Source organism: Harmonia axyridis, chromosome 3 (genome assembly GCF_914767665.1).
Source record: "Harmonia axyridis chromosome 3, icHarAxyr1.1, whole genome shotgun sequence".
NCBI lineage: Eukaryota > Metazoa > Arthropoda > Insecta > Coleoptera > Coccinellidae > Harmonia > Harmonia axyridis.
The window spans coordinates 19,231,002-19,484,392 of NC_059503.1; the positions used below are offsets into that span (position 1 = coordinate 19,231,002).

General features: G+C 34.3%; 3 protein-coding genes and 1 long non-coding RNA gene across 7 annotated transcripts; 1 reads left to right on the forward strand and 3 right to left on the reverse strand.

Moving 5' to 3' along the window:
* Positions 1 to 1,137: 1,137 nt before the first annotated feature.
* On the reverse strand, positions 1,138 to 116,478 carry LOC123674631 (lachesin-like). Of its 3 annotated transcripts, none has more exons than XM_045609569.1 (11): positions 116,271 to 116,478; positions 114,327 to 114,430; positions 85,998 to 86,134; positions 79,091 to 79,301; positions 71,303 to 71,473; positions 42,048 to 42,176; positions 34,244 to 34,382; positions 21,159 to 21,307; positions 16,119 to 16,205; positions 13,157 to 13,207; positions 1,138 to 1,476 (listed from the first exon to the last, which is right to left on the reverse strand). In XM_045609569.1, the coding sequence occupies exons 2-11, from the start codon at positions 114,388 to 114,390 to the stop codon at positions 1,316 to 1,318; spliced, it is 1,299 nt and encodes a 432-aa protein (XP_045465525.1). In that variant the 5' UTR covers positions 114,391 to 114,430; positions 116,271 to 116,478; the 3' UTR covers positions 1,138 to 1,315. The 3 variants fall into 3 exon arrangements, with proteins under 3 accessions (XP_045465525.1, XP_045465524.1, XP_045465523.1); XM_045609568.1 differs by having other exon boundaries at positions 114,327 to 114,497; XM_045609567.1 differs by having other exon boundaries at positions 114,327 to 114,503.
* A 48,656-nt stretch (positions 116,479 to 165,134) lies between these two features.
* Positions 165,135 to 171,771, reverse strand: LOC123674633 (lipase 3-like). 2 transcript variants are annotated; one of them, XM_045609570.1, is made up of 6 exons: positions 171,615 to 171,771; positions 169,266 to 169,567; positions 168,475 to 168,721; positions 167,133 to 167,288; positions 166,536 to 166,620; positions 165,135 to 165,454 (listed from the first exon to the last, which is right to left on the reverse strand). In XM_045609570.1, the coding sequence occupies exons 1-6, from the start codon at positions 171,714 to 171,716 to the stop codon at positions 165,162 to 165,164; spliced, it is 1,185 nt and encodes a 394-aa protein (XP_045465526.1). In that variant the 5' UTR covers positions 171,717 to 171,771; the 3' UTR covers positions 165,135 to 165,161. The 2 variants fall into 2 exon arrangements, with proteins under 2 accessions (XP_045465526.1, XP_045465527.1); XM_045609571.1 differs by lacking the exon at positions 169,266 to 169,567 and having other exon boundaries at positions 171,615 to 171,769.
* Positions 171,772 to 184,122: 12,351 nt separating this feature from the next.
* Positions 184,123 to 195,221, forward strand: LOC123674634. The gene is made up of 2 exons (XR_006746681.1): positions 184,123 to 184,270; positions 195,013 to 195,221. It is a non-coding gene; the product is annotated as an uncharacterized LOC123674634 (long non-coding RNA).
* A 14,462-nt stretch (positions 195,222 to 209,683) lies between these two features.
* On the reverse strand, positions 209,684 to 223,988 carry LOC123674635 (ejaculatory bulb-specific protein 3-like). Its single transcript, XM_045609572.1, has 3 exons — positions 223,833 to 223,988; positions 213,554 to 213,719; positions 209,684 to 210,167 (listed from the first exon to the last, which is right to left on the reverse strand). The coding sequence occupies exons 1-3, from the start codon at positions 223,851 to 223,853 to the stop codon at positions 210,028 to 210,030; spliced, it is 327 nt and encodes a 108-aa protein (XP_045465528.1). The 5' UTR covers positions 223,854 to 223,988; the 3' UTR covers positions 209,684 to 210,027.
* Between the last annotated feature and the right edge of the window lie 29,403 nt (positions 223,989 to 253,391).

Genomic DNA, 253,391 nt, shown 5'->3' on the forward strand with positions numbered 1-253,391 from the left:
CTCGCTTGTTATTTAAGATAGAGCCTTGCGGTTTTCACGTTCCTGTCCTACTTTTTCGTGAAACTGAAGTTGGTCTAATCAGATTGTGCATAACTGTTTCCGTTCAAAAGATACAGGGTGATTTTGGAAATTGATACTTTTCGGACCCCTTCTTTATCGCCGAAGTTATTAGAAATAATGCTGAGGTAAAAACTACGTCTGAATCAGAATTCTGCGTAGAATCCAGTGGCGTACTCAATATTTTTTTTCGGGGTATGGTTTTGAAGATTCAACACAAACTTATGTTTTTTTTAATGGAACACCATGTGTATCATTACTTCGTTGAATTCGTTATTTTTTTCCCTTCAAAATGATATATGACACTACGTAGGTAGGATGTTCATAAATGTTAAAAAAACACTAAAACATCAAATAATGATGATTTTTTGTTAATGGGCAATGGATTTCCTATAGAAAAGAAGAATCAATAATAATAACAATAATTTATAGCGATGACAGCTAGATCAGATTGGTTTTTTCCCTCCAATGCCTACTTGATAAAACAATGCTCCCAAATGCATAGTAGCCATAATAACAACAAGGATGTTGGTGTCATCAATGACCTACTACTTTTAAAAATCGAAAGTAATAATCCTCTTATTGAAACATAGAAAATTCATGGTCCATTTACAAAAAAACATCATTTTTTGACGTTTTAGTGTTTTTTTAACATTTCTGAACATCATACCTACATAGTTTCATATATCATTTTGAAGGGAAAAAAATAACGAATTCAACGAAGTAATGATATATAGGGTGTTCCATTAAAAAAAATATAGGTTTGTGTTGAATCTTCAAAACCATACCCCGAAAAAAAATATTGAGTACGCCACTGGATTCTACGCGGAATTCTGATTCAGACGTAGTTTTCAGCTCAGTATTATTTCCAATAATTTCGTAGATAAAGGAGGGGTCCGAAAAGTATCAATTTCCAAAATCACCCTGTATCTTTTGAACGGAAACAGTTATGCAGAATCTGATTAGACCAACTTGAGTTTCACGAAAAAGTAGGGCAGGAACGTGAAAACCGCAAGGCTCTATCTTAAAAAACAAGCGAGAAACCTGGCTGTCTCACCCAAAATGGGATGCACTGTACATTCCCTCATCGACGAATATCGAAATTCATGACCATTCCACTTCTCAATGATATGAACGTCACAGATATAAATGGGATCATATTCGACTCATTTATAAAACTCGTAACTAATCTTAAGGACAGGGGGGTGCATTAGCGATATTAAGGGTTTGATGAATCGGCGTACCATTACCAGATATGTCACCTGAGAGCGAACAATATCGAGAGCGTTATGATATGATAATGAGAAGTAATTTCAAGTGGAGCACTCATTCCAGAAATGGTTTCCAATTCTAATGGCTCCGGGGCAATGCTGGGGTAAAACCAGTCCGGGTGCCTGACATCCTCAGCATTTGGACCACCTGAAAATTGAAAACTTTTGTTATTATGGAATATAATGCTTAAATTTTATTATAGGTCATTCTTGGTTATTGGGTATGTGCATTAACATTAAATATTTTCAGATAATAATCGGTAGGGTAAATGCACTGGTTCTCGACCAGTTAACAGAAACATCGATTTCAAGCACGATTTTTTCACAGATAAACTTATCAAATTTTAATGGTGTTGGTGTTCATCGATTCTTTGGCGACTTTTAAATGATTTGTCATATAATTTTAAGCGTTCTTTCCGCATTTAACCTTTGAAATGTGAAAACATATAGAAAATCTCATTAACCTTTGGTTTTCGACCACGCCGCAGAGTTCTCGACCATTTTTGTGTTAGTTTTCGACCTCTAATGATAGAGGCCGCTCCACTTAAAAATTTTATAAGAAACTTTAGAGCGAGATGAGTGATTAGTACTTATTTTCGTACCGTTCCATCGACATCAGTACCTATCACTCAGATGGGGTAATCAAGTAAGTAACACTCGGAACGTAAAAAAAATTATTTTCCAAAGTTTCCACTTTCTATAAATATTTAAAAATAGCAACTCATACGACATTATTTGGTTATTTTGCTCTTAATATCTATTTAGAAACTAATGAGTAAATAAAATATAAAACACCGACCACCAGTGGTCGAGAATTAAGTACAATCAAATTTGTTCTCGACCGCGAATAAATAAAGGGTAGAAATAAGTGTTTCAACGATAATTCGGTGGTCGCAAACTAATATTCAGAAAGTAGATATATAAATGAATCAGGGCATCGAAAAAAAAAGAAAATGATTCAACAGAAATATATCTGTTGAAATAAACAATTATTGAAGTAACATATTGGTTCTCGACCACTTTGGTCGAGAAATAAAAGATACAAATTTTCCAATACCAGTTCGGGACCGCCGAATATTGAACAAAAAAATATACATTTATTTGCTTCTTGATTGAAATACACTCAAAAATATATCTTATAGTTGATATGGAACAAAATATACACACATAATTCATTCAAAATTAGAAATAATTACTATTTTCTGGTCATATATCACAAAGCACTTTTCTAAGAGAGGACGAGAAAGAACCCTTTTCTATGATAGACGATTATAAACTAATTTTTAGCTCGAAAACTTTGACCTATACCACTGCTATGCAAACTATCTTGGAAAGGTAGAATGGTCGAGAACACGTATCGCGAAAATATTTTGCACTACATGATATATTTTTATTATAATTTTATCTCAAATCACGGAATGGTCGAGAACCTGTGCCGGTCGGCTAACCAGTGCATTTACCCTACCTAACATTAATTGACTGGAATGGAAGGAAATAATTATAGGACCGTATTAGTTGACTTTCCATTACGAGCTTGTCAAATCTAAATTGAAGATTTGAACTTGTCTACCGACAAGACCATCGCTAGGGGAGAGGCAGGGTAGGCGGTCGCCTAGGGTGGTAAAACTCAAAGGCAGCTTTTCAAGCTTGATAAACACAAAACACATGTGTAGAATTTCAAACTACTGAATAAGGTTCAATTCGGTCAGCAACAACAAAAAGTAATACCGACAAATGTGATTATCATCAAAAACTATCAAAGGTGACCCATTATGCATTATACTCATAAATATCCAGATGTCAAGTAATCCCCTCATAGTGCTGTATACGAGTTATTGACGCTAAAAGAAACACATACACTTTTTAGGCTTGTCGATGTTCGCTTTGCTTAACGTTGCCGAATTTTAGTGCCACTTGGGAACAGGGGCGGGGCCATGGGGGCCATGGACCCCCCTCGCGGACCTTATAAATATGAAAGTGCATCCTGAATTACCGAAAAATACGCACTCATTTAGTTTTTAATATTTTTTTCCAACAGATAGCTTTAATTATCTGCATTTCGCGTTCAAAAAGTCCGATCGGGTTCCATTAAATGGCGTTAGAAAGATGAGATTTCGTACTACATAATCTTTTGCGACAGTTTTGTTATTAGTTTACTCAGTTCAGTTCGAGCGCGCGTTAAAGATGGGCATTATAACAAAAATAAGTTATATTTGAGTTTTTCTTCGATAAAGGCGACAATGCGAGCCAAGCGGCTGAAAATTTAAAAAGTGTTCATGGTCTTCATACTGTAATAGTCAATTACGCGCAATTTTGGTTCCGTCGATTCCGTTCCGGTAATTTCTATGTCAAAGATGCATCACGCGCAGGGGACCAATTGTCGAAAATATAGACAAAATCATGGACATTTTCGGGTCCTGTTTTCATTGCTCAAGATTTGAAGCTTGCACAAAAAACCGTTTGGAACCATTTGCATAAGGCTGGTCTCAAGAAGAAGCAAGATGTATGGGTACCACACGAGTTGCCGCAAAAAACCTCTTGGTCCGAATTTTCATCTGCGAATCGCTGCTGAATCGCAACAAAATAACCCCATTTTGAAAACGGTTGGTGGCTGGTGATGAAAAGTGGATGACTTACGACAACGTCAAGCGAAAACGGCCCTAGTAAAAAAGCGGTGAGCCGTCGGAAAGTGTCAGGAAGGTTTTGCTGTGTATTTGGTGGGATTGGCAGGGAATTATCTACATAAGCAGCTCCCCTAAGGCACAAATATTGACTCGGAACTATATTGTCAACATTTGGACCTTCTGAAGGAAGCAATCGCCCAGAAGCAACTAATAGGAGAGGAATTGTGTTCCATGGGGGACAACGTAAGGCCACACACATCCATAGTGACTCGCCAGAGGTTCTTATGCATCCACCTTATAGTCCGGACCTGGCCCCAAGTGATAACCATCTCTTGCTGACCATGGCAAACAATTTGCCATGCCTGGTGGAAAATTTGTTTCAACAGGGGCTTGTGAAATTCAACTGTCTCAATTTTTTGCCAATAGCGACTAGGGCTTCTATGATGAGTCATACACAAACATTCAAAATAGCAACAAGTTATAGAACAAAACGGCGCATATTCGACCTAAATCGGATCATTCTAACAGTGGTAATTGAAGTCTTGATTTTTATGCAAAAATAATGATTTTTGTCTATACCTCATACTTTCTTGTGCCTGTGTTTTCTCATGGAATAAATCTACATATATTCATGAAATTGTTTGAACTTGTTTTTGTACTACAAAAATTTTGGAAACTGAATATGATATGATTCACTAAAATACATCTTTCTACAAAAAAACACTTGTCTCGATAGGCTCCAACAAAAAATTCCTCTATTTTGCCGTGACTTTCTATGGCCCCCCCCCCTCAGACATCGCCTGGATCCGCCCCTGCTTGGGAAACGATTACATTCCACCATTTTCAACTTATCCCCAAGGAATAGAAAAAGTTTTATCATTTCAAATCACGTTATTTGATTATATTAGAATATTTTTCATTTTTATATCAAATAAACTAGTGTTGGGCGTAGGCGCATTCGATTCCGAAATAATGGTTCATCCGCATAATCCGATTGTTTCACTAGATAATCTTGAAGAAAAAAACAAGATGTTCAAGGTTTTTATAAAGTCAAAACCGAAGTCAAAACTGAAAAGAAGTACCGAAAATCACAAGGTTCGCTCTAGAGGGGCAGCAAATAATGGAGGCGACATTATCTACTTTTTCTGAGAAATATGGATTCCTGGAAGAATGAACTAAATATTTTTTTTCGGCAACCGTCCGGGAAGTGCTCACTAGCAACCGAGATAACGGCTGACAGTTCATCATATGAAATTAGTTGTCAAAATTTCGCATGTGTTTTGACCGCAATCGCAATAAAATATGAAAAGCAGCAGCGATAGTGTTATTCTACACGGTTGCCGAAAAAATATTGTACGCAACACGCCCGAAAATGGTTTTTTTGGACTCGCAGACTTCCAGGACGAGCGTAAGCGAGTCTATTTGTCTATTCGTCCAAAAAAACCCTATTTTCCGGACTTGTTACGTAATAGTAATTTACGTAACAAGTCCGGAAAATAGGGTTTTTTTGGACGAATAGACAAAATTCCAGGACGAGCGTAAGCGAGTCCTGGAAGTCTGTGAGTCCAAAAAAACCATTTTCGGGCGTGTTGCGTACAATATAAATATAAAAAAAATATAAAAATATAATAAAAAACATGCAAATTTTTGACAACTAATTTCATATGAACTGTCAGCCGTTATCTCGGTTGCTATGGATTCTATGATTCTTTTCCGGCCTAGTCCGGGAAGTACTTACTTTCCGGACTAGGCCGGGAAATGCTACTTTCTCAGAGAGAAAGCGTCCGGGAAGTGAGCACTTCCCGGACGGTTGCCGAAAAATTACTATTTTTTCAATTTGAACGAATTCCACAAATGCTTCTTTCATCGAATTCACTAATCTTAAACCTCTTTGCATAGAGAATATCATCTATTTGAATTAAAAATAATAGTTCATCCGCATTCGGTTGTTTTATGCTCAGTGCGACTCATGCGCACCATATATTCGGAAAAGCTGAAATTCTATAGAATCAATTCGTCTTATTGCGAATATCAATTTCCAATTGAAATCGTAGAATAGGAGAACTATTGAAGTTCCGGTGTTAATTTGACGCTAGCGTATGATCAAAGATATGCAGGTGGAAGTACCCTCAATTCAACCCCCTAAGAAAATACTCCTGTGAAATTGAATCTACCAGACTCCAGTCTTGTTAATATTGCAGATATCTCACAAAAAAGGCTTAAAACTAGTCGGGTAAAACCTCTTCGACTCGGAGCCATTCACATTGGAAGAATGTATTCCTAATTTATGAATGAGAGATGTTCTTTTCTCTTTACACTATTCCGTTTCATTGTAGATGTGTGAAGATGATAGGGAATAAAGATAGAAGAACCAAATTAGTAGATCGATCAGGTCAATTTTGGCTACTTTTTTCCTATTTTAAACCAAAAGGTCTCCAAAATTAGATCATGCATAATATTCATTATTTAAGGAAAAAATATTTATTCTTATTCTCAGTTCACCTCAAGTATCTTAAGGATGCGAAAAATAATTTATCTTGAAATTTCTTGTTCTGGAGAGTACAAATTGGATCATAAAATGATGTAAAAATAATTACAAACAAAAACACGTGCTTTTGATTATACGTCTTCTGACTGAGTTGAAACCAGTCATGAGTGAATACAATGTTGACAGTTTTATCTAATAATATTTGTGTTGTGCTCTCAAAATATTATCCAGAAGCTGAAACTCGTCTATAAAATATAGTCAGCGCTTCATGTTTACTTCGAGAGAGCAAATTAATCGAAAAAAACTAAATGAACAATCATCATATTTATATCTCTCTGCAAAACTCAATTTTTAGTTCGGACAGCCATTTTAAATCGATTGATGACCTAAAATAGAATCATATGCGCTTACAAATAGATTTTGGATTATCCGTACATAAAATGTTTTGATGATTCAATTTTTTTTGCGTTTGAGCGGGAAGGCCCACGTTTGTTTGAAAACAACATATTTCGCGTTTCATTCCAGTTTATATATGGGGGAGAGTGAACACTTAATCTTTTCTGAATCTCACCCTGTGTATCGAAGTGAGAGCTTACTTCTGAGAAGGTCCTAATGTGTTTAGGAAAATATGCAAGATCACGCCAAACAGATTTATATACTTGGGAGCATAGTGTGGGGGAGTTTGTATTTGAATTATCGAAATCCCCGGAGCTCGAATGAAAACAACCCTTATAATGCGAAGAGAAAATTCAATGAATTATAATTCTTCTGATTCTAGGATTCGTCCCAAAATTTTTCCTTCTGCTAGGAAATAATGCAAATGCAGGAATATATAAAACTGACGAAATTTTCATGCAGTACCGATACAATGGAAATACATGATCTAATCTTTAATAGTTACAAAATGTTATGTAATTATTATAAAAAATTTCCTAAATTAATTGACTTTTTTGTAGAGTGCATTTTTGTACTTGACAAATTGCAAACATCGATTTAATAGGAAATCGCATAAGCATATTAATAACCGAGCAACATTAGCAAAATGTTGATTACTATTAATATGAAAGTATTACGTAATTCTGTTCATGACATGTTTCTGTGCCGGTTATTCGAGTAACTGAATTCGTTCATCCGAAATTTCATGAAAAAAATTGCTTGAATACGAATTTTAACAAGCGCCCTAAAGCTCCAGCTTTTCTCTTCTGTTTTATTCAATTCAGGTTGTTCCGTCGTAACAGAGAGAGGAATTTTTAAAAGCCAGGGACATTTTTCTCGATATTAATACAGGAATTTCACAGGAAGCGGAATCCATTTTATGGTTTTCGTCATTAATTCTAAACCACAGACATGCTTTAACTACAGTGGGCCATTTAAAATCCCCGGTGATGGTGTATAATATATTATAATCTCGGGCACGTGAGGTTGTGGAGTTTGGTCGACCGCAACAACGCCATCAAATAAAGTATCGGGATTTACCGTTCATTACTCTCCTATTTATTCGCTATCATTGCAGCATGAGGAAGAAATATGTATGTATACATCTTGGTTACGATATTTTGATGGCTTTATCGGAAAATATTTTTTTTCTACATTCATGCAAAAAGCAAAACTTTATTGAACTATATTTAGTGGAAAAAAAAATTCTTTATTGCACTCATCTGTCATTCTACTTCAAACAAACTCAGTGTTGCATAACAAATATTTCAGCCTGAAGGAAATAACGATGTACAGTTACCAAGTACTAGTACGTTTATAGCAGTAACAAATCAAGAAGTGGATTTACTTCACTACGAAATATTCATATTGAAAATTGCACCATTGTTCACTCACTTTCAACATTGAGGGTAAAAATAAAGTTTGAGTAGAATTGTTCGTAACGTATTAGTTCCTGTTTCAATGCAAATCGATATTACCTATAATAATAAAGTATTCAAGTTGCGCTTTTCATTTTCCTACACCTAGTGCCGCACCTCAATAAATCATTTTTTGCTTTTTGCATGAACGTAGAAAAAATGTTGTATGCAACTCGTGCAAAAATTGTTTATTGCACTCGACGTGTGGTCAATTTCACGTCGAGTGCAATAAACATTCAATTTTTGCACTTGTTGCATAAATAACTATTTTCGCATCTCAGAATGTTATGGATTTAGGTTAATGAGAATTGAAGGGTTGGAAATATAATCGAAAAAAAAGTATTAATTTATTTTAGATTTGACTATACAGGGTCATGGCTCATTAGGTTGTTATGGAAAACTAAACATAATTTTGTTCTGAAAATTCGCATATTGGTTTTGAAATAATTATCTTTCTCTCTAAAATATTTTCAGATCCCTACAACTTCCGGTTATAACGGAAACCGATTACATTTCTCTTATTTCAAATGACACATCCAGTATTTTGTTGCAACTTATTTGATGACAATATCAGCAATATCTCATAATTTTGCTACAAACTCAACTCACTCTAATGTTGCAGTACATTCCTCTCTCTCTCTCTCTAAGCGCTTTCAATAAATCATTGAGCCAATATAATTTATTTGTTAATACACTGTGTCCTTAAAGTATGGAACAAATTCATTTTTAGCTAAATAAACCATTTTAAGAAATAATCCTGAAACACGTCGGTTTTTAATTTTAAATTAACGGATTTTAAAATGATGATCTAATATACAGAATGAATTATTTTCGAGTAATGACGTCACCGTATTTTTTTTTGAATGGAACACTCCCATTGTATCTAAATTTACCGATTACTCTAGCTGAGCTGATTACAAAAATGTATCACATTTTGATTCCAATTGGTACAGGGTTTTGTGTGTGCTCATAAAGTAACACGTAACATTCTTTATTAGTTGAATTAACAATATTATCAAAAATACTTATTGTCTATCGGCAATTGGTTTGAATGTAACACCCTGTAGTTTGTTACATTTTTAGATTAATAAAAATGAGCTGTTCCAAACATTTTTGGTATTCGTGGTCTAGCTGACAGAATATGAAAGAAATTATTTCTTATCAATTTAGAAAAAAACATAGTCGTCTAGTTTTTAGTGAAATGTCATTATTCGTTTATTGTCGCTAGACAATAAGTATTTTTAATAATATTGTTAATTTAACTAATGAAGAATGGTACGCCTTACTTTATGAGCACACACAAAACTATTGTATTTTTGTCCACCCTATACCAATTGGAATCAACATGTGATACATTTTTGGAATCAGCTCAGCTAGAGTAATCGGAAAATTGAGACGAAATGGGGGTGTTCCATTTAAAAAAATGACGGTGACGTCATTACTCGAAAGTTATTCACCCTGTATATCAGATAATCACTTTAAAATACGGTAAATTAAATTCAAAAGTCGACTTTTTTCAGGATTATTACTCAAAATGGTCTGTTTAGCTAAAAATGAATTTGTTCCATACTTTACGGACACAGTCTGTAAGGTATTCTGTGAGAGTTTTGATGGAACCCAATGATATTCTCTCAAGGTACCCTCTTCTCCATTTTTTATAATACATATTCATTGGCAATCAAATGTCGAACTACCGGTAATGAAATATATCCAGCATATCCAGGGCAATGAAAATTCGAACATTGTAGCTTTCAATTTAATTCACCTTTCGTTCTGAACTGTGTGTCAAGTATTTATAACTGAGTTTCGCAATAAGAGAAGTTGCTTATTTGTTTTGAGAGTATATTTTCCTAATCAAATAAGTTCTTTTTCATTTCAATATTTCCTTTACAAGTTCTGTATTCAACAGAACGTCAGAAAATGATGAATTATTTCAAGTTTTTGCATGTCGAAAATACAAATAGAAGAAATAACTATTATTCGAATGATAAATAGAAATACGTTTGCAGCTTTTGACTTGCCCGCTCAACTTGTAAAATTGCTGAAATAATTCGCTGTCAAATATGATAACTACTGAAGTCCAGACAGAGATAAGGCAATTCTATTATCATTATAGCCTTGGAGAAGATAGGTGATGCAGCTGTTACCTCTACAAGCGTATGTTTCCTCAGTTGACATAAATTTTTGGGAATTTGAAAAATTATTCTTATTCTATGGTTAATTTTTTTTTTGAGGGATGGCGTTTCATTGTATAAATGTATCAAAATCTCATAAATTATTTTTTTTTCGGTTGTAGTGAACATTCTGAATGAGTTCCAATTTTTGTTGAGTCACAAATAACTCAGATGATCATTTCAGAATTCATTCAATATCGTTCAAAAGCGAAGGGTTTAACGATCGGCAAATTGTTTTTTACTACTGAATATTTTTTTGAATGTGATATACAACATCATTTCACGATCATTTACTTTCATCTCCCGTGAACTCCAACAGTAAATTTCATCAAAATTTTCTCAGTCGTTATTGAGGTGCTGTACTTGAAGCTTGCACTAGCTGTGTAATCCAATTTCTTGATCCTCATGTATTCTGATACGGAATGACGCCTAGAATCTTATTAATTCCTTGGTGTTTGTTCCATCCCACTTCTCGGGACCTATTTGCTTTCACACAGCATCTCTACTATCTTTAAACATGAAAACTAAATGGAACTCGGAGAACAAATTGCTTATTACTTTATTCATATGACTAAACTATTTTCTCGACAAAAAACAATTATCTCATATCTCATACATCTTAACTCTAAATATTGTGAATGTGGAAATTAAACATCTAACGGCCAATCGAAAAGTCCCCGATCGACCATAGTAAAACACTTTATTTTAGCAAAATTCGATTTTATTATTCAACATAGTTGCCTTCGAGGGCGAAACAGCGGTTAAAGCGAGCTTCCATCTTTTCGATACCATTTTTGAAGCATGATTTGTCTTTCGCTTCGCAATAGGCCTCAGTTTCGGCGATTACTTCTTCATTGAAGCTGAATTTTTTTCCAGCGAGGCTTCTTTGGAGGTCTGAGAACAGGAAAAAGTCGCTGGAGGCCAGATCTGGCGACACGGCGAATGGTCTTGATGGAACAGCACTTTTTTTTCTTCGAATGGTGTCGTTTTTTAACGATTTCATCCAATACGATCCAATAACGCTGTTGATGGTCTGGCCCTTTTGGAGGTATTCAATGAATATTATACCTAGTACATCCCAGAATACTGATGCAATAACCTTGCGAGCTGAATGTTGTGTTTTTTCTCGTTTTGGATACGGTTCATCGTGTGCAGTCCGCTCAGCTGACTGTCGATTGGACTCCGGAGTAAAATGATGGAACCAAGTTTTATCCATTGTCACATATCGACGCAAAAATTCAGGTTTATTGCACTTGAACAGCTTCAAACACTGCTTAGAATCATTAACACGTTGTTCCTTTTGATCGATTGTGAGCTCGCGCGGCACCCATTCTGCACACAGCTTTCTCATGTAGGTACAAATATTCGTGAAGGATATGATGTACAGGTTCGGATGATATCTTCAAAATGTCTGCCATATTGATCAACTTGACTTTACGGTTAATCAAAATTATTTTTTGAAAATTTTTGGTTTTGTCGTCGGTGACAGCCTCTTTTGTGCGTCTAGTGCGTTCACCTTCTTCAGTGCTCATTTCACCAGGTTTTAACTTAGCATACCAATCAATGATGGTTGAATTTCCAGGTGTAGACCCCGGAAACTCTTCATCAAGCCAATATTTTGCTCCAATTGTATTTTTTTCCTTCAAAAAGCAATATTTTATCAGCACACGATATTTTTTTGTTTCCATCTTTTTTTCAAATAAAAAAAGCAGTTGCACTCACAACTCGATATCTCACGAACTAATGTTCGGACTGCTGTCAATTTTGACACGTATCGTTTGAAGGTTGGTACTAACTAAAAGTCATATGGATTCAATACTACCACCGCCATCTGTGCATCAGACCGGGGACTTTTCAATTGGCCTACTATATAGTGTGGCTAATATACTAGACGTATACTCAAAATTCCCTGGACAGCACACAACACAAATGAAGAAGTGTTAAGAAGAGCCAACAATAGTAGAGAATTGCTTAATGTCGAGCGATTTTCCACATTTTTATTTCAAAGCCTTAATATCGAGGTGTTAAGTTTTCGTTGGACCACACTGTATATTATTCTTCTTGAAAATGTTTCGAGAAATATCGAAAACGAAAAGTGAATGTATTATTTCCAAAATTTAGGAAATATTGTTTTTCAGTCCTGAGATGTAACTTTTTCGGATTTCAAAGGGTTATTACAAATCCTTTTGTCTTATTTCGAAACATAAGAGTTTCATTTATTATCATATTTGAATCATATTCAAATGGTTACGTAATAATTTGACTTTCAAATTTTTCATTGTGAATATCGAACACAAACTCAATTCAACACTACTCATCGCAAACAATTTTGATCCTTTATGGTGATTTCCATTCAAGGGCTATGAAGAGCATTCACACCGTGTAAAATAATTAGTCCAATTGTGATAAATTCAATCTATTCAATTGAGTCACATCATGTTGAAAAACTGTCACAACTACATATCATCATCCGGGGGAATTCGTATCAAACCTGAATGCGTTCGATGATGGTCACAAAAGAGTATCAAATGAAGCATGGGCTGTAATTAGTCGGATCCAATTGAGCGTTCATCAGGAATTCATTGCAAACAAAGAAAATACAGTCCTGGCTTTCATTCAACATATGTGAGGATCATTTGGCAATGCATAGCGGTTGCTTGATTGATTGGTTCATTTATGTGAGACTTACCAATGAAATTCGACATGGAATTCGATGGCCGTTCGCTACTTCTTGTTATTTCTGTGAAAAAAAAATGTCATTGTTGAATATGTGGAAACTTGTTGGATTCAATTATATTTTGTTCGAATTTTTTATTATTCCGATAACCCAATTCACAAAAAAATTTCATAAATGTTGAAATTGTTATCATATTTTAAATTTACTTGCACAGTTTTTTCTTTCATATTCTACTTGATATAATTATAGTTATGAGAACGCTATCAACAATAAATTTTGCAAGCTGGTCGATATTTTCATTTTGAGGGGGGATTCCACTACCAGTTCAAAACAAATTTTTCCCCTTACTACCACCGATTTTTATTGGGTTTTCAAATAATTTCTTCAATCTACTAATTTACAACGTGGAATGATAATATTTTTAATTTGCAAATGAAAAAAAATGTAAGCTCATTGAATAAAAATCAGAATTATTGAAAACAAATCAGAAACTCATTAAAATTTATCACAATGTCATCAAAAACAAATTAAAAGCTCATTGAAACGGATCAGAATGTCATAAAAAACTAATCTGAAACACATTAATAACCAATCAAAAGGTCATTAAAAACATTCGAAAAGCTCATAAAAACGAATCAAATTGTCATTTCAAACAAAAAAGAAACTCATTAAAAACAAATCAAAAGGTCAAGAAATACAAATTGAAAACTAATCACAATGTAATCAAAATGAAATCGAATGCTCATTAAAAACGAATTAGAATGTCATCAAGAACAAATCGAATGCTCATTAAAAACGAATTAGAATGTCATTAAGAACAAATCGAATGCTCATTAAAAATGAGCCTTTTTCCGTTTTCCTCAAAAGAATTGATGATATACAAACCACTGATATATTTTAGGATATTCGTGAAAAAAAAAACAGAATCGAAAACCATTAAAAAAGTATTTCAACTATAATATGATTTGGTGAACAATATAGTCCACCGTCGCCCTCTCCTTATATGCTCCGTAAAGAGGAAGAAGTGAATGTACAACTTTGTACACCGTATAAAGTTCGGTCATCACCCAAGCGCCAGAGTGAAAATGAATGTGTACTTAATGTTTCACTGATACGCGGAAAGCCACGTGGTGTTAATCCCTCTTAATTATTTATAAGCTCAAAATCTCCTGTATGACAAAAATAGTGGTTTTTTCTTTCCTGATTTCTTAAATTGTTCATGGTTATTTTACACGATGTGTGAAATGGATATTTTATCAACACTAGAAATCTTAACCCTGTGTGTTACTTTTGTAACGGATTTTGGAAAATTGACTACTATTGGATTTGTATATTCGTAGAAATATTGGAACAAAGTAATTTCCGCAAATATATTTGTAGAAATTACTCTTTTAAATTCTCTTCTCTTCAACGAATTCAATGATGGCCTTTACTATTATTATTTTTTTTTGCGATATACATTTCGCTATCAAAATTGAATTTTGCAAGAAGCTCAAAATTGTTGTTGTTAGCTTTCCCAGCTAAAATTCGAAAAATATAGACATCGTGAGGAGATTTTACAGGGTGTCCCGGGATCAAGTCATCAAGGAGGACCCGTATCAAGAGGTTTCAATCGCCTGAGCGCCTTCGTTTGGGATATAGAGGGTGATGTTCATCTTATGAGTGAAATTTCACTGTTGAATAACTCTTTAACTAATCGACCGATAGGCGATAGGAAAGGGTTACAAAACCTCAAAATTTGAAATTATTCGGTCGATTAGTTAAAGAGTTATTGAACTGTAAAATTTCACTCATAAGATGAACATCACCCTGTATATCCCCAACGAAGGCACCAAGGCGATTGAAACATCTTTATACGGGTCCTCCATGATGACTTTAATTTATGGTATTCGCTTGTCGCATTCTTCCCGGGACACCCTGTATAGTGATTGTTCAGGAGAACGAGAGCTCGAGAAATTTATCTGGGTTTCTGATGGGTTCGACATATTGATTAACGAAATTACCACATCCAAACACATTCTACGTAAACCTAAAGCTGTTTTTGTTCGCCACTACTCACGAATGTAGTTAATGTTTATTTGCTAGAAATGTTGATTTTCCTGAGTAATCCCTGTTGATGATTGGCAATTTGAATGTAATTTTCGACACATGGTATCCGCAAGACGAATATATTTAGTTTCCTATTTAGAAAACAATATGAATGAATATTTTGATTAGATGATCATTAGTTAGGAGAGCAGTGGGATATTGTCTGGCCCAAAATATTTGTAATTTTTCAATTTTGAGACAAAAATGTTCCTTGACTCCCTGATGATATAAATCAAAATGAATTCTCTACGTCCGCGGAAAACTCGCAATGATAACTGAATGGTGAGAAATGAACCGCTGGAAAATTGCAAAGTTATTCTGATCTATCTGAACCACACAATAACATTCGCAGAATGATTGGATTTGTTCCGAATTTTTTTGGCGGAAAAGAATTACAAAGAATATGACATAAAAATCAAAATGCTCAAAAATCGTGTATATTTCAACTCAAATGTCTGTTACGTCCGAAATAGGCAAATTAGATTTTAAAAATGCCCTGTTACTGAAAATCTCATACATTCAATTTTTGTTTTATTTCCTTCGAATTATAGTACAGATTAATCAAAATATTACAATATTTCTGCTAGAATGACTTAAGATAGAACATATTAGCCTAGGAATGATTACCTGTCTGCCATGTGTCCGATCAGAGAAATTTCAAGTTAAGTGTACATTCATTCGATATTTTGATAAAATAAACGAGAAAATCTTACAAAATAGCACCTGGTTATCAGATTTCTGATAATGTGTAATTCAACCAACGGGAGTGTAACACAGAGGAGTAAATGCCAAACTATTTTATAAATGGGTATTTCTCAAACGGACATTTCTTCACTATAAATTCAACATGCGTTGATTTATCAATATTGTTCAAAGTTCAACTCACCAAGAATAAGATTAGTTATAGTAGTTGATGGAGTAGTCGTGGTTGTAGTTGTGGTAGTAGTTGTTGTAGTAGTCGTCAGCACAATCTCTGAAAAAAAAAGGTATTGTGAATAACTAGTCTTGAAAAATATTGGAACGATAATCAATCAAACATGATTAATCAAACATACTTCTGTGAGGTGAAGACTATTTGTAAGAAAATTTTCGTATAATTGAAAATAAGTAGTTAGATCAAACTTCGTATGTATTCGAAAATTGGTGGTTTCGAAAAAAAAATCCTACTATATTGAAATTCATCAAGTATACAATGAATGGATTCCGTGGTCCAGATGAATGAACTGAATGGTTAATGTTTCCTGTTTCGTTTTAATTTTTTGTAAATACCTGCAGGAATTATTCAGTTCTCAGAAATGGTATTCAAATTCAAAATAATTTCGTTTCATTTGCATAAATTGGCCTTAGCGCCTAGTAGAAGTATAACTAGAATAATATTTCATTCTGTGGAATTACACATATTATTTGGTATGATCTAATATTACTGATCATTAAATCATTGATATAACCAACCATTATGGTTGATATGACAGATATAGGAAGTCGATTCTTTTATTTTTCTACCCCTTGCTGGTTTGCTCCTTCCCTACCCTGATCAAAGTATATAGCTATCTTTTTTACCTCATCAACGTCATAGATTTGATGTCTTTTTCAATTCATGTAACTTGCAGTGGATGTGGACAATGGAAACGAATCACTTTAAATTTTTGAAACTCATATTTATTTTTTCTTTTTTTTAACATCAGGAAATATATTCAGTGATATTAGGAGGGTGGCACCCAGAAAGAATAACTTCGTGAACTTGATTTTTTTCGCAATGTGATACCTAGTCTTACATAAATAATGATTCGGTAACATTTTCAGGAGATGTTATTGATATTTAATTAAAACAAATTAATAATGTCTGATTAATGATGGTCCTCTAGTTGGATACACTATTCTACACCTCAAGCCATCGGTGAAAGTAGATAGTTGATATCTGCTTGTGACAATTCGATCCAAGCAACGAAGCAACTCGAACTTCGTGAAATAAATGTGTCAGAGTCTATGGGAGTTGATGTAATTTGGACTGTCCATCATATTCCACACATGTTCAATGGGATTCTTATTAGATGAATAGGGTGGCTACAGCAAAACGTGAGCGTTAGCTACTTTGAGGAAGTCCATAATTCGCGAGCAATATGGGGATGTCGTTGCCTTGCTCAGAAAGGACTTCTAGTGCCCATTTGAATAAACCAGTTTTGCAGGACATCTTCATCATAACGTACAACCTCGTATAGAAGGAAGTAGTGATTCGGTTAATATAGAAAATAGCTCCACAAACATCCCAAACCATTGCACCAAGAGTCCTTTCAACAACAATATGACGTCTCTCTTTGACAACGCCTTACCCATCTGCGGCCATCTTCCATACCAAGACAGAATCGTGATTCGTCGCTGAATACGACATTATTTTCCATTGATGCCGAGCGATCCGCTGTTCAAAGCAGCACCAATCGTGAACAGTATTAGATAGATATGATGTACATTCAGTACAAGGTCTATCTTTTTTCTCGAAGCATTGTTCAGCGATTTGACAGCTAGAAGCAAAACGATCTCGTAGAGCTAGCTGCCTGAAGTGACTGTATCATGACGTACTGTGCCACGCCTCGGTTGACCAGTTGATCTTCTTCGTGTTTCTCTACCTTCATAACAAAAGCTCATTGCACTCTTTCCAGTACAATTAACATGACGAACAATTTCACCAAAGGTTAAACCAACATCTCGATAGGCAACATTTTTACCCCTGTCAAAATTGGCTTGTATGATTACAATTCAACGTCTTCGAACTCGAGGTATTTTGTAACGTTCAACTAAGGTTCAATATAAGTCCTGTCGTTCAATATAAGTCCTGTACCAATCAGGTTTCATGAGCCACTTTGTTCGCAAACAAAATGACAAAAAAAATTTGTTCATGCAAACTTAAACGATATCGTATCGTGAATATCTTCAAATATGGCCATTCTGTTCGCAAAATTATTCCTTCAGGATGAAACGATCACTGAGTATGTCAATACCCATCATAGTTGCAAAACTCTATACATCAAATTTTCATTTTATTGTGAGTAGCTAAAAGCCATAATGTCAGAGCGAATTTCAATGAATTCATCTCGAGCAAGCCTTCACTCAGTAAATTTCCGTAAGATGTAATTCGGAATACGTGCATAAAACGAAAAATCCGTGAAGATTTGAGTCAACTCCATAACCCCAAAGAGCATTGCAGGGATTTTCCGGTGATGCTCATAAATTAAATGGAATCGCCTTCTTCACATACGAATTGAACAATTTATAATCTTTTACGAATGACTGGAGGGTAGAGCAAGTCGGGTTAGATAGAATTCATGCTTGATTTCCATTTTTATTAATGCATAGCTGTTCTGATGAGTTTTCCGGAATGGTTTCATGGAAAATGAGGGGAATTTCGAGAGTCGAAGGAGTTTCGTATGTTATTATTCAGGAAACTCTGATATCCTGGCCGCATAAAACTTGTTGAAACTGATGAGATTTCTTATATGATAATGAAATTTAGCTTGAGCAAAATGTTTCAACATATATATTCGAATATTTCAGGGAAATATTCGTCATACTCGTCAACTCGAAGAATAGTAATTTACGTAACAAGTCCGGAAAATAGGGTTTTTTTGGACGAATAGACAAAATTCCAGGACGAGCGTAAGCGAGTCCTGGAAGTCTGTGAGTCCAAAAAAACCATTTTCGGGCGTGTTGCGTACAATATTTTTTCGGCAACCATGTAAAATAACACTATCGCTGCTGCTTTCCATATTTTATTACGATTGCGATCAAAAAACATGCAAATTTTTGACAACTAATTTCATATGAACTGTCAGCCGTTATCTCGGTTGTTATGGATTCTATGATTCTTTTCCGGCCTAGTCCGGGAAGTACGTACTTTCCGGACTAGGCCGGGAAATGCTACTTTCTCAGAGAAAAAGCGTCCGGGAAGTGAGCACTTCCTGGACGGTTGCCGAAAAAATTATATAAGGCATTCGTTACTGAAAATTTGTTACATACGCTTCACTTACATCATATATCATTTCGTTAAAATGCTTGTATTTCTCCGGTTTTCCCTAAACTTTGAGCTTTGGGTAAACTCTATTCCTCAATCCGCAAATAGTGACCGCAGCCTCGAACGAAAAAACATAAAAAAATTTGAGTTGGTTCGAATCTCAAATATTCTTAGTTAAAGTATTATTTACATTGGTGTAATTAGTAGTAGAGTTCAGTGGTAGTGCTTATGCCCGCCACTCACGAGGCATTTTCTCGAGCATCTGGAAGCCAGGCACCCAAGAGATTCCAGTCGGGCAGTCAAGTTCATTCTCTGATTTACAGTCGTGCGTCCGTGTCCCGAGCTGCCCGACTGTAAAATGATCCGAACGTTCGACCATGGGTGCCTCGTGAGTGACCGTCTTTATTCCTCTACTAGAATCAAGTAAGGTTGTGCTAGTGACAATAGTAGAGTACTACAGATAATGCAGAGGAGAGTGAAGTGGATAGCACGTATGGAATAGTTCACTCGACTATCCCACCCCCACTTCCATAATCTTACTTTACCAGTTTGTTTGTTGATTTTATAGCAGACGCACATTTGATTTCATCTGAGGGTAATTTGTCTTTTTAGCCGCTTGTGGACTTCAGGTACTTGCTGGTATCGCATCCCTGATTGATTTTCTAAACATTCGACTCAATTGAATTCAGAAGTGTTTCAAAACATCTTGGTCGTCTAAAGCCAGTTCTCTTAAAATATTTCACGTCTCTTAATCCTATCCTTTACCAAAATTTTATTCATCTAGTTTCTTCCTCTATAACTTCATCAAATTCATTTAATAAGAAATCTGCAGCCCGCACCTGAAATGTTCAATAACTTTTCGGAATTTTTGCCTTATCTGCTTGTTCATTAAGACGCACGTTAAATCGAACTTTTTTCAAATTACTAACAAACGTGAGAACAGTTACTCTTCGAAATCTTCGAAAATGAGCAGAGTAAAGTATTTCAGAAAAAGTATGCTGGTGAACTCTACTACTACTTATTATACTAATATAAACCAGGCTTAATTGATGAAATTCCAGAAGGAATTTCGTAATATGACCGCAAGAATAACAATTTCCTGTTTCAAACGGAATTTTGTATTTATCGCTTAACGAGAATCAGATAAAATTCGAGAAGAATATCGCAAAAACAATAAATGTTTCATTTCTGGCGAAGGTTAGATTCTGCGCGTCGATGTCAAAAGAAATTTCAAAAATGCAAGAAAATTCAGCCAATAGGTTGAACTTAAGTTGGTGTATTTAGAAATATTTTAATCATTTCATTTTCTATTTGAAATCAATCATACATATCTGAAGAGGAAATAATATAGTTTTTCACATGCTTTCTCGTTGATGAACTCTTTCAATTAAGATTCGAGTTTATCAATAACTGCAAGGATCCTCTTGCGAAAATTATGCTATCAAAGTTATAAATCCTCTGAAACAATAGTTTCGAACTGAGAATTGGGTAAGAGGAAATTGAATCCGAAAAGTTCAGCTTCATTAGCGAATTCTTTTCAACACTTCCGAGAGTACCCATCAACATTTCATCTTTGGAATTCACCGAAAATTCTTGTATTTTAATGTAGCTCAATTTATCACGAACAAGTTTTCATCTTCAGAATTCATTTCAACTCCTTTTGTTCTGCCTAAAAACCCAACGATAAATCAGTCTACGTTATGCAGAAAAGGAGAGATTTCTGCGATAATTAATTATTCAATTAAGCTTGCTCGGAACAAACCTCCTGTTAGATAAGGAACAACACAAACCTTCGTTTCGACCATTCTGTTCCAACATTAATTATTTATTGTTCCTTTAAGATAAACATGGTTGATATGAGAGAGTAAGTCAACCGTAGAAATGTTTGTTTAATATAGAAGTGGAAAAGTTCTCACTCACCGTAGAGACGAATGGTCGCGTCTGATTTTCCTTTGATGTTTGCAGCTACGCAGCTGTAACTTGCAAAGTCTTCGTGGGACACGTTGTGGATCGTGAGAATCATGGCACACTTGGTTCCACTCCTCTTTTCAACTATTGAATATTTTCCTCTGAAAATAAAACAATTTATTTCATACACAATACAATACAGCAATGAGGTGATTAATGAATTCAACCAACTGGCTCTCTGGCTTAGTGGTTACTGCTGCTGATATTATTATGTCCCGCCTATTGAGGTCTGTAGTACGAACCCCTAGTTCAAAAAAAGTGGTTTCATTGAAATTTTAGATGAATTAGAAACATCACTCATCCATATACACTGTGTCCGTAAAGTATGAAACAAATTCATTTTTAGCTGAACAGACCATTTTTTGAAATCATCCTGAAATACGTCGATTTCTTATTTTATATACCGTATTTTAAAATAATGATCTTATTACTTTCGAGTCATGACGTCACCGTCATTTGTTTTGAATAGAACACCCCCATTTTGTCTCAATTTTCCGATTACTCTAGCTGAGCTGATTCCAAAAATGTATCACATGTTGATTCCAATTGGTACAGGGTGGACAAGAATACAATAGTTTTGTGTGTGCTCATGAAGTAACGCGTAACATTCTTGATTAGTTGAATTAACAATATTATCAAAAATACTTATTGACTAGCGGCAATTGGTTTGAATGTAACACCCTGTAGTTTGTTACATTTTTAGATTAATAAAAATGTATAAAAATAAGAAATAATTTCTTTCATATTCTGGCTGCTAGATCACAAGTACTTAAAATATTTGGAAACAGCTCATTTTTATTAATCTAAAAATATAACAAACTACAGGGTATCTCCGCCAATACTGTTGATAGAGCTCTGAAATTAAAACATTATACAAGCACGCCACCGGATTCTGCGTAAAAAAGTGCCTGTATAATGTTTTTATTTCAGAGCTCTAGCATCAGTATTAGAGGATATATAAATATTTTTCGATATCGCCATTTTTCCAATTTTCGTTTATAACTCTACAACAAAAGAAGGTAGCCAAAAATGAATACTACTCTTGTTAGTTTCTCAGAAAAAGAGACCGAGAATAGGGTATCAGATTTTGGCCATAACTTCAGAACACCTGAAACTATCGCTTTGCGACCTGCAGGTTTTTTCTTGCAAATTTGATGGAATTTCTATTGATAAAATCCTATCATTATATTCGAAATTTCGGAGTAAAATGAACAAAACAATAAACTTCTGACCTAGTGCCCCCTATAGAAAGCAGCAAAATCAAATTTATCATGAATATATTTTGTCCTCAATCAACAAGATATTATCTCTCAGACGAGATCTACTTTGCTCAAAAATGTTGAGTCAAACTGAAGTTACAGGCATTTCAATCAGACAGATTTCTCCCTTCCCCCTGCCCTTATTTGATGTCGCAAAATTGAAAGTGACTATTCAAAAATATAGAGAATTTTCCAAGGATTACAGTGATGATATTTTTTCTTCAACTTCATATGAAACATTTTCGAGTAAAATTCATTTTCCTACACGACGATGGCTATTACGCCCCCTAGCGGTACAGGTATGAACTTCTAAATAATTTCCAGAGTGTTTTCTTGTACACTTTATAAGTAAAATTTTGTACCGCAAGTCTCTACGATTAGAGGATCCTGAGATATAGCCGCTTACCTCGCTTATTTGCCTACCCTGTACAAGCTGAATAAATATGATTCATTACTATTTTCTTCAGTGACAAATGAGGCAGCCAGGTGAACCAGTTATTGTAGTATCGTATAAAATATTCAATAAATTATGCAAAATTACTGTTTCCATACATAGTAGATACTCGACGTTGGATGCATTAAGTATCGTATTCAATCCTTTCGCTTCACACGATTTCAATTTCATTGGCTTCTATGTACAAATTTCAATTCAACCGTGATATGTTGGTTTCTCTGTAAACCTGAAGCTTTCTCGGAAATCTCCTACAACTGGATGAGTCGTGAGCTTTCCGCTTTTATTGAATTAATCCCGAAATGGCACTACGCTTGGCACAAGCCCATCCACCACCATCCATCTCACCTTTGTACCCTCTACTCTCAATTTCTTACCCGCATTCTACTGTTCATGTTTCTTGGAGCATCACCTGATCCTGTGGGAAAAGTGAGCCATGGCAATTTAATTCTTGTCGAATATATATCAGGACGACACTGAGGGCACGTAATCGGCCTTTTTAACAGGCCAGTAGGTTGGGAAGATACCCTCATTCTTTTTGCATTGAAAAATGCTGGCCCCCGTTCCATCTTAGCTTTCATTTCGGTGAAAATTTGAAATTACTTTTCCCGACCAACAGCCTCACCGAAGATCGATCTCTTTCATTGGTTTTCGTACTGATTGGCATCTGATTGGTTTTAAACGAACGATTTCATGGAAAATTCAATGGAGTAAAGAAGATGAGATTTCATTTTCATCTTGCTTTTTGAAGGTCGTACGATAAAATGACAACAAAGACATTTGTCGTTTGTATTTGAAAATTATGCTTAGATGGAAACAAAATCTATGATACACTGGATGGTGTATTATACAGGGTTAGAACTATTTAGAGAGACACTACAGGTATATCAAAAACCGTTAGAAAAACAGGGTGGCTGAAATATCGAAAAAGTTGCGTTATTGTGTGTTGGTGTGAACATATCCTAAATATCTCAAATGGTTCCCCAGATATCACGGAAAAACTGAAAATCGAGATATCTTTTTTGTATAATTCATTTGTTTCTGGAGATAACTCCACGAATTTCGGTTTGCAGCTATTATCCAATATAGAGATTTTAACGGTGTCGTTAGATTTTTTCTGTTTTCCATTGTTTCAGAGATGCGATACTCATTTTTTTCTTATGGACGCCATATTGGTTCTCCTTATGAGGTGATGAGGAAAAAATTATGAATTCAACACTTTACAGGAATATCGACAAAAAATAGAAGTTTGGAAAATTTTACGAAAATTTTTGAACAAAAAAATTTTCCAGGTACGATCGAAATTCGGCTAATCAGAGATAGTGAATTATGGCACCACTCATCGATTTTTCGTAAAGCTCCCGGTTTCGAGGAAATTTGAACTCGAAATTTGGGAAAAAATTGAATTTCCCTCTAAAAATCGTTACATTTTCCTGAACTATTCGTCACAGCCCCTCAAATGAAATGGTTTTCAAACTTCAAGTTACGCTCTGAAACATAGTGAGGTTTCAAGTGCGTAGCCCACGTCCAGAAGAAGTGGCAGCATCGGGAAAATTATGAATTTTTTCTTCGAGAATTTCAGATATTATTATTATTATTATTATTATTACAAAATGGATAAGAGAGGAGGCATACAAGCCTATAACTCTCAGGAAAAAAATACAGAAAAATTTGCCTATAGTTTATGAAACAATTTACTGATCGCCCAACTGTAAGCATTTTCGTGATCTACATAGTCTAATCAATCTATAAAATGATACAATATTCCCATGAAGGATTTTTATTTTTTTGAAAATGTAAGAGGTTCAAAAATAGCAAATTTGAAATTCCTCTTATTTTTTTCGTTTGAGTTGTAGTCTAGACTGTAATTGTAAAATAACTTGTTACTTTATTCAGTTGTTGCGTAGAATCTTTTCTTGAATTTTGTGAAAACCTGATTCAAGTTTTTCTGAAGAATAAAATCTTAAAAAATACTTCCTGATTATCACAATTCCTTTTTCCTTCTTTTATTCACAAAATGATTTATGGAGTGCTCGAAAAATAAGAAATTATGGAGCTTAGTTTCAATTCCTCAATTTGAAGTCCTCAAATTCAAAGGAAAATTGCAAAAGTAAGAAAATGATAACACTTGCATTGCATAAAATTTGAACGATTAAATTATTATAATTGGTTGCGTTAAGAAATGAAAACACCCTTTAAGATGGAAAAGGTGAAATTGAATCGTAAAATAGAAGTTAATTGGAAAAATACACAAGTATTTCGCAATTTTACATCCCTCTTAGGAATCAACATTTTGATTGAAGAATTGTAAATGGAAAGTTTTCCTGAAACATCAAGAAGCAGTCCCAGAGGGCATGAAAGTCGGCAAAGTTTATCAAAGAGAACGCCGACAAGTGAGATGAGTGCATGAGTTTTAACGCCTAATATAAGTCTTAAAAAAGTAATAAGTATGAGGGGGATATTTATTACATAGGCGTACAACTTGGCTTTCGCCGTTTTTTTTTTCCGAAATTCTTGCTTTATTGTGAAAAACCTGGTTATATATATAGATATATGATCCAAATTATTGTCCACCGCTGGCTACTACTTTCAGGCAGCGTACGAATCCCGCGTTAAAAAAACTGGTCATCTTTTGATGCGATGCACGAATGGATCCATTTTTTGTTCCAATTTACAATTTCCGTCTTTTGTCACAATGCAATGCTGAAATTTCTTCTGTCTTTGCTTTGCAAGCAGCTGTTCACAAGCAAACAAACTCCGTTCAACATATTTCGGCTTCAACTCATATGGCACCCAATTTCCTTCTTTCTGAATCCTTCTCATGACTTTCAGGAGTTCTGAAATGGCTTGTTGCATCACTCCCAATGATCCTGTCAAACCTTGTTGCGTTTGACACGAGTCTTGATCAAGTAATGCCTCCAATTCTGCTTCTTTGAAAACCTTATCTTCTGGTTTACGACGTCAAAATCACCGTTCTTGAAGTGTTGAACCACGCTCGGCACGTTCTTTTACTTAGAGCGGCCTCACCATAGGTATTTGAGAGCCTTCAATGAGCCTCAGCCGCAGATTTCTTCATAGTAAAGCAAAAAATTGAAACGTCTCGCAAATGATGAGAATTTGGCTCGTGAGCTGATGTGTTTAATCGAGAAATACTTTATGATGCAGAGACGAATCGACTAATATTTCGATGGCGTTATGTTTACGAACACCTAAGCTTATTGTATAACATCTACGATCTATTTATTTCTACTTCCACTTACCGTTATATATTGCAAAACGGCGGAAGCAAAGTTGTACACCTAATACTATCATGCTGAATGTGACAACTTTAATAGTGTTTGGAACCCTAGACCACCGACTTCCCAACCTATCTGTGACTGCAATGAAAATAATACTATTATCAATCTATTCTGGACCCCACTCCTTGAATATATGCTATTATCTGTGAACCTCCTATGTCAATAAACATGTTGAATTTCTGTTCGGCATAAGAAATACGACTGAATTCGTTTCCGTACGTACGACTTTCGACATCCATAAATATCCCGCCAAAACTCGAAGAAACGGAATTTTATCTCGAAAAATTACACACTTTCAGAATCCATCGACGCTCCTCCGATAAATAACCGAGAAAACCAATTTCCACATCCTGCAGAAGTTTCAACAGTTCTGAAGTGTTTAAATCACCGTAACGTCGATATCACTTCCGCCAGTTGAGCAGGGATTGCGCGCCCCCTATCACTAAAATTGCGAAATTGTCCTCCATAAGAATTCATTTTTATTGACCAAGTATGAGCTGACGTGGAGTGATGAAACTTTGTTGGCCAATCCCAACTTCCGGCCCATTAATTCTTCTTCCGCCCCATCATCGAAGTCCCTCCAGTTGGAATTAACACTGCGAAGAACTTAGTAGACTAGAAAATCTTCGAGAGCGCTTCACACACCACGCTTGATAGCAGTGAATAAATCACTAGAAAGCGAATTCATGCGGTTTTTACCTCCTCTAGTGCATTCGAAGACGTTGGGAGTTGAACTTGAGAGCGATCCAGACGAAATTGCTAGCTGAGCAATTCCAGCAAGCGGAGTGACAATGGATGTTTCCATTCTGAGTCGGAATACTGTGGGGGAACTTTTGTCCCATGGGGCAATATTGAGGTTGCATATTTTTGAGGCAGGAAATTTCATTATGCATCCTTCGTTTAACCTGTTTTCAGACTCTTCGTGTACCGCATTGCTTTCAATGAACTTTGTGAAGTTGTTGGAGTAGAAAGGGTTTTGGGACGATGAATTTGACTGGGTATTAGACGTATCGATTCGAACTCGATTAAGAAGTAAGTAAAGGGTGTTTTTTTAGAGCTATAGAACCTTAAATTGCAATAAAACAACGATGGATTATTCGATTGACATAAATTTTATTTATTCGCAAGATAATCTTGTGGCATTACATTTTAAATATAATTTCTGGCATATGACAGCCACGGCTGGCTCAGATGTAGTCCAATCTGGACGTCCAATTTTCGATGACTTTTTCCAACATTTGTGGACGTTTATCGGCAATAACACGGCGAATGTTGTCTTCGAAATGGTCAAGGGTTTGTGGCTTATCCGCATAGACCAATGACTTCACATAGCCCAACAGAAAGTAGTCTAGCGGTGTTAAATCACAAGATCTTGGGGGCCAATTCACAGGTCCAAAACGTGAAATTAGGCGGTCACCAAACGTGTCTTTCAATAAATCGATTGTGGCACGAGCTGTGTGACATGTTGCGCCGTCTTGTTGGAACCATAGCTCCTGGGCATAATGGTTGTTCAATTCAGGAATGAAAAAGTTAGTAATCATGGCTCTATACCGATCACCATTGACTGTAACGTTCTGGCCATCATCGTTTTTGAAGAAGTACGGACCAATGATTCCACCAGCCCATAAAGCGCACCAAACAGTCAGTTTTTCTGGATGTAACGGTGTTTCGACATACACGTGAGGATTAGCTCCACTCCAAATGCGGCAGTTTTGTTTGTTGACGTAGCCATTCAACCAGAAGTGCGCTTCATCGCTAAACAAAATAAAATGGACGTAGTGCGCGATACGTATTCCGCACAGAACCATTACTTCGAAATTAAATTGCACTACTTGCAATCGTTGTTCAGGCGTGAGTCTATTCATGATGAATTGCCAAATCAAATTGACAATAAATCACTTGACAGCTGTTAAATTGGTCGCCATCTTGAACAGTAATGCCAAATTAAAGTTTTATACCACGAAAAAAAAACACCCGTTACATGTAAACAATTGAGTGATGAAAATTTTCAATTACCAGTTCACTTGCTACGTCTTGTCTCGGTCCAAAAATTCGAGAGATTTTCCTGCATGACTAAATCATTTTGTTTACTCATAAAAATAATAATTGGAAATAATACAATAAAGATTCATTCAATTGATTGTTTTTATATGATTACCAGTTTTTTCTTGAAGTCAGTTGGAGGAAGCCAGAATATTTCGATTATACAAGTGTTATCCAAGTTTCTAGCAATTCATCTGGAGTCAGGGAATGTACTGCCTAACAGTATTTTCAAATTTAAAATGGAAAGGTTCAAAACGTTTTAACGTTAGTATTTTTAATATAAGCTGATATTTAGCGGATCGTCTCTGTAATTAGAATGAGTTGATTTGGTTGTTTCTATTGGCTGAAATAGTCCACGTTTCGGCTGTGTACCGATTTGGTTACTTTTATTGACTGCTGCTACGCACATCTATCACGTCTTTATTATTCTTCTTATGATTCGCATAGAGTATATATCAGTGCGGTCAGTAGGGGAATTAATGAAATGAGTATATTGCTAGTATATTACAAGTCGGCAATATAGAATAATCAAATCATAAGATAGTAGCATGATGTGATATCAAAAAGCTATTGACGTCGTGAATTTTCCAATCTGAAAGAATCAATACAATTATAGGGTTTAAAAAGCGTGTGCTCCTGGATTGTGGCGGTTGCGGCTTGAAATTAAACGAACATTTAGACAACTTTTTTCATGCAGTAGTTCAAGTATGATTGAAAGAACTATAGCGAATGTTAACTCCAGAATGTTCACAGCAAACATATGTAGATACCTCCTTAAAAAAATCACGGGAGGTTTTTTATTCAGAAGAATTAACTGAAAATGCTTCCAGCCAAGAAATGATTATAATATTGTTCAATGACTTTTTATTGAAAAAAAATTATTTCTACCTCGATTTCAATGTAGTTGAAATCAACATTGAATTCGAGACAGGTTAATGTAGCATCGAGTTAACAACTTAATTCAGCCATTTCGAAATGAAATCCTCAATTGCCGAAACACCAGTTCACTGGTTGAACAATTCCATAATTCAATTGAAACATGGCATGCAGCAGATGTTTCATACGAACGCTCCCTTCTGTACCTTTGACCAGAAATTCCCGTGAATAATTTTTCCAGAGCTCATTATTCAATCCGAAATGAACTCATCAACGAAATGAATTCAATTCTCACAATTTGCCTCATGGCTGAAGCAGACAAATATTAGGAATTGAAAGAATCAATCATAAATTCATTGATGCATAAATTATGTTTAATAACCCTTTCATATCACTAATATAGCGGACAGGAAATTCAAGCAATATTATATGAATTGACCAAAAGGTAATACGTCTGGATAAGATATTGTTTCTGTTCTCTATCCCGACTCTTCCAGGCTTTTGTGAGACCTCCCAAAAGCTTAGAGCTTGAACGAGGAGAACCGGAATTTTACTGTGAAGGCTTTGTCGAAGTGTTCCATAGCTACTTTAGGCTCAGTAATCTTATTTTTTTCCCCAACAGCGAATGGTTATACGTTCAACCGTAACTAGAAAATATTTTTCCTGGCTGAAGGTTGGAAATCTAGACTCAAGACCTTTGGTGTTTTTAAAAAATTCAATTGTTAAATAATAGTCATAAGCTTAGTTATAAAATGTTCAAATTAATTGATTCAGAAAAAAAATCATTTCAGGTGTTTCTCAAAATTATACTTAGTCAATTTTTTCCAATGTGTATGTAAAAAAGGGAAGTGATATGTAGGCAGGCTGTTGGTGAGGATGAATGTCGACATCAATTCTGTCCGTCAGGTTGTTCACAATAACTCTCGAAAGTAATGACCTAGGAAATTGAAATTCTGCAGGGTAGTGTCGGATCTTCAGCCCCGTATTCATATAGCCGTTCAGAATTTCCTCTGAAACTACGTATTAGATGCAGATGAAAATTTCACACACTATGAAAAATTTTATAATGATAGAGTGACTGGAATCATATAAAATTTAAGAAGGGGATTTTAATGAAATCTAATGAAGTAGGTGGGACAAATTAAAGATATCTTCAAAACAAAATATGATGAATTCATTCTGCTACCCAGTAGTCTCTTGGCAAATCTGACACACTTCACCTCACGTCTTTCAAGTAACGAGAATATTTCCATATTATCCATGCTGTCAGACAAATCAGCTCCACGTTATGGATTTCTACCAGTCAGCTTGAATAATATGTACTTGATAAATTTTGTAATACATTTCAGAGCGACCAGAGACAGATAAATAGGGAACAATATTAAACTTGCATCTCCCATCATACTAATGACAAGATAGAAGTATGAACCTCTGAGCACCGACAGGTCACCAAATTATTGATTGCTAACCAATTATCTTGTACTCCTGAGTACAAAAGCTAAAGTTTCACTGTTTTATGCACACAACTTCTGGACATGGGGATTGAAGGTGATGCCAGAGTCGAATAACAATCGAACATCACATATTTTATTTGTATTGACATTACAATTGCTTACATTATGAAAAATATACTAACTGACAAAGAAACTGACAAAGAAACACCCAGAAAGAGCTTTTCAAATTCTGGATTTTTTTTTGTGAAACATAAATACACACATCGGAAAAGTCTAAGGATATTTCAGTATATCTCGCATGGTAAATCGCATATTGCTTTTATCTCAAGTTTTTTGCAGACTATCAATCGAAATCATCATGCGGAATGAATTTTGGTTGTATACATATGCTAGCCAAGAAAATATGGAAGATATGATAAAAATAAAAAAAATGAATGTCGCAGTTGAAATTTCTGTATTTGATTTTAATCATTTCATGCATTCGTTAGATCGATTTTGGGTTATAACATCGACAATATTTTTCTATCAACTTCTTTTTATTATGGAACGACATCATTTAACTTTGGAAGAGATGAATCGAGTGGTTGGTTTACTTGAAGGGGGCATGAGACAAGTCGATGCAGCTGAGCGAATGGGTGTTTCACAAAGTGTTATAAGTCGTTTGTGGAGGCGTTTCAGAACAACTGGAAATCCTGCCGAAAATCATCCAGGACGTGGACGTTGTACAACTGCTATTCAAGACAGATTTTTGGTTTTGACCGCCCGAAGGCAACCCACTATAACGGCTCCTGAGTTGGTTATGGAATTTCAACGGGCTCATAATTTGACCATTGGGCGAGATACTGTGAGGAATCGTCTTCATGAAGCCGATCTTCATTCCCGACGGCCCATTAGGTGTCCACCACTTTCCAGAGGAAATCGCGCCGCAAGATTGGATTAGTGTCGCGAGTTTCAAAATTGGGGTGTCAATGAGTGGTCCACAGTTTTATTCACAGATGAATCAAGATTCGGATATCATCCAGATTCTCGTCGAATAAGACTATGGAGACGATCTGGTAATTTAGAACGCTTGAGACACGTCCAGGAAGTACACCGTTATAGAGGTGGTACAATTATGGTGTGGGGAGGAATTTCCATTGGACGTAGAACAGAGCTCGTTTTTCCTGATGGTTTTCTAAGAGCTCAGCAATATTTGGAAAATATTCTGCAACCAATTGTACAACCTTATGCAGAAGCTGTTGGTGAAAACTTCCATTTGATGCATGACAATGCTCGTCCCCATACCGCTCGTATTGTGACACAATGGTTGGATAATGAGGGAATTGATGTTTTGCCATGGCCAGCACAATCTCCGGACCTGAATCCGATAGAACATGTATGGGACATGCTTCAAAGAAGGATTACGCCAAATATGGGAACCGTCCAAAATGTTTTAGAATTCAGAGAGCTTCTGACAGCTGAATGGACAAATTTAAATCAGGAAGACCTAAACAATCTGATTTTGTCTATGAATCGTAGGTGTAGAGCCGTAATTAATCAACGAGGAGGCCACACATTGTATTAAATGCCAAACTTGAATTGATTTTCGATAAAAAATCACTAAGAATAATTACTATGTTTTTCGCAATTTAGAGACTTCGATTTTTTTCAGTTTTTCACTTTTTCATTATGAGAATTTCGGTTTATTTGAAGTATATAAACAATTATTGAATACTTCTATACATAATTTCCTCGAATTTTCTTTCATTTAACTCAAAACCAATCATTTCGAAGAATATCCTTAGACTTTTCCGATGTGTGTAGTATAGGAAGGAGTATCACTGTCGTCGTTGCCGGCGATGCTCAACCGTCAGAGGTAACACAAAATGGGGTCGATAATGCTGCAGTCCAGAAGACCTTATCTGGAGGAAAACCGATCGGATAGTTACAGGATGGCCTAGTTCTCCTCACCATTTATCAGACAAAGATCGAGTTGTCGCAAATCGTCTTAAACGTTGATCTTGAACTTCATTGGTGCCCCTTCGACGTCCGGTGCCTACTCTTCCAATAATTCGACCTCTTTCAAATTCACTAAGCTGGCGATAAATTCGGCGTACACGCGCTCTAGGCATTTAAACAACATCGACTTTGGATCTCCTCGAACAGCTGGTTTGATGTTCAATTTGAAGAACTTGCAAAAAACTACAATATTCAAGTTACAAAAATTGTTTACATGAAAAAACCTTCACGATTTTTTACTCCAAATTCAATCATTTACTCCTTGATATACGTACTGTTTTACCAAAAAAAATTAATGTTGTGGTTTCTTTGTCAGTTTATTATTATTATTTGAACTGGGGTCGTTTTGCTTCGGTAAGCCTTCCGGGAACTGCGACCATGCAGATCTTTTGTTCACTACCCTACTCATTCATAGAAACCCAGGGAGGTCGTCAACGACGTTAATAAAATTGACAACCTCCCTAGGGGCCTTGGCCATTACCTCTCTGGTATCCAGGACCGGCTTGCCCATGTGAATGGTTCTTAGGCCAGCCAGCTCCGGACACTTGCATATCAAGTGTTCAGCCGTTTCTACGTCCGATCCACAAAGCCTGCAAATTTCGTCTGCTGACTTACCCGTACGGTACAAATGATGTTTGTACCGACAGTGTCCCGTCAGCAGTCCCACCATCACCCGAAGCTCTGCTCGCGACAGCTTCAGGAGCTTTCTGGTGTAAGTAGGTGAAAACTTCACGAATTTCTTTGCCTGAGCAAGTCTATGAGTGTTAGTCCAGTGGATTGTCCTACTGTTCAACTTCCATAGCTGGACCACAGCTTTGTATTGGTCTTTTCCTATCCCACAGAAAGGCTCAGGTCCAGCAGGTCTCAACCTTGATGCACTTTTTGCAAGCTCATCCGCTCTCTCATTTCCTTCAACCCCACAGTGCCCTGGTACCCATAGTAGAGTCACCTTATTTCCTCTGGCCAGTTGCTTTATGGTGTTACGGCACTCCCAAGTCAGCAGAGACCCCTGACAGCACGATTCCAGGGATCTCAGCGTGGTTTGGCTATCCGTGTTCTTTGTCAGTTAGTATCTATATTAAATAATTCTGTAGACTTTTTGTATGTACATGACCTTGAAATCTTTTTTCACATCAACGTTAGTTCGTTGAAGAAACATCTATCGCAGACATACTGCAGGTTTGACTGGAGCAACATCAAATCTGAAGCATAACGTATCATCAAGTAGATCTACACATCATCAGCATATGCCAGAGCTAGACAGAGTAAGACCAGGAGATCATTAATATAAATAATGAATAAAAATGGTATCCAATTTGAACCTTATGGTACTCCACATAAGAGCTTATACTCAACTAATATGAAGACGTTAAGGAACATTCAATTAGTCTATGCTGAGAATATAATTTTATGAAAAATATATAATATCATTATATCAATGTTATTCTATGAAACAGAACAAACCTTCCAAAGACCACGTAAAGCCTTAATAACTGAACAGCGCCATACATAAGCCATGATTCTATCTAAAAGATATACTCAGCTAATTATAGTCTGTCAAACTTTTCGCGGAGAAATGAAAAAAAAAATTCAACCAGAGGCCGATTTCGACAAGCATGTTCATTCCCAACTAATAGATTTAAAGAAGTGAACTCACCCTTCCAGCAAGATCTCATCACGTTCTTTCATCCAGTAATTATGAGAGGGTGGGAATGATTCAACTTCGCATCTCAGCTTCATGTTGAAAGTTCGTGGGCTTCCCACTAATGGCTTTGCAACTTGGATAATCGGGGGAACTGTAAGTTATTCGAAATATTAATTGTCATACGTGACTCAGTTAATTCGACGATGTCATTTTGATGGCTTAGGGTTGATCCATGAGATTTCGCTTGGATTCGCATTGTTTTTGACGAAATTTTTTATTATTTCGTCTTATCATAAAACTACACATTGAAAATAATGTAACCTAAAACGTGCTAATGAAAAATTTTTCTATGATATATGCTTTTTGATTATAGTTATTTTATTTGGATATTATAACATCCGTTTGGCTGATCTTCGTAAGTTGAAAATTTTGTAAACCTTGAAAAAGGAAGAGTTTTGTTTCCGAAACAAAACTTAGCTTGAGGGAGTTTGTAGAGGATAGAAAGATATAGTCTTATTCCTGACATTTTCCTTTTTTATTATTATGGATATAATGGACGAAGAAAACCCTAATGATGAAATATGCTTCAAATAATTCAGATATACATATGTCATTAGAATAATTACCCGATACTTTATGTAAAAAAAATGAAATATCAAATTGAAAATATGTATTAAACAGAGCTGTGACGGGTACTGAAAAATAGTGCTTCGAGCACTAAGCACCTATTTTCACAAAAAACTCACGAATACTAAGCACTTTGTAAAAGCAATGCTATATTTCGATCACTAAGCACTTTAGTAGGAACAGTTGAGAGAGAAGTTTTTCAATCGGAATAAATATTGTTCCTATAAACATATATAAGAATATGGATGGCTATAAGAAGAAGTACAGCGAACTGTTTCAAAATAGTAAATTTTTGCGAATAATAAAAGGTTATTATTTCTCAAAGTTGACAATATAAACAGAATTACCCAAATTGAAAATTAATTCAGATACATAATGAAACTAATCTGAACTGCGCACTATAAATTCACAGAAAAGTGCCAGCGTCAGATATTTGTCACTGTATTGAATTTCAAGACGATCAAAGACTAATCAGATCATGTAAAGCGATCAAAGGGTACCAAAGCGTCGATGCATATTCATGTTATGACAAAAATTCGAAAGTGCTTAGTAATCCCCAAAAGTGCTCGCGGCATTTCAGTGCTCGGGAGCACATTTGGGATTACTAAGCTTCGATAACTAAGCACTGCTTTTAAAAAGTGCTCGGGAGCACAAAAAGGCTTTAAGTGCTTTCGAAAGCACTAAGCATAATGCTTTGGCACAGCTCTGGTATTAAATAATGAAATTGAGGAATGTTCTTTTTTCGATATTCGAGAATATACATAAATTTTATATATCTGACAATACTCAATATTTTCTTCTCCAACCCATTAGAGTCAGTTCTATGATCTATCTTCAGAATGAATCATTTACTCAATAAAAAATGAATTGTATAATTATCTCCAAAGGTTTTCAAGATATGTTCTGCAGTTAAAACCATTATAAACATGAAATATTTCGAAAAAAGTGAATACGTCAAAAACTACAACAGGTAAATTATGAGAATTTCGAAATCAGACTTTCATGGATATGCTTAAGTTATAAGAATGTGGCATTCCCAATTAGAAAAACTGGACAGTATCGTGCTTCGCCACTTTCGAACCAGCCTTTAAATTCTAAATTATTTTAAGATTACTTATAATGAAGTGAATATAGATCATGTCTCAGAGATTAAATATCTGGGTGTTGTATTGGTTCCGCAGTTGAGTTTTTCTCTGCAGGAAATTAGGGAAGAAGAATTCATTTTTTGCTCGTATTTCTGCCTTTTTGTCGGAGTGGACCAGGAGACAAGTCTTCAATACAATCATTAAGCTCCATTTTAATTATTGTTCTGCACTGCTGATATCATGTACACAAGGAGATATAAGTAGAAGATCAACAGAATAAATCCATGACAATAATCCTAAGATGTAGTAAGCGCACACCTGTAGTAGTCATGCATAATGAATTGAACTGGTTACCTGTGGAAAAAATATCAAGAAGGCCAATCTAACCCTAATTTATAAGATAGAGCATGATCTTGTACCACGATATCTGAAAGATTTCTTTGAAAGAAGAGGAAATTTTTATGACTACAATATTAGGTCAGCAAAAAACTTCAATATCTGCACAGTGAGAACAACTTCTTTACAGAAGTCCTTGTTCTATAAGGGTGTTCGTTTGTATAATGGTCTCCCAGAGGAAATTATGACGACACCATCTTTGAGTGCTTTCTGCGGAAGATTGAATGGCCACTTCAGAGAAATGTGAATGATTATATTATTGTTGTGTTGATTTTCTATTTTTTGTAAGCCGGGTGCTAAATAAATTTTATTATTATTATTATTATCATGTCCTGAGTACTGCTGATTCCGTCCAAATTTGAATCATTTTCCTAGCCCAAAATTTGAAAGTGTTATCGACCGATCGAGCACTATTGGCTGAATACCTTTCAAATCTCATATGTTATGTTTTTACCATCAATGTCTACAAAAATAGTTTGCACAATTTTTCCGTAATAACAACAAAACTCAAAAACGAAACGAGATATACAATATCATAGACAGAATGAAAAATTTTACTACGTATGTGACTCGATTCGATTGGTGTACCTACCAGATAACATGGCCGTTTGCTGTTTTTCGTTTTATTGATAATCTTATTGATTACTATATCTGATTTAAACAGTGAAAAGTTTTTGAATTATCTCAACATAGGTTGTTCTATGATACCATTATAGTTCTCGTATTCTTTAATGTTCTCATCCCTTCTATTTGTACCGTAAAGTTTTTACAAGTGTTTCCAAGGAGGCAGCATTATGCTCAGTCGTTGATGTAAAGAAAATTCACTCCCTCTGAATATAGCGAATTGTAGTGTGATGTCGTTTTACTGGAAGAGAGCGACAGCGACAGCGACGGGTGAATTACCATATAACGTTGATGGCCACCTTCTCGGTAGGGTGACAGAATATAAAGACCTGGGGGTTTTGTTCGACCAGAAACTTAATTTTACACCTCATGTGCGCACTGTTGTCTCGAGTGGCTTTCAAAAACACGGTTCTATTGTGAGGAATCCAAAGTGGATGAAAAATAGCAGGATACTTTTCTTTTATTCAATGCTCTTGTGAACTCAACATTTGATTATGGATGCGGAAACTTTGGGAAGAATGAGTTCACAATTTATTGATATTTGATTTGGTACCTTCCTGAAATAAACAATTTGTAAAAACCTGGGTAGGAATTTTGTTGCCAAATAAGCCAAAGCACTCCTAGAAATCAGTCTTAGAATCTAATGGGCAATTGTAACGTTACAAATTTCTCACCTTACTTTATTTTTCTAGGTTTACCAAGTTTCATAGGACTTTTGTATTATTTTCATAAGAGAAGGATATGATACGTATGGAAAAGCAAAACTATGCTGTATCAGATGTCGAATAAAAATTAGTATAATTTGAAATCTGGTATATTGAGAACAAAATGTGAATTTCTGATATGAATTCTCCTGCAACTTTCGAATCTCGCAATTCAATTGTGACAAAGTTATTTTAAGAACTTGCAAGCAGGCACTAGCATTGTTTCAGCAGAATTGGATTTGAAAGGAGAAAGAAGTTGAAAGGGAAAGTTATGTATCAAATATCTTCTTATTGCAATTAAACTCAAAATTTCAGTAGAAAACGTATTCATAAACTATGTTTGAAATGACTCCACCATTCTCCATCTTAGCATTCGCCTGAAATATACTCTCAATATTCTCGCTGCCTCGTCTATTCTAACGGAGTTAGTTCCAGACTTCTTGCTGGCTACGAAAATAATCCAAAATTGTAATGCAATTTGGTCGACGTAGAAAAATTTGACGAAAAATGGAGTTAGGTGAGAAATCTTTTAAAAAACACAAGAATTCAATATTTCGAAAACTGTTGATGAGCCATACTAACACGTCTTCCAAGGTTAACGTCCAATTTCGAAACACCCTGTATAAAGTTCTGTTTTTTCAAAAAACTCAATAAGCGCATGATTGCATGAGTGTACAAAAAATCCTATTTCCATGTCAGAATTTCGAGTCAACCGCTTTCAGACAACAAAAGATATTGAAGGAAATTCTCGAAAACTATGGATTATATGAAAAGGTTATTTGCAGTGGATTCATAACGAAAAATATCTCCATTCTATCTTCCGAATTTCATATGTTGGTTGAAGAATATTTCCAGGAATCGAATATTGTTCGGGAAAATCAATTAGGTTCGACGTGGATAAAATTGGACACGCAATCTTATCCAGAGTCTAGAATGAAAGCCCACTTCGAACTGGAAACGACGCTTATATAGCCAAGTAACGTTCAGGGGTGCAAGCTGCTCTATTGCTCATTCATTAATGAATCAGTGAAAAAGTAATTAGGAACTTCAACGGGTTTCTTCGAGTATCCTCAAGAGTGCCAGTCGAGAACTGAGGGGGTCCTCTACTACTTCTCAAGTAGATAATTCATTCTGCTCTCTGCATTAATGTGTACTCGCAGATTATAGAGAGTAACAAAGTGCTATCGACTACAACTAGCAATCTCGGATGAGATGATTCTCTTCAAAAAGCTTATAAAGATTTCATTAGTGTACTACAATCGAGAAAATGGATTTTGATATTCTTATCCAGAGATCTGAGAGTAAAGAACTGAAAAAAACTATGAAATTGTGACTTCTTTTCTGCTTTTGAGAATAAGGAAGACTGACTTCGAAATGACCTTCTGAAAAAATCAGAATAAAATAAGTGCTATATTATTATTATGACACGACTGACTATCAGATACCAGGAAACCAATGTAGAATGAACTGGATGAATAAATCCACAGTAATTCAAATCACATAAAGGAATTAGGGCTTAAAGCTCCTGATGTCAAGGCATTCCTAATTTATTTCGATATTCTGCTCTCATTTTCTATGATATTTTGGACCCCATCAAGACAAAATTTTGCATGAAGCATTTTTCATGATATATACTTACATAATCTCATTTTAGTATGTTTTGATGCTGTGAAAAGAGATCGGTCAATTATTGTTGAAGTAGCGAAAGATTCAGCTGAAGTGTTGAAAGAGAGCTATATATCTTTTAGTGATGATATTCTGGTATACACCTAACAGCTCACTTATTTTTTACAAATTTCCAGAAAATTTGTAGAAATAACCAAGAACCAATTCGTTGTGAAGTGTCCATATTCAATACTAAAAGCTCTGTGATTATATGTTTATACCCTGTAGCTTACAGAATAAACCATATTGTTGTAGGATCCAGTTATTGTTCCTGTAAATAATTGCGATGATCAACCGGATGCTTAGAGACCTATTAGTTTCTTCTAGTTTCGAGGGCATGACAGTTTCAATGAATTTACAGGGAACGAATTGTTATTGTACATATAATGTAAAAAGGATGTGTAATTCTTCGGGGTGTCGAAAATGTGTCATGTCGGTTGTAAAACTTAAGAGATTTACTGGGGTTGGGAAAGTTCGAGAACAAGACGGTTGTACCAGATGTGTTAGATCTGTGTATCAGGTAGTAGTCCTTCGAGAATATTCGATTTCCAGGAATACGCGAAGATCTTTGTGGGCGGTACGGCAAAATTCTTATTGGACTAGGGGATGCTACTTTCCTTAAGGATGTGGTCAAGCCGAAAGAAGGAAGGTCGATATTCGAGACAGGGTACTTACCCTGTCTCGATCCAATTTCTCGATTCCAATCGGCAGAGAGACAGTTCAAATTAAGCCGAAGACGGGTACAGTTCAACTTAAGCCGAAGACGAGTCAAGTTCGGTCGGTCAACTTAAGACGCAAGACGAAAAGACGGTTCGCGGTCTAAATTAAGACGAGTTAGAGACGAGACGACCGAAAACTTGGAGTAAGACGAAGACGTGATAAACGAAGACGTTTCGAGTAATCAACAAACGAGTTAAAGACGAAATTCAGTACCGTAGTGAGAAACTTGTAATTACGAGGTAATTAGGATCTTCTCAATACTGAGTTTGTACTGTATAAGTGTGGCTTTCTAAATAGATGTAAATAATTGAAAAGAGTTTGATTATTACAAATCCAACAAAGTCACGGAGAAAAAGACGAAAGGCCAGGTAATCGAATCGTACCTCTAGACGATCGATTAACCAAGCCTACATTATTATTATATTATTATTATTATTTTGATAAAATGGCGAATGCGCCAACATACGATTTCTTTGAGACCTTTATTTTTTTGGGATGTCGAAAACTTTCTTCAAGGTGCAATCTATCACATTAAGTTAATTAAGGGTGCACTGATATATGGGGCACAATCAGTTTGTGTACAGGTATTGTACAATTATTCAAGGTATAGATTAAAACATATATCTTTTATGTATATTAATGTTTCCTAAAAAATTATAAATGACGTAATGGAGTCAGCAGAGTTTTTTGAAAAAATGAATTAATTTTGAAAATGTTATAATGATTCGATTGCTAAAATTCAAATTTGAATTTTCCAATTTAAAACTCTGTGACGGTGGTAACAACACGAAGCCTGTCTCTTTTGAAGGCTTCGCACGATACTTCTGTGATAGCAGCAGACAGTTTCACCCAAGAAACAAACATAATAGAATATTCGCGCAAAAAATATGCGCACCTTTAGAGTTGAACAGTTACTGAACAAAAATATCCAATTTCAAAGTGAAGCAAATATTTTTTTTTCCTATCGAATCCTTGATATGACATAATTTTTTTTTGCAATATGATAGATACTTTATCATATTGCACAATGCAATGAGGAAACCCATACTTATATCAGATGATTATCCATATTATTGGTTTTACTTAGCACTGTGCACCTTTAAAGGTCCAAATGGAAAATTATGCTTTGGACGGATAATAACAGTGTTCGATCCTGTCCTTTATTTGTTCTTTCTGTAAAGTTTTAAATTATCTATCAAAAGAAGTTTTCAATTATTAGTAGTTCTGAAAGATATTGTCCGGTTAAGAGGGATTACCACCATGTGGCTTTCCGCGTATCAGCAAAATTTCCTTAAAGAGTTCTCGTTAGAATGCAAGCACTTGTTTTGTTGCATCAAATTTTGAATGGGGAAGAAGCAAAGAATTAAAGTGTTGAATTGAGTATTTTTCATTGCGACTCAAAATTTCAGGAGAAAATATATTCATAAATTATGTTTGAAATTCCTTGTTTAAGCAGGTGTACTCTTTCTTACTTCTCCAGTTGTTATTTTCCGCCTGAAATTTACTCTCAATCCTCTCACTGCTTCGCATCTTCTAACCACTAAAATAATCCAAAATTTTAATCATATTTGGTCAACGTGGAAAAAATTGAAGAAAAATGAAGTCAGGTGAGAGATCTTTAAAAAAAGAGGAAGAACTCAAATATCTCGTAAACTGTTTAATTTTGGTTATCACTAAATATGGCTCACACGACAGACAATGAGTCATACTAACACGTCTTTCAAGATTCACGTCTAATTTGGAAACACCCTGTATAAGTTGGTTCACTAGGTCTTTTTGGTATCCGTGAAAATATAACCTGAATACACTGTTTTGGGAAACAATTGTCATTAAAATTAAAATATTTGTGAGAATTCATGTATTTCATTTAATTTATAATTGATTGATTTTCAATTCTGGGAAATCAGTAGATCAATAATCCTGGGAAATTCAATAGTCCGTAAATTTCCGTATTGATATTTATCAATAAAAAGGTCGAATCGAAGTGATACTCACAGTTCACAAAAAGGGTGACCCTCTTGCTGACTGCTGGCGGCACATCATTGCTGGCAATACAAAGATAGGAACCCATTTGGTAGCGATCGATGTGCACCAGATTCAAAACGGATCCGCTGTATGTGTCCACTGAAAGCATAAAAAATAGGGTTGATAGTCATTCCAATAAGGGTAATAGAAGTTCCATCTGGGGATGAAGGGTTTGGGTGTATTCAAAGTGGCGATATTCTGGTCGATAAATCTTTCCTTTTTTGCCAGCTTTTAAGACCTGGCCGGCCCAGAAATAGCCGAATTTTGCCCGTTTTATGTCTAATTCAGCCCAACCGGATAAGAAAATGGATTCCGCTTTTTGTTTGAGAATTATTGTATTAATATAATCCATCTTCCAAGGTCAGTTTATCTTCATTTTACTTTCTGATGGTATTTTTCGAACAATTCCACAATAATACCTAAATATGGAAAGTATTCGACTGAGGGTATTTCATTCATTGGTATTTAATTCATAGACGTACAACTTTGCTTCCGCCGTTTTTACCGAAATTCGAAGCTTCATTGTAAAAAACCAGTTATACATTAATGATTGAGTATTGTTCATCGCTGGCCACTACTTTTGGGCAGCGTAATAGTCATTTGTATCATTTGAAGTTTCTTCAGTCTCCGATGATGAATATGAATTTAATTCGAAACTGCCAGGTTGCACAATTTAATCCGCATATTGTTTACAGAAATTCTGGATATATTTTAAATCACCTCTTATCGAACTGTGGAAAACTACCTCAAAACTTCTAGAAAAAAAAAGGAATTGGAATTTTCAAAGAAAAAAGTATAGAATTGCTTTCCTCTTGTATATCTGGGAGTATTCAATATCTAATGAATACACAATACACGAAAATATATTTCCAAAAATCGATCATACGACAAAAAATCTCATCTTGATCATACTACTATTTAATTTTTACATTAGAAGGTCATTCAGGTTATCACAGATAAGTAAGCTTGCCAAATGCCAACAAAATCAGCCGAAGTATAAATTCAAATTCTATAAATGCTCCTTAAAACAAATAATATAACCTAGAAAATGAATCTTAAAGCTTCAACGGTTTAACCACGTCGAGATCTGAAAAATCTCGCTAGGAAAAAATACACCAATTCATTGTTGTGTTGCTTAAGCATAACGAATATATTACCGATATCCAAAGAGGAAGGATTATATGGACGGGCCAGGATTTCGTAAACAAAAGCATATTGAAAGAGGGAATCCAGCAAACGGAAGAGATTCACCGAGGTTTTGCTCTGGTATTAATAAAGGCTGGTTAATGTGAAAATCAAATATGATGATGCATACAGAAAAAGTTTATTGTTTCAACAGCGCGAAGAGGGAAACTAATCAAATCGAATCACGTATCCGGATCCGTGGTGGTTTATCCGAATTGGCGTTGGAAATTAGATTCCTCCACTTTTCTGCTATCCAAGCGATGGTTCTTCCCGCAATACTTTTAGTATTGGCAGTCATGGCCCGAGTTGGTAGTTTTAATATATGACTCTCGTTCAGGATACTTGATATTCAATTCGTATGTTACGTTGTTTCCTAGAGTTTTCTGCTTATAAAATCGTAGTTCTCTTGTACATGAATTCAATCTATTTTCTGTCGGAAAAAGAAATTTAACAAATGATGGTGAGATATAAATGCAGAATTGTGTAATATTCAATTTTTATTTCTTGCAATGTTGGCATGAAAATAGAAAAATGCAATGAATATCTCCAAAGCATCAAAAATACTGAATGATATGACTTGATTCTTCTCCTTCCTTTTCTTTATCTAATATAGTGTATTATTAGCAACGAATGAACAACACATATGCATCATAGCACAAATAACTTTATTTTCCATTGTTTTAGAAGATTTCACCTTTTACCTTCAAATTCAATGTATCCAGAATGATATAAAACAGTAAAGAAATTTTTGTTCGATTTATGAAAAATTTTTCTCATAGCAAAAAATCTCGATCGTTTCAGGTTTTCCGTCATTTCGTATAAATGTCATAAGGTAAAAATGATTCTCCAGGTGTCATCTACCCGACTATACATATAAGTTTGTCCAGTTTATAATGGAGCAACTTGTATATACGGCTAAGTGATTTATATTCACTTGTATTGTTGTCCTTTTATGAAAGGAATAATGAATTTATTTGGATTTCTGATACTGTACTTATGGTGAAAACAGTTTCTAAAGAAGTCCTCTTTGTGTTCATGAACTTCGTCGATAATTTTTTTGATTTTGAAGGTTATATTTTTAGGTCCTTGTCCCTACTGGCAAAAAATTGAGCCTGTCAGTTTTCACAAGCCTCTGTTGAAGCGAATTTTTCACTATCAAAATTGGTCTCCATGGACAGGAACAGATGGTAAACACTTGGTCCGGACTATAAAATGAATTCATATGAACCTCCTAACCAAGCTCCCGGAGCTTCTGGGGAGTCACTATCGAGGTGTGTGGCCTGATGGAACACAATTCCCCTCCTATTTGCCAAAGCTGTCCGCTTTTGGGCGATAGTTTGCTTCAGAATTCCAATGTTCAATTGTTGACAGAAAAATTCCGAGTTGACAGTTGTGCCGTATGGGAGTAGCTCATAGTTGATAATCTCCTGCCAATCCCACCAAATACTCAGCAAAATCTTCTTGGCCGTTAATCCTACCTTGGCGACCGTTTCCGCCGGCTCACCGCGTTTCGTCCCCGACCGTTTTCGCTTGACGTTGTCGTAAGTGATCCTCTTTCCATCACCAGTCATCAACCGTCTCAAAAAAACAATTCGTAGATGGAAGTTCATTCCATGAGGTTTTTTTACGGTAACTAATATGGTTCCCATACGACATAGCTTTTTCCTGAGACCTGCCTTATACCAATGGTTCAAAACGATGTTTTGTGGGTTCTTTAGATATTGGGCAATGGAAACAGTGCTAACATGATGGAAGGAATCAAAAATTTCCATATCGACATTTTCGATGATTGGCCTTTCAGTGTGTGGTGCATCTTTGACATCTTAATTATCGAATAGAGGAAACCAAAATTTCGCGAGATTGTCTATTACAATATGAGGGCCATGAAGAATATTCTCATTTTCAGCCGCCACAATTTCATTTCTGCAATCTGTTAAATGGAGCGTATTTTTTCTTTGCTAGTTCCATCATTGACGCGCGCTCAAACTTAACTGGGTCAACTAATCACAAGACTGTCAGGAAAGTTTTTGTAGTACGAAATCACACCGAATGTCATCTACTGAAAACCGATTGGACTTATACAAAGCTAGATACCGATAACTGAAGCCTATCGGAAAAATAATGGATTTCTTTTTACTACAGCTAAAAATACGAAACTCAAGAAGGTACTGAACGGACTACTACTGAGGATTCTGCAGAGAGGTAAACGCGGTTCGGCCCAAAAGCGAATTTCATGGTTGAAAAACCACATCGCACATCGCTTTTTGGATCGATTAAAAAAGCAATGATGACGTCAACGTCCGTACCGGATAGGAAGAGGAAGATCTTGGTTGGTGATCATAAAACAGAGTGGGATTACAATTGGACCAGAAATATTGTTCGGCGTTGAAAAAAGGGAAGTTATAAATTCGAATGCCATTCTTCGCTTCCAAAATCGAAAAATCTTTATCAATAGAATTCAATATTCAACTGGATTGGAATGGACGGACATAATCAAAATTCATCATCAGGCAGACCAACCAACTCGTTTGTTCCCATTATCAGCTCAAAACCTGAACTAAAAAAGAGCACGACAACCGTTGAAAAATCAGCGTATAGTTCGATGCAAGTGCAACTCCAACAACTTTACGATCAGCGTATTGGAAAGAACCGCATACCTGGATTATTGTTTCTCGATGCTGCGCTCCATTCTGGATGACTGATCCCGAACTAACGTCGAGGAGACAGACCGTAACGTCAAAACAAAAACCGAAACGAACAATCGAAAAACGTTCAGGTTTCCCGAGATATATCGAACGTCAGACTCCTCCGGATTGTAAGAACACGAGACTCGCAGCTCGCAGATCTAACCATATTCGAAATCGCTTTAGACGTCGAATTACACAAAGATGCCTACATCGCGTGCGGTAAGCATATTGTAAATTTCGATTTACCGGAAGGAAAGTTCCTGTTCCCCTTTATTTTTCCGGGCCACCCAAACTGGAAATAAATTCGATATCCCATTTCACTTGTGGGTTACGTTAACCCTCCTTGATAACTGGGGATTTTTCAGGACTTATCGTCGGAGAATTCAATCAGCCGGGTTTGTGAAGAAAGCAAAAGGTACAATGATAAAATCGGTTCGAGGGGAAAGGACCTGGACAAATGCCTCTCAAGTGGAACTCCTGTTGTGGTTTTTTTAACAATTCCCTTTCATTTCAGTTCTTTCATTCGCGTCTTTGTTAATTCAAATACAATTCGAACGAAGGAACAGCCAATGATTGGGGACTTTAAACTCATTATTTTGTAATTGATTCAGTCGGTGTTCACTGAGCTGAAATTAATTACGAATGAAATAATGATAACTTGGCAGGGCGACAAGCGTTACAGAAACACTGAACTGAATACTCAGATTTAGTTCCAAACAGAGAATAGATCATATTACAACTGAAACGATATTATACAATATACCTAGTGAGTATGAAAAAAACGTTATAGTCTCCTTGAGTTTGGTCCCAGTGCAATCTAAGACAAAGCAATATTTATTGTTAACTCATGATTGAATGGTTTTAAACCGATAACCATAAAATTGTTTCCTGGTCCAGGTATCACATTCTTGGACCGTATTGTTTTTATAATTCATCGAATCACGGTTTTTGCGGCTTTGTTAGCCTTCCAGGAACTTCTACCAAATTGATCCTTTGTTCTCAACCCTACTCAAGGAGGACGTTAATAAGGTTAACGGAACCGATGACATCCTTTGGAGCCTTGGCTATTACTTCGTGAGTATCCAGAACTGACTTTCACAAGTGAGTGGTTCTTAGGCCCGTCAGCCCTGGACATTTGCACACTATGTGTTCGGCTGTATCTCCCTACTTTCTCTACAAAAAGTATTTGCACCAAAAGTGTCCTGTCAGCAGTCCCACCATTACCCAAAGTTCAGCTCGTTATTTGCCTGAAGTATTTTTCCAGAGAGTTTGTCTATTGTTTCATTCGCATTGTTGTTATATTAGTATTTCCCAAGCCCACAGAAGGGCTCAGGATCAAACTTGATGCCATTTTTGCAAGTTCATCGGCTTTTTCATTTCCTTCAATATCACAATGCTCTGGTTGGTAGAGTTGCTTCATTCCCTCTGGCCAGTTGCTTCATGGTATCACGACACTCCTATGTTAGTAGAGACTCCTGGCTATGACATTCCAAGGATCTCAGCGTGACTTGGTTGTTCGTAGTGATGTAAATACGCACCCCTTCGAGGTTCAAGTATATACAGCTAGGGTCTTGGTATGCAAGATAGAGGGCTCACTTTCCAGGTTTCAGAGATTCTCGTTTAATATACCCCAATGCCGGAGCCTCCTTCTGATTTTGATCCATCTGTATACCACATGAAAGAGATTTTGTTCGAGCAATTAACGAAGTTCATTGCAGTAGGACTGTCATCAATGACCGTTTCAAGGTGTACTTCGAAATCAAATTTAGTTGAAATCACATCCGAGGGTTTTGCCAAGAGATGTGTTTCTAAATGATGCAATATCCCCATATGACCAATTCAGTTTCCCGGACGAAGATTCACACTACGGGAGTTCTTAGACTTTGCAAACATAAGATTGGGAGAATAGAGGGTTACTCTCTAAGCCAAATATTCACAGGTATGAGAACCCACCGCACCGATGTGGAAATGATTTGCATCTTTGTACAGATTCCTATTAAAATTAGCTTACAAATTAAGCAGGCAGTATATCAGAAATGAATTTAGTAGTGTTAGTAACTGCATTTTATTATCGATGGGTATATTATTTTTCTTTCTTGAGACCTGAACTGGTCTGATTAACTACCATTTTCCTGGGAAGTGGACTGTCAGCTATCTTTCTATATTTTTGGTGATGTTCCTAAAGGACTTCTATCTGGTGATTTACCGTGCTCTACTCTACATACCACTCTTTCCATATATTCGTCCCATAAACTTCTTTTCTTCTATACCTCACTCTATCCTCAAATTTGTAAGTTCTTCGTAATGAGTAGTTTTTCTCCCTGTCTCTGATAGGCATACCATCTATTGACCTAAGTGTTCTCAATTGTGGTTTGCGATATAAAAATGGTTAAAAAATGAACAATTTGTTTTTGATTTTGCATTACAGATGCAATTTTATATGCAAAAGCGCTGTATGGATTGATAATTTGTGAGATTTGTTCTGATTATTTTGGAAGGAGCCTTCTTTTGTGAATTCATTATTGAAATGAATGAATAATATTCATCAGCTAATATTTTATAGTTCTCTACTTCGTAAAATTGAGTATTAAGATTTTATCATCTTCTTGCATGAAGCTTAATTATTCAATTGAAATAAAGCAGATATAGCAAGCAGAAAATTGCTTGTCCTAATTTCGCTCTTATCACCTCTGCTCACTCTCCTATGTTTGAGGAACTAATGAAGTATAGGAAGTGCTGCAGAATCAATCATGCAGAATTTTCTCAAAAAAGATGGAGTCATACGTCAAAGATGATGAATCATTGATAAATGTTGTCTCCAATTTATCTCAATCCAGATGAAACATGCCGCAATCAAAACACCACTCAGCAGCACAGATATCCGATATCTTTCCACTGCCTCTGTTAGGAACTGAGAAATAGCTCAAGAACATTAGGTTAATTGTCATTCACTCCATCGGAAACGGGTAGACATCTTCAGTTTAATGATGGAATATCTCGAGGGTTTAGTTTGTTCGGAATGCATTCCATTCAGGGCACAATTCTATTATTGCGTTCCTTCCCTTACTTGCCTTTATTCAACAGAATCCCAAGGGTTGTCGTTCTACTTTTCCCATTAGAGTAAGAAAACGCAGGAGGGCTGGCATTCCAATAAAATTTAAAACTTGCTAATCTCCTCTCTCAAAGTAGTTGTAATCTTGCAACTCGTGAAATTCCCAGCATAATTTCGATTTTAATCTTCGTGAGACAGAGGAGATTATGTTGCGCGAGCGATCATTTTCTAGTGTATGATACGAGTTATTTAGGTACTAGGGATTCTGGGGTATTAACTATCAATTCCAAACATTTTTGGAATTATGAGACGTACTGTGAACGGTTCTACGAAATTATGGTATGATATGAATGGAAAAGTTTTGTGGAAATTCCTCTCGCATTTGTCTGATTTCATATTCTATTCTATCTATCTATCTATTCTGCTTATTTGTGAGTTTAATTTACAGGGTGGTCCTACAGAAACATTACACCTCGATTTTTCGACTTGAAAATGAAAATATAGAAAATCGCTTGGACCTATCAATTTCTTATTCGAGGGAGAACAACTTTTCCACTTTCTCAATCCCCGTAACTTCAACCCCCTGACGGGGATTAGCACAACCTTTTGACCCCTTTCGAATAGGAATGATTACTAATTTTGAAGATAGTATCAAGTACTACCCGATCCTTAAATTTCGCCTCAAAATATCAATCGATAATGAAATAGTGAATAGTGAAAGAGGCAAGGTAAAATATTATTCGTTTCCGACACATTTCGAAGATATTTAGTAGTTACGTCCAAAAAAAGTATTGATTTATTGACCGAAAATGTAGACGGACCATGCTTTTACCTCAGTATATCGTGAATTTTTCAGGACGTTACAAGTGTATTAAAGCTCTTGTAATTTTGTAGTGAAAATTAAATGGTGTATTCCATAGAAGAAAGGGCAAAAATGATAAAAAAAATTTTTTGGAATAACGACCACTTATTTTGGTATCCTTCTCATTATTATTCGTATAATATCTCATCATCGTTTTGATATGCTTCACTATCTCAATTTTTTCCTAATTAATTTTTATCGATTCAACTCTACTCGTGTTTATTTAGACATTGATATTGAGAGTTAATTTGAATAAATTGATATTTACTGATATTCCTATATACAGTTTCAAAACCTAGGGGACTGTTCCTGAAAAACAAGACTTTTGAAAGTTCTGTTCTATCATAGAAGTACTAACTTGATGAGAGAATGTGTAAGGATGTCATACGGTGAAATAAACTTATAGAAATTCAATATACCGGTGAACTGTGATCACGTGTACTTTATACCTATAGAAAAAGAAGAATCAATACTTACGCATATGATTTTTGTTTACGTTACATCTGTATGGGTCATAAATAAAATGGAATTCCATTATTCAAAACAAAATGACAAAGTTAATTTCATTTCGCTATCGTTGTATATAACAAGGTGATATTATTTCAATGAAATGCATATTATTTAGGCATTCAGAGCGGAAAACGATTTGGTGAAATTTGTTTGTGAACATACCTCATAATAGAGCATATATGGGTAATTATTCAGGTGTACGTACAATTATTTTCCTGGAATGAAGGTATTCATATTCTGATTAGGGCTTAAAATATTCATAATAGGCTCTCATTTACGATTTGTCACATTTCTCTATAAAGGGTGATCCTGGTTATTCTCGTTTCCTTGCCACAACCTACTTCTGCAGTCACTCAGAGGAACAACACCGACTTATGTCATTCCTTCTAACCACTTAAGTATTTTCGAATAATTCAAATGAATAATTTGGAAATTCTTCTGCGATACATTTTCGAAATTTTCAGTATTCTTTGAATTTTTCAAAAGTAATTGAAATTATAATGACTCAGTAGTGAAAAACAAAGAATAATAATGAGAACATCCAATAATATGTATTTCATTAGTTCTGAGACTTCACCAATACGTCCCAAATATGAATTAGATACTGCATGTTCTGAAATAAAAGTCGAATTTCATATAATTTCGCACGTTTGCTTATATTTAATGGAAGAACCTCTATTACATGAGCTTGGAATTTAAAATTCATATTCAACATTTCCATGTCATCAGTTAGCTAAACAAACTGGCATTGATATTCAATTGTAATATTACAAGAGCATAGGCAATATTCGATTATACACCGAGTCACGAGACGTAGTTCACGAGTGTGCAGCTCGAGTGGAGTTTCGCGAAATACGTCGAGTGAAGAGGTTCGTATAATCGAAATATATTGTCTATGCTCGAGTTTGTATTCGTTACGATCGTATGACGATATATTTCAATAACCAGAACCAAAGCGCTACATTTTCAATGACATTTCACTGAGCTTGAATTTAATTTTTTTGGTGAACGTCCAATAATGTTACTATGGAAATGATCACAATATGGCAGGAGGCGAAACACCTAATCAATTATACCACATCGTCATGTATATATTCACTTATCAATAAGACGTAACTATGGGAAATTTACGGATTCTATTGGTTCATCATAACATGAGTTGTATAATCAGTAATAATATTACAAGAGCATAGACAATATATTTCAATTATACGAACCTTTTCACTCGACGTAGTTCGCGAAACACCACTCGAGCTGCGCTCTCGTGATGTTTCGCGAACTACGTCTCGTGAATCGTTGTATAATCAGTAATAATATTACAAGAGCATAGACAATATTCGATTATACAACGATTCACGAGACGTAGTTCGCGAAACATCACGAGAGCGCAGCTCGAGTGGTGTTTCGCGAACTACGTCGAGTGAAAAGGTTCGTATAATTGAAATATAATGTCTATGCTCGAGTGGTATTCGATACGATTATATAACGAATAGTTTCAATAACTATAACCAAAGCACTGCATTTTGATAATTCAATGTCATTCCACTGAGCTTGACTTTTATTTCTTGGCGAACGTCCAAGAATGTTACTATGGAAATGATCACAATATGGCAGGAGGCGAAACACCAAAACGATTATACCACGTCGTCCAGTAGTATATTCACTTATCAATACGCCGTAACTATGGGACATTTACGAATTCTATTGGTTCATCAGAACATGAGTTGTCTAATCAGTTTTATTTTGTGGAGTGAATTCATTTCTAACTCAATACTACATTGTTGGAGACTTCTTCGTTCTTAGAAAATGTGATAAATATTTGCACAGATTTCATTCATTCTGATAATATCCACTTAACAACCAGATTCAATTTACAGATGAACAAAGTTATAACAGAGCTCGTTCAGAATTTCGGTTAGTTCACAAAACCATGCAAATACAAGCTCATGCCGCAGAATCTGATGAAACTTATTGAAACGGATGAATTTGTTGCTCTGTCATAATTGGAGAATATCTCCAACAACGAGAGAGCCTCCAAGGACCAATAAATTAATTTCCGGTTAGGAGGGACCGATAGCAGAATAAATGTTTGTTGTTTGATGAAAACGAACAGAAACTGAATACAACTTTCTGATGGATTTCCTAGTTTTTGAATAGCAAATCATTCTTTGTAAATATGTATAGTGTTTAGATCAATAATAGCAATTGGAATTGTTTTTTCATAATATATAATTTCTATCATTGGAAAAAAATGTGAAGAGCAATAACGTGAATACAAGAACTTTTGAAAGCTTGTCATTCATGCTTCAATTACACCTTTGGAGACTATACAGAGTGGCCATTTGAAAACGAAACAGACGAAATAAAGTTTTTCGATAGAAATGCTCGGACAGGTCGATTTCTGTTTCGAGGGGGACAACTTAAGATGTAGGTTACGGATGCATAGCGCTTCAACCCTTGCTACTACAACCCTCACCCCCAAATTTTGAATAGGGAAGATGGGGTGAGTGATACCTGATTTGAAAGGTATTTTTATACTGATTTCAGCACAGTAATTGTTTTTTCATTTTCTGCATTAGTTCTCGAAATATTCTTAACTAAGTATTCGAAAATAAAGTGGTGTTTTCATGGCACTTGTAGTGTTTTGTGAAAAATCGACATTTTGAGCATCAAAACAACCATGACTGTGGCTTCCTTCCTAACTAACTAACGCATGAATATTTCGAGAACTAATGCATAAAATGAAAAAATAATTACTGTAAAATCAAATAATTTGACAACTTTGTGTCTAATCCTTCACAATAATATATCTGTATGATATATTCAGTTTATTTTTGTCTTGGAATATATTCCAATTCTAAAAATGACAAATTTAATAATCAACCAAAAGAAAAATTCAAAATGACTAAAACTGTACAAATTGAGCAAACGGTTAATAAATTGAACAACTAAATTAACATAAAGACAGACGTACGTTTCGGAATTTTTGTATTTAATAATACAATTTTTCTCATCAGTGCCCTATAGTTCAACGGAATTATTAAATTTACAAACTTACCACGTGTATATCTATCTCAACAAAATTGCAAATGAGACTACAAACTAACTAAACGTGGTTGCTCTGGAGACGATTCACAGAACAAGCCATTACCTAAAGTAGTCATAGATTTATTCATTGTTATTCTTTTTGAAATACTTATACAAATGGACATTTACAATTGAATAAACAATTTCAGAAATTTTAAATTTATCAATTGGTTGATACTGACTCTCTAATCAATAAATGATCACATCAAATTATAAAAGTTTAATGAGTCTTCTTGATGAAGGATATTTAATATAAATCAAATAATTTGACAACTTTGTGTCTAATCCTTCACAATAATATATCTGTATGATATATTCAGTTTATTTTTGTCTTGGAATATATTCCAATTCTAAAAATGACAAATTTAATAATCAACCAAAAGAAAAATTCAAAATGACTAAAACTGTACAAATTGAGCAAACGGTTAATAAATTGAACAACTAAATTAACATAAAGACAGACGTACGTTTCGGAATTTTTGTATTTAATAATACAATTTTTCCTCATCAGTGCCCTATAGTTCAACGGAATTATTAAATTTACAAACTTACCACGTGTATATCTATCTCAACAAAATTGCAAATGAGACTACAAACTAACTAAACGTGGTTGCTCTGGAGACGATTCACAGAACAAGCCATTACCTAAAGTAGTCATAGATTTATTCATTGTTATTCTTTTTGAAATACTTATACAAATGGACATTTACAATTGAATAAACAATTTCAGAAATTTTAAATTTATCAATTGGTTGATACTGACTCTCTAATCAATAAATGATCACATCAAATTATAAAAGTTTAATGAGTCTTCTTGATGAAGGATATTTAATATAAATCAAATAATTTGACAACTTTGTGTCTAATCCTTCACAATAATATATCTGTATGATATATTCAGTTTATTTTTGTCTTGGAATATATTCCAATTCTAAAAATGACAAATTTAATAATCAACCAAAAGAAAAATTCAAAATGACTAAAACTGTACAAATTGAGCAAACGGTTAATAAATTGAACAACTAAATTAACATAAAGACAGACGTACGTTTCGGAATTTTTGTATTTAATAATACAATTTTTCCTCATCAGTGCCCTATAGTTCAACGGAATTATTAAATTTACAAACTTACCACGTGTATATCTATCTCAACAAAATTGCAAATGAGACTACAAACTAACTAAACGTGGTTGCTCTGGAGACGATTCACAGAACAAGCCATTACCTAAAGTAGTCATAGATTTATTCATTGTTATTCTTTTTGAAATACTTATACAAATGGACATTTACAATTGAATAAACAATTTCAGAAATTTTAAATTTATCAATTGGTTGATACTGACTCTCTAATCAATAAATGATCACATCAAATTATAAAAGTTTAATGAGTCTTCTTGATGAAGGATATTTAATATAAATCAAATAATTTGACAACTTTGTGTCTAATCCTTCACAATAATATATCTGTATGATATATTCAGTTTATTTTTGTCTTGGAATATATTCCAATTCTAAAAATGACAAATTTAATAATCAACCAAAAGAAAAATTCAAAATGACTAAAACTGTACAAATTGAGCAAACGGTTAATAAATTGAACAACTAAATTAACATAAAGACAGACGTACGTTTCGGAATTTTTGTATTTAATAATACAATTTTTCCTCATCAGTGCCCTATAGTTCAACGGAATTATTAAATTTACAAACTTACCACGTGTATATCTATCTCAACAAAATTGCAAATGAGACTACAAACTAACTAAACGTGGTTGCTCTGGAGACGATTCACAGAACAAGCCATTACCTAAAGTAGTCATAGATTTATTCATTGTTATTCTTTTTGAAATACTTATACAAATGGACATTTACAATTGAATAAACAATTTCAGAAATTTTAAATTTATCAATTGGTTGATACTGACTCTCTAATCAATAAATGATCACATCAAATTATAAAAGTTTAATGAGTCTTCTTGATGAAGGATATTTAATATAAATCAAATAATTTGACAACTTTGTGTCTAATCCTTCACAATAATATATCTGTATGATATATTCAGTTTATTTTTGTCTTGTTTTTGTGTTGTTGAGATAGATATACACGTGGTAAGTTTGTAAATTTAATAATTCCGTTGAACTATAGGGCACTGATGAGGAAAAATTGTATTATTAAATACAAAAATTCCGAAACGTACGTCTGTCTTTATGTTAATTTAGTTGTTCAATTTATTAACCGTTTGCTCAATTTGTACAGTTTTAGTCATTTTGAATTTTTCTTTTGGTTGATTATTAAATTTGTCATTTTTAGAATTGGAATATATTCCAAGACAAAAATAAACTGAATATATCATACAGATATATTATTGTGAAGGATTAGACACAAAGTTGTCAAATTATTTGATTTATATTAAATATCCTTCATCAAGAAGACTCATTAAACTTTTATAATTTGATGTGATCATTTATTGATTAGAGAGTCAGTATCAACCAATTGATAAATTTAAAATTTCTGAAATTGTTTATTCAATTGTAAATGTCCATTTGTATAAGTATTTCAAAAAGAATAACAATGAATAAATCTATGACTACTTTAGGTAATGGCTTGTTCTGTGAATCGTCTCCAGAGCAACCACGTTTAGTTAGTTTGTAGTCTCATTTGCAATTTTGTTGAGATAGATATACACGTGGTAAGTTTGTAAATTTAATAATTCCGTTGAACTATAGGGCACTGATGAGGAAAAATTGTATTATTAAATACAAAAATTCCGAAACGTACGTCTGTCTTTATGTTAATTTAGTTGTTCAATTTATTAACCGTTTGCTCAATTTGTACAGTTTTAGTCATTTTGAATTTTTCTTTTGGTTGATTATTAAATTTGTCATTTTTAGAATTGGAATATATTCCAAGACAAAAATAAACTGAATATATCATACAGATATATTATTGTGAAGGATTAGACACAAAGTTGTCAAATTATTTGATTTATATTAAATATCCTTCATCAAGAAGACTCATTAAACTTTTATAATTTGATGTGATCATTTATTGATTAGAGAGTCAGTATCAACCAATTGATAAATTTAAAATTTCTGAAATTGTTTATTCAATTGTAAATGTCCATTTGTATAAGTATTTCAAAAAGAATAACAATGAATAAATCTATGACTACTTTAGGTAATGGCTTGTTCTGTGAATCGTCTCCAGAGCAACCACGTTTAGTTAGTTTGTAGTCTCATTTGCAATTTTGTTGAGATAGATATACACGTGGTAAGTTTGTAAATTTAATAATTCCGTTGAACTATAGGGCACTGATGAGGAAAAATTGTATTATTAAATACAAAAATTCCGAAACGTACGTCTGTCTTTATGTTAATTTAGTTGTTCAATTTATTAACCGTTTGCTCAATTTGTACAGTTTTAGTCATTTTGAATTTTTCTTTTGGTTGATTATTAAATTTGTCATTTTTAGAATTGGAATATATTCCAAGACAAAAATAAACTGAATATATCATACAGATATATTATTGTGAAGGATTAGACACAAAGTTGTCAAATTATTTGATTTATATTAAATATCCTTCATCAAGAAGACTCATTAAACTTTTATAATTTGATGTGATCATTTATTGATTAGAGAGTCAGTATCAACCAATTGATAAATTTAAAATTTCTGAAATTGTTTATTCAATTGTAAATGTCCATTTGTATAAGTATTTCAAAAAGAATAACAATGAATAAATCTATGACTACTTTAGGTAATGGCTTGTTCTGTGAATCGTCTCCAGAGCAACCACGTTTAGTTAGTTTGTAGTCTCATTTGCAATTTTGTTGAGATAGATATACACGTGGTAAGTTTGTAAATTTAATAATTCCGTTGAACTATAGGGCACTGATGAGGAAAAATTGTATTATTAAATACAAAAATTCCGAAACGTACGTCTGTCTTTATGTTAATTTAGTTGTTCAATTTATTAACCGTTTGCTCAATTTGTACAGTTTTAGTCATTTTGAATTTTTCTTTTGGTTGATTATTAAATTTGTCATTTTTAGAATTGGAATATATTCCAAGACAAAAATAAACTGAATATATCATACAGATATATTATTGTGAAGGATTAGACACAAAGTTGTCAAATTATTTGATTTATATTAAATATCCTTCATCAAGAAGACTCATTAAACTTTTATAATTTGATGTGATCATTTATTGATTAGAGAGTCAGTATCAACCAATTGATAAATTTAAAATTTCTGAAATTGTTTATTCAATTGTAAATGTCCATTTGTATAAGTATTTCAAAAAGAATAACAATGAATAAATCTATGACTACTTTAGGTAATGGCTTGTTCTGTGAATCGTCTCCAGAGCAACCACCTTTAGTTAGTTTGTAGTCTCATTTGCAATTTTGTTGAGATAGATATACACGTGGTAAGTTTGTAAATTTAATAATTCCGTTGAACTATAGGGCACTGATGAGGAAAAATTGTATTATTAAATACAAAAATTCCGAAACGTACGTCTGTCTTTATGTTAATTTAGTTGTTCAATTTATTAACCGTTTGCTCAATTTGTACAGTTTTAGTCATTTTGAATTTTTCTTTTGGTTGATTATTAAATTTGTCATTTTTAGAATTGGAATATATTCCAAGACAAAAATAAACTGAATATATCATACAGATATATTATTGTGAAGGATTAGACACAAAGTTGTCAAATTATTTGATTTATATTAAATATCCTTCATCAAGAAGACTCATTAAACTTTTATAATTACTGTGCTGAAATCAGTATAAAAATACCTTTAAATTGAGGTACTACTCACCCCATCTTCCCTATTCAAAAATTGGGGGTGGGGGTTGTAGCAGGAAGGGTTAAAGCGCTATGCGTCCGTAACCTACATCTTAAGTTGTCCCCCTCGAAACAGAAATCGACCTGTCCGAGCATTCCTATCGAAAAACTTTATTTCGTCTGTAATCTCGTCTGTTTCATTTTCAAATGGCCACCCTGTATATGGATTATACATATATGTTCATCTGTTCTCCAAGGGTGCAATTGGCGCATGAAATTGAAATTTTACAAAGCTTAGAATTGTTATTCTTTATATACGCGCAAAAATTCAATGTTAATGCGAAATTTTGTAGAAAGCTTCGAACGGTTATTTTTTAAAGATATACCTACCGGATCTGTAATCACGGAAATATTGGATTTGCTATTGAATTTTCCATGATTTTTATGATGACCAGTTTGAAATTCTGCATAGAGCTTGAAATTTCGAAACTCTCGCATTGATACGAAACCAGTTCGTGGATTTTGTGATCACAGAAATATTCGACTGCCCATAGTTCTAGTTACGTCACAGCATGATTTTTAGCACAAATACGTTGATCTTGGAGAGGTTTTTCAAAGATCATTATTGGATTTTCTGAGCTCCTAATGACCATTGACATAGCCTCCGAGAAAAAAATAATCTTCAGTGAAGATGATTTTTTAGTCTTTATGGAATATACGGTGTTATGTCGTTTGTGGAATGCCTAACTCTCAAGATCCATTAGAAATCGATAAGCCTGGGTTTCCGTGAACACTACGACATATAAAGCACCAATATTCTCAGTTGTTCTTGAGAAACGCACACGATTTCGATGCCCCTTATCACAAACTCATCCCAAGAGCTCGAATTTTTCCACTAGTGTCACTATTGCTTGACATAGTTTGACTGCAAAATTTTTGTTATGAATGTTAACAATTATTTCGATATTGAATTAATTTCGCGGCTCATCAGACAATTTTTCAATTCTGGAGAAGTAACTGCTCTAGCGGGACTTGAACCCGCATCTCCGAATAACTAGTCCAGCGCTCTACCACTAAGCCACCAAAGAAGGTAAATATTCTTCACCATGAGGAACCCAATTGTCTGATAAGCCGTGAAATTTATTTCACATATTAAGACACAGCCGTGAAAACTATTATTTACGTAATTATTTCAATGTGTTGTTGATGCGTGTATCGTTTCATTTTTAGTAATGGTGTATTTTTTTCTTGTCAAATGTTCAAAACTGACAGCTGAAAAACCCTTTGGAGGACTATTTATTACTTCGAATTTCTGTGATGATATAATATCCCCCTACAATGCTTAAGAATCGATTTTGGAATTCTGTGGATGGCTGCTTACATTTGCGTAATTTTTTTGATTGATAGAAGAGTGATCGGTTCACAGTTCAACAGCTTGTTTATCCATCAGGTCATTAATTTCACCACAGAATTCATCCATCCAAATTTTGCAAAGAGAATAAATTGTCTGATACCCTGAAATATTGATCTTCTTTTGTTCATTCACTAAAAATAATATCCCTCATCCGTCAACATCAAAGAACTCATTTGGTGGAAGCTTATCACTCACAGCAGTGCGGGCTATCGATTTTAATTAGCATCAAATCATGTGGAATAAAAATGGATCTGGCTTCAATGTTGTTACTTGGGACCAGAAGGCTGTGATAATGAATTTGAAATATACCGAACAATTTATCCGTGATAATCCCTAGAAACGCGAATGTCGTATCAGAGCGAGTTATGCCGAAAGAATCCATATTTCCCTCGGTATTGAATTGATCACCAGATTACTGGACATGTTTGTCAACATCAATATTTTCTTTTCATTCCGGTGGTAGATTCGCACGGCTTCATAAGAACTAGAGCCAACTGTTATGGAAATGAAATTTACATGAATAATATCGCGTTGAATGTGAACAAAAGAATTTACGTATGATTTATTTTGCTTCTCATGATACAGTTATGCCGATCGTTTCAGATTATCAAAAGTTTCGTTTCGATACTAATGATTTTCTCAAAAAGTCAACCTATATCAAACGATTTTCTTGGAATTGTTCTAATTATTTTATTTGGATCTATTATGTTCCTAATTACAATCAGGTATTCTTACAAACTTGCCGACCACATGAATGGTAGATATTGGCTTCTGCGATTCTTTGCATTAAGGAGTACGGTGAGACTAGACTATAGATGCATTCAAGTCAAACTAGTTTGATTTCACTCACAAACTTGAGTTGACTTGAAAATCAAACTTATTATGTAAAAAACTTTGACTTGACTGGATATTCGTATATTTAGGTTTGGCTTGAAATCAAGCTTTTTAAAACCGTGTGAAGTTTGAATATCACATTGCGCAAAGTGTCTGAACATTTACTCTGCTACTCCACAAGTTAGTTATTGTTCACATTTAGAAGGATACGCTTGGTTTGTTTGGTTTTTTTGAGTGTGTTTGTTGTGCGTTGTGTCGGAACTCAAATTGTCTGCACCTGAGCTTTTTTCATCTTGCTCATGCATCTCGGAAAACGTATCAGAAAAAATTGAGTCTCATTGAGAAGCCCCCCTCCCTTCAAAACTATAAGAAAAAAATCTGTAGGCGAGGCAAAATTAATCAATAAGATAAATAAATACACAGATTTTTTTTTTATGTTGGCGCAAGCGATTTCAAAACAATGGGAAGTGGAAAGTGCAAATTATGTAAAAATGAAGAACAACGGTATGAAATGCCAATAGTGCAACTAGTTTTTCAACAACATTTGATGAAGAGTCACAAAAAATTGAATGAAGTAGAATCTTCGTAGGAAGCAACACCTTCTGGATCAAGTATTATTTGTGGTAGTAACAACATAAAACGTTGGATCCAAATTGTCAAAATAGTTTATGGACGGCAGCTCCTTTATTCTTAAAGTAAAAAATATGCGGTTTGTTTTATTGTATTTGCAATTTTTATTAGCAGGAGTCTCTAGTGCCAGATTTCTTGTTCACAGCATTCAATTAATTTGTAAGAAGTACTGAAGTAAGAACTAAACTTCTCACGAAGAATTTCAAGGTGACAAGTTGGAATTGCAAAGTTTAAAATAATGTTTGTTTTGTTTTAAATTAATGTGGGTATTTGATGTACCTACTCACTATATTCAACATGAATATTGCACCCATCTGAAGATATCCACTAGATAAATTATTTCACAAACTAGTTTGACAAACAGTTTGAATTTTCGAACCTATCCAGTTTGATTTGACTCGAATCATTTGTCAGAAAGATTGACTTAATTTTAAGTCAAACTCAAGTCAATCTCAAACATTCAAGTCAATTTTGTGCAGCTCTAGGTGAGACAATTTTTGAGCACCTGAAATAATAGCTCAGACGATACTTATACGGGATACAGAACCAAAAAAAATAACTACATACCTTCAATAAGTCTCTTAGACTATAGTTCATCATTTACTGAGATCACTAGCGAAATAATATAATTCTATAAACCAATATTATATTATTTCGCTATTTATTTTCATCAGATTGTGGTTTGAAATTGCACACACTTGAAATGGAGGGTTCTTGAATTGTACTTTTACTTTTACTTGAGAGAGTTGAAGGAGAACCGAGTTTACCACGGCTCTGGTGGAAAATAAAAATTTTGGTCCATGATCAAACAAGCGAATAGCAAATTACAGCCTATCCTGTATATAATTTAATAGGGATTAGTTCCTCAGAAGTGCTAGTTTATTCAAACTCAAGATAATGTACAAGCAGAACATTCAATAACTAATAATAATAAGTTTTCGTATTGAACACGAATTCTCGATTTGAGAAATTTCAAACTATACTTCTCTCTGAACGACATGAAAGTCGTAATTGAATTAGCTCAGATCAAAATATCTGGAGCGTTCAATCGAGAATATCGAGAATGAATTGGTATTAACAAAACTCTCAATGAGAGTCGATGTGGACAATCTCTTTCAAAGCTGAAATTCTGAAAATTGGCTAGCAATTAGCTTTGCATCGATCCGTCTCTTTGGACGGACCTTCTCTCCGTAAAGGGAAAAATCGGCATACGACGAAATTAGATTATTCAGCTTTGATGCCATTTCCGGTTGAAAAAAAAGTTCGAAATAGCCTCGTGAACTACTGACGGAACGGAAAAAAAAATTGAATCGTGCGATATATGTGGATAGCCGTAAATCCCGCAATCAGAATAGATTGATCAGAAAGGGAGAGAGTGATTGCTCTTCCAATGGATGAAGATAATTTGACTCGAACTTGAAACGGAATTGGAAGGATATATAATAATGCATAAAAGAAAGAATAGATAGAATAGAAAAAGCTTCGTTTCAAATAGAGGAAGCTAACACATATCTCGAAATCAAACAGGGTGAAAAGATCAGATCCTAATTCAATATTCAAAAATTCATTTAATGAATATGGTTCTAGCTTCAGCAACAGCTGAAAAATTCGATTCTTGAAACTGTTCGTCTTTGCTCCTATGTCGAGCGATAGTTCATTTAGCTCAGTTGAAGTCATCAACCTTTGACTTGGGTATTTCAATCCTAATATTCTTGTATTATATTTAGTAATGGTTTTCTCTTCATTGTATTTGCCATTTTTGTAGAAAAATAACAACCATTTCTGAAAGTAAATGATGAACGCTTTTAGTAATTTATTTCCTCGAAATCTCAATCTACATGATACTCAAAATCTCAGTTCTCTTTTGAAATTTCAAGACCTCCTCAATTTCAGAATTATCTTGGTTTCCAAAACAGCTTGATGTATTGTTTTTATGTACTTACGTTGAATCAAGGTACCTTTCCATTTACCTCACCGATTATTAACATCTCAACTGATAATAAATTCATAGAATCTCACCACAGGATACCCAAGAAATAACATATGGAGCCTGATTTTTTAGGTAAATTGGTGACGTTATCACTCTATTTCAAACTATCGTCTTGAAATTACAATTTCTTTGCAGCGCGAGATCAAAATCCACAGTCCTGATATATTATGGAATTTCAGTTTTTGCGTGGTAAGTATGAAATGTAACAGCAGATGTATTCATAATTGATTTTTAAGAAACCACTCATCTTCTTTCCTGGTAGATTCTATCTATTCTATCCGAGGCATTCTAGAGCGCAGGAGTTGTGGCATTTGATAAGATGTTAGTGTCATCCTCAGTTTGAGTTGAATGAAACTTACAGAAAATCTTTAATCATATCATAATTTTCCAATAATATTCACATAAAATTATTTCAGAAGCTATTTCATTGTTAGTTTTAGAAATAGACACATGACGCATTTGAGTCACAACTCTTGATTCCTCAAGAACCCATTATCTTAAAACCCAAGGTTGGAACATTGAGACGCAAACCTAACAACTATACAGTGTACATAATGTGGATAAACTATTAAGTTAAGTTACCCGGAGGCTTTTATATTACCCCTAGACAATAAAAAAAGCCTTCATTTTTATTTATAATTATTCAATTATAATCCTTTTGCGATATTGCTTTCGATACTTATCGATGAATTGTTTTTTTTCTAATTTGAACCTCCATTTCGGACAACTGATATTCTGAGAATAATCAATGCGATAGCTTATGCATTCTGTTCGATAACCAATTTGCAAATTCAAATAGCTTTAATGGATTCTGAGATGAACTCTGAACATCGGACTCCGATTTGTTGATCGAACACATTTCAAAATATAATTCGTGAAAATATCCTATTATTCGCAGTATTTTTTTCAGAAGATCCAAAGAAAAATAATCGTCTTTCCAAGAACTATAAACAAACTTGAAGGCAAATGAAACAAAAGTCCCAATATAAGAATACTTCCAACAACAAGCAGGAGCTTCAGCGGATGCCGAAATTCTCACAGAATATTCTTTATGGCAGGTGACTGGATCGACATGACTCCAAGATTCTCGATTCGGCTCCAACGCCTGAACATAAATTCTCACGTCCTAACACATTATCGAAGGCACGTGGAATTCGTAAACGCTGAACCAATTTCCGTCGGGTCATTTTATGTTGAGTTGTTTCCGAAAAATTGAATCAGTATTTGGTCGGAAGTCGAATTTCTCATTCTCACGATGTTACACACGCTCACGATGGGCTTACGTCGAAACGTGAAGATTGAAAACGAATCTTTCTTCGTGTCTGAAAATATCAGGTTCTAGTAAATTGTCACACCACCTCAACAGATATTTTGGAACGCTTGTTCTCCGAACAGATCGCTCGATCTGTGAAAATGTCTGAAATTTTCAGATTTTAAAGGAATTCTTCAATTCAGTCCACCCGTTCACACGAAAATTTTCGAACAGACGTCGATAGCAATTGGCTTCCGGTCACAGTGACCGCACGACAGCGGTTTATGAGCAAAATATGTCTTGGGGTTCCGTGAATATGACGAAATTCTGTTATTCTGTTGATTTCAAAACTACGGATTCAATCAGGATGAATTGTTTTTGAAAGCAAAATTAAAAGAAATTGTCCGAAATCTGATGTTGTGGGGTAACCCGAACCAAAAAAATTTCAAGATAAATATCGAATAAAAACTTACCCATTATTTCCCCAATAACACATCCAACCGTTTTTTCCCAAAATACGAGGCTTTATTTTAAAAAAAAACTGTTAATATATATGATTCAAAGTATCTTCCATCGCTGGTCACTACTTTCTCCCATCTATAGAGTAGCGTACGAATCCTGAGTTGAAAAAACTGCTCATTTTTTGAAGCGATCCACGAATCCATCCAATTTTTCACTACTTCATAAGACTAGAAGCGCTGGTCAGCCAGGCCGTATGCCATTGATCGAAACAAATGCTAGTCCGAGGGAGCAACGTCTGGAGAATACGGCGGTAGGACTTCCTATTTCAACGTTTCGAAGTATATCTTGACCACTTTCGCAACATGAAGTCGAGCATTGTCATGCTGTAAAATCACTTTATCATGTGTCTCGTTGTATTTCGGCCATTTGTCTTTCAATGCTCGGCTCAAACGCATTAATTGCGTTCAATAACCATGACTTGTGATTGTTTCAGCCGATTTTAAAAACTTATAATAAATACACTATACCGAGCTGCTCCCACCAAATACTGAGCATGACCTGGAACCGTGAATATTCGGTTTGGCCGTCGACGTGGAAGCATGGACGGGAAATCCCCGTGATTTTTTGAGCTAGGGATTATCGTTATGAACCTATTTTTCGTCTCCAAACAGCTGTTCACAAGGAAACCAAGGCCGTTCAACATCTCTCGTTTTCAACTCATACGGCACCCAATTTCCTTGTTTATCAATCATTCCCACGATATCCAGGCGTTTGGAAACGTCTTGTTGCATCACTCCCAATGATCCTGCCAATTTATGTTGCGTTTGACAGGAGTCCTGACCCAGTAATGCCTCCAATTCTGCATCTTCGAAAACCTTCTCTCTTCCACCGCTATGCAAATCTTCGACGTCATAATCATCGTTCTTGAAGTGGTGAAACCACTCACGGCACGTTCTTTCTCAAATAGCAGCCTAATCATAGGTATTTGAAAGCATTCGATCAGCTTCAGCCGAAGATATCTTCATATTGAAGCAGAAAGTTGAAACCTCCCGCAAGAATTCGGCTGACATGTTAAATCGAGAATAACTTAATGATGCAGACACAAATCGACTAATATTTCGATAAAAGAATTATCATACCATTGTCATTCGAAATTTCAAGAAGAATCGTTATAGTCTACACAGGTGGAACTTTCATAGGGAGTTCCGCAAGGATCTCTGCTGTGACCGTTAGTGTTTATATTATATGTAACCGACATTCCGAAAACGGAGAATATCCCCATGGCACTTTATGCTGAAGATACTACCATTTTTTTCAGTTGGTGGAGTCCCAAAATAGCTACGAAGTACTTGAAGAAGCTATCTCGATACTTCAATCAAGGTTCTCTCGATGATTTTGACTATCTGTTGATTATTTTTTTCTGTTCGACTTTGGGTTAGTCTGGACTAGTATGATTAGGTACTACGTTTCATTACCCCAATATGATTCCAACAATAAAGAATGAAATAAATGTAAGATCCAGTTTATTGTTCCCTGTAAATAATTGAGATAGTCAACAGGATGCTTGGAGACCTATTAGTCTCTTCAAGTGCCAAGGGCATGACAAATTCCATGAATTTACAGGGAACGAATTGTTATTGTACATAATGTGAAAAAGATGTGTAATTCTTCGGGGTGTCGAAGAATGTGTCATGTCGGTTGTAAAACTCAAGAGATTTACTGGGGTTGGGAAAGTTCCAGAAAAAGACGGTTATGCCAGATGCATGCATGCATCTGTTTCTCAGGTTCTAGTCCTTCTAGAATATTCGATTTCCAGGAATCCGCGAAGATCTTTGGGGCGGTACGGCAAAAGCTCTTATTGGACTAAGGGGATGGTACCTTCCCCTAAGGGTGTGGTCGAACCGAGAGAAGGGAGATCTATATTCGAGAGAGGGTAGCTCCAATCGGCAGAGAGCACAGTTCAAATTAAACCGAAGACGGGTACAGACGGTAAAGTTCAACTTAAGCCGAAGACAAGTCGGTCAAGTTCGGTCGGTCAACTTGAGACGTACGACGTAAAGACGGTTCGCGGACTAGATTAAGACGAGTCGCGGACTAGATTAAGCCGAACAAATCAAAGACGAGACGACCGAAAACTTGAAGTACGACGAAGATGTGATAAACGAAGACGTTTCGAGTAATTAAACTAGAGTTGAAGACGAAATTCAGTACCGTAGTGAGAAACTTGTAATTAAGACGTAATTAGGATCTTCTCAATACTGAGTTTGTACTGTATAAGTGTGGCTTTGTAAATAGATGTAAATAATTGAAAAGAGTTTAATTAGTACAAATCCAACAAAGTCACGGAGAAAAAGACGAAAGGCCAGGTAATCGAATCATACCTCTAGACGATCGATTAACCAAGCCTACATAAATATGTACGGTTCTTACCATCCTATAAGTAAAATGTAATGCTGAAAGAAATATCCAAGTCGATTCATGAGCTTGGAAACTAAAAATTTTTTATCGATTGTTACGTTAATAATCGGTACCCTTCACCAGGAAGAGAGGCTACCCATTATTAACATATCAATCGATAATAAATGAGTAAAATCCATGCTCCATATTGATATATTCCTGATATTTAATGGCGACTGGCATAATCAAAATACGGAAAAAATATCGAAATTAATATTTCCGCTCTGAAACATTAAAATCTTGGATCGCTGACACAAAATGCAAATTCCATATTTGACTGAATGAATATGCCTGAATGCCTCTTGCTGAGCGCAGCTAATTACAACATTATTCAATGAAATTCTGCATGCAGCATATTGATGCCAAATAGAATAATGCATGGCATGTTTCCTACACAGGGTACACTGATTGAATGCATGTTGTACCATATTGTACGTAGTAATCGGTGATTGCAATTTGGCTTGATTTCCTTATAAATATATTCAGTTTTCAGTTATAGTAAATTTGGATAATTCATTTCATATAATTCGAAAGAATTGTTTGGATACCTGATTGAACTTTCATGAGCATGAGTGAATCCGGTTTCATCATTATGAAATAATTATTTATAAGGTAAGTAATTGTACAGCTGAAATAGTAAGAGAGAATCAATGAATGTGGAAACACAGCCATCACATCATCTGCTGTATTAGATACTTGAAGTAATCCCATGAATTAGAAGCATACTGATATGGTTTCACATGTCTGGTTGTGTTAACAAGGTTGTAAGAGGATACTGAAGCTGTAGGGCTCCATTTTGTTTTGTGAAAGATGAATTCCTCGACTAGTGATTAGGAGAAAATGTCTTGTTTCATGGTTTTATCATAATAAGTGAGATTTCGGGTTTGGGTACATCCTATTGATGAACAGCAATTATGGGATTTTAATAGATATCCCGATAATTCTTATTTTTTTTAAATAAACATGCATTCCTCCTCACATTTCTAATGAAAATTTTTACAAACATTTCGAAAAATCCAATAATGAAAAGTGTATGGCATTTGCAATTTTACGGTACAAGCAATTTCGTCTCAAATCATAATTCGTGAGTGACATTTTGTTCTTAATTGGTCATTAGTGCTAAAAATACTTTCGAGAGTAGTTTAGGTGAGATATATAAATTATCAATTCATGACCAAATTGTATTAAGTTCTGGGAACAACTGCGGCATTTCCACCTCACATTCAATGTTCTCGAATTCGATATAAATGAATGTTTTAATTGAAAGTAGTTGCAAAAAGCTGGAGTTGAATTATACTCAGAAAAACTCGAAGTATTAATGGCCTTGAACTCTCCAACACTCCAACTAATTAACGAAATTTTCGTAATGGAAATATTTCATTTCATTATAACGATTCCATTAATTTTCTTTCACTATGTAGGTACATCGTTTCGTGAAATTGGATCTTTTCATCGAATGAAATATTCAAAACTAAAAACTGTCGTTGACGCCATCTCTCAAGTTTCGTTCTCGTTTTCTCGGGTTGCGTCTGTCTTGTTCAAAGCATCGTTCTTGATTTTCTTGCATTGTTTCGTGTTGGGTAATATGATTCTGAACCTCCCGAGATTGCAGACAACGTTCTCTTTAGTGGAATTTTAATGGAACTTTCGAATATCAAATTCAGCATCACCAAGTCTCCCTCTAGGAATCGATGAATAGGCAACAACGTTCGCAGTGGGAGAGTACATTGTCGAACCCAGTGGAATTTCGGTTAGTTCCTTGCGGGATCATCAGCTTCTGATATGAGTAGTTCTCGGAAATTATAATTGAATCCTGCGTCTTGATTGAGATCTGGATTACTAATTACAGATCAGGTAATGTACGCTTAAAAAAAAACGTTTGAGGCAATATTTCTTATTTTTGTCCATGCATCTGGGATTATTTTGCTGGTAATTGGGAAAACATGAAAATACAAATTTTATAAAAATTGAGTTCATTTCTCAACAAAAATAGTGGTCACTTTACGAAAACACCTAATTTTTTTATTCACCTCTAGGTCTTTCAATTCCTGGTTGTGTTGTCTCAATAAACTGATTTTTTTATCAGTTTGAATATCAATATTTTCGATTGTTTTTGGCTTTTCCCCCACGCGCTCTATTTTATTAATTGTAAGATTCAACACCTCCGAATAACCTAACAGAAATTATTCATATACCTTGCCTGAGATGCTCAAATATTACATAGGGCAATCAAAGCAACTCGTAAAATGCGAATTAAATAACACATATAGAACACAGAGATATTTGATTAGAGAACAAATAGTACGAAAAAGAATATCGACGACTTGATTTTCATAAACTGAAAGAAACCGCCAATCACAGGTCCGATACACAAAATTTTAAAGTATACTAACTGACAAAGAAACTGAAACACTTGAAAGGAGCTGTTTGAATTTTGATTTTATTTTGGTAAAAAAAATAGTATATCAGTAAATGATTTGGAGAAAAAAACGAAGGACTTAAATTTGTTTTCAATAAATTTGTTAATAATGTGTTTGTCCACCGCGATTATCTATAAACTTCCCTACATGATGCAATAAGATGGCCTATTTCTTCTTGAGCCGCCAATGTCCGTGAGGGCTGGGATAAATTTCCAAGCCTTCTACCAATGATGTCCTAAACATGCTCCATGGGCGAAAGATCGTGGCATCTGGACGGCCATGGCAGAAAATTCACATGAGTCGCTTCGAAAAAGTTTAAACTAACTCTGGTAACATGAGGTCGTACATTATCTTCCTGAAATATTGGATTCTCGAGCTGGTTAAGGTGAGAGAGAACATATGGCTCCACTATTTCTTGAAGGTTACGCAGCGGTGTCGTGTTACCTGGAATAAAGACTAAACGTGACCTACTTGCATGTGCGATAGCACCCCATACCGCACCTCTAGTGTCCGGTGTACATGACGCTCAACATCAAACTGAAGTTCACGTCTTTCTCTCCGACGTCGTCCAACCCTTTTTCGGCCATCATGTGCACCTAAGGAGAATCGAGATTCATCAGAAAAGACAATCTGATGCCATTCCACTACTACGTTCTCTGCACTACTGTAATCGTTGCCGGCCATGCTCAACCGTCAGAGGTAAGACAAGATGAGGTAGATAATGCTGCAGTCCAAAAGACCTTATCTGGAGATAAGCCGTTCGGACAGTTACAGGATGACCTTATTCTCCTAACCACTCATTAGCCAAAGATGGAGTTGTCGCAAATCGGTCTCTAATGGCCATAAGTCTTAGAATTCGATCTTCAACTTCATTTGTACCCCTTCGTCGTCCGGTGCCTACTCTTCTTCGATTTTAGATTTATCGAACCACGCTTGACAACATCTCATAACAGTAGTTGGATTTCTGTTCGTACGATTTCTCGAAATGACAATCCCGCCTTCCGAAGACCAATAATTCGACCTCTTTCAAATTCACTTAGCTGGCGATAAATTCTGCGTACACGTCCTCTAGGCGTTTTAAGAACAACTAAACATCGACTTTGGATCTCCTCGAACAGCTGGTTTGTTGTAACATTCAAAAAACGACTGAAATATTCAAGTAAAAAAAATTGTTCACATGAAAAAACCTTCACGATTTTTTTCTCCAAATTCAATCATTTACTCCTTGCGCTACTTTCAATGTTTCATAAAAATTTTTTTAAATTTAAACAGGTCCTTCTAGGTGTTGCAGTTTTTTTTCAGTTAATATATTTCAAGTAAATACGAATACGAAAAAGCACGTAAAACCTCCACACTCCATATCACGCCTATTCTTTTCCAACGCCCATATTAACAGTCGTAGAAATTCCATGTTGCAACCGAACCTTCGAAAAACCTTCACACAAACCCAAAATTGATCCCGAAACAGCGCCCCCATGATTTCCCTTGTTATATGCTAATGTATTCATTGAATACCAAGGCCGGCAAAATTGTGGACTTGTTTTTGTGAGCAAGTGGAGGAGAGTTCCTCAGCAGAACGTTCGCACCTACCTTTCTGGGTCTCACGGGGAGAGACGTGCTGTGTAATGTGATTACCATCCTCGCGCCGCCAAAGTATTCTGGGCTCTGGATGGCCTGTCGCGCTGCAAGACAGCGTGACGTTCTCGCCTTCCGAAATCGTGACATCGCCGCTCGTTCCTGAATCGTCGATATCGGGTGGCACTGGAAAAAAGAGGAGAAAATTGGATAACTGTCGGATTCCGCTAGAGGGATTCGATGCGGTTTATATATTGAGCGGTCGATGATTCGATGGTGAATGATCGGTCGAATATTAGGTTTGAACCATAGACATGGAATTATATGGACTGGGCGTTAGAGAGAGACCGTTGATATCGGTTAAGTTGTCTAAAAACCTGGTGAATTCTCTGATTAGATTCTGTTTTGTCAATTTGAGATTATTAGTTAAGCTTCGTTAAGTCGATTGCAGGTAGCGCTATTAACAAATTATGACAAATTCTTCTTATTTCAAATATTTGAATTTATTCTAGTTAACGTTTTGTGAATATTTCACTGCAGATGTTCCAAATGGGGATAACTTATCACTGTTTGCTTGTTGAAATTCCCAGGAAATACAAATATTCGCAAGATGATCACATTTCCTTGGACACGATGCACTTAAAATTATACAAGATATAATATAGAAACAACTAGTTCATTAAAATTCAGTTACCTTTGTATTCTTAGATTAGGACCTTACATGAAAAAAATTTTGAGAACCGTTAGTGTATTTCAGTGAATTTCATATTTTCTTTCGCCTCAGTGATATTCTGTACATTTTCTCATAACGAGAAGTTAATAAAATACATATTAGAAACGTTTATTTTACATAGGAAACTGTTCCCTGGAGTTCATCTATTGATATGATACTTGATATATCAATCAAATTTAAATCCAAATCAATGGAAAAAAGATCGAAATGACAAGTATGACATTGCGGCGCCGCCATGAAATAAAACTGATATTTTCAGTTCGCTCCAATGTCATTGCATTCAAAAATTGATGAGTGCATACATTATTTCATACAGTATTTTTAGACATCTAAATATAGGTGTATTGTGACAACGATAGAATAGTTGATGGCAATACATTGGTTTCATGAATTGATTATGTGTTTTCTTGTGGAGATTACGGATTCTTTAAAGATTTACTAAGTGTTTGTTGTAATTCTTCTGCTTATTTTAGTTCTAATAAACAATTTTCAATATGCCTGCTTCGTATACAGCTTATAATTGAACCAAAGTTTCGTAGGAAGGAGCCATACAATTATGATATTGACAACATGTGATACAACAATGATGAAAAATACTATACAACAAATTCCTATCCTTTATAGATCCGGACTTATGAATTTTTGACAATATTATTCGAGTTTCAATGCAAATAAGCCCTGATTTGTCAGATGTTTATCATAATTTTTTTATATTGATATTTATTATATGATTTGTTCCTTATGTGCTTGTATATTTGATGATAAAATGTAATATAATAAAATCTTGTATAAAATTTGCAATACTTTTTCACATCGGCAGATTAAAGGAAGATGTTTCCGTAAGGCTGAAATGTCCTTCTTTCATAGGAAAAGTATAGCACTTTCGTCAACTATACACTCACTATTTCCCACTCTATTTCTCGAAAATATTTGGGAATTTTAAAAATTTCATAAATGATCCTTTATAAGGTTTTAATTTATCACGAATTTCGAATTCCCTCAAGTTTAGTTAAACTTGTAGCTACGTCATATCGAATTTAAATTTAATTATCTATAATATTATCAAAAAACTGAACTTTCTGATATCTCTGGAATAGAAAATAAAGAATATTTTCTTTCAGATAGGACTCAGTGAAATTCTAATTTTTCTGAAAGAAATTTAAGATATCATGAAAATCTGTCCCATACAGTTCCTAAATATGATTTATGTAGCTATTTCAATGCGATTCTCATCCGAATAACTCAATATTTTTATTGAAAAACATTAAAACAGTTTTATTTCCATAGCCAAATCGTATGTTTTGCTAGTAATTATTCATTCCTTTACAACACCTTTCTCCTTTAATCATTAAAATTTGAGTTCCACATGTCAAATCAATAATAATCCGCGAACTCCAAAAATTTCAATATTTGGTGGCCATCAAGGTCTATGGATTTAACTCCGTTAGATTTTTATAATATTTCAATATTTTCAAATTGATAAATGTTTGTACTGTCCTTGGGATCTCTTGCAGAGAAAAATATCTACTAAAATTCAATTCATGTTTTGCTAGTATGATCCGAATCATAATATTCTCCATCGAAAATTCCTAGCTGTTATAGTTTCATATTTATTTTTTCACAAGTCGAGTTATTTTGCGTTGGAACAGAAGATGATAGATCACAATGGTTCCAACAACATAATCAAGATATCTCGAACCATTGTACACCCCGTTTTGTCTTTAATTCCACAATTTTTTATTGATCATATTTCATAAATTCTGAATAAATTTTTACTGCTGAATAAAATCACAATAATTTCTATACATTGTATTCCATCCATATTAACTTTTCCCTTTCAATGGGCCACTAGAGAATCCCCGTTTTTCAACACAACAAAAAAGCGATTCAATTTTTCGCTATAAAGACCATCTGTGCATAATTTATATGAAGCAGCAGTACAATATATATGTTAATATGTATTACAAAAAATATCCCCAAAGAGTCATTCTGTTATATATTATCTGAAAATGAGGAAAAACTGCGACAAATTCGGTTATGACATTTCTCTAATTCTGTGGTTATTCCGTTCATTCTTCCACATCTTGTAGAACAAAATCGTGCGAGAATATATCAGAAACGCACAGTTTTCATGGTTATATTTCATTATTATATGTTGGTATTCCGAACTTTCCGCCACGGCTTTATCTGTCAATTCATCAATTTGCCTTAAAGAAATCAGTTCTGCCAACCAACATTTTTCAATGCAAAAATCACTAAATGATATTTATGGAAATATTTCATTAATTTCAATTAAAATGCAATGAATTAGAGAAAATAATGTATAATACTCGTACAGAAGGCTCATTCTACCACTCGTTCATTCCAAAACTCGCCACTTCGTGGCTCGTTTTTGAATTTTGAACTCGTGGAAGAATATCAATGCCTTCTGCACTTGTTTTATAAATAACTATTAAGGGTCTCTTCAGAATGTCGCCATGTTCTCTATATGTATAAAATTATATATCGTATATACAGGCTGATGCCAGATAACGTCAAAAAATCTCGAAGGTTTTTGGTGATAAGAAAAATGAAAATTCATTTGCAGCTTGGTCCGCCAATTCATCTCAACGAAAATAGTTAAAATAAAAACATTTTTCTATAATATCCTGGAGTCCACAAAAAGATTTATCCAACTCTATAAAATTATGTTGAATATAATCTTGTTGGTACATAATTTAATAGGTAGGGCTTAAATATTCTCGAACTAAGACTGTGAAGATTTTTGGCAAGTCTTTGTTTTTGAATAGATTCCACTTAGACTCTCAAGATTTGATTGAGGAGCCATTAGTTTGTGAGATATTGCATTGTGAGTGTAGCTACTTTTATTATTTGAAAAAAGATGGAAACAAGAATTACGTTTGCTGATGAACTATTGCTTTTTGAAAGGAAAAAAACAGTTCAACCAAAATCTTGGCCTAATGAAGACTTTCCGGGCCCTGCACCAGTAAAATCAAGCATCATTGATTGGTATGCTAAGTTTAAACGTGGTGAAATGAGTACCGAAGACGGCGAAAGCAGTGGACGATCAAAAGAGGCTGTCACCGACGAAAAAATCAAAAAAGTTCACAAAATAATTTTGAATGACCGTAAAGTGAAGTTGATCGAGATAGCAGACATTGTGAAGAAATCATCTGAACGTGTATATCATATCATTCACGAATATTTATACATGAAGAAGCTGTGTGCAGAATGGATGTTGCGTGAGCTCAAAATCGATCAAAAGCAACAACGTGTTAATGATTCTGAACAGTGTTGGAAGCTGTTTAAGTGCAATAAACCTGAATTTTTGCGTCGATATGTGAAAATGGATGAAACATGGCTCCATCATTTCCCTCCGGAGTCCAGTCAGCTGCGTGGACTGCACACGATGAACCGAAGCGAGGAAAAACCCAACAGTCACCTGGCAAGGTTATGGCATCAGTATTCTGGGATGCGCAAGATATAATATTCATTGATTCCCTCCAAAAAGGCCAGACCATCAACAACGATAATAATATAGCGTTATTGGATCGTTTAAAGGATGAAATGGTTAAAAAACGGCCCCATTTGAAGAAAAAAAGGTGGTGTTTCATCAAGACAATGCGCCGTGTGACAAATCAATGAAAACAATTGCAAAATTGCACGAATTGGACTTCGAATTGATCTGCATTCACCGTATTCGCCAGATCTGGCCCCCAGCGACTTTTTCCTGATCTCAGACCTCAAAAAAATGCTCGCTGGAAAGAAATTTAGCGCCAATGAGGAAATCATCGCCGATACTGAGGCCTATTTTGAAGCGAAAGACATTGAAATTCTTGACTTGAATACGATTTCGCCATCAGTGAGGTGACGATTTCCAACCAAAAATTCGAAATTCACGGAATGATAGATAAATCTCTACCTACAAGTAATGTAACGCGCGCTCAATACTATATACCATATTCTTATCGATAACTAGTAAATTCCATAGAATATTAAAATTATTCAGGACTATAAAGGATAGTGGCAAAACTTCAAAAAAAAAAACTGGCTCTTTGGAAAATACATTCCTATTAGAAGATATATTTGAAAATAATGTTCCATGACATATATAAATATTCAAGAGTTATCGTGTGAATAAAAATATCAGTAGAACCAATTTTTGTAAAAACTATAAAAACTGTTGCGTCCTCGTATGGCAAAATTAATATTACTGAGTTCCGAGCTTGTGAAAAATTGATACCTCTCATTGGATATACACAAAAGAATTTATGGTTCGGGTCTGGAACAAAAGTACCGTTTTTCCTGAAACGGGGTTATAAATAATGCGAAGCAACATGAAAAGGGATTACTCACTAATCACATTTTATATTTTCTTTTATTTTTTCCTTTGTGCAAACAGCAGAATATTCATCACATTCTGTTCCCCACTCGAACTGATACAGCCACAAACAATTATGTATAATTTTCTCGTCCATCACCGTTTTTTTAAATTCATTTTTGTTAGCTTCTAAGGTCGAATGAATTTTCCGGTTGGATTTTCATCCGAACCGGTTGATTTGGGACTTGAGTGTGGCGTTTTATTTGCGGTGCTTTTCTTGTTGATAAAACTCACAGAAGTCTGAAGATTTAGCCACGAATTTTACATTCGACTGCGGAGTTAATTGAAATGTCGAATCATTTTGAGCATCATATCTGGAGGCACTTATTTTCCGAGAATATCTCTCTGGGTTACAAATATTCTCAATTAGCTGGAATTGATTTTATCCCATTTTCGTCTCCAAAAACGACATAATTCCACCCATAACAATAAGGCTAATATGTCGTTTATCCACTCAGTGAATTATCTTTTAATTATTTTTAAGTAACCACCAGAATTTATAACTTATTTACACTTGATAAAAACAACCTCTATCAATAAATATAGGTCATCTGGAGCAGTATCTATAAAGCATTCCAACTCTCCTCTTGTAAATATATTTTTCTACTCCCCCTACAGTAAGTACCGAAATTCGTACATCTCACCAACTATGTAACTGCCTATTTCAAGCACTGTGCAATGTAAAACAGTGCCACCTACTTTACCGTAAACAGAAAACACGATCAACAAGCAATACAGTAGCATCTGTAGAGTAAATCGCACGGTGAATAACCAATAAGATAAAACCTTTAGCAGTTGCTACGGAAACGAATTGATTACAGCTTGCGTAGGCGGTAACCTTTAGACTTTTCATAGTGGTGTCGAGACTTGCCACCAGTTTCTGAATTTGCTTAAATTTTCTCGGAAATTATTGCATTCGTAAAAAAAGTATAGTACACAACTCGAGATGGAAAAAAATTACGCACTACTATAGAATTACGTATTCGCCGCTTCGCGTGCGTAACTTTTTTTAGTCGTGCGTAATATGTTTCTCACAACTCTTGTTATGTAATATACTCTTGACTACTTTGCTATTTATCTTCTTTATTGTTGCTTCAGAAGTAACTTTGGATATTTTGGATATGACATAACAAACTTCAATCATCACGTAAAATTTCATGTTTTTTCTGTTATCAGAACAAAAAACATCCGAGAAAAATATCAAAAAATATAATCTAATATTTCAGTGACAACAGTTGCAACCTATTTGATATTTGACGTGTTAATAACTGTTTCAAGCTTAATGCGGAATTTTATTATGATTGCGCCATCACAACTAAGTAAATAGTATTCAAGCAGTAAAAACATAATTAAAATAATATTTCCATAACAAAAATTCAGAATAGATTGAAATTCAGTATATGGAGGGTGTTTTTTTAAAGCTATAGAACTTTAAATTGCAATAAAACAACGATGGATTATTCGATTGACATGAATTTCATTTATCCGCAAGATAATCTTGTGGCATTACATTTTAAATATGATTTCTGGCATACGACCGCCACAGCTAGCTCGGATGTAGTTCAATCTGGACGTCCAATTTTCGAGGACTTTTTCCAACATTTGTGGCCGTATATCGGCAATAACACGGTGAATGTTGTCTTCCAAATGGTCAAGTGTTTGTGGCTTATCCGCATAGACCAATGACTTTACATAGTCCCACAGAAAGTAGTCTAGCGGTGTTAAATCACAAGATCTTGGAGGCCAATCCACAGGTCCAAAACGTGAAATTAGGCGGTCACCAAACGTATCTTTCAAAAAATCGATTGTGGCACGAGCTGTGTGACATGTTGCGCCGTCTTGTTGGAACCATAGCTCCTGGACGTTATGGTTGTTCAATTCAGGAATAAAAAAGTTAGTAATCATGGCTCTATACCGATCACCATTGACTGTAACGTTCTGGCCATCATCGTTTTTGAAGAAGGACGGACCAATGATTCCACCAGACCATAAAGCGGACCAAACAGTCAGTTTTTCTGAATGTAACGGTGTTTCGACATATACTTGAGGATTAGCTTCACTCCAAATGCGGCAGCTTTGTTTGTTGACGTAGCCATTCAACCAGAAGTGCGCTTCATCGCTAAACAAAATAAATTGGACGTAGTGCGCGATACGTATTCCGCACAGAACTATTATTTTCGAAATGAAATTGCACTATTTGCAAGCGTTGTTCAGGCGTGAGTCTATTCATGATGAATTGCCAAACCAAACTGAGAATAAATTACTTAACAGCTGTTAAATCGGTTGCCATCTTGAACAGAAATGACAACTTAAAGTTATATACCTCGAAAAAAACACCTGTCAGTTATATGAAGAAAAATCACTGGTAAGTCAGTTCGCAATTTTGGAGGAAATGTTTCGTCAAAATTACTCATTTACATAAAATTACTGATAATAATGACACAATAAATTAAATTTCATAAAAAAAATTTCAACAGTTTTGTGGTCTTCAATAGGCGAATATTCAGTAAAATGAAATTTGACAGTCAGCTGAGGTTTGTTTGAAATCGATGTGGCATCTGTTTCTATATTCTGCATCAGACTTTCATGCTTTAACATTATTCAAATCGAAAATTAATCCAATCAAACAAATTTAATACACTTCTTTTATTTCTCGACTTTTTCAGTTTGAATTGTTAATTCCTCTTACCTTGAACATCAACACATCCAACCTGCTTCTTCATCTGGGACGTATTAATCTGGCACATATAGCAACCACGATCAGATTCCTTCAATTGCCTTATACGTAACTGCCACGTTTTCAAACTATCATCGTGAGTTACTGATATCCTGGGGTTATGTGTTATAACTCTGGTATGTAAGCTGAGGATTGTTTGATCATCAGCTTTCATCCATCCCACCTGTAAACGGGAAAATATTTGGTTTTTAGAAGAAATTATCATTATTGTTTGATCTACTAACATTCATAGTTGCATTTTTCACGATATCTATCCAATAAAACTATCATCAGAGCTGACAACTTCTATGGGTTGAAATGAAGTAAATGTGGATTCTGAAGTTTCGATTCAGATTCTCAACCCGATTGGAATTACAGCAGAGGTGACCTTGACCCATATCCTTTTAAAGAGATTACCTGCCCATAGCTTTAACTGCATTTCATCAGTAATTCCATTAATACACACAATGAAGTTCACATAACAAATAGAAAATAATAAACCAACTCAATCCAATATTCGAAGACCTCACTTAGACCATGTTATTTGCAATAGTTTATGTTTTTCTGAAGAGAAAACACGGAAAAAAATTAATATTCTTGAATGCTGATAAGTACCCTGGGATATCAAAAATCCATTACATTATCAATATAAATAGAAATTTGTGAATCCGGTGATGATTCTCTTAACCAATTTCATCAACTCCAATATTTTTTTAAAATGATCGAAATTCGAAATATCATAATATATACAGAAGCGAAAGACGTAGGTTCAAAGATTTCTTTGCAACTTCGTACAATTGTGACAGAGTATTATTCATAGAAGCGATCTGTGTTGCACTCAAATCCAGATAAGAAATACATTAAAAATGAGGGACACAATCTTGGGATGAAAAGTACTCCGACAGAAGGGAACCCTACAATTCACTGAGGAATTAAAACGAGATTTACTCTCGTGGTTTATATACTATTTCACACACAATAGGACTACAAGGACTCTAAAAAACCCTTAAATGAAATAAGCAGGGTAGTCATGAAAGATGCTACACGTAGAAATACTTTTATTTTAAAATGTCTCTGTCAATTGATCGATGGTTATCATTTTGTAGTTGACATCGCCATCGCTGTCGAAAAGAAGATGGAGCCTTTATTTGGAAGAGTATGGAAGCTCTAGGGCAACACCTTTATGAAGCCAATATTCAATGCTACTGGATTCACGAGACAACTATTGTGAGCATCACTTTTTATATTTTAAGCTGCCCCGCTTGCTTTTTGACCTTTATCGAAGAAAAACTGTAAAATATAGCCTATTTTCTTTTTGCTAGGGCTCATCTTTAACAAGCGCTCATACTGAACCGAGTCAACTAATCACAAAACTGTCACAAATGTCTTTGTAGTACGAAATCTCATCTAGTGAAACCCGATCGGACTTACACAAACGCGAGATAACTACAGCCATCTATTGAAAAATAATTGATTTCTTTCTACCACGCCTATTATATGTGAATAATTCATTCTTCAGCCGAAATTTAGAAGTATAATTTCCCAGATCGCCAAGGAAGCAATAGGCTTATGAATCTACAGGCACTCAAACGGTGATAAATAATCTCAAGTAAGATCTCTTCTCGAATTCTCTTCAAAACTGATATTTCGAACTATCTCAAATTTTAACGAAAGTTGAATTCATACTTTGCTCATTATACCTAGTCGTTAAAAAATTTCTGCTTCTATATCTTTTGGACGAAATAATACATAATTGGAGAGATACTTCTCAAGTTTTCTTGAACTAAACAACAGTTTCTACAATATTGTAGATCACTTCACAAATTGAGATAACTCCAATCCATACTTATTTTCAATAAAAATAAAATGAAAGCAACTGAGTATTTTCTGCGATTGTCTTAATAACTGTACCAATGTCCACTCAGGCGAATGCATTTTTTCGTTCACAATAACAATGCTCCTGCACCCCTCAGTGAACATCATACTTCGCAAGAATGGTTTTCTTTCAATGCAGCTCAATTATCAACGTCCTTCAAGATTTCTTGAAAATACGTCCAATATAAGCAAAAAAAGTTGATTTCAGGGAAGTTACAATGAAGTGGGAAATATCCAGTAACATATGAAACGTTAATATTTCGTGTATAAAGGAACTGTAAATTGATAGCTGTATGAAAGTAATTTATTCATGTTATGAAACTCTCTTTCATTTTGAGAATTCACGGCGCTTAAGTTGTGAATTTGCAAATTGTGACATTCATCCGATATTTAAAATATCTATTTCAAACAAAAATGTTGCTAATTATACAAATGAGAACTAATTATAATAACCTAGCGTCAAATTTGTATTCGAATATATTGAATATTCACTTCGATAGCCATGAGCTGCATTCAACTGATATTCTGAATTGATTTTATTTAATTATCGGGATTGATAAACACAATCAGTTCACGTTTTTGAGCTCCAAGCTAGAATTTCAATCAATTAAAGATGTCATATGGTTATAATAAATCCGCGCTTCATAATTATAAAACTCAAATTCTATTCAATGTATTCAAGCTCTTGAATTAACAACTGATAATTCAAGAGAACATGTATTTCGACCTGCACAAATCCAGGAAAGAAGAAACTGATTCAAAACTAGTTTCGTTTAGTCTCTTGAAACTCCGAATTTCCAGAGAAGGCAATTTATTATCATATTTAATTGGCGTCATTTGTAGTGAAAAATATACATTTCTCAAATTAAACTTGAAGTTACCTAATAAGCGTGACAAAATGGTGAATGCCCCGGTTCCAGAATGCTTCGTCTGAAATTTTTATTTGAATTAGAATTCGGTTTTCATATTATACAGGCTGAGTTAATAGTTCTCTATCGGTCGATAACTTCTGTAAATTTTGGGCTAGGAGAATGATTCAATCCGAAATTGGTGAGACACAATACCATCCTGTTTTTTTAATGAGAGTGCCCAATTTTCATATCACAGTCATTCTCTCCATGAAATTCTTATTTTGAAATACCTCAATTGTTATCATTTATCTTCGATATTTTTTGATGTAGTCCACATTTTTCGAAAACTTCAATTGTTTTAATGGTATTAACTAGAGATCATAATGTTGAACACCGTTCGAGATTGTACGATATATTTTTTATTGAATTCTAGAAAAGTTTTCGAGTCTTCTGAAAATTTACGCCTCACTCTACAGGTGGTCCGAATACGAAAGACTGCAATTTTTTAAAATGACCCTTAAAAAATGTCAATGAATCCATTTTTTCGAATTGCATGCCCTGATTTTTTTGATAGCTCAGTGAGTAATTTTACTTTCTTGTTTAGACCTCAGATTTCCTAGGGAAAACCATTTCATTATTAGCTCATTATTCACGACTTGGAAATATCGCGTTGAAGTTATTTTGAAACTCTAGTCTCAGTGGTAGGTTATCTGTGACCACATCCAGGAGCTCCTTGAAGTTTTTAGTTAACATTCTTTGGCCAACCTACCTACTAATGATATCAATTAAATATAATCCAAATTGAAGACATCGAAATATCGCGATATTTATACTGACAAAATGAAATGGAGACCACGCGAACAAACATGTCATCCTCTGCGGAGCGTCGCTTGAGAGGGGATCAAATAATTACATATATAGAGCCACGCACCCAATGCTCAACGGAATCGATCATGTCAACATCTTTTTCCTCATTTTCAACCATCTACGTAGTCATGAATACAAGCTCCTGAAACAAAATTTCAGCACAACTGCTAGATAGCAGTTTTTGCCATATCGAGTGTTCAACGTCTGGAACAATCTGCCAGCGGATATTATTGGGGCCCCTTCTGTGAACTCGTTCAAGTCAAGATACGATGGATGGTGTACTCGGCGGTGACTTTGTATATTTACCTTTGTGCTTTTTGGTTTACTTTAGTTTGGTTGTTTCTAATTTACTTCTGTTTAGTTTAATTTTTTTTCATTTCTGAGCTTCTATAGGTTCCAAACCTCAGCTCTTATTTCATTTAATAATAATAAAACAGAAAGATAGTGAGAATTCTCCTAAGGATGAGTTCGAAATTACTGCATATTTTCGGCTGAAAAAGTCTCATCAGTATTTATCGTTCATATGATTTGCTCAAATGACTGCAAACACAAGAAAAAATATATATTGGGTCATTCACACTCTTTTCGTACACCCTGTGTATTTCCAAACAATTTGTGAATGTAGCTCTAAACAAACCTAGTGATACTGAGTCGAAAAAAACTCAAAAATTTCATTGCTTCATGGAAATGAAGTGTCGCGTTAATGATGAAACACTCTGTATATGGAATAACAATTACAGCTTTGTGTAAAAAATTTCATTTTACTAATGTCTTCGGAGAAATCGAATTTGATTTCAAGAAAAAAATTATTGCCATTATTACTTTCAAAATCTGAGAACAGTATTGGTGTGAAGTCAGGAGCTTTTGAGCTCACCGTCATTCCTTTCCCAATTCCACAGCAATTGAGAATTAAAGAACGAACACCCAATAGCTTCTGATTTTTTAGAATAATGGTCGGTAAGTTTTTTCTCGGCATTAAGTACAGTCTTGGGCGAGAATAAAAATCTATTCAAGACAACCCCCGCTGAAGGCAAACAAGAAACCTCACAATCCTGCATCGTTTTTAACTTAACAGAAGTTGAATTTCCACGAAAAATTAAATTTCGTATGCAATAATTAATCGTCAAAAGAACGTTATTCAGACTTCGAATGGAATATAATGAGAACCCGTAAAGCTGATTTCTTCTTTTCGCGTATCCATTCTCGCATCAATAAACAACACATCGTCCCCTAGAGGAACAAAGATGAATGTATACAAAGAAAAGGCAATCAAGAAAACAGGAACAGATTCGACAAAAAATTATATAAAAACCAAAACAACATCCGATACTTCGGTCACGTATTTGTTTTCCTGAAAGTTTCACGTTAATGAACCTGAACCAATAAAGTCCGCAACAAGCCACCCCTTCAGCTAGAATGAGAAGCAAGAGGTGAGCGATGTGAACAGATAAACACCAGACAACTATAAACCCGGGTACACATCTCAGAGTCAATCTATTTATCTCACGGAAACGCCGTTACGGTTGCTTTGTTCTGAACATACGAACTAATTCCAAGTTGGTGGTGTGGAACGACTAAACATTCATTAATCGATGGAAGTTCGGGGGTTATAAGCTGAGACAATGGCCCCAGGGGGTTCCTCAGCCTGCCTACATCTCTCCATGTCGTTCTGACTTCGAAAACTGCCCTCTATTGACGCCTACGTACCCATCTAACATTGACGAAATCGAGGTTTCATTACATTTTGTGTCCATACGGCTGCAGAACATCCCAACTCTCTTCGAGGAATGTTATTAGGTGTAGTTATCAATTCCTGAAGGATTTCTCACCACCCGCGAAGCGACGACCTCATTATGCTCGTCCAATTCAGTCCTTATTGTCGCGTCCGTTGTAAATGGGACTGGCGAATAGCCATTTTGTGGAAGAACACGAGATATTTGAATTCAGGATGAGATGAAAGGAAATTGAAGGCGTCGAATCGGAGTTGCTTGGTTTTGGTATTCCTACCTTTCGATAAATGATATTGGCATTCATTTTATGAAACTGTAGCGTAGGAAATATTAATTACAGAAACACATCATTCTCTACTAGCATAATTGTTTGGATGGTCATCACCAGAGACATTTGATGGACTTATTTAAGATGAGATCTTTCCGTCCTCTGCGTCTGCTTCAATTCCATTTTTATCAATTTTAATATTGCCCCAAACTGAGCTCAATCTTTTGCTTCTTCCTTCTGTAAGAGCCCTATCATCTGTCTTCTTCCGACGTTGATGTCCAGCTGTCATACCAACTTTTTTAGGGTCTACTAAGTGGTCGTCTAATTACTGCTTTCTGAGACTTGACCCACTTTGCAATTCGGTTTAGATTCATCTGATCTACGTGATCCCTCCTACAGCGGCATCTAACTCTTACCCATCGAATATAGTCCTGCATTCCTATTTCTCTATGAACGTTATCCTTCATTGTTCGCTATTATTGTGTAAAAATCGGCTTCCAAATAATTCGAAAGAGATTGTTGTTATTTTTCGTCTCTGTGAAATACATAATGATTTTATCCCTCTTTGAATGAGTGTAATACGGAATTCTATTTATATTATCTGTTATTATTATCCGCCTAAGGCGATTTGGATCTTTTTATTACAGGGAATATTGACAAACGCAACGGAACGGAACAACTTTTATGTTGTTTTCAAGAATCAAGGATGAAATATGAAAAGGCGGCCAGTAAACTAGGCCGAATTGCCGCCCCTCAATTAGAAGCGCCTGGAACGGTCGCTTCACTGTTTAACTCTCAACGCCGGCCCTGAAAATGTCTATCAATATTGGAAATTGGTCTGAAAATAATTCCTTCTCTCAAATGTGATATTTCTTTGCCTCAATATCGTTTTTTCAGTTTGAATTTTAAATTTGTTATGAGTATTTGGTTGGGAAATGAATGCCTAAGAATACTGTCCCTTTCAAATATACAGTGTTTAAAACATAAATAATAGTGTTACAAGACCTATGATAGAATAGACACTGTTGTAAACATAATTCGACAAACATATAAACAAACTATGATGATTATAAAAGTTTACTGAAAGAGAATCCTCAAGTAGGTCTACTCCGAATAGCAATCCGACAAAGTCATGGATATTTGAATAATTTGATTGCTTTCAGAAAAATCATGAAAACCAGTAAACAAACATCATTATAAATTTTTATTACATGAAAAGTGTAGGTAACAACACATATCATTATAAATTTTCATTACATGAGTGGTGTAGGTAACATGTTTTGACTCACCTTATAATGTCCAAGATCTGTAACTGAACAGCTCAAAATTGCTTCCCGCCCTATTGCAATGGTGATGTTTTTTATCACACCATCAAAATCCGGTGTTTCTTGGAGTTTACCTGCTGTTGATACTGATGATTGTTCGGCTGAAATTTAAAAAAAAAAAAGTTTTATTTCAACGATTCCTGAATTGTAAAACTCTAGTATTCTATACATTGAAGGCGTATTCATCTCAAATTTGATGATTCTATAAATGGAATGGAAAACAGGTTTTTGATCAATCAATTTCTCCTTTCTTCATTTTTCTAAACGCATGTAAGTATTCTAGCAAGCAAAATAGTGAGGCAAACATTGTTTAAATCTGATGAACTCCAGTATTGTGATATATCTGCGTCCAATTTATTACCTTTAAGAGTATCAAGAGTTAGGAAATTTATAAGCCGAAAAATAAATGTGGGACCCCTAAGTTATATTTATGGCGAAAGATATATTTCTTATGATTGATAGCCTCACTAAACATGAATTCCAGAAAACGTGTGGGGATGAAAAATATTTTCAATTGAATTATGTATTTGAGAATGGGGGGTATATTCATTATAGGTGAACCGGTTGCTCTTATTTATTAATACAAATTACTTTTAATGTTTCAATATGAAAAATAATGAAACAAATGGGTCATTCAGACACTCTTTATTCATTATCATTGCAAATTAAAAAAAAATTGATTCACCTTGGGAATGCTAAGAATGGATGTTTTATGTAATTATAAGTATATATATACAGGGTGAGTCTTTGACTTGTACATATATTTTAACCCAAGATTCCTGAGGTCAAAAGAAACACTTTTTTCCTTTACCATTTTTTCCGATTCGGCCCGGTTAAAAAGATACAGGCTGTTGAAAATCGTTAAAAAAATGTGATTTTCGGCTATATCTCGTAAATGGTTGTATCGAAGGAAATGATTTTTGAAATATAGCTTTTTTTTGATGTGATACATCTTATCCGAACACCAGATTCCATACACATTCTTCTGTTTCTTTGTTATGAACATAACATACCATAAAAATACCAGAAATTCGAAGAAACCAACTCTTAATAGTAATTTGAACGTTCATTGAAGAATATTTGGCTAATTTGAAAAATAAAAGTATTCTTCATATTTTCTCGTACAAAGCGTTTTCGAATAACTTGATCTTAAAAAAAAAAATTATCTGTGAAATTCAAAAAATTGGGTACTTTGGCTGAATGCAACTCTGTTCTATTGTGGAAAAAAAAACCACAGAAATGAATATTTACTATGAAGTCATGTCTCAGATTTAAGAATTGAAGTACTAGCCAACTTAGTTTGAAAATGAAGTTATTTGAATAAGCTCACCTCAACTCCTCGATTTGATTAAAAATCTCTGAGCTTTGGCACAGCTCTGATAATAAGAAGATACTTCACTAAAATCAACATTCTTTTTGAAAAGTCCAGATTATTCATAAAACCCATGTTTAAAAAAGTTTTCACAAAATAGTCCCATTATAATGACAACAATCAATATCCCACTAAAGACTGCTGCTATCGAACAATACTGTATTCTTCTTCGGCTCATTCAAACTCACATCGAAACATATCACTAGGACTAGGTACATACTAGACAAATTTTCATGTGATTGAGATTAAATACTTTTATTCTTTTGCTATTCCATAAATTCATCCTAAGAGCTTATGATTTACATACTTCCAAGAGGGCCATAATTGTTTTAATGTGAAAACAAATTAGGTGAGTTGAAAGAAACCAAATATTCTATTGTGGATATTTGCATTGAATACTTCTCATTTATTTTCAATGCCAAAATCAAGATGAATTAAGTAGTAAAGTTGGCTATAATGTAGGTACACATTAACAACAAATTTGATTACAAGTGGAGTCTAACATTTTCCATTGATTACAGAGCCAGAATATTTTACATATTTCCATATTTTCATACTGATGGTTTCAAAAATATTGATGCATTTCAATATTTTTATGAGATAGTTGGAACAAATCAAATGCTTCATTTCATAACAAATATCTTATAACAATAACAGTGTAAACTGTAAATGAAAATTTTAGGTTAGAACTTAGAACATAGATTATTCGAACCGAACTGCTGTGTTTATATTTGGCATCACTCGAAATTTGAAATTCAAACTTAAAACCACAGATTACTATAGTCTGTGTTAGATCTTTCATAGATGAATATTATTTATTTGAGATTTTAAGGTTAATTCTTGCACGAAAAATAAACAACGATATCATATAAATGAAATATAATGAATGAATGGATATGAGTATCAAAGCTAATATGGGTGGTAGCGAGCTCAATTCGTTATAATTATCGAAAATGAAATAGAAATCAAGAGAAGAATATTTAATCTTTAGCGTCAACGAAATTGGAATAACTCATTTATTTGATTATAAACACTACTTTGTTCAACAAATGGAATGTTAAACGTGAGTTTATGATGGTTTTTCTAATTTAGTAGCTTATTTCCAAGGTTCAAGAGGTATATCTTATGCTTGAGAAAACTTCAGTGTTCCGGTTTTCAGGGGTGAATTAGCTCATTTTGAAAATTTAAAATGGCTATATCTTTTTAACAGGGCCGAATCGGAAAAAATGGTAAATGAAAAAAGTGTTTCTTTTGACCTCAGGAATCTTGGGTTAAAATATATGTACAAGTCAAAGACTCACCCTGTATATATATATATATATATATATATATATATATATATATATATATATATATATATATATATATATATAAAACTTATTTGTGAGTGTTCGTGTTCAAATATAATTTTGTATGACGTGTACACCTGCGATGATAGTTATTTATGATACAAGTGCAGAAGGCATTGATATACTTCCACTAGTTCAGAATTCAAAAACGAGCCACGAAATGACGAGTTTTTGAACGAATGAGTGGTAAAATGAGATTTCTTTATGAATATTATATATCAGTTTTTTTTTGATTCGCTGAATTTTTATTGAAATTGACGGAATTTATCGTTTAGTGATTTTTACATTGAAAAATATTAGTTGGCAGAACAGTTTTCTGTATCACAAATTCAACTTATAATAATCCGTGGAAGAATAGTTCTGACCACCAACGAATAATAATAAATGAATCTGAATATAATATTCTGATTTTGTTCTACCAGGTGTCAGGATGAATGGATTAGCCACAGATAAGAGAAACAATTTATCATAACGTTTCTTCTGAGAAAGAGTGAAATAATTATTTTTGATGCGCCCAAAAATATTCATGGAAACCAATATTGAAGGAGTTATAAACAATTTTTTTCCATTTTTGCCGATAAGGCTTATTTCAGGAAATATTCACATAATTTTGCCCAGGATTCCTTCCATTTGAGAAGAATGAGAGTAATTTGACCTTATTTCACATTGTATTATTCAACATTCTTTTTGCACTATTGGCTGGCAAGCTATCACGATACCTACATATCGAAAGAGAAAATATCGAACCCTTGTAGCATGCATATCCTCCTGAGTCCCGATGTCCAATATGTTGGACATCCAGATTCAAGCGTATTATTAATATTGTAGTGAATTTACGACAGTAAATCCTTCGGTCCAACGTATTGGATGAATTTACGAACGCGTTGCATGCCCAGCTGTTTTGCTGTTATGCCACAGTGCGCTGTTATTTGTTTATGAAAATTTTGTTCATGATGGCCGCCTTTCGTCCTACAACTATTGACTGTAAGTATTGATTTTTTCCTATTTTATGTGTGATGTTTGTTTGTGTCACTGCATTAGTATTCTAAGAATGTAATCAAATCATTTTTTTTTTACTACAAGTGTTATTGAACAAAAAATGACTATTTTTGTACCTGTCCATCCAGTTGGACAGTAGGTCATACTCAAACTTTTTGCACATAACGATAATTTCTCTTTCAGCGATTTTCGGGACGAAAAAACGACTGAGATTCGGAGTAGACGATGAAAAAATCGAACAACTTCTGGATGCCGACTGTTCAGACTTAGAATTAGATGATTTTTCTAATGATGAAGTTGATTTCGAGATTCAGCAAGATATCCAGGAAATTGAGGACGCTCCTGAGGACATTTTGTCTGAAGAAGATTCTGATGACGAGCCGCTAAGTGTGATTAGAGAAAGGATAACTACTGAACGGGTTTATAACAGAAACCGCATGAATTGGAAATTATTGAAAAACTTTATTCCACCAAACTTCGTGTTTGAAGAACCTGTTGACAACGTCGAATCTCGCAGAGATTGGAAAGTTCAGGACTATTTAAAAATGTATCTGGATGATGAGATTCTCCAGAATATTTGTGATTGCACGAATGTGAAATTTTTGGAAGAGAGGGGAAAATCAATGAATCTGATATTACCAGAAATTAAAAAGTTTATAGCTATTACAATTTTGATGTCATGTTTGAAATATCCCCAAGTAAGAATGTACTGGGCAAAAACAACTAAAGTAAGTGCAATAGCTACTGCAATGACCAGGGATCGATATTTCTTGATTAGGAATAATCTGAAAGTAGTGATCGATAACAATGTCACACCTCAAGAAAAACGCTCGACCGCTTGTACAAGATTCGTTAGGTGACAGATCTGCAGAAATTTCGAAATTTCTCGATTTCAAGATTTCTTATGCAAATTATCTATTTGAAATTGCGAACCTGGAGAGTGCCACTGAAAATGATTTACCATCAATAATAACCAGAAACAGTTTCCACATGTCTGTTTCGCAAGTTTCCTCCCCATCTGCTTCAAAAGGGAAAAATCTACATCTACCAATTGTGGCGAGTGAACTCAAGAACGCAGTCAGATGTAAAAATCCAGGTTGCAAATTGAAAACTAAATTTTATTGTGAGAAATGTAGCCTATTTTTGTGCTTGACAGGTAGCAATAATTGCTTCAGAAATTTTCATTTGCATAATAATCTATAATGATATCGTCCTGATGTCCATCTCATTGGACATTATTTTTTTTGTACTTCCCCTTGAATAAAATTTTTCAAAAAAATTTTGTGACGTTTTCAGTGTTAAATGAACCGAAATCCCAAATATCACCTTTATATCACCTTTAATATTATGTCGGGACTCAGGAGGATATCTTATTTCCGTTCGGTTATTGTATAGTTTTCTCTCCGGTATCCTCAAATTCATGAAACAACGGCAATTCTAGATTGATCGAAATAACAAGAAATTTTCTGGAGAATCGAAAGAAGATGAAACACGAAGGAAGAACTTCTAGAAATTGGATGATTCATCCTAGGAAATGAGGAAAATGAAACTGAAAATATGGCATTTTTCTGATTGGGTTGTTGGTCTAATATATGATATATTTTTTTTATATTTTCAGGGTGGTCTTCAATTTTAAATTAATGAATGAAGCAACACAGATTTCACCTAAATGAAATCTATGTCAATTTATTGATAGAGAAGTTTCCATAAAAATAAAACCTTCATTGTGAAGACAATCGAAGTTTCGTGAAAGTAACTACTTTCACGAAACTTAAAAATTAATAACTATTCATTTTGGAACTTGTACTTATTGTATTCGAATCATTTATTATTATTAACATTTATTTTATCTATTGCACCGATTCGAATAAAAGAGGCCTCTTTTCTGTATTGCGATTGTTTGAAACAGATGTCCCGGGTAGAGTAAAGAAAATTTTCCAGAGGTTTCCTCTTTGCTTAGAGGGGCAGATATAATTTAAAGGATAATTCAACGTGAAAGGTTGAGCAATCCACTCCAGTGGGTTTAAGTAATCATTTTAATGGGATGAACGATCCAATTGTGACTCGAGAACCCCAGGATAAGAGTGAGAATCCAGATTTTCAGTCTATTTGTTTTAAAAATATTTTCATTTCATTTGTTCATTTTATTATTTGATTCATCAATTATTCTATTTTTTCGTCAAAAATAAACAAGAATATTTTTCATCTTCAATTATATAGGTATTTATCTTATGAAGATTATTTCAATACCTATAATTTCGCCCTCTCAATAACATAGTTGCGGAAGGGCATCCATATTCAAGATACAGGGTGCGTAAATAAAATGTTCATACAAATTTCCCACAATCAGATCATGGAGAGACCATGTGCAATATCGGATGACCGCTTGGCAAAGATCGCAAAGGAAGAAAAACCAAATACGTTCCAGATAAAGTTCAACCGATACTCAATACAATTGCTTTCTTTAATGTCTCTAATAACATAATGAATACTTGCTCATGTTGTTAGTTCATTTATGCTCCGAAAGTAGGCATTTGTGAACAGTTTTAGATGAAGGCCTAGTTTTTGCTTATCGACTTTTTTCTAGTATTTTTCGCAATGTTTCGCCACTAAGGGTGCATGGAAAAATCAGGATTTATACCTTGCTGGTCTTCCAAGTATTAGGTAACGTTCTTTGATTTTTTTCCAAGGTAAATGATTTTGAATAATCAAAGAGCCGATTAATCAAATTTTAGTATTTTCCGAAATATAAGCCCTATGATAGTGAATAGATATCCGAACATAATATACAATAATTTCCATGCGAGACATAACATAAACACTCATACATAACATAATATACATTCATTAATAATCTCTTTATTCCCCGAAGTTCAGGCTCATATATTCTACAGTTACCTGAATACCTGAGGCTAACCTTCATCCTTCTTCTGACGTTTATCGATGATTTTCAGATCATTTTCAGGAAAAAAAATAATGTGCTGTGTTATTTCTGTTGGAATCACGAAAATAATATAACAAACGATATATTCCACATCGAAATGTTTTATCTATCGACGGATACCCGAAATACTGGATCTAATATAATTCTCGTGAAAACTGGTTGTTTGTCAAACATCTATATTCGTAATCCCAATATAGAATAATCTTATAATATGAGCTCTGATATTTCTTGAACATGGAGAGCAATATATATTGTGTTGTAGAATGAATTACTAAATTCCATTCGGGTATTCCGAAATGATTCTCTTACAAGAATAAAAAAGCTATAACAATATAAATCGAATGATTATAATTAAATTTTTTAGCTTCTTTGGCATGTATTGAGAAGTCATTTTCCTCAATTCTATTATTTCCATTATCTACTGATAGACATAGACCTTGTTTTGTTGCTGAACGTACCTAATACTGGTATTTCAGTTTCCAAAGAAACAGCAAGAAGAAACGAACCCCAAAATCATTCGATAGAATGAATTGAATTCAAAATATGAAATATATCAAACATTCAATCGGAATATATGATCAATTTCGAAGTTCAAGACCATATGTAGACACCGAAGAAATGTAGGTCTTTCAGTTGAGCCAATTATATGAATAACATATTTCAATTGCTACAAAGATGTGTTCGGACATTTCAAAAAAATAGGTGAACTAATTGTTGAGATAATATTTTGACCGAAATAAATCACCTATATTTACTTTCATTCAGGACGCTTATGTGTCTGTTTACGCTATGGCTGTTACTGTTTTTGCATATTGTAACAGACTCGCAAGCCCTACGCCACTGCCTCTTGTTAGAAGGTACCGGACGCACCGAGATCTCGATAGAAATATCCAGTCCCTTCTGGAGAGAGATGCCAGCGGTATATAACCAATGGAAGCCGCAGAGGAGGGCAGTGTCGACTTAAACGGCAGTCAGGTAGATATAAGTTGTGGAAATAAATTAATGTAGTAGTTGAAATAAATCATCTGTAAATAGTTGTTTATGGTTGTGTATCTGAAATAAATTAGTGTTAGAAAAAAGTACCGATTTAATTAACCGAAAAACGTAACAATGTATCAACTATAGCATAGGTGTCTTCAATGTATTATGAGAAAATGAAGCGAATAAAAATAGCATCTGAAGTGCTGACTTCATGACACTGACTTTCTAGTATACGTCTTCATTTAGCATAAATTGAACGTGAATCACCATTTCAATCCTCCACGTACATCGTCCCCTAGAAATTAATCCATTCACCCCATTTCAAACCTTATCGCGAAGCAGGGACTTCGAGTCTAGCTGTTACCCGAGTCATCTTCATAATCCTATTCTACAAACTCCCTGTTTACCCATCACTTCTACCTGCGGATGTAGCAGAAACAGTTCCGATTAATAACATCATCAATTCCAAAAGATATGATTAACACAGCAATGGAACCAAATTGGAAGGGACCGCGTAGACAAGTCCGCAAACTATGATAGGTATCTTGTCAACCCTAATTCAATTCGATGTTCCAACGTGATCTACGACCATACCATCGGCAGTAAAACAATTTGTTGCCCACTTTGTGTCACTTGAATTAGGTTCGGACGCACGAATACCTGCAGATCGAAAATTTGATATTCAACGACCAGATTGTTTAGCGTTGTGGAGTCTCAAAAATTCTGGGAATTCGACAATATATAGTAATAATGATATTAACGATACAATTTCAACAAATGGAATACATGGAGAAGAAAGCAAATATCCAGAGTGATACCCTCGGGGAGAGAAAGCAATAGGCAAAACAAAATAAAATCTTAAGCTAGGTCAAAATGTCATCGAATTTTTTTCAAAATTTCCTATAACTTATAGCATTGATGGCACTCAGTGTTCCCTGCATATACACCTTTAATCTCCATAGCAGAGCATAGTGACTTTGCTCTTTCGAGAGATGCGCAGGCTACTACGCTATATTCAGGGAAAGGAAGGAGTCACAATTGTATGCATTTATATATTGTTAAGAAATTATGGTAGAAGATGAAAGAATTTCGGTCGCATGAAGTAAAAAATTCTCAGTGTATGACTTTTTCGCGAGAACGTCACTACTGCAGATGCAAATCTTGTGGAATAATTGAGTTCATTCAATTTTATTGTTTCTCATTTGGTCTCAAAGAGTTCTTGACAGAAATTTTTCAAGACTGAAAGTTGTTCCCATTTTCAATTTAATTTTCAAAATAAATTTTTGGTCTATGTGTGAGCCGTCTAGAGCACTGTTATGAAAGCCATTTTGATAATAATATCGATTCGTAAACATGTTTTAGTCGTTGTTTTACGAAGCACATAAAAAAAGTATTAATCGTATTTTATTATTTATAATCATCAATGTAATAATTTTTACGAATATCTCGCGCCATGAGACGATCTTGTGATCATCAGTTTCAAAAGCAAAATAAAATATCGAAAATTCCAATTTCCCAAATTGAAAGTTTCAGTACTTTTCGATAAAGAAAAGTTGTAGCAATATAATATGTAGGTGTATTTATAATTTCATGATTATGTGTTTTTTTTTCTTAGAATATTTTACTTGTTTCTATAGTTCTGAACAAAAATTGTTCATTCAGCTTTCAGAATCTTTTTTCGTATAATTTTTAACAAGATTCAGCATCATAAACTCAGCTTTAGATATTCGAATAGACGTAGCCGCAATCCTCAAGGAATTTCTAATGTTACACAATTTCCATTTTGTTCCTGAGCTGCCAGTACCATAATGAATAATGAAACCCTATTTGAAGCATAACTTTCGTTAAATTGAAATTACACCACAGTGAAGGGTACACTGAAATTATGGAATATTCGATAACATAATATAATCACAAAAACAACAACTAATTTTCCAAAAAAATTAAAATGACATTTTTCCTTCATCACAAATTGATTATTTGAGTGGTGTTATTACAAGAAGAATGGATAAGGTGGAAGATAAGATTGAAATTGTCGATGAGAGTCAGATGGAGAACAGGATAATGACTTTATCAAGTGAGATGTGAAGACGATTTCACTTCAGATGAAAAGTTCAGTTGAAATCCTTGAAATGGAATGCTCTTAGTCCCAAGTGTGAAGATTCATTCTCAGGCGAAGAAAATCCATACTTTGTAGAGAGCACTTCGAGAAAACTGGATGATATTCTAGCAAGGAGTGGGGTTATTAAAATGGATGAAGATTAAGGCATCTCATATTTTTCCTATTCAAGAGTTATTTCGATAATAAAAAATTAAATTGAATAGCTTCGTCTTGCGACTTGCGTTGTATGCTTCTTCCTAATTATCTACGGTGTCCCTTCTCTCAGAAGGAACATCTCAATACAATCTCATCCAAGTCAAATAACGTCAATGTGAATGTGAATAGACTACTTGGGGGTTTTATGACTCGAGCAATAAATAATAAGCTTCCAATTTTCTGTTATGAGTTGTTGAAACGTTCGTCGAGTTCAGGTAGGTTTGACAATTCAGTTATATCGAAACAAAATGACATGATCTATTCCATGCCAACAAATTTTTATTGCATAACATATTCAGAGATATAACAAAATGACTTGAAAACGATGATTTTTCAAGGTCTTTATGAGCACTCGTTCTCTGAACAAATCACTCAATCATTTCATAACAATGACAGCAATTCTACAATTTTGAACCGGAAATGGTATTAGACAATGAAGTTTGACTGATCACATCATCAGAACCACAGACAATATTGTGAAAAAAATACCTAATATTTTCATGACAACATATTCTATCAAGGAGAGATTTTATGCGTATGTTGTGCATAACGATATCAAGCTTTGTGAAAAATTTTGTGTTTATTGCGTCATCAGTATCATAGAAAAGTCAAAAAGAATATCGAAAAAAGAATAGGGAAGCATGTCGCTCACTCATATCTCTTAGGGACAATTTACTTACAATATTCACCCGCTTATAAACATGTACCAAAGTTACATCCCCAACACTAGTAGATAACAATATCCAAATATCTCCCTGCTTGCAAGTGCTTTTCCACCAATTTGTATAACATGCAGTCTTGCATGTTAAGTTAAATGCCTCAAAAGGCGGTTAAATTGAGATCTGCTTGAGTTTCCGTAAGATGTTTTATGGTTAACGTGGAACAAACAATGCATCGAAATGCAGTTGTTCCTGCCTGAGGTCCCGTAGGTGAAGTCACGTATTTATCCCTTTCATCGTAGCCATTATTACCGAATTCCTTCTTTACAGAGGAAACTGGTAACAAGGCAACATACAGGGTTTGCCTAACCTGGGGCTTCAAATAAAAATGACAGGTTTTTCGGGTAATTTTAAGAAAAAAAAGTCCCATCAACATGGGCCCGGAACACTTTGTTCTAGAGATACAGGGTGTTGTTTATTCATTTTTTTTGAGGTTTTTCTCATAGTAGCTTCCCTTCACAAGACGTTCAACTAAAATATGGCAAAGATATTCTAATTCAAAGTTTTCATTATGTGCTATGCTAATTTTGAGTTCAAATATAGGGTTGATTTTTTCTGGAAAAGTGTCCGCTTTTCTTCTCCAGAATATTTTTTGGTAGACATTTTGGTTTATTGTAGCTTCATCGTGTTTGCTACAGATTTCGAGAAAAAAAAATCAAACAATTTTTAGTAAACCTCAGAAGAGTCCCAATAATAATGAAGATCCAGTAAGTGATTTGAGATGTGAGTTCATATAATTTATAATTATATCACAAAAAAAAATGACTGGGAGTAACACTGTCTACCTCGAAAACGGAGCGATTGCGGGCCCATATTTGAAGGACTTCTTTCTGGAAATTATCCTCAAAATCTCCTATTTTACTTTGTACTTTATGGTCTGAATAGAAATGAAACATCATTGAATTTTTTTTTATATTTCTTCACGAGCAAATTGATATTCCACTCAATAAATTTGAATAAATATGATAACTCTGCCATTGAACGGTTGGGTTTATATCCCTAGCCATTCCAATCTCATGTTGGTGTTAAATCCAGAGGCCTTCGTGGCCACTGAACAATTTGATTATCTGAAGGCACTTGCACTTATCTGAAGATTATAGATAGGCACTTGCTTGATTTGCCGCGAGAAACTGAAACTTCAAATAGTTTTTTAATCAGAAATTTTTATATCATGACGAATATCCTTAAAAAGCGAAAAAACAAGTAATTTCATTTGTTATAGAAGATCTTATGGTTAACATTAAAATGAACACGAATTTGCATAAGAACTTAAAAAAAAATGATTATACACACCAATGGGATCTACTGAAAAAAGTGCCTGTAGAACGTTTCATGTTGATAGCACCAGTAATGAAGAAGTCATGAAAATATTTCATTCACGGCATTTTCTAATTTTCTTTTATAACCTGAAAACATTAGTTATTAATTTACTCAAAAATCGAGCCCGAAAATGTGCTATTCATTTTATTCTAGCTCAAAGAATGTCTGCAATCCTTCCAATAGACAACAAATTTGGAACATCGAATACATATTTTGTGAATGAATTTTCAAAATACTTAGTTATATTTTATCACATCAAAATAATGTGGAGCATTCTTTCAAGCAGAAGAACGATCAGTTTTTCAGTAAATGTTGTTCATTTAGAACCCAGAAAAGGTGATTTGATTTTCGGGAAGGGATGTATTTCCCCTCATTGCCCCAAAATGCCCTCGAATAAAAAGAAAAATAAGGGTAGTAGAAAGCTATGCGAGAATCCTATACAGGGGCCAATAAAACATCCCAAATTCGTTCACGAAAGTAAGGTGTATTTTCACCAGATATATTGCTTTTGTGTAGAACAATATATTGCCAAAGTCAATAAATAAGGTGTAAATCTCCCAAGAATCCATTCTAACAGAGGACTCGGTAAGCGGCCGATTTTCTCCAAATCCCAAATAAGACTGTATCTAATACTAGGAGATTTACACTCCCATGTTGAAAAACAACTTTAGGGTCAGATATTTATGTGATACCTCTGTTTGTCGTCGGGGATTCTTCAAAAAGAGAAACACCCATTTTCTTTATATGTGAATAATCCTAATTCAGGTACACTTTTAGATTTTTGTTCTGAGATGACGAATCATCTGCCTGTGGTATTCAACTATATAAACTGAATGACAAAGAAACTGTAATATCCCGGAGGAGTTGTTTAAATTTCAATTTTTTTTATGAAACATAGATAGTATAGCAAGGAATAAATTATTGAATTTGGAGAAAAAACCGTGAAGGTTTTTCCACCTAGAGCACGTGTACGCGGAATTTAGCGCCAGTTAGGTGAATTTGAGAGAGATCGAATTATTGGTCTACGGGAGGTGGGGTTCTTATTTCGAGAAATCTCTAACCGTACGAATAGAAATCCAACTACTGTTATGAGATATTGTCAAGCTTGGTTTGATAATGCCCGAAATCGAAGAGGAGTAGGCATCGGACGTCGAAGGGGCACAAATGGAGTTCAAAATCGACATCTGAGACTTATGGCCATTAGAGACTGATTTGCGACAACTCGATCTTTGGCTGATGAATAGTTAGGAGAACAAGGCCATCCTGTAAGCTGTAACTGTCCAAACGGAATACCGCCGGATAAGGTCTTTTGGACTGCAGCATTATAGACCCCATCTTGTGTTACCTATGACGGTTGAGCATCGCCGGCAACGATTACAATGGTGCAGAGAACGTCAATATTGGAATGTGGAACGGTATCAGCTCGTCTTTTCTGATGAATCTCGATTCTCCTTGGGTGCGAATGATGGCCGAAGAAGGGTTAGACGACGTCGTGGAGAAAGACGTGAACCTCAGTTTGATATTGAGCGTCTTGTACACCGGACAGAAGGTGTTATGGTATGGGGAGCTATTGCACATGCAAGTAGATCACCTTTAGTCTTTATTCGAGGTAACATGACAGCGCTGCGTGACCTTTGAAAAATAGTGTAGCCATATGTTCTCGACCATAACCGGCTCGAGAATCCAATATTTCAGCAAGGTAATGTCCGACTTCATGTTGCCAGAGTTAGTTTGAACTTTTTCGAAGTGATAGCCATAGCCATAGCCTCCCAGATCCCTCGCTCTTTCGTCCATGGAGCATGTTTGGGACATCATGGGCAGAAGGATTGTAAATTTACCCCAACCTCCACGGTTTTGGCGGCTCTGAGACATGAAGTACAGGTAGCTTGGGGTAGTATCCCTCAAGAAGAAATAGACCATCTAATTGCATCAATGCCTAGATGTGTTAGGGAGTGTATAGATAATCGCGTTGGACAAACACATAATTGACAAATTTATTAAAAAAAAATTCAAACCCTTCGTTACTTTCTCCATATTTTAATCATTTACTTTTTGCTATACCATGTATGTATATTTCAACTGGATTCATTTATCCATGTCCCATATCTTAGTTATAAATGCTCACATTCAACTAACAGCCTTGAGCTTCTCATTCATTTCCTGCAAATTTTGGCAAAATATTGTTAACTTGAAATTTTTTGAATTACTGCTTATCGTCGATTTATCGAAATCGTCATAAACACCTTTCCACCCTTTGAATTCCTCATTAATATTTTTCCATCCTTCACCCACTAACAACTAATTTTATGCTCCTTTTTGAAATCACATCTTCTAAACTAAAGAGTGATCGATTCTGCTTAGTGATACAGTCTTTAACGAAAATAGAACTCTACAATTCTCCTGAACTTGTCATTCAGTGAAATAAACATAGGAATGAGATTTTAAATTGCACTGAATTCACATTTCAAAGTACACACTCGTACAAATAATCATCGTCAAGCAATTAAGTAAATAAAGTCACTTAGTTCCTCCATATTCTAGTTACTCGAAATGCTATTGCAGCAAAAATGAATCATCGAATGGATGTTCACTGCACGAAATATTTACCCTCTCATACCTCGTTTTGAGTGTTGAATTATAAAGGTAAACTCTTCTTGTTTGATCACACGAAAGCCGTTGAAATATTTCAGGGAGCAGTGAGACTGAATTTCCACAGAGAGAAAGTACTAAATTCACGCGTAATTGCTCCCAGCAAAACTTACAAGAGAAAATAATTGAATGAGTATTTTAATTGCGGGAAATTGCTGAAAGCGTGCCAGACCAGATAAATTTGAGAGTTAAAGAGACGAGAGAGTTCCCATTTATTCGTGCACCGAAGTGGTTAAACAATTTTTTCAATTTTCCTTATAGACAACACTTGAGATTAATTCTCAATGCCGTAGAAGATTGAAAGAGAGCACAATAGTTCAAAGAATTCTGGATTCGAGGAAAAATTCTTAGGTCAATGAAATAAAATGAAATCTCATATCATATTATCTATATTTCTCATTTCTGAACAATTTCGATATTGAGTTCGTCTTGGATTAAGCTTTCAAAATTATGGAAAAATACAAAATTTCAATGGGGCTACTTGTTTTACATATGCTCAATGTGACAAAACAATAGTTATGCTCAATAGGTTTTTTTTACGGGATTCTTTGTTGAATACTTATTTTCAGTATGGGAATTCATTTTAACATCGTTGTCTCTGATAAAAACAGTTTGTCTCTGAAATCATGGAATGATTCTTTTGTAAAAAAGAGACATAAACGATGAATGGCGAACGTTAGTATACTTTCATGAACTAGAGTTCATTTTCTGAGTATACGGCAAGATAGCATAATCAACGTTATTACCGAGATTCTTCATTTTTCAATGAAAAAACAAGAACACGAGATACGATGTTGAATTAACTAGTGTTTGTTATAATCAATGACGAAGTGGGGATGTTCACATTTGCAGCCTACGATTCGGCTTGATAATCGAATATTAGTCGCTCTACACTAGTGGGATGAACTCTAAAACCATATCTTTTGAAAATAAATACTAAAATTTCATCCCACTTTATGGAAATGATTTATTTGTGGCAATGAATGATACAAATCATTTCTTCTGTGAAAATGCGTACTCAATTTTTTTTCCATAAAATCTTGTTCGAAATTGAGATTTATTCTACAAAAGTAGGGAATATAATAAAAATAATAATAAAATAATCCAAATGGGCAAACAGTATCAAAATTCTTGAAGAATAGATAATCTCATATGTCTGAGCAGATTCGTCATAGTTGGTATTTTACCAAAAATTGCATCATTTTGAACCATTTCATTATTATTTCAGACATTCAAAGGAATTAAATTGTGCTAAGGTTTGAGAGCGAAGTATTGGTAGAATGATTTTCTTCGAACACATCCAAATTTAAGTTCTCGGTCCATTCCAAGTTCGATATTTCAACACCTAAATCAACTAAATTGAGACTCGCATTCTAATATATAAAATGCCTTCTCGTTCTTATGTACTAAAACAAACAGGATCAAAGCTTCTACTCCATTTCATTCATATACCCAGAAGCTCTGTCATTTCTTCCAAGAAGTTTCATATTCCACTTCCGTGAAAACTCCCCCTCAATATATAGTTCAGCCTTCCACTTCACAATAAGCTACCCCAGATCGAGGTGGAATTCTGAATTTGTGAAGGAATCCATAAACCTGGAGGTCATAATATCGGAGCAAGTGCATTATTCGAATGAAATATTGGCATGTGAGTTTTCGGAACTTCGAACTTTTGGATATGCAATTTTGGTAGGTGTGAAGCAGCCTCCTACACATCCAATAAATGGATTTGGTTATTTTTCCGAGGATACTGGATAGTTTGGGAACGAATTTCTATTCACGTACAGTTTCTATACATTTTTTATTTGCCCGTGAAAGGATGACTCCATTGTGAAATTTGTATGCTCGAAGGGCAGCTTTGGAAGGACCTAAAATTTTCTAGATTCTGTGATAATACACTGAAATTCCATATTCATTCTGCTCTTACATCTTTGATAATATTGAGGAAATTTATGAGTTTATATCTACAGGCGTATCCAGTATGAATAGCATTTTAAAACCACAGTAACTTTCACATTCTGAATATTTTTTTGCAACTTGAAATATCTCAACATTTGACTTTGACTTTGGATTGTGATTCTGCTTGAGATCTTGAAACCTCAATTCAATCATAGTTCAGGACTATGAAATCTCCTGGAAAATCCAAAATCTTCTTTTTATTATGAAAGAATAAGTTTAACAAATAATAATTCCACTTCTACCCTTCAATCATAGTGGAATGTAACCAACGGAAAAATGCTCTCTAGATTGAAAATTTATTTTAGGATTTCTCCACGAAAACTTCAAACGTTTTACACATTTTGCAGTATCAGATCGAAAAGTTTGAGTTAATGATATGTCATCAAGGCAGGAGTGATATAGGCAGATAGGTTATCTCCCCGCTTTCCTAATCTTTTCATAGAAGATTTATTACAGATAATACATGAAACAAATGGAGGCATTAAATTGAGGGGGAAATCGATCCTCTGGCTTTCGCTGATGACATGTAATCCTGACAGGAGATAAAGATGACTTGATCAAGCTTGAAGAAATAAATGGCTCCCGACATTGACGAAAATAAAATGAAATCTCGTAAGGATAATAAAAGTTATATGTTGGAAACAATTTAACTCAAAGTTATAAATTTTAACCGATGTATGACACAAAAATCCTCAATGAAATCATTCAAATTGCAAATTCCTGGAAATTCATGCTGGAATTTGAGATATTTGATTCCTATAACTTTGGTTTATTATTTCCAATGACGTAATTTCGAAATGGTTCGTGAAACAATGAACCCCTCCTGAAATTTTTATATTTTTCATTTTGGGATGGGTAAAATTCAAAATTTGTGCTGATTTAGCAATATATTGTTTATCATTCCCTGTCGAGTTCCCTGTAATATTATATTCTTTAAACATACTCTGCCAATAAATTAATGCACCGCTTAAAATCAGCCAAGATACTTTTTCTTCGAAACTACTTATCCGATAAGGACGTTTTTTTCGATGATTTGCAATTTTCTTCTAAACGTTATTATGTGAACCATATGCGCATAAAAACCGCTATTTCATGAAAATACCGGGTGTCACAATAAGGCTTTTTTTTTTCATAAAATTTTTAACACTCTCTAGTGTGTCAGTTTCGATTAAACTTACTCGAGAAACACATTTCATAGCATAACATTATTTCATAGAAAATGAAGATTCCTATTCAGTTACGAAAAAACGAAACAAAATAAAAAAAACACGATAAAAGATAGTGTCAATATCGATCATTTCCATCACTGGGACGAATTCGCAACGACGAACCATACTTAAAATAAAAGTTTTTTTTTGTCATTTTGTTCCCAAATTTCCATCAGGCTCTGCGGTACGTTTTCCAAAATATTTAAGTAACGTTCCATTTGTAATATTATCCTAAGAATATCCAGAGATCTCCTATGCGATTTAAATCAGGGCTCCGCAATGGCCATACCCTGGTAAGGATACCGACTACCTCTAGATAGAATATTGTTAGCATCAGTAAATCCAAAGGATTACTAAATATGATAACACAACATCGAATAAAAAACGACCATCTGTCAGCCGTCCAGAGCTTTTCTCGGAAACTATAAGTGCATTTGCATGAAATCTGGAATGAAAGACTTTGCTTTACCTTGTTGATCCCCTATTCTTGAGAACACAATACGTTCATTTCAAAAAAGGAAAAAATTTAAGGAAACAAAAAAGAAAGATTAATTCCTCAAAAACTCAACACAACTATATTACGAAATAGAAAATATGTAGTGCCAGGATGATTTTAACTCAAATATTTTTTGATGCAAAATCTCAGCTATTGTACGAATTACAAATTTTCGAAATTTTCATCCAAAAAACCTCGGGTTCGAATCTTGCCGCAGAATATTGCATGATATTTTGTTTTGTTGATATTTCTCCTTCATGATCAAATATCAATAAACCATAAAAGGTAAATTTGCATTTTCATCCTACGAGGAATACAAGACCCAAAAAATAAAAGAGATGAATTCAATATTCTAATGAAAAATTTCGAACTCATAACTTTTATATTCAATGATGTGTATGTATATAGATTCATCCTGAATATTCATCTCCGATGTTGGCTCAGCAAAAATCGAACGAAATTCACTCAAACTTATGAGCTCCGTTTTATGTATATTCGGGCATTTTTCATTAGAATTTTCCTCATAAAGAGCAACAGTCTCCCTCCATCATATTAAAAAATAAATTCAGATTGATTGAACTCTCCAATTGACAAGATTAATTCGGAAGTTTCAATAACTCACAAACCGGAATTGTTGACAATCAAAATTTAACAATCCAGCAGTCTTAAATTGTAATAGATAGCTGAAGGCTGCAGAGCTGCTGCAGATTTCCATCCCGATCTCAAAGTGGAACAATAACGCTGAGATTCCCAACGAAGCTGAATAATGTATATTTCTTGAATAATTAGCAAAGATGAAGAGAAACGATCTGGAGAGATGGCAACTGGCACAAAACACGGCGGGAGCATTGCGGCCCCCGAGATTAAGGATAATGAGATTTACAAGTTGAGCATAAAGTTGCAGGTTATAAGGCACCATTGGGTATTATCCTTCGACCTGCCGTGGGTCAAGATTTGTCCGACTTATGCCGAGGCCATTTGCGTTAACAGAAGGAGCTTTGCGAAATTCGATGATCCTGGATATCGTAGAGGCCCTATAGCCATAAACCTGTCACATCATAATATGGTGGTAGCGCATCTACTGTTCCTATGTTGACAATACTATCATGGATATCATTTCACAAGGATGGTTTATGTATATCTCTCCAACATTAATGAATTTCTTCAGGATAGTAGCATTAGATGACATCAATAGGTATTATTCACTAGAAGATATTTGAACATGTCATTACAACAATTATTAATTAATTGAGTTATCTTGTGCGGTTCGAGAACTGTCAAATCCAGAATGAATCTGATGGCACAATTTTAACATACTTTTTCGGGTCTAAGTCGAAGACTATAATAAAACCGGTCTGTCATTTTCAGGTTTTGAGTTATGATATTCGAAATTTGTACCTAATATTGAAGTTATTTGTTCTCTTGGGTACATCGGCATAACCAATTCATTTGTAATATTGTCATTTTCAATATTGCTAATTAACAAGCTTATTCGAACACGTATTCGACATCTTTATTCAGATATGTCACGAATTTGTGATTTAAAAAATTTGTCGTATGCCATGTTTCCTATCAAGATTCCACTATAAAAAGATTCGGAATATTTTTTCCGCTTTTCAGGTTAAAATATGCCTGAAATTCATACCGACTTTCAAATGATTCTGTAAATAAAAATATTCTCATTTTCGATTGATATATTTTTGTGAAATTGGAAAATACTATGTGACATAAAAAGTGATGAAAGAGTTGAAAAGTTTCGATAAAATTTGACAGAAATGTTTAACTTTACAAAGTTTAAGGTGCGATTGATTGAAATTTCATTCAAAATAATCTAATAGGTGGGTTTGAGGCTTTACTTGTTACTATCGAAATTCTTGGGTATATTTCTTGAAAGATTAAGTCAATTTTGATATTGTTTTCGATTTTTGTATATTATTAGTTATTAATATTATTACATATAAATGAAGGCTGAGGACTAAGTCCTATGTAAGCCTAAAAACTAAAGAAATCAATAAGCTGACTCAATGCATGCAGAGAAAAAAAACAATTAATATATGCATAGAAACAAATTAACCAAATAAGCAACTGTATTATCGGCGAAGGTTCATGTTCTAATGCAAACCTCATAATAATATATGCGTTATCCGAGAAATGGTAAATAAGAATATCTATTGGCTCAAAATTATAAAGTCACAGACCTTGTATTCTTGTAATCAGATCAAGAAACCTTCCGAAAGTAGCATAAAAAAATATTTGAGTTATATTCAACACAGATAAACATAAACAGTTATTTGTGAGAAAATGATAATTCCAGTGCAGTCATTGGTTCATATTTCGAAAAACTGTCGAAAATGGACCGTCCATTTCAATCTTAGCCTAGTACTTCTAGAGATATCATTAGAAATCGAATTCGGACCACCCTATTCAAAATGGAATACAATGCTGCCCTTAGTTTCAAGAAATTAGTTGCTCTTAGGTCAGGGAACAATACCGTTCCAGGTGGTGACCTAACCGTCTTCAGATCAGCACAGGAGCTTTGTGAGAAGACTTTCTTTTAAAACAGGGGAAGTAATGTGGCTACACGGTGGGATATTCGTATCCGGTTCGGGTTAAATCCTAATACCGAAGTTCGTGATCCTGAAACTATTCGGAAATCAAGGAGTAATGTATATATGAGTGACAGATCTGCACTTCTTTGAGAACCGGTTTTGACATAAAAGTTTGCAAACACATGAAAACATCACAGCCCTAGAAGCGTGAATTCATCAATCATCAACTGATCATGACTAAAATATACCACTGAAATGCACTAGAAATATTGACTAAAATTTTTCCGACGATACAATCATCACAAAATGTCACCCATTGGAAGATTATTTTGCGCATAATTTCTTTCAAATAATCTTTCGCATTTTCGGATCATCATATCGTCATGACTAAACAGGAAGCTAAAGGAGCCACGCCAATACGTTTTCCATAGAAATATTTTCGCAATGTTAACCTTATTGATCTCTCCACATACAGGGTGTTCTGATTTTTCTGAAAAGGGTGATAGATCACATCATTTTAAGCAAAAAAGTTCCAATGAACATGGGTCCGGAAATGCTTCGTTTCCGAGATACAGGGTGTTAAAGTTGAAAAAATAATTCGCGTTTTCTTAAATATCTTTCGAGTGATTCCAAATAATTGCATGAAAGTTGGTACATAGGGTTTTTTGAGGTGAGAAATTCAAATTTGTGGTCGATTTAAAAATCGATTCCCCTGACTTTTCTAGTTAAAAAAGGTATAACTCATTTAAGTTGCTAGGGGTAACCGTTTCAGAGAAAAACGCATTTAAATCCATATTTTTGTAATCTCTAAAACATGTAGAAACAAATTTGTAATAATTTTAAATTAAATATTTTTCAGAAGTAACAATTTAGAACAAAACAAAATAACACAATAATTTTTAAAGAAGGTGTTCGAAATGTCCACCGTTCTGTTGAATGCACAAATGACATCTTCGAATGATTGATTGTTTTACATTCAACAATTGTTGCGGCAATAGATTTAAAATGGCTATACACAATGACAGATTTAAAGTGTGTTAGGTTCAGATGTCATTAATTATAATTATAGTTAACTAAGTTAATAGCTTATCAACAAATACAGGAAAATGGTATTGGTTACCAAAGGCCCGAACGAAGCATACAAAGAAGAAATCATCTACAGAGAAATAGGATTTTACAGACCTTCGAAGAAAATAAAAACTCAGTATTCGTAAAGCATCCCAACAACGCAATATTTCAGGAAACAGAATATTCAGAACACTTAAAAACAACAATTACATAGCATACCACTTCTACTAGTGGGCAATAGAAAATCCGCATGCATTTCGCCTTAGAAATTTTCAACATGAATTTAAATTTAATATTTGAATAGGAATAATTTCATGAAAGGATTTCGAAGCAGTCAAAACATATTAGACAAAACGCGAATTATTTTTTCAACTTTAACACCCTGTATCTCGGAAACGAAGCATTTCCGGACCCATGTTGCTTAAAATGATATGATCTATCACCCATTTCAGTTTGTCGGTAACAAATCAGAACACCCTGTATATCAGTCTATGTGACTTCTTCTATAAGTACACTCAAGGCATGTGTAGAAACTTCTTCAAAACAATCCAATCGAAATTTCACGAATAATCTTTGTGTTGCTGTTTTATTGATGAATAATATATAACGGGGTTTTTTTAGAGCTATAGAAATTTGAATTGGCAACACTGTTTTAATTGCGACCATTTTGTCAGCTGTCTAGTGATTTGTGTTCAGTTTGGTCTGGCATTTCAACATGAATAGAAAAACGCCTGAACAACGCTTTTAATTTGTGCAAATTCGTTTTGAAAATAATGATTCTGTTCGAAATACGTATTGCGCACTAGGGTCAACATAATCGTCCATCAGAGCAATTAATTCGACTGAGTGTGGACCTTTTTTGCACCACGTTTACTAAAAATGTTAATACACATCCACAGAGACGTCAACAGAAGAAGCCATTGCTGCTGTAGAGCGTAGCGTAGGAATTGGAAATTGTCCATCATCTTTATGGACGATTTTGCGAGAAGATCTTGTTTTACGTGCCACAAAATCCAACTCGTGCAAAAATTGAAGCCACGCGCTCACCTAACAAGGCGTAGATTCGATTAATGGGCCCAAAACAAGATTGCCGTTCATCCCGATTTTCGTAAGCGAATTTTGTTTAGCGATGAAGCTCACTTTTGGTTGAATGGCTACGCTAATAAACCAAACTGCCGTATTTGGAGTGATGATAATCCTGAAGTGTATGTCGAGACACCGTAACATCCAGAAAAACTGACTTTTTGCTGTGCTTTATGGGCTGGTGAAATAATTGCTCCGTACTTCATTGAAAACGATGCTGGCCAAAAGGTTACAGTCAATGGTTACCGCTATAGAGCCATGATTACTGACTTTTTTGTTCCTCAATTGAACAATCATGATGTACAGGGTGGGCAAATTTCGATGTTTTAGCACTACAACTTTTGAACCAGAGGAGATAGACAAAATCTGATACCCACTTCTCGATCTCTTTTTCTGAGAAACTAACAAGGGTAGTATTCATTTTTAGCCACCTTCTTTTGTTTTCGAGTTATAAGCGAAAATTGGAAAAATGGCGATATCGAAAAACAGTTATATCTCCGCTAATACTCATGATAGAGCTCTGAAATTAAAACATTATACAGGCACTTTTTTACGTAGAATCCAGTGGCGTGCTCGTATTTTCAAAAGGGTTTTTAATTACGAAGCTATGACCCAAAGTTATGTTTTTTTAAATGGGAACACTAGATTTTTGTGCCATTTTCTGAAAGCTTAATTTTTTCTGATTTCAAAAATATATAACATCGTATGATTCGGATCAATATAAATAATATAAAATGGCCAAAAACCTCTTTTCACCTAAGAGTCTCAATATTTCTATGGTTTCAACTGTTGATGAACACAGAAAAATTGAGCTTTCTATAACAAGAGCAGTGTCCTTCCGTCAATCTGATTATTTCTATGCTTTTCACTTATTTCTACAAAATTCGAATCTAGATATGTTTTATAAATTTTTTATCTAAAAATTGATTTGGAAATAACGGAGAAACCACAAGATCGAATTTTTCAATCGAAAGAGTTGTAATGAGATGCATGTATCAGGAGATTATTTACATAGGTCTCCAGAATCAATACGCACAAGTACCAATCCATTTTAAACAGCATATGAAACAATGCATATCTGATTGAACTCAACATTTTAATTACGAAGGGACAAGCAAGAAATAATATTTCACCTAATAATGACAACAATTGCACAATGCACAGTCGACACCTCTTCTCGATATTTCAATAGACGAATATTTGAAACTGTGTTCAAGCTACCTAGGAACCTTTTTCCAAGTTCGTTTATCTTTTCGAAACTATTTGTATAAAATAAATATAGATTCGAATTTTGTAGAAATAAGTGAGAAGCATAGAAATAATCAGATTGACGGAAAGACACTGCTCTTGTTATAGGAAGGCTCATCAACAGTTGAAACCATAGAAATATTGAGACTCTTAAGGAAAAAAAGGTTTTTGACCATTTTCTGTTATTCATTTTGCTACGAATCATACGATGTTATATATTTTTGAAATCAGGAAAAATTAAGCTTTCAGAAAATGGCACAAAAATCTAGTGTTCCCATTTGAAAAAACATAACTTTGGGTCATAGCTTCGTAATTAAAAACCCTTTTGAAAATACGAGCACGCCACTGGATTTTACGTAAAAAAGTGCCTGTATAATGTTTTAATTTCAGAGCTCTATCATCAGTATTAGCGGAGATATAAATGTTTTTCGATATCGCCATTTTTCCCATTTTCGCTTATAACTCGAAAACAAAAGAAGGTGGCCAAAAATGAATACTACCCTTGTTAGTTTCTCAGAAAAAGAGATCGAGAAGTGGGTATCAGATTTTGTCTATCTCCTCTGGTTCAAAAGTTGTAGTGCTAAAACATCGAAATTTGCCCACCCTGTACAGCAACTATGGTTTCAACAAGACGGCGAAACATGTCACACAACTCGTGCCACAATTGATTTACTGAAGGAAACGTTTGGTAACAGCATAATTTCACGTTTCGAACCTATTTATTGGCCTCCAATATCGTGGGATTTAACGCCGCTAGATTATTTTCTGTGGAGATATGCGAAGTCGCTAGTCTACGCCGATAAGCTCGAAACGATCGACAACTTGGAGGACAACATTCGCCACGTTATTGCCGATTTCCTGCCACAAATATTTGAAAAAGTCATTGAAAATTGGACGACCAGATATTCTTCAAAACATGAGTTATATAATCAGAGCTATCGGTTTCGTTAACAGTATAATTGATATTTATTTTCAATATTCAATGACCATAAGGAGGTTCAATTATGTAGTGCGTAGTAATATGATCGATAAATTAATATTTTTTATGTGTACTGTATCAATTTCACTAATTTCGGAATATAATTTTCTCTTTTATATTTGGATATCTGTGTGTCAAGAAAGAGTTGGAATGAATAGTTCGACGAATATTCTCTGAACAAATTATGCTTGGACTTTCCCATTCAGAAAAAGCTCATTTCCCTCTGAAAATTGTCATATTTGCGCTCATTCACGTTATTTGATCAACTCTGGCAGTATTTTTAATTACCACCACCAGAAAAAAATATCAATCGAATACATTTTCAGGATCCTACTATTTGCGGATTACAGACCACATCAAAGGCACCTGATATCGAGTATAGAAGATTTTCCCAATTAAGAGTAGATCATTACAGTGGCTCGACTGTCTAATATAATGAGCAGACGTTTACTTTCCTTGTGGTAACTCGCATCAAATCAGATAATTCGAATGCTTTGGTTATCGCTCGAAGAGAACGGACGTATATAATTATTAGGTTATGCATAACACTAAACAGATTCTGGAGTAAATAACTTAGACTGCTCTCTTGATGGTTGGGAATTATTCCCATGTGATGCTCGATTTAACAGTTATTAGTGTGATTGGGAATATGACTTTTGACGGAAAGTGACTGAGAGTACATTTCGAGAATGATTCAAGAATCGAATTATGGAATTCTATCGGTTTAGAAACCGATAGAATTCCATAATTCGATTCTCGATTTCTCGATTTTCGAAAATTATGCTCTAGCATAATTTTCGAAAAAAATGGGAATATACAATTTGGTATGGAATCGTTTATCAACATGCGTCGATTCTTTGAAATTCCGAATCTGATTCTAGAAATAGTGGGTGCTTATTCAGAAGAATTCAGACTCTATTTAGAATCAGCCATTTGACATTGAAATATTCTTATTCATACACTCCTCACGATCTGGTTAAGTAAAGACCAATCCCATAGAGATCAATTTACATAAAATGACAATTTCCATTCAAGGATTTCGTTTGATTGTCGGCTGAAATTTTATCGTTTCTTTTGTAGCATATTTGAATGTTATCATTCTTTACAAAAGTCTTTTGAGAAGTGTCCTTTTATGAAAATATGTTTTGATTTTGAGATCACAATGGGATTTTATCCCGGGTACTGCTTCTTTGGATGCTTTGGTATGTACTGAGCTTTTACTATTAATAACACTACAAAATTTGAAAAAATGAACAAATAGATCTTTTAGAACTTTTTATCAATTTGACATGCACCTTAATCTAAATCAGCATATCTGTTTATGGCTTGTCCAATACTCTTGAATATAAGTTGGTAATTTCTTGTAAATTATAAATATCTCATTACGCGTTTGATACCAGTCCAATGTTCCAAACTGTAGCAGTTATTGAATTTGCTGAAATAATTGACTGCAAAAGAATTATCTGGTCGAGTTACTGTTGATCTACTGAACTACATCATCGCTCCAATTAGATTCTGGTAGGGAATATTCACAAATTTCTCTGCATTTCCAGTTTCAAGTTTTTTTTCAGTTGCTCTTTTGTAATTCTGCATACCAAATTATATCAAAACATCGATGTATTTTCGTTGGTTAGCTATTATAATGTCACAGTCTTGTTTGAATTCAATCCCAATGCAATATTTTGGAGTTTCAAAATCTCTTATATCAAAACACAATTTTATGTTTCATGAAATTGGAAGTGTTTCCACTCAATGTTGCTACAATCAAATTCACATATGTTTCCCAAATATCTTCAGATGCTGGACAGTTTTCAATCTATATCAGTTAGTTTGTGGATTTTATTAAAACTGGTCCTGATTTCGCTTTTGAATCATCAAAAATTCATTTCATTTTAGTTTCTTCATCTGCTGTATCACCTGGTATAATTTTCTTTCCATATACGTAATTTCATGAACCAGCTGTTATTAGAATGGCTTATTTTTGAAGCTTCCGAAAATAGTTGGTTGGATACTGCAAAGGGGTAGCGAATTTTTCCACGCCATCATAAATTCGAATCATGTGTGATTTCCCGTATAGTTCTGGTCATCGAGAGTGCATCAAATGACATTTTTCTCCTTTTGTGACTGTGCTCTTTCGCTCTTTGTTTATTTTATGTTGTATATGCCTATTTATTATGTTCTTGCTTTTGAAACCAAAGATCTTACATGTGTACCTATTATGTTTAGTTGTTGTGTTAAAGTTAATTAAAACAGGTATTATACATATTCGTTATAATACCTCCATTTATGTTTGTTCTCAGCTTGGATAATTTAACATCTGTATTTATGTAGCATATGTCAAGAATAAACTTTATTATTATTATTATTATAGTTATCATTTCTTTGATGATCTATTCTATGAATTGTTGATATATAAGTCACTCTTCTCTCTTTTTGTTTATGATTTATCAATTTGCTGAATTTCAACTTCTTCAATTTGCAAAAAGTAGCAATACTATTTCAAGCAAACTCTTTTTAAGCCTGGTCCCATAACCTGTAGTTATTTGGTAGAGTTCGCCGTTTTCAAGTAGTTGATAATTTCAAAATGGTTCAATTTTATCTACTTGATATTCAATATATCATAATGTGATAATGAAATGTGATTCATTCAATTTTTTATGATTTGGTACCAAAATATATTTCAAAGCATGACAACCAAATCAGATCAAATCAATACGTCCTTATAATATCCCACTTTGACCTAGTTGTATTATGTTTTTACTCCACATCAACCATAGCCACTCTCCGAATTTTTCGCTAATTACATTTCATTTGACAAAACCGTTCAAAACATAATTCCCGATAAGTTTCATTCGGAACTACACTACACACAGCGAATGAAAAAGCTAGTTTTCCATTGATTGTAAATATAGGTACCATCCATTAAATACCAATAAAATCGAAAAATTCTAATATACAATTGATTCTTGTAAGAACAATAATTTTCATCTGTACATTAACATGAATTTGAAATATGAAATTCGAAATTTCATCATGGGCATTTTGATACTTACCTCTGACATAACTTTGATAAATGAAGAACATAAATAAAATATTGAATTCCATTATCCAGTTCATTTTAAATGCACATTTCAACTGATTTTCACATTTATGTCATCTCAAGAATATTTTTTTTTGTGATATTCAGGACGTTACTACTCAGGTCTTCTTACTACATCTTCGTTCTAGAACTAATTCATATGTTTAATCAGATTCAAATCTTGAACCCCAATGATTGAATCAAAAATTAAGAATATTAGCAATCCTTTTCAGGTATGCTTCAATCTATTAAAAAATTGATCTCTCAAAAACCCCCTAGGTCCTCGTACTCTTTATCACTCATGAATTCCAGTACCAACTCGACTACTATGTACGTCATGATTTCACTTACAAGATCATGAAGAAGGAAATAATTTGTGTATATTGTTAGTTGCAAAGAAATTTTTCACATTGAATGTGAATGAATAATGACGGAAGAATCTGAATAGTTGTATCATTATTTAGTGATTGAGTAATTCACTCAATTCATATCAATAGTTAGTTGAAGACACCCTTTTTTGTATCACGGTAAAGGCTTCCAAGGCCGGTCAGTCCACCCCTGTTCAAATGTTCTTGCAGTGATTAATGCTGTTGAAAAATCGACTAGACCACAGCTAAGAAACGTTTTGAATGCACAATATTTAAACAATACAAACAATGAAACACGTGGAAGAAATAAAGAATATGTTAACATTGACTTTCTAATGTTCTTTGAAATTTTCATACAAAATGCGTGCCAATAATTTTCAAAACTGGGTTTCTGATTCAATGCTTTGCGTAGACGATTTTGTCGTTGAACTGAAATATTCTTTATTTTTTTTGAGGAATCCAAACAGATATTCTAGTTATAATTACGACAATAATAATTCAAACCTTTGAAAGAAAGATATGTTCTTAACGATTACAAATACCTCATTTCACGACATTTAGACACATTGTTCACCTTCTCCTCGATGAAATATAAAATAATTGCTATAAATAAGGAACTTTAAATCGACAAAACATCTTCATTGAATTTATAGGGATTCACAATGATCAAAAATCGATAGCATAAAAATCAAATGTATCCATTCGATAAATATGATAATCAAGTAAGAGGATGTGTTCTCTTTTCCAACTTTTCTGGAATTCAATATCTGCGCAAAAAGTTTGAGACAATCTATGCCCCAACTCAATTAAAGCTATAGGAAACAAAGAAGAAGGTTCTTTTGAAAAGAGATTTATAGCATCAATTTGATTCGACTTTTCGGTAAATTTCATAACTATATAAGAAAGAAGTATGCATCATAACCCCGGTTTCAAAAGTTAAGGGCACGCATGTTGGATGAAAGTATATCAACGATTGTCCATACTATTCTATGAATCTTGGGAACATACAATGTTGATTTCGATCATTTAAGGAAATTACGTGATGATAATAGGTACTTCTTTATATCCAACATTATGCATGATGAAATAAGTTATTTTTTAATATTTCGATTTGTCGAAGATATATTTGAGAATATTCAGTAATTAAATTAAGTTTTTTTCATGAAAAACCTAATTTAATTTCTAAAATATATATATTATATAGTCAAAAAACGAGATGAAAAACATCTCGAAAATAAGGCTTGTCCTTACTGTGTTTTCATAAATAGATCCAGTGTAATCAAATTAAATAAAACTGAATAAAGCTACTTTCACAAAAAATTTGATTAATACGTTCTGCCAATCTACTTCTGGAAACAGAATTTGAATTTTTTATATTTCATTAAATTTCGGATTTCTGACATGTCAATTAGAATTATTTTTATTCAATAATAATAAATTTTTGGACTGACAACAAACACTTGAAAAAAGTGAGAATATTTAAATAACGAATTGAAATAATTTGTCCGCTTGTGATTTTCGAAAAACTGAGTAGTAATCGACCCTGATACCTCAATTGCAATTCCTCAACAGTAAAAAACAAATCCAAAACACTTAAGCGAAGATCGTTTATTTGTAAACACGGTTAACTGTCACAAATCCCAACAGTTCGCAAGTATCTACGCGTTAAGGCTAAGCGCGCATATCGCGCCTAGTTGGACGATTACGTTCGCGCTGATTCAAGACGCTTCGCGACACTGGCAGCCAGATTCTCCGTAATATCAGCAACCTAACGGAGGCTGTAGCGGCCAAAATACACGATGGTATGCAGAGCTTCGGCATGCGCTGTTGCATCAGATCTTTGTTTCCTCCAGAATATGCCTATTATGTAGGATCATTTTATCCTGGGGGATGGCCATGTGGCAAACGGCTATCGGCGTAATTTTTGTTCTGCGAAATACTTTTCTTCTACGACCAGTAGTTTCAGTCAACAGATTTATGACCTAAGGGCAAGGAAGAAAAGGGGTGATCATCGAGGAATTCTCGAGTAATGCTGGGGGTTGGGAGAGTTGAACTATCAGAGTTTTTATGGTGTAGTTACTTACGCTTACATCAACAATTTTGGTGATAAATTTTTGTCTTGTGATCTCATACCATATGTTTATTCTTGAACAGAAAGGGAATCTCTTATGGCTAATTTAATATCTTTCATCTTCATTTTTTTTTAAATTGGATGTCCTGAAATTATATATCTTCCGCTAATCGTGAAATTCTTAAACTCTGTCTCTTTGCCATGGCGTCCATTCCAAAGGAAGTTTCTCGACAATGAAGAAAATTTGACTTTAATTTAAAGAAAAATTGAATTTTCACTATTGTAACAACCTTTTTCCTACAGTCTGTATAAAATATATACAGGCTGTTCCGTTTTCTAAAGCCCTCTTTTACTCTATCGCTATATTTAATTGATAGTTATTTGTTTTACTAGGCAACAAATTAGTAGGTTGACTGCCGCGGCTTATAGTTCATAGACGAACGTATAGCCAGGCAAGGAATTCAGCCAAGGCAGTCAATCTACTTTGCTGCCGAGTTAAACATATAATTTTTTTCTTCATTCGAGTATAATGATATATGTAGGATATTGTATATGGAAATTTCTCGACAATGAAGAAAATTTGACTTAAATTTAAAGAAAAATTGAATTTTTACTATTGTGACAATCTTTTTCCTACAGTCTGTATAAAAATATATACAGGCTGTTCCGTTTTCTAAAGCCCTCTTTTACTCTATCGCTATATTTAATTGATAGTTATTTGTTTTACTAGGCAGCAAATTAGTAGGTTGACTGCCGCGGCTTATAGTTCATAGACGAGCGTATAGCCAGGCAAGGAATTCAGCCAAGGCAGTCAATCTACTTTGCTGCCGAGTTAAACACATAATTTTTTTCTTCGATTGAGTATAATGATATATGTAGGATCTTGTATATGGAAATTATTACAATATCCACAATCTTTTTATTTTTCCTGTTGTGATAAATTTGAAAGAAATTTGATAGAAATCGCAATTGTTGGTTACTATGAAAATGTATATTCATGTCCATGATAATTATAGTTTGACAACTTATGAAATATCTGACAGTTCTGTTTGTCAGATAATGTAGAATTTTATTCGCATATGTTCACTTTACTACCTAGGCAAGAAAGTACATAGTTCCTTTGATGCCAAGATTGCCAAGGCAGGAAAAGTAATACTTCGCTGATTGATTTGTGTCTGAAAAATCAATATTTGCTGTCGATCGAAGAGAACATTTTCAATTGAATGTAGGAACCTATTGTATTATTACGATGAAAACAAAAACACAAACTTTTTCTGTGATTTAAATTATAAGTCTCCTTGAACATTAACTAAAAATAAAAAAACTAACGAACCTTAATTTCAAATTTGATTTTAATATCTCAAAAATTGAAAGAGCTATATAGAAAAATCTAAAAAAAATTGAAAATGAAAAATACGGTTCCGAAATCTTGAATTCAGTTTTGAATAAGCCTGATTATTGATAAATACCACAAATACTGTTTCTTAAAGAATGAGTAATAAATCAATAAAAAAGTAACAATAGATACATACAAGCTTATCTTCCTACACTTCCCTCCCAACCCGGTCGCTACGGCCGTAGATCAGTTCCTTTTGAGCAAGTGCACTTCCTCCTACTACCTACTCGTAATAATATACAAAATGTGAGCTTATACAAACTCAACCTCATTATTTCAGATCCAGAAATATTCGTCCAAATGAATACTCTCCTTCATGAAACGTCTATGATTTGAGCATTAGCTTATAACGTTTTACCTGAGCCGAATCTGGAAAATTGAATTAAAAAAAGTGTTCATTTGATGTCACCAACTTTTTTCATCACAAAATAATTAACCTTTGGCGGAATTGGGATCTGCGGAACATTGTAAATTGTTAGAATGCGAAATTACGAGATTTCCATCCAGGAATAGTTATTTATAATACAAGTGCAGAAGGCATTGATATTATGTCTTATGCCTTATGTACGAGTATTATACATTATTTTCTCTAATTCATTGCATTTTCATTGAAATTAATGAAATATTTCCATAAATATATTTTAGTGATTTTTGCATTGAAAAATGTTGGTTGGCAGAACTGATTTCTTCAAGGCAAATTGATGAATTGTCAGATAAAGCCGTGGCGGAAAGTTCGGAGTACCAACATAGAATAATAAAATATAACCATGAAAACTGTGCGTTTCTAATATATTCTCGCACGATTTTGTTCCACAAGATGTGGAAGAATGAACGGAATAACCACAGAATTAGAGAAATCTTATACCGGCGCATTCGTCATTTAGTCATATTGTGAACAAGAGATCTCTCTATTATATTACATCACAATGTTTAGAATTTTCGTATTTTGAAACGGAAATGGTCGCAAACAATGAGGAATCCATGGTGAAATTCAATTCCATTCGCCAGACCTTTTATGGACACGATAATTCTGGAATGGAAAGATCTAGAAGCTTAAAATTTTCAAGGTTGATTCGTATCTTGACAGCCTCGCTTGAGTTCGTTTGAATTATGTTCCCGACTCGGCATAGAGCTTGAGGGTTTTCTCTTCTACATATATTTGGCCTACGGTACAGTGAGATGTCCACCAAGGAGCCCTGTTCTTACTCGTTTGGATTTTTATGTCTGGAACACATTAAAAGAAAAAGTGTATCAAATACACGTTCAAACTAGAGATGATCTGATAAATAGAATTGAATTGTTGTGTTTTGCCGAAATATGTCAAAAACGTTCTGAACTAGGCAGGGTTGAAGTTTCAATGAGAAAACGATGTGGAAAAACAAGGCGGTAGACATTTTGAACTTTTGCTATGAGTTAATTGTTCAATTATCCATAGCGAGGATTTTCAGCATTTTCTCCTCTGTTTTAACTTCTTTCTTATAATATGTATCAATTGAATTTAGTTCAATCGTTTGACTCGACAGATAAATTGACTCCAATATTCAATCAGAGAAACCAACTGATTCAATCATTTAAAGCTTCAAAATGAAAGAAAATCAGGTTTAAATAATTTCTTATTTTTCTATGTTATCATGTTAGCTATGATATTGATGCAGAAAACAAGCAGTAGTACAGAAGTTGATATGTCATTCAAAAGATCTCTGAATGGAGTAGTTTTTGCTGAAAAGAAACCATGTTCACATTCATTCAGTTCTCATCGATAAACCTATTGGAAAAATATGTTTACCTTAAAATAGTTGTGTTCATCTGTTTACCACGCCAACTCTAAGGAATTTTTTGGCACAAAAAATCTTGTATTATAGACAATTTCATGCTCTTTTGAGATATGAGATAATTGAAAGGATAACTGGAGTGTGATTGATTTTATTTAAAAACTTAAGATATTTCATTAAAACCCAAAATGTTGAATCGAAGAATTACCTTCAATATGTGTATATGACATTTTTTGTTGGAAATCACATGTGAAATCTTGCCTTGAAGTTTTGGACTTTTTAAAGTAGACACCGTGTATATAAAAAAGTACCTTTTTTTCAATCGACCTAATTTCGTCATCGAACTCATGAGAAACCTGAAAGCGAGTCAACTCGAAAAAGGTAGTACCCGTCAAGGAATATATAAAGTTATACACATTCGGAGCCTTGCTTGCCAATAAATTATTACAATCTGGCCCTTGCGTGCCTTCGTGTTGAACTCTTCTCGGGTACACTTTGAGTTTCACCAGGGGGCATATTGGGTTTATCCAGAGGGTTTGAATATTAATCTAATTTCCATCAAAGCCCATGCTGGTCGGAATAGAAAATATTTGAGTAGAACATTGCTGCATCATCTTGGGTGAATTAAATGAAGTGAACTCCGTTGAAGTAACACTGTGGTTATTCAATTTGAACGAGAATAGAAGGGTGTATATTTGGGAAAGGGGAGTAGGTATTTACTTTCAAGAAAATGTGATTTTCATGTCGAATGACATGAAATCTCAGAATTGAAAACTGAAGACCTACATTCGAAAACTTATTCCAATCGAAGTATTCACATTTTCATCCAGGGAATCATTACTCTCGAAAACGTTTTCTTTTCGTTTTCTAAAATGCAAACATCGTTGTCGAAACAACTTCAAATATATGTAACGATAAGAGTAATAGTATACATATTGAGTTTATTATCAACACAAATTTCAAAACTGTACAATGTTTCCCTAATTTCCAAAAAAACAAATTATGATGATTATGTATCTTTAAATAGTCCAATATTATGTGGTATCTAAAATAGGTTAAATGTCAAGTATTGTAGATATCATATACATAATATATAAGAAATACTGTAAATTTAACTGTGCAAAACCCACGCGCAACTTTAGTTTTAGTGGGATTTCAATGTTTATTTACATCTCAACTATTCTTTTGTTATCTATGTAAAACATTTTTTTGGTGAATAAACTTATTATGTTATGTTATGTTATTATGTTATGTTATCAAAAAGTTTGTTCTGTCAAAATATTTTGAAAATTTCGATTTCACGAGAAATCCAAAAATTATCTTATAGTTTGCCTCAATATCTGTAATTTTCGAATTCTAAGTCAAAAATGGTTTCAAGTGAGTGGATTATATATATTCTTGATGCAGAATTCGTGTTCAAAATTGATTTTATCCGACCGTCTAATTGGCCACTTGATACTCGATAACTGTCTATCGGAATGAACTAGAAACTTCAACTTGTCATTCAATATCTATTTTGGGTTCGAATATCCCGGTTAAGTTCGTTAACTCTGAGGGAAATCTGTTTTATGCAATTTCAGAGAGTTACACCCATAATAAACTTTGTTTTCTCAATATTTGGAAAATACCAACTGAAGTTCATTTGTGAGATTCGTTAAACTAGGGGATCATTTTTTTTTGTGAAATTTTAGATTTTTTCTGTTCGATTTTAATGTATGTTGAAGTTTATCGATAATCTGAGTTAACAAGCAATTCGATCATATACTCGTAGCTACGAAAAGAAAAATAATCACGTTTTTCTGATCTCATAACCCTTTGAATTCCAGGATATCTTTCAGTGTTTCTGATGTTTCGATTGTTTGCAGGTAGGGTCGAAGCAATGCTGACATAATTGTTGTCTTGATATTGATGATGGACTATATGTTAGATAGTTATTTGGGCTGTTTCCATCATCTGTGCGGTTGGATGTTTCCGACGTTTCGGCAAGCATTCGCCTGCCGTCTTCAGGGTGGTGGTCCTGAGAAGGACCGATTGGGTGGTTCTGAGAAGAACCATTTGCCAAACTTGGTCTGTCTGGACTTGTACGCACCATACTTTTTTCGATTTCCCTCATACGATACCCTCATACGAAATCGAAAAAAGTATGGTGCGTACAAGTCCAGACAGACCAAGTTTGGCAAACGGTTCTTCTCAGAACCACCCAATCGGTCCTTCTCAGGACCACCACCCTGAAGACGGCAGGCGAATGCTTGCCGAAACGTCGGAAACATCCAACCGCACAGATGATGGAAACAGCCCAAATAACTATCTAACAATGCTGACATACTTATAATAATAATTGATTCACGTGTTAATTATTAACAATATGAATATTATAAGCCATCAAGTATTACATGGGGTGTTAAAATCAATAATATATGTACAATGTATTAATAAAAATCTATTTTTACAATTGGTGACTGAAACAATATAGACAAACATTATGAGTTAACGAATTTGCATTCCCAGAATTTTTTCATGCATTTTGAACCACAAAATTTTTGAGTTTCTCCTCTAGTTACTATTTCTTTCAACCGAGCTTTCAACCGCTCCGGTATGCAGTTGTAATTCATCAAATTTTCGTGGTTGACACAATTATTTGGGATAATACCCTGTGATAGGGCGTCTTCAGATTGAGTGATTTTTTTTGTTTTTTCCTATCTCATCAATCCTCTCATGGACATACTTCACGCAGAAGAGCAAGTAAATTGAGGTGAGTGTCAGGATGTTTTCCGCTGGAAAATGATTTCTACAGCTTTCCGTGCCCTTTAGATTAAAAATAATATATGAATAGGTCTCAAAATGGATCCATGAGGCACTCCGAACTCTATCTCTTTCCATTCAGAAACCTGTTCTTTCAGCTGCACACTCTAAAATGGACTAAGCCCCTGGAATCTGTAAGCACCTCCGGAGCTCCAACATTCACCAAATCATTAATTTCAGATCAATGTCAGTATAGTTTCTTTTGTTCTTAGTTGTCACTCTTTCGTTTATTATTCACCTCATTTTTGTTTATAGCCTTCTCAAGCTTTTCATCATTTTCTTTCTCCTTTATCTCCGCCATTTTTTTTTCTGTATTCATGCTTGATGATATAATGAGCGTTTTTGCTAGCTATATCTCTTCTTACACGAATATGAAAAAATGACTTAGCATCAATGTTTAAATATTTGTACATTTCAACATAAATATCGATTTCATTTGAAATAAATGCATTTACTTCAGGTTTGTAATCAAAAGATTGGAAAATTAGGCATAGGATTCATGCAGAAATACTACGGAGCCCCTGAATTTACGTCAGTGCTTTTTATTTTTTTTTGTGTGGTTTCAAGAACATATTCCTGAATTTTTTTGGCAGTAACTAAATATTCATCATTCACTAAATAATAACCCCAAAAACATTAACAAATTCATATTACTCTGAATGACTGAAAGACTATATGGTCTTCATTTGGACATGAAAAAGTATTAATTCATACATATATTTCCACTTTATGAAGAACAGACTGACACAAATTTCTCTAGAGTCCAGCATATTCAAGGCTTTTTAAACGAGACAGATATTACAATTGCCCTGGGATAGAGCCTCGGGCTGTTTTCATTTCCATCGTATTCCAATGTACCTAGATGCTAGAACGGAATATATTGATGTTGCCAGCATTTGTTTTATTCATTTGAAGTCATCAGTGCAGTTTATGAATTGAATTGTCTCCAACATTGGGTACTCAGATAACACAAATAAAATATTCATGTTGAAATTATGAATGAAAGCAATATTCTACAATCGCTATTCTCTTATTTCAGCGACTATTTTTCCGTCATCCCATGACTTTCTCAAGTACCTGAGTAAGTGTTATAGCTTGATATTCAATAATGCTGAGTCAATTCATAAGCAGTTTACTCAATTATACTTTCGTTGGTTTTAATATTCTATAAGTTGTAATTGTATTTCTAGACTGAAAAGGGTATATAAAAAATATATCAGATAGTGAATGTTTCAGCACAATATTGTCATAATTTTGATATTTATATTAAATATCCTTCTTTGAGTAGACTCATTCGTCTTTTATGCAATTATGTGACTAATTCTTTGCTTGATATATGATATTGTCCCTCGTATCATAAGCATTGTATACTACATTCCTGTGAAGGCTGTTAAAAAACAATAGATAGTTGACCAATAACTTAAACTGACGTAAATTCATTACGGAATCTACTCCGTTTCTGATCTCAACTTCCAGAGATGTTTTCTGGAATTCTTTCCGGTCTAATCTTCGCCGAATACAGATGAGTCTGGTTAGATTTCAGGCTAAAGTGAAACCAACATCAATCAAATCCAGTTCATCAGGAGCGATAGCCTGCCGTGGTAACTTGCCAAATCGAAAAATCGTTCTAGGCCTCTGATATGATAATTGAACAGCAATAAGCGGCTCGAAGCGAGACCTTAGGTATCATTTACATTGAGGGAAGAGCTAATAACACAGCTTGGTGACGCCCGAACGTTTAGCATCTGAGTTAATTTGTTCTGAAGGAAATTTAATGAATGGACTCGTTCCGACTGCTGCTAATAAACTAGAGAGGAAATTTCAGCTGTGGCTGATGGATGACTACCCGCAACTTTTCAGTTTCCATATTAATTTGGACCAAATTATATCATCGTTGGCTCCTTCCACACCCTAGAAGATTTTCTGTGTCATTTTGTATTTGTTTGATAAGATAATCCAAGCAACTTGGTCTTGGATCAGCAACTCTAATTCTATCGATCATGAACTTCTGAAATATGTCTCTGACTTTCTCAGACCAAATCAATCATTTATTACGACTTCTAACGAAAATAATGTTTCAGGCGAATCCTTAGAGAATTTGCTGTAATTTTTCATTTACCAGTCCGCAAGAGATTTACCATATACTGAAAAAGTTTATTCTGGATCAAAATTCAGAGTATGAATATTTTGTTGGAAGAAATTGTACAGTAGGTCTCATTTGGTGAAAAGCAATCATGCATAACATTAATCACGCTAAATAATTATATCTTATAGGTGTATCAATATTATCTCTCAATGTATTCATTTTTTTATGCCCAGTAACATCCCAAAAATAATTAGTACTTCAACAGTAGGACTCCAGTGAACATAGCTCAACATCTAGAAGATTGCCATTCTCCTATTTAAATGAGGTCTATGATGCCTATTGTAGAAGATACGGGCTGTTTTACTCATTTGGCCAATATTTTCTGAAAACCATGGTCTACAACTTTGATTCCTTCGTTTTGCAATAGATGGCTGTAGCGGTAAGTGGTAGTCGCAATAAATAGATCGTAATATTCAGTTTGGTCGTCGAAGTGGAAACATGGCCGAGATATCCCCATGCTTTTCTGCGCTTGGGATTATCGTAATGAACCCATTTTTCGTTTCCTTGTAGATATGATGCAGAAATCCACTTTCAGGCGTTTTGAAATGGCTAGGTGCGTTTGACACTAGTCTTGATCAAATAATGCCTCCAATTCTGCATCTTCGAAAACGTTCTCTCTTCCACCTCCAAAGGGTCTTCGACGTCAAAATTACCGTTCTTGAAGCGTTGAAACCACTCTTGGCACGTTCTTTCACTAATAGCGGCCTCACCAAAGGTATTTGAGGAATTCGATGAGCCTCAGCCGCAGATTTTTTCATATTACAGCTGAAAATTAGAACCCCTGCAAATGACGAGAATTTGGCTCGTAAGCTTACACGTTTAATCGAGAATAACCTTTTGATGCAGACACAAATCGATTATTATTCCGATGGCATTATGTTTACAAATACCCAAGCTCATTGTATGACATCTACGATCTATTCATTTCGAATACCACTTACCGCTACAGCCATCTACTGCAAAACGGCGGAAACAAAGTTTGTAAACAATTCGAATCGTATGCAAAATACTCAATGAACGAAAATGTCATATGAACACCAAATGTTTGATGCCAGCTGTGACTTTTTTAATGAACCCACTGCAACTCATTCAAATTGTAAGTTCAGTGAAAAAGACATCTGAAAGATGAAAATAAATAAAAAATCGCTTATATTTTCAAAATTGCTCATTGTCGGACACATGTTTATAAAAAACTTTTTACTTATTTTCTGGTCCATAATCAGCTCCCAAAATATTGAATCTTCGTTTTTTAGCACCTGGTATAAGAAGTATAACATATTTAATATATACAACATTGTATATATACAACATTATACCGTTAATCTTGATTATATATAAATAGAAGGAATAAAACATAATGAAATTTGATTCAAAATACCGAATCTGACAATAGAAGCCAAGTGCTCAACACAAAACGCTAGTAACGTAATTAAGGGAGGCCTCATGAATTGATCGACGGAACAAGCAATACTAAAATTGTTTCAGCGTTTCCAACTAGAACAAAACCAAACCTACACCCGTATTGGAAAGTTCACATTTCATATTCTAGGAAATCCTCTCGCTGTCAAAGCATTTCCTATAACTGCCACAGGTAGGTATTCGAATAGAGTGTAGTTTAAAATGAAAAATGCAATTACGTGATGTCACATGATTAACAGGCGAATAAATGAACAAACGCTTCAGAGCTCCTGATTCCACGTTGGTGCTTTCCTCATTATTTTTTTTTATTTTTTATGGTTCTGATGACGCAATCAACTTGATATCCTGCATCGACATGTGCCACTAAAATATCTAATTTAGAACGAAGCTAGAGATGGTTATCCAGTATAAAATGTTGTTACGGAAATATTGTGTATTTCTTTTCCAATATTCTCCTTGAATTTCTTATGGTTCTGAGGATCAGCTTGAAATTTTAATGAAGCTTGAAGTTTTTATGTTATTTTCACACTTAATATCACATTTCAGTTAGTTTTGTGGTCATCGAAATGTTGAAATGTTGAAATTTTAATGAAGCTTGAAGTTTTTATGTTATTTTCACACTTAATAAGTATCACATTTCAATTAGTTTTGTGGTAATCGAAATGTTGATTAATTTTTTGTTTCAACAATCTCCTTGGATTTTCTCATGGTTCTGATTAATACAAAATTTTGCTCGGAGCGCTTGATATTGTTATTTTGCATGCAAATGCATAGTTTTTTCCATTAAATAAGTATTTTAGAAATTGTAACTTCCTCTTGCAAAAACATTCATCATTTTCAAATTTAATTGTGGTGTCCGAAGAACTCCATACATTACTACATCCAGCACCATCTCTTAAATGAGCTCCTCAGGCACCAAGTAACAAAAGCTTATCGAGCGGAGTTTAATCTTTGAGGAATTTCACGTTCTCTTCAATATATCGATTTCTATCAGGTCTGCATAAACAGACTAATGAGAGTAACCTTTGCAATGTTGAGTTCAGAGAACAGCTATCAATATCGTAAACACTTCACTGTCATGAAATTTATTGACTTCCTGTCTTAACAAAGTCTTGATCAAGCATACCCCCTGAAACCTGATTTAGGAGAATGCAGCTGAAATACACTCATGATTGTTAATTGAATATCTTGACAAAGGTAAAAGCAATGAATATCTCATTTTGTTGTTGGATCGACTGAGTGCAGAAATTAAGGAAAAACCCGAACAACAACCCCGAAATAAAAATTCTCCTTCACCAATTTAATGATCCTTGTCACAAATCAATAAAATCTATGGTAACTTCGTACCGCCCTACAATCAAGAAATATCTGTTCACCTGAAAATCTACTTTGAATGACATTGTATGATATATCGTTGAATTCAGCGTTAAAAGTTATTTCGAAAAATGTCATAACATATGCAGATCCGTATTGAAAAAATGAGGTTGAGGGTGGCTCAGAGAGTACGAAACGTTGAATACGAAATCTGATTATGTCAAATTGAGGATAATTTACTGTCGAATAAAAATTCCTGTAACATTTTTTGATGATATTTGAAATGAAGTGGGAAAAAAAGAAAAATCAAAATGACAAAATTTACTTTTCTTATGATATCTCAATAACCGGCCCTGATAATCTCGATTTATTTGAACTGCTTGATAATGCTTCTATGCATGCAACTTTTTCTTCATTTGACCGACCTTCTAACTCTTATGGTTTAAAAGTTACCGATACAATCCCATTAAAAAAGTGGCCATCCTGTATATAGATTTATATTTTCAGAAAAGAATTTTTAATTCTTCTAATTGAAAACATCAAAAAATCGAAGAGGTACAAACCATATACTGTGCAAAATTTTTGGACTTTACATGATTACATAAAACTCAATTTGTAAATTATTCGAGATGTTCTTTTCTCAATTAAGAATATTTTTTCCCAATTTTCCCAGAAAATTACCCCATATTTCAAAGTAGACTTGAAGTTCCCGAAATGTTCTTAATGTGTTTTCCTTCATGTACTCAGTGCGAAACAAATTTTACCCAATTTCATGCGAACAAGGTAACGAAAAAAGTGGAGTTTTAAAGAAAAATCTGTTTTTACTGATTAGGCCAGGTTGATATGTTATTTAATAAGGTTCCAAAGAAATTCAATATCCGAAAGCAAAAACGTTCATTGAAAGAGCAGATTTCTGAGTTTGACGTTGACATGTGAAACGTTCTACGAATCGAATGGCATGCTTTCATCACAACATATTGCAGATGTTGATTTGATGAGGAATATTAAGGTCATTTCCATTTCGTATCGAAGAAAGTGAAAGAGAATTCAGTGTTGCGTATCGTCGCACAAACTATTCTACCAATTTGGTGGCTTTTTTGCTGTGGATGATATGAGGTATTTCAAACAATAGGCAAGTATTCTTGGTTTGGAAACAAAAACCTGCTTTTTTGAGAATCTAGGTATTCTTGGGTGAGGACATATCCGCTCCTAACTTCACCTCAATTTCAATACGATTCAATTTTATATTGCCATCATCCTGGATATTGTATCCATGTAGAAAAGTCTCGAATGAAATATGATTCGAAAAAAATGTTATCTTATAACTGTAATTAGTTTTGTAGCATACACTGTGTGCTCTGCCTACCTGGTTAATGTGCCTTGTTTCCTTTTCACTTGATATTTTTATTTTAATATTTTAATGACTATAATTTATGTTTCAATTCGTTGACACAATCAGTTCATACATTGTTTTATATTTCGTCATTCCTTTTACTCTTTTATTTTTTGTTTTTACTCAGCTGGTCGCTGGTTATGTTTTCCTTGTTTTCATTTTCAACTGAGTGGTTGTTATTGCTTCTGCATCCTTCGTTATCGACATTTTCGAGAACCTATGTTATATCTCTTCGCTTTGATGGTAGAAGCAAAGTATTTTTGACGAGTGGCTGGCCTACTGAGGTCTCGAATTGTTGCTCAACTCACTCTTTGCTTTGTTTTTAGTGGTACTGAAGATGGTTATTCAGCCGAAAACGTTCTACCAAATTAAATAAAATACTTGAAATACCAATCATTTCTTTTATTTTTATCACGTACTCAAGTACACAGCCAGCCAAAATACGTAAGAAATTTATCAAAATTCAATACCTATGAGATTGGGGTGCAGGATTTCACTAAATCACTAAACACGAATCACAATATTTTCATGTTCCCCAGGAGCATTTCCCTCCATAGAATATGGGAACTACACCCAATATTACAACAAAAGAGACAGCGAAAGCAATAAAGCTTGAAGTAGATAAATACCATTCTCACACCGGAACTCATTTAGCAATTCTTTATTTCGACATTTTTGCGCATAGTCACATATTAAATATTCAAATGTTCCACAATGGTGACGCCAGACCTCCTTCAGGGATAAATGCGAGCCATCTGTTTCAGGAAGGAATCCCAACTCCTCAGTTGAATTTTTTATGGAAAGTTCATTTTGGTTGCAGTGAAGCAGAAGGCTGTTTCAAACGAAATTCCAATGAAATCTGCTGCGTTGATTTATTCTGTCAGGCATGTTGGTATTAGGTATTTTGTCAGTTTACAAATAAGGTGAAATGGAAGTTGTCGCAGTATTCAGGGTTAACGATCGTGCCAAGGGGGTTGAATTTCGAAAATCTGATTGAATTGAATTTAGCTTTATATCAATAAAGTATACCTCTTTTTGTTAGTTGGAAATGGAAAAACAGAAAAATTACTCACTCATTTTAGAGAATTGCCACGATATTGTTGAATGAAAACAATTCCGCAGGCTAACAAAATTCATGCAGATTTCTGAAAATGCAACTGCTGATTCAAAATATTTTCAATAGGTATGCCCATTTCAAAAATGTCACTAATTTTTTTTTTATCAACAGATAAAACTCCGAAATTGAAATTTAAATTAATCAGCCAAATATATAAAATCTGGAATTATACCTGAACATATACGTAACTGATAAGAATCAGCCAGATTTTCTCTAAAAGAAAAATTCCCTGGTGTTCTGTAAAAACATAAAAAAACTCTTAGCAAAAATGCTCTTGACAGAATACACTTCCAACTTTTGACGCCTTTTTACTTATAGTTCAAAATGTGTTTTTTCACAGAACATAACCAATTCCCATTGGTCGTCTTACAACCACGAAGGAGGAATATGAAGCAATTGCACTAGTTTCGAAAATATCAAATAAGAGGTACATCAATGCATAATTTTTATTTATATGAGAACATACCCATACTTCGTCTTCGGACAGCAGGGAGAATATTTTGTATATCCTTCAATTTTCAATTCATCCATATGTGTTTTTTCAACGGATATAATGTGATATTGAACTTTGAATGAATATTTTTATAACGTGAAATACACCCGAAGCTGAAAAAAAAAGTTGAATGTAGCATATTTTATAGTTGAACAATCGCGGGCATGTAAATGTTAGTTGGTCAATATTGTTAAATAAAAAGCAATAAAGCCGTAAGGGAGATAATGACTTCTGCAGACAAGTTCAAAATTGTAAAAAAGTAGTAATCAAACAATTTCACAATATATGAAGAATATAGGTATGAATAGAAGATTCGTGAGAGAAAATCTAACCTTTAAAAAAAGAATCTTTCTCTTATTCAAAATACCCCAGGTTTCGCTCATGAATTCAGGAGCATTGAAATGAAGTAATATAAAAAGTTATTTCATAAATAAAAAAACATACACGTAAAGTTGAGAACCTTTGCTCGATTATTCAAATTCATATTCATGTTATATAATTTTTATATCTTGAAAGGACGACTCCTACGTACTTCCACATTTACAGGCTATTGTGCCTCAGCGTGAATAATATTTTAAAAATCCTTCGCAGACCCAGTCTTTGGAAATAGCTGATTACCTTGCTCAGAGGCACTTTCCTGTTCATTTTGATTCAACGTTTTTCTACCGAATACTAAGGAATCTGATTCGGTTCACGTAATTATTTCACATCAGAAGTAGGGAAATATTGGTCTCGGGAAAAAAAGTCTGATTTTAATAATTCACAATGTTCTGGCCTTTATTAAGCGTTCTCCAGGGTGAAAATAATGAGTTACAATCAGTGACACATGATGAAGATGATAATGAAGAAGCAGAATAAATGTGCCTCAAAATGATTACATAAATGATTAAAAAACATATAGGCATATGGTAATATATGAATTTAATACGCTTGAACTGGAAATTCAAAACGAAAAATAAAAATATAAGCCTTTATCCATATAAATTAACCGACAACAATCTAATCTAATGGTTTTTCAATAAGGGTTCCATCTTGAAAAATCCGCTATCTGGGCAGCTATCACTTTCAAAACTTTGACATTTGACAACGCCATTACTAAAACTGGAACGATACACGCTTCAACAATATAATAGTATAATTGGTTGGAAAAAGTTGAGCTGTCGGAACAAGTTGATGATGTGAAGAATCGAAACAACTAAGAATTATGTTGATGTAGCCTGTAGTGTTAACCACGGTTTCAACTCCTCGTCGATATTAGGAATTAGGCATTCACAAACGTTTATTTTCAACAAGACAGCGCTACGTGCCTTACAAGCAACAAAACCATCCCAATTTGGGAAAAAGTTTTCTGGCCGTGTTATTTCCCGAATAGGTGATCACAATGGGCCAACAAGATCTTGTGATTTAACACCTTTAGACATTTTTTTTTGGGACACGTGAAATATAAGATTAACGCCATTGCTAGACAATTGATTCAAGACCTTGAAGATGGATTCGTGAAGTTTTGTACATACAACCGCAAATGTCCGAATTGGTCATAAAAAATATGAAAAGGATATAGTCCTGCAACTGTAGCCGTGGAGGCTATTCGGCGGATATCGTTTTCCATTGTTAATGGCATACTTTCCTCTTTACAATGAGATTTCTCCCAAAAAATACTAGTTTTTTTCTAATAACCAAATGATAATCGTCTTATTGAAAAACCCTATAGTATCTGAAACGCAATCTCTTTGAACAAATAGATTTTGTGAATCTCACTAATATGAATCTGAATATGAAAAAATTTTCAATTTACGTATACGTATACGTATTTACTCACACGGATTACATCTAGATATGTATCGACTTCTGCTTTCCAGAAACTTATTGCTTTAATGCTTTCCTATCTACACTAAAAAATTTTCATCTTCAATGTGAATCTAATATAAATAGAACTGAAGCGAAGAACGTGCGAAAAAGAACTTCAACTTCTTTCAAATTCGGGGTAAAATACGCTTTTCAATAGGTAGCAGATGAGTGAAATTAAATTAAACGTTGAACCTAGAAGTGCGGTCACAATGAATGGATCGGACAAAGGCTTCTTAACAATTTGTTGATGGAATGCTTTCATCCTCCGGAAATCGATTGTCGATAGCAATTCATCGTTTTCATTTTCTATCACATCAGAAAACGTATTGTACTCGCGAACACTTATTCCGGGTTGGTCCGATCAATAGTGAACATGATAGATTCAAGTGCAACCGGTGTCAAATTTTGATTGCATAAGAATAAAATTAATATTTTAATGTATTCTATAGCAGTTCCAATCGTGAATCAACTGACAACACGGTTCTTTTTAAATTCCCGGAAGCAATCTAATTTTTAGACGTGAAGGGGTTTTCCCATAGAAATGATTCAAATTTAAATGACAAAACCATGTTTTTGACATTTCTAATGTCATTTTGTTTAGTATATTATACCATTTAATAAGGAAAGATACATTATTCAATAACGTTTAGAAATTGTTGAATTGTTTCATCGAAATGGGTGCTGATTTGTGCATACTGAAAAAATTCATGATGAATTCATGGACAAAAGCACTTCGAAAAATTCAATTATTTGTAAAAATAAATCTTCAATGCATGGTAATGGTCATGATTAAGCATAGTAGATATAATCAAATCGATTTCATTGACTGATATGTTAATCTATTATCCCCAACATGGATATTTTTGAGCTGAATTAATCACTAGCCAACACAGATGGAATGACACAAACGCCGGAATATTTGGGATGGACGAACTTCAGTTTTTCCACAATTTTTTCGACATTCATTTTGAATTTTATTATTTTCGGATCTCTATCAGCATGAAATTTTGTTAGAGGCTAAAAATTTTTTTTTCAAACGTATAATGACAAAGCATATTCTGACTGACAAGATTATCGAAAAAGTCTAATTTTCCTCTACCAGTGGGAAAAGTGTTGCTGTATGGATTACTCTTCCGTCCGCCGGAAGGAAAAGTGTTGCCTAGCAATCAATGTTAACTATTATACCTACTTAATATCGGTCAAAATGAATGTAGTATGACGACCCTATCTGGGCAAATTTTTCATTGATGAATCAGTTATAACGATCGTTAATATCTTCCAAATTTCAACTCGGTTGGATCTGTTGTTACTGCAATATAATTTTCTTTCGATATTTTGCTTCAATTTTCAACATTGAAAATAATAAACCTATAGAGAAGAAATGATACAATGAAACATATTGTATCATTACAGAGTGAATTGAATCAACAGAAAAATGCCACATGTTATGAAAGAGATACTGACAAAAAACTTCAAAAGTTGAATAAATTAGAGACTTCCATAATGATATATATGAAACTTCTTCCCTATTAAAACGAAAAAAATTTTTAAAATGAAACCTAATTCGAGTGTTTTCCATGAAATTTGATATTCAGCGATAAATATCCAACAACTGCTCTTACTGACTAAAGAAGCCACCTGATGTAAAATTTCGAATATCACGATATTTTTTCTTTCTGAGAATTCTCTCTATCATTTCGTCACAAGCTCTGTTTTTCTCGAATTTTCATCAAAACGTGTCTTCAATTTCTCTAATGGAACCCAACAGTGAACCAGATTGGTTATAACCAATACAAACATTTAGGTCCATCGAAATTTCATTTGCAGAATACGACCAGTCGAATAAAAATGACAAGTGCGAATTCTTGTTGAAACATAAAAATAAAAATACAGGTATTCTATTATATGAGTGATACAAGGTAATGAAACTGGAATTGGAATGTTTAATGAAAAATTGAAGGGTTTCATGCTCACTAATTCAAATTCAAATTGAACCTACGCACAATGTCGACATATATAACAAGTGCAATTGAATCTCATGAAAACATTTTATGGAAGTGAGTATACAGAGATCTCAACAGAATGCCAGATTTCGAGTTTTGATTCAATTCGAATAAAATATTCCACCATTCCTGATGGAATACTGGACTTAATTGGAGCAAATGGAAATGGATCATTGTAAATTCCGGCAGGTACATACTCCAGTCTGCTATCTAGTTGAACTACATTGCATTTGCAAAGATGAATTTATTATGGAGGGCATTAAGGCATCTCCATACTACTTCTTATGTACAGTACGCAGTTAGACATTGAGTACATCTATTTGGCACCAATTGATCAGATTTGAATTTGAAACCAATCATAGGTCAAGTGCAAAATATGCAGAATTGTCTTTACAGATTCTTCATGTGAATATGCTGAATAAAACGTTTTAGAGTTTTTCGAATATCTCGGACAGAAACCAAGATAAAACAGAGTCATTTTTCAGAAACGCCCAGTAACTCGAGAAGGAATCAATATATCTTTTGGTATATTTGATTTCATTGAACTGCTTTTTGATATCTTATTGTTTCGAAGAGAGAGATCAGAGGTCCTTCAAGTGTTATTGTTCTCGAAATTGTACTTTTTTCAACTTTATTTTTGGCAGATTTCCAAGATTCAAGGGTTTTTTTTTGCTTCTCTCTGTTATGCCGACTTTCACTTGATAGGGTAGGCAGCACTTTCAAACAAGATTTTAGCCTGTAGCGCAGGACACAGAAACTTATATCATTGGCATAACGTGTTGATGGTACTTAAACATTCTACAAATTTGTAATTTACCTTTTCTTGTATATTTTCCTCAGCCAGGAGAGCATGTACCAAAAAATGCCATTTTGGCATTCAAGATTCGAAATTCTGCATGAAATTTCAGAATTCTAGGTTTTACTATCAAGAGGGATTACCATCAAGTGGGTTTTCGAGTATCTGTCAAACTTTGATATAGTATATCCAAATTCACTTGAACTAGTCGATAAAAACGCTTCGACAGATGTCCTTTTGAAGTGAATATAGCGATCCGCTAAAGACCGGTGTTCATTTGAAAGTATTGTTAAGCAATAAATACACTGGCCCCAAAAGAATTTCTGGTAACTTGGACAACCCTCGTATAATCGAAATATTTTGGCTTCCTCCAGGTGACTTTGAATATACTATACCTATTCATTTTCCCTCTGGCGCTTCTGCGATGACCAACTTTTGTACGATGTATGAATTTGTCTTTTCACCTCATCTTCTTTCTTTTTTCGAAGCAAATAGGTAGAGAGCAGTACTGTACGACGACTTTCACGAAATTATAGTTATACCTCTTTTGTGATAATTTTGAGCAAGTTTTTTCACGAATATATTGAAAATATAACATTGCTTTGTACAAAGTCCATATCATCAATTATTTCGTGAAAAACGAATAGTTACCAAAATTTTTTTTTTATTTCATTCGCAAATTGAAAAGATTCACCTTTTTCCATGTAGCTTACTGTGAAAACCTCATAAAAATTGGATATTTATGAGAAGAAATAACTCTTATTTAGTTTTGAACTGAGCAGCCAAATGGTGGTGTTCCCTCTAAAAGAGGAACGTACGTCCAGATCAGACAAGATAAAAGGACGGATTCGTCGACCTCATAGTTTGAGAACATTCAGGCTCAAAGTTTGGAATATTCAGTGATGCAAAATTGAGCAATCAAAACCTCCAATCTCAAATTTTGAAATACATTCAAGATTTATTCAAATTTGTGGAAACAGTTAGGATGATATAAATGATCGTCGTCAATTGAAGGAATAAACAATATTATGCATCAAAGTATTGTATTGATTCTACAAGGTGAAGAGTGAAAAAATCAGATATGAAGAGTGAAAGTATTTCCATCGAAAATATTTCGTAGTGGAATAGAAATGTTTTGTTTAAAATATGATGCCTCCCGTCACATTCTGATTTCCTTTATGAAAAACTGCCAATAAAAGCAACAGTTGGCATGCGATATCGTGAATATTGTAGGTCTTTCTGAGCCTACTGTTCCCCATCCAACCCAATATGTATTCTTGTATATTCTCATCTGCATGATCAGACCAGGGCCTGGGCTTTCTACCCTAGTGTGAGAAATATCTTTTCAAATTCGTAGGTATTGTAATCATAGAGCGGAAGCAGTGAGGTCTTGAATATTGATATCACGTAGGCCATAAAGCGTGTCAACGATCGGACGCAAATATTACTTTTCCGAGCTGGCATTGTAGCCTCTGGCCGTAAACATTCCAGACCCTGCGATGAGTATGAAAGTCATTTTATTCCTGACCTTTTTTCGCGAAGTTTCTCTTCGATTCGCTCCGCATGGGATCGGGTTCTCTTTCATTTGTTTTTTTTGTAGCTGCAGCACGTGCGATTAGCGGCTGCTATATTCGGAGTAATCTCTGAATAGAAATGGGGGGCTCATTTAAATTTTTGGACTTTGTGTAGTCGGAAGTTTGGAATTTTTTTTTTTTAGGCTGTCAAACTGAATGGGAAATCATAGAGGAAATCATTAAATGGATATTTTCATTGGTGCATAATGACTAACATTACGTTTCTGAAAGATAATTCGAAATGTACGGATTATAGAGTAGTCGTGGACAAAATAGTATAAAAACCTTTAGGAAAATCAGGGCCGGCACCAGCAATTTTGGCGCCAGAAGCAAAAAACTTTTTGCGCCCCTGCTGAAAAAGTATCAAAAACAACATAACCTCCTTCATAACAACCCCCCCCCCCCAACCATCACCTGCTTCGATGATGATACAGAACATTTTACATCCGATAAAGAATCTTGTAATCGTGCTTAAAAAAATGTAGTGAATGAATAACATTGGAATTTTTGTTTATAATATACCGTTTTTTTTTCAAGGTTTTTCAATTGAATAAAACAGCTACTTACGCTGTAGGTATCTTGATTTATTCCTGGTACGATAGATGAAAGAATACCTTTCACAATACAAGATACAAAGGGCGGTGGGGCATGCAAAGTTTCGAAAACTAAATGAGAAAAACATGTGTTTCCCTGAAAACATTTGGCATTTAACAGTACCTAACTAGTTTCGAATGCAAAATCGTAGTAGGAATTTTACTTGAATGTTGAATGTGTAAACAACTTCCACATAATTCGAAAACGAATATAGTAGAAATTTTCCATAGGTTGAATGTGTAAACAACTTCCACATAATTCGAAAACGAATATAGTAGGAATTTTCCATATGTTGAATGTGTAAACAACTTCCACATAACTCCAAAGCGAAGATAGTGTTGCTTTTCGTCTTAGTGAAATACATTTCATCCCTCTTTCAATTAGGGTAATAGGCAATGTTGCTTAAATTGGTTGGATTGCCATGTGTAATTTATTGAACATGCGGCTTAATAAAGACGGTTTGGAGTTTTTTATTGCAGAGAATGTTGATAAACAGCGGAGCGGACCAACCTCATGTTGGTCTCAAGAATCAAGACTATACTTTTTCAGAAATATGAAGAGGTGGCCACAAAATGGGCTAAATTGCCGCCCCTCGAATAGCGCTGAAACAGTCACTTCAGTGTTTCACCCCTAACGCCGGCCCTGAGGAAAATTATTTCACTTTTCCAATGGGTATGTTATACATATTTGAAGGGAATTTTCACCATCAGATCATAACTATCTGAATTTGATTTTTTTACTGGCTGATCCACAACTTTTCCAACAAAAAAAAACCAAGAGTTTAATTAATAAGAGAAGGTTTTTGCGAAAACCGGGTTTCATGTTTCAGAGAACAAGACATATTCTTCATATTGTTATGATCTCAACGGAAACTATTCTTGAATCAACAAGTGGAGTGAATGAATCAATCAAACAATCTTCATATTGAGACAAGAGGGTACTTATGTAAATGCGTGAAAGGTTCGAGTAAGTAATTGAAAAATAAAAAGATGGAAATTACGCTATTTTCATATTCAGTTTTTGTAACTGTTCCCTGAAAGGAAATAAAATCCAAAGTGAAATTCCTATGTACGGTTTTATAGCATCAATTGCGTAATTTGGATTATTTTATAAACGATTCTTAGTGAAACTCATTATATAAATTGGGGGTCTCGACAATACCGTCTTTTATACAAGAACGCAAATTTAATTACTTCGAAAGTTCGAACTCTGAACAACATCAACTGTTTTGCTTAAAAAAAGTCTAAGGACCATCACGGAATTCTCAAGTCAATGAAAATTAGGTTATAAAAAGTTAGTGATTAAATAAATGACTTCGGTTAGGTTTATTGAAACATCTCGAATTTCTCGGGCATTGGAAATGGGGCCATCATTCTGGAAAACGTTTTGGTTGGAATGAAATATAGGAAAGATTTGGACTGAAAAACGATCATGGCCAATATACATATCAAACTGAGAATTAGATTTCGACGAGGTGAACCTGAATTCTCGAATTTCCTCAGAGAAATGATATAGAAGAATTTATTGCTAGGAAATTCGATGGCAGCAGTATCGCAGTATCTCGTTACCACGGTTGGGCGAGAATATTATGGTGTATATAAAATTGGACGAGTAATCCAGATTCGATATTTTGTCACATTTTCAATTCATGATGCTCTGCAATTGGAAGAAAATCAAATTTTCAAAAGAATATCCGAATGATTGTTCAAAAATTATTCATTTGAATGAAGATATGCATGTTTTCATATGATTTATAATTCCATAGTCCTCATATTGATCTGAATGAAATTTTGTCATTTGAGTTTGATTCGTTTTTGATCTATCATATAATATATATTATATTATATATTTTTTCAGGAAATTCTCTCTGTTTCCTTTCTAGATACGCGCATCCCAATCCCGACCAATGGCCTACGATGAATTGACAATTTACCGCAAATATTCACAATACTAACCGAGAATCTCGACACAATTCTCGCCGATAAAATAAATTCTAAATCTCAAATTAAACTAGTAATGGCTGAAATATAAAACAGGTTACGTATCTTTCCAGAAGTCTCGATAATTATTGAAATTTTTTCAGGAAATTATCTCGTACTCCTTCGCTAGTTACGCGCATCCGCATCCCGACCAATGGCATACGATGAATTGACAAATTACCGCGTCTTTGGAAGTTCCTGTAGCGTACATGCATTGAAGCGTGCAAAATCGTTGTAATTAGTGTTTTGAAGCGTCGAGGGCATGAAGTATTCAAGCGGAAGCAACTTGTATTGTACATATATCTTCAGAGGTGTTATATTCGTTCCTTAAAGTGTCGAAAACATGTCGTTTCTGTTGAAAATCTTACAAGATTTATTAGGATTTGATAACGCTCGAAAACAAGCACATGTGTATGATGTGTTAGATGATCGAGAATATTCCATAGTGGAACCCACCCAAATTTCTGTGAACCGCGAAGTATTTTATGGGCGTTACGGCCAAAACTTTTTATTGGATATGGGATGGTATAATAGTACTTCTTCCGATTCCGGGGAGATGGTTAGGGTGTGATAACTCTTATTAATTTTTTATTACTTTAAAATATTGAGGTCAAAAAACCTTACTCACTTGAAAAATTTTTTGGTCAGTATATATTGAATAGGTTAATAAAACGTTTATAATTATGTTCGAAAATGTGACTTTTTGTGTCGAGGTTACAACTTTAAAATTCAATTCCATTTGAGCTACGAAATACGCTCATATTCGTATGAATTGTAATTTTTTACGCAAATGCCATTTGAATAATTTAAAAAGCAGATCTCAGTATTCTATGCAGAACTCATTACTGAATATCAGTCGAAACTAAGCAGAATAGTTTGAACAATCCAGAAATCACAGACCGAATTACAGTTCCCTAATATATAACTGTGGGTTCAGCGATCTCTCAATTCATCACGAGATGAGTCGTCTCCTCTTCAGCTGCAAACACTATTTTCCAGTGAACTTAAATAACCTCATTGTTCCTCATCCAAGTATCCATTTACACTGAATCGTCTAGCAATTTCAGAGAAGTCACCTCAGCACAAACAAAACGAAGGTCGATCTTAGGAATGGCTGAGAAGGCAGATCAGAATATTCGTAGCCTGGGGACCATTAGGCAAATCGAATAATTCCGACTGGGGAACATATAAAAACAATGATGCTTTCAAGGGAAACTTGGCGCAAATTCTACTTGAAGGAAGATGAAACGGCACTTTGCGTACAGTAAGGGCCACACGAGAGTTCACTTCATTCGATGTGGAGTGGAGAAGACCAATCCGGTGAGTTACACAAACAGCAGTCAGACAAAGCTGGCCGACTTTGATGAAGGAACAGAACTTATCAAGAATCAATTAGAGAGGTACAGGATCTCTCAAGATGCGATTATTCTACCTTCCGGATGATAAACCATAATTCATTGAATGTGATATATTGTATGAGTAGCATTTGCTCATTTTGGAATAGAAAATTTAGTGTCTAGGTTAGAATGAATATCCCATGTGGGTGGCTGATGAGGAAGTGTCGAAGGCGAGCCTGAAGAAGCCCGACTATCGGATTTTCATTCTAGACGATTAACAGAACGTACTTTACTCTCGACTGTTTGAGTAAAACAAAAAAGAATACTTTTATTTATTTTAAGGAACAATAGAAAAGAAACTCAGAAACATATCTCAAACGTCGAAACCTGTTTGATGACACTTACATTCATTGGATATAATAATTTTTAAAAGTATCCTTCCTGATGGATGTTTATGATGCATCCATTTGTGTTTGTTTCATTTTCATTGTATCATTGTTGATATTGAATCATTTAATTCTAAAAGGAATATGACTATTAGAAGTGCAATGAATGAAACAATCAATTGGAATCACAGATAGATTTTATTCTTCATGTTATCGAAATAATTTCGTCATATTCATTCAATAACAAGTGAGTGAAACCAGTTGTTGCAGTATTTTTTCATTTAGATATAACACACCTCTATAATTCACATATTTATTTACGAGGTGCAACAGAAGAGTAATGAAACTGATTTTTTTCATTCGCCATAGGATTTATTGTTTCAAATATCAATGTTATCCCTTTCAAAGTAGTTCTTAGTTACATATCAATGAAAACGTTTTTTCCACTGTAAGTAGTACTGCTGGAAGTCTTCAACCGGTATGTAACTTATGTATTTTTAGATGTTTTCTGAAATCCCAAAATTACGTTCTTGGCGGACAATATTTCAGTTTGGCAAAAAAATCACAGGGACTGAAGTCAGGTCAATAGGGGGCCTGGAGAACAACAGTATTGCCTTATGAGGTTGAAAATTCTGTTGATGATATGTGCGGCAGGAGACTAGGTCATGACGAAGCATCCTTTGGTCTCCAATGTCTAGTCTCAGCTTTTTCAAGGACATCTTCATAAAAATTTTTTGTTTTGGAGGGACAAATTTTTTGTGGACGATTCATTTCTGATCAGAAAAACAATCATTTTATTTACGATTTGCTCATTCCAGCTTTTTCTGGTCGAGAAATGTTTGCAGTGGGCCACTCTCCACTTTGACCCTTAGTTTCAGGATAGTATTCTATCTACAACATAATTTCAACAACGCTCTGATATCACTTGACTTTAGAGTCTTAACATGTTTAATGTTATAATTGATTTTCGAAGTTGAAAGCCTTCCATAACGACGTTCATTTTCCAAACATGATTTCAAAGAAGAACTTCAGCTTGAGATGAAGAATGTTTCCCATTAGAATTTTTACTAATAAATAATAAATAATAAATAAAAAATAAATTACTATTTATAATAATAATAGAGTCTTTATTTAGCAATTTTAGGGGTGAAACGTCGCACTTTTCAATTCTCTAAGCTCAACATTGGATTCAACACAAAATATGCACACAATATTACTTTGTTCCAAAAAATCTAAACGTGACAAAATGGCGGATGCGTTGGTTTAGCATTTTATCATAGAAATTCTCAAGAATTTAGTATTCTGACCAAGTAGTGTGTACTGAGGCAGAAAAAATTTCAAAAATGTTTTTTATATTTACTCAAATTCCATCATTTCCGATTACTCTCATGTATAAAATGTGAGCTACAGAATGCAATACATTTTGAATGCAGGATAATAGAAAATACTTATTGCTGTAATTCTGCAGTATATGATCCAACTTTTTTCAGAAACCCACAAATTGTGTTTTGATTGACTGATCTAAATATTCCAAGCAACCTTTCCCTTTAAAAACACTAGTTATTAAAGTGTCTTTCTGCCCTTAGAACTTTCATGCTATATTTTGGATAACTAAACTGTAGAACTGAAAAAATTTATTTGTCACAAGAAACAATTTCGCCTAGACTTGATTTCAAAATAGTAAGACCCTTAAGATCCCTTTTTACAACAAGCAAGAAAGCACAAATAAGAATGATTCCCCATAAAAAACATGAATACCAGAAGCGTAGGTTGTACTTCAATAATTATTGTGAACTCCACCAAAACGCCTGAACCGTCATCAATTTCCAGGCCACGCTTTACGCATTAACGCGAGAAGAAATATACTCCTGGTAATCTAATCCGTTGCACGAAATATCGTCCTTCATTAATTTCAACACCGAGAAACGAAAGAGCATCTTCGACTTCTCACATACATCAAGAAAACAAAGCAGTTGCGGCCTACAATTCGGGGTGTTGTTAGTTAGGACATTTAGTTAACCACGTCCCGAACAGACGTCACAGGCATGACATGAATAACACAAAAGTATAAAAAGGAAAAGAAGGGGCAATCCTCCCATGAAATATCACTCAGATGCCGAAACCAGAGGCATAAACAAGCAAGGGGCGGACACAGCTGCAACTTATAGTCGAAACTTGCCGCTGGATGGCGTTAAGCAATCCTTATTATCTACACTTCCAACATGGCGATCTTCATCCAGTCTAGCCCCGGTGAACCCCATCATAATTCCAGCGCTCATATAATTGCCTGAACAGTCCCTCATTAGTAAAGAGCCCTGGATACTTTGTGCTGAACATCTCAAGAACAGCAAATAATAAACAGCCGTTTGGCTAACGGAATCCTCCGGAACGCTTTTAGAATTCTTACAGTGTCGTCTGCTTAAGATAACCGACAGAATTTCGCTTGCATTTCATGTTATATTTTCCCGGTTGCACCCCCAGGCAAGCGTGAGTGGTTTGAAATGATAGTTATGTGCGGTAGCATTGTACTTCTCGGATAATATCTACGTAGGGCACACTTGAGAATTCTGATTCCATCTTGTTACGATATTGCAAGTTGTTACTTTCAATTTTGTGAAGGACATGTTATTAGTTCGCATTGTTACAATTGTCGTGGTTTGGAATTCTTATACTGCCGTTGGTGAACATCTGATAATATTCGTGTATATTCGAAATGAAATTGAAGGCGAAGCAGAAACGAGAGAACCCAAATAAGACTAGGCTATATTGGATGGAAAGTTTTTACTGATCTGAAATGAATTCAATTACTTTTCACTCAAATAGAGTCTAGGATCATTACAGTCGTTATTTTGTGATACTGTCAAAAAAGCATTGTGTCGGACGTTGGGCACACTTGAGAATGTTTGGTTTGGTGAACATGTTGTTACGATATTGCAAGCTGCTCATAATATTGCAGAAGATTCCAAATAGAATTGAAGACAGAGCAAAAAGGGGAAAGATTAAAAATAGCATCTATTACCATTGGTAATTGCAAAGGATAATATTCCGGAATATTCGAAATCTAAATCAGAGTATAAAGAGGAGAATTTAAATAAAACTTGTCTATCCTTCATGAAGGTTAAGAGCTGAACAGAAATAAAATGATTTAGCTTTCAATCAAATCGAGTATCAAATCATAGAATTCTCAGTTTACTTATATAGAATTGTCACCAAACTGTGCAGATCCTTTTTTGATTAGATGTTTCACGAACAAATTATTTATCATTTTGTCGAGATGTTTCTGATTTTTAAAAAGATTTGCTTTGATTTTTGAATTATGGCCAGGAATGATTTCAATTGATGAGGTTTGACGAATCCGTTCTTAAATTCGATGATATTCGTTCGTAAAAACGATATCATCTTTCTGGGTTATTTCGGATTTTTATAAGTTCGTCAACAAGCAGAATCCGCCTAGAGTTCTGTAAATATAATCTTTAATTTTTTTCCTGGTAATAACAAAGCACATTCGATCGAGATGAAATTTGTCTTCTGATGAAAAGTAGCTTTTTCAAGCCTCAAGTGAAATTTTATGTCCATTGCACTTTCACACCAGAGAAAATTCAAGAAGAACATTAATTAGAACAAATACATTGCAGTGAGAGAAGAACCAACCGATTTGAAATTAAGCGTGTATACATGAAATAAAAATTCCATACCCTATGCAAACTTTCGTGTTGATCGCGTGATCCGACTGATAAAAATTCAAGCAGAAAATGCGTGAACATATAATAACTAGTTGAAATTTTGCATGTACATATATTTGGCACGATGATTTTAGACCTCTGTCAATATTTTTTTACTGTTAGTGTTATCAGAACCATGAAAACCAGAATCATTGTAGAATATCTTAAAAAAACTTATTTTTCTTTAACAACACATCTATTTTTTATGTCAAATGAACACTCGAATCCCGAATCCGACAACTGTATCGTCACAATAAATTACATATTTTTCTATAAACAATTATGTATTCTCCAATAACGTAAGAGTAAAATGAATGAACAAGCGCTCAATAGCGCCTGAAAAAAGTACAGTATCAGAAAATGTTAATAGTCGATTGAAACCATATCGATGAAATACAATAGCCTTTCTATAGAATAGGTTGAGATTTTGAAATTCCATGAATTTTCTATCCACAAATCGGTTTATTTAAAAAAAAATAGAAACGTAATCCATCATCATCCTTCTGCTAAGACGCAGTGTGTGATTTTTGGTACATCGCATTCAAAAATCATAAAACCAGAAGTTATTGAACTTATGGGAAAGTCCATAAACGTATCTACCAGTACCAATTTTCTGGGAATAATATTAGACCATCAGTTGTGTTGGTCAGAACACATAATTTCTATACGGAGTAAATTAAACTCTGTTCTCTATACACTGCGAATTTTGAAACAACAAGCAGACTATGATTTACTCAAAACAGTGTATTTTTCCAATTTTCAGTCTGTACTGTCTTATGGAATTATCATGTGGGGCAATAGCTCTGACATCATAAAAATGTTTGTTATCCAGAAGAGAGCCTTGAGAACCATGCTCGGTTTATCCGCCAAAACATCTTGTCGAGGGCATTTCAAAAGCCAAGGAATCCTAACAACCACGGGACTTTATATCTTCAAATGTATCCTTTTCCTGAAGAAATATGATCACTACTTCGAGGGCTATAGAAATCTGAATAATACACGACGAATTTTTCCTTTCCATTTTCCCATGTGCTCTCTTGTGTTAACTCAAAAAAATGTTGAATATATGTGCCTCAAATTCTTCAATAAGCTACCAAAAAAATTGCAAACGTTATCTGATTTCAGAGAGTTTAAGAATGCTACTCGAAAGCTACTACTGAACCTTGAACCGTAGTCTATAAGTGAGTACCTGGATAACGACCTCCATATTTGAGACTTACTTCTGTAATTTTTTTTTCTGTTTCATCCTTAAGGTCTTTTTGTACTTTGACTTGTTTTCTATTCGGAATGTACTTTGATTATGAAAATAAATTTATATTATTGTTATTGTTATTGAGTTATAACAAGTAAAAGGAGAAGAAAAGCTCCTTATGTCAACTTCAAATTTTTTATTGAAATGGCAACATGTTTCGATCTCCGAAAGATCATCTTCAGGCTCTACTAATTAAAAAGAATTCATTCATCTCGATAAAACATTTGCAGTCGACACAGAGAAAATTTTCTTCTCCTTTTATTTTAATTCTTTTGATAATCAAGCAGTCAGAATATCAAAATGAAACACATCGCTATAATATTCTATATACTCAAATTAAAATGATTCCCATGATTTCCAATCCACTCACCTATCTTTACCTGGTACTCAATTATTTGTTCATTTTGTATTCATTCTCGCAATAAATAGTGGATGCTTATGAAAAATTGATAAATAATAATTGAATCCTAAATTCCATGCATATCATGGTTCGCAGTCGGTAAAATTGGAATTTGGCCGAAAAATCATATTATAATTAAATTATAGAGCACTTAATTGCACTAGACTAATGTAAACGGGAGTTAATTATATTTCATTCCGAAAAAATTAATTTATCAGGTCATATATTACGTCACAAATCGATATACACATAAGGGCTCATCAAAAACATTATATAAAATAATTTTCCATAAATTCCAATTCAGTAATAATAAATAAATATTCAGTTAAATATTCGTGTACCTTTCTCGAATGAGAAATTCTCTTCTTCAATTTATGCTCGAACATATTCTCCAAACAGACCTCTCCATGTTCCAAATAGAAGTTGTATTTATATAAACTTCAAACGGAATCGAATATGGGAATAATAATTTCTCAGAATGAAGCTGTTATTGGATGAATATTCGATTACTTCCAAATATATTTCTGCAAGCCTTTTGAACCAGCAAAGAAATGAAACGAAATAAAGGTACCTTCTGACAAAATTCGTGGAATCAAGTCAAAGTGCAGAATTAGATTTTCGGTAGATGAAAGGGTCAGAATTTCCCTGAGGAATATAGGACAATATATCGAGAGTCTTTTAGTTTTGTTATAATCATATTGAAATAGTAAATAAAGAGTGCCACCTCTCGAACACTTAGAATCACTAGAATAATAGTAATTTTTTTATATTTTTTAATAATTTCTAATTTGATAGGTGTAGGATCTAGTCATTGTTCCCTGTAAATAATTGACATGGTCAACAGGATGCTTGGGGACCTATTAGTTTCTTCAAGTGTCGAGGGCATGACAGTTTAAATGAATTTACAGGGAACGAATTGCTATTGTACATAACATAAAAAGGGAAGTGTTAATTCTTCGAGATGTCTAACACATGTCAGGTCGATTACTCGATTGTAAATCTTCGGAGATTTACTGAAGTTGTGAAAGCTTGAAAATGAGACGATGGTACCGAATGTGTCACATCTACGTATCATCTGCTGGTCCTTCGAGAATATTCCATGATCCATGGCTGATGAGATAACCAGGAATCCGCGAATAGCTTTGTGTGGGTGGAACGTGGAACGGCAAAACTCTTATTGGACTAGAGATGGTACTTGGTACTTTTCCCCGATATCGGAGTGGCGCTAGGGCTGTGGCCAAGTCGTAAGAAGGGAAGTCGATATTCAGAGTAGACAGAGTAAGTTCCAGCCGGTAGAGAGTCCTAGTTAAGTCAAAGTTAAGAGCAAGTTCGGTCGGTCAACTTGAGACGTACGACGTAAAGACGGTTCGCGGACTAGATTAAGACGAGTCGCGATCGAGTCAAAGACGAGACAACCCAAACTAGAATTGAAGACGAAGACGTGATATTCGAAGACGTTTCGAATAATTTACACTCGAGTTGAATACGAAATTCAGTACCGTATCTACTGATACATCTGATCTGATCTAAGAAACACCAATATAATAATAATAACACCCAACTTAATGAAATTAAAGCAAAACTAGACATACTATTTGTGATTTCTAATAATGATATAAAATATAAAAGTCAATATATTGCGTTAAAGAAAGAATATGACAATTTGTTGAAATTAGAAAGAAATCTAGAATATGAACAAAGAATTAAAAAATCAAACTGCAAAATTAAATCAATGTGGGCTATTTGTAGTGAACTGACAGGAAAAAATGTTCATCAGGTCAACTCATTTAGTGAAAATTCAATACAGTTAGCAGAAAATTTCAATCAATACCTCATAAAAATAGTAAAAGATGTTCAATTTGATCAGGTTTTAGGAAATTTTTCCCTCTTGATACCGGACGCTAATCAATCAATGTTTTTGAGACCTGTGGGTGTTGATGAGCTCATAGAATTAGGAAGTTAGCTGAAAAACAAATATTGTAGTGGATATGACGGCATTCCGACTAATATTGTTAAATTTTCCATTAAAGAGCTAGCAGAAGTGCTATGTTATATAATAAATAATTCTATGAGATTCTCGATATTCCCAGATCAATTGAAACTGGCGTCAATCAAACCAATTTTTAAAAAAGGAAACCCGGATGACCTTGGTAATTACAGGCCAATAAGTTTATTACCGGCATTTTCCAGGATTTTCGAGCTTGTTATGTGTTCCAGACTGATTACTTATATGATTGAAAATAATCTTTTTTCTCGATTCCAACACGGTTATCTGAGGGGGCGATCAACAAATACGGCCATTTACCAATTCGTGAACACAATTTTAGATAATTTAGAAAATAAAAATTTAGCCTTGGGCATTTTTATTGATTTGAGAAAAGCTTTCGACTGCGTTGATCATAATATTTTGCTTCAGAAACTACAAAAATACGGAATAAGAGGTAAAGCGTATGAATGGATAAAATCATTCCTTTTCGGTAGGCGACAACAGGTTGTTATAAATAATATAAAATCTAAAATCACAGACGTCGACATAGGAATAGCACAAGGAAGTATGATAGGTCCTATTCTTTTTATTGTTTATATAAATGACCTCCCATTATCATTGAACAATTATTCTATAACGAATTATGTCGATGATACCAATGTTTTAATTTACGCAAAGAATATCAATGAAATGAATGATAGAGTAGAAGAGTGCTTTTTAAAAATTAGTGAATGGTTTTCCATGAATAAATTATCCATAAATGAGTCTTAGACAAATGTTATACTATTTCGCACGAAACAGTCGCCAATTATTCCAAGCAACATCACTCTTGGTAATAATGTAATAATGCCTGTATCACATACAAAATTTTTAGGTGTCCAAATTGAGGAATTCTTGAACTGGGATATTCATGTAAATAAAATGTGTTTAAAATTAGCTTCCATTGGCTATGGAATTAGAATTGTTACTCATTACATGAATGAAGAAACACTGAAAATCTTATATTATGCAAATTTTGAGATATGGAATCATTTTCTGGGGAAGTAGTTCTGGAATCCAGTCAGTTTTTGTTTCACAAAAAAGAATAATTAGAACCATATTCAAGATGGGGTATAGGGATTCATGTAGAGGTAAATTTAAAGATAAAAATATTTTGACAGTTTATGGTTTATACATATATGAATGTTTAGTTTTTGTTTTTAAAAATAAGGATGGATTCAATGTTGGGGGAACACATAATTATAATACAAGAACGAAAGATTTAATTCATCCCCAACATAGATTATCTATTTTAGAAAAGGGACCTTATTATATGGGCATAAAATTTTATAATAAGTTACCTGATAATTTAAAGAACTGTTATAATTTAGGAAAATTCAAAAGGTTCATAAAGAATATATTAATTGAATTGGAACCATATTCTTTATGCGATTATTTCAGATGTGAGAATTTAGTTTAGTTTATTTATGCAATTATGACGTCATTTCTTTTTTTATGTATATATTATATGTAAAATTTGGAAATAAAGATAATTGTTATTGTTATTGTTATTGTTACTGTGTTTGTAGTGAAATGTGACTCAGTAAATATATGTATATAATTAAAAGGAGTTTAATTATTACAAACCCGAACAAAGTCACGGAGAAAAAGATGAAAGGCCAGGTAATCGAATCATACCTCTAGACGGTCGATTAACCAAGCCCACATAGGTACCTAATTTGAACCTGTATATATAACTGGCGGGAAGAGTGTGGTCGATAGACATTTGATTGCAAGATCAATAAATAAAGTTTATCTCTCTTTGTATAAAGGATGGTAACCTACTTGTCAATGAATTCAAAATAGACCAAAATGTAGAAGAAAAATGTATGTCTCGTCTGAGTATATTCAATTAATCATATTTTTGTGGTGCTAATTTTGTATTCCACACACAAGTCTCCAGAAATTTTGTTGAAAAAGATCATACGTTTATACCCATCTCGACAAAATGTGTATTTTTCCATATACCCCACAATCTCACCATTAGCGAGTCTCTTCAGGAAATGGCGGCCCTCACCAAAATGATAGGTAACTCTAGCACGTTGCCAACATCGATTCATCAACTGCCAAGTCTTCAGCGAAGGGCATTAATTTCAGCCGTGCCTACACAATATTTATACCCCTAATGAAAGGACATTTTTGGTGTGCTAACAATATTTTCCACTTAACACCGTCTAATAAATATTTCCTGAACGAACTTTTCCAGCACAAAAAGTGCTGGTGTGTTGAATTTTACCCATCTGTCGTTTTATGACACATGGGTTTTTGCTACTCGCAACTGTGGAATTATTAGTGGTTGGAGTGCTCTCGATTTTATTGTAGAATCAGAGCGACGTAACGGTCGCAATTCGAACAGATACCTACTTCACCTCGCGTAGAGTTGTCTGTTCCCAATTAAAAAATTTTGACTTTCGTTCAGATTCATTCAGGTTTTTTTTATGATAAATGATTCTAGAAATAATTAGTAGTAATGCACCTATTTAGTTTTATGAAAGTTACCAAATTCGCATCAAGCATGAAATGAAAATTTCTACAGAAAAATTTATAATGTAACTTATAATCATACTCGTATTAAGTGACCATTGGTGGAGCGGCCTTGCAATGATCAAGGGATATTATTCTGTTTTGATGTTATCAATATAATATTTCTTCCTTAATAGGGAAGAAAACTTTGGATAGGCCAGGATTCAGAGTTATAAAACAACTTTTTTTTCAGGAATAGATCTATAAGTAGGAAAATAAAATTCGTAAATTCCAATGATAACTTTGTGTTGAAGGCAAGGTATTATTCCTTGATCTCATGCATTGGCATATCAAATTCCATGTTACCTAAATGACATCATTATATTTTCTCGTAACAGTTAATGCGAAATTTCATAAAAAATTAAATGTATGTAGGTTTGGTTATCGATCGTCTAGAGGTATGATTCGGTTACCTGGCCTTTCCTCCTCTTCTCCGTGACTTTGTTTGGGTTTGTAATGGTTAAACACTTTTAATTATTTACGTATACTTACAAAGTCACAATTACATTACAATCACAGTAGATACGGTACTGAATTTCGTCTTTAACTAGAGTGTTTATTACTCGAAACGTCTTCGAATATTACGTCTTCGTTTTTAATTCTAGTTTCGGTCGTCTCGTCTTTAACTCGTTCGCGACTCGTCTTATTCTAGTCCGCGAATCTTCTTTTCGTCTTCACGTCGTACGTCTTAAATCTCGACTCTTAACTCGTTTTAGACTTGACTTGAAATGTCTACTCACCGCTACTTACTGACCTCCCCTCTTCTTCCGACTTGGCCACACCCTTAGCATAGGTATCGATATCGGGGGAAAGTACCAAGTACCATCCCTAGTCCAATAAGAGTTTTGCCGTACCGCCTAAAAAACTCTTCGCGGATTCCTAGAAATCGGATATTCTCGAAGGACTAGAATCTGATACCTAGATGTGACACATCTGGTACAACCGTCCTAACTCCAGTAAATCTCCTTAGATTTACAATCGAGTAATCGACTTGACATGTCTTCGACATCTCGAAGAATTGGTACTTCTTCTTACATTATTTACAACAACCATTCGTTCCTTGTGAAGTCATTAAACTGTCATGCCCTCGACGCTTGAAGAAACTAATAGGTCTCCAAACATCCTTGTCAATTATTTACAGGGAACAATGACTGAATCCTACGAATTCAAACATATGCGCAGAATCTTCTCACTTTCATTTTGTTTTTGTATCAAACACCATACAATTGTTTCTTAAAATTTCGAATTTAAATAGTAAAAGAGGAATGAACATATCTTTTATCGTATCTCATACAGTCCAAAACATCATCCTCAAAATTTTTTAGAGTTATTTAAAATTATTCTTTTCTAGCATTTCTGAAATTTTGTTTACTTGGATTCATATTTCTTTGAATTCGGGAAGGAAAGATACATACCCTCAACATACCAAATGAAGTAACTAATCATCAGAGAACTGTCAAATATTCTGAGGATCCAACGGATATTCCATCAGAATTTGAAACACCATATATAATATGGTATCAGCAATGGAAGACAATGGAACATCCCACGAGCCGTTCCCATAACTTAAACCACAGATTCCAGTAGGTAATATTGGCCAAAGTGTAAACCTTCCGGTTTTGACTTAATTAGCAACGGACCTTCCTGGTGGAACCCAGGACGTCGAATGGAACTTTTTCGTCGTCAATTTCCTCCCTCCTCCAGCACGTTCAAGTCCGCAGACGATGAGACTTTAATAACGTCTGAAAGTCACATGCAGTTGTCGGTTTATATATCATTCACCCGTTTTATATAATCCTCAATTCTGACAGGGCGGATTTATGTCTCCAAAGTAAAATATCGGTAAGATTGGAGATCTAAACTTTGAGTTTCGTTCATCTCGCGCCCTGGGGATATCTGCCAACAGGGTCGGTTCGGCGTGGAATTGATTATTAGAAAATTAGAAAATGTCGGCATATTGCTTCGGGGTTCGAATTTCTTCTTAAAGGCAACGCAAAGTATTTCATTCGGAAATTTTTTTGTCATTATTTGCTGCTTGTTTCTGCTATGGAGATGTTGGCGACTTCCGATAATTTGCTATCGATTTATCGATATCGATAAAATAATATTTTCCTGCAACCAAATCAAGATACATCTAGGTGGCTTTCAAGGAACATTTTTGTATTACATGCTAGAATGTCTATACTATTTATTTGATCAACTTGAAATGTTGACACCTTGTTGAGTACCTACTCTTTCTTAAATATATCTTCCATAGTACCATAGCAGAATGAGACCATCTTGAAGAATTATTTGTACATTCATTTTTCAGAATCGTCCTGTAACTCGAGAAAGAAGCAGAATATTTACAATCTGATTTCTGATATTTCTACATTTCGAAAAATGAATCGATTTATGTGAGTCTTATAGTACTTGAGATGCTCTCAGTGAGCATCGAATTTGCGACACTCTGTACTCATCTGAAACCAGCGCATTCACCATTTTGTCGCTCTGAGCTTGTAAGTTGTAATATTGTGTATGCTCTGAGACTTCTCAGAAGCTTAAAGTTAATGCGACTTAGAAGAATTGGTTGTGTTCTGTTCAGGCTTTGGTATTGTGTACCCAACAGTGAATGGTTGTAAAATGAAAACTCAAAAATGAGGGCACTTACTTGACGTCAGTTGCTGTTGCTTCTAAACTCTCGTTCATTTATATACCCCTATATAAACCTATATACAGTTTTAGCGTGGTTTTCTCGAGCCAATTTTGAAGGTGTGCACCTCTATGAGGATTGCAGTGTTTTATTTCAAGGTCAGTCATCAGTTTGGTACTCAGTGGTCGGTTGGGTTCATATCCAAAACGGTGCTGATTTAGAGAGACAGATGTGAGCCCACGACGTTATATCTTAGACAAGCACATAGTCACTACACCCTTCCCTGCCAGTACCGAAGACGCTCCAGAAAAGGAGGTCTTAACTCAAAATTAGTGCTTTTCTTTCCAATATTTTATTTGAACTTATTACGGTTCTGACAAACGCTATCATTACCATATTCTGCACTAAGCTTGAAATTATAATTTGACTTAGACACGCAAAATATCATCATTTTTTGCATAAAGTTTTAAATTGGTATTTTATATAAACTACGTCACTTTTGTAGTAACGAAAATATTGGGTAGTTGTTTCAGATATTCTTCTTGAAATTTTTATGGTTCTGGTTGAGCAATGGGTAGTTATCCATTACCCAATAAGGTATTGTCAGGCTATGCATTCAACATGAGAAATTTCATTATATTACATTAAATAAGCTCGTCATGTATTCTTTTAGTAGGTCGAGGTCCTGTATGTTTCTTGTGTGGATATTGGAATATTTTACAGCTAGCGTTAGCAGCAATTCTTCCAACATTGAAATTTTGAAGTGCGAGGAAACAGACTTTCAAAATAGTGGGTAAATTGTTTCGCGTAAAGATACACATGGCTTTTTTTCCAGAACTCAGCATTGTGTATTGTTGTTGTTGTTTTATATCGTAACCTACTTCCTATTCAGTTCTCTTCAGCATAACCACTGTTTCAAGCAGTACACGTTGTATGAGTTTTTCCAGATGAGGTTCAGAAGACTCTGTATATAATCATGAATTCATCGAAGTAGCAATCTGTGAATAAGTGAGTTAGTCCCCCAACTGGGTCATAATTTACACGGGTCGACAGGCGCATTTGATGTGTAATGGTCGAAGCAGGCTGTGTGCTCGGTCACCTGATTAATGATTGGCCAACTCCATGTGTTATTTTGCTAATAATACGATTATCGGCTCAGTAACTTTGGTCCTTATAAAATTAATTAGTGCTTGATTGGAAAACACCAACCATTTTCATGTTCGTTTCCTTTCAGAACAATCAAAATATATCTGAATTTCGGAGAGATGCTGCTCAGAATATGACCAGAAATAATTCTGTTGAGCTGTTTCTAAATCCATCAATGATAGATTCTGATGCGCGAGGAAAAGAATTTAGACAAATTGCAAATTTTACACAATGGTTCAATATTTTTCAAAATATTCATAATGAGTCTCTCATATTCGAAATCCATTGATTTCTTAACACATAGCAACTTGTGACATCGAAAAGTAGCCAGAATGCTGTATGTATTAATAGCGTATGTTTGGGAGTATGTTTTCACACCCGTGAGAAAAATTGAACTTTTTCTACTTGTTACACAATATACTATTTTCAGGTATGTAGGTTCTGAATGTCTTGTAAACTTTTTTATGCTCGTTCAAAGCGAAATATTACTTTTATTTATTGGCCATGAGGCAAAATGCGCAATCGTAACTTTGCAGCGTAGAAGTAGGTGCCTTTTCATTATAACCAATTATGAAAGTAATAAACATGAAAGTATGTATTGGTTGTCCCAAATTCGTCTCTGAATATCGTTAGATAGAAAAAATGAATAGCAAATTTTCGCGTTCGATTTTTGAGATGATTGATTTGGTGTATTTTGGTAGGTGCAACGGTTTTCAAGCTTTTACAGAAAATTGGAAAATGGAGTGCACTGAAAAATTTTCATAAATTCCTTAATACTGGAGCTAAAAACTTGAGCAAAACAGCAGGCACTTTTTTCAGTAGAATCCATTAATGTTGTCATTTGTTTCTCATTGCAATTGAATTTGAAATCATAATACAAACCTGTATTTTTTAAAATGTAAACCATACATATTTCTATAACAAATGAAATTTTTTTTCATTCCCTTTTCAAAAATATATAGCATGGTTTTGTATAAATTTCTTATCAAACTCTGAAAATCAACAAAAGTTTCAGTTTCACACGGCAAATTAACAAAGTGCCTATCTTTGATAATCTATGAACTTCAGATAATTCAAATAGGTGGTGCCATCAAAGCCTCCAGATTTTTTCATTTGGTCACATTTAAAGAACAATATATATCAATTTGGAAATGTTGAAAAGATCTAAGGGTGTTGAATCTGGAGACCGACGTATATTATTTCACAAGGAGAAATGTCAGGTAATGAAGAAGGCGAGCCATGAAAAGTCTCCTCCGAATAAAATACGTTATGTGTTTTAGAAGTTTTGGGATTTATATAGATTTAGAGATCCAACTTAAAATAAAATTTCTATTGAAGACCGTTATGATAATTGATTGATCGATGGAATATTTGCCTTATTACGATTGTCAAACTAAATAAATTTTGACATACATGAAGTATAATAGTTGATACTTATATCCGCTAGGCAACACTTTTCCCTCCGGCGGAGGAAAATTAGAACTTTTCGATGATCCTGTCAGTCAAAATATGACATTGTTATTGTACGTTCGAAAAAAAAACATTATAATCACGAAACAGTAGAGTATTTTCATCACCACGGTAACTAAATGCTATTCCATCCGAGAATAATCTTGCAGTTCTGCGAAACAGCACAGCGGATTTCAGGTGGAAGAAGAAACTATAAATACGAAACAGTAACAGGAAATGAAGTAATTTGGTTGACTGAGCCAGACTTACTCAAAATCCGTTTGGGGTTAATTGTAAACAATAACAATATCCATGGAGCTCTTAACCGGAGGGACTGTTGAATTAAATAGACGAAGTTGTCAGGAATTTATTTTCATTTGCCCCCTACGCTTTCACACATTAAGCCGAGTGTCGTGTTACGTACGCTAGAGATAACAGAAGACGATGTTTCCATCCACTAAGAGCATCTCGATTACAATTAAATGCAAATTAGCTTTGACGCGTTAGTAATACGCCTCCTAATGTGTGAGACAAAACAACACTTGGGTTCCAACCAGTCTTTACTGACGAGTCCACAATTTGAATCTGATTAATTCGATGCATATTAGATAGCACCCAAATTTCGGGAGGAGGCTCTTATATTCAGATCAAGATGGAGTTCATCTCCTTCAGTAATTTTAATTAAATTAAATAAGAACAAGAAGGATACCTGATTCGAATCTCATTTAATGGAATCTACATCAAGCGTTAACATCAACTTGTTTTTGTGTTATGTTGCTTCGGACTAATTATTTTCTCCAGCTACCTCTTGAAACTACTGAGTCAAAGAGTTTTTAAGTGTGGATAGATTCCATCGATTATTTATGGATTCATGTAAATTATTTTTTTCTGCAGGCAGACCAAAATTTTTTTTTGTCTTCTGTTGACAACTGAGGTTCATCGGAAATTATACCTAATATTTTTTCAATAAGTTGTGGAAAGAGAATCGTCCACACTCTCATCGAACGAATGAGCACCACGACAAAGAGAAAATAGTTTTTCTTCAATACTTTGGGTCATCAATTATGAAAATTCTTAATAAATGTAAGATCCTATTATTTTTTTTTCCTTTGCTTTCAATGTGCTTCGAAATTTTTGACTGCTCAAGGGTCTATAGGATTGTTGGTGCCGATTTATTTACCTCAGAACCTATTTTCGGGCCACATGATTCATTGAGATTTTAAGGAAAGGTGCTTGTAATGATACCAAAATCATCCACTTTCTAGGAACTGAGGTATTTGAGCTGGGCGGAGTTAGCAGAAGGTTCCAAGTGATTAGGATGGTACTTTGCACTGTCCAGAATACAAAGTATACTCCTAACTCCCCAACACGTCTCAGCATTGATGCAATAAGATGGTCTATTTCTTTTTGAGGTATACTATCTGAAGTTACCTGTACTTCATGCCTCAGAGCCGCCAAAGTCAGTGAGGGCTTTGGTAAATTTCCAATCCTTCTACCCATGATGTCCCAAACATGTTCTATGGGCAAAAGATCGAGGGATCTGTGAGACCATGGCGAAAGATTCAAATGAGTCGATAAAGTTTAAACTGACTCTGGCAACATGAGGTCGGGCATTATATTGCTGGATTTTCGAGAAGGTAACGCAGCACTGTTACCTCGAATATAGACTAAAAGTGACCTATCTGCATGTGCAATATACCCCATACCATTACGTCCACTGTCCGGTGTATATGACGCTCAACATCTAACTGCGGTTCACGTCTTTCTCTCCGACGTCGTCTATCCCTTCTTCGGCCATCATTTGCACCCAAGGAGAATCGAGATTCATCAGGAAATATAACCTGATGCCATTTCACATTCCACTGTTGACGTTCTCTGCACCACTGTAATCGTTGCCGGCGATGCTCAACCGTCAGAGGTAACACAAAATGGGGTCGATAATAATGCAGTCCAAAAGACCTTATCCGGCGGTAAACCCTTCGAACAGTTACGGGATAGCCTTGTTCTCCTAACCAATCATCAGCCAAAGATAAAGTTGTCGCAAATCGGTCTCTAATGGCCATAAGTCTTAGACGTCGATCTTGAACTTCATTTGTGCCACTTCGACGTCCGGTGCCTATTCTTCTTTGATTTTGGGCATTATCAAACCACGCTTGACAATATCTCATAACAGTAGTTGGATTTTTGTTCGTCCGGTTAGCGATTTTTCGAAATGACAACCTCGTCTCTCGTAGACCAATAATTTCAAATGTCAAATTCAATTAGCTGGCCATAAATTCCGCGTACACGTGCTGTAGGAATTTTAACAACAACTAATCATCGACTTTGGATCTCCTGGTTTGTTGTAAAATTTAAAAAAAACTTGCAAAAAACGACTACAATATTTTACATGACAAATCCTTCACTATTTTTTCTTCTAAATTCAATCATTTACGCTTTGCGATACTATATATGTATTACTGAAAAAAAAATGAGAATTTGAACAGCTCCTTTTTGGTATTGCAGTTTCTTTGTCATTTAGTATATACTAGCCTTTCATTTGAAAACCAAGCTTTCATAATTTCTGGGAAATGCCTATAGACGGCAAAAGATGGAATTTTTCATCAATTTTTGGGCTTCACACATTACAAATTATAAACCTGAAATTTCAGACAGGTTCTTCTCTGAATGATTGCGAAGGTTTCTCATTGAAAACAATAAATCAGAATACGCATGATTCAAAACTTGCCGACATACTCCGGAAACTTGAAAAGCACTTGCGTTCCAAATAGCGTGAACGCTTAACGCATTTGCCGATCTTGCAAGAAAAAGCTGGTAAGCCTTCCGGAATGAAAGAGCGAATTTACGGGGTTTAGATGTTTACTCTTATGTCTGTTGGTGTCTAAGATTTATGCGTTCATTCCGCAACGGCAGAGCTTAAAAGCACATATTCTCATTTTCACTTACCTGATGTGAGCTTCCCCCGAAATGAGAACCGAGATGGGTACACAAGAGATGCAGCGATCGCTACTTGTAATGAAATGAGGCTGCATTTCTCTTGGTTACTGCACTCATTTCATAATTGCAGCGTGCACATTGAGGACTCAAGTCTGAAGTATTTGTTTAATGTTCATTTTACGACATACACACATCATCAAAAGTCTTGGCCCCTTCCTATCAACTCTCACCTTGTTGAATGTAACTCGTTAATTTTTCGTGTGTGAAATCTTCACCATCTCATTACTTGAATAAAAACAATAAATCAGCAAAAACGTTTCTTGTTCGGGAGAATACAGGTGTATATTCGAAGTCAATCAGTTTTCAGCGAATAACGAGAGTTGTAATATTGAGAATATACCGTGGAAAATCCAATTTCTCAGTTTGACCGGGCTAGAATATTAGCCCTACATCAAGAAGCTTTGTTGAACGACCAGATTGCGCAACGTTTGAATATTCCACTGAGTTCAGTAAGGCGCAAAGTGGTTTTTTACCTGGTAACCGGCAGCCGAAGTCTGGCTTTTACTACAATGGCGCAACGAATTTTTTTTTTTTTGGACGTGTCACGATTCGGTTTACCAAGTGAGAGTCGACGAGAAAGGCTTTGGAGAGGTCCAGGCAGACTAGAGCGACTCAATTTTGACGGAAAGTTGTGCCGTTTCAAGGATCAAAAATGAACAGGAGGCTATAATGTTCAGTCGCCGTACCCCTATTATTATCGTTGAACGAACAATGACTAGTGTGATCTACATAGAGAACATCGTTGAACCAATCATTTTTTTTCTGTGCAACGAATTTTGGGATAATTTCATTTATCAGGATGATAACGCCCCACCACACCGCACACGAAGGGTTCAAAACATTCATCAAGAGAACAATATCCTGAGAATCAACTGACCAGCAAAATCACCAGACATGAATCCAATTGGGCACTAATGGAATTACTTAGGGAGAACAATATCCAATCGCCAAAACCCACCTTCATTTTTTCAGGAATTGAGTTCAGCCCTTCAGGAACAACGGAACGATATGTCTGAATATTTTTTTAATGACTTGATTCGTGAGATTTCTGAGCGTATTGGGTAGTTGATTCAAAGAAGAGCTGGTAATCTTGATATTTAGATTCAGTTGCGGAATAACTATATTTAATCGAAAGTAATCAATCGATACAATCAGACTTTCCTATTTTGACTCAGAAAAAAGTAACAAACAATGATTTTCTATCAAATATATTATAGTTGAAACAGAGGAAAATAGTCATCTCATTTCCAGAACATAGATTGTTTATTTCTTGAGAAACCTAGGAAGTTTTGACAATGTGTGTATTTATCCTTAAAGAAGAGCAAGGGATAAACGCCATCAATTGTATTTACCTAGCTTCTTCTAGGGAAAAACTTGTAATTAATATTTACAGGTGGTCCATCTTTTTGAGGACACTTTTCACTATTGTGAAAATTTATGACTTTGTGAGGATAAAATAGAAATCAACATTATTCGTTCCATATATAAAAATAATTAATGAAAGTTAAATTATTTATGGGCGAGTCTTTCTCCTACCAAATTACGTAGGTGCATCCTACCTAGGGATTGTGGTGTTTCGTCCCAAGATTGCTGGTGGACTCTTCAGTTAGGCAATCTAGCGATCTCTGCTTAAGACACCTTTCCACTCCATCGTGGAGGGGTGACCCTGCTGCAATGCGGCGGCCCTTATGAACACTCCGGGACTACACTAGCGTGTTGCACGAAACCCACAAGGCCACCTCTCGAGCAGACAGTAACACTACAAAGGTACTGACGTGAAAATTAGTATGGACCTTATACGTTATCAAGTTGTTTGAAAAAAAACATGAAGTCTTCCCTTCAAAATACAAATGAAAAAATAATAAATAATGTAACCATAATGAAAATTTTATCAGTGGTCTTAGGATGAAACACCCTAATCCGCAAGAGAAGACATAACATAGAAATTATATGACATCAGTGGTGACCAAAGCTGTTACCATGTTGCACAGTGCTGTAGCGACTCACTGTCTCGCTCCATCTCACTATCTCTTGACGCAGAGCGCGATTTACAGCCCCCAACATGTTGCAACTTAACAGCAACAGTGCCGATAGCACGCTAAGCAATTTTTTTTTCTTTCACAACTAACTGGCGCTTTCTCCTGGAATATACGTTCATTCCTCCGGGATATCGTCGGTACTGGCAGGGGAACGTGTTATAGTTCTTTGCTCACCCAAACGATTCCGTTGAATGGTGCGCAATTCCAGGAAAAACGCTACCACTTGACACATAAAACCAACCGTGCTATGGTAGTCGCCATGCTCCGGTATGGAGATGATTGGTGTATAAGACAGGGATCACTGCGTTGCCATGCGGAAGAATTTATTTAGGATTCTGGAATGAACCACCGCAAAACCCCAGAGAGAGCACAACATAGAAATTATCTGAAAGCGTATCGCCAAACAAGCATTATCTCACTGAAATTTTTTATTTGTATAATCTACCATAAATACCTGAGTTCTTTCATTATTGTTGAGTCTATAACGATTTTTAGGTCAATCAGGTGGACTCTTTTTCGTGATAATAAAGGATGAATACTATCAAATACAAAGTTCTTATTTACAACCAGCAACGCAATTCTCTTCATATTACAGCTGGCGGCTGGGCTTTAAAGATCTGTGGCGGCTTCTCATAAAGCTCCACATAGCAACAATAAACACAGCACCCGGTGGCCTAGAGGTTAAGAGCGTTGACTCACTCACCGGGATGCGACAAAGTGCCTGGTTCGAGTCCCGGCGGTTCCCGATAATAATAAATTCCCCAAGCGTCTGTGACACGGCACACACAAATATACCAAAGTCACACTGATGAGTCCGGTGTGTGTGCCAGGGACGAAACGCATAAGTAGGCATATGTGAAATCCTACAGATCCATCTCCATTTTATGCTCTTGTCCAACCACGAATGTTGGATAATCAAATCGCAAAAAAATTCTTCCAATTTCGATTTAATTAATCTGATGCGCGATAAATCACCCAGACAAGCAATCGATAAAAGTTCTATCGCTTCGGGAATTCATTATGGTGAAGTTAAAGAATGCGACAAATGAAGATGAATTAGAGTTTAATTATTTTTGGATTCAGTCATGGACTCTGGGTTTTTATTTCCCCCTGACGAAAATCCTGGATCAATGGAATAACGGAAGGAAACGAATCCTCGACCGGAAGTGGTGTGCTGAATGATTTCATTCTTTCCCTGCAAATAACAGGTCTTTATCTCGATTACTTCAAATCCTGATACATGGAAAGTATATGTTCCTTGCCACTGTTTTCAATATAAGGTTTCAGAGTTATTTAATTAAAACCATTTCTGGAAAAATACGCTTTCGAGCACCCGTTTATTCAGTAGTATTTCTTTTCATTGCCTATATTTCTTGAATATTTTATTGTTATCATGTGATGCGTTGGAAATTTCGCTTGAAAGTGTTATTTAATTTGAACACAGAATCTTGACTCTTAAAATCATGTGGCACAAGAATATTGGGTATTGTGTATCGACACAAAATTTTGCACAAAGCTTGAAATGATTAATTCGGTTACTTTAACGCCCCCTCCCCAATTTTGATAATATTTCGTATAGTGATTCGTTATGATGTTTTCATGCTATATTTCGGATTTGGGTAATACAGAAAAAATGGCTAGAAAATATATGGAAGAGAGATGGCGCCACACGATACGCACTTCTGGGTAGCACGATACCGCTTGGGACACAAACCGCTAAAAAGGTGCAGGGACCACTGAGTTACCACTGTGATGAGTAATTAGTGTCCTCTTAGTGAAACACCGCAATCACCGTGTGAGAGTTCGAACCATTAAAGTTGGTTGAAAACGCTTTGCCAACCATGTATTACATTTTAAATTCGAAAATGCAGAATGAAATCTCACTTATTTTTGTGAAATGAACTTCTTGCATAATATTATTTATGCTACACAAGGTTTTTCGTGTCTCTGCCTTCTGATTGTTCCACCACTGTTTCCAAATGTACACTGGACTGTAGCTGACAACATAATATAGCTGAAATGAATTTTTTTCATCCAAATAAAGATTCAGATTCAAAAGAATAAAATAATAGTTTACAAAGATGAACTGTTATTTCATTCTTTTCTGAGTGTATTTCATCAGGTAGGGAATTCACTTTGAGATGAAAGGCAGACGTTCCGGCTAAATTTGATCAAACAGCTACCTACTAGATTGTTTCGATTCCATTTTTCACAAGTTCCGTTCATGTACAATGTTCTATTTTATTTGGTTATTAGGAAGTTATTTTTTTAAGTTATAATTATTTTTGAGTTTTCAACATATATTTGTGAATTGAAAAAATCTACTAATGCATAATAGAGGTTGCCCCTGTAAAATCACATTAAATATTTATTCTTCTTCTTCTTTCGACACCTCAGCAATTTGAAAAAAAAGTTTTTTTCCTCATTTTTGAAAGAGGAAAGACTTGAGTCTTTTGTTCAAATGAAATTTTCATTTAATTATCGACAAGAAATCACCGTATGAAAACTTTCGCTATACTTGGTAATACTCTGTATAAATAAAATTGCAAAACTTTCATATTGACACATTTTGGCGATTCTTAATTCTTAAAAGGTCTTTAACCTCGCTTGTTTACCGATAATATACCGAAGAATTTGCAATCGTACTTTTTCTGTCTCGACTTAAATCTTTAACTACCTACGGAATTATTCGGTTAGTCTTTTTTGGGCCGTATTATAGTGATAATTGAAATATCAGCTGAGCTCTATTCAGGCAGTCGCTCCTCATTCAATCTGGTCACCAATTTCATGAAAACCAATTCTATTTTTGAAAATAAGGAGTACCACACATTGTCACACTTTGGTATAGTCATTCCATGAATGTCAATTCCTTTATGATAATTCTACAGTGATCGAATATGATTCTGATTTGTTGGAACAGTGTTTTGTTCCTCTACATTACAAATTAGTTTTTCTCGTTCCTGTTATTGCTCTTGAAATTAGAGGACCATCGCTTCTCATTTAGGAATTATTATGATGAGAAAATTAGATGAATTCCTGATGTCTTCTATTGGGAATGAGATCCAGTATAACATTCAGGAGAAATTTATGAAGGACTATCATCATTCTCTCTGAATTAGGTGGTCTTCATTAACAAAAAGCCTAATGAATAGTTTGCGTGGTTCATTCTATTAAACGCGCAACAAACATCTGAGATCTGTATAATTTCCTGCTTAGTGATGAATATTTCAGATTTCTGAAATAGATACTTGTTATGAAAGAAAATCAATTCGGTTGGAAACAATAGCACAGACCTTTGTAGAATTATATTCATCCCATGGTTTATACAGTCTGGAGCAAATCGAACGAATTACAGATTCTGAAGCATATTTTGGATTTGAAAGCGTTAATTGAAAGTCATCTTAGTCTTTTCTTTCAGTCTTGAATAAGTCACATTGGAAGAAATTCTTCATTTTATAAAATATTAAAAGAATATAAAAGTGACTCTACATATATTACTGGAGTGAATAATTTTCGAAGTTGTATGCTTCTACAATACATTTTTCAGCGCTTGTTCCCAAAACAGATCGATATGTTTGTAATTTTCGAATTTTGAGGCGACAATAGTCTCAAACTAGTTAGGTTAGGTTAGGTGAGGTTCCAAAGAGCTTTCCTCACTTTGAAAAAATATAGTGATGTGCTTCCTATCTAAATTATTAATTTACATGTACAAGTTCAGTTAGAGGTACTATAGTTCTTCTTACAATCCCATTCATTGTGGTATAATGATGAAAATAAAATCAATATCAATTCGTTTCTGTGATATCCTTTATTGATCATTTAAAATATTCATTCAATAATCTCAGCATGTCATCGTAAATATGGCGTTTCAATTGTTTGTCGAGTAGAAAATCGACATGTCCAAAATTTTGTATCGCTTTCGAGAAAACTATGTTGGGTATTTCTGATTTAACTTTTTCAATATCTTTTCCTTTGCAATACAGGTCCAGTTCTCCACAAAATATTGCAGTTGGAGAAGTTATTCTTTCTAAGTGGAAACGAGGTGGTATTGTTGTGTTATAAATTTTCATATTTTCACTTGGACCGTAATCGAATCGGGAAAATGTTCCTGAAAAAATCAATGGTAGAACAGGAGGAACATATTTCAAGAAACAAAGATACTAAAATTTCGTGCTTCAAGTGCCTAAGCAGCGTTTCACAAAATTTTTTTTCAAAAATAACTTATCATGCTATCCGTTTTAGTTGTTTGTGGATACTTAAAATACTCAAAAAAAAATATGTGAAGGTCTCTGCATGTAACGCTTTCTTTTGAACACCCTACAGATATTTATTTCAAGAGCAGTCAACATACATTGGGCACAAGAATGCAACTGTACTGACATTACGTACATTCTCCGAATTTTATCGATATTTTCGTTGTGAAATCTTTGAGTTGTTCGATCAATAATTCATATTCGCTCAACGATTTTGTGCGTTTGCTCAATAAACTTGATAAATTGACACAATGAACTCGATACCTAAGTTGTAAGTTGACTCAACAAAGTCGATTAGTTGACCCTATGAATTGACTTTACCGACCAATAATTCACATTTGTTGACTCAACTGAATCGTTAACTGACTCAATGAACTTGATACATTGACTAATGAATTTGGCCATCAATTAAGCCAATTCCCTGAAAAGTGCATATGTCACTTCAGCCTAGTGCTGCACTATTCCACACTAGTTTCCACTAGATCAGTTAGTATCATCTGTCTGGTCATGAAATTTGTGTGTAAATACATATTTTTTTTTTGACAATTTTACTTCTCCAGCTACCAGGGTCTAATGAAAAATATTTAGATTGAAATCAAATCAAACAAACAATATTTAAAAATTTCACGAAATTCCTGCTATTAGATCAAATATGCTACGTTGCACTGTCATCCCAAAACGAAAAAAAATCAGGATTGTTGAAAAATCGTTGAAATTATTTTTTTTTTACTTTTTGTTGCTCATCAGTACTCTGGATCTGGTTTTTTAGTGTACTACCGAGTTTCTGATTGACTTCAAATACAAATCAATTCAAAGGATACACTAAAGGCGCTTCTTGATTAAATATTATCTCTGATAGCTTGTAACTGAAAAGAATTAGTTTCCTCTAAAGAAAGTCAGTCTTATGACAAAAATTGATAACGTATTCCAACATACCTGATTGACCCGTCTGAAAAAAGTGTATAAATTCTTGTACACCACCTCCACATAACCATTTACTAAAGACGTAAGAAATGTCTTTCTGAAAATCAAATTATAATTAGAATTATTCATAATATTATATTGAGATCTGCCTGAATTTACAATTTTTTTCCTTATAACATAGACTTCGTTCAGAAAATTTCTCTTTCATGTTGCAGAGAGTAAGAGTTCTTCTCATTTGAGTTTGGCCAAGTCCATAGATAGTTTTTGTTCATATATATATATATATATTTCTTTTCAAATTATTATGGAATGAAAATTTTTATTTAATTCAACTGTTTATTGAGTTTGTTCAATGAACTGTAGCTTCGTCAAGGTTGCTCACATTTGAATAACAGTTATTCAAAGCACTTGTACATCTGACGAAGTTCTTATGTAGAGACACAATTTTAATATAGTCAATAACCAGTTCTTATTTTCATTCAATATCAATTTAAATCAAAGAACAAGTTTCAAAAGAAAGAATCGAAATACAGTAAAATAGTTGAAAAAAAAAGAATGAACAAGATGATTCAATAGTTTTTTTCTTCTATCGATAAAGGTGAAACTTACGAAATCATCAAATAAGTCTCCTGTGACGACGAGAGCTTCAAAAGCGATATCCCTACATGAATCACTGAAAGTGTTCAATCGGCAAAGGGTTACAATCATGTCTCTCAGATCAGCGACAGGTACCAACTGCATTATTCCTATCCTCTGAAGAAACTTCTGTAAAATGATTTGTTTTATTTTTCAAAATGAGAAGATCGAATTCTTGAATATATCTGTAATGTATAATGTATCTTAGAAATAACATGTATAATATATCTTAGAAATAACATAGAGTAGAGAATAGAGTGAAAGCATTAAATGTTGGATCATCATATTCTCAATTAAACTGCTTTCGATGATCTTGCTAAAAAAGGATAGAACATAGTGATATTATACACTTATAATTGATAAACTAATAAGGTGCAAGAAAAGCGCAACAATTTGATATTTGGTAAAATTTTAAAACTTATAGATTTCTTATTCTTAGCTCAATTTTCAACTGTAGAAATATTTTTTAATAGGATCAATTAAAGGTTTGTTGTTAAATCATTATTTAAAATTATTTAAAATCATTTCATTACAATTTTAAGAGAAAAATGTACTCATCAACGATTTACTTTAAGAGATGAAATTTTTCTCAAGATGCTATTCGTAACCTAATAGGCGGTATGAACCAACGTATGCAGACAACAAGAAGAACTTATAGAGTTCATGTCAGTCTGATAAACTGAGCTGGCGAACTGACATAATGGCACAATGATCAAAGCCAAAAAACATTTCATCAAATTGGGTAAATGTTTATTGGAGTTCATTTCTCACTGAAAAATGAATAACAGCACTTAAAGGCATGAACCATAAAACGAAATATTGGGAAGAAATAGTTTATGGTGAAATTTGTCAATTATTTTAAAACTAGGGTTTAACAACAAACTTCTGTTAAATATTTTATAATAATTGATGAGGCAGTATGTGAAGGTTAAAATTTATAATTTTATCTTGAGTTTGCTGCAAAAATTTAAAAAATTGAGCTGAAATAAAAAAACTATGGGCCTTCAGATTTTACCAAATATCAACTTGTTTCGTTGTTTTGCACCTGAGTATGGTTTAAATATCAGTTATGTATATCCGGTTAGCTCTACTGATGTTTTTTCAGTACTGAATTGGGTTGTTCCTTAATAAATATCGATAAAATTTCATGGAATTTTTTTTTAAATTTTTCAAATGTATCAAAAATTTTAGATATTGATTGGTTACAAAAAAAATTGATTTATATTTTTATTTATTATGATTTGATCCTAAAACAGTTGAGTTTCATACCTCCATTAAAAAAAAGTAATTTCATAAAAAAAATATGTGATCTTACATGTATAGCACCATTCATCCTGCAACCGATTTTGAGTAGCTTGGGCTCACATGTTGAGTGATATGCTGCACCTCCAAAATGAAATGATATGGCAACTTTTTCATTATAACTTGGGACATCCGACAATCCTGCAAAAATCTCGAACGAGCCTTCAGAATGACCTAAAAGAGCTACCTTATCGTGCTTGTTGTTGGCCAGTATTAAGTCAATCGCGGCTGGCATATCAATCATTCCTATCTCTTCCCAGCTGGAATCAAATATGTTATAAATTAGTATTGCAAAACACGAAGTTTTAACAATGAATGAATCCTGAATTTAAGGAATCCAAGAAACGCTAAATCATTAAATATTGTTAAAAATTGTAACAATATATATTTAAGTAAAATAATATTATATTGAGAAATCAGGGTTTTCTTCAGGGTGAAACTTCAGTCCATGAATTAATACCTATCATAGTTCAGAATCAGAACTTGTAGATAACACTCAAGACGGCTTGACCTCGTAGTAGTAGGAATGTTAGATAATTATCATACTTCTTCATATTATATCAAATGACAAATAAACTACAACACCTAGAAAGAGCTGTTCAAATTCAAAGTTTTTTTGGTAAAACATAAATAGTATAGCAACGTGTAAATGACTGACTTCAAACAATGAAAGTTATATTGAATTACTTTTATGAGGTACATATTACATAAAATATGAATTGAACTGTTTACATAAGTAGCTATGTCATTTTTAACTGATGGTTTCTATACAAGATTCACCAAAGTTATGGAAAGCAAATATACCTGAATCTCCAATACTCTTTGGTTGAACTGTTGAATGTTGTATGACCTCTTGAATGTATGGTACCCCTGTTATTGATCATCCAAATGTCATATCCTTGGTCTGCTAAGAAGAAGGGTAGTGCTTTATTCTTATCCAAGAAAAAACTGTCGCTACATCCAGACAAACCATGCAGAAGTAGAAAAGGTTTCATTTGATCTGAACCCTTTCTCCCAAATCGGAAGACTTTTATAATATAACCATCGGATAGCGTCAATTCATAAGTCAAGAGTTTGAAAGGTCTATACTTGCTTATCAAGCTTTCCTGTAATTTATTATGAAAAACTATGTGTACAGGATCTTTCAACACTGACGCGGTGGACTCTACAGAGTGGTAGTAAAGGGGTGAGACAAACTTCATGGGGAGATTTTGTATGAGAAAATGATGACAGTTTGCTCTATAACTTTTGTTCACAAATGCTTCTTTTTTCATAATATGGGATTTTGAAATTTTCTTTGAAAATTGACTAAGTACTTATTTTTTTATCTCAATATCAAATCAAAAAATGAATAAGAAGCATTTACGAACTGTAATTATTTTTGTATACATTCTTCCACCTGATTCAAATACTCAAATCGAGTATTTCAGTGAATGGTGCACTGTATAACACAATATTCACCAAAAGATCCGTTCAGCGAATGTATCCTCTCTGGAAGCTTTAGAAAGATGACAGGAAAGTCCAATTTCCGCCATTTAACCCCTTTCAAACAGTAGGTTAGGGTGAGTAAGAGTCTTACATTGTTCGACCTTTCAAAACATATAGTTCTTCTATCATGAGGACTTTCCCTGCTTTGAAAAAAAGGTTGCAAGCAGAATCTTCCCGTGAAGTTAGCCGCGCCTTTTTACAAACACCTTGTATGTCTTGAAAAATAATAATTTTATTTTTTATGGGGTGTCTTTATTGCTCGAGCATTACGTTATAGAAATATTTTCGGTCACACAGGCCTTCATTTTTATTCTGAGTTGGTTCCAACTCTGTTTCATAAATGACTGCCTATTTCTCATGTTTCCACGCGAAAAATAAAAAAAAAGATAATTCATACCGACAATCACTTCGAACATATTGACTGGTTTTTTTTCCAATAATGGTCACTCGGAATATTTGATGTTCCAACGATATGGCGAGTCCTATTGGAAGTAATAACTGGTCTAATATTGAACATGAATTACATCCTCCCTAGACCGATATATCTGAACTGAACCAGTGATATACAGTGCATGAAACACAGCTTGACAAATTTTGTGAATTAAAATTGAAAAAGTTTTCTCATTCCGAAAATATTCAATTGATAAGTTGTACAAGGCAAGGCTCCATTAATTTTATCAAATATATCATATAGCGAAATTAACTGGTTTTCCTTGAAATAGCTGTCTTCACGAAAAATGCTAATTCGAGGAGAACTACATGCAACTAAGCTGACCATGATCTGAAAAAAATTGTTGACACTCGCAAGATGGGATTTAAAAACATTGATTGACCGATCAATTCGTTGATTTGTAGTTTGAAGTGTCTAAATTGAACTTTTCGGGAGAAACCTTTATATGATAGTTCAAAATAAACTCAGTACTTTTTCCCAGAAGAATTTATAGTTTTTCTCTTACATGACTGTGAAAATCAAAGGTTTTTTGAACGTATAACAATTATTTCAAGATGAATCTCAAATTTTTGAATTGAATCTACTTAGAGTTTTTCGAAAAAAATAATTCCTGTATTTCAATTTGGAAGTGTTTTTGAAGAATTGGTAAATCCAAGATAGTGAAAAACTTTTGAAATGCATATTTGACATAATTTGATATAATATTGACAAACCTTTCAACAGATAAAAATTCCAATCGAAAAAAAAAAAGATTGGTACCCACCCTGGAAAAAGTGACCGAAAATATTTCCATCACATTTCGTTCAGGAAATGACGAAAGCATAAAAAATATGATTTTTATATCTTCCTCAACGAGAAATATAGAAACCGCTCCACTGTTGCAGTACCCTGTATACTTTGAGAAATTAATAGTTATAGCTAGAAAAAAACTTAAATATTGAGAAGATAATCGATCGGTAGTTGTTCAAAGTTCAAAACACAATATTGCAATATTACTATAAATGTGTTCAATAACATAATTGATTTGATAGCTACTTGAGGAAATGTACTTCATATTGATTCAAAGTAAAATAATTTTATTTCTGCAACAATAGGTATATGGAAGCGATTGAATTTTAAGAGAGGCGTATTTCAAGAATTCCTTATTTTGTGACTATAACATTATTCAATCACTAGATTATAATATCATTATCAATAGCAAAATGAGAACTCACTAGACTGAGGTCACCATCTCTGTCATAATCTATTTCTTTCCATCCGTGTGCTCCTGCCAAAATACCAGAACTCAATAGCATACCTACCAAAAAGCAATACATTTCAACCTTAGGTAGGTACCTGACACAATATCAGAATCAAGCACTTTATATCCAGTTATTGCTTATAACGAAAAAAATTACATATATATTAAAATCCAATTGTTCTATCGACACAATTAACATGATACATACATATGTATACTTATACAATAAATTTTTTTTTAAGTAATTAGGTGAAAAGCTTCCTAATTAGTTTTTTGTGTCGGGTCAAGGGTGAATGTACCTCTCAGACGGAAGTGAGTTCGAAACACATTCATTACACCTCGAATTTTATACAATTATCACCTATTTAGTGAGATCGTCTTATTGGGTTATTATTTTCAAATTTTATTTTCACTCTATGGAAACTTGCGGTCTTATGGTCTAACCAGCCGGCACGTTGCTTTAAGCAAAAGAGAACTAATCCCGATAGATCAACTCCCTCAAAATTTGAAGTTTCTAGCACTTTCTGTTCAGGAGTTAAATGTTTACGAACGGCTGGACGGACGGAATCGAATGTGAGGATTTTATCTCGAACAAAGGTATCGTTCAATTGAATGGCTGTTCTGGTTGATTTTATGGTTTGTTTTGGCATTTCTGAAACTACGTCACCATTGCTTGATAATTCTTTGCCCAGGTATAGGTGAATTTTAGTTTCTGATGTATTATAATTGTCTACCATTAGTTAACATTTTGAAGGTGTGTTCGATTTGTACAGCGTCATCTGCTTAACACAAAGCGTTCATTTCATTATTTCCCATTTTATTATTATTACTTATTATTGATTTTTTGTTCCATTATTAAATTGAAAAAACAACAAAGGACATGTCTCTTTCTACAGTTATTGGAGCAGAAAGTGCGTTCTTAAGGGTGTCACACATCTTTCCGATGCAATTTAAGTGTTAATCAACTCTATCAAAACTCATGCACTATAGTTGCTTCATAGTTGCTAGGGTTTTGTTGTTGGTATACATGTTCTACATAGCTTTAATGATGTAACTTGTTATTTGCCAATCATATCATCATCTGTACAGAATGCAGTATCTGAAGGCATGTTTGAAGAACGACTCTCAAAAATAATTTCACTCATACTCATGACATTTGTTTTGATCATCCAGCCCCAACTCAATGAGAACCAAATTTAATCAAATTCGTCTGAAATTCGTAGAAGTTTGCAATCTTATAAGGTTTTGTGGACACACAGACAGAAAAACAAGAAGCCAAAGTATTTCCGAATGGTCTGATATTCATTTTGCAGTCGGAAAATTTCAAATCAAGTTAGTGAACAATTATACAGGGTGTTTCATTGGGAAACGGAAATACTTCAGAGGTGCATAGGTGGCACCTAGGCGGTTCTGGAAATAACCCATTTATTGGGTCTTACTGTCTTCGCAGCCGTGTTTTTTTGTTCATAATTGTTTCAGAATATACGATATCAACCTAATACAACTCAATTCTCAATAAAAAAAAACTAAAATAGTATACAGCTATAAAAAGGAAAATCCATTTAAAATTAATTACAAAGTAATGTCGAAATAATTTTGGATTCAATATTTTTGATAATTCATTGTTAAAAGTCACTTCAAACCACTTTCAGGTATCCAAGTTCTCAAAAACTTCACTTTTAAGTTGGAAATTTGTGCAATTGAACTGTCTGCGCAAAAATTTGAAGTACACGTCTCAAATTAGTTTTTAGTGGTGTCTCCGAATATTGAGACTGATTTTCAAAATTCTGATGTACAGGGTGTTGTTTGAAGGATTCAAACGATTCATAATTTTTTGTTAACCCGTACCAGGATTTTCAAGGCGGGTATTACATGATACGTTTGGGCTCTCAATTAGGAACATATTTGCCAAACATGAAGAAAATATACCGAGTGGTTCGTTTGATAAGGCCTCAGAAAGAAACGGGCAAAATTCATAAAACACCGTTTATCTCGGCTACGAAGACAGTAAGACCCAATAAATAGGGTATTTCCAGAACCGCCTAGGTGCCACCTACGCACCTGTGAAGTATTTTTCCAATGAAACACTTTGTATATTTATAATATATTTTAGCTGAGGATGATTTTGAGTTCTCTTTTTGAGCTACCTGACGGGATTTAGGGTGTAAGAAAAGGTTCAACAAGAGACATGTGTTCGGGGACTTTGTTACATTTCCCATGAATGTTCCTAGAACGTTAATTGATTTGTGAATTCACAAATATAATATTCCTGACAAATCTCATACAAATTGACCTTATTAGTTGACACGAACTAATTTTCCACCACAGGTCAATAGACATACGGCTAGTCTATTCATCACAGTTGGCCAACTAATTGTCTTCAAGGCGGTCCGAACACAATTCAATGATTCACCTTCCAGTATCGAATACAACACCGATCGGACATAATCCTTGGCCTCCCAGGAAATGACATTTACTACTGCACATTGGATGAGGGCCATGGCAGTCTCATGGAAGTGCTGCATTGCAGCTTATTGGGTGTTTATGGGAGATATGAGGTAGATACCGACATAAATTGAAAAAGAGTCTCATGTTTCACGTTTGTTGTGATTTTATATTTTTCGAATATACAGGCTGGTACATGTTTCGATACTACAACTAAAACCTAATAATCAACGTCCGAGGATAATTTGGTTTGGTGAGAAAATATAGTTTAAGAATGATTACAGATTTAATACATAAGCGTACAATTTTGCTTCCGCCGTTTTTTTTATCGATATTCGAGACTTTATTGTAAAAAACTGGTTATACATTTATGATTCAAAGTATTATCCATCGCTGGCTACTACTTTCTTCCATCTTTCGAGCAGCGCACGAAAAAACTGGTCATCTTTTGATAGTATTATCAACCCTGTTAACCTAAATACATACTCGGAAACGTTGAAATATTAATTGTGTTCGATAACTATCGAATGTGATTACTTCAATCAGTTTTAACAACTCCTAATACACTACGCCGAGCTGGTCCCATCAAATACTGAGCATGACCTTGAAACTGTGAATATTCGGTTTGGCCGTTGACGTGAAAGTATGGCCGGGATATCCTCATTTTCTGTACTTGAGATTATCATAATGAACCTATTCTTTGTCTCCAGTCACAATGCGATGCAGATATTCCTTCCGCCTTAGCCTTGCAAGCATCTGTTCACAAGCAAACTCTCTCTCGAAACTCTTGAATATAAAGATGAAAATATAACTCGAAATATATGCGATATTAAATGCTCGGATGTTGCCAGGCAACGTAAAGCGCATAAGGTTCTCATTCTACTAATAGTTATAAAATGATGAATATCTTCGAGGCATCTGGGAGTTTCTAGGGAAATCTGAAAATCATATGAAGCTAAGAAAAATTAATAGTTTTATATATTCCTTTCATACTGGTCGACCCAGCAGACTTTGTCCTATCGGAAAGGAAGAGCATCATCACTAATTCAATTCTATACAGATCCGTAATTACATTTTCATTTTGAATTGTCCTAACTGAAAATTGTGACTCCTGCTTTTCTATCGAATGTAGGAGAATCTTTGTAGAAGCAATTGCAGTTTCTTCCTGTTTTCAAAAGACATAATTCAATTGATATATAATGGCGTTTCTCTATTTCAGTATCGTAATGAGTTCATTACAGTACTGAAAACAGTGCTGTAATGAACTCATTATAGCAATTTTTAGTCATATTTTTCATTTTGTGGTTCTCTACATTGACTTCCGAGCCTATTCAATTTCAACAAACATCAATTGTCAATATAATATAATTTAAATATTGTGAAATGATTTGCCACTAGCTCCTTCGTCATATCGTCATACATATTTCCATTGTAGTATTCTATGTTAGTTATGAATTTCACAATTTGCTGTAAGACATAGGAATTTTGTGAGATTTTGTAACCTCAGACATTTTACGCCCTAGACATCAAGATCCTTTGTTGCATAAGTTTTTGTTGTATTGAATGACTCATTTCAAGAACAATTTAATTTATACTTGATTAAAGAATTTTGCTAGTAGTTAACTGCAGAATACACGTAAAAAAAATTTCATCATATCTCCCTAATTTGCTGTATCTGTTATTACTGTAGCCATAAATCGGATCAGAAAATAACTTGAAATTGATCTAATCTTACATGAACGTTGAAACAGGCCACCGTTGATTGAAGCTGGATCACCACCATGAGACCGCCTATCCTGCATGCAACGATCGATTGTCAGACTATGGTACGAAGCCATTCTGCCCTTAGTGTTCATTGTTCTGTGCAAATTGCATTTACTGGTTAGATTGGTGTAATCGTTCTTCTCGCAAATCCCGTGCATCTGTACGGAAAAGGTATTCTGACTAGCACAGGGAAATTCCATAATCTTTTATCTCTTCCACGGAAGCGGATCCATGTATAGGGAATGAAAAACGTTTTAGATTTTCCACATATCTGTTTCACTTCATTCTGGAATAAGCTTCAAAACTTTTTTCTCAAACATTCCTGACTAATTTTACTCAGGAAATATTTGAGTTTGAACAATCAATATTAGACTGAAAGTTGGGGAGTTTTATTTTGGTATGAAAAAGAGTTAATTTGAAAAAAATCAGTTGAGGTTTACTCCATTTTAAAGAGGAATGCCATCAACAATGAGAACATACATCAGCCAACTGGTCGCGACATTTGCAGTTGCAGTACCAAAGTCTTTTCATGAAATTTTCAATGACCAATTCGCAAATTTGCAGCTGTATATCCTCAATAACTTCACGAACTCCATCTTTGAAATCTTGAACTGATTATGGCACATAGGAATTGACCTCATCTTTCACGTGGCCTCAAATAAAAAAGTCCGAAGGTGTTAATTGACAAGATCACGTCCAGGAAACATTTTTTGCGATTGTTCGTTGCTGGTGCTGATGTGGCATGTTGAAAATAGACGTTGTCCTCAGAAATATCATCTTATTCTGGCCATCAATGAGTTACAAGTCTTCATATCACTTGACCCAAAGTCTGGATTTTTTTCATCAGTTTCGCTGTTGCCAGCCAAGAAGATGCACGACGAACCATAATTGCTTTAGTTTTGCGAACTATGACTGCAAAATTTTCACCATTTTGTAGTGAATTTCAGCAATTCCTATTCATTTTGAAGCGTGTATAATTCAATTTTTAGTAATGGCACAGTTTTTACTAGTCAGAAAATCAGAATTTACAGCTGCTCAGATAGCGGTCTATTCAAAATGAAACTTATTCTTATTGAAAAACCCTATATTGTGATGTCAATTCATTCAGTAAAAAAAGGGCGATCGAGTATTTAAGGATGACAAAAGAACTACAAAACGCTATTTCATAGGCGGGCATTAGCTTCTTCTGACAAATGTTTCAACGGTATATTTTTTCGGTTTGGTAAACCATTATTTCCCAAGATGTTCAAATTTCCGGAATTCTTGTAGAATCACTTATGTTCAGTACCAAATTCCATCAAAATCGGAATAGTTAAACAGTTTTGATGGGAATTTCATATACAACGCGTACTGTTTATTTGAAAATGAACAATTTTTTTTTTTTAATCATTCATGACCTGACTCGAATTTAATACCTACTACTCCTAATTTCATCAAGAACGCAAAATATGTATTAAGATTTAGTGAATTTAACGTTTTCATATGAGCACGATTCGAAGTATATCTGCAAGGCCTGGAGTTTCTAGGCAACCACTAACGCCCTAAAATGAATATTCATGCAGAATCAAAATCGGACCAGTAAAACACAAGATATGGAGATTCCGGAATTTCACCCAAGATGACCCTATATTTGAAGAAGCATAAACTTGTGCTACATTGCCTTTGTCAAATTCTTTTGGATTCAAATGAGAATTGTAAAAGTAAGTGTGACAAGAATTTTTCGATAGTTACTGACAGAAAATTATTTCGCATGAAATCTGTCTCAAATAAAGGGTGTTTTGTTTAGAGGTATATAAGTTTAAATTGGCATTTCTGTTGAAGATAGCGACCGATTTAACAGCTGTCAAGTGATTTATTCCCAGTTTGGTTTGGCAATTCATCATGAATAAACTCACGCCTGAACAACGCTTACAAATAGTGCAATTTCATTTCAAAAATAATGGTTCTGTGCATAATACGTATCGCGCACTACGTCCATTTTATTTTGTTTAGCGATGAAGCGCACTTCTGGTTGAATGGCTACGTCAACAAACAAACCTGCCGCATTTGGAGTGAAGCTAATCCTCGAGAAGCTGTGGTTTCAACAAGACGGCGCAACAAGTCACACAGCTCGTGCCACAATCGATTTATTGAAAGACCCGTTTGGTGACCGCCTAATTTCACGTTTTGGACCTTTGAATTGGCCTCCAAGATCTTGTGATTTGACACCACTAGACTACTTTCTGTGGGGTTATGTAAAGTCATTGGTCTATGCGGATAAGCCACAAACCCTTGACCATTTGAAAGACAACATTCCCGTGTTTTTGCCGATAAACGGCCACAAATGTTGGAAAAAGTCATCAAAAATTGGACGTCCAGATTTGACTACATCCGAGCGTGCCGTGGCGATCATATGCGAGAAATCATATTTGAAATGTAATGCCACAAGATTATTTTGCGGATAAATAAAATTCATGTCAATCGAATAATCCATCGTTGTTCTATTGCAATTTAAAGTTCTATAGCTCTAAAAATACACCCTTTATTTACTGATCAAAATGAAAGCTGATTCGAGTTGAGCACAAAATTGTGATGAAATTTGTGCAAATGATTTCGCCGTTTCTAATGAAAATATGATGGGAAAAAAATAAACTTATTCGCTAAATAAATGTTTTCGAGTGGTGGCTCTGAGCCAAATAACTTCCCCAATAACGTACTCATATTCGACGATTCTGCAGCATTATTCCGTACCTTTCACCCTTATTCTTCGACCTTATTGGAACGACACTTGACACACACTTAACAAAGAAGTCGGAATTTTATTCGATTATACTGAAAAACAAAGCAGAATCCTCAATATTCATTCTCTTTGACTGGCTTATTTGAGAGAGAAGAATGCCAATGTCTCCCTTAATCTTTGAATTGTCGATATTGGTTCAACGAATACAGTCTGAATATGCAACAAACTTCAAACTGAAAACATCGCATGTGAAGATATTCCGAAGTACCTACTGAATGAGGATACTATAATGAAATCCCAAACAAGAAAAATACACAAAAATTCAACTATTGTCGAAAACAATCAAAGACCTAACGCTACTCATTATTACCCTTAGTCAGCCTGTAATTCTTGCTAGAGTGGCTGCAACAAACCTAATTAGTGTATAAGTTGTTTTGCCCCAATAAAATTAATCAATTTTATCAGCGATTTTTCTGGCTTGATTTTTGGAAATGCTCCTCATATAACTAACGGACAAAGAAACTGCAACATCCAGAAGGAGCTGTTTGAATTTAATTTTTTTTTTGTAAAATATAGATAGTATAACAAAGAGTAAATTCGTAGAAAAAACGAAGGGTTTACAAAATTTTTCAATAAATTTGTTAACAATGTGTTTGTCGACCGCGATTATCTACACACCCCCCAACACGTTTCGGCATTGATGCAATAAGATGATCTATGGGGTTGAGTTGAATAGCTTGCTAGACTTCGCCCTTGATGTAATGATTGCCAGGCATATTATAATCCTGCTTCTCTGAATGAAGACGTTATTTATTTATTTATTTATTTATTTCTTCTTGAGGGATACTATCCCAAGCTACCTGTACTTCATGTCTGAGAGCCGCCAAAGTCCGTGGGGGCTGAGGTAAATTTCCAAACCCATGATGTCCCAAAACATGCTTTATGGGCTAAATATCTGGGGATCTGAGCGGCCTTGGCAAAAATTCACATAGGTCGCTTCGAAAAAGTTCAAACTATCTCTGGCAACATGAAGTCGGTCATTACCTAGCTGAGATATTGGATTCTCGAGCCGGTTGAGGTAGGAAGAACATATGGCTCCACTTTTTCTTGAAGGTAACGAAGCGCTGTCATGTTATCTCGAATAAAGACTAAAGGTGGCCTCTTTTTGCATGTGCAATAGCACCCCATACCATAACGCCTACTGTCCGGTGTACATGACGCTCAACATCAAACTGAGGTTCACGTCTTTCTCTCTGACGTCGTCTTATCCTTCTTCGGTCATCATGTGCACCCAAGAAGAGTCGAGATTCATCAGAAAATACAACCTGATGCCATTTCACATTCCAATGTTGACGTTCTCTGCACCACTGTAATCGTTGCCGGTAATGTTCAACCCTCAGAGGTAACACAACATGGGGTCGATAATGCTGCTGTCCAAAAGAACTTATCCGGCGGTAAACCGTTCGGACAATTACAGGATGGCCTTGTTCACCTAACCACTAATCAGACAAAGATAGAGTTGTGGCAAATTGGTCTCTAATTGGCCATAAGTCTAAGACGTCGATCTTGAATTTCATTTGTGCCCCTTCGACTTCCGGTGCCTACTCAGTATATTTTACATGTCATAATTTTCACGATGTTCCAATCAGAATGACCCCCTCAAATTCGGTATTTGAGGCTCCACCTCAAACAATCCGCCAGTGATCTCTTCCTCCTTCAAAATATGTGGGCGGAGAGAAAGAATATAATAATAAAAAATATTAATTATATATCAGAAATAAATATGTAAATACAATCGGTTTCTTCTGGCAAGTCCCAGAGATCTCTCCAGAATATAATTTCCTCAAAAATAGTTTCAAGTGACTGAGAGCCTGAATTGTTGACTGCATAACAATCCTTGCCCACACTAGCGACGTTTATCTGCATTAATTCGCAAAGTCTCAAACTTAGCGTATTACAATGAATTATTGAGCATTTGGCCAGCCATTCCGTTGAACCAGCTGAATTATTACGCTATTAAAAGTTGATACAATATTTATTGTATAGTTTGCTATGTATTAAATGGCAAGTCACGGTTATAAGTATACTGTGGTATTTGTGATAGCCAACGATATAACCAGAATATGACCGACCTATAACGGCTTTATTACCAGAGACCTATTAAGATATGATATGAGCAAGATGAATCCTTGAATTACGTTAGAGATAGAAAGGTAGTCTTGTACTGAACTACTGAACTTTCATTCAGTTCATTCCAGATTTAAGGTGATGGATGTAACAGCTTTCTATTCGTAAGTAATTAATTCAGTTATCAATTCTGCCTATGTTTGAAATGAACTAATTTTAATTACAAACAGATTTAGGCTCATTTTGACATACATAAAATATGTGATAGAATTTAGTCCTCTGAACTGTACCAAAAAAATAAATTCAGTGTTGAAGCTAGAATTCTCACACATTTGATTTTATTTCAATCGAAGTTTCGAAACCTTGATAGCGCCGAATGAAAAAACAATTATTCTGCTTATAGTTTCTTATAACGCTGTTTACGCACATACGTCAATTTACGCTATTTATGCGTAAAATTTCTTCGACGCTCTGGGCCGCCGCCAGGAGCGGCATACCGGACAATTTGTCGAGACGCCAAATTGCAGGGGCGCAAAGTCAGTCAATAAAACAAGACTTTTTGCACCTTTAAGAACCACGTCTTCTTTTTTTTTAATTTGGGCTTATAAAAAGAGCGTCGTACTTCTAAACAATGTAGGACGTTTTTTGATGAAATCGACAAAACGTTCTTTGATAAATTTAACGAGGAGATTTCAAGATAAAAAATACGGTTTCATATGAAATTGTAAAGATGTCTGAGAAGAATAACAGAGGCTCCTTTTATCGAAAATTTATATAAATTAGGTGAAACAGGGCATCGAAATTTTTTTGCCGTGGCGCTAAAATATCTGGCGGTGGCCCTGTCGACGCTCATGATTATTTATTCATCAATAATCCTGAAAAAAAACAAATAAAAATCATATTAATATTAGTGGTGGAAGATCGTTCATAATCGTTTTGAAGACTAAAAATACCTCAAAGTATATCAGCAAAATGGCCTGGATATCTACATGCAATTTTTCAGAAAACTGATCAATAAATGAACGATCTCAAGTAGAAAAACTTTGAATCAACCTCCGTTACTTTCCTTTTTGCTATAGAGTGCGCGTCAAAATTATGGAAAAAATTCATTTTCTCAGAAGAAAAATATTTGGCAACAAAATCCTGAAACAGGTCAATTTTTGTTTCACTTTCATCAAATTTTTATGCATTATTAAAGGATATTTGTTGCACCCTGTGCCATCCCCATCAACCCTCTAAATTTTTTGAATAGGGAAAGTGGGTCATGTGGTACTTTTTTGGCAAGGTATTTGTACCTTATTTACAGGCGTGCAGAAATTTTCAAGAGAAATTTTTTTTTGAAAAATTAGTTCAAAGCGCTTTTCAGTATGTGCACTTTGTCATGACTCATTTACTTTGAGACGATAGTACCTGATGAAATTTGTCACCTAATGAAAGTCGACCATTACAGTTTTGTTCATGCACATCTTTCAACCCCTTTCAACACTGCGCTTCAGTTATGATCTTAAGTAGGTATTAGTACGTTTCTACTGAAGTTGAAACTTTTCGATAAAATGTTTCAATTCACATTTGACATACCTGCTTAAGACCATAACTGAAGCGCATTGTTTCACACATTCTAATTTTTCACGTGAGGGGGTTGAAAGGGGATAAAAGTTAAGCATGAACAAAACTGTAATGGTCGACTTTCATTCGGTGACAAATTTCATCAGGTACCATCGTCCAAAAGTGAATGAGCCATGACAAAGTGCGCATACTGAGAATCTCTTTGAACTGACTAATTTCTCAAAAAAAAATTTTTCTTGGAAATTTCTACACGCCTGTTTAGAAGATACAAATACCTTGTCAAAAAAGTACCACATGACCCACTTTCCCTATTCAAAATATTTAGAGGGTTATGGGGATGGCACAGGTTGGTACAAAAACCTTCAAAAAAGCATAAAAATTTGGAAAAAGTGAAACAAAAATTGACCTGTTTCAGGATTCTGTCACCAAATATTTTTCTTCTGAGAAAATGAATTTGTTCCATAATTTTGACGCTCACTGTATAAATTTGTTGCACTAAATGTTTTCAATGAGTTCACAGTGGACATAGTACTCCACTCAAGTTGCAGTAACCACACTTGAACATTATCAGAGTGTAACTATCGGTATTGACTATTGATGTAGTTAAATTCGGCAAGATCTTGTGTTTTTATTATTTATCGCATTCGACCCTTTGAACAAAGATGATTTAATATCATAACATGAATTACAAACAAGGATAGGTGCATATTAACCTGGAATAAAAGATCATCTCATTAAAAGAAAAAGTAATGGGTAAGTATATAGAGAATGTTCTCTAGAAGAAAATCATCGGTGAAATATGATATTTCCCTGGAAATGATATAGAGCACAGCCTCGAGAAGCAACGAAAGGGTGATTTTTCTCGGAGCCTTAAGTGCTCCTTACAACTCAACACTGCTCTGAAATATTGTTGAACTAACAATGATAAAGGAATGTGTTTAGCCTGACATTACTTGTCAGTCATATTTCGGTGTAATAAAACATCAGTTAAGAAAGACAGCTGAGGCTCATGAATTTTCGTGAATTGCACGAGTGGCCATAACGTTATCGGCAAAAAGTTTCGGAACTCTCTTATTTACCCATAATGGCGTACTAGGTCGGGTTTGGGTCTTGCCCATTGTCGTATATCAACATAGAATGTCGCTTCTAGTAAGTGGCAAGAAGAACGTTCATCAAAAAGTTTTTGCTCGGCCGCTGGAGTTACTGTAAACTTTACATAGGGGAATTCATGAATTAAATTTTTGGAAAGGAATGGATACGGGAATATTTAAGTGTGAAGTGAGGTGTAAATCCTTTTGATATTGAATTGAAAAATATCATGTTTTAAATTCATGACTTGATCATTCTCAATTTCCAAAATATACTGATAAATATGCCAAACCCAATCAGGAAATATCAATTTTCAAAAATATTTTTATTATTAAGGAGGAAGGCAACTCGAATATAAGAATGATCATTTCTGAAGAGTTTTTCGAATGTCTTCAATTAACAGTAATTGATTTGGTCCTCAATTCGAAGTGTTTCATGCAATTCAAATTAAATTCAGTGTTCAGATAATTTAAATGGCTAAATTGAATACAAACAACAAATTTGAATTAGTTCGACAACCTTCAATTATACAAAATGTGTTCTCCAACAATTACGTTTGGCTTTACCCTGAACACAAGTATATCCACAATATGTGGTATATTATGAAGTGAAATTTATTGTTTTCCTTAGACTAAAGTCGATATTTTGAATGAGGATAATTATATTAATCTCGATATTCAATTTTTTTTATTTCTATATCAGAAAATCAATATTTAATGATGAAAATATTATTTAGCAAGTTCCTCATCCTTGCAACATTTCTGGATCCAATTCACCAAAACCCCAAACCCCCGACGTAGTCAGTGAGTTAATTATCGAATAGGTGGCGCCCTTTTAGATATCTTCCTAGCTAGCGAAGAAGGAAGCTGTGAAGAAGGAAGAAGATACAATACAATATTCAATTTCAACAAGAAAAAATTGTAAGTAGTCCAAGAAAAAAACTGCAAACTTTGCACTATGGTTTATAAACTCCGGAGCTTCAGGTATCGACTTTTCACTGATCGTATGTAACAATTTCATAATCATATATTATCAATTTTTTTGCTACGAAAACTCATGGATCATTTTTCAAACCAGAAGGATCAACGTGGTAGGTATATTAAATGATTAATGTATTGCAACTCGACTCCATTACTCGTATTATATCAATATTGATACAGACAAAATATTGAAGATTGTTTTTCTACGTTGAGTATGAATCTTTTGAAAAGTCCAGACTGGTATATCATCGTTGATGATGTTTTTTTTTTCGTTTATTTAATTTACAGTTTTATAGAATGTAATACCCCTTTCATAAAAATTATCATAACATCTATTTTTCAGAGCTTCGTTGCTCATTATAAGATAATATTGAAAAAAGATGATGCAGATTCTGTAAAATCTCAATTTTTTAGATCATTTTTCCGTTGTATATAATATGACTTTTCCCCTCGAAAAATTTCAACCAATCATTTTAACGAGTGCAGGGGGGAAAATATTCGAGTATTTGGCAAGAACTCGGGATATAACTACCGAATATTTCTGATACCGAAAATCAAATTCTCATCACCGAATGTTCCGAATATTTTCATCTGAAGTTTCGATTCACCTTGTTTCAGTTTCAAACTACAAGGAGCGAACTGAGTATTCGGCCAATTATAATTTCCATCTAATTGCTCGTATTTGGCCAACGAGCATAAGGTTCAAACTACTGTCGAAATCTGCGAATTCAATAACTAAACTTGTTGACTCCTGTAAATAGAAATGTTACAACTGTTTACCAATTTCATGTTCGAGAGCTTGTCATTTTCCTCCGAGAACTCACTTTCGCTCCCAAGTTTGTTTCATAATAACGCTCTAGTTATTGTCACAAAAGGCATTGTCCGAAAGACTCGGATCGTGTTTGGTTTATTGTATTAATTTTTTTTCTTTTGGCGTTTCAATTTTCAACAATTGTAGAAGGTATAAGATGAAGTTCGATAGAATCCTCTTAAGCTTTTTTTAATAAAGGAGAATTATGTGACGAGATGTTGGAGCGACCTGGTTAATTTCATATGATTTATACGAAATATCAGCGTGATCCACGTCGTTCTCAAAAATCAAGGAGAAAATAATTGATAATTGAACAATCTAAGAATATTTCATGTGTTTCCCAACTACAAAGTTTATCTGGATAGGTATAGCAGCAGCAAATGTTGAAGTAATATATCTAAAACAGTTATTAGGTCATAAATATATGAAAACATTGAGGGGAATTAGAAAAATTCTAGAAACAAAACACAACAGCAAAATAAATATGCATTTTCAATCATAACATGTTCTTTTATAGTTCCATGGAACAAAACATATATCAAAAACGCAAAATGAGAGCTTCGATTGAATTATCAACCATATAAGAAGTACACACATTATGATGAAAGAATGAATTCAACTGAGATCGTACCTACTGTTCTAACTGATGAAACCATTCCTTAAAATATACTAGCTATTCGATGAACATCTGAAATAGTCGACAATCACAAATACCAACAATATGCATCAAATGGATATCGAAACAATTTCAAAATATAGGGACCTCGAGTTTCAGATGAAGCGCCAAATGAAATTTCAAGAGAAACTTTCTTCTCAATCACGACGGTGGTACCTAAAAACTTGAAGAAAAACATCAAAGAGCTGAGACTAGTAAATATATGATAAAATCCCTAGGAAGCTGAACACAAGCTCAAGATCAGGGAAATCGTGAAGATGAGGACCAGACAGGCGAAAAGGACCGGACACAACCGAGCTCTATCTTTCTGATATTTTAAATATTCGAGAATGAGTCAATGTTTTCTCACCAGGAAGTGATAAACCCGAGTGTGAGAGGCTTTTTCTCTCTTTTGCTGATTGGTTGTAGTCGGGAATAATAATAGCATCAAATTCCCTAGACCTTGTGTACAAATGCAATTAATTGGAAAAGAAATAAACTCATATTATGAAAATTTAACAGGTCTTGTTGATCATTCACAAGCAATCATCATAACACAGCCAAACAAGTACTCGCTGTACTAAAGAAAATATTAACACAGAATATGGTGAAAATTCGACAATTTCTAGTGTGTGTTCTCTATAACCCCATTATGTTATAATTGCGGTTAAAACATTACACTACAGTGTTTATATTGCGTTATGAAGTGACCGTGACGGTACACATACAGGTAATTATTGAATTTCCAACACATTATGCTAACGAATGAATATGTGGTTGGATTATGACTCTAACTTGGTTACTAAATCTACATGAATTAAGTGAAAAATGATAAATCTAGAAAACTGTTCAAATGGAATTTGATGGGAATATTTCCTCCATGATTTCATTATTTTAAATTTTAATAATGGCCATTGTTTTCGATTGAATGAATACTTCAATATCGATATTATCTTCTATGACTGAACATATAGCTGTCAACTCAGCTTGAGGTCAAATTATCTCATCAGCATTATTCTTTATGTGATGAAAAAAATACATTCCGTTCAAGAGTTACTGTATATCCAACGGTCGGCTAGAGTTTAAGGGAGTCGAACCCAATTGTATAAAACCACCTACTAAAACCCGTCCAATTGGATTTTGAGAAGTATTATAACGTCAATTGTAAATGTGAATCAAGATATTGAAGGTCCAGTTATGCTGCATTTATTTTTGTTTGAAAAATGTATACAAACAAGTAGTACTAATAAAAGACGGTTTTTTATAGGATGTAGACTGCTCCAGCCACTACAACAGTGAAAATATGGTATGCTGATTTTAATCCTCACCCTGTAAATTGAACTTTCCACAAAGCGATAAACGCTATGGTCAAATTGAACCAATCGTGCTTCTAACGGCTTGGCCACCCAGCTTATTCTCCAGATCTGGTCCCCACTAATTACTTGCATTTTTGCAGACCACCAGGGATAGAAATAATCAATTAGCTAAATTCTTTCACTTCTTGAGTAGCAGTTAAAAAACCAATTATTTGGAATCTACTAAATCAACTATATTCTTGATGCACTAGCGTATCTCTGAGAACTACAAATTCAATCCATTTTCAACTACATCTGCATATTTCAATCAACGAATATTTCAGTTCATATTTCCTAGCCGGAAGCCGAGTCACGAATAGATTTGAATTCAGTTTGGAACCCTTCAGCTGACCTTATCCAGAGTACGAAATGACTGAAGAAGCTCTTCTCTCTGGATTCTCCATAATTTCATTGTCCTGACATTCTTTTCAGAATGTAACACATTTTATGCTGAAGACAAATTGAATTTCCTTCAACTGTGTTTAACTGCCTTCTGCATATTGGAAAACCACTTATCCTTCAGCATAAACTGCACTCTGGCCGAAATATCTTGATAATGGAAATGTGAATATTTTTATAATTCTGGAGAGATGTAGAGTTGCAATAAGAATGGAATTGTCTGATGAAAGTTGGAAGAAGAATAATGAAGGTTATATCGTATTCAGCATTCTATTTCGAATGGAGGGTACTTCAAACAGAATCGTCCTTCTTGTCTTCGAGAATTATTAAAGTTTTACGAGAGTAAGTAGCTAAAACTTCCAAGGTATCTAGATATTATTCCTTTCTCCATTACTCTTCTGGGGGAATCTTATAGATATCAGTCTAGCGTGCACGAATGATATTCATTTCATTTGATAAGATTTCGGCATGGATACAAAAATCTTACAAATGGCATGTTACATATATGCAAAATTGAAGAGAAAGCTTGTGAATAAGAGAGAATAGAGGTGCTTAAATAGAATTGACTAAAAAAATAAAAAATTGAAATTCGAAATTCTTCAATATTGATGAATTTGAGTTGTCCAAGTTCATGATCTTCTCATAAACACCCGGAACATAATTGGAGGATCGAAAATGAGAAAGGGTTTTTCAAATTAAAAATCTTTTCCACACGAATATTTGAAAAAAGTGAGACATTGTGAAGATATCATCTGAACGTGTACATCCTATCATTCACGAATATTTGTAAATGAAAGAGCTGTAAACAAAATGGGTGACGCGCGAGCTCATAATCGATCAAAAGCAACGTGTTAATGATACTGAGTAGTGTTTGAAGCTGTTTAAATGCAATAAACCTGAATTTTTTCGTCCATATGTGACAATGGATGAAACATGGCTCCATCATTTCACTCCGGAGTCCAATAAACGGTCAGCTGACTGGACTGCACATGATGAACCGGTTCCAAAGCAAGGAAAAACACAACAGTCAGCTGGCAAGGTTATGGAATCAGTTTTCTGGGATGCACAAGGTATAATAGTCATTGATTACCTCCAAAAGGGCCAGACCATCAACAGCGATTATTATATAGCGTTATTATATAGTTTAAAGGATGAAATCGTTAAAAAAGGTCCCCATTTGAAGAAAACAATGTGCTGTTTCATTGAGACAATGCGCCGTGTTACAAATCGAGGAAAACAATGCCAAAATTGCATTAATTGGGCTTCGAATTGCTTCTGCATCCACCGTAGTCGCCAGATATGGCCTCTTGTGATAAATTCCAGTTCTCAGACCTCAAAAGAATGCTCGCTGGAAAGAAATTTAGCGTTAATGAAGAAGTAATCGCTGAAACTGAGGCTATTTTGAAGCAAAAGACAAATCGTCTACAAAAATTATATCGAAAAATTGGAAGACCCCTATAATCTCTGTATCGCCTTCGAAGGCAATTATGTTGATTAATGGAATCGAATTTTGTCAAAAAAATTTGTTTTACTATGGTAGACCGCGGATTTTTCAATTGGCCTGTTGAATTTTAGAATAGAATAGGTTTCAACATAGAAAGGTATTATTAAGCCAAAACGTACTTCCGATTTCCATTATATCGAATTAGACATTGAAATCGATTTCTAGTAGAGCTGAAATTTCTGCAAGTCAACTGTATATAGATAGTTGATCTGCAGAAACTTCGAATAGTCAAAGTTTCGAAATGAAACTCAATCAGAAATGGACACTTGTCGAAAAACAATTCCCGTTGTGCAAGATACCGTTTAGTGAAAGGTTGGTCACGTTCACCAAAGGCACATTATTAAATTTGGCAACAGTTCGCGTGGATGGACACTGCTATTTCGGTATGTTTTAGAGGGAATGTCGCCCTGGATCTGGAAAGTTCTCCCTACGATATTATATTTACTTTAGCCGGGGTGTATGCTTGATAAGCGAAGCCAAACACGTATCTCCCGAACATTATTATTATGTTAATGGCGATATTCTGGAATATGAGGTCGCTTCGAGCGCCCTCAACTTTTTATATCTATAATACCTTTCTAGTCACATTTATGAGTATTTACTCGGTTCTCCGGATTGTCGGAACGATTCAGGTTTCATTTCGATTGCTGCCATTTAGGGATTTGATAATTTTGCTGCGGAATAAAGGACATGATTTCTCTATCACGATGTTGTACAGACATGAAACTGTAAGCTTGCTTCGTGTCGATTTCGTTTTATTTCTGTAATAGGAGTTGTTGTATTTGATGCAAAAGCTTTTTTCATTTTCATAAATATCAATTATCATGGAAGAATTTGTGAGAAGCTAATTTGATGTATTATAAGAACAGTTGGAGTTCAATCGATTTGTTCATAACGAAACAGTTGTCATATTGACATTTCGAACGTACTATCAATAATAGATGTAGTTACAAGAAATCCATTATTTTTCTAATAGATCGGGCTCCACTAGATGAAGTTAGAAAGATAACATTTCGTACTACAAAAACCTCTTTGACAGTTTTGTGATTAGTTGACTCTGTTTAGTTTGAGCGCGCGTCAAAGATGGACAATAGCAAAGAGAAAATACGCTATATTTACAGTTTTCCTTTTATAAAGACAAAAATGCAAGCCAGGCGGTTGAAAATGAAAATAGTGTGTGGTCTTGAATTGATATTGAAACAGCCAATCAAGCACAATTTGGATTTCGTCGATTCTGTTCCGGTAATTTCAATGTCAAAGATGCATCACGCACTGGAAGGCCAATTGTCGAAAATGTCGATATTTTCGTAGATATTATCGAGTCCGACATTCATGTAAGCACTGTTCCAATTGTCTAAAAGCTAAAGATTGACAAAAACCGTTTGGAACCATTTTCATAAGGCTGATCTCAAAAAGAAGCTCGATGTCTGGATACCACACGATTTAACGCAAAAAAACTTCATGAACTGAATTTCCATCTGCGAATCCTTGCTGAATCGCAACAAAATTTACCCATTTTTGATGCGGTTGGTGACTGGTGACTACGAGCAGTTCTTCAATTATCCACATTATCCATCGATTATGGGTGCAGAACATTAGTAGTGATATTTTCAATGAAGTAGATTACAAAAACGTTTCGACTATGTAAACTATGTAAAACTATGTTAACTATGTAAAAAAACTTAACTAAAGAACTACCACACTTGGAAAATGCAAAAGAAAGTCAGTGAACCGAAAAATAAGCCATGTTACTAAGAAGCACCTTCTGACTTCGGAAACAGAAAAGTTGGTGATAAATATGGTCGAAAAAACAATTTTTCCGAATGCAGTACGAACGAAGAAATAAGCAGAAAATATTAAGCATCAAATGCAGAATAAACCATTATGGTTTATCATTTCCATAAAATAAGTGAACAAAAGGACAAAAACAGAGAAGAAAACAGTCTATTTGAGAACTTTCCTGAAAGAAATAAAATTTTTAAAATTTTTGATTTTACTTCTCTTATTTGTGATAATAAGGTGCTCAGAAATTGATGAAAAAACCCAGACTCGATTTCTTATAAATAAGATAACCACCTAGATGAATCCACGAAGTCAAACAATAAAAATAGAATACAAAACAAAGAAAAGAGAAAGCACCGAACGGGAGAAGAATTATAAAATGACACATAAATATTAAGTCAACATCAACATCGCTAAATGGCATTGAAATAATAGCCCACCTAAACAAAGTCGACTTCCTTTTACGGAACATATGATCAGCTTGCATGAATCTTGAATGAATTATCGAATAAATATATAAATGAATGAATATTTGAATAAATGAAAAAATTCATTGAATTAATTACCGAATGAATGAATTAATGAACTGATAAATTATTAGTCAATGAATTATTGAATAAATTAATAAATAAATGATTCAAAGATATACTGATGATAAAGTATATTCATGATTCAACATACATATATAAATTAACATAAATAGCAAAGAGGTAATAATTTATTGATAAATTAATGAATTGATTAATAAATCAAGCAATCAATGAGTAAACAAATCCATTAATTATTTATTTAATAAATGAATGAATAAACGAATAATCAAATAAAAGAACTTATAAAATAAATTAATAAATAAATGAATGAATGAAAATATAAATCAATCAATAAATAAAAACTCAAACTAGCGAATCAATGAACTTATAAAGTAATAAACAGACTAATAAATAAATAAATGAATTAATTAATTAATTAATACACGAGTGAAATATATAAATAAATGTATGAATGAATGATAAACACAATATTTGATCTAAGGGAATTATATGTTATGCATTGTCATGTTGAAGTTGTAAAGCAAGTAAAATTAAAATAGCGTATGTCACGATGTTCGAAGGTTTACTTATGTACCTACTCGTATCATACTATTTCAGTGAAAACACCATAAATTTTGGACATCTCTATATAGCTTTGGAATATCATTAGGCATGTTCTGAACCCATGATATACCCAGAGATTTATTCCGATGTGTTCTGACCTGAAGCTGCAAACAGAACAGAATAAATTTGAATTCGAACAGAAAACAATTCGATCTCGAAAATCATGTTTTTTATTTATAGATTCATGTTCTGCTATACAGGCACTCAAAGGATATGGTGTAAAAATTCACCAATGCGAATGATATTCAGAAGAGGTTTCCTCAAAACCCTCTTTGTCAACTGGGAATTCCCCCTTCTATAATTCAATAGAAGTCACTGCGCTCTAGAAAGAAACCTTTCCACAGACACATGGAATAATTTATTCAGGAATCAGCGGAAATCAAAAAGGAGCCAAAATCCAGCAGCTGCGGTGAAGACGGACTGCAATGAATTATTAAGATCGAAACGGTTCAAAATTTTCCTTCTTTGATTAATATACGGCAGTCCGAGAAATTCATCTCCAGCATCATCGGCTGGGATTCACCAATCTTCCTGAGAATTCTCCAGTGTTCAGTCTGGGACAAAGAATTCCCGCTTTATATTACTCGAATTGTCTCTCGTCTGGCGTCTACTTTTTGTACTTGTTCTTTTGAATTCGTCCGCTAAAGTTTCGCTTCAGAAATTTTTTTCCGATTTTGTAGTTTTCTCAATTTCAGTATCCATAAAGATTAAATTGCAATTAAATAGAGCTGAATGATTAAATTCAGATTAGGGCTGGGAATCATGAATGAATGATTTGAATATTCGAATAATCATTGAATAATTATTCGAATAATTGCATTTTGCATTATTCGAATAATCATGAATATTCACTGAATAGTTGAATAATCAATGACTACTTTTCTATTCATGAATAATCAGTGAATAGTCGAGTATTCACTGAATAGTTGAATAATCAATGACTACTTTTCTATTCATGAAAAATCAGTGAATAGTTGATTATTCACTGATTATTCAGTGAATAGTTTTCTATTCAGTGAGTAGTTGGATATTTATGAAGTTACGAATGAAAGTTTGAATGATCACTTGACTCACTATTCAGGAATGATTAAAACAAGGTTTTGTGATTCACTACGAACAAATCGTTTTATTAATATCAAAATTACTGGAAATTACATGATATTGAAATTGATAGATACAATTGAATTAAAATTATAAATAAACTCCTGTCAGTGTTCGGAATCCAAACTAACAAATTGTCATTCAAATTAGTACGTTGTCGTTGGAGAAATTGGCTTATTTCGATAAATAAGATTATTTGAGGAACGATTTTACTATTAATTGATAGACAGAAGGAACGAGATTAATGCCGTAAGTTCGAACTTGAGGTTCAACTAATAAACACGGCTTTTTACAAAATCTGGGGAATGATACAGGAATTCAAAGTTACCTCGTTCCTTCTGTCTATCAGTTAATACTGAAATCGTTCCTCAAATACTCTTATTTATGAAAATAAGCCGCCAATTCCTTCAATGAGACCGTACTAATTTGAAAGACAATTTATTTGTTTGGATTCCGAACACTGACAGGAGAACCAAAAATGGCGGTGTGTGACGTCACACTAATAGAGCGTATATGGGAGAGGCAAAACACCAAAACGATTATACCACGTCGCAAAGGGTATATTCACTCATCAAAACTCTCGGATTTTATTGGTTCATTAAAACATGAGTTTAATCACTGAATATTCATTGAATAATCAATGAATAATCATTGAATAATCACTGAATAATCATTGAATAATCACTGAATAATCATTGAATAATCACTGAATAATCACTGAATAATCATTGAATAATCACTGAATAATCATTGAATAATCACTGAATAATCATCGAATAATCAATGAATACTCAACGAATAGTTGAATATTCATACTACTCATGAATAATCAAGCATGAATATTTGTTTGAATGAATTATTCGAATAATCGAATAAATTTATGGATGAATATTCGAATACAAAAAGGCGAAAAAGTCCCAGCCCTAATTCAGATACATATTTGCATGAGTTTGGAGTGAGATATTTCGAGAGTCTGTATTATTTTGATAGATTTTATTTCCTCTTTCCCTGCTGAATGTCTCGTCACGTTAAAAAATTAATAATATAAATGTAATGTGATTTCAATGAAATTCATCGGCAAGAAGATTTTTTTGCCTTAACTCGAGTGTATTCCATCCATCGAGCTTCTTCTCATGCAAATGGTTCCAAACGGTGTTTTGTGCAATATTCAGTTTTAAGATAATCTAAACAGTGCTTGAATGACAGTCGGACTCGACAATGTCCATGTTTTCATTGACATTTTCGATAATTGGCCTTCCAGTACGTGTTGCATCTTTAAGATCGAAATTACCAAAACGAAATCGACGAAACTAAAATTCACGAGACTGTCTGTTACAGAATCAGAACAATTTACAGTTTCAGCTGCCTGGCTTGCATTTTTGCTCTTATCGAAGAAAAACTGTAAAATAAAGCATATTTTCTCTTTGCTAGTGTCCAACTTTGACCCGCGCTCGAACTAAACTGAAACAACTAATCACAAAACCGTCATGAAAGATTTTGTGGTATGAAATCTCATCTTTGTAATGCCATTTAGTTGAACCCGATCGGACTTATAGAATTAAATAACTAGAGAATGGTTTCCTTCTTATTAAGCCTGATACATCTAATAATAATAAAATTTTTCTTATCGAATTTATAGGTTTTAGAGGAATAAACAACCGATCAAAATAAGAGGAATTTTGATAGGCTGTATCCCGGTTGATATTAGGTTTAGAAAAATTTAAAAATACAGATTGTAGACGTTTTGGCCAAAAACTACTTAGTTCAGAAGTTATAAGCAAAAAAAAAGAAAAAAGTCCAAAAATGTTGAGTTTCTTCGGCCTTACTCAAATTAACACAGGGTCCTCATGTTCGATAACTTGACAGAGTTATCCCACAGCACCTCCGTCACATGTTTTATTGAGTTCGAATTTTTTTTCAGGAAAAATTTACATATCTCATGTTCTAGTAGTGGAGTAGATAGAGATATGCCAGTCAAAACTTCTTCAGTGATAGACAATGCATTAGTTCCGGAAAATCTTTGCAGTTACAATTATGGAAAAACGAAGTATCAACCCAGCAATCTATCGCGCAAAAGCTAAAATAACATCCACTGTTTCATACTTCAATTAATAAAAAATATTAATTGAATTCGATTTTATTATCCCCATTTGATTCCGATAAACAAGAGTTCACTGCTTATAAATATCAAAAAATTGACAACTTTGTGTCTATTCCTACACAATAATATATCTTCATGATACGAAATCGTAGAGGAAAACAAATCAGATCAATTAATCAAGAATTATAACAAGAGACAGATATCCATTAATTTATTCCAAAACAAGAAAACTATCCATCAAAATGATTCGTATTCCCATTTCTTGCTGCGGGAATCACGTAACTCTGAATTTACCCAGAAATTCAAATCATACTTCCGAACGAAAAACACTCTTACGTAAGAATTTTTTTTTCTTTCATAAACTGAAAAGTTTCCTTTTTTTGATTAGGAAAGTTCGTCATTAATCGATAAACAAAAACTTTCTAAAGTATTTCTTGTTATTGGAATATCCTATTAGCCAATGAAAAATGCATCGTTAATGTTTCATTTTCTTTGTCCTCTGGTAGAAATCTCTGTCGAGCCCAGAAACATTGCAGAAGTTGAAAAACTTCGTAATTAGATGTTCCGGACGACAAGAGAAGCAGAAAGAGGTATGTCACGCAAGAATCTTTTAAAATCACAATTTCAATAGGAAAATAAAAGTATCAACTCAGCAAGATATTGCATTAAATGCAAACGTACTCTTGTTATACATAGCCTGCTAAACAAAAACGATGAATTAGAAATTTAAAATTCATTTTAGAATCATTTTAACAGACATCTATAATGAGCACTCAAAAACAATAGCAAAATAGCTTGTGCGGGGCCATGTTTAAAGGACTTTTTTTTCTTAATATTGTCCAAGGAATCTCTCTTTGTAGCTCTCATTTAGGAACACCCTTCCTTACATATCATTGGAGTCGACTGCCACTCTTTATTTTATTTTCTCACTTGGTTATTTCAATTCTTTATTATATTCGTAATCCTATCTTTCTAGCGTAACTTGATTATCGTAAGTATTATCATTAGGGGCATCCAATTTTTCCGAAAAAAATCGAAAAAACACATAGCTAAGTAATATTTCAACAAAAAAAATTTTGTCTCAAAAATATTATTTTACATTGTATTTTTCCTATCTTTTTTCTCAGAAGGAATTACACAGAATTTACATGTGAAAAATAGTTGCTGAAATTATTGAGCATTATAGTCGGTTCGTAATTCCTTAGACCAAGATCAATTATATCTCGAAATTTTCCGTTTTTGATTAGGAAAGTTCTTACCCAATGAATAAACCAAAACTTTCGTAAGTATTCTTTGTTTTCAAGATTCGCCGCATGAAACACAAAACGAAAAAACACAATGCTTACTAATCTTTCAAAAAAAAAATTTTGTCACAAAAATATTATTTTGCATTGTATTTTTTCGAACTTCTTTCAAAGGAAAAATTTAATCCCCGGATGGAATTTGACAAAATTATTTCACGAGAACATATTCACTTATTTTCAAAAGTATTGAAATTATAGGTGTCAAGTTTTGCCGCGGGTGAACTCGATAAAACTGCTAGCAGATGCTGTCATACAATTTTACCATCTAGAAACCATTTGTTATTCAAAATTGGGTGTTTGTATTTGGTGGAAAATCGTATGAGGAAAATAGTTGCTGAAATAATCCAGCATTATATTCGATTCGTAATTCCATAGACCGAACAGCAATTATATCTCGAAATATTTCTGTAAGTTGCAAATTATCCCATTCTGATTGGGAAAGTTCTTCACCAATAAATATACCAAAACTTCCGCAAGTATTCTTTGTTTTCAAAATAATCTATCCGCGAATGAAAAAAAAATTCATCATTCCTTTTTTCGTCTAGTAAAAATCTCTGTCAAGCCCTGAACCAGAAGTTGGAAAAAGTTCGTAATTAGAGGTTCTGGACGACAAGTAAAGCAGATAGAGATATGCCAGGCAAAAATCCTTCTGTGACAAACGATGCATGAGTTTCGGAGAAACTTTGAAGTCACAATTATAGGAAAACAAAAGTATTAACCCAGCAATCCGCCGCATGAAACACAAAACATAAAAACACATTGCTAACTAACATTAAAAAAAAAAAAAATTTTGTCAAAAAAATATTATTTTGCATTGTATTTTTTCGAACTTCTTTCAAAGAAAAAAATTAATCCCCGGATGGTATTCGACGAAATTATTTCACGAGACCATATTAACATGTTTTCAAAGGTATTGAAAGTTTAGGAGTCAAGTTTTGCCGCGGGTGAACTCGATAAAACTGCTAGCAGATGCTGTCATACAAGTTTGCCATCTAGAAACTATTTGTAATCCAAAATTAGGTGTTTGTATTTGGTGGAAATTCGTATGAAGAAAATAGTTGCTGAAATAATCCAGCATTAGATTTGATTCGTAATTCCATAGACCAAACACTAATTATATCTCGAAATTTTTCTGTAAGTTGAAAATTTTCCCATTCTGATTGGGGAAGTTCTTCACCAATAAATATACCAAAACTTCCGGAACTATTGTTTGTTTTCAAAATAATCTATCCGCGAATGAACAAAAAAAATTCATCATTCCTTTTTTCGTCTAGTAAAAATCTCTGTCAAGCCCTGAACCATTCCAGAAGTTGGAAAAAGTTCGTAATTAGAGGTTCTGGACGACAAGTAAAGCAGATAGAGATATGCCAGGCAAAAATCCTTCAGTGACAAACGATGCATGAGTTCCGGAGAAACTTTGAAGTCACAATTATAGGAAAACAAAAGTATTAACCCAGCAATCCGCCGCATGAAACACAAAACCAACCTCCACTCATTCCTCAAGGGTATTCGCGTCTCGTCGCATCAGATGGGTTTTCCGGATGTTATAGAGGCGTGTCAAGTGCGAAATGGAATGTTTTTTCCGGAAAGTAAGAGAATACTCTTTCTGGGTGCAAATGGAGCAGTCCTATTCAAAGTGTTCGTTCATTTATTTACGGTGGAAAGCATCCACTTGTGTACATTACGGCGAAATATATAGTTTTTGTTGAAACGGAAATCCATTCACTAAGATTACGATGAGTAACATCGCATCTGAGGGATTTCCCACGCGTTCAGAGGGCAGCTGGGGAAATATTCAAAAACGCATTTGGATGAAATCATTGATATAAGGGAAGACGGGGCGAAATATGAAAAATTACACCTTTGAAAAGATCAAAAGGAATCTTCGTTCCGAAGAATTTTACGTTCAGTTGATGAAATTATTTGAGTTTTGAACTGATGGAGAACGGATCTTAAACATTAAAAATTTATAATGCCTTTACGGTAATTCGTTTCTCAAGTTATGCACTCAGAACAATAAAAAGTCCATTCGTTTTTAAAACTCATGGTAGCTAACGATAAGGTTCAGTTCAATGATGACCAATTCCAGATCATTGTCATTTTCAGGGTTTTGTTTCTCTGATAATAGCAAATAATATAAGAACTCGAAGGAGAAGAAATATTGCATTTAATATATGGGGTAGGTCAATAGAGTTCGATCGGTTGATAACACTTGTCAATTTTAGGCTAGGATTTTGATTCAAATTTTGACGGAATGCTCGATTTTTACACTATCATACTCGTAGCCTCCATGAATTTTTAATTTGGAAAAACCCCACTTCTCATCATTATTCTGAGGTACTTTTTGACGTAGGCCAATCATTCCGAAAAAATATATAGTTATAATCCTTCAGCCAAGGGTTTTGTCTCCTTTGAGCGACCAAAAATCAGAGAGAGAGGGAGAAAAGTGAAGGTTAGACGGTAAGTATTCTAACCATCATGTGCATCCAAGGAGAATCGAGATTCGTCAGGAAATACTACCTGATGCTATTCCACATTCCAATGTTGAGGTTCTTTGCACCACTGTAATCGTTGCCAGCGAATCTCAATTGTCAGAGGTAACACAAGATGGGGTCGATAATGCTGCAGTCCAAAAAACCTTATTCCGCGGTAAACCGTACGGAAAGTTACAGGATGTCCATATTCTCCTAACCATGGAACCACTTAGCTGGATTTCTGTTCTTACAGTTAGCGATTTCTCGAAATGACAACCTGTAGACCAATAATTCAACCTTTTTCAAAGTCACTTAGCTAGCGATAAATTCCGCGTACACCTGCTCTAGTCATTTAAACAATAACTGAACAACGACTTGGATCTCCTTGAACAGCTGGTTTGTAGTAAAATTTAAAAGACTTGCAAAAAACAACTACAATATTTAAGTAACAAAAATTGTTACATGAAAAAGCCTTCACGATTTTTTTCTACAATTTCAATAATGTATTCCTTGCTATATGTACTATCTATATTTTACCAGCTATTGACAATTTCCCCAAAATAATCCACATGTGCCAAGAAAAACGCATAAGATATAATAATGATATAATATGAGGTACTCAATTTTGCACCTCATACCCTTCAATTTACGCTGCAGTTGTATGAAATATGGTGAAAATTGTAAACCCTTCGTTGTTTCTCCAAATTTCAATCTTTTGCTCTTTGCTATACTATCTGTTTCACCAAAAAAAAAAAATTTTAATTTAAACAGCTTCTTCTGGGTGTTGTAGTTTCTTTGTCAGTTGGTATATGTTATTTATGCAATTGAAAAGTGGAAATGGAAAAATTGTGAATTCATTATCAAATTGAAATAAAACAAAATAATTTCCAGATATGTAATAAATTATTCATTTGAATTCTAAATACTAATAAAGATATTTGCATTATGATTTAAACTGCCTCACTCTTTCCTGTACCCATTTCCTGAAATATTCTGCACAGACACCACTCAAATAGAGATAGTGTTGCGTAGCTTCGAAAGTATATGCAGCGGAATGATGTATTCCAGAATATGTATACAGGGATGATATGCAGCACCTGTTCGTGAATATCTCCCCACATTATACATATTTTTCTTGCTAGATACCCTTACGTGAGCAGCATCAAAATGCTACAATTTTCATGATGCTATTCCAGAAGCATTGAATTTATGGGATGGAATTTCGAGCCCATTAATCGTTGACACCACAAAATAATGCGAACTGACTGCAAAATTAGGTCTTTCACCGCATTTTTACTTTGAATTGTGAATTTATGTTCTGGGGAGACAAAAAGATAATTATTCGGAATTTTATGCGGGAACAGACCTCTGGTGTCTCCTAATGCAAACATGTGTTCTCACATTTGAATAAATATATGCTTTTCCTGAATGCTGAAGTCCTGTTCTGTTTTATTTTTTTGTAGCTCCTAGGGGATTGAATATTTGGAGATAATCGATAAAAGGGAAACGTCTTTGTCATATAAGGATGAAAGAAAATATATTCTCGACTGCATTCGAAATTTCAGCTCTGCTTTCCTGGAGCACGATATTCCCAATTTGAAAGAATATTATTGGGAATTACTTGATGCCGAAAGCACTCTCCTGTTTTTATGCTTTTCCGAGAATATCTCATATTGTGATCAAAGCTTTATCTTATAATTTTAAATATTAAATCAGATTGAAATTTAATATGGATACATGTTTCATTTATATTTTTCAATTCTAAAATCTAATTTGAAACGATATTGAATCATTTGTTCATGTGTATACATCTTTAGAATAGTCATAGGTAACATTTTTTCAGTCTTGCAAACCATTGCGAAATTTGCACCATGGTTTATCGTTTTTCCTGTAGGATATGTGTATTGTGTAATATAATGCAATTATATCATTCCGAAAATTTCAAAATTTAGTATTGTTTTTCAGCTAGGAGGATCAATGCCCTATAGTAACTAGTTTATGTTTTATGAATAAGAACTATCTCCACGAAATAGTGATGAATCTCAGAAGATCCTAACAGATGTTTATGTTCCTTTTTATTGAAAAATCTCATCATATGAAAAATCATACCACTAAGATCAATACTACGAAATCTTATGAATATACACTGCTCAACAATGGATAGGGATCACTTACTTGTTCTAAATTTCTGAAATATTCGCTCCAAGATTATAAATTTAGTCAGATATCAGAGAATTTTCAGTTGATAATATGGTTCACTTGAGAAAAGAATGAAAAAATGGAAAGTTGGAGAGAAAAAAAGACTTTATTAGGAACACTCAAAATTCTGTGTTTGAATAACATAAAAATTTTATGATGAAACCACAAGAAGGCTGAAGTTTCGATGTCGAGCATTCTACCCTACGAGGCATACTTTCGATCAAACGATTTATAAAATTTTGGGGCAAATTCGTCCAAATATCCCGTAACGCGTTAGGAAGGTCCTCCAGGTTATTGATTCGGTTGTCTAGACATCTCAGACCAGACATGTTCGATGCAATTCATGTCTGGAGAGCGAGCTGGCCAGTCCATCCTATCAATAGCATGAGTTTCTAGCGCTTCATTAACCAGACGACTACGGTGTGGACGGGCATTATCGTCAATTAAAATGAAATTCTCGCCCACGGCAGCCGCAAACGGAACAATTATGGTTTCAATAATCATATCGTAATATCTCTGGCTGGTCATGGTGGTGTTCTGCAGAACAACCAACTCTGTGCGTTGGTTCAAACAAATGCCTCCCCATACACATATAGAACCTCCGCCAAAAGCTGTTGTGGGCACCATAAACTGTTCTGCATACCTTCGACCACTTTCCCTCCAAGCAAGAATACGTCCATCGGAGTTGACCAAACGAAATCTAGACTCATCCGTAAATAAACATCGGCTCCAATCTTCAAGTGTCCAATTGCGGTGCTCCTCAGCCCATTGCCGTCAATGAACCCGGTGTTCCCTATTCAAACGGGGATGTTGTACCCTCCTACGTGCTCTCAAACCACAAACATGTAGTCGTTGTCTTACAGTCTGGTTCGAAATTAGAACTCCTGTTGCAACTCTCAGTGATCTATTGAGCCGCGACGCCGGGTAAGTGGGATTTCTCCTAGCATTGAGGATCAAAAGACGATCTTGGGCAGCTGTTGTACTGCGCTGCCGACCTCCCCCATGAACATAAGCTACTGAGTCGTTTTGGATGAACCTATTCCAAGCCCGACTCACGACACTTTGCGAAACATTCAACCGCCGGGACACTTCTCGCTGGGACAAGCCTTCCTGTATCCACCGTTTGATTTGGTCCAGTTGCACAGGAGCCAAACGTCTTTTTGGCATGACTGATAAGCTGATATTGTTCTCATTTCTTCAATTATTGTCACCTTATGTGTTTGAACGAGAAAAAAAACAGATTTAATAACAAATACCACATTGCTTTTCACTCCAACTGTAACAGCCTACAGATAATAATCGATTTTGTGAACAAGAGCCGATCTTACTTTTTCCTTAGAGAATATATAATGTACAGATTTTCACGAAATAACTTGAAAAAAATACAAATGAAGAGAAGTTCATAAGTGATCCCTAGCAATTGTTGATCAGTGTATATAGCCAGTGCATTCAAACCGGAAGTCATTGACCGAAATATTAATAAAATATCCAAAAATTTGTTAGGGGTAGGGGTGCGACATCGATGAAGTATGTGTGCAACCCTTCCTAAATATACTGTATTCAGTTCTTCGTATGAGAGATATATTCATAAAACGCAGCAACAGAGAGGGTCGTACACAGTGCTTACTGATTCTACGCCACTATACTGTACGAAGTAATGCCTAAGAGATTGAACTCTGCTGTGAGAATTGTATGAGCAGTATGTGTTCTCAATGGAATCATTGCAAGAAGACTGAACCCTGAACGATGAAACAGAATCACCGAATCTATCCCCACCCTCTCTATTCGGATTCAGGAGTGATCATTCCATAGAACTGCAACTACTGAGGCTTACCTAATATGTTACTGAAGGATTTCAGAATGAACAAGCCACAGGACTAGTGTAATCAGATGTAGTCTTAGACAGAGTCTGGCTCGAAGGTCTAGCTCAGAGGATGACGATAGCGGGCTTTATTATCAAAACACATAAAATAGTGAGAAACTACCTGAGAGACACACATTTCTAATCTAAAATAAATGACACAATATCTACCAACAGAAAAGTATAAGCAGGAGTGCCCCAAGGGTCAATTCTACGATCGCTACCCTACAACATAACACATCTCAAAAAAACCATGAAATGTGTTATTCCTATATGAAGATAATACAAGAATAGAAATCAGACATAGACCAACAGACGTCATATACAGAAGACTGCAATGCTTAATATTCTTCTACAGAAAAAAAGATTAGAGATCTACTCAAATCTAAGATCAGATGGAGGAGAGATGAAAAGGGAAAATGAAGTCGAGTTACTAGGTGTAACACTAGGAATGAACTTTATATGCAATATAAAGTGAAAAAAACAAACTCAGCAATGGACAGATTTTACCTCGGATTTTACTAACTCAAAGAAAGAAATAGCCAAATGAACCAAAACACGAAATTGAGAATGATCAAGTCAATTGAAAGACGTCAACTCATATATGGATCAGCCTTATGGAGTTATGCATCCAAAAGCCAGAACAAACTAATACAAGCAAAAGGAAATAAAACATTTTCAATATACGAGGTTCTATATCAGGTACCTACTATATAATAATGATATTCAATAGTTCTTTGATGCAGGTATATTTTTACGAAAGCACTAAGATTTGAGTTTTCTTTAGAGTAACCTCGAATACAATTAGCCAGTTTTCAATTATTTGTATAAATTGTCATCGTCTACACTCATGTGAAAATCACTCATCTATTTCGTAGTTTTATTCCGTTAACATAGTCATGGAGACACATCTAGCATGTAAATCCATATCAATTCCACTCCTCGTTTGTTCGTCCACATATAAACCGCAAATCGACACCAAAGTAATACGAAGATAGGAAGCTGTTAGAATCCAACGTGTTTCGAAAAGGTAATGAAATTCAAATTACTACCATAACCTCATCCTCGTCTCTTGAAACCCTACAATTCGCTGACGATATACCCAACCCAAACATCATGGATATTTAAGGGTATAATATTCTGATGAATAATTAGTAGCCCCCATTGACCTTTCAGCCATTTCCCCAAAGTTTATTTTAACGACCACAACACAACTGGATATAATACTCTAAATACGTTAGCATCAACTTGAAGCATTCGTACTGGTTATCTTCAACCTCACACGCCATAATTCATTCCACCAAAACAAAAATAAATTACCTGGTTCTCCGTCTGAGGGAACGGTAGACCTGCTATCGATTTTCGCTACAAATTGCAACAACTTCACCAAATTCCATCCATAAATAATGCCAGGGTAGCCGTAATTATGAGGGCATGATAGTGACCATAATGACGTTTATGATATCCGTTGTGGCTAAATATCGCGTACGAGTTTCCTGCTGGAAGTTTCCTTTTGTCGCGTAGACGGAAACAGTGAACTCCAGGAACAACTTCTTTTTGTTTACGGGGAGCTAAATCCGATTTTATGGAGCCCAGAACGTCGAATGCTGCAGATTTCGCCCTATTTAACTTCTTGCTAATGACTTGGGTTTCGCCATTAACCTGCGGGCCCAGATGTTTATCAGGAATGTACACTAGATCTCATATGTGACGAAAACGGGGTCGAGCACATTAGTCGCTTTATCGATGAGGGGATGACTCCCAACGCGTTTGTTCAAATGTTTGATAAATTTAACGATCTCCTGAATGGATTCTGTAATACATTGAGAGAGCCGCGTTAGGTGCATCAAAGAGTTTATGCGGTTTTGGTGAGCTTATTCATGCAGAGCCGTATCTTTTAGACTTTGGTATAAAGACGTGAATAATGGTTAAACGTATGTGTGTTAATCAATTGAATTAATTTCACGGCATTCAGACAATTTTTCAGCTTCCTCGGCAGCTTAGTGGCTTGAGCGTCGGACCAGTTATTCAGAAGTTGCGGGTTTGAGTCCCACTCGAGTAGGTACTTTTTCCGGAATTGAAAAATTGTCTGAATGCTGTGAAATTAATTTCATTTATTAACACACAGACGTTTCACCATTATTCACGTATTTATCCCTGGCTCGGTTGGTCGGAAGATTCAGAAACCTGAATCAAGCTGAAGTCGCTATATGTCGACAATGCGAGAGAAAAGGTTGATAGAGTCGCGATGATCACTGACGGTATTATGTTCTTTCCAATTTTCAACATTCCTCAATCCTTGCGAATTATATATATGTATAGTTCGTAAGGCATATTAATACTCGATTTTGGGATAAGTGGTTCCTCATTGCGGAGAATCTTCAGCTTCCTCGGCAGCTTAGTGGCTTGAGAGTCGGACTAGCTATTCGGAGGTTGCGGGTTCGAGTTCCGCTCGAGAAAGTATTTTTTCCGGAATAGAAAAATTGTCTGAATGCCGTGAAATTAATTTCATTTGTTATAAAGCTTCTTTAGCAGACTTCAATTCAAAGAAATCTCCAACGGTTTAGATCTTTCTCATATTTTGAATGTTATTGATTTAGGACGTAGGCGTTTTCTAATATTTCAATTTCAGCTCACAGAAAAAAACGTGTGATCAGGGCTAAAACAAAATGTATAGCTGGTAAGGGCGTCCTGCCTCTGATTTTTCGTTAATGTGCAAAATCCAATTAAGGCTTCTATGAATATGACCGTTCGAAACTTTGTTTCCCTGTTCATTTCGAAACTACATATTCGATCCAGACGAATTTTTCGTGAATGACCTTTCTATACAAATACAAAGAGAATAAAATTTCCTACAAATTCTTTTTACCAGAGTTTTAGTTTTTTGTCCAAAAAAACCGTTATGGCTCAAATGATAGTTGAAGATTGGCGAATTTAATCTGTCTCTACAAAACCCCACTTCATTCACTCCAAAACTATAATTTATTATTAATGGCATCTACTCAAAAATTTATTCTTCCAATACAATCCACATTGCCATCATCTGTTTAAAAAAAAGGATTTTGAAAATTACTCTTTGAAATAAAGTTTATTTCTTTATATTGATTATTATCATTATTATTATATGGATTCCAATGACTATATCGTCGTAGAATGTATACACTGGTGTACCCAAATTCAAACTTTTGCAGATAGGTCATTCACGAGAAATTGATATTTTTTGAGTTATATGCCAAAAACCGCAAAAATTACAACCTCAGATTCGGATTCAGCACTCCAAAAAAGGTGAAGGAATCAAAAATACCCTAAAACTTTTCAGTGGAAAAATTAGCACAAATTAACTGGACTCTGGACTACTGGGATCTTAAGTAAATAAAGGAGGTAATCAAGAATCGTGTTTCGTTCATAGATCTATATAATGAAAACACTATTTCTACTGAAAAAATCGAATACCACAAGGTTAAACCAAAAAGCAAATTTTGTGGAAAATATGTAATCATATGTTATTCAAAATCTGGAAATGTTTACACTGTCAGTCTGGACTAAATAATATGAACCAACGGCAAACAACTGGTTGAACTAACACATACAAGCACTGAACTTTTGGGTTATCACACTTGGGATTGGAAAATTGGGTATAATATTCATTATATATTTTGTAAAATGTGACTTGTTTCACAAGTCCGAGAAAGCTACACAATTGGGGACTAAATAAGCAGGTAACATTATGTATTATTATACCAGTGACGGCTCGTCAGGGTCGGCAGGGTCGGCCGGGCCGACCCAAAAATTATCAGGAAATAGAAAATAGTTCTAGATATTCAATTCATTCAAACTCAATCGGAGTTATCGATTTCGATATCCAAATTCCCTCGGTAATGAATATTTCCACTCAGAACAGGAAAATATAACTTATACCGGCCAATATTTTCTTTCGGACCCACCTAATATTCGATTTCCAAAGCATCCAGCGTTGTTATTCCCTTTCATAAATTGTAACAAACCACAATCGTAAATGGTTACTTTTCGTAACATCACCCCAAACAAGTTATTCCAGAATTGTACGTAACACCGTAACATTAGGTCTGAAATGTAACACAAATGTTACAATTATACAATTGCAACTTCTGGAATATAACTGAAAGCATCTCATCACGTTAGGTCGGCCGAGAGCCGATGGCGGAACCAGCGCTACCGAGAGCGCTACGTAAAGGAAAAGATACTACGACATACGCCCAGAATACGACCACTCAGTAGAACGGCACAACAACTCGATGTAAGGTCGCTTCCCAATACACAGGGTCGGCTGGCCGGTTATCCTATTGCAGAGCGTCAAGCAGCAACTTTTTACAGTTTATTTCAAATATTTGATAATTAAATGAATGGTTAATTATGAGACATTATGTCCTAATCAGAAAAGAACTTATTTATGCCGTTCGATAGTAGCTATTGATTTTCAGATCATGAAAATATAATAAATATATTCAAATGAATGGTTGATTATGGGATATAACGTCTTAATCAGAAAAAAACTTATTTATGCCGTTCGATAGTAGTTAGGTATTGATTTTCTGATCATGTACTGGGACAATGCTATCTTCGGTAATTCAAATATGCTGAATGGTATTACGGAATTCATTTTCTCAAATAATATTGTTTCCGATGTTCCTGAATTATATAAGTTATCTTGTATGATTTTGTCCCTGCCACCAACATCCGCGTCAGTAGAAAGAAGTTTTTCAGCGCTCAAAAGAATAAAATCTTTCAGTAGGAACATGATGTCTCAAGACCGTTTAAATAACCTGGCACTGATATCAATCGAAAGAGGTTTAGTTAAAGAACTAGCCAGAGGAAACATTTTTTTCGAGAAAATAATTGATGACTTCGCGACAAAAAAAGATCGTCGAATTGATTTGATCTATAAAAATGAATAAAGGGTAAGCAAGCTCATACATTTTCGACCAGAATACATGCGGTCATTTCCACAATATTTTTTGTGGTCTTTATAAGATTTTTTTATATTTTATACATTTATTTATATGTTTTCGTGAGAGGTTTTCCCTATGTTTATTCAAATATATATTTTATGTTGATAATTGAATATTTTATTATTTCTGTTTTTTCAAGAGTTTCATTTTATTTCAGTTTTCATTGATTTGAGAACTACATTTTTATATTGGGTTATAATAGGGCTATTCTAGGTGAGGTTTCCCATTAAAAACAAAAAACCAACCCGTCCTCTTGGGTGACGTGGAAATCTATTTGTTTATATATATTTATTTATATAGTTATAAGTATGATAAGGGGTGTGGGAAAATTTATATATATATATATATATATAACCACGCTAGTGTGAATTTAAAAAAAAAAAAATATATATATATATATATATGTGTGTGTGTGTGTGGCCGACCCACATCTCGAGGGCACGAGCCGTCACTGTATTATACGTATAATTAATGAAATAAGCAGAAAAATAAATAGACAGACTCTTCCTTACGTTCTCCATTCGGAATGATGTGATAAATTATGAATTATGGTTTTCACTGATGTACTCACCTTTCATATTCATCAATAATCCGGACCGAATACCAAAAATATGATATTTTTTAAAATTTGTTTTATTTTTCACTTGAATAGGGTACGAAATTCAGTAGCATTCTTAATAATGAATTGTGTATCTATATCATTATTCTGAATTGTATTTGATGAACAACGTTGAAGTTTGCATAGTAAACAAAAATCTCAACCCCTTCTTTACAATGAGTTTTTTCAGTTTCTTAGTAAACATGCCGTTAAATCTCTTCATTTTCATTTCCATTATATAAATTCAGAAGTTTATTCAATACAGGCAAATTGAGCACAATGTTTCCATTTGAATAAAAAAAAAGTCCTTAAGAAATACCACAGAAACTCGTCACATATATTTCTAGCAATTCATCTGAACAACATGGTATATTCATTCATCACATTGAAATTATAAAAATTCATAAGTTGAATTCTAGGTATCTGTCGAAACCTGAACTAATAATAACCGCCTACTAAAGACGGTTATTATTATTGTTATTTTTATTAAATGCAATTCATTATTGTTTCTGACAACCAATTAATTCCAAATGTTAGCAATATTCTCATCTCCTTTTCAGGATTTCATAAGGGGAGATGTTATTTTTAGACAAAAAAATTCAATCGAATCTATATCCTACTTCATATTGAATCGACTTTTATATTCGTGCTGATATCATTCTCTTTCAGTATATTTCGAGTGCAGCACAGCTGGATTATCAGAATAGCTAATTCCGTATAATCCATAGAATCCTCATTTTTTTATAATACTGATGACGAGATCAATACGGAATAGTACATAATGCTTGAATTTGTTATTTCATATTTACTTGCAAAATCTAGGTCAGATAACGTACCTAACAGAATCAAAGCGTAATTTTTTTCCCAGTATTGTGCTCAATTTTCTGTGGTTCTGATAAGGTTATGTTCACGAAGTTCGCCACTAGGTTTGAAATAATTATTTTATACACACGCGCCGTCTCTATGGTTCGAAGCTCAAAATTGTTATTATTTACTTCTAAAATCTCAACAACGTGGTCAAAAGAAAATAATATATGATAAATAGGAAAGTCATTTTAAAGAAACCATTTGTTAGTGAATTAAATATAATTTGTCATCCACATATTTTACACATTCTTCTGTATAAAGATACTATGGTAAATCAGGTAAGAATCAGAATCAAATCGAAATATTTTCCTGAAAAATTTGTCTCTTATAACAAGCTTCTGGAATGTGTAATATGCTAGAATTGTACATTCAACATGAGATTGATATTTACAAACGATGATATAATTTCAAAACGTAACTTTAATTTCCGTTTCTCTTCTTTCTTTAATATTCACATTTATATACTTGAAGTCACTGTTTTCCAAATTCGATAATATAATGAACTATATACAAAATAATTGGCCTATACTAAATCACTGCTTCCTCAGCCAGCATATTGTTGGAGAATTTTGTTCCATTCTTTGGGATAATTTTTCTGGACATATGCTAAAACTTTCTGGATTTGCCTCTTTTCTTGGGGTGTACACTGAGTACAGGCACCTCTCAGTACGAGTGGAGCTAAACCTGAAAAAAAAATAACAAGATACAGTTACAGCACTACCAAAAATATTCAAACTAATTTATTATGAGATAATCTGTAGTCAATTAAGAAAACCTAAAAACCTTTTTTGTTATAATATACATATAAATAAAATTTCCAAATTTCCATATTCAACAGTTTATTAATTTCGTTGAATAAAATGAGATAATAATATGTAATATTATCATAATAGAAATCCAAAGAAGCAGAAGGCTTCAATTCCAAGGTTAATACATTTATGAATAAATTTTTGAAAAGATCAAAGAAATTAACAATCAGTTGAAGTTCAATGTCGTAAGAAACTAGATGATATTGGAGAATATATCTCCAGACCGAAAAATATTGGTAAGATTTATACAGAAACGTTCATGAGAATGAATATCACTAGAAAGAACTCTATAAAGATACATTTGAAAACATGGGAGACAGAATCTTAGATATGTTTTTTCTTCTTCTCTATATTCTATAGATATAACCGCTTGATATGGATCCAAAAGGTACCCACCGAAGTATAAAAATTGTTTCAACGTTTACAAGAAGTTTACTCCCATATACACGTTCATTAAATGGTATATTTCTGATATTTTCTTTTATAAATAAAGTTTCCTGTATATCTCCTTCTGTGAGAAATATCCAAGATCAAAGACAAATACTTGGATCGATGGCTGTTTCCAATTCATTTCACAACGTCGTAATAATTAATTCAGCCATAATAATGAGATGCGGTTATTTTATAATTTAATTATTCTGTCCTTGTTTGGGAACAAATATTCCGCTTGGTTTTAGCACAATGGGCAACGTTGGCAATAAAGTTTAAAATGCTACACAAAAGATAATAGATGAGCACAGCGTATAAATATAAGACACTCGAAGTTAGGGAAGACTAATGCCTTGATCGTGACATAATTACAAATGGTCTATTTCATTAAACTATTCGGCCTTAGTTGCAGAATTCGCCAGATATGAGGCAGCACCCGTGTTCAGAAATTCGGACAATTAGCTGAAAAATACGTGTCGCGCGAATTTAGATTTCTCCTTCAGATACTCGTCGCAGTTTCTACGGAATTATATTATTGTTCGGAAGTTTGTTGAATTGAATTCGATGGAGATAAAAGAGGCGGACGATTCGAGTGAATTCCTTTGAATTTTCAAACGGGTCTAAATTCTTTGTTTTCTATGAGATGGTTTTCATGATGATGCTACATTACACTAATTGCGTCTTGTTAATTTGATTTCAAAGGATACTGCGAGGGGATACTGAATATACCAGCAGTTCCTTCAAAAGTCCTCGTATTATCATTCTGCTGTATTAATTGAAGTTCCCCCAACGGCAACGAAAGGAGAAACTGCTATTGGGACAAGTCAGTTCTTAAAAAAAAATGGATAGAACTTCAATATAGACTGATTTTGAACGATAATAATTTGTGTTAACTATTTTCGATAATGAACATTTCAAATCGCCTGACTAAACACTCGGAATTGGGTGTTGAAACGAATGAATGAATTCGAGAATAACCGGGGAATAACAAAGACTCGCTACCAGAAAATTTTGTACTCTTATTCATATCAGTAATTTTCCCTTTGAATGTTAACCAATTCGTGTTTTTTCAACATTCAAGTCAGATATTTTCACAACAAATGTCTTTCGACTAAAGATTACAAGAATCGGCTCCATCTATGGAATATGAAACGTGAAACACGTTCCATGAAAATAGAATACTGCCAAACAAATGGTCCGCCCACTAATGAAACGAGTGTGATCCATATGCGTTATTATCGTAAATAATATCATAGGGGCATATAATTTTTCGGAAAAATATCGAAAAAACACGTTGCTAATATTTTAACAAAAAGCATAAGTGTCTGTGCAGGTGCAGCACCTGCTTTTTGTTGAAAAAATATTACTTTGCATAGTGTTTTTTCGATTTTTATCCACAGAAAAAATTGAATACCTGAATGGTATTTGGCAGGACTATTTCAACAAGTATTGTAATTTGTGCTGTCGTTTTGGCGCAGGTAAACTCGAAAAAACTTCTGACAGGTGCTGTCATACAGTTTTTCAATCTTAATAGGAACTATTTTTTATTCAAACTTGAGCGTTTGTGTACGGGGAAAATTAAGACGAGGGAAAAAGTAGGTTGAAATCGTGTTAAAACTTGTTTGAATACAAAGTTAGATCGCGTTCTATTTTTTTGCTTCAGTTTTACTTTTTCAGCTTTTTAGTGTTATCAAGAACTTTTTCTTCAACACTGGCATACATTCTGAATTTGGTAATATTCTTCAGCCAACTCACAATAGGATATAATTTTCTGAATGTTTGAATACTCATTCTATAAAAAAGATTGAAATTTTGTAGGATGATTATTTAATTCCCTTGCAAATCAAAGTGTTACTACTTTATTTGGGATTTTTAATATTATACGGATGCACTCAGTAAACTCGTTTTTTTCTTTGCTTCTGGACAATAATATAAGAGTGGTCACAACACCACCGGCCTCGTCGTCATCACTTTCCATTGAACTTATTCAACTATATGAACTTTATTTTTTTTTTTATTAGTGTGAAAACGGTTTCGTTTTTCGTAATTTATTGTTTTATGTTTCATGTTTTACGTTTAGTATTTCTTCGACTTTTTTCATTGTGATTGCAGCACGATAGTGTGATAGTGATAGTAACTACAGTATCTTAATAAATCACACGCATGGTCTCGTTTTTGATTGGCTGAGCTTAAATATGGTGGTTTCTTGTTCACATTCTCCGTTCACCTGATTTTTGGGATTTATTTAAAATGTGAGGCCCATTTTATTAAGTCACTCTAGTGACATCATATTTGACAGTTGAAAATGTCAGGCAAATAGATTTTCACTGATTTTGTCATTAATCGATATTTTAGATGAAACAACGATATGATCAGACTTTCAGAGAATATTTATCGATGAAAATACCAATGTTGAAGAAAATATACGATTATTAAATAGCAGTTATATGGTCTCGAATTGTTATGTTTGACATCGAGCAGTAACAGAAGAAGATATCTTAACTGAAAATATTGGTACTAGTCAGCGCGAAATTCTGAAAATACAGACATTGTGACGAAATGATAAAGAATCATCTGTTCAGGGAACGAGCGCTCAAAAAAGAAATGAGTTGAAACTTATATCCCGTGTATTTGGGGATTGATTGCTCATTGCTTATAGATTCGTTGATTTTGGTTGGAATTCTATGGTTGAACTGAAATTGAACACAGAAATATTATTATGTCAATCATTGAAATCAAAGTTTCATGAAACCAATCATATGTCTCAAAAATCACCTTTCCCGATAATGAAATAGAATCTTAAATCATCAAAAATGAAATTTTGTAACTCACTTTTCAGCCTTCGGCCTGTAGGGTCACACGGCACTTCTCCAAGGGCACACTTCAGTAATCTTCCAACGTATCTTTTGTCATTCAATGTGGTATCGATCGCATCGTCGGAAACTGCGGGCCTCGTAGCGGAGTGTACCAAAACTGCCAAACTTCCGAATAAGAATACCTGAAACAATAGAACCCAATTGAATACTTACTCTCGTTGAGAGTGGATCCCCAAAGGTTCTTTACGGATCCCGTCTCGAGAAAATATTTTACCCGTAACTTGATTTCACTTCGAAGTTTCTCATTTCTCCCCCTTACTTATTTACAATCGCTAGTAACCAGACAATAATGCCGGGTCAGAAAAGGCTTTTGGTCAATTTAGGCGATAAATCTTGTTCGATGCTGTAGTATCAGCTGGCAAGTCTGTATCTTTCGAATAATGTCTGCGCCCACACGTTGATTCAATATTGAAGACCGGCTAACTTTTAGACTTGCAATGAAACAGAAATAAAAGAAAGCTACATTTCCTCGTTGTTAACGAAGTTGGCTATCTTTTGAACCACTCATATGATTCTGGTGATTTTTTTATGATTTCTTTTGTCAATTTTGCTGTAACAACACTATCGTTGATATTCTGACTTAGATTCACATTTGGCAAGATGTAAAAGAGTAGATATTCACAACAAAAATTTGCAAATTCAGCAACTATAATGAAGCTCTATATGAATATTTTTCATTTTTATTCACCTAATTATCCCTGTTATCAAAAAACTCATACGATTTTAAGGAAACCCTTCAAATTTTCATATAAACATCGAGGTTGTTTTGACTACCAGATGTGAAGTAAGGGTTGAGTTATTATTGTTTGTTGAAAGAGTGGTCGTAAATCCAATTGACTTTGCTTGTATTAAAGTTAAAAGATGATGCCCGAAGTCAACGTTATATGGCTAAAGGCGCTTCTGTTCAAGTTTTGAGTTCTACCAAAAGACAATCAATTCAGTGGAGCCCATATCTGGAAAAAAAGATTGATAGTCACCCAGTTGAAAGGCAATGCGTTCAATTTGACCATGGTTTGCATTGATCCATGACAAGCAGCATCATCAATACAAGAAACTCACAACAACAAATGTAACGTCACGTTACCATCAATATCTATCTCAATCCAGAGTGAACTCTATGTTCTCAAATTCTGCAACGCATCTTTTGATGCTTGGTAGTGCCATCTGCGCACCAAGATATATCGAGTGACATATAATACAAGTCGGACCTACCAGAAATTAAAGCAAGATTCACCAGAAAATACGACAAAAGCAATCTCAGTAACTTTGGCGGTGCAACAGTAAAGAAAGAAAAATCAGGAAACGTCAAGACGAACATAGGAAAATGATTTGAAGATCATCAAAACAATACTTATACCAAACATTACGGACGCAGGAGTTATTTAGTATGACCCTCAAAACTACAAGAAGGAACTATTACAAGGTACACTAACCACAGCAAGAAGAACAGTGATTGGTGCTTCATCATAAATAAGCATCCCGCAAATCAGAGAAGAACTGAAAGTTGAAACTACTGAGGAGATAAAGTGATCAAACAAATAAAGAAGTAAATAGAAGCACTATACGCGTACAGTAAAGAAAGAGAAAGCAGGAAACGTCAAAATAGAAAACCAGACGATAGAATGGAAAAAGAAAGCAAAATAGTGCATTACGTATGCAGGAATTCCCTGGTACAATACGAAAGACAATAATAATGATCAGTTGCAAAGTACGCTGACTTCAGTAAAAATAACAGCGGTTGGTGCCCCATGGTATATAACTAACCAACAAATCAGAGAAGAACTGAAAATTGAAACTATTGAAGAAATAGTCAATAAACAAAGAAAGAAGACCATAAAGACGCTGAAAGAGCAATAGAATAAGGAAAAAAGAGACAATATAAATCCAAATAAGAAAGACAGATAAGAGGAAATACCTCTTTCAAAGAACTAAAGAGAAGAAAAAAGTGACATGAACTAGGGAGGAAAGCCTTCCGATCAGACAACAGCAGAAAATAGGAGAAATGAAATTAGAGGCCAAGGGAATGTTAATTCCGGACCTTAATCAAAAAGAAGATCTGAGACTATAAGAGCACAACAAAAATGAATCACAAAAAATAATACTAATTCCAATAAAAAAGGCAGACGAGAGGCCTATAATTCTTCTAAAAAAGCGAATTGACGAAAATCACGACAAGCAGGGGGAAAGTTCTCTCAAACAATCAATGGTTGAAACACGCGTAAATAATATTAGAGGCGAAGAGAATTAAATTAGAGGGCTCATACAATAAGAAGACCTATGAGTGGCTAATAGATATGTTGCTTGTACCTCGAATAACAGTTAAAAAAACGACTGGAATCGCTATATCGAAACAATGCTAGTTGGTTCAGACGAAAACCAGAAGACAAATGCAATTAACAACCGCCTATTCACCGCAGTACTTTTGGAAATCGTAGAATTACAGCTGTTCAAAATCAATACTCGGTGCGAATTGTGCGTGGTGTTCAAGTCAATAAAAGCACAATACCTACGACGAAGACTTCCAGAAAGTGGCTTGTTTTCAAGGAGGCCTGCCAGCTGCTTCCAAGACATAGTCAAACGCGTCTGGAACTGGTGCACTTATATACGAATTGGACGTTGCAACAATGGAAAAATGTGCTTTTCACAGATGAATCCTACTTCGATATGAGATAACCCGAAGATCGAAGCGTAGAAGTGAAGGATTTGTCGACTGTACAATTTCAGACTGCTCCAGTAACAATAACGGATCTATAATGGTGTGAGCGGAAATTTTCAGAGACTCTCATTCCGAATTAATATTTGTTGAAAAAGCATATATACTTCAGGTGGCTGTTGTCGTCTGTTCTTATTTTATCGGAAAAAAATTCTTTATAATGCATGACCACATGTCGCTGGAAAGATGGCATCTGGACAAAGTGTTCAACGAATGCTTTGACCAGCTTCCAGCCCTGATTCCAATCCTAAGGAGCATTTTTGGGACTAAGTACAGCATTGGATGCCGACCAACATTGCCGGACAATCTCCAAATGTAGCACTTCGAGACGAATTCTAGAAGTTCCTAAACCTTTTCTTACTAACCTTTTTAATACCTTGTCCCATCCATTGAATTAGGTTTATTTGGCGAGAGGTGATCACACCCAATATCACCGCAAAAATTTAATTCTCTTCCGAAATTATAATGTTTCTACCAAATTTAAGCGATCAAACGTACATTTCAAAGCTGCTTTCAATTATTACGGTTTGTTATTTTCAATAGTGAATATTCTGAATCAATTAAGACAAGACATTCCTTTTCCTCCCTTGAAATGTTCACAGTTTACGTTTTAAAATGTGTGGAACATCAAAATGGAATAAAAAAATCCGTCCACTGTCCAAAGTTTTTCTGGAAAAGTATAAGAGCTATTTGCATTAAATTTGGTGTAAATATCGGTTGCTATGCCGCATTGATTTGGAGAATGAGATCGATGATCTTAAAAAACAAAATCAATTCTTGGAAAATCATCAACATACAACATAGTCATGAAATTTGAAATATAGGTTGCTACAATGATACTGAACAATTGTCGCAAAATCGAAATGCCTCCGGATTAATCATCAAAAATTTTTACAATGATTGTATATTCTCAAATTTTATTGTAAAACGAAATTTTAACAAAAGTATTATATCAGTAAAATTTTCTTCTAATAGGTTCAACCTCAAGGAAATCATTCCAGTCACAAAGATTATTCATTTAATTGATTTAAAATCAAAACTGCTCATATATCTTCAAAGATTCATGTATAAACTATATTTGATAAATTCTTGTTGTAAACAAAGAATCTCAAAGATATAAATTTGTAGATATCATTATGTGCTAGAGTTGCTCTCATCGGAAGGTAGGTATGTCTTATTTCTTAGAACCTGAATAGAACGTTAAAATCTAGGTTTCTTAATTCAAATCAATAGATTTTCCTAGTTGGGTCAGGTTAGGTTAACTTTTCCTTCTTGGTCTTTACGGTTTTTCATTTCACCTTTTGCCTACATCTGCTGCGGTAGGAATCTTAAATTCCGTGCTTGAATGCAGAATGTGAATATTCTCGTGAATCACAAACTAGTCGATAACTAAGAAGCTCGAAATTTTCTAATTATGTTGAATAATTCGACCGTAAAATCTTTCAGCATTATATTAATTCAGTTCCTCATTCACTGGTTTTTTCAATTATTTTTTTGCGTCAGGCAATTTTCGAAGGTACTTAAAACTGATTTGAATTGAAAAGCTTTTATGTTTTTAACCCTAAAATCACATTTATTCGAATATTCTTGTTATAAAGATCGTTGCCACGTAGCAACGGTTTCAATAGCTAACTTTAATAGATTTCAGGAATAACTCTATACGATGAATGTATAAATTTTCAATTAAAATTCCAATCCAAACGATTTTCAGGGAAGTGAGGATAGTAAACTATCGAAATATCGCATTCCAAAACATTAAATTCAAACAATGCAAATCGAAATATCCCATATTTGTGATGCAACTACCTTCGTATAATCTGATTAGTCGACATTGGTAACGCATAATTAAATGATTATGACCTCCTAAAACCGTCGTTTGAACAGGTCGTCCATTCGAAATTCCCAGATGATTTTTCATTTTGGAATCGTAACAAAATAAGTTTTAATAGTTAGAAAAAACAAAGGAGAATTTAATAGTGATCAGAAATATATTCTGGAAATCAAGGCCACCGCCAAGACCGTTATACCAGACATTTTATCGAGACGCCAAATTGTAGGGGCGCAAAGTCAGTTAATAAATCAAGACATACTTCTCCACACAAAAATGTTTTCTCAGTGAAAATACCACTCTTTGTAGTAAATAAAAAAGATGCCAAGAGACAAATTTATTGATATCGAATATGCGCACTCAACTAGTTATGAAAATACAAATAAGTTCTAAAATGCACCTTTAAGAACTAAGTCGTCTTTTTACTATAGCTTTATGAAGCGTCGTACTTTGAATCAATGCAGACCATTTTTTCATGAAATCGACAAATCATCCTTCGATAGGTAAGGTGATTTTAAGTTCAAAAATACGATTTTATATGGAATTGAAATAATGAAAAAGTCTGAGATATCCCCAACGGTTGACAGAGGCAATAATGAGATACATATTTTGTGGTCAGAATTTGCTCCAAGAAAGTGTAGGTATTCTCAATTGATTTCAGAAAAAAAAATTAATCGTGTGTTCACATAAACTTAATGAGAGGGCTAAAGAAAAAGTGACAACATAGCACAAGACAAATTTTGAAACTGCAGATTTTTTTCTTATTCTTCCGAATTATTGCAAATTTTTCTTCGAAAACAAGACGAATAATGTAGTTGCAGTGAATTGCTACCTTAATAATCTACATGTGCCAAGAAAATCGCTTAAGATGTTTCATTCTATATTATGGGGTACTCAGTTATACACTTCATACTCTTTAATTTAGACAGAGTTGTATGAAATGCCATCAATTATCCTTGCTTAATATAATTTTAATATTTTGATGGTGATAGCAACATTTTTTTTTCATTTGTAAGCAATCGATCAGAGATGATATATTTACGAGTTAATTCCCTGTCCAGAATGTCCACATCTATAATGACAGAAGAGTCAACATTTTCCTGGATTAATCGTCACCATATTGTCAAACCCTCCCAAAACATCAGGGAGGAGTTATGTAAATCTGATCGATATTTCAATTCGAACATGTATAAAACAGCAGCATCGAACATTGCAAGCTTGTCAACTTTGGCGGTAGCTGATCATAAAATATACGTTGGAAACTTTGGGTGCATATTCTCTATTTCCCCTAAAAACCCTGTATATGCTCCAAAAGAATCCGGAGATGATATATGGAAATTTATTTGAACAATTCGTTCCAGGACCCTGAACCTACATAAATGTACTTTGTTACATGCAAATTTGATGTGGAGGATCGGTTGACTATGATACTAGATTTCTATCATTTGATGAGATTTTCGTATTTTGAGTAGGAATTAGATATAACGGAGTTATAATTCTGTCATTTCGGATGATATTCAGAGATGTATTCTTATGCCCAAGTAGATCTGCATTTGACTGCAAATTATAACAAGAATTATTTTGTTGGTCGTCAAGTGATGTCCGAAGCTGATTGTTGCTTACAATTTATAGATTCTTTATTTTATGCAAACTGTATAATAATGTATAGAATAAATTTATTTCTGACAATTTCCATACAAACCCACTTGCATCAAGCAAAAGTTGAAATGAGTTTTCATTCCACTTCTTGTGTATGTTATTGTTAGTTGTTCAAAATAATCTGAATATTTTCTTTACATACAAAACTTCGAGATTATATCGAGCTACACATTTGATAATGATATTCATAAAAGTTAAGCTCTCAACTTGGAACAACGATGAAAATTTCAAATTCTGGAAAACCGCATATGTTTGGAAACTCCACCTGGCAGTTGAATATATAATTAGTATGCTGAAATTTATATTCCTTTGACATAATTCAAGAAGTTTTGGCTTTCCTGGGATTTGCAGTTAGTATATTCGCTTTCCAAATCATGCCATGTGCGAAAGTACAATTGAGAATTCAAGGAATAGAGTGGATAATAGAAGATTGTTCAACTATAATATGAAATGGAATATAATGATATAATTACATTCAATATTCGAAATTTTTCATATAATAGGCAAAATCTAGGAATTATCTCCATTGAAATATTGATTATTTTTCCGAAATTCTTATTGAATTTTCTGTGTAAACCAATCAATATGATATTTTGCATAAAGTTAAAAATCAGTTTATCACATCTGATTGCGAATTTCATTTAAAAGTGGTAGTTTAGGAAATGTTGGGGAAATAAAATTTCGAAAAATGGCCATATTAACGGACGAAATCATGCCTGCATCGAGATCCTTTCCTTCCCTGGAAGTTTATATGCTTTTCTACTCAAGAATTATTGTTTTTACAGTCGGACTGATAGAATTCAATTCATCATAATTATTTCAAACTATATCGTTTGAGACCATTTCAGGATCAAAATTCCAAAAAATACAGTTATTAGGACGAAATGAATCAGAGCTCAAAAACAAAAATTTTAAACTACTCGTCAACTTCAAAATCCTTACATTTATTTTAGTTAATTCAACTGAAATTTACGCCATTGTCAAGTATCACGAAAATCCAGATTGAGTGGGTTTCGTAGATTTTGATATTTATCGTTTGTATCATAATTGTATTTTAATTGAATATTGAAAAGTTGTGAAAACATTATGTGGATGCTACAAACTTTTTTGTAAACTAATTCTAGATATGTCATTACCTGTTTATTTATTTAATGGATTCGGTCCTTACTTGGCGGAAATTCATTATAAATAAAATAAAATCAGTTCAGAAATGTAGCCTGATGAAGCCACAGTGTGGCGAAACAATTGTTGCTAACAATTAAATAACATAGTGGAAATTACTTCGTTTTATTTTATTTACCTGTTTATTTTTAGTAGAAAACGTAACATGATGATAAACAATTTTTGGGACTCTAATACTCAATTATATATTCACTTTAAATTTGTGTTCAGGAGGCCGAAAAAAATGAAAACCTGAAAGGTATATAGTAGAAGTGCATGAATTGAGTTAACCGTGAGGTTGACAAAACCTCTGGATATAGATGATAGTATAGAAACTCGAGATTTGAGTAGGTGCGAATCTCGAATACCGCAGTAAAGCTCGTTGTGAGAAAAATCTGACGAAAGTTTTCTCATAAACATGACCGTTCAAAATTTTGTTTTCCTGTTCAATTCGAAATGCTTCTCGATCGAGAATGACAATATAAAAGCCTCGTACGAAATCAGAATTCTAGAAAATTTAAGAAGAATACGAGATCTGAATATTTTGAGTCTTGATATGGATTACCGAGTTCCAGATCCATGCTAATTATTTCTCCCAAAAAAATAAAATTTGATATAAAAACACGGAGTCACCTACCTAGAGGTAAAATCACTGTAGAACCTTGAATATAGGACTTCTCATAACTATGACTGAGTTGGCACGACAATTTGAAGATTTATTGAGTAGAATATCAAGCAAATTTATTACGAAAAAGGAAGCAATTTGTAACACGAACGATAAACTCTTCACCTCTACTGTATCATGATGAACATAAAAATGTTGAACAGACATCGTAAAACAAGAAATTTGAATATCCTACAACGCCGTATAAGTTTGATATCATTTCGCAAACTTCAAAATTTGTTCGGAGCTAGTTGAGGAATATCTGCTCCAGACGTTCGCTAAGCAATTCTCCTGAAATATTTCAGAATTCAACTTTGGACGAAAGTGGAAAATAATGAGATCCTGAATATTGACAGAGTTTGTCCCTCTGACTGCAATTCGAAAAGCGAAACTTCACTGGAGCTCATTCCTTCTTCGTGAGTGTTAGTTCAGGGAAAATATTGGGTGAACAATATTTCAATTCACTTCATGTAAGTTTGAAATTTCGAATCTGATGATCTATTCCATTCAAAATAAGTCGAAAGTTTTGAATTAAAAGTTCAAATCTCGAATTGCGCTTATGGAGCGGAAAAGGTTTGTAAGTTTTTGGAGAGGATAATTGTTCATAATGCGTCAAAATATAAAAATTTTTATTACATCCTGCTAGCCACAATAGTTCTTTCAAAACTGGGCTCAGAAATGAAACTGAACTATCAGTTATTAATTATACCAATTTATTTGTTAATTGCCTGAAATTCTTGTCGGTGCTTCTTCAATAAATCTTCAATTTCACAGAATATGTTCATCATTTATCTTGAAAATACCGGCAATTTAAAATTTAGAAAGTCTGCTGAAGAACAACTTCTTGTCGCCAAGTTGATTATTAAACTGTCCCCTATTATCTTCTATTCACTATTCAGTTTGATAAGGCTCTAATGAGATTCCAGCGAAAAACATAACATAGCTTATCAACAAACAAGTCTAATATTTCAGAAGCAGTAGTCAAATGTTTTTTCAGAATTATCAACTTTTCAATGGATTGAAGAGTGATTATGATCTAAAAATCTCAATATCGAGATAAATTTGATATAATCAATATCCGCAATAAATTTGTATAAGTGATAATATTGATCTGGTACTTCTGGAAAAGTGTGATCGCATAATTATATAAGTTCGTCAAGTTTTCGAATCGAATGGATTGGAAATATATCAATTAAACTATATAAGTAATGTATATAACGTATACTATATAAGTAATGAATAAATTTCAGTACTTTTCATATTTGGCCTTGCCAATCATTTCATTTATACCAACCTATATGAATAACATATATTGAAAAATCAGTTCAAATTGGTAACAATTCTGGCAGAATAAAAAAAAATACTGATTTTCTAAGAGTATGAATTCAAATTCCCACAATGAAACTAAACTCGAGTGAACTTGACCTTATTTCTGTTTAAGTGTTTGATAACAAATAAACTGGCTTGGTGTCAGGATGTTTTAATGCGCCTATTGGATATCACAGAACTGTTGTTACAGTACTTTGTTACGATGTCTTTGTATTGGGTTATTTTATTCATATGGAGAATTATGACGATGAGATCCTCTCTAGATTATGCATGAACATTCCAGTCATCACATAGAGGGACAAACTAAATTTCAACTCAGAATTTAGACCGATCTATTGCCTCGGAAATATTGGGCCTTTTTTTGAAATAAACGAGAAATTATTTCTTACAAAATTCTACTCGGAAATCTCAACACGGGGAGATTAATCGTCATTAGAATGTCAGTTCTTTTTTCCGAAATTTTTCAAATTTTGCACGAAACTTGAAAATTGTTTAACTTTACATCTGAATGCCAGTTATCATATGGATCTAATTTTGAAATTATCAAAAAAATACATCGATCGGCCATATTACGGAACGCCTATTCAGTTAATGCCAATTCCGAACCAACCCTTTTCTATTTTAAAGATTTCGTGTTCATATCCGGACAGACAAAATTCCAAGATACCCCCTGGACATTATATGAGCTCTGTTCGGGAAATTAATGCTCAAAAACAATTGTCGAAGAAGTGATTTAAACGAACAAATATCTAGAATTCAATCTGATCTGAACGATTAGTTACATATCGATAGTTTCAGTATTACATCACGATACGTTTAAAATTCATCAGACTGATCTACCTTCCACAACACTTAAGGACAAATGGAAATTCTCGACTCACCTGAAATAAGAATGCCTTCATGTTGTTGAGTTGTTCACGCTCACCACGAAAGTGCAAAGTGAAAGTATTCGGACGACGTACACTATATTATAAACAGAAGAAGGTGGTGGTGAACAAGAACGTTCTGCCTTGGTTCCAATAGAAGGATGTGCTTCGTAATAATATGTGGATTTCCGAAACAAACTCGTTACACTTTCACTGGTTTCCTAGAGTTGAGTTTGGTTAATTAGTTTTGCAAATTTTCAATTAATTTAACACGACAGCTATTTGATTCGCTCTACGCTGAATTGGAAGAATACATTGATGTATGAGATAAGTTTTTTAATATGAACTCTATGTATATATTTTATGGTGAAGATCATCGTTGAGGAACAGATAAATGTCAATTTGGATGGCAAAACTTCGATGTTGAATTATGTATAAGGTGTGTGAATAAGTCTTTCCCGTTTTTTTTCAAATTTTGAGCCTTTATTGTGAAAAAATGGTTACAAATGAATTATTGAAAGTATTGGCCATCGCTAGCTACAACTTTTCCCCATCTTTCTGGCAACATACGAATCCCGTTGCGAAAAAATTCGACCGGTTTGGCCTCTATCCAGTCATCCACCCATTTTTTGGCTTCCTCGTAGGAATGGAAGTGCTGGTCAGCCGGGCCATGCGTCATCGATCTGAAGAGATGGTAATCAGACGGAGCAATATCTGGACTATACGGCGGGTGGGGTAGGACTTCCCATTTGAGCGTTTCTAAGTATGTTTTCACCGGCTGTGCAACATGTGGGCGAGCATTGTCATGTTGCAAAATAACTTTGTCTTGCTTGTGGATCATTTCCATGGCTTTCAAACGCTTGGAAAGTTGTTCGGTCAACTCCCAATGCTTCAGCAAGTTTTTCTTGCGTTTGACACGAATCTTCATCAAGCAAAGTCGCCAATTCTTGATCTTCAAAGATTTGCGGCCGCCCGGAACGCTCCTTGTCTTCCACGTCGAAATCGCCACTTTTGAAGCGTCGAAACCATCCGCGAACACTTGAATCATCGACACAACCTTCTCCATAAGCTTCCTGAAGCAACCGATGCGCCTCGGCAGCAGATTTCTTCAAATTGAACCAATAAAGTGAAACTTCCCGCAAATGACGTCGACTCGGCTCAAATTTCGACATTTTCACGATTTCAAAAATTTATGATGCGAAAAAATTTCAACTAATGTGTTAGTGTGGAATTGTTGACAGATGAATAAGCTTTGATTATGACATATGTAACCATTAAATACTCGCACAGTATTGGTGGCGCCATCTCTTACAAAAAACGGGAAAGACTTATTCACACACCTGATATAAAAACAAGGTGATCCAAATTTTACTAGATAAACTTCATCACTTTGGTAATTAAGAGTCAGAACCTACCCTTGATACAGTAAGGATCTCCCTGTCTCAAAGCATTGTTTTGTTTGGGTCTACTTTAAGGATGAAGCATAATTAATTGTCTAGGGCTCAACATAAAGAAATTTGAAATTGATTTGATGGATGTAGAGTGACAGATTGACAAGAATGATTCAAAAGCGTATGGTACATCTCTCAATTCATAATAGATGGTCAGTTTTATAATTATCACAAACATTTTTCTCTCCACCTGGTCATACAGAATCTTTTTTGGAGGCAGAATCAACAGCTACCTCTTCAACTCTTGAAATGATCCATTAATGTTTGTCTACCGGAAGTTGACTGAATCCTGACTTCTTATTTAAAGAACTAAAAAGAATAATTATGAAAAGTTCATTCTTTAAAACTTTTCTTTAATCTTACCTGTATTATATTCCTCGTGCAAAATCTCAATATTGAAACAAGCTTTTGTTTAATATCACTGGTTGTTCTGGATTTAGTATATATTTTCTAATAATAAACATCCTAGTATTTCCTTGCATGGAATTTCATACGAAATTCGAAATTATGCTCAACTTTGGAATTTTCCTTGTTTCCCACTCATTTTGGAATTGAAATCATATGAACTGTTAGTTTAGCTCATCCAATTAATCAGAACGGTCTTCATCCTGATCAGAAATTCTTCAGACCAGAATCAATTTAGGTTAGGTCTTAACTATAAGGAAACGTGCTGCCAAAGAAGGTGAATAGCCATTTTTTTTGTTGATCAGGGGGAATCCTCATGGACGAACTACCTTATGGAAGGTTGAACAGTGTAAGTCTCCGTGTGTATTCCGATCTGAGATGTGTTAAATGGCAAGAATTGGGTTTGCCTCTCAATTTTCGTAGATATTTGAAAGGATACATCAACTGAACGGGCACATTGAGAGGATTGAGTATAGTACAGGGTGCGGCAGAGCCGACTGACGAGTTTCAATGAGCTATTTAAAAAAATGGTGAAAGCAAGAGAAAAACGGTTTTATTTATTCGAAGCAGTAGAAAATATGGTTTTTTTGCTTGAGTTTTGAAATCGATATAGCGTCCATCAGTAGCGACACACTGATGAAGTCGATTTTGGAACTTTTCGATCGCTTTTCTGCATATCCCGAGCGGTATGGCTCGGATTTCTTCGGTTATTCGCTGCTTGAGTTCTGGCAGGATGTGTGCAGTGTGGATGATGTTCGAAGACCTTATCTTCAAGGTGTCCCAAAGGAAGAAGTCGCAGATGCTTAAAACTGGTGAGCGCGCTAGCCAACCCACGTTTCCTCTCAGTGAAACTAGTCTCCCTGGTAACATCTGTCTCAAAACAGCTAATGAAGTTCGAGCTGTGTGGGCTGTATCACCATCCTGCTGGAACCAGATGTCACCCAGATCGTGTCATTCATGTATTTTCATCATATATTTTCGATTTTCCAAGAGTTTTGAAAAAATATTATTGATTAATTGAATTCGCCTATTCATTTTGTGAATAAATAACAATCCATTACTTTTACGCTGAATAATCTAATTTAACAATCAACTTTATATATTGTCTTTCTTGAGAAAGGTCTGACTACAACTTTTTCCATTTATCATTTATCTGACTGAAGATTTCGTGAACAAGTTAAAACTGTGAAGGTTGAAAAGTTATGGAGCTCGATTTGTTCAATCTCTCTGGGAGCCGGACCTGTCGTATTCAAGATTTATAAGAGTATAGCTTCGATTTCGTTTCATATACAGGTTCGGGACGAATATGTAATGTTTATGCGTTCTTCGCTTTGTTGTATTCTACATCATTGAGGGATTCCCAGCTTGTTATGCAGCATTGAAATCTAATTGGGACAGATTTTATTCGGAGAATGAAAGGTCGACCAACTTTAGGTTGAATTGGAAATCCATATTGTAAAGAGACTTTCATCATTTCTTTGATCATAATGTATATATTTTTCCGTTCTAGACCAATTTGTCGCAGATTTTATGCACCTCAGATATAAGCTCTCGACTTTGAGGATTATTTTCCTTTATATCATTCTGTATATTGTCATCTAACAACATGCAATCCAAGCTATACATCCGATCTTTTGTAAAAAATATTCATAATAAATAAATACACTAATACAGAGTGTTTCATCAATATTTGTGAATATTTCCTGATCCAAAGGCAACAAGATTCAACACGAATCCCTCAATTGAAATGTTCTGTTTGAGTTACAGTGTGTCTCATTTAACAATGTTCATTTGAAAAAATTCATATATCCTATTGTGGTCTGCTTCCAAGGATTCTGAAAGTAGAGGAAGCTTAGTGATCACTTTCTAGATGATTTTTTTTCATAATCTTTCACTAGCAAAAAGTATTTCTGACCGTTTTGAACCATTTTGTTATCGTATCTGTCTGCAAATTATGGTACCAACCTTTTCGGATTTTTTCGTTCAAATGAAATAATTTCGATTCATAATGTATATATTCACCCTGTATAAGATGCCTCGCTCTTTAGGCTATATCTCTATATGCGTCATCTCTAGTCCTAATAGTTAAGGATAAATAATATAAGTTGCAGAAAGGAAGTTGCAAGAATTAAAAAAATTAGTTAAAATTTGGAAATCTTGGGTTTGTATGTATTTGAGTTGCCCAAGTTCATAATTTTCTCATAAACACCCTGTACCGTTTCAGCCAAATCCGCGAACAGTCTTATAATACTACATATTGCCAGAATCGAAAATGAAAAATGTATTTTCGAGAAAAACTCTTTCTGCAGAAATATTCAGAAAAATTTGAGTCCTCGTCGCAACAATCTTCTTCATGAGAATTCCATCAACTCATGAACAGAGAGTTTTCACACATATTATAGCATATGGCAGAAATTTTCATCAAATAAGCTATCTAATGATGCAATAATAAACTGGGTGTGCCATTTGAAGAAAGAAGTATGTTTCCGGTATGTCCGGGAGTTTTAGAGGTCTGAAAATATTTTAGGGAGAAAGATCATTGTCTCAAAGTATGCAAGTATTGCAGTATGCAAATTTTCAGAACAAAATTTTGATAAGTTTTTCATAAACGTCTAATTGGCCATCGCAATGAATCACCCTGTATAATAACAATCATGCTGCACAACTTGGAAAGCTTAAACTTTGAAGAATATAAATATATGACGTTCTGAGGAAAGGGGTGTGTAATTTGAACCAGTCACTATGACATTGGATGAAACTTTCCTCATAAGATTTGAATGAGATAATTCACTCAAATAACTGATTTGAATTTCAATTGGGAATGCATAGAAAACTAAATTTCTTGAAATTGGATTTTCGAAAATATTTCAGGAGTCAATGAAGTATCCAAATTTTTTTATATGATTAGCAGACAAAATGTAGCTCTCTTTCAACATTTCCTTTCATATTCCATACCAGCGTTGGTTTAACTTCCACAGAATCCATTCAGATAATCAGTGTAAAATATCATCACCTAATAAGCGGTCATCTTGATCAGAATAAATGTGAAACATTAATATTACGGCTTTCACAAACAAAAGGAATGTATTTCATAGCGTATACAAGAGAAACTAACTTAATGATCTTGATAGCCGGTTGTAATGTCTACAATGGAAACAATGAGAGTTAATGTGAAATATAGTTGACAGTCTATCACGCTATAATGGTGAAGATATTCTTCATTATTCATTTAGAATATGCGTCCAGGAATTTTTAGATTGTATTGTTCCACTGATGCCTAATAGGAAGACTTGATTTGTTCGTGTTGTAGCATTAACAATCTCAAATTATCTACGGTAATGTCTATATTGAAACTTTAAAATCATAAAAAAGTGCAGTAAACAAAATGAATAATAGAATAAGCATCAAATATCGTTACAAAAGTTGATATTTCAAATAATATTTAGATAATTATTTTTATTGGTTCATATAGGCAACCTTCAATTATTGGTTGAGTTTACTTATTGAATGAAATGGTGTACATGCTTTCTAAAACAACTCAGTTATTTTAAAATTAATAAAACCCGTCGTAAATGAATCAGTGATAATGATGAAATTAATATATCTACATATAGGATGGTCCATAAACATCCCCGACTTTAGCCTATACGCGTAGGATAGAAAAATCTCCTCCCCGCTAAGAGGAACATTCACTCAATCCCAGATATTCAAAATATGAGAAGGGTAGAGCTAGGTCGTGTCCGGTCCTTGTGGTCCCCCTGGTTCTCGTCGAACCTCTGGTCCTCTTACACGCGATTTCGACGATCCTTAGACCTGTCCGTCGCCTCCTAGGAATTTTCTCACCGTCCTTGCAGTACCTAAAAGAACATATTTTCACATTTTATTACAAATATACTCACTAAGTCCTAATTGCTTGATATTTCTCTTGAGATTTTTGGGTACTATTCCAGTTGGAGAGATGATAATTGGAATAGTTCTCGTTGATATCATTCCCCATTGCCGCTTTATCTGAAATTTGAGGTCTCTATATTTTGAAATTTTCTTGACCTCCTTTTGACGCATTTTGTTGTTATTTGGTATTGCTACGTCGATGAGTCTTGCTGTCTTTTGATTGATTATTATTATTCTTATGTTCTTAAATTCATACTTCGAAACTACTTTTCGATAAGAATTTTGTATTCAGTATCATTGTTTTAATATACCTCTATAATTTGTGTCGGTATTATTAGGTTTATTCTTTTAAATTTTGTTTTTTCGTTTTTGATTTAAAATACATGGCGCTGGGAACTATGTACGGCTGGCGAATTGTATTTTATTTGATTGCATAACGAAACGAAATTTCCAAAGGTTTACTATCGAAAATAACAAATCAAAGAGACGATATAAGTGTTATAAATAACTATAGACCGATATCATTTCAGAAGGTTTTTTTCCAAAATGATCAAAAGAATAATTTTTGATCGCATGATGGATTTCTTATCTTAATTTGTGTTGTTGGAGGATGCCTAGCATGAATTTTGGATTGTATTGTAAGCATCTAATCCAAAAATAACATTTTCCCTTTTTAACACGTTGAAATTATAAGTATGGATGTGGTTATTACAATCAAATTTTCGATAAATCCCTTCATTTAATAAGTTGGTGAGATCATATTCACTATTCAAGCACAAAAATGAATGAGGTTTACAATACAGAAATTAATACATATACAATCAGTTATGAAAAATCATATTCGTAGGTAATTCACAAAAAAATGGAAGAAAAAATAATAAAAATGGAATATAATATAATTCAATAAAAAAAACATTATCATGAAATGAATATTCATTTAGAAGTTGTCATATTTGATTTTTTCCCTATAAGAGCATAATGTATGATGCAATGAAGAACACTATTTGAGATAGTCAATCATTGGAAATTCGCACCACCGAAAACATGTTCCACGCCATTCTCTCTATTCTCCAATTCGAATAGACAAATATTTACAAATCGTGACATTAATTTGGAACTCATCGCTTGACATTTAATACATTGGTTGAAATTGATCACTAACGCGGTTTCTGATAATTTGATATGGATCGATATGTGACCTATCTTGTTAGAGTCAGAAATCACAGAATAGAATACCTTATACACAATAATAACAAGATCCTATAATTGCAGATTATAATGGGTTTTGTAATAGCGATGATACAATTTCAAAATGAAAAACAAACATAAATTATTTAGTGACACCCAAAGGACAACGCACCCCATCAAAGGGAAATTGGCTTTCATTTAATTTGCTCTAATTTTTTATAGGTTTTAGATTATAGAACTCATGATGCGGATGAAATGTTTCATTGCAGCATCGCTCTAAATTCAACCTTTTTTCACCTGAAAATAACTTTTCTAAAATTTCAAATGGCCATTGTGAAGAAACTTTTTCAAATATGTATTCGAACCCAATCGAGTATGCATCGATGGTTTATGCAGCTAATCAAATTCCACTATGGAGAAAATTGATGCCTTGACGTATGCACGACTGAGCGCTCAAAAGCTACTGACTTCCATCAATGCCTTCCAAATTTAAAATTCAACATAAGTAAAGGCTGTTTTTCTTAGAGCTATAGAACTTTAAATTGCAATAAAACAAAGATGGATTATTCGATTTACATGAATTTCATTTATCCGCAAGATAATCTTGTGGCATTACATTTTGTTAGATAGTTATTTGGGCTGTTTCCATCATCTGTGCGGTTGGATGTTTCCGACGTTTCGGCAAGCATTCGCCTGCCGTTACATTTTAAATATGATTTCTGGCATATGACCGCCACGACTGGCTCGGATCTAGTCCAATCTGGACGTCCAATTTTCGATGACTTTTTCCAACATTTGTGGCCGTATATCGGCAATAACACAGCGAATGTTGTCTTCCAAATAGTCAAGGGTTTGTGGCTTATCCGCATAGACCAATGACTTTACATAACCCCACAGAAAGTAGTCTAGCGGTGTTAAATCACAAGATCTTGTAGGCCAATTCACAGGTCCAAAACGTGAAATTAGGCGGTCACCATACGTGTCTTTCCATAAATCGATTGTGGCACGAGCTGGGTGACATGTTGCGCCGTCTTGTTGAAACCGCAGCTCCTTGACATCATGGTTGTTCAATTCAGGAATGAAAAAGTTAGCAATCATGGCTCTACACCGATCACCATTGACAGTAACGTTCTGGCCATCATCGTTTTTGAAGAAGTACGGACCAATGATTCCACCAGCCCATAACACCAAACAGTCAGTTTTTCTGGATGTAACCGTGTTTCGACATACACTTGAGGATTAGCTCCACTGCGGCAGTTTTGTTTGTTGACGTAGCCATTCAACCAGAAGTGCGCTTCATCGCTAAACAAAATAAAATTGACGTAGTGCGCGATACGTATTCCGCACAGAACCATTATTTTCGAAATAAAATTGCACTATTTGCAAGCGTTATTCAGGCGTGAGTCTATTGATGAATTGCCAAACCAAACTGAGAATAAATCATTTGACAGCTGTTAAATCGGTCTCCATCTTGAACAGTAATGCCAACTTAAAGTTATATACCTCAAAAAAAACACCCGTTATTATTCTAGAAAATGGTAAATTCTGTAACAATATCGAATCGTAATGGATCTTAACTCTAATGAGAATAACTGGTTTATGGGAATCCCTCGGAGTTTGAATGGCCCTCCTCATATGCATTTTTATGTTTTTCACTCAAACTGGAATAAAACCTGGTGGATTGATATGTAGCTAGACCCAGTCTAGCATATAATGTCAATATGAGCCCCACATAATTTTAACGTGCTTCAAAAGGAACCTCGCGTATGAATTCTCCTTGGAGCTATATTTCCTGAAGACAGTTCCCAAATTGTTGTAGTTGGATGACATGTTACAGAGTGATGTGTAGCATAATTGCTTCCAGAAATATCTCATTCGTGCTATGAACTCATTTCGTACCTACACTGTGGGCTAGATTGGAAGTTAGGGAGCTTATATCAGTAATGGATTCCATAAGTACTCAAGGAGGAGATATGTGTTTCTGGGTTCAATAATTTATGAAGCTGTATGGCTATATTTCATGTCCCTCGCAGATATTTTTCCTATTTCACTATGTGTAGAGGAGAATAAATGCTCTGGGTGTGATGGATATGATCTATCTGCCATTAATTTTTAATGAATCCGTTCAGAGCAATCCTGGACATCTACTATCACTGCATCTTTTCAACCCTCCTTAGGGTTTTGATAATCACATTCTATACAGACTGTTTTTCTTCGTTTTGATATTCAGTTCTGATGATGAAATCGATTGGTAAAATAATTGCAGTAATACCTTTATCAGAAACAATTCATCTCGTGAATTTGATGAATTAATAAAAGTACCTGTTATAAATGTAAACTTTTTCTATCTTTTCTTATAATAAATGGTTTTACTCTCAATGTCAAATATTATCCTCTGATATTTTTTTTTCGTTATCTCGAATAATTCATTGCCGATTCAATATATTCACCACGCCACTGAGTTAAGCAGTCTCGAAATCAGAACCAATGCCGTAAAAGTGCGAAGGAGATAGCATTATCTCTCTCTGCGCCTTAGATTTGCCATCTTATTTGGCGGCGACTGTAGTTAATATTCGATATTCTTCTTGAATTGAAATTGAAAATGAAAAAAGTGGCGTAAGCGAAAAATTCTGATTCTATATAAAACACAATTTCTGAAAAATCCTCATCTAAATGAATCCCTATATGAAGATTAACCTAAGTACCTAATAACCCGTTCTCCACCTTTATTTAACCCATACATAATACCCCTTATCTTCCAAGCTTAAGCTACGTAATGCCTGTTCAGTTATTTCAAATGTACCTGAAATGTAACAATCCTCTCCGTCAGCCAGCAAGTTTTATCTAACAGACGTTTCTCGTAATTCTAAGCCGCAATTAAGGCAGCCAACGGACGAAAGCTTCGAGCAGCCTTCATACAATAATCTCTAACGCTGTTCCTGAAAATAGCCCTAATCGCTTAGGATTCGAGGAAATATTTTATATTAGTCAATTAGCAGTAGTGGATTGTTTTCAATGGATAATGTGTGATTAGGGAGCTTAAGACTATCTCCATCCTCACATGTGGAATGTCAATAGGGTTGGAATCCGATGTCTTGATCTCTCTTGGGATTGGTAGATAATGTTTGGTATATAGGTAGACACGATTCGGAAATTCAATGATAACTGTTCTAACAGCTTTAATCAGAGCTAGAGGAGGTCACACGTCATACTAATGCCGACATTTTCATAATTACCTTAATTTTTCCAATTTGTTTTCGAGCTTTTTCAAATCATTTTTATACAAATCCAATAAATGTGTCATTTTTCTTCGGACAATTCTCTTTTCCCTACCTTTTCAAAAATTTCATGATTATCGTAAAAATTTTGAGTAAGAAAGGTATTTGAATAGAAACGATCAAGTAACTTGTTTTTTCTGCTCGTTAGTATACCAGGTTAGAACTATTTAGAGGGACGCTACAGGGATATCGAAAACCGTTAGAAATTAAGGGTGACTTAAATACAAAAAAAATTGTGTTATTTAAGGATGAGTGTGTTGGTGTGAACAGATTCGGAATATCTCCAATGGTTCCCGGAATATCTCGAAAAAACTAACGCGATAGTCAATTTTTTTCCTAATAGGCGCCATATTGTGTATCCTTAGGAGGTGGTAAAGAAAAAATTAAGAATTCAACAATGTATCATTCTCTACAAAAATATCTAGTCTAGCTCCGCAAATTTGAACTTTTGCTATTTCATTTCTGTGTCAAAAGAGTATAGACGACTTACCCACTACTTTTTTGAAGCAGAAGTATCGGATGTTTTTTAAGAGTGATAGAACTTTAAATTGAAATAAAACACATTTGAATAAAGATCGAAGCCAATTTTTTTATTTGGTTGAATTTTTTAATTTTTAATTTGGTATAATTTTATGACATTTATATTTCAAAAATAATTTCCGCCTTATTTCAGCAATAACACGAGTTATGTCGCATGATCTTGGAGGCCATTTAATTGGACCATTTCTCGAAATAATCTTATCGCCAAATTTTTCTTTCAATAAATCAATTGTTACGGTATTATGGTCAAGTGGCTTTAGTTCTTGAACCAGTTGGATCTTGTAAGGTTGCAGACCAAGATCTTTACTCAAAATTTTCCATGTGGTGGATGCACATAGTCCAACTTGTTGGGAACGTCGACGAATAGACAAATCTGGATCTTCATTAACACTATCATTGACAGCAGTGATATTTTCTTCTGTACGTACAGTTCTTTGTCTTGTTGTTGCATCAAGTAGAGGAAATGTTGTCCAAAATCTATCGATAGTTCGACGAATAAGTTGCTCTGATGGACGATTAAGTAAAACCATAAATTTCACGAAGTGCTCTATAAGTTTGGCGAATAGAACACTGATTTTCAAAAATAAATTTCAACAATTTGTTCACGTTGTTGCGGTGTGAGTCTTTCCATGGTAATAATGTCAATGCTTACTGAACAGAAATGTAAAAACAGCATGGCTTCTACCTTTTGTCAAATCATAGTTATCCCTATAGAAAGTTCTATCACTCTAAAAAAAACACCCGATAGTTGTAAAAATAATAATGATTTATTGGCACCAAATTCACAATATTTGTCAATTACTGCCTCTCAAAACTCAAAATTCCTCTATCGAATAAAACACATTAATAACCAATAATAATACTCTTCTTGAATGCTGGTTTTGGTCAATTTCTTGAATCGGCAGGTATCCTATTGAACATTTTTGTACTCCAGTAAGTCAGTTTTTTTTCTTCTATGAATTATTAGATCATTTCTACGACGTGAGTTGAATCCTGGATAAATATTCGAAGATTACAGACATTATGATGAAATTATAGAACCAATGGTTCGGAGAAAAAGAGCTCAAAAAATATTTTATTTAATGTTTTTTCAATCTATCAATGAGATTTTGGACAGAATTTGATGTTTTTTGAATCCATTGATGAGGTTTTGGATAAATAGCAATATGAAATATTCATATTCATCCGAATTCATTGAACTTTTTTATTTATCTGTTCGTATAAAATTTTATGAGGTCTAATCAGAAGAAAATCAATGAATTCATATGGAGATAGGTAAATCTCTGAATTGAATCATCCATCGAAATTTTTCTCTTCACTACATCGATTTCATTTCGAAGTTTACCTTAGTTTCATATCCGAATATACCAGATTGTTGATTCGGGAAGTAATAATGCAGCTTTTTTTTCCGATCACCAATCGATATCTAAAATTGAACGTTCTTCTGCTGGTAATATCTGACTGCTTCAAACCTGTTTTTTTCAACCCCAATTAATGGAGCTCTCTAACGAATCGTATATTCAATTATACTGCAAGAATGAGGTAAACCAACAGAGCGGGTTTCAAAGCAACTTTTTAATTTCGTGAAAAAACTGCTAGTGAATTTCTACCAATTACCCCTTTGATTAAATTTGTACCATCAAAGAAAAGAGAAAATTGACCCCAAACGTCCGTTTAGGCTTGGTGGCTGTTGCTGTGGGATTACTGAAATAGAATAGTGGCGTCATGAAGTCTGCTCAGAATCTTGAAATTGCATTTTCTCAGTCACCCCCTAACAAGTCCTAAAGTGGCGTTCCACTATATCCACCTTTCTGGAATAATACATGAGAATATTGGAACAATGGCTTTCTTCCGGTCCCTGCAAATTCCTTCGGGATCCCCCAATGCTTCATAAAATTTTATGGAATTAAATTTTGATACTTGTTTCTCGATTGACTGCAAAATTATTATCAGGGTCAAGGAGTGAAGATTATCTTTGGGTATTTCTTCTTCGATAGACCATTTTTTTTTTAATGAATATGCAAATGTATTGTTTTTTTTTTATGAGCAAGCTACAGCATTCAGTGCTCTAATGTAGGTATATCCTCTTTCAACAACTCATGCTATGAGTAATTTAGTAAGAATGCAATGGTATTTATCTCCAGAGTATGAGGCTTTAATCAACAAGATGACGTGACATACAACATAATGACATTTTAAACATTCAGTAACTAAATACCAAGGAATAAAGATCATCTTTAGGTATGGTATTTCAGAGATCATAATCTTCGAGATATTCCGTGGATACGAGCTGAACGGTTTCCAATTTATTTCCTTGAGTGATTTTGATCGTCTTCTGTTGAGTACCCGTGAACCGCCTCGGGGTGTTATGAAGTTTTGAGAATCATAATTTAGATCATTATTCAAAAAATCTACAGGGTGGTTCAAAAATGTGTACCGAGCTTTCTGGGGGTGATAGTACATTGAAAAATAAGTACAGTTTGATGAATAAACTTATGGCCCAAAATGCATATTAAGGGAGATATATAAAATTAGAAAACTTTTGTTGTTGAAAAACAATTTTTTTATTACACATCTACATTTCTGCTATTGTTATAAAGAGTGTTTTTAGAAGGTGATTCATGATTTTTTTGGAACAATGGTTATGGATGAAACTCGCGATGAATGAATTTGCTGACATCATGTGACGACAAAAACCGTAAAAATTGAATTTCTATACACAAAAACCGTAATATCTCCTGATATATTAGTCATAGCCCCCTCAAACATAAACGTTTTTTATAGATCGAGTTGTGATCTACACCTTTTTCAATTGTAATTCAGAAAACGTAAAATGTAATTCAGAAAAGTAAATTGAATTTCAGAATATGGAAATTGTAATTCAAAATAGTAAATTGAATTTCAGAAGATGGAAATTGTAATTCAGAATAAGAACTTTATATTCAGAAACGGTAATTTGAATTTCAGAATAGTGATATGTAATTCAGAAAGGGTAAATTTGATTTCAGAAAATATAAATTGGAATTCAGATTTGGTGATTTGAAATTCAGAAATAGGAAATTGTAATTCAGAAAAAGGAAATTGTAATTCAGAAATAAGAAATTGTAATTCATAATTTCGAAGGATACGAAGAGACTAACACACTAGCCAGAAAAGGAGCTCAAACGCCACTTACTGGCCTAGAACCTTTCTGTGGTATAGGCAAATGCACCTATAAGAAAGAGTTTCTGGAGAAGGAAGAAACTGAAAGAGAAGCACTCTGGAGGAATCTTCCGGGAATGAATCATTCCAAAAAGTTCCTTCGGAACTTTAAAACTGCAAGGTCCAGAAGGTATTTGGATACTGTTCTGAATTACATATTACATTTTCTGAAATTGAATTGATAACTTCTGAAATACAATTTTCCTTTTCTGAATTTCAATTCACTATTCCGAATTACAACTTTGTTTTTCTGAAATCCAACTTCCTAATCTGAATTTCAATTTCGTTTTTCTGAAATTAAATTAACTATTCTGAAATTCAATTTCTCTTTTCTGAATTACATATTCCTATTCTGAAATACATGTTCCCGATTCTGAAATTGAACTTTGATTTTCTGAATTACAACTGAAAAAGGTGTAGAACAAGGTTTCAAGTCCGTATCTTGCCGTAATGAGAATTGACAGCCTCGAGAATATAATTAAAATTTTCTTCGAAAATTTCAGTTTACAGCCTATAAATCCTGAAATAATAGACTAAACGGTTAACTATAGCCTTTTTCGCGATCTATGTCATCGTATCAATTGGAAGAATGGTATGAACTTTCCATGTAGGAATTTTAAATTTTTCGTTTTTTTTTAAGGGTTAGGTATTGAAAATTTTAGTGAAATTGTTCGAACAAAAAATTTTCGGGTGAGTACGAAATTCGGCTCATTGGGGATGGTTTATTCTAACATCTCTAATCGATTGTTCGTAGAACTCACAGTTTATGAGAATTTTTAATTCGAAATTTGGAAAAAAAAGCCGTAAAAATTGGATTTCTACACAAAAACCGTGATATCTCCTGATATATGGGTCATAGCCCCCTCAAACAAAAACTTTTTTATAGATCGAGATGCGATCTAAAACATGTTGAGGTTTCAAGTCCGTATCTTGTCTCAAGGAGAATTGACAGCCTCGAATATATTATTAAAATTTTCTTGGAAAATTTCAGTTTACAGCCCATAAATCCTGAAATAACGGACTAATCGATTATTATCAATCGGAAGAATGGTATAAACTTCCCATGTAGGAACTTTTTCGTTTTTTTTAAGGGTTAAGTATTGAAAATTTTAGTGAAATTTTTCGAATAAAAAATTTTCGGGAGAGTACGAAATTCGGCTCATCGGGGATGGTTTATTCTAACATCGCTTACCGATTTAAGATTTAACTGAAATTAGATAATAATTAGGGATTGAAGCAGTTGTACTGATTTGTAGTGATTCACGATCAGAAATTTTGAGAACGGATAATTGTTTTCATTAAAAATTATTCTGTTCTTCCTTTACCTTCAATATACTCGGTTGCAAAATGCAAAAAAAAATAAAGGGTTGAGTCATTATAATTGAATTAATACGTATCCCAGTTAATCGCCATAGAATTTTATCCTCCGTTCCGAACGTTCATAGAATGAAATAACCATAAATATTTCACAGAAGAATTGCATTTTCCCGAATAGCTTTCCATTCAACCCTCAAGAGACAAACGATCTCTATACGTCGGCGGATAAAAAGTAGCAAAACCTATGTGATTATAAAAGCACGAAAGTCCGACTTGTCCTCGTGAAAAACCTCGAAATCCCATCCGCCTTCTCTTCAACGATTCCCGGGGATATTTTATCTTCATCCCCACCAGCCGCTAGCGCTGCTAACACTTATTTTCTCTGTTCAACAATGGACTATAAAATATTGTTCGCATTTTTATTCCTTTCAATATTTCACGAACGTTTGGCGTCTGGTGATACTGAAACGCGCTATGATGGGTATGGGTTTGAAAAATGAACCAGGGAAATTCGATAAGAAAACGGCGGTTCCAGCCTGCTTGGGGATTTTCCGTAATCGCTGGATTCGATTTCGAATTTTACTGATATAGTTATGAATATGGGAATAAGAGATGTGAAAAAATAGAAAGTAATGTTATATGGGCGAATGAAAAGAAATATGAAGCATCATTGAAATAAAAAAAGGATTTGAATAGGGTTATGTAGACTTGATTTCCTCTTGTTGTGAATCTCTAAGAGGTACTGAAAACATTTATAATAGAAAATGGTCGGGATGAAATAGTTTTAAAATTCAACTTTGAACATTAACATGGAATATTAACATTGGCCATTAAGATTGAACATTAACCTACAATTGAACTAGAAATATTTTTCTCTATTTCAGTATCGTAATAAAGTCATTACAGTTCTGAAAACAGTGCTGTAATGAACTCATTACAGCATCGTTTTCAGTTATATTTTTCGTTTTGTGGTTGTCTCAACTGCCTTTCAATCCTATCATAATTTCAACAAACGTCAATAATTGTTAATACATCGTATAATTCGGATATAGTGAAATGATTTGCAGCATTGTTCCCATTTTTCTTAATTTTGGTGGTGTTAAATCGATTTCATCAGACATAATTCATGAATTTGAAGAGTAATTTCAAATTGTTTGAATTCGATACGTACGATACAAATTCAAATTTCGTAATCTGTCAATTTTCGTAACAGTCACACCAACTGCCAAGATACAAATACACTAGGATGTATAATTTGAATTTTTATTGAATTTCGACAATATTTTACAAAGCTTGACTGAAATAGAGAAAATATCGTCTTATACTCGTTGCAGAAGGCAATTCCAACACTCTTGCGTTCGAAAACTCGAATTTCGCATTCGTGTTGGAATAGGAGCCCATTCTGCAACTTGTTTTAGAATATACTATTGAGCGCTCTGATTCGATCACGATGCAATTTCAAATTCAGGTGTGAAAGAGCTCTTTCAAGCTCCATGCAATATTTTATATTGATAATCTCATAATATCCAAGGGTTACATCGAAAAAATTATCATACCCCAGGCTGAATTGAGAATTTGCTATTGAATTCGAAATAAAAATTTCAAGCTTCGGAAAAATATGGACTTGATATCATATATCTTCTACCCATCACTTCCGGTAGTTCCGATACTCGAATGTTCATGCTTAGTTCCAGAAAATTCATTCAATGAAAACCCCACACCTAAATATATTAAAGGACGAATAATAAGAAGGGGAAATTCAAAACTTGGTTCCATTTTTATACTAAAACAAACGAGTATATTTCAGGAGAAATCAGTGGATATTCATTTCATTCTGAAGAAGAAGATATGACAGTAATGATTGAAAAACGATATCTACCAAATGATCACCACGGCTATGTTTGCGCCCTATATCCTTTTCATGAAATCTTCCATCATCAATGCGCACATTTGCGGCTGTATGTCCTCGAAAGTTCACAAATTCCATCTTTAAGGGGGAACACACCATCATGTGGCTACCCAGTTCAAAACGAAATGAGAGATATTTTTTCTTACATATCACCTATTTTTATGGGGTTTTCACACAATTTGCTCAAACAATAATCCGCATGGAAAGGGTAAATGAAAAATAAGAAGAATAATTTGGTAGCTTGTCAAAAACAAATAGATAATATGTACTTAATACAAAACATTGATATATTTTTATAGTTTCGTGAAAATCGTCGTACAGTGAAGCTACTAATTTGCTTCGAAAAGAGAAAGAATATGGAGTACAACTTCTTACACCGTACAAAGTTTGGCCATCGCAGGAACAGTGAGGAGAAATGAATGGGTACCAAAGTTTGACTGATAAGCGAAAAACCACGTGATGGTAATCCTTCTCGAGAACTGGAATCAATTGTAGAGCATTAGCATAGACCTAATCGTTCTCGTGACCTCAAAGAAAAAATTCTAAAGATCACCTCTCCGAGAAATAACGTGTCCAGGAATTTTATCTTGCTCAACTTTTGTGGCCCTTGGCGCCGTTTTGTTGAAAATAAACGACGTCCACATTAATATCTTCCAATTACCAAAACCCTTCACATTTATACGATATTGAGCTTGAGATTGCCTAGGATTCCACCATTTTTTTTGACAAATCTGATGATATCATCAGTGTCACCTCCGTGACCCAGATATGCCTTTCTTAGGCTGGCCAGTTTTCGATATTTACATTGTATTTCAGAGACGATTTTCTTCCCGATGCAGTCTGTAATTCTTCGATGCTACGAAGCTCAATTCAAGACAGCTTCTTGATGTAGCGTGACGATAATTATGAGAGATGATTTATGATTTCACTCACGCGAGTTTATGGGTATCTACGTTTCTCCACAATTGTCTTATTACTTACTCAACTTCTCGAGCTTTCTGGAGTGTTCTTCATCAAATTCTGAAGGTCCTTTCTTGGTTAGAATTCGTTTGCAGTTCTGATGTACAGACTAGGATAATTTCGATGTTTTAGCACTAGGTACACCTTTTTTGATACAGAGGAGACGATGGTTTCAACTGTCGATTGACATTCTCTATTTTTCTGTAGTTTTGTCGTATTCACTACCGATTTCGAGGTAAAAATCCACAAAATTCTCTAGTAATTTCAGAAACATCAAAAGTTAATATAAGTTTCAGTTACTAAGCTATAATGAATGAATTCATTATAAATTTTAATATTTATTTGCTCAATTTGTAGCAAAGATCAATAAATATTCGATAAACTGGTATAAACGTAAAAGTAGGACTACAAAAAACACCATTTATCTCGAAAACAAAGCGTTTGAGGGCTCATTTTACTAGGACTTTTTATTCTGAAAATTTTCCAAGGAATCTCTCATTTTCCTCTAATTAAGGATCACCCTGTTTATATGCAAAGAAAGATAATCAAAAGATAATTGTTTTTTTCTGCAGAATATATATTTTTATATATATATGTGTTGATAACATTTATCAATCTATCCTTTTCAGAACCACAAACCTGAAGACGAGAGACGAAACGATGGTAATAACTCACCACGTATAATAATGGAAACAACTCGAACAACCATCAAACAGAAAGTTCATTATCATGAATATCACGTCAGCAATCATGTCTCCTCTGGTAGCAGCCACGGAGGCATAAAGTACAGGAATCTTAATTTCATGTCATAGTATTGTGTCTTTTATAGCAGATAAAATTTTGAGCATTGAATTTCTTAAATTTAACTTACATGATAACTCAATTTCTCCTCCAATCTCATCTGTTAATCCCAATTTACAACAAGCAGAGTTTTGTTGCCGAATTAAAGTCTCAAAACTTCGCCTGAATTGTGAATATTATAGCTTTAGGGTCAGAAGAATTGCACTAGGTAAGACTATTTCAGTTTCTATTCTTGTTTTGGGCTACGAACTGATCATTCAGCCACAATGTCAGTAATTTTCGAATTTTGATCCGGAAATGGTCTCAAACGATAAGGTTAAGTCCGTCCGTATAAATGTTAACTTCCGAACAGAAGGAAAAGGAAACTCGAGGGGGTAGCTTCCGGATAATTCTATTAATTGGCAAAATCTGGTTAGAGTCCAAAACTGCAGATTTGATCAAGAAAAATTGCATTTGAATGGAGAAAGATAATGTTAAGACGCGTGTAAAATTTCATGTTGATCGCTCAACTAGAGGCATTGAAATTTAAGAAAAAAATTCAAAGAAAACATTTCGCAAATATATTTCCATAACCTCAAAACCGACGGAGTTGAAATTTTTGGTGTTCATATGAAATAAATTTTCAATGTGTTCGCATCATAAGAGCTTATTTATAATAGAAGTTCAGAAGGCATTTATATCCTTCCACGAATTCAAAATCCAAAAACGAATGTTATAATGAGCTTTCTGTATGAGTATTCTACATAATTTTCTGTAATTCATTGAATTTTTGTTTAAATTAATAGAATATTTCAATAAAAAACGTTCAGTGATTATTAGGTTGACAAACAGTTTTCTGTATCACAAATTTGACGCTTAATACATAAATTCCGAGTACCAACATATAAAAATAAAATAAAATCATGATATTGGTAGGAATCTGAGATATTCTCGCACGATTTCATTCTAGAAGATGTAGCATAATGAATAGATTGGCCACAGAATTAGAGAAACATGAATCCCTGCTTCAATATAAAACCTTTAAAGTCGGTCAAAAAATAATAATATAAAACCCTCCTGAAATCTTCAATTTCAACAATTTTGAATGTAAAGAATCACAAACATCGAACACCGTGAGCCAGCCAGAGGTTTTCTCAAAATATATCGAAGCTATTCTCAATAAATTTGGTACAAAAATCATGTTGCACTGCACTGATACTTTCAGCTCGAGAACACTATACCTACATGAATTTAAATGACAAAAAATTAGTCAATGGAAATAAAGTTTTGGCAAAATAAATCAACTAGAGGTGAATTCGTTTGCCATCTCGCGGGTTAACGCACATTGTAATATGAAGAATTGAATTATGAAAGATCTGGAGAAAAACAAACATTTTCATGTTAAGCGAAGAATGAAGAGACATAATATTATTATGTAATATGTCCGAATAGATTCGAAGTAGAATTTTGTAACGAAAAATCCTGGAATCTATTTTCAGTTCTATCAACAAATATGGTTTTGTGGTTACCCGCGGAAGTAATACACGTCCTAATTATATTTGAGTACAGAATATTTCGAAGATTACACTGCTCAACAATTGATAGGGATCACTTACTTGTTCTAAATTTATTTCTGAAATATTCGCTCCAAGATTATAAATTTAGTCAGATATCAGAGTATTTTCAGTTGATAATATGGTTCACTTGAAAAGAAGAGAAAAGAATGAAAAAATGGAAAGTTGGAGAGAAAAAAAGACTTTATTAGGAACACTCAAAATTCTGTGTTTGAATAACATAAAAATTTTATGATGAAACCACAAGAAGGCTGAAGTTTCGGTTAAGCTAGTACCTAGTTGGTCCCCCACGAGCTTGTCTCAAGCATTCTTACCCTACGAGGCATACTTTCGATGAAACGATTTATAAAATTTTGGGGCAAATTCTTCCAAATATCTCGTAAAGCGTTAGAAAGGTCCTCCAGGTTATTGATCGGTTGTTCTAAGGTTGACAATTGTCTAGACATCTCAGACCAGACATGTTCGATGCAATTCATGTCTGGAGAGCGAGCTGGCCAGTCCATCCTATCAATAGCATGAGTTTCTAGCGCTTCATTAACCAGACGACTACGGTGTGGACGGGCATTATCGTCAATTAAAATGAAATTCTCGCCCACGGAGCCGCAAACGGAACAATTATGGGTTCAATAATCATATCGTGATATCTCTGGCTGGTCATGGTGGTGTTCTGCAGAACAACCAACTCTGTGCGTTGGTTCAAACAAATGCCTCCCCATACACATATAGAACCTCCGCCAAAAGCTGTTGTGGGTACCATAAACTGTTCTGCATACCCTCGACCTCTTTCCCTCCAAGCAAGAATACGTCCATCGGAGTTGACCAAACGAAATCTAGACTCATCCGTAAATAAACATCGGCTCCAATCTTCAAGTGTCCAATTGCGGTGCTCCTCAGCCCATTGCCGTCGATGAATCCGGTGTTCCCTATTCAAACGGGGATGTTGTACCCTCCTACGTGCTCTCAAACCACGAACATGTAGTCGTCGTCTTACAGTCTGGTTCGAAATTAGAACTCCTGTTGCAACCCTCAGTGATCTAATTGAGCCGCGACGCCGGGTACCTAAGTGGGATTTCTCCTAGCATTGAGGATCAAAAGACGATCTTAGGCAGCTGTTGTACTGCGCTGCCGACCTCCCCCATGAACATAAGCTACTGAGTCGTTTTGGATGAACCTATATCAAGCCCGACTCACGACACTTTGCGAAACATTCAACCGCCGGGACACTTCTCGCTGGGACAAACCTTCCTGTATCCACCGTATGATTTGGTCCAGTTGCACAGGAGCCAAACGTCTTCTCGGCATGACTGATAAGCTGATATTGTTCTCATTTCTTCAATTATTGTCACCTTATGTGTTTGAACGAGAGAAAAAAACAGATTTAATAACAAATACCACATTGCTTTTCACTCCACCTGTAACAGCCTACAGATAATAATCGATTTTGTGAACAAGAGCCGATGAAGTGAGGAAGACTTTGATATAATCAACTCAAAACATCTTACTTTTTCCTCAGAGAACATATAATGTACAGATATTCACGAGATAACTTGAAAAAAATACAAATGAAGAGAAGTTCATAAGTGATCCCTAGCAATTGTTGATCAGCGTATATTTAATCCTATGTTTATAATCTGTACACTGAAGTCTTCAATATGAGCCCATTCTGAATGCTGATCTTATCTTCAGACTCATTATGAATGAGCACTCAGTTAGATTAATACCTACCTATAGTTGAGCTCCACCACCTTGTAGATGGGAAATTGAATTTCCCATCGGTATATTGAACAACATTCCATTCATTCAATCATGTGGATTATTGGAGTTATTAGGGTCGCGTTAATATTCGTCAACACGTCGTTCACCAGGCGACATAGATTTTCTTGGCGTAATGATTAAAGCTTGTTTTACGGGAATACAATTTTCCCAATTACCTTGAAACAAACAACCAAAAATTCAATTTTGTCTTATGAAAATGAAAGAAATCACTGACAAGAGTGCAGAGCTTCTGAGGGCTCGCTCATTCCAGTGCAAATTTAATATCTCCTTTGAAGACCATACAACTGTATATTGATACCTATGTAGTTATCGAAAATTCCTGATTTTCCATCGCTGCGTTTCTCATTTTGTTTCGATATTTGATATGCTGCTATGATTATGAAGACGCTATCAACGCGAAATTTGAAATGATCATTCTATATAGGTACATGAAACCGAATGAAATTGGATCTATAATCAGTTATAATACACAGGAGCATAGACAATATTCGATTATACACCGATTCCTGAGACCACTCGAGCTGCGCTCTTCTGAAGTTTCGCGAGCTACGTCGAGTGAAGAGGTTCGTATAATCGAAATATGTTGTCTATGCTCGAGTTGGTATTCGTTACGATTATATAACGAATAATTTCGAACTATAACCGAAGATCTGCATTTCGATAATTCAATGACATTTCATTAAGCTTGACTTTTACTGTTTTGGCGAACGTCCAAGAATGTTACTATGAAAATGATCACAATAATGGCAGGAAGCGAAACACTAACACGATTATACCATGTCGTCAAGGGTACATTCACTCATCAATATGGAAAATTTACGGATTCTATATTGGTTAATCAAAACATGAGTTATTATAGACTATTGTCCGTGTTCGTGACAACCAACTTGAACTGCTGCGTAGTTACCTATCTAATAGAACACAAAGAGTTTCCGTTGGCACGGGCGACAAAGTTCACATGTCCAAAGAAGAAGTAGTTGATGTAGGTGTACCGCAAGGGAGTATTTTGGGGCCCCTTCTTTTCCTTCTATATATCAATGATCTGCTTTCATCTATATCATCTACTTCAATACAATCAATTATGAATATAATTTTATTTGTTGACGATGCAAATGCACTTATTAAAAATAAAGACCTCAAAACTTGCATCGAACAGACGAAAACAGCCTTTGATCTAATAAATATTTGGTGTAGTCAGAACGGGCTTCATCTAAATGTTGATAAAACTGAATGCGTCATGTTTAGGACTAATCCAAAGGAAATTTCCCGAAAACAATAATGTTCAGCAACACCGCAGTTGAAGTGTCACATACCACTAAATTTTTGGGAGTTTATGTGGACAATCAGTTGAGTTGGTGCGAACATATTCATCAACTATGCAAAAGACTCAATCGCGCTATTTATATGATAAGGGTGTTATCTCGACGGATAGATAAGCAACTTTTAAGATCCATTTATTTTGCGAATTTTGATTCTATACTCAGGTACGGAGTCGTGATTTGGGGTAGTGGTTCCGGTTGCAGTAAACTGTTTGTGCTGCAAAAGTCTGCTTTAAGATCTATGATTGGTCTAAAATATAGGGAATCATGCAGAGGGCACTTCAGACAGAATAGAATTCTCTCTTTCTTTGGGATGTTTGTTTTAGAGTGCGTTCTTTTTGTGAAAACAAATCCGCATTATTTCGAAAATCTAAGAAATATCAATAACACAAGACGTACCATTCCCTTTCACTTTCCGGTACATAAAATGACATTAACTGAAAAAAATACCAAGTATATGTGTATTAAGTTTTATAATAATCTACCCAAAAATGTACTAGACATAGTTGATATTAGGAAATTCAAGAAAAATCTAACAGACTTGATTATAAATAAAGAACCTTACCCTATTTCAGAATTTTTGAGTTATTGTGATATGAATTCTAGGATGTAGTTTAATTTTTTTTTCTTTTATTGACGGTTTCCCATTTCTTTGTATATTTCTGTACAGGATTCAGGGAATAAAGCTATTGTTATTGTTATTGTTATTACTAAGAAGAATTTAAATTTTTCAATTTTTCAATGTTTTCTAGATATGTATAGTCTTCACTAAAATAGTTGAAGGTAGTTATAGAAAATGTGGTGGTATAATCATTGATGATCGAAAAATAATATAATATATCAAATCATTTCACTGAAATGGAAAAACAGTTTCATATATCTACCCACCATGAACAAACTTCCTACTTCAAGTAGGATCATCTACTCATCAAAATTAATCCGTACACCAAATAATAATAATTCGTTGAGGTTATATCTCAATATGACACTCTGATGCCTATTTGTAAGTAAGCCATCATTTTAATCCAGTTCTTCGTTTATATTCTCCCTATACTCGTCGTTGGTAATCCTCCACCAGGCCTTCGTTAATCATTTGTTTCCAAGGAAGATTTAGGTGCTTCAGAGAAAATGAATTACAGCTGAGACTCAGGGTAGATTTGTGAGATTTTTCCTGTCCATGTTAATGAGTACATAACATAAATCCACATTATGAGAAATATGAAATCAAATCAGACTGGATTGAATCAAAGAAGTTAATGTTTCAGGTTTAAACATAATAATAATTTTGTTCAATCAAGATCAAGTAATTTACTGAAAATAAAGGTATTACACAGTGTAATATTAACAATATTTTTCATTTTATTTCATCATAATATAATATAATATATTATTATTATATAATTTTTTCGGTTGAAAGACGCTTGGTTGCTGACCATTTGTTTAGAGGCAATAAATAACTGTTATAATACCTATATCTAAAGTCACTTGAACTAGTCCATAAAAACTCTTGACCAGATGTCCCTTTGCAGTGGATACCACGATCTGCTAAATACCGGGGTTTATTTAAAAGTATTGTTAGGCAATAAATTCACTGGCTCCAAAAGAAATTCTGGAAACTTGGACAACCCTTCTACAATCGAAATATTCTGGGTTCCTCCAAGTGGCCTTGGATATACTATACTACTATATTATAATTTTTCGAATGAATGATACCTTGTGTTATTTTATTGTGGTACTTATTCACGTTTACTCATTTTTCAGACGGAAAAATAAATAACTGTTGATTCATTGCAATGAGTTAATGACTCATTTTATAAGTTTGTTGGCTCAATCAATTCAAAAACAAAGCACGTCAACAACCAAGAAAAATATCACTTCAAAACATTAAGGAAGGCCAATTTCTGTTAACTATAGACCACCATCGATATTAGTTCCGGGAATAACAAATGATTTTATCATCAGTTTTCGATGTTGGCTATTGGAACGACGCGCCAGGGTGACTTGTATACATGGATTTTTTAAATACCCATTTGGAAAGAAGACTGAGGACCCCACTTGAATAATTCATAAAATATGGCCACCATTGATCATTTCCGCCAATTGAACGCACGAATCGTTCCGTATAATGGCCTTTTCGATACGAGATCGAATTAATGGTTAAGTGAATTTTAAAGAATGGAGGTCGAAGAGTAGGATGAATAATATTCCAAAATTCGTATCAGCTCTTCATTCGCGAAAAGTATCGTTAGAAGTAAATTTTACTCATTTAAAATTCAACGCATCAACACCAAAATTCAAGACAGATAATAGATAATGTTTTCCACTGAATAGATGAGTTCAATTCCATTTTTTAATATACAGGGTGAGTCAATAGTGCTCGATCGGTTGATAACTCTTCTAAATTTCGGGATTGGAGAATTATTCAAATTTTTACGGAATCGACATCACTCAGCGCGTAAGCTTAATTTATTTTTGACTCTACAAACTGGTCCGAAAGTAATGCAACACGATACCACACTGTTTTTCAAATGGAAATGACCAATTTTTATTATTACTCATAATCTCCATTGAATTCTTATTTCGAAATATTTATCTGTGGTAATTTTTGACGTAGGTCACTTTTTTCGAAAAATTTCATGGTCATAATGGTTTAAATAGCAATCCATATCTTGAAAACCGTTCTTGATGGTTGTACGATTTACTTTTTATTCAATTCTCGAAAAGTTTTCAAGTTTTCTGCAAATTTACGGATCACAGTACACATGGTCCGAAAGACACGGCGATTTTTAAAAAGGTCATTTGAAAAATGTCTATGAATCAATTTTTTCCAATGACATGCTATGATTTTTTTTTGCTTGTCAGATAGTCTAGTGAGTATTCTTCATTTTTCGTCTAGACATGTTGTGCCTTAAATTAATAATTGTCAAAATGCTTCGCATTTCATGTTTTCTACTGTGGCTGGCAGTATTCTTTTCAGGCAAACAGTTTTTATGAAAGAATGATAACCATCAGGAATTAATTATCAGGAGCATTATAAAGTCTTTGAACATTTGTTTTTTTCAGAGCAATTTCGAAGTTTTTTTTCAAATTCCCTTTTTTTTTCAATTCATTTTTTTACGGAATTACGTAGTAATATATTGAGAGATCACAGACTTAAATTTGAAAATATGAAACCCATTCCAGTAAATTAGTGACATTTTTCAGATTGCTTCTGAAACTTCTATGTTCAGTTGCCCATGACAATAATGCATTAAAGAGAAATAATTGAAAAGGGTCATTAAGAGCGCATACCACAACGTGACTGCTCAGATCAGAAAGAATTTATAAATCTTTTCCTCTTACAGCCACCGGTTATTCTTGGGTTTCAACATAATTTCTTCAAACAATAATCTCCATTATAGTATCTTCAATTTTCGAATTAAAAAAATATTGGTAATTTTTTGTTTTTCGAAAAAGAATATTGATGATATATTATGTTCACTGATATATTTTTGATATATTCATGAAAAAAAAAACTACAAAAACCATTACAAACAAATAAAACTCTAATTTTGTGAAAAAAATATTCGATCGTCGTAAAGTGCTTATCTCTAATATTATGATTCTTGAAGAGAAAAAAGATAAAGTTAATATACAACTTCGTACACCATACAGAGTTTAGTCATCGTAGGAATACCAGAGGGGAAATGAATGGGTACCTAATGTTCGACTAAGACGCGGAAAACCACGTGTTGGTAATCCCTCTTAATGGATGATTTCGTGAACGTTAAACTGAGCTACTATTATGAGGTCGGAAAAAGTCATTCATCTACTTATATTCAAAGAATTCCATCGATATCTTTTTATCATCGTCTAACTCTTATAGTTCTCGTCTTTGTCACCAGTAGGAATCTATATTTGCACAAATAATCTCCCGATTTTCCTGAGAACGAAAGCTATTCCGATGTGAAATCCTACTAATCTCGCAGAGACATCAAAGGTTTTCACAGCATCCAACTTTTAATTAGATATTCAGGTATACTGAAAGGCTCGGGATCTCCGGACTCACACGAAAATCCGCTCCTAAATTTTCCCAAACTTCTTAGGTTCCAATTCAAACTTTCAGGAATTTCCATATTCACGAAATTTAAATTATCGCCGTTAACCTGCCTGCACAAATTATTCAATTACCCTCACTCGTATTCCGGAATGTATGAAAATGAAATTATCGATCCTAGCCATGCCCTTTTTTGAAGTCGCTGAATAATTTATTAGCTCTATTTGCTGAGCGGTTTTTCACGAGGAAGTTAACATATTAGATTTTTCCTCGTGTTTGCTCTGTTGGATCGACCGTGGATTGAAACTAAATGGTATGGAAGGGCTGCCACCCTAATCTCCGAAAAACTAAAATGTTTTTTCAATAATCACATCTGAGATTTCCTTATTTGACGTGGGAAAACGATTTGCTCGGAAAGAAAAGGCCGATGAGTTTTTTCTTCCTTCCTTTCTGCTCTCACGTCTTCCGCTGTAATCAATTATTGCCTTATGTTTGACTTGACAGTTTCCAATGAAAGGGGCATGAAATTTCACAGGGATGAGGGAACTACCAGATTCGGTGAAGGTTTTGTGAAAAACAAATATGGTGGAAAAAGTTTATTCTCCTTGAGCTGTCTTAATTGAAGAACTTGGAGACTCAATTGAATAACAATTATTAAATATAACAAATGTTTTACTGGACACCTTATTCAGTCGTTTTCTTATAGTTTATATCTACTTCCTCACGACAGATAGGAATCAGATCAGATTAAATATTGGCACCGAAATATTGTGGAATATTTCTGAACGGTAATTGTTTTTCATTTAAGTTTCTTATCGATCACTACTCATTGCAATAATCCTTCATCAGTTCATCCAAAGTTTGTTTTTAGAGATCTATTAATCATTTAATTTGAATTGGAGACGATATCAATATCAATTTGTTCAATAGTTTTGTTGTAGATTTTTTCTGTTAATTTGACTCCATTGATCTTTTATATGTATTGAGATTCACTCAAATTGCAGAGGCAAAGTTCACATAGTAGTTTTCAAACAACAATAATTCAATTTAAATAAAATATAAAACTACAATTCCAAATTCAAAATACACTATTGAAGATTAAGGTACAATTTGAGGTCACGGCACATTTTCTTGATATTTCTGTTAGAGTCTATTCCAACAGATACAGAATTGAAGGCATCGATACTCTCGTAAATTGGAAAATTTTGACAATTTCTCTGGAAATTTTTCCTTTTTAATTTTTGTTCCTTATATTGTAGTTATGTTTTTCGCTAACTTAACACATGGGAGTCTTTGTCTTCAATAATTTTTTTTTTGTGAATTAATTCAGTGGTTCTAGTTATTCTGATAACAAAATCAAACAATTAAATATTATTATTTTTACTACTCATATTCATTATTCGAAATTTTCTCTTATTGAGCTCAATATCAAGTTCATTGGCGGAATTTCTTTATTTCTCTTTATATTGAATCGAATTGTATAGCTAACTCCGAATTGTAATAATCGTTTTTCATAATAATAAGCGTCTTTGTTGTGGTTATAACTTATTATGAGAAATTAGTTGCAACTATTCCGAAAACCAACTATAAACTTGTTAGTAGGTACTGTAATTTTCAGAATATATTCAAAACATAAACAGTGAAAGAGAATGATATATTTTTCATCATATTTGATCTCGTGATTCATAGTGTATGGTATGTTGCCTAGCCTCAAAGATCATACTGCCACCTATCAGATATAAAATGAAACAGACAGGCTCAAATTTCAGAGTTCTGTTTGCCTACAGCGACATCTAACGTATTTCCATCATACAGATTCTGAGCAGAAATCTAGAGTATTTACAGAAAACCTGAATCTAGAATAGAATTCTGGTTTTATATTGTTGAAAGTTTTTTGCATCAGCCAATAGAGCTCCGTTAATATTTTCGAGTAGTAGTTCCAGAAAATA

What these genes read in the sequence shown, in the direction of transcription:
- LOC123674631 (XM_045609569.1), bottom strand. Translation starts at nt 114,390, where the DNA reads ATGAACTGGATAATGGAATTCAATATTTTATTTATGTTCTTCATTTAT. An exon ending in GGTCACCCTTTTTGTGAACT is followed by an intron (nt 34,383 to 42,047) that starts GTGAGTATCACT and finishes AATAACTTACAG; the next exon opens with TTCCCCCGATTATCCAAGTT. An exon ending in TATAACTAATCTTATTCTTG is followed by an intron (nt 13,208 to 16,118) that starts GTGAGTTGAACT and finishes TTTTTTTCACAG; the next exon opens with AAATAACAAGAAGTAGCGAA.
- LOC123674633 (XM_045609570.1), bottom strand. Translation starts at nt 171,716, where the DNA reads ATGTATTGCTTTTTGGTAGGTATGCTATTGAGTTCTGGTATTTTGGCA. An exon ending in GGATGAATGGTGCTATACAT is followed by an intron (nt 167,289 to 168,474) that starts GTAAGATCACAT and finishes ATCATTTTACAG; the next exon opens with AAGTTTCTTCAGAGGATAGG. An exon ending in GAGACTTATTTGATGATTTC is followed by an intron (nt 166,621 to 167,132) that starts GTAAGTTTCACC and finishes TTTGATTTTCAG; the next exon opens with AAAGACATTTCTTACGTCTT.
- LOC123674635 (XM_045609572.1), bottom strand. Translation starts at nt 223,853, where the DNA reads ATGAAGGCATTCTTATTTCAG. An exon ending in TGAAGGCATTCTTATTTCAG is followed by an intron (nt 213,720 to 223,832) that starts GTGAGTCGAGAA and finishes CTATTGTTTCAG; the next exon opens with GTATTCTTATTCGGAAGTTT. An exon ending in TACAGGCCGAAGGCTGAAAA is followed by an intron (nt 210,168 to 213,553) that starts GTGAGTTACAAA and finishes TTTTTTTTTCAG; the next exon opens with GTTTAGCTCCACTCGTACTG.